The sequence below is a fragment of the Accipiter gentilis genome, chromosome 8, assembly GCF_929443795.1.
Source record: "Accipiter gentilis chromosome 8, bAccGen1.1, whole genome shotgun sequence".
Lineage (NCBI taxonomy): Eukaryota > Metazoa > Chordata > Aves > Accipitriformes > Accipitridae > Astur > Astur gentilis.
In genome coordinates this window covers 39,357,460-39,590,492 of record NC_064887.1, presented here as the reverse complement: position 1 = coordinate 39,590,492, position 233,033 = coordinate 39,357,460, and the positions used below count along the sequence as shown (strand labels likewise).

General features: G+C 51.7%; 8 protein-coding genes across 25 annotated transcripts in view; 5 read left to right on the top strand and 3 right to left on the bottom strand.

The window, feature by feature from the left end:
- The first annotated feature begins 3,887 nt into the window (after window positions 1-3,887).
- On the top strand, window positions 3,888-50,877 carry AP3D1 (adaptor related protein complex 3 subunit delta 1). 4 transcript variants are annotated; one of them, XM_049808025.1, is made up of 33 exons: window positions 3,888-4,278; window positions 19,506-19,601; window positions 20,315-20,395; window positions 21,164-21,244; window positions 23,206-23,313; window positions 23,674-23,803; window positions 25,179-25,318; window positions 25,591-25,664; window positions 27,536-27,585; window positions 29,224-29,273; window positions 29,694-29,742; window positions 30,552-30,697; window positions 32,243-32,391; window positions 32,483-32,713; window positions 34,055-34,286; window positions 34,786-34,931; window positions 35,067-35,208; window positions 36,119-36,190; window positions 37,145-37,220; window positions 38,046-38,245; window positions 38,937-39,010; window positions 40,274-40,297; window positions 41,404-41,608; window positions 42,359-42,421; window positions 43,048-43,149; window positions 43,674-43,823; window positions 43,959-44,006; window positions 44,391-44,580; window positions 45,704-45,792; window positions 46,837-46,922; window positions 47,365-47,486; window positions 48,240-48,319; window positions 48,699-50,877. In XM_049808025.1, exons 1-33 carry the CDS (start codon window positions 4,183-4,185, stop codon window positions 48,792-48,794), a joined length of 3,678 nt encoding a protein of 1,225 aa, XP_049663982.1. In that variant the 5' UTR covers window positions 3,888-4,182; the 3' UTR covers window positions 48,795-50,877. The 4 variants fall into 4 exon arrangements, with proteins under 4 accessions (XP_049663982.1, XP_049663983.1, XP_049663985.1 ...); XM_049808027.1 differs by lacking the exon at window positions 3,888-4,278 and adding an exon at window positions 13,559-13,763; XM_049808026.1 differs by lacking the exon at window positions 40,274-40,297.
- A 2,967-nt stretch (window positions 50,878-53,844) lies between these two features.
- MOB3A (MOB kinase activator 3A) lies at window positions 53,845-69,299 on the top strand. 5 transcript variants are annotated; one of them, XM_049808034.1, is made up of 6 exons: window positions 59,546-59,750; window positions 60,699-60,792; window positions 62,468-62,607; window positions 64,571-65,132; window positions 66,994-67,196; window positions 67,882-69,299. In XM_049808034.1, exons 4-6 carry the CDS (start codon window positions 64,715-64,717, stop codon window positions 67,909-67,911), a joined length of 651 nt encoding a protein of 216 aa, XP_049663991.1. In that variant the 5' UTR covers window positions 59,546-59,750; window positions 60,699-60,792; window positions 62,468-62,607; window positions 64,571-64,714; the 3' UTR covers window positions 67,912-69,299. The 5 variants fall into 5 exon arrangements, with proteins under 5 accessions (XP_049663992.1, XP_049663989.1, XP_049663991.1 ...); XM_049808035.1 differs by lacking the exons at window positions 59,546-59,750; window positions 60,699-60,792 and adding an exon at window positions 53,845-53,996; XM_049808033.1 differs by lacking the exon at window positions 62,468-62,607.
- An 8,838-nt stretch (window positions 69,300-78,137) lies between these two features.
- On the top strand, window positions 78,138-89,050 carry MKNK2 (MAPK interacting serine/threonine kinase 2). The gene is given in 14 exon segments (XM_049808031.1): window positions 78,138-78,283; window positions 80,640-80,721; window positions 80,923-81,024; window positions 81,187-81,284; window positions 82,306-82,385; window positions 82,963-83,036; window positions 83,135-83,239; window positions 83,619-83,674; window positions 83,903-83,998; window positions 85,668-85,793; window positions 85,795-85,863; window positions 85,962-86,126; window positions 86,218-86,261; window positions 86,559-89,050. Coding segments are annotated over 14 exon segments (1,413 nt in total). The 5' UTR covers window positions 78,138-78,235; the 3' UTR covers window positions 86,827-89,050.
- A 7,884-nt stretch (window positions 89,051-96,934) lies between these two features.
- On the top strand, window positions 96,935-120,580 carry BTBD2 (BTB domain containing 2). 2 transcript variants are annotated; one of them, XR_007506993.1, is made up of 9 exons: window positions 96,935-97,602; window positions 103,900-104,019; window positions 107,381-107,537; window positions 111,303-111,408; window positions 112,183-112,380; window positions 115,276-115,424; window positions 117,157-117,244; window positions 118,283-118,429; window positions 119,005-119,137. XR_007506993.1 is itself a non-coding variant. In XM_049808030.1 (9 exons), the coding sequence occupies exons 1-9, from the start codon at window positions 96,950-96,952 to the stop codon at window positions 119,164-119,166; spliced, it is 1,824 nt and encodes a 607-aa protein (XP_049663987.1). In that variant the 5' UTR covers window positions 96,935-96,949; the 3' UTR covers window positions 119,167-120,580. The 2 variants fall into 2 exon arrangements, 1 of the variants encoding a protein (XP_049663987.1); XM_049808030.1 differs by having other exon boundaries at window positions 115,276-115,468; window positions 119,005-120,580.
- Window positions 120,581-125,204: 4,624 nt separating this feature from the next.
- CSNK1G2 (casein kinase 1 gamma 2) lies at window positions 125,205-171,560 on the bottom strand. 3 transcript variants are annotated; one of them, XM_049807386.1, is made up of 14 exons: window positions 171,447-171,554; window positions 143,160-143,247; window positions 141,695-142,194; window positions 133,667-133,707; window positions 133,062-133,131; window positions 132,488-132,636; window positions 131,855-132,089; window positions 131,544-131,629; window positions 130,895-130,979; window positions 130,640-130,788; window positions 130,115-130,198; window positions 128,222-128,326; window positions 126,335-126,441; window positions 125,205-125,764 (listed from the first exon to the last, which is right to left on the bottom strand). In XM_049807386.1, exons 3-14 carry the CDS (start codon window positions 141,879-141,881, stop codon window positions 125,710-125,712), a joined length of 1,353 nt encoding a protein of 450 aa, XP_049663343.1. In that variant the 5' UTR covers window positions 141,882-142,194; window positions 143,160-143,247; window positions 171,447-171,554; the 3' UTR covers window positions 125,205-125,709. The 3 variants fall into 3 exon arrangements, with proteins under 3 accessions (XP_049663343.1, XP_049663344.1, XP_049663345.1); XM_049807387.1 differs by lacking the exon at window positions 143,160-143,247 and having other exon boundaries at window positions 171,447-171,560; XM_049807388.1 differs by lacking the exon at window positions 128,222-128,326.
- A 3,289-nt stretch (window positions 171,561-174,849) lies between these two features.
- Window positions 174,850-195,635, bottom strand: SCAMP4 (secretory carrier membrane protein 4). Of its 8 annotated transcripts, none has more exons than XM_049808603.1 (8): window positions 195,581-195,635; window positions 189,908-189,975; window positions 189,414-189,469; window positions 186,442-186,570; window positions 183,215-183,371; window positions 179,924-180,025; window positions 178,836-178,953; window positions 174,850-178,147 (listed from the first exon to the last, which is right to left on the bottom strand). In XM_049808603.1, exons 3-8 carry the CDS (start codon window positions 189,418-189,420, stop codon window positions 177,971-177,973), a joined length of 690 nt encoding a protein of 229 aa, XP_049664560.1. In that variant the 5' UTR covers window positions 189,421-189,469; window positions 189,908-189,975; window positions 195,581-195,635; the 3' UTR covers window positions 174,850-177,970. The 8 variants fall into 8 exon arrangements, with proteins under 8 accessions (XP_049664560.1, XP_049664561.1, XP_049664562.1 ...); XM_049808604.1 differs by having other exon boundaries at window positions 189,908-189,978; window positions 195,581-195,625; XM_049808605.1 differs by having other exon boundaries at window positions 195,572-195,612.
- Window positions 195,636-202,432: 6,797 nt separating this feature from the next.
- LOC126041979 (nuclear receptor ROR-beta-like) lies at window positions 202,433-215,240 on the bottom strand. Its single transcript, XM_049808437.1, has 10 exons — window positions 215,030-215,240; window positions 207,289-207,374; window positions 207,047-207,188; window positions 206,309-206,722; window positions 205,777-205,898; window positions 205,298-205,430; window positions 204,122-204,229; window positions 203,612-203,722; window positions 203,162-203,274; window positions 202,433-202,598 (listed from the first exon to the last, which is right to left on the bottom strand). Exons 1-10 carry the CDS (start codon window positions 215,034-215,036, stop codon window positions 202,437-202,439), a joined length of 1,398 nt encoding a protein of 465 aa, XP_049664394.1. The 5' UTR covers window positions 215,037-215,240; the 3' UTR covers window positions 202,433-202,436.
- A 15,401-nt stretch (window positions 215,241-230,641) lies between these two features.
- Window positions 230,642-233,033, top strand: part of LOC126041998 (AN1-type zinc finger protein 5-like) — a 10,027-nt gene continuing 7,635 nt past the window's right edge. Inside the window, exons 1-3 of the mRNA XM_049808502.1 lie at window positions 230,642-230,777; window positions 231,277-231,581; window positions 232,704-232,877. Coding sequence (XP_049664459.1) covers window positions 232,727-232,877 — 151 coding nt within the window. The 5' untranslated portion in view covers window positions 230,642-230,777; window positions 231,277-231,581; window positions 232,704-232,726. The remainder of the gene's footprint in view (window positions 230,778-231,276; window positions 231,582-232,703; window positions 232,878-233,033) is intronic.

The following is a 233,033-nucleotide window of genomic DNA, read 5'->3' as shown; positions in this document are numbered from 1 at the left end:
AGGGGGCTGTCCCGGCTGTGCGTGCAGCGCAGTGCCAGACCCGAGTCGCCCGCGGCAGGGCCCGGAGCAGCCGAAAGCAGCCGAAAGCAGCCGCAGGACACGCAGCCGCCTGAATGGGTCCCTTGTCCCCGCAGCGCTGGCTGGCTCGGTGCCATGCTCCGTGCCTGGCCCACGGGGACACCGGCTGCCCCCACCCCACAGCTCACCCGTCACCCAACACAGGACACCCATCACCCCCACCCTAATATGGGTGACCTAAAGATGGGGCACCCATTACTCAAACGTGGGGGTACCCATCACCCCCACCCAAACATGGGGCACCCAAACATGAGCACCCATCACCCCCACCCAAAGATGGGACACCCATCGCCCAAACACAGCGCACCCAGCACCTAAACACGGGGCACCCAGCACCTAAATACAGAGCACCCAGCACCCCCACCCAAACGCGGGGCACCCATCGCCCAAAGGCGGGTCACTCCCTGCCTCCCGACACCGGCCACCCCACGCGGGTCCCCCACCCCCGGCAGGTCCCGTCGTGTGTGTCGTGTGTGTCGTGTGTATGTGTGTCCCACAGCCACCTCCGGCTCTCCCGGGCCGCCGGCGCCATCTCGCGGGGACCGGAGCGCAGCACCGGGCAGCACCGGGCAGGGGCCGCCGGTCGGGGGTGGCAGCGGAGCGAGACCGTGGGTGGGGGCTGTGCTAGAGCAACACGGGCACCCGGGTATGGGTACCCCAAAACGGGGACCCTATCACGGGCACCCTGGCACAGGGCATCTTGACACGAGCACCCCGATATAGGCACCCCGGGACGGGCATCCTGGCAAGGGCAGCCCTATATAGGCAGCTGGGTATGGGGCACTCCAGCATGGGTATCCCAAAATGGGCATCCCATCACAGGTATCCTGTCACAGGCACCTCGGCATGGGGCACCCCGATATGGGCACCCCGGCACAGGCACTCCGACATGGGCACCCCAGTATGGTCACTTGGGGATAGGGCACCCTGACGCAGGCAACCCGGCACAGTCACCCCATCGCAGGCACCCTGGCACAGTCACCCCATCACAGGCACCCTGTCAAGGACACTCCAACATGGGCACCCCAATATGGGCACCCCAACATGGGGCACCCCAGGACAGTCACCTGAACACAGGCACCCCATCACAGGCACCCCAATATGGGCACCCCAACATGGGGCACCCCAATATGGGTATCCCAGCAGGCTCACCCTAGCACAAGCACGCTAACACAGGCACCCCAATATGGGCACCATTGCCCCAGCTCAGGCACCCATCACCCTCCTCACGCCTGGGCCAGCAGCGAGGGGCAGGGACGTGCCACGGGGCAGTAGCACCGCGAGACCTGGCACCCAAAAGCACCAGCTATGCTCAGGGTGCTGCAGCCCTTGGCCTTGGCTGGGCACTGGGTGAACCCTGCCCGCATCTGCCTCTCTTTTGGGGTTGCGACGGTGGAGGTATGTGGCCCTGGGGCTGGTGACACTGGGCCTGGCTGGTCCAGCATCACAGTCCTGAGGTCATTCTGGTGCTGCAGCTGTTGCTGGAGCCCAGCCTGAGTCCAGATCCTATTTTTGCCCTTGGAGGTTGAATAGCACCAATTTCAGTGCTTCTTTCCCCCACATCTGTTTACACAAAGACAGCAATTAACATAACACAAGCTAAATCTCGTTCGCTGGGATGGAGTCTGGGCAGCAAAACCTATGGAGCGCTCCGAGTGCTGGGACAGGGGAGCCCCGCAAGATGGCAAGAAAACTCACAGAACCGTTGCCTTTTGGGGGGAAAGCAGGATCAGGCCCTGAACTGAGCAGCCCAGGTCCAGTTCCATCAAGGATGCGATGACCAGGCTTGTGTTTTCCCATGGACAGACACCAGGAATCGGTAGCGCACTGCTAGAGCTCTCCCATGGCACAGCATCCCTTAAGGATGCTCGCTGCCAGCGGCAGGAGGAGATGCAGCTGGGAGTGGGAAAGTTCCTTCCTCAAGAAAGCTGCCTGCGAAATTACAACAGCAAAAACAGGAGGTGGCGTTATGTATTAAAAAAAAATCCAAGCTGCAAAAGCCATGAGACAAGATGCTGAGAATTTTAAGGACTTTAATGACCTGTGGCAAAGATTAGGGTTAGACCCATGCTTTTAATTAAGGATGATCATAAGGGAATTTCAAACCATCCAGTGTTTGGAGGAAGAAGAGTGAAAAAGTCATTACTGCCCCAAATTTTTAAGGCTGAACCAGGTCAGGTCACACCAGGAAGAGAAATCCTTGGAAACTCAGTCTGGGGGGAACGAAGTCCTGGGTCCAAATCTTTCTGTAGGAGACTTTCCCTATGCACTCGGTCCCCAGCCCCCTGCTCTGGGGTGCTGCAGCAGCCCCCCTGCCCGGGTCCCTCTCTGCAGCGCAGGGTTCGTTAGTGGTGGTGGTGGGGAAGTTTGTTGCGGTGTCGTATCTCCCAGCCTGGGCCTCCACGCCTGGACCCGTCCTGCACGTGTGACGATGTGACGATGTGTGGCTCTGAGCTCCAACTGAGCTGCTGAAATGGTCTGGGTTAGAACCAGGGCTTTTTGCAAGGTTTTTTGGCAGAGCCCCTTGGAGGGCAGGGCTGGCACACCGGCAGTGGCAGGGAGACGGCTGCAGGGGATGACGGCAGCATGGGTGGGCACGGCCACCCCTTCCCAACCCACCGCCTCATCCGAGGTACCTGGATGTTATCCGTACTGCGAGGACTCCTACGAACAAAACTCTTACCCTTTGACTTTTTCCCTTAAAAAGGGAAACCTAATGCGTAGGGACTGATGCGTATAGCTATTTCTGAACAAAACAAAAACAAACCCATGGACTCCTTTCTTCTGCCAGGGTCCAACAAAAACAAGCAGTAAGTCAGAATCTGAAAACAGAGAACAAAGGGGGAAAATACTTGAAGCAAACAGAAATCCTTTTCCTTCCCACTGTCATAAAGCAGCTCAAAAGCCCAAGCAGGTCTTGGCAAGGTCACGTCTCCTTTTCATCTTCAAGCTCCTTTCCGTTTATTCCTTTCCTTTCCCAGATGCTGGAATCTCGCTCTGGAGAGGAAGGGGGGGGAGCAGCTCCTCTGCATTTTCTTTTCTCTCTCCTGTTCCACTGCACCACCCATCCACAGCGGGACACGGCCTCCCCGGGGCAGACGTGTACATACGGGGTGATGCGGGTGTTTGACACGTGGGTAGAGGATGAGCTGCGGCCATAGCAAAGCTGAACCACTGCCCGCTCCGTGTCCGTGTTTCTGCCCATGCGGCTCCGTGTCCGCCTGGCCATCCATCACCCATCACCCATCGTCACCTGTCACCCATCACCCATTGCCACCCGTCACCCATCGTCACCCATCACAGCTCTCCCACGCTGGCACTTGTCACCTGGGGAAAGGGGTGACTGTATTTAGGCAGCTACCCAAGTCCCCACGAGTGTTGGGGACTTGGAGTGGCCACGGAGGTTGGTGCTCGCTCCCCGTGGGGTGGCGGCAGCCGGTGCCCGGGCTGCAGCAGCATGCGGAGCCACGTCCCTGCGAGGGAAATTTGGCAAGAATGCCAAAATTTGGCTGTATCGGTTGTGCAGCCGTTAAAGACACCCACGGGCCAGCCCCACGGAGGGACCCCGGGCCCACTCTCCCCCCGCCACGTGGGACCTGCGGGGGCGGGACCAGGCGGTGGGCGGGGCGTCGGGGGGGAGGTGGAGTTAGCGGCCGGAGTGACGCGCCGGCGTGGGAGGCGATGGGCGTGGCCTAGCGGGAAATGGAGGGGGGGCAGGAGAGCGGAGAGGCGAGTGGGCGCGGCTGGGGCGGGCTCGGGGGCGTGGTTAGGCGGGCGGGGGCGGGACCGAGCCCTCAGCTGACCGGCCGCCATTTTGTCAGGCGCTGGGGAGGCTGAGCGGAGGCTGGAGTTGGGGTTCGCGGCCGCCGGGGCCGCCCCTGCCTGCCGCCCGCCCTGTGCCGTGCCGTGCCGTGCCGCGCCGCGCCGGGGGTGAGCAGCGTCCGCGCCCCCCGCCTCCCCGCCCGGGATGTGAGCGGTCCCGGGTCCGCTGGTCTCACCCGGCTCTAGCGGTAGCAGGAGTCGCGGCGGCCCCCCCCGGCTGGGCCCGGCCCCTCAGCCCCGAGCGCAGGCCCCGCGGCCCGGCCCGGCCCCGCCGCCGACGCCATGGCGCTGAAGATGGTGAAGGGCAGCATCGACCGCATGTTTGACAAGAACCTGCAAGACCTGGTGCGCGGAATCCGCAACCACAAGGAGGACGAGGTGAGCGGACCCGGCCCCCGCCGCGGTGGGGTTGCCGGCTCCCCTTGGCTCCGGCCTGGGCCTCCCACCCGGGGCTGGCTCGCCTCATCCCTCCGTGCTGGCTGTCTACCCGTTTCCTGGTCAGGTCCTGCTCCGCCGGGGGGTCGGGGGGTGGGTGGGAGCCCGCCTCCAGCCCGCTCCCTGCAGGGAAGGCTGCGCCAGGCCCAGAAGCAGCCGGGTGTCTTTGGCCACCCTGGAAAGGGGATGTTGTTTTGGGGAAGGTGGAAGCTGGAATCAAAACGAGGAAGATGATGCTGGGGTGTAGGCCAAAAGGGATAGACTGTGGGAGAAGAGAAGGCGTTAGGGGAGCAGTGAGTTGAAAAGGAGGATAAGGGAGGGTCACGCTTGGTACTCACTTTCCCATTTAGTGTGTTGGTGAGATCCCTGATACATATATATGTATGTAAAATAGAGGAATTCCTTTCTGGTGCGCCACAGTCAAGTACTGTAGTGAACTATATGTTCTTCACCGTGAAGCTGATACACAGGAAGGCTGGGTTCAGTCATAACTGAGCTTTCAAATTATTCATGTTGTACACCTTCTGACTAAAATGTATTTTCCTTGTTTCAAAGCTTTTGCAGGCAGAAAGCACTTGCATGTGTTGGCCTGTTATTCTCTCTTGTATTAGAGGCACATGATCAGGAAATTAGTATAGGTGAAGTAATTAGTCATCAAGAACACATTATGTGAGGCTTTCCACATTGAAGTGTCACGTGTTAATTGGGAAGTAACGGACACTAAGGATATCATTTATGTTCATCGTCAAGTAAGTAGTCATGGCCTTAGAAGCTTTCTTATGAATGGTCTAACAGTTACACTTTGCTGGAATATCAGTGAGTTGCTGTGGGGTCAGTGACAGACTAAAAATATTTGTAGATTACAGTGTTTCTTCATAAGAGTACAATATCCAAATGGTATGAGCTATGGAAGGTATCTGGGAAGTTTGTAATCTTGTAACTAGATCAAATATTTAAGTTGGAAAACTAATTTAATGGGAACATAAAATCCCAACTTCCAAAACCACATGATTTTTCAAATAGCTTTTAAGCCTGTTGTGCATAGGACAAGGTGACTTGCTAGTGATGATACCTGGGAAACTTGTAATTTTATTTTAGTATACATTAAATTTATGGGCATTGATTTGCTGACAGAGGAAGACAGTGCTACTATGAAGTGTTCAGTGCCCTGCAAAACGTGGGAAACTACATGGAGAAGTGGAAACAGCATGTTTATGTGGACACTTAATGTGTTATATTTAAAGCTGGAACAGGTGAACGGTAATTCTGTGGAGCACTTCCCCATAGCGTGCTTAGGCCCAGTTTGTATGTTATGCTGCTTTTAGTAAATATGCTTTATCCTTTTATGCATAGGGCAGAAAATGTTTCTTCAACTGTCAGACCTCTGAGGATACCCCTGAAGAAGGTCCAGGTTGGTCCAGGCCTTTGGGGCACCAGTTGTCTTTGAGGAGGATTGAACATGCTGTTCTCATTTCTAAAATAATTTTGTGACAAATAGCTCCTTTTCCAGGACTTCATAAAGAGCGCAAGTGCTGTTACACAGTCAGGATTAAAAAGTTCCTGTGCATCATAAGCCACACCAAGTTTGTTCTTAGTCTGTGACAAGAAATATTTAAAATGCATTGGCTTTGATCTCCTTTGGAGTTAGGAAAAAAACACTGCTCACACAATTTTGTAGGGCTCTGCATATTTGACGGAAGTTGTTACGCAGGTATACACACTCTCTAGGATTCAGTGAGGTCAAAGCAAATGTGTTATCTCTTACTGTAAGTAAGAAAGAGGCTGATGTCAATTACAATGGTTGGACTGTAGCATGGTAGTATTTTACATGATGGTAGCTCTTTAGTTTGAAATACAAGTTGTGAGATTTTAAAATAGATAACTGTAGGGGTAGTTCCTTTTTATATCCTCATGTGCACAGCAAAAATTAAAACCTGAACTTCAGGTTGTGTTCAGCTGATCAGTAGACGTTGCACTGATGAAACGTGCATCTTCTGTAGCATAGACTGTTTCAGCATCCTTCAGAGATTTTGCTTTATTACATAGAGTGGCTGCAGACAGCACAGGACTGTTCCTTTTTATAGCCCACCTGGCTGAAGAGGGCTGTAAAACTTCTGCTGTTAAGATGCTGGGCGTTGATTCAGTGCTTCCCAGGCAATGGTCATGGATGTTTGCTAATTTTCAGGTGATGTTACAAAATCAGAATAGTATATTAGAGGAAGTGGCTGCAAAAATTCTTCCTTCTTTCTCTACAGTGCTTCCATTGTTCATTGTATCTATTAAATGTTGCTCCAGTACTGAATGTAGTTGTTAGCCAACATTTGTGTGTCTCAAGATAAGAGTCTAAGCTTAAGGCACACACTCTGTCCTATTCAGAAGAGGATATTTGTTTAAAACAAACAGCAGTGTGCTTTGGTGGTAAGGATATTAGCTGTTGATCTCAGCTCAACAAGAATTACTCTATGAAAGAAATGTCTCTGGAAAGGAGATACTGTGGTTGTTAAATAAAAATGACATGGAAAGAAATGAAAGCATGATTATTGCTTTGACTTCTGATTTAGTTAAGCTTTTTGCAGAAGGTTAATTTCTGTTGTGTTTTGGTTCTTGTCTTTTGGAATTTAATCATACGGAAATCCTGCCATCATTTCGTCCCCTCATCTTTTTGGACAGCCTCTCCTGGTAGATAGGAGATAGTAAGATTTATTCCTTTCCAATTCCTCCACAGTTACCATCACAAGCAAGTGTATCTGATATTTTACTGACGCATCGAGGATGTGTTTGTAGTGCAGGATGCTCCAAATGGTTGTCACCTTGGTTGAGATGTGGGTTTCTCAATACAGCTTTTCAACAGACTTACTGTGTTCTTGCTTAATGGTTATGTGTTCATCCTGTATTGCTGGGACTCTTAAGCGCATACCCCAAGGCTCGTTGTGAGGTAAATGGAGCACCAGAGCTCTTTTCCAATAAATTTTAAGTGTCTTCCTCAGCTCACTGGAGGAACTGAGAGGGTACTGGAGGCTGCCCGGCACTTTAGCTCACATCCTTGCTGCAGGGTGCTTAATTACCTGTCAGAGGCCATTTTCATTTTAGTTTCTCATCTGTATCCAAAGCTGACCCATTTATTTGAGTTTAAAACACTGAAACTGAAGTGATGGTCTTCTGTAAGGTTGAGAGGTAAGAGATAGGAGTTAGTTAACAGTCACTTTTCTGTGCAGACATACTCTATTTTCCAGTCTTCCGGGGAAAATTGGAGCTGCATCATCCTTCTGCGAAGTAAACACTAGTGTGGAAGGAATGAGGTAGCATAACAGCGTTAGATCTTTTCCTAGTTTGACGTGTTGTGTTTACTTTTCAACACTGTACAGATGCTCTAATCGCTGGGGTGTTTCCCAGTGCCAGTTCAAAGTTTGAGGGAAAGCCAAACCTGCAAGACTTGATCCTATTACATTCTCCCTTGACCTTCACTTCTAACATCTCATTCTCTCTTTCATTTGGAAAATGGATCCTCTTGGTAGCGAAAGCAGTGAGTCTTTCACCTGTTATTGGGTGGTTTTGTCCCGTATGGAGTAACTTCTCCCACTTTGTGCCTACTTTTTATGGATGTGCTACACAGCAGGCTTAAGGGGGAAGTGGCTTGTACCAAGGGTTGTTAAAAGTAGAACAGATTTTTTCCTAGATATTCCAAACTGAGAAATTATTTCTGTTTAGGGGTGTTCTCCTGAATGTGAAATAAAGGAAGGGCTAATCCTTTTATGCTATCTGGCTCTTGCACAGCATTTTGCATTTGCAGTTAGGAAGTTTATTGGTCCCAACAAGGAAGCTATTGTCAGATGCTATGGCAGGGGGTTCCTTTGTAAAACTGAGATGATAAAATAACAGAAACAGAGATGTTAAATGAGTGGTGCTTTGTCCTGTTCAGACCATAGCCCTCTGTGTTTCAAGTGCCTTTGATTTACTGGAGGGCACTTAAGGAGGGAGAAGGGGTTAAAAAAAAGTCCTGCACAAAAAGTCTGCGCGCTTCTCTCATAACTTGAGAAAATGCCTCCCTCTTCTTTCAGAGAGTCTGCTGCTTGTGTGCCAGGATTAGCGCTTCGCAGTTTTGGTCATTGATACTTTCAGAAAAAAGCCTGTTAAAAAATTCACATTTTCTTGTGTGTTGTGTTTGGTGATAAGTATCTTGTTGCTGGTTTACATTTAAGATGTTGTTTTGTACAGAAGCAAGTTGGAGGAGTGAAAGGAGCAATCAGTGTTTCTGGTTGGAAAAAAAATAAAAATTAATTTCAGTTGATAATGTAATGTGAAATGAGAGGCGTGTTGAGCGTTCGTGCCGTGAAATATGTATTTCACTGCTTAGAAAGACCAGGCTTGCCAAACTGGCAGCATGTCCTCATTTCTTACTGACTGTTAACCAAAGGCAGTGGACTTGTATTGTTAAAAAAACCTGTTCCCCTAAATATAAGGCTGCTGTGGTCGACTGCACACTTCCAGCTACTTCTCTGACGTGTTTTCAGATGAAATCATGATGTAAGGAGTTTTGAGGCATCTTTTAACATCACAAAGGTCTTTTGGGTGCAGCCTGTCATCAGCAAGGCTGAAGACTATCTAATGCTGGGTTTTCTGATGCCTTGGCCTGTAGCCACTATTGCAGTATTAATGTCAAATGGTAAAGGATATGGGATGGAACATAATAGGGAATTTTGAGAAATGCTAAAAAGCTCGTTCGTGCCCAAGACTGAACAAACAGCCCAACTGCTAGGCAATGTGCAGTTCATTGATGACAGACAGCTCTTTCAGTCACTGATGCTCGATCAGTTACTGCTTGTCATATGTGTGTTAATATCTTTGAAGGGAGCTCATTATTCCACCCACTTTCAAGTGGATCTAGAGTTGCTATTGTTAATTCTTTGAGCATGTGAATCACTGGAAAAGACAAAGTCGGAAATAGAAACAATACACAAAAGAGGGTTGGATAAGGACCTCACATTGATTGGTAAAAAAGCAGACTACTAGTGGCCTCCAAGGTAGCAGGGCCCAGGGTAACAGTGTCCCTGCCTTACCTGCTGTGTCACGGAAAACAAAGGGCCTGGAGGAGCTGTGGAACATGAGCCAAGACGTGGGCTTTTTCTTGTGTGATTACAAGCAGAGAGCAGCTGAGGCTTTGCATTAGTGCTGCCTTTCATTAGCTTCTTGCTTTCTCCTGTGTTAAATATTACTTAATTGACTGTGGCATAAGTGGGGCTAATAGCTTTGTTCTCAGTCCAGATCCTTTTGTGGCTCTCTCTTTTGAGGATTTGAAATGCTCCAGACAGATCGCTTTCTCACACGTGTAAGTAAAAATTCTGCCTAGGCAGGTCCAGGGGAGAGGAAGAGCTTCTGGTACTTTGTCCTAAGAAATGGAGTGGCCCGTACACTGCATCTTTTGCAAGGCCAGTGGAAGAACAGCCAGAAAAATCAAAGTAGAATAAAGATGCTAACTACTTTTCTGTACTGTGGTCATCTTCAGAAAGTTGTTTATTTGATGCTTTTTGATGCAGCTCTCTTGGTCCCAGTGCTAAGTGTAGAAAATGGGGCCTTTTGTGATTTCCTCTAATGTCGTCAGTGTCCACAAAAGTGACTGAAAAACCTCTTCCTCTGTGATGTGGGTTAGTGAATATACTTGGTGCACTGAGAGTACCTTTAGGTTTTTCTCTTAGAAGTGTTCTTTGATAGCATGTCCCATTTCTTGTGTGATGCGAAGAGCAGCAAGGGAGGACCTGCATCAGAAAGACCAAGTCATGAGACCAGTTACAAAGAAGCATTGTGTTCCTTAGGTTATTAAAAAAACCATGATCATTCATGCTGAAAAACAGAAATGCTTCATAATCTAAGGGGAGTCTGCTTAAATCTAGGTGGCAGGAAGTGTAAAGATATTTGGGTAAGGTAAAAGGTGCAGAAAATAACATGGTTAGCGGTAGTGTTAGTAGCTCATAAAGGTAGTTGAGTGCTTTTTTAAAGAAGCGTACGTTCAAAATAACTGACAATACTTACAAGTCCTATTGAATACTGAAGTGTAACTGAGCATGTAAAAACATTTGGTTCATACTGGTTTACCTCCTCAGTCACTGGCCAGTAGGCTGATCAAACGGAGTTTGTAGACTACGTGGTTGAGTGCTGGCTTTTGTATTAGCTGTTCCCTTTTTACTGTTGTTTATTTTATGACCTAGGTGTTCAAACCTGTTAGCTTTCGCTAAGAGATTTCTATGTTAAAAGGTGTATAAAGGGAAGTAGACATCAATGTAGGTATGTTGAAACTTTCTTCCGGTGGGCTCGATATTTGTGGCAAATTCAGACTGGATAAAATATATCACTTCTAGCTATCATGGTGTGACTAATCTTCAGCCTTGAGGAATGTAAGTTTGTTTAAAGCAAGTGGTATGACTGTACAGCAGGGAGTAGGTGAACAAATTTAATTACACAAATATTTGTACTGAATATAAGAAGTCTGCAATGGCCACAAACCATCTTTTAATTCATTGTCCTTTTCTGTAACTGAGAAGAACTCATAGCTTTGCATAAATCAGAGTTACATCTTTGTAATTTTTTCAGTGTTACGTGTTTATATAGTATTGATACCTCATTAAGCATCTCTTTTTGTGATGTTTCCCTCTGAACTATTTCCAGTCAGCTGAGTCTCAGAAACAATAGCTACTTTAGTTCCTTAGAAGGAAGTGACCGTTTCCTATATGTACAACAAAACGTGTGCTTGTAATGAACCCTACCTTTATCAAAGCCTGAAATTATGCCCAGAAATATGTCTGGAACTAGCAAATTGAAAAATCTGTTGTAAAAGTACTTGCACAGTTTTTTGCATATGAATGTAAAAATAAAAGTTTGAGTACATCTTTTGTTTGCAGGGGTAAGCACTTTTATCTGATGCATTTCTCTGGTCTTTAAAAGTTGTCTGCTCAGGTATGATTTAGCACAGGCCCTTGAGGATTGTTTAATAGCATGCAATTAAATTAACAAATATTGTGATCAGACTGGAGACATTTATATTATGGGAGTGATCAGACTGGAGATATATTAAGGGACATCTCTAGAGCCTCAGTGATGATACATGCTTGCTGACCTATGTTGGACTGTTTTGGGTTTTACTATCTAATACCCATTTAATTGCACCATCTCAGACTAGCCCACCTGGGGAAGTGATAGAGGATGGCTTGCGTAGCTGTGCTGCAGCTTCCTGCAGAGGTGCTCTTTTGTGTGAAGTACTTCAATTGCCTTTGGGTAAACTGCCAAAAGGCGCTTTCCATGGGAGACTGCCAGGACACCCTGGTGCTCGGAGAGATGCTGCGGGTGCTGCAGTGCTCAGCATGTCTGGGTGCATGCGTTGGCCTGGGTCTTGCTTGGAGTCACTTTGGACAAGCAGCTGCAGCGCTACATCTATTTATTTTCTGAAATTGAATCCTTCTGTATTACATACCTGTACGGAAGATTGTATGTGGTTTTTTTCTACAGTGTGGTGCTTTGTTTGGGGTTGTTTAGTATCTGCTCTGAAACTGATAGGTGTACACTACTTGCTTAGCATCTCTCTGAATTTTTAAAATATGGTTCAAAAGTTTTTATTGGTTTATGAATCAGTTTAGGATAGATGGATGCATCATGCCAAATTTCAGTTGGTATGTATAATTTCAGTAAATGTTAAGAAAAGAAAAAAGTGTAAATTGACTTTTCACATTTCTCCCTCAGTGTCATTTGGCCAACGAGTCTTGCTGTCTTGCTTTGGTTGTAATAGACAAGGGGGCAGTGGATAACGCATCATGTTTCTAATAAATAATATAGGAGAAGGCTGCTGCAAATGAAGTGGCAAAGGTTGATCTTCATGCCTCCAGTGTTTATCGCTGATGAAAACAGTACATTGCTCTAGGATCTTAAGGCTACCTACAAGACAAGTGAATAAATCCCTGGAAAGCTAGGTAGCAAAGGGAAACTAAGGCATGTTAAAACATGTATAGCAATACTGTTTATCAACAGCTGAGTGAAAGATAAGCTTGGCTTTTTCAAAATGCCTTTCAGGTTGTAACATGTCTTCTGAGCTCCCTATTGTATCTGACTACTCTCTGCACCATTTTGTTTTGGCTGTTGGAAACCCACTTAAATGAATGCTGTATAAGTTCTCAGTTATTGCTTATATTCTGTTACATGCTTATCTACTTTGCTTGGTTTATGGTTTTAGTGAAGTTAGTTATGAGATAGATACCGTGTGGGAGCATGTGCCTTGGAATTCTCTTTCAATCCAGCTATGGAGTAGTCTTAATGAAGGATCCTGCTACTTATCTCAAATAGCTTTTTCTGCAGTATTTAAATAATATAATATTTTTAGTTATGTGTGACAAGTTAACATCTAATATGCTTATCTCTAACACTGTGTTCAAGTGAGTGGAAAGGAGCCTGTTTTGCTTTTTTATGCTCTTGGCTGTTACTTCAGTTGATTTACTCTGTGCTGTCATGGTACGATGCCTGTGTTCCAGGTACTATCATCAATTATAGGTGTATAAATTCTGTTTGACTAGTTCAGTGGTGTTTGTTGATGTGAAGTACTGCTTTTGGGGTTTTTGATAGAAGCCTGGCAAGTGATACATATTTCTTTCCAGCTTTTTTCCTAAGTTAGGAGGTGGCAACTGATGTGTGCTGTGCTTGTAACAGGATCTTCTGCTTGAAGCACAAACAAATTTGAAAGTTGCTTCGCCTCCACAAGGTGTCTGTGGTGCAACTGCTTTTGTGTTACGCATCGTGGTCATGTCACATGGCTTGCATTGTACAGGTAGTATTTCTTAAGATTATTAAAAAAAAAAAAAAGGAAAAAAGGGTGGGAGAGGCAGTTGTTGCTGCTTTTCTGGAAGTTGGAGCAGTGGGCATCTTACTCTCATGTGAGATTGTCGTGTGCTCATGCTCAACATGATTTCATGGAGTTTGTCTCCAAGTCCTACAAAAACCCAGTAAATCCTACAGTGCTTAAAACAAAAGAAATGTCATATTTTGTGCTTATTTCAGTTACTTATTTTTATGTTCTACTTATTCCGAACTTTTGCTGTTTTAGAATGGTGTAGTTACGCATTTATATCAGATCATATCTTGTTACCTGGGCCGATCGCTGTTAATCATCCTTTCCTTAAAACACTGTATTTAATCCTGAAAGTGCAAGAGAAATAGGGACTAATGTTCACTGACATTCTACTGTTTCATCTGGGTGGGAAGCACTTCGCTGTTGCATTAAGTGACAGGTTTGAATCTCAAATCGGCTGCAGCAGATCCAGTGTATTGAGGCTGGATCCTGACAAGGACTTTGGTGGAAGATTCTGCTGCGTTTGGTTTGCTGGACTGTAACCCTAAGCAGTAAAGATACAAGTTTGCCTTCTCTTGGTTTCAGAAGATTGTATATGGCTGAGGTAAGTACAGCTTCTTTAAGAGTATTGGAAATTAATAGCTTTCATGATTAAATTTAATGTAAAGGTTCTGCAGTGGTATCCATTCTAATTGTTAGTGTCTTCTCATCAGCCGATGAAAGTATAGCATAGAGAGTCACATTTCCTAGGAACATAATTGTTTTTCAGTTAGATTAGTGATTTTTCAACTTTGTTCACTTATTGCTTAAAAAAAATGAGTCTTTTGTGAACATCTTTGAAATTGTCAGCAAACCCCAAGTTCTGTCTTGGCCAGAGCTTGGAATGAAGTTTTAGAGTTTTTCAAAGTTAATTCAAAAAACATGGCTTGGGAAATGAAAAATCCTATAAACTGACATTTTGGCTTCTTACCATGACCCACTTTTCCCTTCTTCCCTCCCTCTGTTTCAAAGGGATTTCATCTTTGATTTGTGATACCTTCATTCTTATTTTAGCCACTTGCACTTGTTTAAATGCACATATTTTCTAGGTGAGGTCTTGGAATTCTTGAGGAATTTGGGCTTATTTTTAAAATTAGCTTGTGTATTTTGTTAATGGATGTAAAATGCTTACTGCATCTGTTTGGTGGAATACATTAAGAAATGGCAGTTACGACTGCGCTGTATTCATGGCTTTGTTGAGTAATTACTGCTAACATCTGCATGCTTTACTTGTAGTTGTGCTGCTCTGAGTGTGTTTCTGTAATCTTCCTCCTTCTGAGGGATATGTGAGAGAAAACAACTACCCAAGTGGTTGCTATAGCATTTCATTAAGGAGCCTTTTCTATCGAATTGGGAAAGGCTCCTTTCCCACTTGGCAGCCTAGCACAAATAAAAGAGCTCCTCAGCTCTTTTCCCTGTATTATCATATGCCCTTCAGCTTTTGACTGCAGAGTTGCAGCTTTGCCTGGATTCCCATCATTCTGAGGGTGTTCTTTAACTTAATGGCTCTGCTTGTTCTCGACTACACCGGGAGTGAAAGGCTGCCTTATAATTGCCTTGCTTGCTCAAAGCAGTCCGACTGGGAATGTCCAAAGGTCTATAAATATTGTGACTTGGAAGTCCTCCTCAGTTGACTAGCCAAAATGTGTGAGCAATTGAGTAGCATCCCAGGAAGCACTCAGTTAAGACGGTCACAGAATCAGTAAGGAATTAATAGTTAGGAAATATGCTGATATTATAATGAATACTGTGAGCATAAATGAACTCTGAAGTATTTTCCTTTTGCATTCCTTTCTTCATGGGATCTCAAAAGCGTTTAAGGAAAAACTGAGCCGGTTATATCCTGGCAAGTATTTATTTTTAATTACCAACCTAGGAAATTGCTATATTAGAAGGATTTATGCAAAAACTATCAGTGAATCAATGCTCGGAAAGATACCCAGATTTTGTCCTGTTTCAGTATGTAAATGTCTTGGGTTTTTTTCCTGCAATTATATGGGCCTTGCTGAGTGATTGCCATTTTTAGTTCATTGCATCAAGTGGTTGTTCTCCCTTTTACTGTCTAGTTTGACTCCATTGAACAGCTTGCAGGCTGCAGTGTGGGGCCTGAGGGTGTCGGTCAGCATTAAAATGCTTTGGTGCGGCCTCCTGTCCGGTGCTTTGCAGAGATCAGCAATTCCACTAGCCAGAGACCAGGGAAGAGCTTTGCTGAAGATCCACACATGCCTACTTGTTTCCTTTGTATGTAGATGTTAAAAGTGGTAGCAAATCTGGCTACGGTGTGCTGGTTGGGTTTCAGATTTAAGTGGGAGACTAAGTAGATCAGTTTTCTTCATATTGCTCATTCATGACAGTGCAACTCTGCAGAGATTAACAAAAAGTTAATACCTGCTGATCCTCTAAAGCCTTCTATATATAGGGTCTTTCATTCCTTGTAGTCTTAGGATTTGAAGTACAGCTGTTTTGGAAGGGCGCCTTTCTGCTCTTCAAAATCCCTTATTTTAGTTTCAGATCTAATTTTGAGTTCTGTAATATACTTTCCCAGAAGTTGCTCATTATGTTAGGCTGACTGGTAGACAGGGGTTTGCCTGCAGACAGCTGGGGCCATCGAGTGTGGCTAGTGACTATATTCGGCTGTGTGGGGCTGTATGTTATTGAACTTTTCTGAACTTTCCCCACCCTGGTCACACAGTGGTTTGTGTTCAACACCCAAGAGGTTGCCAGGAAACTTAAGCTGATGTTTAAATAGTTTGGGGATAGGTGCTGTGGGAAATGACAATAATGCTTTCTGGTTATGGATATAAAGTCTGAGAACCTGCGTGTTAGTATTCTGCTCTGAGAACCAGTGCTGACCTTGCTGACCAAGATACGGCAAAGAGATACACACGTGAAGGATTCTGTGACACTGTTCCAGCATGCTCTTATGTGTACATAAAATATTCAAGGCTACGTACAATATATTTGTAGATCAATTGCATGTTGTATAAGTCGTTCTTTCAGCATCACCGATCAAGTATTTATTTTCTATTATCAGAATTTTTTTTTTAGTTTATACTCAAGAGTTTAAACTTCCTGTGCGAGTTTTCTGGACCTGAATCACTCTCAGGCAAAGGGTTTAAAATTCCAAATCTTCTGCGTCCAGGGAGAAGTCACCTGGATTCTACGTTATTAAGCGTTTGGGGGCAATGCCATTTCCAGTTTTGGCAGATGTGATCCACTTCCCCATATCAAGGAGGACAGATGGGTATCTTTGTAGAGAAAAGGGTTGTTTGGCACTTAGCATGCCCTCCCTTAACATGAAAATTCCCATTGCAAAGATAATATTTCTATCTGTGACGGATTGACCCTGGCTGAACGCCAGGTGCCCACCAAAGCCGTTCTGTCACTCCCCCATCCTCAGCTGGACAGGGGAGAGAAAAATATGACAAAAAGCTTGTGGGTCGAGATAAGGACAGGAGAGATCATTCACTAATTACCGTCACGGGCAAAACAGACTCATTTTGGGAAAATTAACTCAATTTATTACAAATCAACCAGAGCAAGGTAATGAGAAATAAAATGAAATCTCAGAACACCTTCCCCCCACCCCTCCCTTCTTCCCGGGCACAACTTCACTCCCGGATTTCACCACCAAGCCCCCCCAGTGGCACAGGGGGACAGGGATGGGGTTTACGGTCATCACATGTGATTTTCTGCCGCTTCACCTCCTCAGGGCGAGGGCTCATCACACTCTTCCCCTGCTCCAGCGTGGGGTCCCACCCACGGGAGACAGTCCTCCACGAACTCCTCCAACGTGGGCCATTCCCACGGGCAGCAGTTCTTCACGAACTGCTCCAGCATGGGTCCTTCCCACGGTGTGCAGTCCTTCAGGAGCACACTGCTCCAGCGCGGGTCCCCCACGGGGTCACAAGTCCTGCCAGAAAACCTGCTCCGTGGGCTCCTCTCTCCACAGATCCGCAAGTCCTGCCAGGAGCCTGCTCCAGCGCGGGGTTCCCACGGGGTCACAGCCTCCTTCGGGAACCCACCTGCTCCGGCATGGGCTCCTCCACAGGCTGCAGGTGGAGATCTGCTCCACCGTGGACCTCCCTGGGCTGCAGGGGGACAGCCTGCCTCACCAGGGTCTTCCCCACGGGCTGCAGGGGAATCTTCGCTCCGGTGCCAGGAGCATCTCCTCCCCCTCCTTCTGCACTGACCTTGGTGTCTGCAGGCTTGTTTCTCTTACATGTTCTCACTCCTCTCTCTGGCGGCTGTTTCTCCCTGTCCCAACATTTTTTTCCTTCTTAAAAATGTTATCACAGAGGCGTTACCACTATCACTGATTGGCTCGGCCTTGGCCGGCGGCAGGTCCATCTTAGAGCCGACTGGTATGGGCTCGCTCTCTCTCGAACACAGGGGAAGCTTCCAGCAGCTTCTTACAGAAGCCACCCCTGTAACCCCCCCCTCTACCAAAACCTTGCCACACAAAACCAATACATTATCCCAAATACAGGCATTTAGGAATATCTTAAATTTCTTCAAGTAAACTCATTTGCCCACTTTCTTCCTTCAGACCTTCTGATTTGTATCAGGCTGGAGAGCAGGGCTGCTGTTTGAGGGACCTCCGTAGGCTGCAGGCATGGGTCAGACAGGAGCTCAGTGAAGGTCAACAAAGACTTTTTAGTAAAAGTCTCAAAATAACAAATGTGTTTCCACGTGAGCTTACCAGTGCCATGGAGGAGCTGACTTTTATCCTTCTGTAAGTGCAAGGTTTGAGAGAAAAGCCAGATAAATTATTCTGCTTCTATAGAAGCTGTTAAACCAGTGAAGCTGCTGCTTCTCTGAAGTATGTGTATTGACCATGTATCCTGATGGTGGATTCTAATTCTGCTATTGCTAGGCTCTGAATGATAGCAGTTTAAATTGTTACATGACAGCTGCTTGGAATATGAAGTCCCTGCATTAAAATTCAGTTGCTACCTTTCCTCACCTGGATCGTTGCAGTGTCTCTTTGCACTACAGACCTTGTACAACTTCTTTTTATTGTCACCTGCTATTTATTAAAAATAACCTTCTCTGCTTCTAGCATCAAACTTTCATGACTTGAAGTATGAATATCTCTCTAGGACATTTGTAAAAGAGCAGAGAATGGTTGGGATAATACACAAAATTTAGTATAAAGGAGAGAAATGTTAATTAAAGGGAGGACAGTAGACTTCTATGTTGAAAGCATCTTTTTGGTGGAAAGGAATGGTATTCAGGCAGGATTTTACTTTGAAACTAGGTAATCTGTTTCTGACCTGGTTCCTCTGGCCGTTCACTTATTTATATGGAATGTGAAATGCCCTGGTGCATGTGTGGTTTTTTAAAGAGAGATTATTTCTCTGCATTTAAATTTTCATGATTTCTGTAGCAGATACTTTCAGTACTCAAATCTAATTAATTGTGAACTGAAAAAATCACTGACTGAGCTAACCCTACTTGTAAAATCTGTACAGATATTTTTAAATTATGCATTTGCCACATCCCTCCCACAAGCACAGATGTGATTGTGTTTGGAAAGAAATTAAGGACCAATATTTAACTGTAAACATTGTGACATTTGGTGTTCTGAATTACTGAGAAGTTCATACAAATAACAGTTGCTTATCAAAATGTGTAAATGGTAAAATCGCTCATCTGAGTTGTGAACCAGGGAGGGGGTGTCCTTGCCATGGCTGGGGGGGACTGGCAAGGGTTACAGCCAGAAGTACCTGTATTCTGTATGAGACTTGTGCTCTGTCCCTTCAGGCGTGAGGACTGTTGTGGGTGCACAACTGTAGTGCCATCTGTATACAGTGTGCCCAGAAGAAGAGTAACTCATCAGTCACCTTAAATTTGTGGGCTAATAATAGTGTTTGACGTAGTGTTTTCTAGACATGTAATGAATGGGTGATCTCTTGATTTCCTGTTGAGGTAAGTGACTAATGTATGTTCTAGGAACACTGGAACTCAGGTTTTGTTCAGACCACTAGGTACATGATCTTCATTGACCAACTTTTTTTCACAGATCTTTGAAACTAGAGCTCTGGACTGAACGGTGTAATTGCAAGGGAGAGGGCAGAAAAGGGAAACCACTGAAGAAACACCTCAATGTGCTTTCGGTTTTGTAATAGAATTGTGATGTTTCTTGTTAATGAGTAGTTTCATCAGAATTAAGTGCTTACCTAAATTGCATGTGTCTGTGAGATTTGGTGCTTGCAAATGATGAGTTCTGCTGCTTCTCCCCACTAACATGCTGGAAATCTACAAAACTGGTAAATGAGTACAAATTCTTGTTTGTTTTCCTCAGGCAAAATACATCTCCCAGTGCATTGATGAGATCAAGCAGGAGCTAAAGCAGGATAACATTGCAGTGAAAGCAAATGCAGTCTGCAAACTTACATATGTAAGTGCCTTGCTGGGATACGATGTAATCGCATCTTTATTTTTTTCTTTCTTGCTGACTAGGAGCTAGTCTTTGGTCTGAATGCCTGCTTTTCCTAGCCTTCAGTTTCTTAGACTGTTGTAAGTGCAAGGCTGCAGGTGAAAATGTTCCCACATGTGTCTGACATCAGAGGCTGCATATTCCTGTTCTGTTCATTGTGCTGGCACTAGTATTGGTACAATTTTATTGAGAAAGGTCAGGAAGCTAATCTGATTTCAAACTAATCCAATTTTTAAAAGTTGTTTTCAACTGGATTGTTTCTTAACACAGTTGCATGAGCACTTGAAACTGGTGTTTGTTTCTCTTTGTGCAGTCCTTTGTCAAGAAGGAAAGGAGGGAAATACTGTTAAAGAATTATTGTTGTGGTCTTGTTCTGGTTTTTATTTAAAAAAAAGAAGCAGGAAAAAAACCCCTTCACAGGGATGCTTATATAACTGCATTTGTATTACCTGGAATTAATGCAAACTATTTAAAACTTGCTTCTGATGGAACTGTGAGACTTCTTTCACTTACTGTGAGTGGCATAGAATGTAACATTACTCATAAACTTGAGATGTCTTTATAGTATTTTTATTGGACTCTTGTTACATCTTCAATTTTGTGAGGTATCTTGACCTATTTTCTTGAGTCTCTTATTTCAGAAGTTAATGTTGTCTTGGCTTCTCTGCTCACAGTTACAGATGCTGGGCTACGACATCAGTTGGGCTGCTTTCAATATTATTGAAGTCATGAGTGCATCAAAGTTTACATTCAAAGTGAGTTCTCTGTGTAACTGCAACTGTACTAGCCAAGCTGTTTCACTACTGTATCTAATGAATGCATTGGTACATCATCTTTTGGTTTGCTTTCTTCAATACAGAAAGGAAGTAGATTGTATTGTTTTCTAGTATATGGATAATACTTGGCTTGCTAGTATAGGCTTTTTCTACCAGATAGCTGTCAGATATCTTTTTTGAAAAAAACAGAGTATTTTTTTTATGTGAAGACCACCTAGGATTCCTAGTAGCAGGCGTGTTTTATTTTGTAATAGCTTTATAATTTTTCTTCAAAGGTTTTGTTCATGGTCTGTGTTGCAGACCTTTTTCACCAAACAGGGTGGAATGTTATTCTGTAGGGAATGGTTTCCAAATCGGGCTTTAGTACCTGAAAGTCAGGAGTCCACACAGACAAAATAAATGTAATATTCTCCATTTCTCCTACTGACAATCCTACCTTATTTCTACATATTCATGGTCATTGAACCTGTATGCTCTAACAAAGTAGAGAAGGTGAAGCTAGTTTTATTGTCCTTAAGGTAGATTTATTATCACTATAGATGTTACTTGTCTGAGATTATTCTTTCCTGTTTCCTGATACAAACCCCCTTTTCTAGAGAACCCTGTCACGCCTCTTCTGCTATGCAAACCTCCTGCCTAATTGTTCATCTTTTCAATATTGCTTATGAGGATACCAGTTGTTGTTCATCTAAATGTTGCCTAAACTTACTTTTAAAAAATTTCTTTGTTCTCCTTGCCTTTTTACAGAGAATTGGTTACCTAGCTGCCTCTCAGTGCTTTCATGAAGGAACTGATGTAATTATGTTGACTACTAATCAGATCCGAAAGGTAAACTTTTGTACTTTAGTTTTTATTTTTTTCTTGCACTGTCTTCCTACTTGTATTTTCAAACCTGTACACAGTATTTCTCTTTTAGGAATACAAAGGTGTTTTAAGTAGAATTCTATTTACTTGGTTTACAGTCTACTCTCATTCCACAAGGTGAAGGATTAGTGAAATACTTAGAAGCTGTCCATGGGCTTCCCTCCTGCTGTCTCATACCAGCTCTCTGTGTTTATTCATCACAGTGAATGGTGACAACAATAACCTTTGTTAACATCACTAGCCTCTTAGGCAGCCCTTATAAGAATGTAATGAGTAAGAAAAATGTCGCCACTCCTGAGGTAAAGTGACCAGTCACCTGGCTCCACAAAGTTTCTGTTTGTGAGGGCCTGTTTTCTTCTGGTAATAACAGGCTTTTGACTTGTTTGGTATAATTGTGTGTAAAAATGATGAAGGGTGTATGTAAAGTTGTCTTCTGTATTAATGTACCAAAGTGTGCTGTATTCATTTTCATGGGGCTTTATCACTTGGATTTTTTCAGAGTTATTGGGTTGCAGGGTTATTTTCCTATTCTTCAGCTTACAGATATATTTTTAAAGCTCTTAAGTTCAATTTTTTTAAAGTATCACTGCTTTAAAACTTAACTGATCCAGTACAAGATGTGCCTACATTTTTACCATCTGAGTAGCTAAAATGACTTTTACTTGCTTAAAAAAGATCAGTGGGATGTTATCCAGCATCTTTCCTAAAGACCTAGTGCTTTTCCCTTTATCTTTTAAACTGTTCTGCTCTGACAAGTGCATATTTTTAATGATGTCCATCCATTTTCTTTATTATGGAGATCTTATACTGACTTCCAGTCACTTACTAAGCTATTATTTTCTTTATGTGCCCGACTTTTTACTTAAAGGCATAAATAAAGGTGCTTTTTCATGTTTCATTGATCTAGCAACTTTGTATTTTAAGGGTTTATCATCAAAATACATTAAAACCAGAATGGATTGCAAAGTTTTTTTGCTCCTTAAGAAGTACATTTCATTATTCTTAAAGTAGAATCTAATTTCCTACCACCTGCAAAAGGTTTTAAAATGAGATGCAAGTGGCGCAGAACCCTGAAGGCCTGGCTATGTTTAGCTCTCCTAAAGCAGCCTCCCTGTACACGTGAATCTGGACAGTTAATTCTGGTAGTTCATGTGGGAATGCTCTGTGCAGATCACTTCGTATTTTTGTTTCCAAATAACTGCAGTTAAGGAGTGATCCTGTGATGCTCTGTATTCAATGAAGTTTGGTTTTATAATCTATACTTGAACATGCTCGGATATGGATATTAATATTGTTAAGAGTCTGAAGCTCAGAAATACTTGAAAGACTATGTAGGATACTAACTACAAATAAGTCCAAAGAAACGTGACCAATGAAATGTATTCTACACCCTAGCTTGTGTTACATCTTTATGGACCAAAAGTTATGGTGTTGCCAGCAGCTTGGAAGGAAAGTAATCTCATTTCTCTATTAGATTAAGCTAGGACACTTAACTTAAGTGTCACTTAACAGCACAAGAGTGCCTGTTCCCAGTGAAGTTGATGACAGTTGGGCTTTGACTTAGCAGTGTTAGCATTTAATACCAGTTTTTAAGGATTTTTAAACATATTTGCAATCATGTCATGAGTTTTGGAAAATTTTTTGCTGTTCCTAAAATACCCCCAAGGTACGATATCTCTAATTGGTTTTATGTTGCAGCCATCCATCTATTGTTTAATTATGATTCCTCATGCCCAGTATTAAACCCCAGGGTAGCTGTACTTTAGCAGGTGTTGGAGGACATTCCTGTTAATAGTTAATATAAATACTCCCATGAAGTAGAAGCTCTGCTTCATGTGTGTTGAGTGAATAAAAGTGGTCTGAGAAAATTGTTTCTCAACATCCTGTATGATCTTAAATTTTTGAGCCTGTTTTTCCTTTTTTAGGACCTGAGTAGCCCTAACCAATATGATACTGGAGTTGCACTGACTGGCTTGTCCTGTTTTGTTACTCCAGATCTTGCCAGGGACTTGGCAAATGACATCATGACACTGGTGAGTTGATAAGATTGAAATAACTTTTTCCTGTAATTAAAGAATGTTAAATTGTTCAAATCTGGTAAATATCTATTAAATTTAGAACTGTTACATATGAAAACTGACACTTTGTTCTTGCGGGGTTTTTGGGGAGCTTCTAGAGACCTTGGTTAGCTCAAGAGGATTACCTTGAATATTTCTGTTAGTTTTGGTGATAAATGACAGTATTTTGCTCTTCTCTCAAAGCTGAGTTTTTAAGAAGTAGTTGAGTCTCCCAGAAAGAAATTTTGAGATAGTAGTGTGGATATAAGGACCTTCAGAATAAACTCTGGAAACACAAATTTGCTAAGAGCCTGATTGCAATTGTTTCATTAACAGATGTCTCATACTAAGCCTTATATCAGGAAGAAGGCAGTGTTAATCATGTACAAAGTTTTTTTGAAATACCCAGAGTCCCTCCGTCCCGCATTTCCTCGCCTTAAAGAGAAACTTGAAGATCCAGATCCCGGTGAGTGGATTTTAGTGAAGTACTTCTGCTCCAAAACATCTAGGTATACATGCATTTAGAGCTTGTGGAGAGAAGATTTAATGAAAAAATGCTGTAATCATCTTTTGGGTACTGATTCACCTGTTTAATATGTAGATGAGCATATGAGAGTTTTGACAGATGTTGCCATATTAAAAATACATTCTTTAAAATGTCCAATTCTTACTTCAAACCCAAAGCTATTGAAACTATATCAATAGATTAAACCTTAATGGGACAAAGCTACTTAATGATTCCTGGTTGTTGCTTGCTTAACTTGGCTACTGAAAATGTTTCAGTTGATTTCAGGGTTTAGATTTTTGTTGTTGTTTCCTGTGCTCTCTTACAAAGCTGCAGCTGTTGGCTTCCAATGGATGTACTTAAAATAATTTCACATCGCTTAGTATATTTTTTTTTTCTATTTTTTAAATTTAAACTTCGAGTCTCAACTGCTGTTTGGACCCTTCAGTACTGTGGCAGTGCAATTCAGCTGCAGCACAGGAAATTTGCAATTGCTCTGTATCATATTCACACTTCTACTCAGTCTTCCCGGAAGGTGCTGGTCTTCCCTCACTGCACCAAAATGCCGTACACTTGTTTCAAGAATTCTGCATGCAGTGATCTCCAGTTGATTTGCATGACTGTTTAGAGGGAGAAATTTAATTGCATGTAGTGGACTAATTTGGTGTGGGCATGTAAGATGCATCTTCTAGGGACAATGTTTTTAAGGAAACCAAAATACACACACCCCCCCTCACCTGCGAACAAAGGAAGAAAATGCCTATAACACTTTAGTAGAGAGCAGTCCGTTTCTCCATAGAATACCCAGACTATCTAGATTAAAAGATTCCAAACTGAGAACGATCAAGGTAGAGGCTGAGCAATTAGAAGGGAATTAATTTTGTCCAGTCAGATTGTTTAAGGATTCGTTATTTTTGTGTTGTATTTAAACATGTCTAAATAATACATTTTAAAGAAGCAAGAGTGTTTGGAAACTTTATGGTAGGTAGGATTATTGATTATTATGATGTCTGTGTCCCACAAACAAGCTATCCACAGTAAAGGGGGAAGGAGGCTAGCAGTGTTCTGTTCTTTCTAATACCGGACCCAAAGCAGATACCCAGCTTGCTGATATATTAGAAAAATAGCCAAAATTAAATAAAATAATTTCTCAGTTTGTTTTTGCATTCTTGTATTTAGTTCACTACCTCATGGTGGGTAATGAGGCTGAACCATTCCTTTTGGACACACAAGTCTGAATCTTCAGCTGCTTTTGTTCTGGGGGTTCTGCACCAGAAACTTCAATTACAATTAAGGTGTTGATGAGATTTCTGCTTTTCCCACTTCTTTTTCCCAGGTGTGCAGTCTGCTGCAGTAAATGTTATTTGTGAGCTGGCTCGACGCAATCCCAAAAACTACCTTTCCCTTGCTCCACTCTTTTTCAAGTTGATGACGTCGTCAACCAATAATTGGGTTCTCATTAAAATTATAAAACTGGCAAGTATTCTGGATTTATGTTTACAGCATTTGGGTTCTCATTAGATTACCTTGAATGCAAAAATAGATTTCTTGCTTGGAAGTATAGTTACCATTGAATTCAAATAAAAAGAAACCAGGAATATCTTCTAGTGTTTGTGAACATAACCAAAGAGAAAAATATTTTAATATAGTTTGTTTTAAATATAGTGATCTACAATTTAAATCATGTTTTTATAGTGTTGAAAAGCATCTATTAAATCACTTTCTTGTCTGCACTTCTTTTTTAATAGTTTGGTGCTCTTACTCCATTAGAACCTAGGCTGGGAAAGAAACTGATTGAGCCTCTGACCAACCTCATCCATAGGTATGTATGACAAATGTTACTTTGTCCATTCAGGGTTGGTGAAGTGGCTCTTAGGTCAGTAGCTAGGTCTGTGGGTGCATTTCTGAACTTTTTCTTGAGTCTCAATATATTTGCTTCAAGTATCAAAAGATAATTACATCAGGACTATTTCTGAAAAAACTGAGTGAGATAAAATACCTTAAAGGAGAGTCTTTAGCTGTCTGAATGTCAACATGAATTTCTCCAAAGCATGCGTGAAAATTGGAGCAATTTGCTTTCCTTTCACTTCATTTTAAGACAGAGATGTCTATGGAGAATACATAAAAACTGTAGCTTAAAAGAGTCTCAGCTGTGTATCTCCCTCTTCTGTTCACCTACACACATTTGGTTCTTGATTTTTTTTGGAAGTGCCTTACCCACCAAAGCAGCATGACAAGGAGTATATTAAATTTCTTTCTCATGCCTTTGTCAGGCCAGACACATTTTGCAAGAGGTTCCTTTCATATATGTCCTAAATATAGATTAGATAGATTTGAAGATATTTCTATGTCCCATATTAAAGCTGGTTTGTTGTGTTGTTTTGGATCTAATTTGGAACTGAAATCAGAAAGTAGATTTCTTGGAGGGAATACATGTATTTTCCCAGTTAGGAAAAGAAAGTGTGATTTGATGCATGAGTTGTTAAATTAAAAGGTCTGTTTCTGTTCACGTGGCAGAGCAAGAAGATAGATGGGAATGAGCACATTTTAAACAGATACCTGTGTAGCCATGAGAGCAGCTCTAGCCAAACAATTTCTGTTCGTCCTCCTAGTATACCTTTAAGGCTGCTTCAGAGCAGACCAGCCAGCAGCCTTGCATGCAAATACCCGAAGAGGGTTTTTGCAGCAGTGACAAATAGATACAAATTCACCAGAAACACTACTTCGCCAGAAAAAGCAGGAAGATGGATAGTATGTCTTCAATCCTGCCGCTATCTCCTCTCCCCAACTCCCACATTAGTCATTTTGTTATTTGTGAGGACTTAATCCTGTTGTGTTTAATCTCCAATCAGTCATTTTGGTGCTCATATCACTTACGCATAAGGCAAACCACCCTGCCATCCACCACGAAGTGCATAGGGAGCAAAAATTATTGTCTTGGTTCTGAGCATACTAGAGTCACGTATATGGTGTGCTGAGTGACCTTCACGGTATCGCTTCTGACTGCTGCCTCCAGAGTTGTTTGCTCATTACCTTTGCAGACCTTGCTTCTGGAGTCTGTTCCTTTGTTACTTGTGAGGTTTGCTGTGTTTCCCTCTTGTGTAGATCAGGATTTGTAAGTACCTTTGAAATCTTCAGAATTGCACTGTATGTATGTTCAACTGGCAAAAGTTGTCTTGAATTTAAGATTTGGGGGAAATCAGACTTGAAAATGGGTTGTTCTCTTAGTGATGAGCAAGTAGGTACCTGCATGCCGGAAGAGTCTGCTGTCTGTGCGTGACTCATTCTCTTTGGAGAGAGAGACTTGAGGTTCTCCATCTGCCTGCCTTATCGTGAATTTTTGACCTTGGCAGAGGATTTAATTTGATCCTTGGACAAGATTGCTTCAGTGCTCTGTAACTGGAACTGAGGGTTTGAGTAACTGCTTCCTTCCTTATTCCTTGTGTTACAGTGCTGTTACTTGCTGCTTCTCCAAGGAGATTTTGTTGTTGTTGTTGTTAAACATTCAGTAGCCCTTCTTCCCCCAACAGTTTTAAAGTGAGAATAATTTCATCTAGTTTGAAGGTATATGGAACAGAATACTGGCAATTTCTTGTGTGATTAAAGGTGTTAACTAGCTCCAGGATATTGCTGACAACTCTTCAAAATGTGCCGGTTTTATTCTGTATTTAAAATACTTGATTTCTGTTTCAGCACCTCAGCCATGTCTCTCTTATATGAATGTGTGAACACAGTAATAGCAGGTGAGAACTGAAATTTGTAACCTAGAAAAATACATGATGAACTTTGTCATCAATTAACACCATCTGTAAACCTTTTTTTAACTTAATGTATTTTATAACTGAAATAAGTCACCTGGCAAACTTTGATTTGTGTTATCGTGTAACTGTAACTTAAATCCTTTGTTGCTAAGTTACTACAGCTATGTCATATTTGCTAAAGGCTGAAATGAAGTATGAACAATTAGTGATTATACGCAAGCTCCTAAATGTTGCTAGAACCACGAAATACACCAGCTGCAATAGAATTTTAAAAAGACTGAAGCCTCATGCAAACTTTGACGAAGTTTTCTCATGTGATGAAGGAGCAGACGTATTTTTTTAATTCTACAATTTCACAGCTTAAAAACCCAGTCTAATTCCTTAAAGGAGCTATTTGGAATCATTGATTTATAGTTTCACTTTCTGGGGAAGGGATGTGAACTGCGTAAGAGGGATGGAGAGAGAAACAAAGCCGAAAAGGGGTAACACAGTATTCCAGCTCAGACTTGGTGCTTTTGCAATCGTGTAGAAGTAGAGGGTTATTGACATCCACAGTTTGGCCATAAGTCTGTCTCTTGTGGGTATTTTGGATAATGGTGCAGGAACTTGCTGTACTGGGGCAGTTCAAAGAGGAAGGGATGGTCTGTCACTCTCATTGTATTTGTTTGTTCCTTCAGGGAAATGTGAAATGACATTATGATGGGGGGGAAAAAATAACATGGATGTTAATTCCATTGTGAATGAGAGTGTGCTTCACTGAGATACAGTAGGATAATTCTGTGGGTCAAAGAGAAATTCACACACACAGGACACCTCAGGGACTGTAATGTAAAAGTCAAATTCAGAAAGAGATGTGAAGCTGTGTGCCTGCGTTAGAGCAGTACCTTGCACCTGCCAGTTCTTTGCATGACCCAAAATGATAGCATCCAACACGCCTTCTCTGAAATGTAGCTGTGCAGGATTATGGAGAGCAAAATGCCGCTATACTTACTGGTCACTAAAGTCAGCGTGTGTGACTTGCTCAGTAAGATTTGGTGTTGGCATGGATGTGCTATATGACAGCAGCAGTTAACAAGGTAACACCGCCTCTTCTGCTTTGGGGTTGCATGCTGTCAGAGCTGTACGAATGTCCAATAGAATCAACAATGGGACCTAATTTGTGCCTCGAGGCTCTTGCTGGCTTGATTAAAGCTTCAATGTAATTACATTAAACTCTAGGATCCGTTGCTGTGTCTCGTTACATTAGGGAAGTGCACACTTAAAAATTCAGCTATACAGTAGCTGATGACATATTTACAGTCTTGACTGCTACATGAGATCAGTAAACCTTAATGAGAGCAAAGCATAATGAAAAGCAGCTTTGACCCAGCAGTTCCTACCTTTACACTTTTTTTTTTCCTGCCTTGCTATTACTGCTGTTAATGTATATGAAACTATAGTTTGTGTCACAACCTTCTCTCCTCTCCCCAGGCCCCCCAAAAGTCCAAGCAAACAGACAAACAAAATAAACTGGTATCTTGCCTTGTGAGCTGAGCTAGCTGTTGACCTTTAGGTGTTGTGTTGTTGCATTCATTCAGAACACAGAAATGCTAACTGAAATTTGTGCTTGTATAATTGCAGTTTTGATCTCCCTGTCCTCCGGGATGCCTAATCACAGCGCTAGCATCCAGGTACAACACTGGGTTTTGGTGGGGGTTATTTGATCTGCTCCACTGTGTAATACTAAGTGCCATGGAGAAATTGGATTGTGTTCCTCTGCCAAAAGTTAAAGCAATAGCTCCCTGAAGCACACTCACTCAGGTGGAATCCTACAGACTGAAGCATTTCCTATATAAATTCTCTTATTTCCTTTGCTCTAAAATGCAGACTCTTCTCATTTAGAGTTTTCCTAACTTGTCTTATTCAGCTGCTATCAATACAATCATACAGAGGTTCTTCTTGTTTTGAAATCTGTTAATGCAACAAGACCTTCTTACCTAGAGACCCTGGGTCTTGGTCATAATGCTTCCTTGTGTAGTAAACTTTATGAAGAGTTAAGTTAATTTAAGACTTTTAGGGCTTGTAATAAGCATGATGTGTCTTTTTTCCAGCTTTGTGTTCAGAAGTTAAGAATATTGATAGAAGATTCTGACCAGAACTGTAAGTATGTTGCTTGTCTTCATGGAAGCTTTTAGCAACCAGCCACTGGGGAGAAATTGCAGCAGTCGTATAGCAATGAGCTGTTTCTTCAAACAGCTTGTTCAGTATTGTAGTGCCTGGTACGTTGTAAACAATTGCTGGGATTTTTAATGCAGAAGTAATTTTCCATAGCAAGCACTTCTTTATAATGATCTTTTTTAAAACAAATGAGATGAATTATTACTGCTCTTTGTGATCTTGTAAATCTAAACCAGTTCTCTTTCATGCTCTGGGTTTTCCCTTTTTATAAACTTGCTGCTTGGAAAGTAGTGAGGGATGTTCAACAGTGTAAGTGTAATAGTAAAATGCAAGAATGCTTACTTATTTTAGTAACTACAAAGAATACTGAGAAATCCTTTTTTGTGCAAACCCTTTTCCTGCCATCTGATTTTTTCCCATTGAGAAGGGGGCTCCTACTTAATACACCAATCATCAGTGCTTTTAAATCTGCATTCATCCAAGGGTGCCTGTTCTCAAACCCCATAGTTTCTATATATTAAATACATGTTTTTGAACCAATGATAAAATTTGAGGTGCAAGAAGACTGTGATGAAGATTATATATGTGAGTCCATGCCTATATATGGGATTACAAAATTAAAGGCTGTAATCTGTGATGCACTGTTTCTCAAAAATGCTTTTCCTCATCACAGATTTTTATTCAAGTGTATTAAAGTTGCTTTCAGTAGAAGCACTTGGTATTGAGATTTCATGTTCAACACAAAACAGTGTTTCTATATTTGGAAAGAAGTTTCATTTTGTTTTTCACAGTGAAATACCTGGGACTGTTAGCTATGTCCAAAATCCTGAAAACTCATCCTAAATCAGTTCAATCTCACAAGGATCTCATTCTCCAGTGTTTGGATGACAAAGATGAGTCTATCCGACTCAGAGCTTTAGATCTCCTGTATGGCATGGTATGTTTCTACATGTATTTCCTTTCCTCTCCAGACCCCGTGACCCTTTAGGAGGCTGATGTTTAAGAAAAACATGCAACTTTCTCTTCTCTCCCCAGCAGTCTTGTGATAATAACTCCCATATCTTTTCTGGCACTTGGACAAATAAAACATCTGGCACAGCATGAAAGGGCTTTAAAAACTTTGATTCAGACTGGAAAGAGTTTCTGAGTTCAGGCGCTGTGGAAGTTACCCAGAAGGCTGTTTTTCTAATGCCTAAGCCTTAGCTGCTCTTTCTGTCCTTTGTCTAGGTATGAAGTGGACCACAGGCATACTGGGATAGGTCTGTGCTGTTCTAGGTTGCAGCCCATGTTGTAGCACACTGTAGCTCAGGTTGACCTAAGTTATGCAGTCTGAGAAACAGTCTGGAGCACTCTGAAACCACAGGAGAATGCAGCTTTAAGCTGCTTTATCGTCGAATTTGCCTGTCGCTGTAAACTTTGTTACACCTTTTAATGACGTGTACAGAATCTCATTCTGTTGTTCTCCTGTGTGTCACCAGTCCTGTGCGTGCATTCTGCAGCTGTGCAGGGCTGTTTATAGAATGTGCATAGGCTACAGGGGCAATCTTGTAGTGACAACATTTGATCTCCAAAAGGACTGTGGTTATGATTTATATAGTAAAGTGCCTTTCTCTCAAGAGTCTGTGCTGCCCCTTCCCACGTGCACAAAGGGATTGTGATAGATAGGTCTCGTAGCTTCCTATTTTAGAGGAGAAAGTGAAAAGTAAGAAGGGGCACCTTTTGTCTGGTACTCCTCGTGAGGTGAGAATAACTTCAATAACCTTTGATCAGGACAGTGATTTTAATGTTGTTGCAAAGAGAATTGGAGTTCGTTCTTAGTTCCTGTAGGTTAAATCCTGCTTGTTATGTCTTTAGTCAAAAGATAACCTAGGAAAAAGAGTGTATGATTTTGCTCAACCCTGCCTCTGAGGAAGAGTGCTATATAATGAATGATTGTAGAAATACTATTACGTACATTTTTGTTAGTGATGTCTTTAACATGTACCTATTGAGACTTCATAGCTGGAAGCAGCGAGTCACAACAGCTGGTGATATTTACTGAATATTTTGTCACTTTAGACAAATAGGTTTCCAGAGCAAGCTAATACAGCTATGTTTTGAAATGCTAGAATTCCATTGGATATTAATGACTCTTAAATTTGTTTAGTTTAGAAGCAAAAATGTTTTAAACTATTAAATTTGCTAATCTGGCAGAAGTAGAAGAACCATTTTCTCCTGGATTTCTGTGTTGCTGCTAGTCATTCTGATTCTCAGCTCTCCCACAGTATGGTCTTGTATATTTGTGCTGGCTCTGCTTTAACAACAACATTAAAAAGAAATAATCGGGTTCCTTTTTTGACTGTGACCAAAGTTAGGGGTACTCATTTGTTAACACAACACAGGTCTATCAAAGAGCTAGCAGCTGCTTTAATGGAATTAGGAAGACTTGACAGTATGGGAAATGGCTTAGTTGTGGTTCAACCCTTCAATAACTCTTTAACAGGTATCGAAGAAGAACTTGATGGAGATAGTGAAGAAACTGATGATTCACGTGGATAAAGCAGAAGGGACGACATACCGGGATGAGCTGCTGACCAAAATCATAGATATTTGTAGTCAGTCCAATTATCAATATATCACAAACTTTGAATGGTCAGTGTTTTTATGTGTCAACTTTGAGATCATCAGCAATGGTAATGCATGATTGTCTACTGACAAAATTGCATCCCTTTCAATTTTGTAGGTACATAAGCATCTTGGTGGAGCTGACCCGATTGGAAGGCACGCGGCATGGGCATCTTATAGCAGCTCAGATGTTAGATGTAGCTATCAGAGTTAAAGCTATTCGTAAATTTGCAGTTTCTCAAATGGCCATGCTTCTGGACAATGCTCATCTCATAGCCAGCAACACCCAGAGAAATGGGATCTGTGAGGTGCTTTATGCTGCTGCTTGGATATGTGGGGAGTTCTCTGAGTAAGTGCAAACAGAAAGCCCAATACGCTTTGAGCGGTTTCTTTCGGACAAAGATTGCAGTCACTGAAACATACTTTTGAGAAGGATAGGTCAAAATATGCACCCTAAAGCTAACAAAACGATTGCTTCTTTCCCAATCCCTCACCCAATACACTCCTTAGTTGTTTCTAGCCAAGATGGATACTTCATTTTGAATATCTGGTCTTTTTTCTTGTCTCCCTAGTCCTGCCCACTCATGCAGGAAGGCATAGTTGAGGGTATAAGCTGTAAGATCTTAAGACATTGAAGGAAGTCCTTAATCGTTAAGGTCTAACCCCACTTTTATCATAAGGAAAATGTCCAATCACCATGTTTGACTGAATTAGGTTTTGCTCTCCTCTCTGTTTTGCCCTTGTTGAAAGATTTTTGCAGAACCTAATCTTCCTGAGAATTGGAAGTCATCTTATTTTTTGCTCAAAACTCCTCTGTACCCACAGGAGCACGATTTTCAATGTTCTTGTGCCAACATTGTCTTTTAGCTTAAATAGATGGTTTTGTCTCTTGTGATTTTGGTAAGCTGGACAGACCATGATACTGTAGGCTCCTTTTATCTCTGATTTGATATCTCTTCTTGTAATTGCCACTCTGAACACTGGTTCCAGTTTAAATTCACATAGTAGGTGTGATACTTTTAGGGAACATTCATACAGCTGACATCTTCATCTAACTAGAAAAGTTCTTCAAAGAAAACTTGTAGATTAAGAAGCAAGAGAATACACTCTCCTTTTTTTAGTCTGATCACATTTTTACTTTGGAAGAACTTTAGCTTTCCATTTGTAATGGACCGGTAACTTTTTTGTGCATCTTCCATTTAGTTGTGAGCAGACAATTCTGAATAAGGGCATGAGATTTATGAAAACAAGTGCTATGATCTGCATTCTTTTCTGTGTATTAAGCATTGCCTACTAGATTTTATTTTTCAGTAAATGATTGGAAATACAACCTCATTGATGTAAGTGGTGAAGTACAGAGTGGCAGGAAGGTAGCTGCGCTGCTAGATCCAGCCTGTCAATGGAGTTGGCACTTAAAAGTGCAGTGCTTAGTTAATGGAGAGAACGCTGAACTTGTAAAGGTGGAAACTGAGGTGTCCCTCCCCTTCTGTAAATTCTTCTGGGCCATGTTACTACTGTAATTTGGAAGGGGAAATACACAGCAAATGATCATGTATTTGTAGTCTGTCCTGTCTTTCTGTAGTACTTTGTACTGCAGCTGGGGTTTTTGAAAAGGTCTTCTCCATGAAGACTGATGACATGTTGAAATTTCTCAATTGCTGTCTTTCGTCTGTCCACTCTGTCTTTATAGACACCTTGAGGAAGCAAACCAAACTTTAGAAGCAATGTTGAGGCCTAAAGTTACAACTCTACCAGGCCACATCCAGGCGGTTTATGTCCAGAATATGGTGAAGCTCTACGCATCCATCCTACAGCAGAAAGAGCGATCTGGGGAAAAGGAAGGAGCTCAGGAAATTACACAGCTGATGATTGAGCGTTTACCTCAGTTTGTACAGAGTGCCGATCTAGAAGTTCAGGAGAGGGTAAGAGAACAAAATTACTTTGGAATTTATCATACAAAGTCTCTCATTTGTATTGGAGCATATATGTAATTTTCTGTGGACATGCACGTTTTATATAAGCCATTGTTATCAATGGAGTGGTGAGTTTATTCTGTGCTTTGTGTATCTCAGTGAAAGAGAAGCTCTAGAACTAGAGTGGGAAGAGTGGTGACATTAAATGTCAGAGCCCAGATCTTATTCCAGTTTGATACCACCTCTGAAGACTGCTTGCAAGAATTTAACTCAAAACAATTTAATTTTGAAATTATGCACCACATAAGGGCACAAAAAGGACACAACTAGAAGAGAGGGTTAACGTGGAAATTTTTTTTACATTTGCTCTAAACCTGCAGTTTATGTTGCTTCTCTTAATTCCCTTAATGGAGTAGAACAGTTATCTTCTGCTGACTTTCATCAGTTGATTTTTTTTGGTTCAGTTTGTTAATATTAATTCTGAAAGTACTTCTGCATTTGTTTTTAGGCTTCTTGCATCTTGCAACTAATAAAATATATTCAGAAGCTACAAATAAAAGAAGTACCTGTAGCAGAGGAAGTGATAGCCCTGTTTGCTGGTGAGCTGAACCCTGTGGCTCCTAAAGCACAGAAGAAAGTACCAGTTCCAGAGGGGTAAGGTTCCTTCTCTCTCCCAAAGACTTATTTAAACTTTTAAACTCTTAAAAAGTAAAGCTAAGCATATGATGAGAAGCACTGAAATATTCAGGGATACTGAGTCAAGCTGTTTGTTTACTCAATTCTTACCAGCTTGGACCTTGATGCCTGGATCAATGAACCTCCATCAGACAGTGAGTCTGAAGATGAAAAGCCTAAAACAATTTTTCATGATGAGGAACAAAGGCATTCCAGACATAGACAGCCAGAAATAGATGAAGAGGAACTGGCCAGAGTGAGTGAATGTTAAAGTGCTTTTCCCTACATAATTCAGTAGTAATGTTGTAAGTGCTACTAAAGCAGTTGGAGCTGTTGTGGATTCCCTGTCTAGCCAGGGAGCCATTCTGCTCTCTACAGCTCGGGAAATCTGATTATTCGATGTGAACAAAATATATGTATTTGAATATATGTATTTTTTAGGCATTTTTGAATACATCCAATATAAAGTTCTCTTGGAAGTCTAGCTTGCCTATCTTGTCCAAAGGGAAGCAAGATATTATAAAAACATGGCCCTTGTTAGGAGTTTTGAGTTCTTGCAAAAATCTAACCTGTAAACCGTGGTGTGTGGTCTTGAGGATGGACACTTGTGCTGGGCTCTGCAGCTACGTGGTTTTTTACACACCTCCTCCATTGGTATACTTCTGTTATTCTGTGTGCTCTGTATCAGCAGAAAAAGCAGCAGCATCTTCACTCATGGACTTCAGCAGCTTCTATGAACTGCTGTAATGTGACTTTTCTCAGTAGTAGATACCACCTTTCCTGTTTCTGACCTTTTTGTTTTCATAGAAAATTTTTTTTATTGATAAGAATCTTCACTTCTCTTTGCAAAGACGAAAATAGAAATATTTGAATTGCCATCAAAATCTGGTCTTCAGGAAGTTACTATCTCTAGTCTACAATTAAAAAGCAAAGAATGGGTTTTCTAAGGAATATTAGTTATAGTAGTAACAGTACTTGTAGTTACATCCTACTATGCCTTGTAACTCAAAACTGGTTTATCATATGCTAGCTACTTTGCTGTAGTCTTTTTGCAAGTAGTTATGTATTTTTCCAAAAATTCAGGGAGATTGCATTTTGTCCTTTGCCTTTTATCTCTCTCTGCTTATAAGCAATCATTCTAATGACAAATACTCTTTCACTTTTAGCGTCGAGAAGCCCGGAAACAAGAACAGGCAAACAACCCGTTTTATATTAAAAGCTCTCCTTCCCCACAGAAGGTGAGTGAGTCTGAATTAAAATATCTTGCTGGCCTCTCATATAATTGTGTGAAGACCTCCTGAATGTCAGAGCTGCAGCTTCCCTCTGGGCCATTCTGATTATTTCCACTGCAGTTTTGATCACTTACTAGTGTGCTGACTGAAGTGGCTGCCTGCAACTATTTTTATAAGCCTTGTTTGTGTTGAGAAACTCACAAGTGACCTACTTGTAGAGCAGCCAGCTTTCTGTGAATCTCTGGTGGACCTCCATTTTAGGAATAAGGAAGCGTTGATTATCACAACTACCATTACACAGTAGTTTGGAAGAGTCTGGATTAACTTCTCATGGAAAGTGTAGTGTTTATATTTCAGCAAGGACTCTCTACAAGCTGTGGAGAAACACTTCCTCTCTGTGCCTTTACGTCACAAATTCCTGTGCAGGTAGTTTGTCCCAGCTCTGGGTGATGGAAGGGTTAGAATTGCCAGGCACTTTAAGAGCAGTGAAGAGAGAGTGAACCTAGAACATGCTCCTCTTGAACATGCAGTGTGTTTTATGCATCGAAAAGTCATTGTGGTCTCTTAACACCTTTTTCAGGGAAAGAACCTGCTTTATTCCCCGTATATCCTAAGGACTGCCCCATTTTCTTCAACTCAAATCTCAAAATTTATCTTTTGAAGTGGCAAGTTATTAGCAATAAAACACAAACCAAAAATTCTTGAGAGTTGCAAAAAGCCTTCTCAGTGCAATAGCAGGGTTAAAAAACTGTAGCTAAAAGTAGAGTCTTTTATAATAGTTATCAGCTGGCTTTAAAATACACTCCGCTACCACGCAGGATTTAGTACTGAGCTATTCCATTCCTATCCTTTAAAACGTTCACTTAAAGGATTAAACGGCTTGATGTTTTTGCAATGTGTCCACTTATTTGGATTTGAATCTGGCAATGCTCAGAATGTAACAAATTTTCATTTTTCCAGCGATACCAAGACACTCCAGGTGTGGAACATATACCCGTGGTCCAGATCGACCTTTCTGTCCCCTTAAAAGTTCCGGGTAAGTGCAGCTAATCTTCAAAACTAATTACAGAAATTCAGTTAAGGAAAAGTAATAATTCCTTCTTAGGAATTCCTCCTTAGGTTTTTAAGGGCAAGGAGCATACTCTCATTAGACTCTTAAATATATCTCCTTAACTTACGTGTGTTTGAAAATAGTACTTTGCAGTCCAAGTGCAGTTCCTCTCAAGACAGTATTAGAAGTAATTCTGTGATTAAGTATATTGTGCAGCCAAGTCTGTAACATGTAAACTAACCACTGTTCTGTGTAGGTAACAGTCACCTTTGGAACGTCTTAAAGGGCTGATGAAAGTGATCAGGAGACATTAAGTGGAGTCTAATGGTAGAGATACTATTTTAATATCTTGTTTCAAATATCAAAAGGTAGTTGTATATATATATGATGAGTGGTTTAATATAGCACTGAAAAGCTGTTGATAAAGTGCAATACGCTGCAAGTGATGAGTTCGAAGTGCAAATATTTAAGGCTTACATAACAATTTTTTTTTTCGAAAAGTGTGGAAAGTTGTGAGTACAGCAATGGCACCAATTCTACTTAATATCAATGTTTACATGCTTTTTGTAATCCAGTTAACATGGACAAGAATCAGGGAGCAGGATGGAGCTCTGTCCTGTTTCTGGAGAGATAGTGTGGTAGCAAAGCTGGTGCTAGAGGGGGCTGTATGTGAGATGGTATGGAAGCATAGAGAGGTGTTGATCCTTCTAATTCTGAGAAGCTAGAAGCAAGGTTCACTCCTAACATACTGTTTTAGTGATCAATGTCCATGTGGACTGTAGCCGGAAAGCAGTTTGGCTTCCTCCACAGGAATGCCTATGTCTGACCAGTATGTGAAACTGGAGGAGGAGCGAAGACATAAACAGAAGCTGGAGAAAGATAAGAAAAAGAAAAAACAGAAAAAGGAGAAGAGAGGTAAACATCATCGCCATAATTCTCTGCACACAGAGAGTGAGGAGGATATTGCTCCAGCTCACCATGTCGATATCATAACAGAAGAGATGCCAGAGGTCAGTTGCTTTGGTTGGTGGTTTGTTTGAGTTGTGTGATTTATCTGTGTGCTCTTCTTGAGAATATTTTTTTTTTTCCCCAAGAATTGCCAGCCAGTCTGTATTGTTGCAGTTCAAGAGCTCTGATTTCTTGCAAAGCTGTTTAAGAAATGGCTGACTGAGATGGTCCTAGGCTGTTCTTTGCAGGGGGAGAAATGATTGTCTTTTTGTGCACAAAAAGACAAAAATTGCCACTGAAGCTATCAAAAAAAAAAACAAAACAAAACAAAACAAACAATATGTGTCTCTGCTATAAAAGTAATGCTGTCCAAATAGTCACTTCATTTATTATGCTCTGCTGCTTCACTTTGACATTAACTTGCTGTCTAGTCAGCAGGTTTGCAGCTGATTATAATTAATTGTGCATACTAATGATGTAATCTGTATTTGTTTCTAAAATTTCCTTTAATCAAAACCGAACAGCAGCAATTCAAATCCTGCAGTTTATGAAGAATGGTTTTCTGTTCTAAATTAATCTTGTAACTCAATGCTGCATTAAAGTACATTGTTCCTATAACTTACTGTGCCTGACTGCAAGCTGGCCTATTCCAGGGTTAACAATCTTAAACTGGTTTGGGCGATGTAAAGCTTTAGTTTTGAAATTGCCTGTGATTTGCTTCTTCAGTGGATGGTCTCTGTATCTCTCCCGCAGAATGCTTTGCCCAGTGATGAAGATGACAAAGATCCCAATGATCCATATAAGGCACTTGATATAGATCTGGATAAGTAAGTAACAGTTTTGTATGTGAATTTACTTAATTGCTAACCAGAATGCATGAGGGTAAGTCTGGGACTAAACAGGCAAAGGCACTATCTTTAGTCCACTAGGTGAAAAGACTAAGTCTCTTGCCATGTCTTGGATGTAACCTTAGAAGATCATCCAGACTTGGGTTCCCACTGCAGCATAGATGATAAAAGCTACGCTGCTGAAGTAGCGGGGGTTTTGGGAGGGGCAGGGGGATCACTTTCTGTGACCAAACGGAGTCTGAAAGCACAGGCAGTGTAGCTGGGATCAGACATGAGAGAGTTAGTCTGAGCTTTTAGATGTACCAGTATCTCTGATCTAACATGCATGGGCACCAAGTGTGACCTGCTTTCATCTGTGTTCATCCCAGAACCACTGTACACATGGCAAGCCTGTATGCTCTGCGTTGTGATCATTTGACCAGTAACGGCCAGTTCGTACCATCCCCATTGCCCTGTGGACATTCAATGTGGTTCTACTGTTGAAAAATGTTGTTCTAATATGATGGAGTGAACTGCATATCATAACTCTGACCAGAGTCTGGTTCCCATTCAGCTACCAGAGTTGTTTACAGTACTAGCACCCCAGGCTGCAGTGCAGCAGACTCTGAATCCCTGCATGCCACGCGATAATTAGCAGTGGGCTGTTAAGTATTGCACGTGGAGGTTTTTTTAGTTGCTGTTTTAACAAAATCACCATGCTAAAAATAATTGCTGATTTATGGTCCCTGGATGCCTCCTGTAAAGTTTTGAAGACAGTGCAGGCACACATGTGCATGTGTAGTATCTCTCTCTTTCTCTCTGATACTTAGCTTTAAAGTCTGTCCCATTCTCTGCAATTCTCAAATCTGTAGAGCTTCGGCCCCTCAGTCCTCAGTACCTTGCAAAAAAGTGATGTATCATTTTTTAAAAAGTGAAAGAACAGTTTCTGAAAAACTTCCTTTTTTTCATGAGCTGGTCACGTTCCTCTGAGTTTGCAGGGGACACACATAAAAGGAAGTTAATTTCTGACTATAGACCTCATTTGCATGACAAGCCTCAACAGCATAGAAAACACTGAGTAGAGAGAGGAGTTTCTGAATGCTGTGCTCCAGGAGGCATCTTTGGACTTTTGTATTGTTTCCATCCATTCTCTCTCCATTTCACATGAGCCAGTGTGCTCTCCTGTCACATTTTCTCATGTCTCTGTCCTCTCTTTTTCTTTCTGTGCTTGCACTGCTATGTCTGTGTCACGCTCACATGCAGTCTGGTTTCAGGGAAGCCTTCCAGGTAAGAATATATTGCTAAGTGGTTGACCACCTTTGTCAGGTTGGTTGATTTCAGTGGACAGTGTAAACACTTGAAGGGTGGTGAAACTGTTGAAATCGTTGACCCTCAAATTTGTGAGAGTCTATTTCACCATTGACTTTCAGTACCAATCACTGTTCCTGTACAGGTATATGTGAAATAGCTTAAAGATGAGATCTGTTTACTGTTCAAACAGATGGGGTCCATCTTGCCTTTACAGTGTCTGTTTCAAAGTAAAAAATTAATTGTGTCAGGTTCTTCATGAAATATAAACAAAAAAAATTAAGGCAGGTGAGGTCATTAGAAATCTTCCTGAACTGATGTTTGTTGCTGAAACATGAAAATTAATGTTAAGTAAAAGCTGTAGAGATAGAAAAAGAGGCAATGGTGAACTTCTCACTGATTTCTGGACAGTGTTTGACAAGAATGGAGAAATCTCTGTGGTGGTTTTTTCCCAAGTAATGGATTTGGGATACATTGTAAATCTGCACTACTACTCTTGCTTTTTTGAAACAGGTAGCTGAAATTAAACACAACTTTTTAAATGGAATGGTAGAGTACAGATTCATAGCATAAACTTCCAGAATGAAACAATTTATTGCTTAAAATAATTTCCAATTGGGGCAATCTATTGATCGGTAACAAAAAACATGCCCTTGAAGGGCAGTTTGAGCCATGCTATCATTCCACTGCTTGAATTTCCACACTGTTGCAACTGCTTCCTACTGTTTCACATCTTCGCTCTTCCTTTGAGAGTGGTTCCACAGAAATGTAGCATAATGCTATGTGTATGTATTTTTCTGTAGGTGTTACTCAGCCGGCAAGTCTGTAGTTACCACTTTTAAGAGTGATCAGGTATCAGCAAGAGCTTTGCTCTGTCACCTTCAAGTCATTTCTGTTCACTTCTAATCCACGAGGGCAGTGCCTGCAGTTACATAAATAAACTTCAGGTACAGAAGTATGTGCTGATTTAAGATTTTGGGGCCCAACTCTTTAAAAACAAAGCATACCTTGTGTTGGACGTCCAGCAGATAGTCTGAGCTAAGGGAGACTGTTTGCAGAAGGGTAATGGTATCTCTATTTTTAAGACCCTTAGCAGACAGTGAGAAGCTGCCAGTGCAGAGACACAGAAATGTCGAGACCCTAAAGTCACCAGACTCAGAAGCTCCCCTAGTAGAGAAGAAGAGCAAGAAACCCAAAAAGAAGGAAAAGAAACACAAAGAAAAAGAGAGAGAGAAAGGAAAGAAGAAAGAGAAAGAGAAAAAGGTAGTAGAGGAGGAAGAAGAAAAAAAGGTAATTCTCCAAGACCTGCATTATTTTAGAAGCTGCTGTTATGGGCCATATTTATTGCTGTGTTTTGTTTGTTGCTTAGGAACCATCATATTTGATAAGTCAAACAGCTTAATGTTTTCAACCTTTACTTCCTTAAATTTTTACAACCATAAGAGCAGGTATTTAAAGATTTCTGTTAATAAAAGTAACATTTACTTAGCCTCATAAGTTAGCAGAATTCAGCTTACTGCAGCCTACACAGCAGATCTTCCAGATCTAATTTGGAAGCTTAGTTTACTGGTATTTTGTCTGTTCTTAGAATGGGGAACTCTTTAGCAAAATATCTGGAACTCACTTTTGTTCTACATCCTGTCCTCCATATACTTCAGAATCTTTCAGTTATAAAACCTGACATTAGTTGTCAGTTACTCTGAAGACTTGAAGTATCCTTGTTAATCACTCTGCAGAGATGCCCTTTTCCTCTAAGATGCAGCAATTGGGCTTTGAATGCCTGTAGATTTGTTGCTGTGTAAGGTAATTGGAAGTTAACTGTCAGCTATGTCCAGTTTTGGAAGTGTGCTCAAAGGCTGAAGTTAAGCTTCTTGAACTATTTGCTCCTAAATGCATTGCAGTGTCTGTGTGCATTCTGGAGCAGTGCATTTCCATGAAAACTTAAGGTTTTAATTTAAAATTTTTCTTTTTTTTTTTTTTTTTCTTTTAAAGAATGGTATCAAAACAACTATAATGGTTTTGTTTTCTCTTGAAATTCAGGGGGAAGACTTGGATTTCTGGCTCTCTACTGCTCCACCACCTGCTTCCGCTACCCAGCCACAGGTAGACATGTTACCACATCACAGGAAACTTTTTATTGCATCTTAGCTGTGATAGGAGTGCTTTGTCATACTGCAGGAGAGAAGGGAAAGATAGGCTTCATCTCCTCAACTTATTGCTGTGAAGCAATGTCATTTTATCTCCCCAGTTTACAGACACTGTAATGAGAGGTTTCAAGCTCATTCTGCTTTGCAGATGAATGGATAGAAATGCAGATGCTGCTACAGGCTTGGTGGATTTTAATATTATTGGTGGGTTTTAATACTATATTATTGTATGGTTTTATTTCCTAGTGTGAGCCAGACACTAGCAATATTAATAGACATGAGAGAGACAGTCTGAAAGAAAAAGTCTCATGAATTTTGATGGAAGATTTTTAGAGGAAGAGACAGGGAAGATAAGGGGATGGATTCCTTGGAGGAAACCTTTTGTATCTTGTCCTCAGGTGGTCATATTTGCTGGGTTGCAGAGGCATAAAATGAAAGGCTTGATAGCATGTTAGTCTAATGTAATTTTTGAAATAAGTTGGTGTTGGGGGGAGTGTCACTGTTAAGATTTCTTTTGGCGTAGGATTCGGTTGTTTTAACTGTGTTCCGTTAGTGTCATAATCCTTCTGCTAATCCACTCAGAGTGAGCCTGAAGTGGGTGCGTCTGTTGTGCCTGAAGCTCAAGAGGTAAAAAAGGAAGAAAGGGAAGAGCGAGAGGAGGAGGAGGAGGAGGATGAAGGAAAGGTAAGTGGTTTAAATTGCAGTCACCCATAGCCATATTCTCCTAGTGTCTTGTATTCTTTAAAAACAAGCACACAGGAATTACCAACAGCATCCTATTCAGCGTAGTGACCACCTGCAAATAGGCAGCAGTGGGACGTTACGCCCTTGCAGAGCTCTAAACTCTTCATAGTAAGAGGTTTGTTTGTTCCTTGAGCCAGGGAGTCAGGTAGCAGTTTTAAAGCTGAGCTTCCAAATAGTTGAAGAGATTGGGCCTTCTGCTGATCCCAGGCTGCTTTGTGTTAAGGTATTGTCATGTGAGTGGGGAGCAAGGGTTTACTGGGACTCAACACAGAATTACTGTTGGGGTTTAAGGAATGGGGACTCTGTTTCAGGTTTCTGCAGTAGTAGGAAATCGTTCGGTCATCCAGAAGGCTGCATAGAGTGGGAGTCAATAGGTGAAAGATCGGTAGAGGGGTCATGATGTAATGGCTGGAAATGTTGGGGTTTTTTAAGGGTTTGTTATAGTTTCTTTTTCTTCTTGGTAGAAATCCTCCAAGCATAAGAAGAAAAAGCACAAGAAAGAGAAAGATGAGAAATCAAAGGATAAAAAGAAATCCAAAAAGAAGAGTCATCACAGTGAGGAGGAGACAACAGAGTCAGTGCAGAATGGAACACTAGATGATGAACCACTACCAGTAAGTAGCGGCGCACTGGCAGCCCTTGCCTTGGGGAAAAGGTGGGAGCTAAACTGTTTGGGGAGGAAGGAGAATGACAGCTCTTTTCAGAGAAATTAGTTATATTCCGACTGTGATTTCTTTTTTGTTTTTCAGCCTATGTCCAGTTACCGCCTTCTTGCCGAAAATCCATATATTAAAATGGTGAGATTTTTGGCATTTAAATCCAGATGTCTTCTCTTTCTGTGTTCTCCAAGAAAAGAGGGGATACCCTGGGGATGGTATAGCATCTTTATGTAGGCAACATTTAACTGAAGAACTGTTTAAATCCCAGGAGGTATAAATATAACAAAGCTCCATTTCCATTCCTTTTCATGTCCCTTTTAATGAGGGTTCAAGTTGATATTTTCCCCACTGCTTAGCAGTACTATGGAGCTGATCACCAGTGTGCTTTTCATTGTCCTATAGCTGTACCAAATTACCTTCATTTTGAAGCTTGCTTTATTCTCATGCTATGTTCTGTTCTGGTGCTCTGGTGTTTGAAGTTTCTGAATCTCCTGTGATTTCCCCCCTCCCCTTATTTTGTAGACCTACGATATTCAAGGAAACCTCCAGAATGATAGTCAAGTTACTGTCTCTGTTATCTTTGAGAACAAAAGCACTAGCTTCCTTAAGAGCATGGAACTAAATGTCCTGGACTCTCTCAACACTAAAATGCTACGACCAGAAGGATCATCAGTACATGATGGGATACCTGTGCCCTTCCAGCTCCCGCCTGGTATGCGCAGCTTTGCACAGAGTTCTTGGAGTATGTCTAGTCCTGCACTGCCCTCCTGTGGAAAGAATTGTTTGAACTTCTTGCTACTTGCTGTTTTCTGGAAAGACATGTCCCTCTGCCTGGGTGTTCGCTGGGCTTTCGCACAATTCACTGGAGAGGATAAGCATTCTTACAGTATGGCTATAAACACAGGTGGTTCTGTACAGCAAGAGCAAAGCCTATAATGTAGGGCTGGGAGTCCAAATGTCTGAGTTCCTTTTTCAGGTGACTGCAGACTGGCACACCTTTGAATGTGCCAGCATTGCCAACTACAGGAGTCCAAAATTTGTAAGCAGTTTGTTATGAGATTTAAAATGAAACAAAGCTATAGGTTCATGAACCATTAGAATCCGCTCTGGGTTTATTCTCGAGCTATTGTTTCACTGTTTTAATGGCAGAGGCCATAAGCAGTGAAAGTTTGTGACAAGTATGTGCTTATTTGGATGGGGAGCTGAGCTCTTAAGAAATACTAGACACAGAGATGAACGATAACGGCTTCATACATAGTACAATAGTACAGTTGAATCACTAAACTTCTTTGAATTTCAGTTCCTTCACCAAAGAGTTAATTTGAATACTGAAACAGCTCACACAAGTCTTCTGGGATTTAGTGGCTTCAGGGTGCATTTTGATCCCCTGTGAAAAGCAGTGGGGTTTGGGTTTTTTTTTTATTCTGTGTAAGGCAGTTCTTGACACAGACTTGTATATTAAAAGAAAAACATAGAAACATTAGAATTCGAATTAGTTCTGAAAACTACTTGGAAGGCTCTATATTTCCCAGCTATACAAACAGTTTAAATATATTGCCACTGTGACATACTTTGCCCAGGCACTCACTCAACCTCCACCAAATGCCAGCTATCACAGCTGCTTTTCAAAGAACCAAGAGCTAAGTGCTATAACACTGTTAATTCACAACAGGAATTGTGCATACTCTCTTCCCACTACACAGAAAATTTCAAACCTGGTTCAAAAATAGTCAGCGCATAAAGCTTAGCTGCTACCGATTAGTTTATTCTAACCATTACTTAGATATGGAAACCATTTTCTGACTTGACTTCTCCCTCTCCTCTCTTCACGCTAGGAATCTCTAATGAAGCCCAGTTTGTGTTTACACTTCAGAGTATTGTTATGGCTCAGAAGTTAAAAGGAACACTGTCCTTTATAGTCAAAGTAAGTGCAGCTTTAAACTCTGTGCTTCTGCTTCCTTTGGAACTGCATAAGGGAGCTTGACTTGGGTGGAAAGCACTGCTTTAGAGCTTTTTTTTAGGCATCATTTCATCTCTGCTGCACCAGCCCATCCTGTGATGTGAGAAGTGTTTTTACATGACATCTTGTGCAAAGAGTGTCCTGAATACTGCGTAAGCATGTCCTAAATTGTCATTCCCGGCAGTGTGTGAGCAATGCAGCCTGAAACATATGCCACATCGTCAGCTAGAAAATCACTGCAGTGGTGCATCTGCCAGGGAGAGGAGGTCAACCAACTGGCAAGAGATGCAACTCAGTCTGTTTCTTCTGATCTCAGTTATCCAAAGATCAGTTGGACATGGCTACCTTGTACAAGGCTGGAAAAATAGTAGTAAGAATTAGATATAGTTAATAAGGATGGAAACCCAGAACAACAGTGAGGTTAGCTGAAGGCATCGTTGTATAAGTATCGACCTGTATAAGACTATGTGGGTTTCTGATCTTACTTCAGTAAAATTATTAACGAAGCAGCTGCACGAACAGCTCGAAGGAAGTGAATGGAGACTGTTGTGGCTACTTCTGAGTCAGCCATTATCTCTATTTTAAAGGTTTCTTGAAGATAGTATATTAGTCCTATTTTGAGTACCTAAGAATCTGGGAGATACTAATTTATTATTTTGCTTGGGAAATGGTGAACTGTAAAACCACATCTCCAAGTGTTAGTTTAAATTCAGTCTGCTCAATGTCTTTCAGCAGAGTGCAATCAAAAATGCAGCTCAATCTCTCCAGTTGTGTCCCTTATCTGCTCTAGGTCTATGTATCAACCTAGCTGCCCAAATCTTTTCTGTAAGTGGCCTGATGTTGTAGCGCGACGGTTGTTCTCACACTGATCCATCAGGCCCAGCCAGGGTATATCAAAGGGAATTGAGCCCTGAAGTCTTAGTTGGTGCCTGTTTGGTAGGTGGGGGTGGTGCCTCCTCTTGCTGCCTTGGGGCTCCCATTCATCTCCTTTCCTTTGACCTGTTGCAGAATGATGAAGGTTCAACCCATGAAAAACTAGATTTCAAATTGCACTTCAGTTGCGCTTCATACTTGATCACGACGCCTTGCTATAGGTAAGTGCCATTTAGGGAGCACAACATTGGTGCTTTTGCTGCCCATGTGAAGCTAAGCTTTGGCTGCAGGCCATCTCTGCAAGATACGCAGCATGCTTTTGACTTTGGCTGCTTGTGATTGCTTTGATTACAGTTCAGCTATCTTGTGGAATGTTTGACTGTTGAAATATGTTGCTGGACATATTTTAAGTGATTCTGGAGAGGGAGCTATATGCCCTGTAGGCTGGCAGAGGTCATGTCGAAGTAGCTCTGGTTGAGGTCCCAGGGTACTCCAGTGGAGTCTGGAGTATGGTTCCCATATTTGTTGTAAACCCATTTTTCTAGAGCTTGGTAGTACTTAGACTTCTGCATCCCAAGTTGTCTCAAGGTCTGCATGGGGCTAATGGGGCAGATTTCACTTGAATTTCTAGCACAGGTGTTTACTTTCCTTCCTGTTTTGCAGTGACGCTTTTGCCAAGCTCCTAGAGTCTGGAGATCTGCACATGAGTTCTATTAAAGTAGATGGAATTAGCATTTCTTTCCAACATCTACTGGCAAAGATCTGTTTTCATCATCATTTTTCAGGTGAGTCTTCCTCGATGCAGAACCTTCTGCAAAAATCTGTATTCTAAAATTTCTGCTGTGCCTGGCAAGTGCAACGCTCCATGGCCTCAACGATGACAGAAGCAGGTGATGTCCAGATTAAATAAATTTGGGAGAGGAGGTTTTTTTCCAGTCTTATAACACATTGGTATCCTCAAAACATGCAATGTTCTTCAAAATGAACTCTCCTTCTGTCCCTGTGGCTTTCCTCCAGTCCAGCAAGGCATGTGGCAGGTATCACGGGAGCAGCTTGCATATAATTAGGGCTGTAACTGTTCTCTGGAGGGTTTGTTTGATCTTCAGTCCTTCAGCCTACCTCTTCCCCAATGCTTTGTTTCAGTAAGGGAGAGCACGAGCTATTCAAGTTTGGACTTAATAATTAAAATACAAGTACTGGATGAAGCAAAACAAATGGCTGTTTCATCATGCTCTGGTGTATGCATTAGATGTTGCCTCACTGGCAGTATTTCTGGGGAAGAGATGTATTTTCTGATCAGTGTTTTTGCCACAAAACATTTGCAGCTTACTTAAAAGACAAATGACTAACCTCATTATTGTGAAATATCCCAGATAGCAGCCAGGCACATACATCATCTTAACCCTGACTACTCCTCCCTTCACTCAGTAGAAGCTTCTATTCCTTGAGGCCAGGCAAAGCAGTAGTTCCTCTTCATGGGAAGCAAACCTTGTATTAAAAGTTGTCTTGCTAAATGAAAACTCCTGCTTTCTTTATAGTTGTGGAACGCGTTGATTCATGTGCATCAATGTACAGTCGTTCTATCCAAGGCCATCACGTCTGCCTACTGGTAAAAAAGGTGAGAGCATTGTACCACTCTGAAACAAGACCCGAGAGAAGCTAAATCTGTAGCCTTCTGCCTTAACAGAAAGAGGAAAATATTCCTGTCTAAATCATCCAGGGACACCATGGGCAATTTAATTCATCTGGCCCATCTAGCTGTTTTCACTGTGCTACTACCAATCTTGTACCTCCCCATGGGCTTTCTGTTGCCCAGTGCATACCTGGTGGGTAGTAGCAGCATTGATGGCTTCCCCAAACTGACCTCTTGGCTAAGCCTCCTTTGTTCCTGGCAAAGGCTTCACTGGCTGTTTGCAGTCCCTGAGCTTGGCTGGGAATAAAATTGTCCCCGCTTAGAAGAGAAGCTAATGGATTTCTTTTTTCTTTTTCTTTCCAAGGGAGAGAACTCTGTATCCATAGATGGGAAATGTAATGATTCCACCCTGCTTAGCAACTTGTTGGATGAGATGAAAGAGACATTGTCCAAGTGCTGAATATTCCTACGAAATATTCCAACTACAAGAAACACACCTAACGTGTAAAGACGAGCAGACCCAAGTGTTAAGTTTCTCCCTCGTACGCATGTACTATCCTGGGGCACGTGCTTTTCAGTTAACTCCACCATTGTTTGCAGTTTAGACATTTTAAGGCTGTATGTTACCTTTTTATTTCAAAACTTTTTACAAACTGTGGTGTTAACCCTTTCTAGCCCAAAGAGATCCTGGTGACATGACTGGAGGAGGGAGGGAGGGAGTGGCGCTATTTATTCAGCAGCTCATGATGATCCCATAAACCTTGCGTGGGATGGTGGACTAAGCAGAATTTTATCAACAGTAGCACAGAGTCTGTTGCTTGTGCTTATTGCCAGGGAAGGTTGACTTGATTCTTAGCCATGGAATATGGCTTCAGGGCTGCTGTAGTTGATGTATATTTCTAGCAGAGGCTGGTGCTGGACCTGAAGGCCTCTCTTCTTTTTTTTTATATATATGATTTGTTATTATTATTATTATTATCTCAAGATCGATTGTGATCAGCATATAAACATCCTCCATCTCCTTGAGCTAATCTAAATGAGCCCCGTGAGAGCTGGGATGTTTGAGTTTCTGTTTATAGTAGTTGCCTTGAGCCTTAACCTTCTTTTAGTGACAGCTGAAAGAGTAGAGTGAATGCATGAAACAGGCTGGAAGTGTTACTGTTTGGTTCTCTGCTCCTGTTGACCACCCCCACAAATGGAGTCTATCATGCCTCTCCCCTTTGAGCAGTCTCTGCTGATGTGTTTTATGAGTCCACTTCAATTTCACATTCCTGAAAAGTTAGGGTGTAGCAAGAAACTGGAAATCTGAAGGGGTCTGTTCCTGCTTTTTTTATCATATTGCTCACCAGCTGAGGTTGACCACTACCAGGTTAGAGAAACGCCCACGTGTGTAATCCCTTGTATTCTGAACAGTTTGCAGAAAACAGCCCTGTTCCCTCCCTCTGTGCTGTGAAATCAGAGATGTTGTGCTGTCTCAGTTGTCCCCGTAGCATCCCATGGCCCTGCCCTCACAGCAGTGGATGCAGATTTAGCAGCACAAATGTAACTGGGTCCCTGCAGCAGAAGTCTCCCTGCCTGGATGGTGGGAGGGAGGCCTCGGTGAGGAGCTGCAGACGTGGGTCTGTAGCATGTTACTTTAGAGGGAAGAAAGGGAGGGTCTATGAAGTGAAGCCCATTCTGCACTATTGAAATCTTGTGGAATCACTGACTGGAAAGGGATGTCACTGTGCCCTTTACAGAGATGCTTAATTGATGTCCTTCTCAAAAATCTCTTGCTTTCAATTTTTTCTATTTTTTTTTTTTCACCCAGTTCTTTTACTTGCTTTTCCATACCCAGCAAACTGAGAACACGCTTGAACGGTTTTGCTTTGAGGCACAGGTGAATAGCTGAAGGGTCCCCAGGGAGGAGTTGGGTTGGTCTGCACTTCTCCAGCACCACCACCACTCCAACAGGCATCAGCAGTGCCTAGTAGAGTTGAACTAAAACCCTACGCGGGAAATGGGATAAAGTGTTGATCTTCTCCTTTGGGTGAATGTCCTGTATTTAAAGCGTGTCTTGTGCTCTTCACACTCTTCCCGTATTAGGGTATTTTTGCAAAGGCTCTGCTCTGGTTTTATCGCTAGGACTGGCTTCGTATTCTGACCACACTTGTGCGCTGCAGGAATTCGTTTGCAGCAGGCTTCACTGCTGGTGAAGTGGTAGTTTTTGGTATTGGTCAACCTCCCTTGGTTAGCCAGTTTGTGTATTAGAAACTGAACATATTAAAATTGTCTTAAAGGATAATGTTCCTCAATTAGTGTTTTTTTTAATTCATGGATGAAAACTGTCACTTTAGCATGTAGAGTCTTCTCTTACGGAATCCTGTGCAGTGATTCTAGAATTTTGAAACTGTATGATGTGTTACATTCACAAATTTATTTGCTATCAACATTCCCTTAAAAAAAAAAAAAAAAAAAAAAAAAGGAAAACAACATACCACAAGCTGCTGTAATGATTTTGTGTCAAGATGATCCAATAAACTTTCAAAACAAAGTTAAATTTTTGGCTTTGTAAATAGTCCTTTTATAAGACCCTTCCAGCTTGTATGGACCCAAAAGCATGATGTGGATGTACCCCAGCTCTGAATGCTTGTGTCTTTGGGGGAGGTAGGAAGAATCTCATTCCAAAACTTTGGGAGGAGGTAAGAAGTCATTTCTGACACTGCTCTGTGGGGTGGTGGGTTTTTATCAGCTGGGGACTGGTGTGCATCGGCGGGGGGAGTCCTGCCAGTACTGTATCCCTAAGGTGTGCATCACATACCCGCTCTGTCAGCGGCAGCAGCTCAAACGTGTGAAGTACATGAGCAGAAGAGGAGTCTATAGTGAGGGAGACTGGAGTGATGCTGTTCTACATCTCCTGTATTTTAAACTGACCTGATTTTTATAGGTGCCAAAACTTTGATTCCTACACACTTTGAATAACTAACTGGTCAGGCTGTCACGTTTCAGCACTCCTTTGGAAGGCAGCATTGCAGACAACAGTTGTCGCTAACACAAAAGTTACAGGCAAAAAAATATATAATTTAGAGAATCTCAGTTAAAGCTGCATTAATTTTTTTTTTTGGATCGCAATTGCAGCTAAAATTTAAGCACTTGTGAAAATTGGAGCTCTGGTCTTGATGTCTAGAAACTTAAGGTCAGAAATCAGCCCCTTCTGTCTCTTCATCTTGGCCTGACATCCAGTAAAATCCCTCTGCCGCGTTGTGGGACTGCACAAATCTGATGAAACAGGATGAAAACAACAACAAACATCCATCTCTCTGAAAATGCACGAAAAAAACCCAAACCCAGGAAGCATTTGGAGTGAACATCGAGTATTTAAGGAGCTGCAGGACCTTAACTGGACAATGCAGGAGTTTACAGTGAAGCTGGCATCATGCACTTCTGCCTTTGAACGGCAAGACAGGCTCTTGCCCCGCTCTCTGCGTTTACGTCGCGTCAAAATCCGTTGAGCAACTGGACAAAATCCGTCCTTGTTGGTACGTTATGAACAAGCGCATAAAGGAAACGGTGCTCTGCACCATCCTTGCAGGGAAAGGAGAGGGCCACCCCCGAGGTTTGTGGTTGTAGCAGTTTCATGCCAAGTCTCGATGGGAGCAGCATCTCTTTCTTGGAGGTACCCAACCGTTAGCGGCTGTGCTCCCTGGAGAGGCACTAACGATGCCGGAGCAGCTGCCCCAACTCCTCTGTGGGGCTCCAGCCTCCCCCCATGCCGGGGCTGTGACCGCAGGCCCCTCTTGGGAGCGGAAAGTGGGATCAGCAGCTCTGCAGGGACATCCAAGCTGCCGAGAAGAGCCAGCATGAGGTCAGGATGGAAAAGCCGAAACCTTCACCCATAGGTGCTGCCGCAGGCTCCCGGGGGAGCCCCCCGAGCACCACGGGTGGAGCTGAGCTGGGGCTGCGGGGCTGTCGATTTGGGGCGGTCGTGGGGAACCCAGACTGGAGAGCGGCGAGCTGCCCTGCGGTGCCAGCGGCGGGGTAGGAGCATAGGAAAAATGCTGCGAGTGCCGGACGGGAGGGAGCTCTGTGGGGTGAGGGGAACGGCTGTGCTTTTGGGTACTGTTTGGTTTGGGGCTTACCAGGGACTTACCACCTGCATTCGACTTCCCTCCTGCTGTTTGTGAAAATTTCCCTTTGAGCCAGCAGCTGCGTTTCCTGCTACTTCTCCTTTTTTATGACTTTAAGTTTCAAGGACGTGCAGCTCCCTTCAGCCATTCCCCTTCCACCAACCGTTCCGGCCTCAAACCCAGCTTGGGCCGTGAGCCAGGGCCGGACCGCGGCCGCGGCTGGTTCCTGATGGTGCCAAAACCACCCTCCTCCCCCCCGACAGACTCAAATCGAGCCCTTCTGGGCTGGAAATCGGGAACATAAGAAAGTTATTGGAGTGCCGGAGGTGCCGGAGGATGGTCTGAAGGCACCTGGGGGTGGAAGGATGCTCGAGGGAGGGCTGAGAATGTGAGGAAAAAAAGCGGTTTTTGTTAAGGGTGCTGCTGGGGACTGGCTCCTCAAAATGCTTCTCTGGGGACTGAGGGGGTCCCTTCCCCAGACCTTACGCCGGAGCCGTTGGTCCGTGAAATCCGGCCGGATCTGGATGTTTCCTGATTCTTAATCTAATTTTTGCTTCTGATTTCTAAGCATTTCTGCCCCTTTCCAGGGCACCTCCTCATGCTCTTCTGTCCCACCGTGTTAAAAATTCAGGCAAACCTTCCCCTGGCTCTGTCAGTTCTGCCGCGGTGTGCCACACTCTGCGGCCGGGTTCTCCCAATTTTAATGGATAATTTAATTCCACCAAGGTGCCGAGTAAGGCGCCGGCGGGGGCTGCAGCCCCTCAGTACCCCACAACCTCCTGCGCATCCCCTGGGCTGGGGTACGGCTGTAGGCTGCCCCTTCTCCCCAGCTCTAAAAAAATAAAAACAATAAATCAAATAGAGTAAAAGAAAATAAACAAATCAAATAAAAGTAAAAGAAAATAAATAGAGTAAAAGAAAATAAACAAATCAAATAGAGTAAAAGAAAATAAACAAATCAAATAGAGTAAAAGAAAATAAACAAATCAAATAGAGTAAAAGAAAATAAATCAAAATAGAGTAAGAAAATAAACAGAATAAGAGAAAAATAAAACAAAGTAGAATAAAAGAAAATAAACAAAATAGAATAAGAGAAAATAAAGTAGAATAAGAGAAAAAATAAAAGAAAATAAATTAAGTAGATAAAATAAATAGAATAAAGCTAAATAAAATAATGAATAAAAGAAAATAAAGGAGTAAAATAAAAGAAAACAGACTAAAATAAAATACAGGGTAGTCCCCACGGCAACGTCCGCGGCGCCTGTCCCCCGCCGGTGCGGTCCGTTCACCCCCCCCCCCACCTTTCCCCGGGGCCCGTCCCCGCCCCGGTCCCGCCCGCGGGAGGAGCCGGCGGCGGCGAGGCGCGGGCGGGCGGGCGGTCCCTTTAAGAGGAAGTAGGGCCGGCTGCCGGCGGCCGCGCGCGGAGAGGGGCCGCGCGGAAGACCGCCAAGTTGTGAGGAGCGGACGAGGTGGGGGGGCGGCGGCGGAGGAGGAGTGCTTCGGCCTGACGAGGGGCGCCGCCTCCGCGCCGCCACGGATTAACTGCGAGCAGCCAGGTGCGGGGGCGCTGGGGGGGCTGGAGGGGAGTGGGGGGGGGGGGTTGTGGGCGAGCGCAGGGGGCTTGGAGGGGAGCAGGGGGGTCCGGGGGGGGTGCCTGTGGGCGAGCACAGGGGGGCTGGAGGGCCCCGTTGGGGAGCAGGGCCCTGGAGAGGCCTGTGGAGGGGGGGGGCTTGTAGGGGCCTCTGGGCGAAAAGAGTGCCCGGCGGGGGTCCCTGAGCCGGGGTGGCCTCGGGAGGCGCCCGGGGCGGGTCCCCAGCCCTGCCCGGGGGTCTCCGTCCCCGCCAGCCCCCCCCCCAGGGCGGCGAGGCCCGGGGCCGTCCCCGCTCCACTGGCGGGGCAGGGGCTTCCTCGGGCTGTGGGGTCGCACCGGGGTGGGCCGGCCGTAACAAGCCACCTGTTGAACTGGGACTTCTAAATCTACTCTCTTTTTTTTAAAAAAATTATTTATATTTTTTTCCTTGGGCGGAAGGCAATTACGAGCGAGTTTCTCGTGGCTTTGCGCTCGCTGAGCTGTGGTCCGTACCGAAACCCCTTCTCTGGCCAGAGGAGAAGGCCCCTGATGCCCCCGCCATGCTCCCCAGAGCCCCCAGTCCGGCCGGGGGGTGTTTGGGAGACGGCAGTGTGAGCAAAGCATGGTCCTGCTTGTGTTAGCGCGTCCTGGAGGAGAAACGTCTTCGAGGGGATGCTGCGGTGCGCAGTAGTGACCTTCCTGAGCAGAGACCTGCCTGATGGCGTCACCTCCCCTTGGAGGGGGGTCGCTTGCAGGTGTCCAGGTGGGGGTACCTGCTGCGGTCTTGACTAGCAAATCAAAAATCTCATAATGAGGAAAAAAAACCAGCACGAGAGCAAGGGTTTTGCTGGTGTAACCGTGAAGTTACAGTCTTAGATACTCTTACATTTTATTCCACCTCTTTTTCTCCATCCTCCTCTAGCTATGCTAATAAATGTTTCTATTGTAGGTAAAGGCATAGTTCTGAAGTTCAAACTCCTCAATCTCTTACGTGCTTGGGGAGAATGGGGAATTCTCCATATTTTTTTCCTGATCATGGTGAGCTGCGACTCAGCTGTCATGAGGGAAAACTTGTGACGCTTGAAAGCAAACTCTTGCTCTGCTTCTGTCTCTAGCTATGAGTGCAGGAATGCTAGTCTTGGCAGTAGCTGCCTCTGCTGTGATCTGCAGTAGGATAAACTCGGCTCCTTCAGAGAAAACTGTTCCTGTGTATGAGAAGGACAGACAAAAAGGAAAGGGCAGGAAGTCCTCCAGAGAGAGAGGAAAGAGGGATTTGAAGTTGTCCAGCACGTGGCACAGATGTAAGAGAGTATCTCTGTCATGGACTCTGGTGCTAGTGAAAGGCAAGATTCCCTTCTATTGCTTGGACCTGAAGAGTGGCCACACTTTCTCAATTCCCATCCCTTCTTTGTTTAAAACCCCTTTCCGGTCTGGAAGTCTTCTGCCAAGTTGCAGGGCAGGGGGGAATTTTTGCTAGGAGATGTGAAATTTCCCCAGCCACCTGTTTATCACAGTCCCCAGGGCTTCGTCCTTGCACTCTGCTTCCTTTCCGAGCTTTAGGCTCGCATCCAACTCCGTGTTTATTGCTGTTTCTTGGACTGTATATTCCATCTCTTAGATTCACTTTCTGTCTTAGTCACGTACTTGTGAAGTTAACTTGGGCAGGAGGGCGAGTTTGTAACCTTTTAAAATCCCCAGAAAGGGAGGAGAGGCGTGCTGGGAGTTCATGCCAGCTTGGTGGTGTGATAGCAAAAACTGGTGCTCTTGGTTTATGCTGAGGAGTTGAGTCCAGGTGCTGAGCAGGGAGCTGGTTCCCTGTGCCTGGCTCACCTTTCAGGATCTGGGATGCTCTTTTGGACACGCTTCTTGGGGTTGGGCAGTCAACTGTGCCATCGTCAGAAATGGAAACGGGCTCTCCTGTCCACTTGGCTGGGGCTTAGGGAGCTTGAAGCATGCTCAGCATCTTGAGCGAAGTCCTCCTTCATGACTTCAGTTGTCCTCTAGTGCGGGACCTGTCGGCCAGATGCTTCCTTGTCCACATTTGGCTCTAACATGGCTCTCCCGTTGATGGGATGTGAAGTACCACCCAAACTGAAACGGTGCAATTTAGTCCCATTTGTGGAGGCTGGACTGTACTGATGTGTGCTGTGTTTTGTAACTCGTGCTTCTCTGTAAATGGGCTAGGGATCTTTACAGCCACAGTACACAAAGGAAAAATGTTTCCCTTGTCAGCAGTGAAAGCATGCAGGGTCAAAGAGAGACTGCAAAACCTAACCAGTTCTGCGCACAGCGTTCAGATCTGGGAAAAGAATTGCCTTCACTTCTGAGTTTTAATTTCTTATAAGACAGGAAAGTGTTTTGTGATACTTGAGCCATAAACACTACTGTAAGTGGATCCATAACCAGCTTTGCTGGAGGTTTAGGAGCTTATCTTTAGAAATACGTAATATCCAGCTAATGCTTTCAATAACGAGTGCACCTTAGGCTGCATCTTTATCCTTCCTTTTCCAGACAACCCTGGGATGCAGAGTTATCTGTGCCTCCTGTTTTGGTCTGCTACTTGCTTCCTTCTGGAGCTGGTGGTGTGCTAAAAGTGCTGTTCTGCTCCTGATGAAATGAGCAAATTGTTTTTCCGAGTATGTGAAGCAGCCGGGAAGCAGAGGGGAGGAATGGAGGCAGCAAGGCCGGAAAAAAACCCACACTTCTGCAAATGTGCAAAGCCAGCGCAAAAAAATCCATCACACTACGGCAGCTTTGCCTTCCTCCAGAAAAGTCTGGATGAAGTCCCTAGGTGCTTGGCTTTGTTGTTGTTGAGTCAGTTTGAGAAGAGGCAAACGTGGTGATGCTGCCGGACGTTCCCGTGTGCTACTGGCATAGGGCTGTGCCGTGGGGGAATCGTCTTGCTGTGGCCATGCTCAGTGCCTTGCCTCCTTGGGGACCGGCTGGGTTTGGGTGAATTGCAGCGGTGGCTGCATGCCTCTGCACTGGCTCTGAGGGAGCCTGTGGAACAGAATATGAGCTAGAGCCATCCAAAACCTGTTTCAGTTTGAAGCAGGAGCTGAGTCGGGCCCATGGCTGCACTGAAAGGCACTGTAATTTTTTTTCTTCATCTTAACCACAGGCTTTTCTTGGGGCTGCTGTCTGGGCCTTTTTTTTTTTTTTCTTTCTTTCTTTCTTCTTTTTGCCCTCACTGTGTGGCAGGAGGTCTTATGATGCGGTTAGTCTTGAGGTGATCTCTAGCTCCACATCAGTGGGCTTATTCCTTGCCTGGAGACATGCTAATGTGTTGGGTTACTGCCATATCTCCTCGTGGAGGGGAAGAGCAAGCCTCGTGGGCATCTGCTTTCAGGGAGAAACAATACTGCTTTTCTTCCAAAAGCATAATATTAACATGGGGAAAAGAGGTATTTGTCGGTGGGATTAGCCCTGCCATGGGAAAGGTTGGCCGTGTGGCCAGCTCGTGGTCTGGCTCAGTCCCTGGGTGAAGGAGCTCATAGCCCTGGCACCTCCTGTGATCTCCAACCCGTAACTACACTGTTAAAGCAGTGTCTCTTGCTGTAGTCATTTTATCAACCTAAGGCAAAATTCATGCTCCAAACCAGTGTTACCTTTGCTTGGGTGGGGGCAGATCCCAAAGTTAGAGTAGATGAAACTGCTGTTGGTTCAAAAAAATATCCCTGCCCAGTGAGGACAGTAATGTGGAGCCTGCAAAAGCAGGAAGAAACATGTAGCTTGCAGCTCGGATTCGATAAATGTCACGCTGTCCCTTACAAGTCCCGCACTGGGGGACAAAGTCAGGCTGGACAACAGTGAAAGGTCTTCCCAAAGGAGCAGGCTGCAAAATATGGCCCCTGAGACCTCAAAAAGAGAGAGCTGCTCTTAGCATGCCGTCAGCCACCCACTGCCTGTGGTTTATCCTAGAAATATTTGTCTGTGCAGTTAACCTGTCTCCTAGAGTCGTGACCCAGCTTGTCAGCTTAACGCAGCGTCTGCAAAGCCTGCAGCGGATTAGCTCTGCCTCCACATGCAGCCGTCATCCCAGTGTGGATGTGTAGCGTGATCTGTGGAAACCTTCCAAAATAGCTGCGGCTCTGACATTGCAATAGATGCAGATGTCACGTAAGAGGCAAGAAAATTGGCCCTAAATCAGTAGTGCTCAGGGCTCTACTAGCTGTCCCTGTTATACTGCAGTCGTTTCTAGGCCTTCAAATGAAGATTTTTTAAATCGCAGCATCTGCTGTCTGACCTTCCCCTTTTGGGGAAGAGAAAGTAGGAGGGATGACCTTTTACAAAAGTTACTTTCTCGTGTGGCTTTTCCTCCCTCTGTGGCTGTGGGGAGGATGCCTGGAAGGCCATGGGGGGACAACCCACATTGAAAATTCAGTCTTCTTGCATGCAGAGTTTGCAGGCGATTCGGTCTTCCCTCTCCCCTGCCAGGAAGGATTATCCAGCCCCATCGGTGCTCACTCCCTTACCTGCCTCCCCTCAGTATCCACTTGCGCTGTGAGCTCCATCAGACAAGACCCGTAATGTCCCTCCCGTCGTCGCCGTGTGGTCTGGATCTAAATCCTGGGCTCAGAGTTGAGCAGTGAACTGCCTCTGCTCCTCCATCTTGCTCCTGATGGTTGAGAAGTGCCTCTTGCTGCTCGGTGACCTGGTGCTTTCCACTCAGCGCAGCGGCATTTCCATCTGGCGCAGGCTGCAGCAGGCAGCTGCCTGATGGGCTCTGCCAGAGCTGCTGCGCTCGTGTCGGTTGGGTCTTCTCCTAACCCAGCTATGGCTTAATTTAACAGGGCTTTTCCCTTTATTATATAACCTAACTTGACTTTAAAATTGGTCTGAATGCACAGCCTTTCAGGGGAAAAAGAAGATACCCATTAAAGCCCAGTATAACTATTTTTGGTCTTTTATTATGCTGTTGCCTTTTCTTATGCATGTGGCGATGCAGATAGGCTCTGCGTTTGCATGGCTTAGAGGCATGTAAAGAGACCGTCCTGCTCCTAAGCAAGCCTCTTTCCAGGAAGTGCCAGGGAGATGCCGCATCTGTACAGTTTCTTACTTGGGAATTTCCAAATTGTGCAGCACATTAAAATTGCGGGGTGGGGGGGGTGGCTGCCGACCAGCAGGACTTTCTTAAAACTGACTTTGTGGTGAAATATAAAGGGCTCTTTGTTTGCCTAAACCTTGGGAATTCAACATTTCAAATGTGCATTTCTGAATGGCTCTGTTAAGTTTGTTGCGAAGACTGCTACTAAAGCAGTTTCCAAGAGAAAAATGTGGATATTGTCCTGCAGAGCAGCAGAACAAACTGGCTGCTGGTGTCTCGCCCAGCCTGAGGCTGTAGGTGCAGCTGGGCTGGATCCACTCTCGGCTCCCTCTCCTTTAACTTCAGAGCAGCTTCTGCTGCCAGGAGCGAGCAGGGAGAAAAAATAAGAAAAGGCGATGCTGAGGGTAATGCCGGGCAGCTGCTCAGTTCTCCTCGCGCGGCGGCTTGGAGCGATCTCGCAGGAGAAAAGACAGAAACACCACGACGGAGCTTGTAGAGGGGAATGACTCACTTTTGGGAAAACATTGGCAGCTCCCTGGGCCGGGAGGCTGGACTCGGTGCCAAACAGGAAGCCGGCTGACGTGGAAGTGCCGTCTCGCCGGGATTATGAATGGCCAGGCGTGCCTGCCGCAGCCGCGCTCGGCCCTCCTCTCCTGCCCCACACGCTCCTCACCGTGCCCTGCCCTGGCTGAGGTAAGCACGGGGACAGACCTTCGTTGCTCATATCGTAAAACAATTCAAAAGAGCAGCCGGAATCCTCATCCTGCGAAGGCAAGCTGTCTTGTTTGTTGCCACACTGGCTCCAGAGGCAAAAAAGTGACTGTCATTAGTGCCAGTCCAGCCCCGCTTGCTGTAATTGGTCTGATCCTTGCTCTCCGTATTAAAATCTCTCCTATGATCATAGAAAACCAGGATCATCTTGTACCAAGAAACTGAGCTAGTGCAGAATGCCTGAGGGAAGGTATTTGTGAAGGTTGGGGGGGGAGCAATGGAAAAAATTTGTGTGTGTCTGTCTTTGCTTTCTTGTCTAAGTTGTCTGTTTTGAAGCCACTTCGCTTCTTGGGCGTGCTCTGTAAATTCGGTTTTGAAGCACTCGATGCATCTGATATATTGTGGCTGCTTTATCAAACTGGCATGGGTGGGTTTGTGTCCTGTATTGTAAACTCTGGCCTGAGTGATGGCATTAGCAGTGAGTAAGGACACCAAAAATAGCTCGGGGCGAAGGCGGGGGTTCGTTGCTCCCCTCTCCCTTCCGGGGAGCTGTGGGGATGGGGTGACTGGCACGGGCTTGTCACCGAAGGGCTGCAATTACAAGCAGCCGCAGAAGGAGTTTTCAGCTGGACTCGATGTGAATGCTGAGCAGCAATACCATATTGGTATCATCTCGCAGGACAGCAGCGTGGCTTCCCTAAAAGGAAACTAGAGAAATCAATTATTTTGAGAAATGCATTGCTCACTGGGGTTTGCTTAAGGGCTTTCTTACCAGCGAGGCAGCAGGATGTGAGCTGCCCCGGCACTGGGGTCACTGGGAGGGAAGTGGCCGCATCTCTGACCCCTCCCCAGCCTGCAGCAGCCTTTGGATTGCAGCCACGCATGAAACGGGACTTTTTTTTTTTTCCCCCCTCCTTGTTTTAAAAAAAGGAAGCTCTTTGCCTCAGTGCCTACGAGCGCTCGTAGAAGTTGCAGAGACGGGCTGAGCAATTGCAACAGTATTCTGCCGAGGCCAGAAACGCAGGTAGGAGCTTGCTGACATGCTGGCTTGCTTTTTCTGTTGTTTTTTTTTTTCCCTGGCTGTTGTTAAACCCCTGCACAGTGTTAGCGGCGGAGGAGAGCACTGGGTGTTGGTCGGGGCAGGCGCTGACGGAGCAGTCATGGGACTCCTGGAAGAGGGTTTTGGGCTGTTCTGCCTCTGCGGGGAGGGCAGGATCCAGTTGGAACACTGCTCGCTCCTGGAAGACCTCAGGTTAGCTGCAGCAGGTTGCAAGGGGAGGCAACTTCCAGGTGTGTCAGAGGAGGTGACTGTCTTTCCTTTCTCTGTACCCTCTCTGAGCTGCATGTAAAAGTAACCAAGAGACAGGGAAGCAACTGCCTGGGCTTCCTCTACTCAGAGCCTGGCTTTAAAGTAAGGCAGCACTGCATGACCTGCTGTTCCTGGTGAGGGAAGAAGAAGCCCTGGATTCTGGATCCACATGTAGCCCTGCCCTGGATTGCCATCAGCAGAAATCAGCGTTAGAACTGGAGCTGTGAGAGCAGGGAGTAAGGAGAAAAACCAAGCTTTTGGGGAAGGGAAGAGAGGGCCAGGCCTCAACACTCCTCGTTGGGCAGGCAACTTGCCTCCTTAACCAGCGTAACACCGAGCTGCTCCTTTCGTGTCCTTGGGAATAGCGGAGAAGCTGGAGGTGTGTTTGTGTTCTGGACAGCCTGCCATGGCGTGAGGCTTTCTGCGGCGGTTGTGTGATCTCGGAGGGATGGCCAAGGTCCTCTCGGAGCACCGGTGACGTGTGCTGTAATCTTGGCTGGCTGGAAAGGAAGAGTAAACAAAATGTACTGCAGGTTTATTTGTGGGGTTGGTTTTTCTTTCCTCATCTTTGAAGCTTGCAAATATCATTCAGGTGCTTTGCATGTTCCATATCCTAATTGTTCCTAACCTTTCCTTTCTCTTCTGTGCAAAGGCAGTGTCTTAGTGCTGCCCGAGCTGTGACTCCTGCCTGTGGAAGTAGGTGTTGTACATGTGATATCATCTTCAAGCAATGTCAGGGTTGCTTTTGGTCTCTGTGCCTGGTTTTTTTTTTTTTTCCCCTCCCTAGAGCTAAATGTTTCTTTTAGCTCAGTTGCAGTCAAAGACCATAATTAAATAGGCTGCATCTGCTTGAAGTCTTAGCTACTCATTTTGCTAATACCTTCAGACAGATGCTGAATCGTCTGAGAGACGATTGCTGCTGTGTCGAGCTCCGCAGTTCTCATGAATGATGTATCCAAAGGAAGAGGAAGTTGTTTGTAGGACGGATGTTGCCTTGATACCAAATAAAACATATTAAAAGCCTCTTCGTCCTGCTCAAGTGACAATTTCTTCTGGAAAATGGTCAGCATTTGCTTCTTGATATGCATGGCCAAGCCCAGGGGATGTTTGGTTTTTTTCTCAGCAGTTTTGCCATTCTGTTTCACCCCATTCTCTTCTCTGTGCCGGGCCCTGCACCCGCAGCCTAACCCCCTGCTCGAGAAACGTGTCCTTGTCCAGCGGAAGGGACGATGCCTGCCTGGAATCAGACAGATCTTACAGAAAATAAGCAGGAACAGAGTTGTACCATGCTGAGGATGCTGCTGGTCCTCCAGGGAGCTGTATGGAGGGTGATGCTCATGCTTCTTTATGGCTTGTTTGTTTTAAAGGACATTTCTTTCTCCATCTCCAGTAAGGAAATCATTGCGTGCAAGTACTTCTCTGGGACTGATTTCCTGCTGGAAGTAGCTGCAAACTCAGCACCTGCTGTCCACATTGTTGGTTACTTGGAGGCCAGTCCTGCCTTCGCTCCGGACGTGGCACCACGGCAGGGTGGGTACAGTCCCCCGGTGCTTCCGCCCCACCGGGTCACGTCGGTGTTTTGCCGCAGGATGTGGTGAGGCTGTGACACAGCTCTCAGTAACCAAAGCTGCTGCCTCGTGCTCAGATGTCCCTCTGCGCCGTTCGCTACTTCCTCTAACCATGTCTGTGGTGTGATCAAACACCTCCTAAGGACACGTTTTCTGTGGGTTTTCTTATTTTTCTTTTTTTTGACTCTCACACGGTAGCTTGCGGGGTCGCAGCAGCTGTTTTCACAGCACTGTGTGCAGCGAAAGCATGCGTACAGTGAACTCACCTTGCAGCCCAGGGTGAATCTCATCAAACCACATTAAAATGCTTTTTCAGTTTCTCCCAACACATGTTGTGGCCCACGTTGCAACAGGAGTTTGGATCTCTCTGCTCCTGCACAGAAAAGGTTACTGAGCCTGTTCCTGCAGGAAAAGTAGCGCTAGGAAATGTCGAGCCTGTTGTTAGTGGGACAAACTGAAGTGGTTTGGGTTTTCTTCCTTACTGTAATTAAGTAAGAAAACAAGAGGCCTTGGTTTAAATCTTTTTAATCTTTCTCCAGAGAAGAAATGCTGATTAGCACTATGCAGCATCTGTTAGAGATGGGCTGAATTGCAGCAAAGGTAGTTTTGACCTTGAATTTGGGATTTTCTTGCCAATGTTTGAGGATACCGTACCTATTTGAACAATACTATGGCTTCATATAAATCTAGCTAGATTTCTGCTTGGTGAAAGGGATTTGTTTGCTTGCTTTCTTATAAAATTATGGAAACTCTCATTTGCCAGATTCAGTAAGGCATCAGCTTTAGTTAATTTCTATTACTTTATTTATTTCTCTGTCCAGCACATGTAAAATAATATTTTTGGTACACACAGCTTTCTGCCTTGAGCTTCCTTCAAAGAGCAGCTTGACACAAATTATACGAGGGGATGGATGTGGGAACAAAGGAGGTATAATTAGCTACAGATAAACAGAGCTGTGTTTCTCGTCAGCATCCTTTCAGATCTTAACTTGTGTCTCACCCTCTTGGAGCTAATTCTTTTCCACAGATTGGAAGAGGAAGGCGAGCTTTCCCTGGTCTTCCAGCTTTCAACCAGCCTTCAACTTGAAGTGAGCTAAATTTAAATGAAAAATATGTTTATGGTCTGTCTGCACCTGCAGAAGAGGTTGTGGCTGCTCTTAGAGCTGGTGTTATTTCAGGATATTCTCTTTCTGGGTGCCTAAGCTGCAACTTCTTCTTCTTCTTCTTCTTCTTGTTCCCTTCTGCCCTTTCATGTCCTGTCTTTAGTGCTTTGACAGCACATGTAGCTCCTGCTCAAACGGCTGTTTTGTTGGAGCACGTCTGGCAGCAGATCTGAACTTTATTGTAGGTTGTCATAACCTTACCTTTTAGGTAGGCTTGTTTCCAAAGCAGGGGGGGAAGCGTAGGTGAAAAATCTGATCCAGGTAAAACCCAACTTCAAGTTTTACCCTTCTTAACTATTTGGTGTATTGGAGCTGAATAGGTGCTGGTGGTGGTGGAGTTTCTCCTTGTTTCTGTGGGGTTTGGGTCTCTTCGTGTGATGACGTCGGGGTGAATAGCAGCGATCTCCCGCAGAGGCTGCGCTGGGGGGAACGGGGGGACTACGCCTTGATGTCTCATTTTGCCCCTTCCCATCACACCTCCTCCCTACGGGGCTGGTTCCCTCATCCCCACATTGAGCAAGGGAGACCTTGCAGGGGTGACTGTTCAGCCCAGGTCACCTCTGACAGCCAAGCCTCCGTTGTGCTGCAAGCTGGGCTGTAAAAGAGAAGGGGGAGGAAAGAAAGCTGGCGTTGGCTTGCCCGCCTTCTCAGATCTGGGGCGAGGGCCCAGATGGTATCCCAGATCTCTTCCTATGGGATTTAGACAAGGTTTCCTGTTGAGAGAGCTGCTCCTAATCGCCGTCCTTCTGTGCTGCATTGCAGATCAGGACCAGATGAGCAGAGGGAGGTTTCTGTGAGGTTTCAGATCAGAGTTCCCCCAGCCCTGCCCCGGGAAGTGGCCCAGCAGTGCTGCGTCTCCAGCTGTCATCGCTACGGACCTGGAAAAGAAAGAAGAAGAGAAGAAAAATGTCCCATGCTTTAAAGCAAGTGTTCAATAAAGACAAAACCTTTCGGCCCAAGCGCAAGTTTGAGCCGGGGACTCAGCGGTTTGAGCTGCACAAGAAGGCTCAAGCCTCGCTCAATGCTGGCCTGGACTTGAAAGTTGCCGTCCAGCTGCCACCAGGAGAGGAGCAGAACGACTGGGTGGCCGTGCACGTGGTGGACTTCTTCAACCGCATCAACCTGATCTACGGCACCATCAGTGACTATTGCACAGAGCAGTCCTGCCCCATCATGTCGGGGGGACCCAAGTACGAGTACCGATGGCAGGATGAGCACAAGTACCGGAAACCCACGGCCCTGTCTGCTCCCCAGTACATGAACCTCCTGATGGACTGGATTGAGGTACAGATCAACAACGAGGACATCTTTCCCACTAATGTTGGTGAGTTCAGTTCCAGTGGCAGTTTGGGGGAGAGGGGCTGGTGCAGAGCCTTCTGCTTTGAGCCCTCAGGTCCCATTTCTGTTCCAGGAGATGCTGTTGCACAGGTGACCCTTGCAGCAGAACTATTTCCTTTTGTGCCGCTCAGAGGCTGGCAGTGTAGTAAGCTCTTCTGAGCACCCAAGAAACTTCAGAGCTCTTCTGGAGTGCTAAAATACCCAGAGCTGTACCAGATCCCATTTGGAGTCATGGATACCTTGAGGAAAGCCAAGCTGAGCCTAAGCAGCGAAAATGAAGAGGCTGCTCTTAGAAAAGTCAGTCTCTAACATGACTCTCGAGTAGTTCATGCTGGACGTGGTCTCCTGAAGGACAGCTCTTTTACAGCTGATTGCTAGCTTGGGTTCAACGTGCGTGCTCTGCGTCGGCCTGGTGATGGTGGCCACGTTTCCATAATTAGCCTCTTTGTTATTACAGGCTGGTGTTAGCTGACTCTGCCCTTTCTAGCTCAGTGCTTCCTGGCATGCACTCGGCTGTTTGTTGCAGCTGGGTGGGATGCTGACATGTGCATGGAGGGAGGGGCAGTGTTTTATCTATTGCCAGGGTGATGGAAATGAGAGTTTGGCCTAGGACACCTAAATCTGCATATCCAAACGCAGCTTCGTGTACTGGCTTTGGGACAAAGATTGTTGGGTTTTTTGTTTATTTTGTGTTGAATAAGATGTGAGAATTCAGTATCTAAAGCATTAGGTAAATATGATTGATCCCATTCCGAACTCCCATCTTCTGGGATGCGAAAGACAAGATGCAGCAGAGCTCCCTCCCTCCTGCCCCAGTGTTTATCCTGTCAAAGCTCTGATGGGCTGTAGTTGGCTCCTGTTTGGGACACAACTACTGCCTCTGCCACACAAGCATCCACGGGGCTCCTCCACCCGTGCCAAAACGCTGCTTAAACCTGGTGTTGAGCGGGCAGAGGCAAGGAGCAGGGCCATAACCAACCAGTTCTTCAGACAGCTGAAACACCGAAATCCTCCCCACCCGTTCCTCCTGTCGCCCAAACAACTGCTGTGTTGCCTTTAGTTAGGACTCTTCTGCAGGATTCTCTGGGGACTATAAGCAGGGTGTTTGTTCTGTTCGGGGAGGCAAGACAAGTTTCCGACAGCAGGAGGGTTGTGGTTTGTGTTTTTTTAATTGTTATTGTTTTTTTCAGCTCAGCTTTTACCAGATTCCTTGCCCTCAATGCTGACTGAAATGCTGCAGTTCCTGCAGGGTGCTGAAAGGGTTTAACTAATCCTCGTTCCTCCAGAAATGATGACCTGTGTGAACTTTAAACTGTAATATTCGACTGAGATGGCTGGTTGGGCAGACTGTTCAGCTGCAGGGCCGTGGCTAAACAAATCCCAAAGAACTGGTGCCTTTAGGAAGGACCTTAACGTCTTTAATTTTTAACCAAAGAGCTAAAGACGTATCAAAATAAGAGATTAACTGTGGGGAGTTAACAGCAGTGACTCTTTCTTTTGGGAAGTTGCTTGGTTGTATCTAGTATTTTGCACTGTTTATATAAACATGCCAAAGAGAAGTAGAAGAAAACTGTATCAGACTGAAACAGCTGCTGGGAATCTGCAAGGCTGGTCTCTTGCTTTCAGTCACTAGCAGTGATCAATGGCGTGTAGCACTCTGTCACTTCAGAAATCTGTGCTTTGAAAAATCTGATCCTAACAGGAAGAAGAAAGGAGAGAAGAACTGGAAATTACCAGGGACAGAAGCCCTTTTGTCTTAATCTATCCATTTTATCAATTTGTTTTAGCCCCAAGGAATTAGTTTTAACTTTGCCGAAAGTTTCTCATGGTCTTGTCTTCCCTCTCAGGTACTCCCTTCCCCAAGAACTTCCTCCCAGTGGTGAAGAAGATTCTCTCCAGGCTTTTCCGAGTCTTTGTCCACGTCTACATCCACCATTTCGACAGGATCACCCAGATGGGGTCGGAAGCCCATGTGAACACCTGCTACAAGCACTTTTACTACTTTGTGAAAGAGTTCAATCTCATAGACACCAAGGAGCTGGAACCACTGGTGAGTCCCTGGGTGGGCTCTGGTTACACATTAGTCTGTTGGGGTCTGCAGCCAGTGCAGAAGGGGTGGGCTGGGGGTGGAGATGTCACAGAGGTCTCTGGTACCTTCTCAGAACTGGTTGCCCAAATTGAGGACATCTGTTGGCCTTGCAGTTTGACTGTCAGGGAACTGGGAGTCAGGACATGCAGGCACAGCTGAGCAGGGTTGTTGGGGCATTGGTTGGGTGAAGTTGACTTGTTCTCCAGCAACTTCCTTGCGTTTCTAGCAGCTGGCTTGCCTTGTTTGCATGCGTGAGCCTGGCACTGTTAGCCATCCAGGATGCGGATGGCTAAAACCCCCTCCCTGTGCTGACTTCCCATGCTGGAAAACAAGGACAACACCACCGCCTTTGCAAGGAGTCTGGAGGACGGCTAATGTGACCTAGACCTAGGAGGTGGTGATGGTGTTTCTAAAGCCGTAAGCAGCAGAGCAGACTTGCAGAGCCGCTGGGCAGTGCTGGTGCCTGGGAATGGGAGTGGTGGGGGGAACACGGACCTGCCCAAACTGGAGCTGTTAGTAACAGTGTCACCGCGTGTCTGAGAAGCGTATTTACGACTAAACAAAGGTGAGGTTTTTTCATCCACACCCTCACCTGGCAATCTGGATCTTCATTCATGGTCCCTTGTCTTGTCTGTCCCTTTGACAGAAGGAAATGACGTCCCGGATGTGCCACTGAGATCAGACCTTGCTCCCACCTCGGCGTCTCTTCTGAGGACTCTGAGTCCCACTCCTGCATTGGAGACGTGATTCAAGGGGAGAACAGAGACGTTTTGTTAAAGAAATCTATATTTTTAATGAGTTTCAATGTAAAACTGTGATATTGCAGGAATATTTTTTTAAAGATGCTCTAGATAAACTAGTTTTTTATAGTAATTTCTATAAAAAAAAGAAAATATTTTGGGCCACTTGGTGGAAATGCTCGCTCTTTGAGGAGGGAGGAGCCACCCTGTACTGCCTCTTCCCCATCCCCTCACTGCAGCAGCACCAACCGAGCCGAGCCAGATGCTTCAGACAGAGCCATGTCGTGTAGCTGGTGCTGCCATGGAAGCGGTACTTTCCTCCAGACACCCATTTCCCACCCGCAAAGGGAGGTTACCTGGAGTTGGGGAAGAAATGCTGGTGTACGTGGATCCCCTGGGGTGCTGTTTGGTTCCAGCACCTCTTCCACTGGCTGTGAGTCCAGTTTTTGGACAGAGCTGCTTTTGTGCTCACCCCCCGCTTGGCGTCCTGTCCCCAAGGCTTGGCCCTCCTTGCTTTCCCTCTGAACAAAGTTGGACTTTGGTTTCTTTCATGGCTAGACCAGCACTGCCACTGCTGATGGAGTCTGTGCAGGAGCGCTGCTGTTGAGAATCCGCTCTTGCCTCTTACAGCAGCTCTGAGCTGAGCTGCTCCCTGTGCACGGCCCAGCTGCAGCTCCAGGCGCACCATCCCCACGGGGGACAGGGATCCACGCTGGCAGTATTAGGCCAAGCAGACCTGTGCCTCGTGGGAATGAGCAGAGGGAGGGTGCTGGGACAGGCGTGGGGAAGTCTTCTTCTCAAACACCTGCACTTCCCCATCTCCTTGTGGTACGCTGACCCTGCTGAGAAGGAACTGGGCTGCTCGCCCTCCGGCCTCACTGGCTGTGTGTGGATCATTTTCTGCTTCCCATTAGGGTACGGAGCCTTCTCCCTCTTCCCGAGCAGCACATCCCCTCGCTCAGCTGCGCGCATCTCGTAACCAAAGTCTCTGGTGTGCAGCCAGAGACCGCTAGCCTTGCCTGCTGCTTGCACAAGCAACTCCGCTGCGTGATGAGAGCTTTGCAGTACCCCCGAGGTAGGTAGATAGGTCTACCTAGGATTTGGGGGGAGTGGGGGAGCAGGGTTTACAGTAAGAGAAAAGGTTTCTATGAACAGTGACCAAACTGTACCACTAACCACTTCTTCCTTACAAAGTTTTGCTGTGTCCTGGAATCTCTGTACGTAACGTGACTCTCGTTTCTTGTACTATTGTTAGGACACTCATACAAATACCACTATAGTTCTCTGAAATTGAACCAATAAATTATGTTGTATTTACATAGCACACTCTGATTGCTGAATGTCTCGTGATTACACATTCGTCAGGGTCTTTCTATCAACAAAACAAACACGGTGTGTTTGGACTCCTCGGGAAGTGCGCTGGAGAGCCGTTTCCTACAGTTCCTAAAACCTCCTGGGTGTGTGCTCCTGTGCTCCTGGCTCTACTGCTGTAAGGTTTCATTCCTCCTGCTCTCAAGGTGCCAGGTCCAGGCTGCTCCAAGCCCCACGCTTGTTCCCAGGGCTGTAGGGCAGAGCAGGCAGGTGCTGGAGCTCAACCAGCAGGCCAGGGTTGTCCTAACTTGTCTCACCCATGTCCCTGTACCCAAGGGTTGAGCTGTTCTCCCAGCTCTAAAAGTTGGGTGGATGTGGGCAGAAGTGAATTCAAGCTTTGCTGACAGGCTCTTTCTGCCACTGAAAGGAGCCGTAGACACAGCCAGCGTGGCTGCCGGACTAGATCCAACAAGGCTCTGCATTCGGGTCTGCAAGTTACTTTCCTGGCCAGGAGGGGACTAACGGGCTCCCCAGCCATAGCTCCTGCCTGTACTGGACCTGGCAGGACCACCACCAGGTCCTGCCCACTCCCCTCGCATGGCAGAGGTGCTGGGCCCTCCCAAGCACCCTCTGGCCCCTCTCCCAGTGTTTTGGGGGTGCAGCTCAGCTGGAACCGCATCCCCCTGGCTGGTTGCTGCTACAGGGTGCAGCTGAGACCCATCGCTGCCTGGGAGAGGGTGCAGCACCCCCTCCCAGCCCCTGGTGTGCTCCAGGAGCGAGGCCGGATCCTGTGCACAAGCAGGGAAAGGCGCAAACCCGCAAGGACTTGAGTGCCGGGTTGCAGTGGGGCTGCAAGCGGGCGGTGAGTGGTGCTAGGTCAGTTCATGTCACTTTTCATCTGCTTTTCCTTTTATACCGACCTCGGATGCTGTGAGCGCCGTGTCCGGGGGTGTTCAGCACCCATCCGTCTGTCACCCACAGGGCTGCGGGGTGCTGCCTTCCTCTGCCCTCCCTTCCTTTTTGAGGGGGAAAGATCTGGCTCCTTCCATGCGAGACCGGCTCCGCCAAGAGAGGAGGAGGAGGAAGAGGAAAAGCACCTTTAGGGGAGAAGAGCCGACGGGGCCCAGAGGTGCCGCTGCAGCTGAGCCTGTCCTCTGCAGCGTTGCGGCAGTGCAGGATGTTGCCCAGACAGGTTTGCAAAGCCGCCGCAGCCGGCACTCGGCCTTTCTCTACTTCTGCCTCCGCCTTTTCCCCTCTGCCGCCCAGGCAGCACCCTGCTTTCATCTCCCTGTGCGGGGGCCTCGTGTTTACTCGCCCATGAGCCGCAGCTGCCTCGTTGCGAGTCAAAGTCTGCAGGCGAGCACGCTGCAGCGAACGCCTAGAGCTGAGCCCAGCCTGGCAGAGCAGGTTTAGCTGTGACCTGGACCTGGCAGTAATATTATCACTCGTCTCCCCAGGTGCTGGTGGGGTGCAGACCAAGGTGTCACAAAGGCTTTGGTGAGAGCCCAAAGGAGAACGGATTTGCAGATCTCCTGCGCTGAGCAGGTAGCATGCTCAGGGCTCTGGCAGCCTCCCCTCTGTGGGACTGACCCCTTCCCAAAAAGCACAGATGGCATCTGCCCTGGAGCTGGAGTGGGCACGGGCTCACAGGCCGCAGGGTGCTCTGCTGTGGCACGGAGGGGGCTGCGGCAGCCGTATGTTTGAAGGGAAATACTCCTTTTCTTTGGCTCAGCGCAGTCTCGCCTGCTGCTCCCGAGGAAAAGATGGCTCGCCCTGCGCCCTCTCCCTGCTGGGCTCCTCCAGCCCCCGAGTCTTGAGGAGCTCAGGAGCTTTAGGACCCCAGTTCCCATTACAGTTTGCTTAAAATTGCCACTGGTTTCTGAAGCTCGAGAGTAGGGGTGGCGATTGCACCGGCCCTCGGAAACCAGCCACGGAGGATCGGGGTCTGGGGGTCTCCTATGGCATCTGCAGCCGCGTGGCTTCGGCCAGGAAACGTCCGTGGAGTCTGGGCGGGAGCCACGTCCCCACTGGGTGAGGACGGGGATGTCCCCCGCCGCCGCTGTCTCCCCGAGCAGCAGATCCTGCTCAGAGCATCGCTGGGCCTTTGCTGTAACATAAATGCGTCCTTACCCCTGCCCAGACCCTCCAGCCGGAGCGGCTCAGCAGAGATGCTGCTCACCGGTGCTCCGTGCACTCTCCTGTGGCTGCACCAGCGCCAGAGAACCACGGCATGGACCACCCTTCCAGAGGGGCCACAGGCTGTGTTTCCCATCCCCGGGAGGTGCTGCCTCATCCCGTGCTTATCCCTCCTTGTGCCTTTGGGGCTGCAGAAACGGGGGCACGAGGTGGCACAGGACGTGTCCCCAAGCAGCTCTGCCATCATGCTCAGCCCCCCCAGACCTTGGCAGCCCTGTGGCTGCCTGCTCCTCTGTCCCTTGTCCCTGAGTGAGCAGCTGGCAGCTTTCCGAACGCTCTGAAATGTGCTTTTTTTTTTTCTTTTCTTTTTTTTCTTTTCCCCAGGCAGCTGATGCCTTTGGGGACAGATTCTCCCCTTTGGAGGGGACCCTGAAGGGCCCTGGCAGCCCCCCCAGCCCTGACCCACCACCTGCCTCCTCCCAGGCAGGGGGAACGGGGCCATGGGTTCGCCCCCCTCTGGTTTTGGGCTCTGGGGCTCCATGGAGGAGGTGACAGCCATTCCTGGGATAAGGGAACAGTCACCGGCATGGCACACGTTCCCCTCTACCTTGCGTGGCGTGGTCAGGCCGGCAGCCAGAAGCTCCCCGGCCTCATGCTGGGAACACGGGCAGGACCTGACAACTCTTCTGGGAAAGGACCGGAGCGGGGAGCACATGTCCCCTCCCTGCGGCTCGCAAGTGATACCAGAGGGCATCTGCTGCTCTGTGCCAGTGCTGTCCCCGCAGGAGGGGACAGCCCCTCGATGCCACAGCTTACATACACAGCACTTTGTCGGCGGTGACTTAAAAAAAGGGACCTTGGGTTTGTTTTTGCTCCCGGCGAACAGCATCCCCCGTGAACCCAAGAGGCTGCTGGGACGCAACCAGTGGCACCCAGCATCTTCCAGCACGGGGGTGCACGGGCCCCCGCTGCGGCTTCAATGCTCTTTTCAAGCAGCAAGGGAGCAGGGGTAATTTTTTCAGTGGTTTGGGACTTTTTCTGCTCCTTCTAGGAAACTGTGTAATGTACCAGCCAGCACTTCCCCTCCCACCGTGTCCCCCGGCTCCTGGGGCCACCCCAAGGTGACGCAGCTGCAGCAGGTTAGGTCTGCTCCTGCAGCTTTCACCCCTTCCAGGGGAATTTGGAGGATGAAGAGAGGTGAAAAGAGCCCCAGGTGTATAAAAGCCACCTGGAAATGCTTCTCCCATCTACTGCTGGTGACCAAGGCGGGACCCCCACTGTGGCACGGCGTGAGCCCCCTCCCTGCCCTTCTCCCCAAACACCCCAAAACTGCAGCTCCCAGAGTTCCTGCCCCTGGTTTCAGGGGCTGCAGGGATTTCCCTCCCCAGGCGCGACTCAGTCCACCTTGCCCACAGATGCCTGTGCCAAGTCCCGGCCCAGCCCCACCATCTCCATCTCCCCTGGGTTTTGGCCAGTGCAGGGTGGCGGAGCCAGGGCTGGTCGTGGTCCCCTGATGCTGCTGGGGGATGGAGGATGCTCCCCACTGAGCTGGCGTCTCCCCTCAAAGGCTTTTTTGGGGTGAAACCACCCTAGTGCGTGTTTATTCCCTCCCTCGAGGCTGCACTGTGCTGCTTTGGCTGTGGGTTACGGCTGCTCCTTAACCCCACGGCACCTCCTCTGGCTGGGGAAACTGAGGCACGGTACCACCTTCCCCACTCCGTGTGCGGCCACCCCTCCTCTGACTGTGGCCGTGTCCCACCGCTGTCCTTGAGACAAGCTGGGCTGGGCAGGTCTGCTGTGGGAGTCCCAGCCCCAAAACATGGGTGCAAAGCAGGAGCTGGGAAACCCAAGCGGGGTTCACCCCGGCCCCTTCCCCGCAGCAGATGGGGAGTGAGGGACTGGGGCCACATCCCTGGGGAAAACCTCATGGTGGCAGTGGGGGGGGCCAGCACTGGGATTTGGGGGTGCACTGGAGCCCCATCTTCCTGCCCCCACAGCGAGGAGCTGGGTTGGAGGGTCAGACCTGCCTGGGAGCTGCCCAAATTCTCCCGGCTGTGTTGGGGTGAGGAGGGAGGCTGGGGGGGGACCCGCCGGTCTGTGAGCCAGCACGGCCGTACGCCCACGTGTGCCTTGGACGTGCGTGTGTATGTTTGCCCCGTGTCCCCTGTCCCTCCTGTCCCGCCCTGGCAGCAGAACCAGCGCTGGGAGAGTCAAACCTCCGGGTTTCTGCCTGGCAGGAAATTCCAGGTTTTTTGCAAGATTTTTCATTTGAAACGGAGCCAGGGCTCCAAATCCTCCCGCTTCCAGGGAAGGCAAGCTGGGCCCTCCTCATGCCGGGGAAATAACACAAGGAAAAAGGTTTTATTATTTTTTTTCCCCTTCCAAACTGGAGCAGCGGGACAGGGGAGGAGGAAGCCCTCCACACCCCACCAGCGGCCACCCTCCCGCTGCTCCTGCACACACCGGGACCGACCCACGTCCCACGGGGAACGTGGCAGCCGTGGGGGGCTTCGTGGCAGTCTGTGCCACCCGCCGGAGAGGCGACAGGCGGCCAGGGTGGCCGAGATGGCCGAGATGGCCACCGTCCCGACTCGCGCTCCCTCCACTCCCCACGCCAACAATAGCCGCCTTCCGGCACAGCCCCGCTCGCTTTCCTGTTTTCCCTCGGCCGGTCTGCGGCGTGTGGGGCTACACCGACTCGTGGAGATCCCCCCGCCATCCCAGTGGCACCGAGAGGTGCGGGGACAGGAGATGCCGTGGGGGCACGGCCACCCCGGGGGTGTTTCGTTGTTTGTGGATGCCAGCAAAAAAAAACGGGGCACGCTGGGTTCGCTGCCATCAGCCCCGGCTTTGGGGATGCTGGATGTGATCATCAGGAGGAGGGAGGAGCGCTGGGGGGGTTCAGCGCCCGCCGAGCAGCTGGGTGACATCAAATGCATTAAAATCCATGTTTCCCTGAAAAAAATTCGGATGCCCTGCGCTGCATGAGCTGCCAAAGCCTCCTCTCACCAGGTGCGGTCACGGCCCCTTCCACCGCCCGTGGGTTTGCTGGGGGCAGGCGTGCCCCCCCCAGCCGGAGCCACCGGAGCGGGGACTTGCTGCAGCCCCAGATTTGCGAGGGCTGCTCTGCAGGGGGGGTGTGCAGCGCAGGACCCCCCCACCTTGGCCCCGAAAATGCACGCTTACAGGGGAGGCCTGGAGGAAAACAGCCAGGATTGGTCTCCGGGGGGGTAGGGGGGGGGGGAATTTGGCTGGATCCTGCATCCACTGGGCTGTGTGGGAGAGGGGGAGAGCCCCCCGGCCCCAGCGGGGAAACACGGGCGATGCGCCGGGATAAACACGCGTGCAGGCAAAAAAACCAACACACGGGGCGGCGGCGGCATGATCGTGTGTGCACACGTATGTACGTGTGTGTGCGTGTGCGAGCCGGCCCCCAGGCAACCGCGCAGCTCCACAGCGACGTACCCGGAGAGGCTGCACCTGCGTGTGCGTGCACACGCGTGCTGGCCGCGCACGCACGCGTGGGTGCAAACGCCACGTGGGGCGACGCCCTGCCACCTCCTGCTTTGCCCTCGCACACGCGCTCGTGGGCTTCTGTGCACGCCAGGCTGCCGCGCACGCAGCGTCCGGCCTCACGCGGGTGCACGTCCCCTGGGTGCCGATGGCCGATGCCGTGGGTGGGGGGCGTCTGGGTCCCCCGGCAGCCTGAGACCCGACGCTCTCATCACACCTGGCTGTAAACCTCACTCGCGGCCCCACAGCTGGAGGAGCCACCCCTCAGGTGCCGCTGCCTCTTGTCACCCACCGGCCATCGCCCCGACACCTCCCGGGTCGGGGCCTTTCGGAGATGGGATACGGTGTGGGAGGCAGCGCGCGGAGAGCGTGCGGCGAGTGCGGCGTGAGCGTGCAAAGAAGGCCGGGAGCGTGCAGGGAGCTAACAGTGGGTGCGGAGTGTGAGCAGCAAGCACGGAGGGAGGGTGCAGTAAGCACGCTCTGAGCGTGCAGTGAGCGTGCAGACGTGCGGCGAGCGTGCAAGAGAGCGCGCAGCAAGCACGGAGAGCGCGTGCCAGGCGTGAAGCAAACACGCGGAGGTCATACAAGGGCCACACGGCAAGCACACGGTGGGCAGCGAGCACGCACCAGCCACGCAGAGAGGATGCAGCGCCCGTGTGGAGAACATGCGGATGCCATGCAGATGACATGTAGCCACTACACGGAGAGCGTGCGTCGCACACGCAGAGAGCACGTGGCCTGCGAGCGCGGCCGCTCTGCCGGGGACCCCCGTGGGCTGGGTGAGCTCCCAACCGACCCTGGGTGTCCCCGCCGAGCCGGGCACCCCTGGGTGGCCTCCCCGGGGCTGTGGGTGCCGGCGCTGCCGCCCTGTCATTACCAGCTCGGTGACCTACATGGTGGCATGCACAATTTTGGAGGCATGCGGCTCCTCCGCCTGTGCCGGAGACGCCCAACGGGTGCCAGCGGCCAGCGCGCCCCACGGCACCGTCCCCATCCCATCCCCTGTCCCTTGTCCCCGTCCCCCCTCCTTCCTCTAACCCTGGGAGCCAAAACCCTGCAAATCCCCCCCTATCCTGCAGCACCACGTTTGCCCCCTCCCCTGCAGCCTGGGCTAATTGGGAAGCCCTCGTTAGCAGCACTAATAAAGAAAGGTCCAGAGTGCCTGGTTTTCCCCGGTTGCTCTGCTTGCGAGCGGGATGTGGGAGCAGCCGTCAGGGCCTGGCAAAAGCAGGAATTTGGGCAGGTTCGGAGGGGCCTGAGGGGGTAGGGGGGGGGGGTAGCGGGGACAGCTGGGACCCCACCGAAGTGGCCCTACGCCAGGGTGGCACCGGTGGCTTTTGGGGGGGGGGGGGGGGGCTGCAAATCCTGCGGCGAAACATCCCCAAACAACGGGGAGGAGGAGGAGAAGCTGCTGAGGGGGGCAGAGTGTGATGGCGGGGCTGGGGGGGGGGGGGGAGCCCTGCATCGCTGGGAATGGAGGGGGGGGACATTGATGTGGGGCACCCCCGGGGGAGGCGGCTGCGGCGAAACGGGGGGCCTGCTGGGTACGCAATGGCGGCAGCGGGGCGAGCAGCCAATGCGCGGCGCGGCTGGTGAAGTCATGCACCGCGGTGCGGCAGCCATTGGCCCCGGCGCTGCCGCTCGGGCGCAACGAGCGCGTCTGTTCTCAGCTCAGGTTGGCGTCATGCGAGCATGGGGGGGGACACCCACACGGTGACGGCTTCCCACGGTGCCACCGAGCTCGGAGTTGGGGGTCCTGCTTCTGAATGTGTGTCGTCCCCCCCCCCCGCCACTGCTGGTGGCATCCAGCAGGGCCTCCGTGGCCTGTAGGGACGGAGGGACGTGACCCCGTGCCCTGCTTTGCCCCCCCCCACCTTGGCGCAGGCCTGGCTGTGGGGCTGAGCACTGCCCCACTCGTGGCATGTGTGGGCTAAGGGGTGGGGGGGGTCAGGACCAGCCCCCACCCCCCCTGCCCTGAGCCTTGGGGCTGCAGAAAATGAACACGGAGCCAGAGTGTCCCCGTCCCTGGGTGCAGGGGGGGGGGGGACACCCCAAGGGGTGTCCCTTTCCCTGGGGTGCAGTGTGGGGGGTGGCCGGGGGGGGTGGCCCTGTCCCTGACTGTAGCACAGGAGGGTGCCTGGCACCAAAGCGGGGGGGGGGGGGTGCGGGGAGCCCCCCGTGGGGGTGTCCCCATCCCCCACTGCAGCACAGGAGAGTGCCCGGGGGTGGGGGGGGTGTCCAGGTCCCGGGAGCAGCAAGGGGGGGTGCCCCGGGGGGGGGGGGGGTGTGTGTGCTTATGTCCCCAGTGGGTGCCCGGGGGGTGTGTGCTTGTGTCCCCAGTGGGTGCCCCGGGGGGGGGGTGGGGGGTGTCCTTCTGTCCCTAATGGGTGCCCGGGGGGTTGTATGTGTCCCCGGTGCAGCACGGGGGGGGGTGCCCGGGGAGGGTGTTTGTGGCCCCGGTGGGGGGGTGTGTCCCCGGGGGGGTGTATTTGTGTCCCCGGTGGGTGCCCGGGGGGGTGTCCGGGTCCCGGGGGAGGATACTTGTATCCCCGGTGGTTACCCCCGTGGGGGTGTGTATCCCTGGGGGGGGGGGGGTGTGTGTGTGTGTTTGTGTCCCCAGTGGGGGGGTGTGTTCCCGGGTGGGGGGGGGTGCTTGTGTCCCCGGGGAGGGGGGTGCCTGTGTCCCCGGTTGCAGCACGGGTGGGTGCCGGGGGGGGGGGGGGGGGGAAGGATGTCCCCGTCCCGGGGGACGCAGCGCCGTGGGGGGGCGGTGGTGGTGTGTGTGGGGGGGGGGTGCCCGGGGCGGCGGCGCACGGCGGGGGCGGTGCGGGGCGGTGCGGGGCGGGCCGGGGCCGTGGCTATAAAGGCGGCGGGGGCGGCGGCGGCGCGTCCCCTCCCGGCGGCGGCGCGGAGCGGAGCGGAGCGGGCGGCGGTGCGGGCTGCGGTACCACCAGCAGCGGCGGCGGCGGCTCTGCGGGGCCGCGCCGGTGAGCGGCGGCGGGTGGGGAGGGGGGGGGGTCCCGGGGAGGGGGGGGGGGGGGGGGGCTCTGTGCGGAGACGCAGCCGTCTGACCCCCCCCCCCCACACACACACACTCTCCCCGCAGGTCTCGGCCACCCCCCGGACTCCCCTCCGGCTCTGCCCGTCCCTCCGCCTCCCTCCCCTTCCCTCCCCCCCCCCCCCCCGCTCCGTTTGTTTGGTTTTTTTTTTTGTTATTTTTTTTTTTTTTTTCCCGTCCTCCCCCCTTCCTCATTTCTCCCAGCAACGCCGCCCCCCCCGCCGCCCCCCCCCCGCAGCAAGATGGTGCAGAAGAAATCAGAGATCCCGGGTTTCCACCGCTCCTTCAAGGTAAGGGGCTGCTCCCCTCCCGGGGGGGGGGAAGAATTCGGGGCTGGGGGGCGGACCCGCGGCGGCCTGATCCTGCGTTCTGCAGCGCTCTGCGCCGCAGCCCCTGCCTGGGGTGGGGGGGGACACACACACACACAGGGATGAGCCGCCTCCTGCCCGCCGTCCCCCCCCCCCCAAAGACCCCTCCCCCGGGAAGGAGGGAAGCGCCGTGGACGCTGCCACCCAAACCGGGCAGCGGGACCCCCCTGTCCCCCCACCCCGGGGGGTTAGGGTGCTGCCGGGGGTCGGGTCTGCAGACATGCCCCCCCCCCCCCCATCTCGGATGGGTGCTGGGATGCTGCAGCAAGGCTTTGCTTGCTCTGCTGCAGCTCCCACGGGGGTCACCCGTGGGGTGGGGGGGTAGGCTGCACTCTCTCCCCCCCCCCCAGCTGCACCCATTCTCCCTTAATCTGCAAGCAGGGTGATGGACTACAGCGGGGCCGGGGGGGGGGGTGGGGAGCTGCTGGGTTGGGGGGGCTGCAAGGGCTCCCCAGGCCCAGCCTGACACGGGACCTGTTGTGCAAAACCTCTTGTGCGAGGGCCAGATCCTGGCAGCACAGCACCCACCGGCCCAGGGCTGCGGCTGCACCCTGGGGTGGTCAGGGTGCCGTCACGTCACGTCCATCCCGGGTGCTGTCACGCTAAGGGTTGTGCGGGAGGGGGCCAAATCCTGCCGGGTCCCGCTCCCCTCAATGCTCCTTCTTGTCCCGGCTTTGCGGCCGAGCAGCTTCGTGGGATCTTTGTTTAGTTTGGCTCCTGGCGCTCCGAGGGATGCTGGGAGCTCACCCGAAACCTGCCCAGCTTATTTTAGCTGACACCTAATCCTGCTTTTAAGGCTTTTGGCTGGGGTTTGCCTCCCTCCCCACCACCCCCCCCCTGGGTGGCTGGGGACCGGGGGGGGGGGACGGACGGGGACAGGGGGGACATGGGACACCTCGGATGTGCTGACGGAATCGGTGCGCAGCGTCCGCCCCGCGCCTCCCATCCCCCAAACCTTTTGTGTGTCGGTGCTGCGGCAGCTGGCAGGGCCCAGTGCCCCCCGTGTGCCCCCCCTGTACCTCCCCGGGAGGCCTCATCCTGCCCACGGTGCAGGGACTTGGGCCAGAGTTGCTCATCCCCGAGGGGGGGGGGGGGCGGCTGCCTTGACGTAGGGGCCTTTGGCCGGGGCTGGGTGGGGGGGTTTGGCAGCTGAAGGGCAATGCTGCATTCTGGAAATTCAGCTTTTTTTTTTTTTTTTTTTTTTTTTTTTTTTTTTGTGGGGAGGAAGCTGGCAAAACGCTGGGCAGGAGAGTTTTGGCCCCAGAGATCTGGAGTGGTGCTTGGTGGGGGGGTGCTTCTGGTGTGACACCACCCCCCCAGCACACCACGGTGGGGACCTCCTCGCCCCCCCCCCCCCCCCCCCAAGAGCCACCCTGTCAGTAAACAGGCGCTTTCTGGCTGTTTCTGGCAGCGGTGGCCGGGGTTTGCTGTTCCTGCGACGCACTGGGGCTGGCAGCCGGCCCGGGCACCAGGGCACCGGGGCGGGTTTGGGAACGCCGCCGGGAGCTGCCACCTCCACCCAAACAGATTTCGTAACCCTGCGGAGGACGGGGCCCTTTCGCCTCCCCGGCTGGGTGCCCCCGGTGCTCCCCGTCCTGCTGTGGGGTGGCTCGGGTGGGGCGGGGGGGGGGGGGGGGCAGGGGGTCCCCTTGTCCCCTTGGGGACCAGAGCCACTAGGGTTTGGGGTGGGGGAGGCAGTTGTTCCCGTGCCCTTCGCCCATCCGGGGCGCAGGGAGGGTTTCGAGTGGGGCCTGATCCTGCCAGGTCGCAGGTGTCTCACAGCCTGGCAGGCAGGACGTTGACCGGAGCGGGGCTGAGCGCGCTCTTGACCTTGCTGGAAGCCGGGAGGATGCGGCGTGGTGGCTCTGGAGCCCGTCCTGCCCTGTGGCTTTTCTTCCTCCCCCCTTCACTTGAGTTCAGGTCTGGGTGGAGACCTGGGGTTGGGTTGGTGCGGGCGGCCCTGGTCCCTCTCATCATCTCCCGTGCGCTGGCCTGGGGCTGCTGGCGTGGAGGCATGACCCTGCAGTGCCATCCCCATCAGGAGATGTGGTCAAAGCCTTCCTTCTCCTCCTCCTCCTCTGGCTCTGCCTGGGGCTCTGCCGTATCCCTCCAGCAGCAGCACCGTGAGCCGGTGTCCTGCACCGGTGGGGCGGGTGAACCGAGCGTATGCCAAGACCAGGAGCGTGCTGGGCTCTGTGGCCGTACTGGGCTTGGCGCAGGCGGCTGGTAGCGGCTGATCCAGCGGCTGCCATCTCATTCCTGTTCTTGGCCCCCACAGGGACAAAACCCCTTTGACCTGGAGTTTGACCAGTCCAACCACCTGGAGCCCGTCTTCAACTTCGAGTGCCCGCCCCGTCCCGGTGAGCTGCGGGTGCTGTGGGTGCCCTCCCGTGGGGCTGTGTCCCTGGGGTGGGGGGCCTTCTTCCATCCATCCCGGACCCCGGAATGTTGGCCCTTTATGTTTTCCCGAAGGCTTTGGGGAGCTGCCCCAAGGGTGGTGATGCTGGGGGAGCATAGGGTGGACGGGGGTGACTCACGCCGGTGGCTTTGCTCTGGCACAGACATGCCTTCAAGTCAACCCATCGATATCCCTGACGCCAAGAAAAGGAACAAGAAGAAGAAGCGCTGCAGAGCCACCGACAGCTTCTCCGGCAGGTTCGAAGGTGAGCGGGGCTGCCCAGGGACCCCAGGGTCACCCCCAGCCTGCAGCAGGGCTGGGGGCCTCCTGGCGTCTCCGGACTCGGGGCCAGCCCGGAGAGAAGGGACAGCAGTGGTGTCCCATGCTGCGGTGGTGCCGGCAGCTCAGGCGACTTCTTCCCTGCCAGATGTTTACCAGCTGCAGGAGGAGGTGCTGGGAGAAGGCGCCCATGCCAGAGTCCAGTCCTGCGTTAACCTCATCACCAACAAGGAGTACGCGGTGAAGGTAAAGCTCTGTCGCTCGGGGCTGCGGACCCGGCTCCCTTCCACCCCCTGCCTCAGTTTCCCTTTCTGCCCTCCCCATCTCGGGCTCTCCCAGCTCCTATGACCATCTGGTGCTGGCACAGGACGACAGTTTCGTGGGCCAGAGGGGAAGGAGAGGGGCAGGAGCGTGGCCGGGCTGTGCAGGTGGCACACCATCCTCTGCCACCGCCCAGCTCCGGGACCTTGGTCAACCCCCTTAGCCACGCTCCTCTCCCTGTAAATTAGGGCAGACGGGAGATTAAATTAACGCTTGCAACGCGTCTGGGGACTCGGGGCAAGCAGGGGCATGTGGTTCCAGCAGGGTGGCCGGCTCCCGCTTGCCCGGAGGAGGTCTCCATGCCCCTGTGAGCGTGTGGGTGCTGGAGGGGTTTGGGGTGAGCCAGCTGCTTTTGGGGTTGGGGATGGTGGTCCCGTGGCCCCGTGCCCCGCAGGCTCTCGGCCGTGGCACGAGGGAGCTGGGATGAGCCCTGTGTCGAAATGCAGCCGAATGCAAGGGGAACTTGGGCTTCTCCCATTGCCCCAGGGGGGCCTTTGGGTGCCGCAGTGGGGAAACTGAGGCAGCGGGGAGGGCTGCATGGCAGTCAGGTGCTCTGTGTACCCTGAAGGGCTGGGGCCAGTGGGAGCACCCAGCTCTCCCGCCGCCAGGCTGTGGGTGGGGACCCCCTGCCCACCCCGTGGCACCAGCCGTGCCAGCGCCCGCTGGGGCGAAGGGCCCTTCTCCGCCACCGGGGCGGCTGCGCCGGGGTTCGGCAGTGTCACATGGACCTTGCCTTGGCAGTGGCCCCGGGAAGGAGCGGCTTGGCACTGCCGCCGGGAACAGCCTGTTCTGCTGCCTTAACCCCTTCGGGCACCCCCCTGCTTTGCTCCACCCGGCCCCCCCGGGGGTCCCCAGTGCCGGCTGGGTGGGGTGCCATGGTTGCCGGCCCCAGCTCCCTCCCCGGCAGCGGTGCCTCTCCCTGAGTCTCCCCCATTTTTTGTTTCAGATCATAGAGAAGCGCCTAGGACACATCCGCAGCAGGGTCTTCCGCGAGGTGGAGATGCTGTATCAGTGCCAGGGACACAGGTACTGTGGGCAGCCACCGTCCGCGTCCGCCCCACCATGGGCATGGGGAGTAGGCTGAGACCGGGCTGATGCTCGAGACACCCATGGGCTGCAGCCAGGTCGCCCTCGCACGCTGCGCTCCCTCCCCGCGGCCTCGCCGGCCGGCGCAGAACCATCTCGAGGCGATGTTAAGCGGTTTGCCATGACAACGGGGGCCGCAGCGGCCAAGTTGGAGCGATGCCGAGGGGCGAGCCGAGCCACTGCCGCGGCGTTTGCCGTCCTGCCGCGGAAAGCTGCTGAGCGGGGCTGTTTCTGGAGAGGGGCGAGCTAGCCAGGAGGGTCTGCGAGCAATTAGGGAGTGGAGCTGGGCGCCGAAAGTCCCTCTCCCCCCCCTGGAATGTGGCCAGGGGGCCCCGGCCGTGTGGTTTCAATCACTGGAAACCCAATTTTCCTGTCTTGTATCCCCCTCCCCACACAGGTTCCCGTGCCGGTTGGGGGTGCGGGGGGGGGGGGGCTGTGGGGAGGGGGGAGCCCAAAAGGTGTTGGTTTGGCTTTTTTTTGAGGGGGGGATGCTGAGCTGCTGCTGCTGTCCCTGCAGGAATGTCCTGGAGCTGATCGAGTTCTTTGAGGAGGAGGAGAGGTTTTACCTGGTGTTTGAGAAGATGAGAGGAGGTGAGTGCGGTGCTGGGGAGGGGGAAGCCCGGGGTAGCAGGGACCCCCCCCCCCACCACCGCCCCACGAACTCCCACTCTGCTGTCACCCGGCTGCAGGCTCCATCCTGACCCACATCCATCGGAGACGTCACTTCAACGAGCTGGAGGCCAGCGTGGTGGTGCAGGATATCGCCAGCGCCCTGCACTTTTTGCACAACAAAGGTGAGCTGGGATGCCGTGCCCTCCCCCGGGGGGGGGGGGGTGGGGGGGGATGCTGCCTCCCCGCATCCTTCTGCCCAGGGGTTGGGGGGGACGGGACATGACAGTGTCAGACCCCCCCGGGGCGCGCAGGGTCAGGCTCAGCTGCATCACGAGGCTTTTTGTGGTGCGAAGCCTGTTCCTCCGGTTCGGTCGGGGCTCAGGGCCAGCAGCAATTTTTTGCCCTTTGCCACGACGCAGGCAGTGATTTGGGGTTGGGGAGGGAGGGGTCCTTGTGCCACCCCCAGGCCTTTCACCACGGAGGACTTATGGGGGGGGGGGAATTTTTTGCCTTCATCATCTCTTCTCTCCCCCCCCCCTCCCCCCTCCCCCCCCCCCCCAGGAATCGCACACAGGGATCTAAAACCAGAAAATATTCTGTGTGAGAGCCCGGACCAGGTGAGGGGGGAGCAGCTGGGGTGGTGGGCAGAGGGGGGTGCTGCCCGGGGTGGGGTGGGGGGGGCAGGTCCCCATGGGGGATGCTGCTGCTGTAGCACATGGGGTGGTACAAAGTGGGACACAAACCAGGTGTTAACAAGCAGCTGGGGTGCAAAAGCAAGGCTGTGGTCCCCTGGGGGGGCTGCCGGGGGGGGGGGGGTCACGGACCACTTCTTCCCGCCTCTCCAGGTCTCCCCGGTGAAAATCTGTGACTTTGACCTGGGAAGCGGCATCAAACTCAACGGCGATTGCTCCCCCATTTCCACCCCGGAGCTGCTCACCCCGGTAAGCATGCAAGCCCCAGGGCTGGGGGGGGGGCAAACTGTCCCTGGGGAGGCTCCCCCCCCCCCCCAGCTGCCCCATAGGCTTTGGGTGGGGGGACATGGAACACTGCATGCGGACACCCCCCCTGCTCGTCGCTCCCGTCGCTGATGCTGCGTGTTGTGTGTGTCCCCCCCCCCCCCCCCAAGCCCGTGGCAGCAGGCGAGATGTGGTTACATAACGTGGGGGGGGGGGGACAGGGACGAGGGGGGGGACACACATGGGGTTGGCACGCAGCCCGGGCTGCCGTGAGCCTTAGCAACAGCCAACCCTGGTGGAGGCGGCTGCGGGGAGGGGGGGGGAAGGCTGGTGCTCACTGGGAGAAGTGGGTCAGGCGAGGGGCTGGGGGGGGCTGCTGTGATTCCCCTGGTTTTGGGTGAGAAGGGGCTGCCCCCCCTCCCCCCAGTTATGGGATGGTGCTTGCATGCAAGGCAGACCCCATAGGGTGGACACCCCAAAAGCTTCCAGGGTGAACCCCATGGTGCTTGGAGCTGTCCCACTCTTTAGGGGGGCTGCTAAGCCTACCCCCCCCCTCCCCGCCCCCCCGAAAGCCCTGCTTCTCTTATCGACAGCAGCAGACCCCCCCCATGCAGGGTGTTGCCCTGCACCCCAGTGTTTTTGGGGTGCTCACGTGCCGGCAAGGGCAGAGCCTGACCAATGCGGGGTGCAACAACAACTGAGGTGGGGGCCAAAACGCCCTGGTCCCCCTCCTTCCTCCCCATTTACCCTTCTGGGGCAGGGGCTGAATTTCTGACACGTCCCAAGTTTCCCCATTCTCAGCAATGGGAGCGGAGGGGGGGCAGCCGCCCCGGTCCCTGCAGGGTTACAGCCCTGCTGCAGGGTGATTGGGGTTTTTGGGGTTGTTTTGTTTTTCGGTTGGGTTTTTTTTTTTTTTCCTGCGGTGGCATCAGCTGTTGGGGCTGGTGAGGCCTCTCATTAGGAGGAGGCCTCTCGTTACGGGGTGATTATCTGCTGGCTGCAGCTTTTTTTCTGCTCTGGTCACGAGGCCCGTGTGGGTTGCGGGTCACGTGCGCTGGAAAGCCCCAGAGCCCCGGCAGCCATCGAGGACCAGCCGCTGGCTCTTGCCTCTCCTTGCAATCGGTTTTAACTCCTCTGGCACCGTATCCCGCGTCTGCTCCCGTGCCTCTGCCAGCTCCGGCGGCCCTGCCTGCGTCAGGCAGGGGAACAGGCAAAGCAGGCTCGACCCTGCCGCCCGCCCGCGGTGTTTTGCGGCCGCTCCCAGGCGATGGGACGGATGCTGCCCCGTTGAGCTGGTTGGGTGGCGGCGGTGCTGTGGGGTGTGGGTCCGGTGCTGCCCTGTGGGGGTATCTGGGAGGGGGTTACACCCCTTTTGGCTTTTTTTTTTTTTTTAATGGGGCAGCAACCCCCAGAGAGGCAGGCTTGCAGCATCCCCTGCGTGGCTGGGGATGGTGGGAAACCCAGCAGGGGTGATCTGCCCTACCAGGAGCAAACCTGTGAAGCAGCAGGGTCTGCACCCTCATTTCAGGGGGTACAGCCCCATAGTTCTGGCAGGAACTCCCCATTTCCAGTCCCACCGGCCAGCATCTGCCCCATCGCTCCCCCATCCTTTTGGGGACCCCGTACCGGGGCTCACCCCTGCCTCTCCCCACAGTGCGGCTCCGCTGAGTACATGGCCCCGGAGGTGGTGGAAGCCTTCAACGAGGAGGCATCCATCTACGACAAGCGCTGCGACCTGTGGAGCCTGGGCGTCATCCTGTACATCATGCTGAGCGGGTACCCCCCCCTTCGTGGGTCACTGCGGCTCCGACTGCGGCTGGGACCGGGGCGAGGCGTGCCACACCTGCCAGGTGCGTGGGGGACCCCCGGCATTGCCGAAACCCGCCGCCGGTTTGGTAGCACCGCTCCTGGCTCAGCCCTTTTTATTTCTTTCCCCTGCCCACCCCAGAACATGCTCTTCGAGAGCATCCAGGAGGGGAAGTACGAGTTTCCCGACAAGGACTGGGCGCACATCTCCTTCGGAGCCAAAGACCTCATTTCCAAGCTGCTGGTGAGAGATGCCAAGAAGCGGCTCAGTGCGGCCCAGGTCCTGGAGCACCCCTGGGTGCAGGGGGTGAGTGCTGCTGTCCCCCCCCCCCCAGATCCCTGCTCCCAAAAACCGGGATGGGGGAAACCCGGCTCTGACTGGCTGCGTTTCGTTGCAGTGTGCCCCGGATAACACCCTGCCGACCCCCATCATCCTGCAGAGGTGAGCACGGGTGGGCCTGGGATGGCGGGGTGTGTGTGGGGGGCATATCCCAGCCCCCCAAATCCTGGCTTCTCTCCCCAGCGGTGGCTGCTCTCCGCTTTTGCTGCTTTTTGGGGGCTCTGCCACAGCTCTCGCTGTTTGGGCAGCGGTTGCAGCATGTGATTTGGGTTCGAGCCACGTTTTTGGTGCATGACCGGTCCGGCGTGGCATGCAAATGGGGGGGGACACACTGATATTTGACCCCAACCTCCCTCCAGCCTCCCCGCATCCCACCCTGAGCCCTTGCCTCCCCCGCAGGAACAGCAGTGCCAAAGAGCTCACCTCCTTTGCCGCCGAGGCCATCGCCGTCAACCGCCAGCTGACACGGCGCGACGAGGACGAGGAGGAGGAGGCGGAGGAGGAAGCACGACCCATCATCATCAAAGCTACCTCACGGGCCATGCAGCTCTCCCCCCCCTCCGAGTCCAAGCTGGCCAAGCGGCGGCAGAAGAGCAGCCTGGCCAAGGCGGTGGCCCCCGGGCAGCACCTGGTGGCCCCGCTGGTCCTGGTGGCCGACCAAGCCTGAGCTGTGCCCCTCGGACCTGCTGTACCCCATGTCCTCCTCCTCTTTCTTTCTTTCTTCCCCCCCTCCAACCCCTCCACCCCCCAAAAACCCCACTGTTTCTGGCTAGTGACAAGATCAGGACTCGTCCCTGTGGCTGGTTTCCAAGGTTTTGCTGATCTTGTAGGTCTGGGGGTGGGAGGGTTTGTTTAAGATCTTTTTTTTTTTTTTAAGGTATTAAATCAAGCGTGAGGTTGCTTCACCCAGGGCACACTCAAGGACATCTGACAGACACACGGACTTTTGTTTCCCGACTCTTGGTTTCTCTTCTGACATGTTTTTCCTCCCTCCCCGACACCAAAGGACTCTTTGTATCCGCGGCTGCTTTGACGATTTCAGCTCATTTCATACTGTGAACAAAAGACCCTCGGTCGCGTTTTCAACAACGGGAGTTGCGTTTTAACCTCGTCCCTCCCCTCGGAGCTGCAGGTCTTTCTCCGATGTTGGGGTAGATCCCACAAAAACCCCCTCCCGGGGGTCCGGGAGTCACCTCCTGGGTGCGGGGAGCCCCTCCGTCCCGTGCTCGGGGGCATCCCTGGCTGTGCTTTGTGGGGGGATGCGGTGGGCGTTGTGCAGGGAACCGCTCGGGCTGGGGAGAGATGGTGCCAGCAAGGGAGCCGTGCCCCATCCCACCGAGCCACCCTCTTTCCTCCGCAGCCTGCTTCCAGAATAAGCTATTCACCCCCGTTTTTATTTTCTTTTTTCTTTTTTCTTTTTTTTTTTTTTTAATTATTGTTGGTTTTAAACTGCTAGCTGTGCTTCTCTACAGGGCATAGAGAAATGTCTTCCTTTCCTCCTGCGTTCTGGCTGGTGGCTCCCCGGGGGTAAGGTCAGAGCTGGGGGGGGATGCACAGGCATCTGGGGCCACGTTCTTGTGCCGGTCGGGTGTCGCACCCATTTTCGGAGGGGCTGCTTGCCAGCGGTTGTGCCCTTGTGGAGGTGCAAGAGGGGATGAGGTCTCCAGGACAGCTGGAGCAACAACAAAATATCCCTCTGGGAATAGCAGGGTGCTCTCTGGAAAGCAAAGGACCCCCCAACACCTTAAAGAGCGTTGGGACCCGCTGCAGGGCGGTGCGACCTGGCGTGGCTTCGGGCTGGTCCCGAGGCTGCTGTGGCAGGAGGGTCTGGGGGCGCGCAGGGTGCCGAGTGCCCCGGGGATGCCGGCGGGTGAGCGACCGGGCTGGTGGCGGCACCCTTGGGCCACGGCGCTGGGGAGAAGCCTGGGGAGGGCTTGGGATGTGGGGCTGGAGGGTTTGGGGTCAGGACAGCAGCGCCTTGGGCAGCGCGGGATCCGACGGGCGGCTGGGGAGAGCTGGGCGTGCGTGTTCACGCGTGTGTGCGTCCACGTTCGTGTGTGTTCGTGCATCTGCATGCGTGGCGTTGCCCTCTCCTCGGAGCTTGCTTTGGGGAAGGGAGGGGATGCACGCGGGGGAAGGACTTGGGATGCTGAATCGGGATGAGGCCCTTGGCTGGTTTTTGCCGCGCAGGGCTGGATCCGTCCAGGCGAGCGAGCGGTGCCCGTGCTTGGGAGTCGGGCTGGTCTCCAGCTCCTCCAAACACCCCCTGCACCGAGCCAGAGCAGAAAACCTGCTCCCCACCATGGGCATGGCCACGGGTCGTGCCACCGAGCTGCACCCGCTGCCTTGCCCATGTCCCACGGGGAGGGAGGGTGCCTCCTTCATTAGCAATCTTCTTTCCCTTCCAATTCGATGCTTTGAGCTTTATATTTTGAAAAAGCAGCCTTGGCCCATCGTGTGCACAGGTGAAGGCTTTGGGAGCTTGCTTTGAGCTGGGGAAGAGAATTCCCTGGGTCTTCAGCTGAAGACACTCACTGTCTCGGAAAAAAAAAAAAAGTTCTCCTTTTTATTTTAAGACTGCTGACAGCAATACTATGCAATATATGTTGTTTTTTGTTTCAGGGAGGTGTGTGTGAGTTATCTTGGGAGATGATGATCTCGGGTGTTGATGGAGTTTTGGGGCAGGGACCGTCTTTTCTCACCCTTCCAGGCCCTTCTGCCGAGCGGCATCAGTGGGTTGGGGAGGGGGGCTCCCCGCCCCCCTGCCTAAAAAAAAAAAAAACAAACAACCCTGCCTTGCACTTGCGATCTGCCCTCTCCCCTGGGTGCTCTTGGTCCCACTGTGCAGGGTGGGGAGGAGCGAGGTGGTGGTGAGGGGAGACACCCCCCCCTCATGCAGGCACTGGGACACCCTGGAGAGGCCTCCTTTAAAGGAAAAAAAAAAAAATCCATCTTGATTGTACATTGTTACTTTTTATAGCTTATTTTGTTTTATCAGTTGTAGATAATTCCTTGTTGTCTTATATTAAGAAATACTTGAATGATGTACAGTACGCGATGCCTTGAGCTGGTATTGTGAAAGCTATCGTTAATGCTGCACGCCGCAGCCTTTTTTAAAAAAAAAAACAAAAAATAATCGTGGGAAGGGGATGGTGGGGGGATGTCTCTGAAAAAATTTTCTTTTTTTTGTCCCCCGTGCTTTTGTTGGCAAACATCAAGTTTTCCCCCTCTTCCCACATGTAAGACCCATCTCATATATATATATATATATATGTATGTATATATATATAGATAGACACACATACTCTTCTGAAGGCTGGCGCGTGGCCTGGGTGACCCGTGCTGTGCGGGGAGCTCGTCCCTGTGGGCACTTTTCTGATACGTGGGTATCCTCGGCCGGGGATGCCTGCAGCTGGCAGATGCTGTGGGTGTTTGCATCAAGGGGATGGACGTGCCGGGGAGCATCTGACTTCTTTGCCGGTTGCTTGGCTCAGGCTTGGCTTCATGTTTCGGCTCGGGGGTTTGGTTTTATCGTGGACCCGGCGTTCCTGACGTAGCACTCGGTGGGGGAATCCCGTGCCGCCGGGATGGTAAGCTCCCAGCAGCTCTGGTGTGCGGCGTGCGTGGCAGGGTCTGTGCGTTATAGAGGATCCTTAAATGCCTCTAGAGCTGAGGGATCGACTCTAAAACACCTCTCGACCTGACTCGCAGCGGTGTTGGGGACCCATGGGTGCCTCAGCGGTGCAGGACTTGGCACTGCACCAGGCCGGCTGGGGAGATGCTCGTGCCGGCGCCGGACATCTCCTCCCCGCTGCCAGTGCCTCTCCCGAGGTGGTTTCCAGACAGATGCTCCCGACCCATGGTCCAGCACCAGCTAACCCCTCTTGCCAATGTCCTTCTTCCTCCTCTTCCTCTTTCAAAGCCTTTCCCCCCCATAGAGCATCTGTCTTGGAAACAAACTTCAAAAAGATTTTTTTTTTTATTTTATTTTTTTTTTAAGCTGGAAATTTTAAGTGTTTTGGCTTCCTCTCCTTCCTCCCTGCCCTTCCTTCAGCCAACTAACTCGACTTAGAACTGGTTAGAAACGTTTACTGTGAAGCTAACTTTTTTTATCAAAACAGGAGAAACTTTCTCCACTTTACAATTGATGAAGACTGCCAAAGCTGGTTCGACAAGAGTCACGTTAACGCACTGTTGGTTTGTACAATGGCAGCCTCCGCTCGGGGGCTGGCTGGAAAATAAAAATGAAAACAAAAAAAAAAAAAAAAGGAAAAAAACCCACAAAAACAAGCACTTTACTGTATGTACCAGGTGAACTGATACAGCTGAATTGAAGTTTTCCTTTATAACAATTGTTGATGCCAGAATTTTGTATTCTGTTTTGTAAGAATTTAATAAAAATGCATTGAGACCTACGTGGTCAGCATGTGGCTGCGGGCAGGCTGGGCAGCACGGGGCTGTTGGTGGCTGCTGGAGGGGATTGGGCAGGCGTGGGGTGGGGGGAGCGAGCCCCCTGCACTCCAATCAAGGGGTCTTCCCACCGTTGTCCTTCCCAGTCCACTGCTGGTCCCAAGGGGGCTGGGACCACAGCCAGGCAGGGCTGGAGCTGCAGGGTGCTGAGTTGGGATGACAGGAATACAGGCTGGCAGCGGCTCAGGTCCTGACTCACTTTTCCCCATGGAGGGGTGTGATCCACCGAGTCCCCAAACGGATTGGAGGGTCACGGTGCAGCGCTGTGCTCTCTGCCAGCCGCCCTACTACCACCTCTCGGAGACAGCCCTGGCCCGTTTTCCATTCCTCTTACCTGTCAGGTTGTGGAGGGGGAAACAGAGGCAAGAGGGAAGTGTGTGGTGGGATGCTGGGGATATGGGCAGCGGCAGGGACTGGAGGCTGGTGATCAGAATGGGGGAGAAGGGCTGCAGAAGCCCTGCTGTGCTTTCTTCCATGGGCAGGGAAGACCTTGCTGAATTTTTTAATTTTTTTAATGCATTTTAATTTTTAAGGTATTTTCTGGCCTGGTATAAGTAAGTTTTCCAGTCCTGCTGCCGTGCTGGGAGATGGAGCTGTGAGCCCTCTGGATGTCATTGCCATGGCTGGTGGGAACTGCTGTCCTGGCAGACCCCCATACGTAGCACCCTTGATTTCGAGGATGGGGCTGCAAGCTCTGTCGCACATCAGGAGCTGCTGCTCCCGGCTCTGCACACTGGCGAGGCCGGCTCTGAGCGGAGAAAGCCCCACAGCGACTCGCTGATGAGAAGTCTGTGCTTGATAAATGGCGCAGCTGCTTCCTGCAGCTTCTGGATCTGGACAGGGCAGCCCCAGGAGTCTCCCCTCGCAGGCTGCTCTGGGATGGCCTGTGGTGGGACCAGAGCTGAGGTCCTCTGGATGCAGAGGATGAGAAGGAGCGAGTCTCATCCCACTGCGCTGTTCCTGCCTCTGCTGAACAAAGCTATTGCTGCCTCCTGTGCCTGGGGGCACCACATTGCAACCCTGGACATTTTATGAGCATCCAGCTCTCAGCAATCCTTTTCTCCCCTGCTTGTGTATCCTGCTCTCCTTCCCCTCTTGCATGTTGTCACATCTGTCCTTGGGTGCTCACCTATCTGTTCCAGAAACCCTTCCTCTCCTGCTGCCCTTTGCTCGTGGCCCATCCTGCAGATGATCTACCTTCCAAGATGTTGGGTGGATGCCAGGCAGGTGGCATGTCAAAGCGAGCTTTGCTGCTGAGGCTGGTTTAGGTTTTAATCTCTGTAAAATTTCTACACATGGTCCCTCTTCTCCCCACCCCCCCCCCCCCCATCCCCGGCTTCACCACCCCCAGAAAGCACCCAGTAGTTGGAAACCATCTCAGAGCACGTGCAGAGAAGGGCAGCCCCGAAAATAAACCAATGCTGGGTTAAAATAACCTGCGCTGTTCTGGTGCTTGAGCATCAGCCCAAAATAGGCTCTCCTGCTGGGATAAGGGTGCTATAAATAAGTCTGCGTTGATTTGCATTGGAGAAAAGCCCCGCAGCAGGAGCAGTGGCGATGCCACCCATGCTGGCACGGTGAGAGTGAAGGGGCCACTGCAGAGCTGCCGGGGTGGCCTGGGCGACGTCGTGGGTCACTCAGGCTTCAGGTGACATGGCAGCTTGTGTCAGTTCTCCTGTTCTCAGGATTTAATTGAGCCATCAGGTCATGATCGGATGTGAGCGGCCGTGGTGCTTGGGTGGCCAGTGTGGTTGTGCCTGGCTTTGGCACAAGGCACCGAGGAGGGTGGGCAAGCAGGCAGCTGAATTGTCTTCAGTGTTTTGGGTCTAAGCCTGGCTATATTGGTGACAGGAGACGAGCCAGATGATTAGCCAATGTTTTAAGTCGCTATCTGCTCAAAAAAAACCAACCCTGAACTGAGGAACATGCATTCCCTCAGCCCCAGACTGGTCTCCTAAATAGTCAGTGAGCCCCAAAACCACACTGAGCGTGCAGAGAGGGAAGCGTGAAGGGCTTTTTTGGATCAAAAAAAGGTTTCGTTTCCTCTTTGTGCTTTTAAAATGTTTTATGGGTTGGCCAGAGAAGGAAAGAACCACTGTGCATTTTGCAGTGAATCACCACGCCTATCCAGGTAACCAAAACAAAGCAATTTGGGTTCTTTTTTTTGGTAGAATGTGCCATTTTGGTGTCATTTTGTGGCTGGTGTGTAGGTGTGCAGGTTCTCCCTCTGTAGCTGTTTCGGGGAGTGATGTGCACCCTGGCAGACCCCAGCGCGTGGGTCTGTCCCTGCTTGCGGTCAGTTGTTACACCTGAATGCCCTGCGGCAGGCTGTGTCCCTCTGCCCCAGGACAAGCCTTGGTGGCATGAGCATAGCACGGCACGGCTGTCACCTCTGCCGGCTGGAAAAGGCCTTGGTCAGTCTTGTGTTTGTGGGCTTCGATGGTGAAGCGTGGCTTTTGGAGAACCACGGGATGCAGGTTCGGCTTTCCCACAGGATTTCAGTTCTGGGTGGAATTGTACGGGCCTTGGGAGCTGCGGTCGGTCAGCGGGAGCGGAGCAGTCAGGTTTTCCCAAAGCCCAGGAGAGCATCTCCAGCTGCGCCCCTCAGAGACTGCACTGCTGCCCATGGCTGGAGCGGGTCATGGGCCTCATCGTTCGCCTCACCTGGTTGAAGGTTTAAATAAAGGCTTGTTGCTGAAGCATGGGATTTGGCAAGTCCCACTTTAGCCCCCCTCTGGCTAACACCCAAGATGTGTCTGTCTTTGCCACGCAGTCCTCCTCAGAGCTGCGGTTCGTCTTAATGTAACTCCTTTGAGATGAGCTGCTCAGCCAGGTAAGAGCTACCTCTGCATTCCTAGCTTTTGCTTGGAATACATATTCCAAATGTATTTTTTTGGTCTTTACAAGGCAAAGAAATGTCAGGTGTTCTCTGCCGTTGAACTCTGAGCACTCCAGTCCCACTGGTTTAATTCCAGCTGCTTGTAGCTTGCCCTGGTGCAACCAAGACCCTTTATTTCCAGACCTATATTTGGTCAGCCTTCATCTAACACCAACTGAATCACACCGATTCCCCCGCCCAGAGTTACTGCTGTGGTTAGGCTTTTTATCTTCTTACGATTACCCCATCTAAAATAGTGCTGCCTTTTGCTGAGCGCCTAATTTGTGAAGAAATCTGTTGGCTATCAGATCCAGAAATAACAGCGCCGTGCCATTTTTAGGAGCGTTTGTTCTCAGATTTATTTTTGGGATGTTAAAGTCTCCCATATGGCACTATTCTTTGACTGTATTTCTTTTGTCTAATACGCTACTGATCGCTGCTGCGTTGGTCCAGGGACGCTGTAGCAAACACCTTGCCCCATCCCACAGAGCCAAGGCAACAGTGTACCGCACGGATTTCTGTGCTATCTGTATTATCCCTTCTTATTTCTGTAGCTGTGTTTCTTTACATTGGTCCCAAGTTGAGCCTCTGGCTACTGCCACAATACGAATCATCCTCGTTCGTGTCATCACGTGCTGAACAAACAGGATCTGTCTAATGAGACGCTGCAGGGCTGGCACAGTGAGTAAGGCGCAGAGAAGGGCGGTAGTGCTGGGGACATCGGCATCAACTGCGGAGGCGTCGCAGGTGCTGTACTGCTCTGGTGGGCGTCGAATCCCCTCCCTGCGTGATGGGGAAGTGCTCGTCCTCCCTGGCAGGCACACCAACCCCTCGGAGATGCCACTATTTCTCAAAGATGGCCCAGCCGTGGATTTGATGGGATCTGGGGGCAGGGAATGCTATGGTAGAGAGGCTTCAGCCTCCACCAACTCCATCCCCACCAGCATGGGCTGGGCTGGACACTCATGCACCTCCCATGCACCTCCCACAGCTTCGCCAAGAGGCACAAACCTCTTGGCGAAGCTGTGGGACCAACCAGCTGGTGCCCACCTGCCCTGGGACAAGGCTCCAGGCCACCCCCCCCTGCAAGAAATCAAAAGTGTCCAACCATCCAGCCGCCCCGTTGGGCGAAGGCAGCAGTCTTTAGCTCCCTCTAATGTTTATGGCCCAAATGAAGCATCCAAAAGCCAAAGAGGACTGAGCAGGGACCGGGCAGGCGTCCAGATACCACGTTTGTGAGTAGAAAGTGTGATGCTGAAATGCATGGAAGCAGCTTGGCCAGCAAGGGAGTGCGAATGTGTGATGTGCTAAGCAAATGGCGTGAAAGACAAAAGGATGCGGTGTTTTTAAAAAAGAATACATCTGTATTTAATGCTTGGTTATTATTAATAGAAGAAAGATTTCACAGGAAAAAGAACAGTTCCTCTAAAGACTCCTGCTCATTCCTGCATGCACAGACCAGATGCCAGAAGGGATGATTAGGACAGCCAGCTTTGAACCCCAGCATAGCTGTGGCTACAGGAGTTTCCCAAGCTCAGCCACGTGAAGTGTAACACAGCTTTAAAAAATGCAGCAGAAACCTGCCAGCACGTAAGGCAGCATAAAAAGGTATTTGATAACATGATACAAAACCAGGTCGGAAGCTCTTGATCAAAATTAGTGGTGTAACAACACCACTGTGATTTGCCACAGCAGCGTCTGGCCATAGTGGTTAATCGGTGAGATCCCTGAGCTATACAAGGGTCTGGAAGCTTTGAATCAATATAAATAGCACGTCTTTGTGTATTACAGAAACTGTAATGCAAAGGCAGAAAACAGAAGGGGCAGACAAGACATCTCCTTGCTGAACATGTCAAATCAAGGACCACACGTTTGCTCCTGAATGCATGTGCGTGCACCTCCAAGAGCTGAACACAGATCAGGGGACAGATAACAGAGAAAGGGGGAATGTAATTACCCCGTGAAGAATAAATCACTTTAACGGTTCAGTTACTGAGATCACAGCAAGGCAGTGGCACAGCCTCTTAATTAATCTTCCGCTTTTCAGACTGCTCCTGCCCCCTTGCGCCATTTTCCACCTCACGCTGGCTGGCAAGGAGATGGCCATCGGTGGGGACCCGCTGGCCAGCACACCTTTCTGCCGAGCAGATCTCGCAGGATCTTCGTGGCAGTGGGGCATGACCAGGTGAGGGATCAGGCTGGTGTGGATCAGCCTGTCCCCAAGGAGAGCTGCAGCTCCCTGGTATGTGCAGGGTAATACCCACGACGGTCCTGGTCATGTGGTGCTCCAGGCCCGGTGTCAGCAGCGGCGGTCCATAACTCCGAGCTAATTATTCTGAGGAATTGCTGGGCACAAAGCAGGGTGTCTCAGGGACGGCAGAGGCTTGGGTCTCTGCTTTAGAGGAAAGGCTGGTTTGTGAGAGTGGGAAGGGAGCGACCCCTGCTCCCTTCACAACCCCCCTGCCTCCCCCACCAGGGCTGCCCCACCTTCACCCCCCCCAACTGCCCCTCTCCATGGCCTAAACCTCCTTGCTCCTCACCCCCCAGCACCAGCCCCCTTCAGCCCCATAACTCCCAACCTCCCCTCCATGAATTGCCCCCCCACCCATTCCTTATCCCTCCACGAATTGCTCTCTGAGCCCCCCCACCCCTCATCCTCCCCAGAATGACACCCGCTCATGGGATGGCCCCCTTAACCCCTAAAACTGCCCCTTCAGGGATTGCTCCCCTCGCCCCCCGCACAGCTCCTCAGGGGATTGCCCCCTTATCCCCCCAAAACTGCCCCTCAGGGATTGCCTCCCTTTGGGATCGCCCCCTCATCCCTCAAACTGCCCCTCAGGGATTGCCCCCCTTCGGGATCGCCCCCTCATCCCTCAAACTGCCCCTCAGGGATTGCCCCCCCTTCGGGATCGCCCCCTCATCCCTCAAACTGCCCCTCAGGGATTGCCCCCCTTCGGGATCACCCCCTCATCCCCCAAACTGCCCCTCAGGGACGGCCCTCTCACCCCCCAGAACTGCCCCTCAGGAATTGCCCCCCTTCGGGATCGCCCCCTCATCCCTCAAACTGCCCCTCAGGGATTGCCCCCCTTCGGGATCGCCCCCTCATCCCTCAAACTGCCCCTCAGGGATCGCCCCCCCTTCGGGATCGCCCCCTCATCCCCCAAACTGCCCCTCAGGGACGGTCCTCTCACCCCCCAGAACTGCCCCTCAGGCATGGTCCCCTCATCGACCCCCCCAGGGATCGCCCGCCCCCTCATCCCCCTCAGGGATCGCTCCGCACCCCGGGCCTGCCCGGCTCGGCTCGGCCCGGCCCCGCCCGCCCGCTCCCTCCCCGCCGCCCCACGCCCTCTCCCCGCCCCGCCGCCGCCACCTCCGCCGCTCCCCCTCCACCCCCCTCCGCCCCCCCCCCAGCCCGGCCGGCGGCGGCGCCGCGCCGTGCCCCATGCGCCGTTGCTGCCCGGCTCTCTGCATCAGCACCAGCACCATCGGCAGCAGCCGCCGCCGCCGCGGCGGCGCCTCCCGCCCTGCCGCCGCCGCCGCCGCCGCCATCGCCGCCCCCCTCCCGCCCGCCGCCGTGTCCCGCCCGCCGCTCCTGGTGCTGGTGCTGCTGCAGCGCCGCCCCGCGCCGCCCGCTCCTGCGCCTCCGCCGCACAAGATGGCGGCCGGTGGGAGCGGCGGGGGCCCCGGGGGCCTCTCCTCCTCCTGCCCGCAGCCGCCACCGCCGCCGCCGGGCAACGGTGCCGCCGCCGCCGCCGCCTGCACCAACGGCGCCCCCCCGTCGCCTCCCGGCCTCACCTATAACCAGTGCGGCGCTGCCAACCCGGCGGCGAGCGGCGGCGGCGGCGGCGCGGGGGGCCCGGCGGCGGCGGCGGCGGCTGCTGCGGCGGCGGCGGCGGCGGCTGCGGGGGCGGCGGGGGCCGGCGGGGGGGCGGGCGGCCCCGGCGGGGCGCTGCAGCGGGAGCCGGTCTATAACTGGCAGGCGACGAAGCCGACGGTGCAGGAGCGTTTCGCCTTCCTCTTCAACAACGAGGTGCTCAGCGACGTGCACTTCCTGGTGGGGAAGGGCCGCGGCTCGCAGCGCATCCCGGCGCACAGGTGGGCCGCGCGGGGAGGAAAAAGGGTGAGGGGTGCCCCACGCGTGGGGACCCGGGCGACCGAGGTGGGCTGCGGGGGATACGCGGGCTGTGGGGGTGCCCCGGGCCCTGTGGCGGCCTGGCCAGGCCGTGGAGGAGGTGGTGGTGGTGGTGGGGGGGTTTGCCCGTAGGCCTCGCTGGGGTCCCTGAGAGGTGGTCGGGGGTCCCGGGCCTCGGGGCAGGCCGTGGGTGAGGGTCTTCCGTGGGGTGTCTGCCCCCCCTCCCCCCCCTTCCCGCACCCTCTGCGGGGGGGTGGGTGGGTGCAGGGTTTGGGCTTCTGTGCTTCCCTCATGAAAGGAGAAAGGGTGGCGGGGGGGTGTCGGGTAACTTCACCCCGCGTTTTATCTGCCATCGGGAGCGGCCAAGCCCAGAGGGATGCGCCGGCCTCAGCGAGGCCCACCTCCTCTTTGGCCTCCCGACACCCCTGTGGGACGGAGGGAGCCGGGCAGCACCGGGGTCCGGAGCGTGGGTCCCCCCCGGTTCGGTCTTTGACGTGTCAGGAGGCGACTCTACTCCTCAGCGTGGTCAGTCGCTGTCACCCCAAATCTCTCCCAACCCTCGGATCTATGTTGTGTTTTTTCTTGCGGTTACCAGCCTGGGTGACAGGGTCTAGCTTTCAGCTAAGAGTGTTTTCCCTGGAGGGTAGGTGCGATCGGGGCAAGCGCGGTGGGGAAAAACCCCAAATCCCTGGATCTCATTTGGAAGCAATCCTTGTTTTTGTGGGCCGTGGGGGAGAGGAGGAGTAGTCTCCAAGAGTGCTTGATCTCTGCCGACAGATTCAGGGATCGGTGAGAGCTTTGGGGATGGAAAAGAAAGAGCGATGATTTGAGAAACCAGATTTCTGCCGCAACATTTTGTTTTAAAAATAACCTTTATTCGAATTTTTTCTGAAGCCCTATATTTTGGGAGTAATCCACTGCTATAAAACAAACCCCATGATTCTGGAAGAGTTGTATCAAGAATGACATCTGGGCATGAGGTAACCAGTCAAGGTTAACGTTTAAGGCCGAGCTGCCATTTAAGAGTTTGCAGCTCTGAGCTGCTCGCTGGCTAGAAGCTGGGAATTGCCTCCACCTGGATAATGCAAAAAAACCATGTGGCTGATTGACATTTGGCTGCTGCTTGGGGCAGCTCCGGTGATTTGATGCGTGCCACTTGCACCCTACTGCTCTGGGAAGTGCCTCCTGGGCTGCTCGGCTGTACCAACAGCAAACATAAGAGCCTTTCGCTCGAAGGTGGGACCTGCTTTAATTGGGGGTGGGGGAAGGCTTATTGGTGTACTTAGAAGTGGTGCTTGGCAAAGGGAGCCTCACTCCAAACTATTTTGAACTATTGCTTTTCTTGTAAGTGCTCGCACTCCTGGAAGTTTCCCCTTCAGGTTTCCCTTTTTCTCTTGCTTCCCGAACAAAACACGCTTGTTCTAGGCTGGTTTGAGCATTTAGGGTGGCAGTTCTGCTCTTTTATAATTTGAAGCTTAATTAGTATTTGAGTAAGCTTGCTTCTGTTCTGAGAACTAGGCTTGCTAGGTGGGTAGGGGCAATGTTCAGCCCAGAAATAAATGGAAAATAAATGAAGCTTTGAAAAAAAGAAAATAGCCCCAAAGTGAAATGCTGCTTAATTGCTCTGAAATCCATCTGGTGCTCTGGGTGGTAAAGATAGAATAGAGTGTGTCATGCCGTGACATCCCACTTATGGATTATATAGATTTTAGTAAAACTTGCCTGTATGATATTACAGTTGGGATATCCTGATGATTCATGAAGTACCGTGGTTATTTCAGAAGCAGAGAGCTTAAAATAAAACCACCCAGACCCCTTCTGTGCTCAGTTCTCCCACAGCAGCCTGATGGCAGAAGATACTTTGCGCTGGAATTGAGTCGCAAAGCAACCAAGAATTTAATTTGAGAGGCACTGTATTGCTTCAGCAACCAAGGGCAGATGTTCGTACTTTGATGCTAGGTGTCTAAAATAGTGCACTGATAACAGGTAAGTATTTCTACAGTCTGGTTTTATTGTGTTAATTTTCAGACAAGGCCAGGTATAAAGTGTGGCTGCGGTAGGAGCATATCCTAAATAGGGTTCTTGGACAGCAGCTAGTAGTGCCTGGAGGAGTGGTCTGCAATATCTTACTTGTCATCTTTGATAATGCTGCACGGTGCATTAGAAATCGCCAGCTTTGGCAGCCAACCAGTTAGCACAAATAATCTGAGAGTCACAGTCCTGCAGGAGCTGGAGGTGATAGTGCAGCTGCTCCCTGGTTGGGCTCCTCCAGGAAGGAGCAGAGCAGAGGTGGCATATTTGTAGGTTGAAGTAGTTAAACAGCATATATGCCGAGCGATCGCAGGTGATGTCCATGCGTGGTGGTGGTGGTGTAGGGAGGAGGTTTCTGAGTGTGATGTAGCTGCAGGTTCAGGTGCGTTTCTGAGAGAGTCTGGCAAGTTCAGCTGTTCGTATAAAGCCATAGAAGCAGACAATAGATATCTCGCATGGCAACTAAGAGCAAATGTTGATTTTTGTTTGTGAAAGCTGTGTTTGTAGGTAAAGGGCATAAGTAGCTGTGCTGGGTTTGACTGAAGGTTCATTTCTCCAAGCATCTGTCCTGCGAAGCATCTGCAGCCCTGAGAAGATCAGACGTTTGCCACCTTCAGGAGGCTCCAGACCCTGCAGAAGTTGCTTGGCTGCCCTGGAGCAAGCTTGATCTCTGTGCCTTGAGCTCGTTCCCTCTTGCTGCTGAATCAGCCATGAAGATGGAATGGCCTTACTTTTTTTTGATGTCGAGGCTGGACCGAGCAGGCTGCCTTGAAGCTTCATGATGCTAACGTGGCCAAGGTCAATGCGTCGATTAGGCCCAGAAGTAAGAGGGAACAGTTTGTTTTGTCTTTTTCCAGATCTGCTTCATCGAGCACAACATTAGTGAGATTAGAAAAATCTAAACCTCATCAGCCAGGATCTGCATGGGTGTGATAATTAAGCTTGTTAATTGGCCAAAAAACATGGCCCAAAAGGGAACAGGGCAAGTGTGTGGTGATGCACCCCTGTGTATATATACTCCAGCCTGGGAGATCTGCAGCTTGGGGACAGTCTGAGTAGGTTTTTGGCTGCTGTTTCCAAGTGTCTCTTTTCTGACCTCGTCCTGTCTTTTCTTGGATGCATATTAACTTGCAGTACCTGCAGTGTTGTGTGCCAAGATGTCCCACTGCTCAGCTCCTGGGGTTGCGTGTGAAGAGCTTCTCCTGGGGGTTTTTGAACCTGCCTCCTGCTCATTTCATCTGGTGTCTCTAGTCCTTGCGCTGGAAGGATGCAGCCAGCAAACAATCATTGTTCATTAGCTTCTTGTCACCTATGGTTTCACCGAGCTCCAGCATGTCATGTGTTGCTCTGTTCTTGTGCCAGCTCTTCTGGAATAGATATTTTAAGGTTGCTCTGCAGTGGAGCGGATGGAGGAGGGAGGTGGTATGCAGCAGTGGGGTAGTCGTGGTTCTCAAGTGGTTTATTTTATTATTGGTGTTACCGCAGTGTCTAGAAAGGGAGCAGGACTGTTGGGTATACAAATTAAACTAGGTGACAGGTGAAGATGCTGAGGTGAACAAGGAAGCAGTGAAAATTGGTGGGTAGGAAGCCATAAGCAGTGGAATGAAAGACACTTTCTTGCAGGCCTTCAGAAGCCTTCAGAGTCAACTTTGGATCCTCGTGAAGACAAATCAAATTATTAACCGCATGGAAGTTCCTGTGACTCTTACTGCTGATAGTCAGTTTACTTTGATTCTTAACACTGTGCAGAGGGAATGACGAGAAATCAAGTGTTGCTTTCTTAGTTCTTTTGCTCTGCTTTTGGTCATTTCTCTGCATCCTTTCAGTAGTTCACTTTGTTTTGGCCACTGCTCCATTGTTTAAAAATAACCCTCTGTTTGAATTATTCCTCTGACAAAGGTGCGTTACTACGCTGGGCTTACGGTACCTGCATTTTCATTTTTAGAGTTGCATGTTTGCATCAGGCAGCGCTCCTTGGGGTTAGGAGAGAGGCTTGCTGTGTGCTGATTGCTACAGTGCTTTGTAAAATAGGAGGGGAAAAGAAAGTATGCCCTATTACTCTGCCAGTTTGGATTAATAGTTGTGTTTCTCCCATCTGAAACAAACCCAATCTCTTCCTTCTGCAGACCTGTGCAGTTGGGGAAAACTATTGGATTGTGTAGGAGAAACAGTGCACATCCCTGCTTTTTTTGGAGTGTCTTTAGAATAGCTTTAAATGTTCATTTTAGCAAGAGTAAGAAGACACCATGAAGAGAGAGGGATTTTCTTATGTTAATTGTGTTCCCTTGATGTTTTAAGGGAACTTAAAATTTGGAGTCCTGTGTATCTCTCTGGCACCTACTGGGATCCCTTTAGGGTTCAGCAGTTTCAAAAAATTAGACTGACTTGTCCCTGAGTGAAATGGAAGCAGAAATTTGAGAGATTTTTTTTAAATGAATGCCCTTTTCAAATAGCTTCTGAAAGCTGTCCACTCATTAAGGATGTATACTGTGCTGGCTGTGAGAATGAAAATTTTCGGAGTGCAATTAATATATGTTAATTTCTAGTAGCAAATAATGCCTGCGATTGTCTTGCCACCATCACTGCTTTTTGTAGGAACAAGGATTTTTGCTTCCTTTGGCAATTCCAGTATTGTGAACATGGATTTTTATTTGTTCTTGACATTTTTCTTCAGAATTGTTTGATAGAAATATGCATGTGTGTACTTTTTTTGTAACCACTGTGGTTTGTCCCTAGCTCTCTTAACTGATCAGGAACAATACAACCCGGCTTGTCAGCCAAACAGTCCGTCACAGCAAACAAGCCTGGCATGTCCATGGCGCTTCACTCTATTGTATCCATGGAAGGCCTCCTCTGGATGGGAGGGGAGTGAAAAGCGAGAAAATGAAAAATTTTGTTTAAAAGGAAAAGAAAAAGGCTTCTGTGTAACTTCCTACTGCAGAAAAATCTAACTGAAATTCCCCTTTAGTGGTGGGCTTTCCTTGAGGTCCAAGTACTGGAGGTTTCTGTCTTGTGCCTTCTGTCCTGTACGGTTTTCTGCTTGCAGTTCTTGAAGCGTGCGTCAAACTCTGCTGCAGCAAAAGCCCCTGAACTTTCCAGCTTGTGCAGCCTGGTCTCCTCTGCTTCCCCATGCTGCTGAGCTGTGACCTTCTTGGCCTGTGCTTTATTTAACTTCAGGGAGCTGCTTGATTGCAGACACCAGGAGCAAGATTGCTTTCCTGGGAAAAACTCGTATCTGCATTTTCAAACATGAAAGTTCTCAAAATGGCTTTTCTAAGGCATAAAGCAGGTATGGCAGCTTACATATACACAGGCCTCTCAGCAGCCCAGGTCTATGCCTCCTCCTAAAATAGGAGTTGGTGTTTATCAGAGAGGGAAATCATCTTGTTTACATGGGAGTGCTGGAATATTATTTTTGGTCTCAAACCTGGTTTGTGGGAATTCTTGCTTATTTCGTTAGGGCTCATAACATGCCTCTCGCTGTTAATTATCATGTAAACTCACAGCAGCGCAAAAAGGGTTTGTGTGCACCTAACGGTGACAGTTTGCTTTGAGTGAGGTTTTTTTCTGCCTTCTAGACTAAGCCCGAAGCAGGTTTTGCATGGAAGGAGACGGCAGCGTGCCCAGGGAAGGCAGCTCCCTGGTGCCGGGTGCTGCAGGAGGTGCTGGTGTCCACAGCTGCCGGTGCAATTTGCATGTTTTGAGAGCTTCCTCTGCTGTCACCAAGGATGAGTTCCTGGCGTATGGTGAGAAGGGAGGAGGATGGGTAGTGCGTAGCGACAAGTTTTCCGTTAAGTGTTTTCAGTGCGTGACTGTGGGGAATTGCACCAAGGCTTCTGTTCACTGGAAGAACTTCAATTCCTTGACTTCGTTTTTTCTTAGCTTCTCAACCTAGTGAATGGTCACTAGGCTCTTACGAGGACTTTGCAAAGTGGCTGCACATATTCTGTTCCATGATGCCCAAAATCTTGCCTTTGAAGGGAACCATCACTGTGTTGTATACTGGGACAGGGCTCAAAATGAAGTTGCTTGCAGCTTTGTTGTTTTTGCAGTAAACTGACGGAAAGCCTGACACTCCCTTCTGTTGCAAAACATTTTTGCTTTAACGCTAGGAACGATTTGCTTTCCCTGGGGGTTGCCTTGGGGAATAGCAACTAGCCTGGGATTTTTTTGGAAAGTGAATATGATTTAACGTAAGTTTTTTTTGCTTGTTTGTTTTTTAATGTTAGGTTTGTGCTGGCTGTGGGCAGCGCAGTCTTCGATGCGATGTTTAATGGTGGAATGGCCACAACTTCTACAGAGATTGAGCTGCCTGATGTGGAGCCTGCTGCCTTCCTAGCTCTGCTGAAGTAAGCTTCTTCTAATGTACAGTATAACTGGAATGAACAGATTTATTGTAGAGAAGGGTATTTTTAATGAAAGCAGTGAACTATTCTGTAGAGTGGAGATTGTTAAGTTTCTAAATAAAATGCCTCTCTTGATCTGTTCAAGGGCGTTTAAATGCTGGTGTTAAATCCCTCTTTTCCTGGGTAAAAGTCTATTGTAGCTACTGCACAAACATATCTGACTTGCTCCAGGTTTGGTTTAGCAATAGTTAAATGAATATGCCCTCCTGCTGCTGATCTGCAGTGTGGGCAAAACTAAACTGGATAGTTTATAATTTTGTAAATATGTAGTTATATATGGTTACACCATGCAAATGCAGCAATAGGGAGGTGTTCTGGTTAGCAATTGGAATAAGTGCATGTGCTGGCCCTTGTAGTTAAGTTGATACTCACCTGTTCAGACATTGTCTCATAAATTCTTGTTCATGAATTGGTTTGGTTTCATCCAAATGCTATTTGAAAGAAGTGGGGAAAAATAATCCTCCTGAAGCTCTGTAAGTTACAAGTACTTGGAGCTCATTTAGGTTATGGGCAAGTGAGCAAGTTATAACAGGTAAGCAAGGATATGAAATTAATGTCAGCCATTCTGTACGGTATCTCCTTGTGCGTGTTTTATTCTTTCGGAGAGATGGTTTTGAATTTACGTTTACAGCCTGCATTGTAAGTCTACATATGCTGGGGGAAGGAGGAGGGAAGAGGCTGTAACATCCTATTCACTGATTTCTTTAAGCTCGGCTGGTGCTGTATAACATCTAGCAGCAGTCCTGAATGTATGCCGAAAAGTCATTGTCCCATTTCTATAGGATTTCTGTAACCTACTTCCAGGGGTTTCCAGTCCTGTGCTCTTGACATGTTCCCTGCTTGCTTCCTATTGGGAACAATGACTATATATAGCTTTGGCATACTTTTTGCTTTACCTTCAAAAAGTGCTTCGGTCATGACTGTGCTGTCTTAGAAGATTTTAAAACTGATCTTCACTAGAATGAAAGGCCAGAAATAATAGGGAGCCCCTAGCCCCCTCCCCTGTGGCTCATTTTGAAGCAGACACCAGCACATGGGGAATCCCTCTAAATGGCATATGACTCTCTATCAGCCAGGTAGATGTCTCTGGAGTGCAGAGTTAGTATCTATCTTTAAAACTTAGCGAGGCTAAAATATCAAGTGAATTAGAGGCAAAGGCATGTTGTTTCCCTGCCAGTGCTGAGATTTCAGCACTTGTATAAACAATACGGTGTTGGAAGAAAACCATCATCTGAAAAGACTAAAGTGATGAGTTTAGGTGGATTTCAACAGAAATGTTTATATTTTGTACAGGAGAAATTGTGTGTGGGTTATCACAGTGCCTCTGAAGCCTGCAGTTACGCTGCAGTAGCTGTGCACGTGGTCCAGTCATATTTTAGATGCTTAAGTCTAGAATCGAGCTGTCACCTTTAAAATGCTTAGAGCTTAAATGTGCCAAAGGAAATTTGGGTGCTGTGTTCCAGTAGGAAGCTTTCCAAGTACGTGGTGTGAACCTTCCTAGAGTAAAACCAGTCCCTCCGAACACTGATCTGAAATGGCAGCTGATCCTTACATATGTCTCTGGACTTGGTCCAAGCCATGACCTAATGCTGTAGGATCAGGTGCTTATCAAGGGACAAAGCGCCCATCCTGAATGTTCAGCATAAGGTCCCTTCTGGACACTAGATAGTGACTGTGTTTGTGGTCTAGTGGCCTTTAATAGGTCTGCTGTAATTGTGCAAGAGATAATTTGTTTTATTATTACTTTCATGGTAACCCAAAGAACATTTTCAATTGTCTGGGGTTATAATCTAAATCTTCTTTTAAATTGATACTATACTTTTTCACAGTTTGAGCCTCTCTTGTTATCCCTTTTAGCGCACACTGTTTGGACTACTGTAAAAATAAATACTAACACAGTCATTGCAGTAAATAGAACTAGTTGTTTTTAGAGCAACTGTGTTCTTTTAATCTTGTAATAAAAAGGATTACTTAATGAAAATAGGACTGGCAAAGGGATGTGTGCAAAATACATTCATGAGCCTGTGGCTCGATGCTGTTATTAACAGATGCTCTAGAACAGCACAAAAGCCTGCTTTCAACAGCAATGAGAGTGCTTCCCTTCCTCTGAATCCCCCTGTTTATGCTTCCCTGAATTGCATCCTGGCCCTCTCTAGCTAGAGGACCGGGAGCTCCACTGCTGCTCTACGGCAAGTCCCTCCAGACAGGGATGCTGCCTGGCATCCCCCTAGAAGAGCCCTGCTGCTGCATGAAGCCTCCAGGAACAGCGGCAACGTGAGATGTTGCTGTGCCCCCATGTGAGAAATGCAGAAGAAATTGCTGGAGTTTCCAGAATATCCTGTGGAATAGGAATGCCAAGCACAGTTAACACACTTAATATTACGCCTCTGTGCTTCAGGCCTTTCAGGTCCTGATTGGCAAATGCTCAACCAGTTAAAGGAAAAACAGTAAACAAAAACTCTGCATGGGATTAGGACTAACATCAAGTGTGTAACTGGTTTTACTGAACTCAGCCTGTCAGTTCCTGTTGTCTCTAATCAGCATGCTTGGGTATGAGGGGGCTCAGTCAGGCTTCCTATGAAGACCTTTGTTTTTCCATGCGGTATGAATGTACTTCCTTGTTTTGGCCTAACAGTGAAGGCTGATGCTTTGGTAGCAGTGTGGCAGTCCTTGTTTTTCATTGCAATTAACTCTTGCTTTATGCTGAAGTTGTATTGCATGCTGTACTTTAACATCTGTATAATGAAATGAAACAGTTCAGTATATAAAGTGAAGAGATGAGGGGAAAGTGGGGTATGGCTAAAACACCTTATCTGCAGTGGATGTATATGTTTGAGTGCTTCTGGTCACATTTGAATTAGTATGTAAAATGGAGCTTCTCTTCTGAAGTAGGCAGGCAGGATTGAATTTTTGTCCTTGTTTAGTCCAACTCAACAGCCAAAAATATTAACTTTAAGGGGTACGCTTGTCCAGAGACTGTTTTAGCCTAATGTAAGTGGCAGGCAAAACAGCTCAGTGGTTGTGAGATGTGAGGCAGTTTGAGGTGCTTCGGCAGATATCCCAGCTATTTCATTCATTAAAAGTTATACTGTAAAGAATGTGTGGTTTTGGTTTGTTTTTTTTTTTTTTTTTCCACCGACCAGAGTCAGTGGAAAGGATGTGAAAACGCTTCCATCTCTCAAGTATAGGAAATGGGGTCAGGATGATGGGCAGAAGCACAAACATGTTTTTTATGAATTGCAAGGGGTTTTACCCTGTTATCTTATTGGCTTCACCAGAGCAATGTTTGTTTGCATGTTTTCAGATTTCTTTATTCAGACGAAGTTCAGATTGGACCAGAGACTGTTATGACAACACTTTACACAGCTAAGAAATATGCAGTTCCAGCCCTTGAAGCTCATTGTGTGGAGTTTCTTAAAAAAAACCTCCGAGCAGACAATGCATTCATGCTGTTAACACAGGTGAGTTTGCAATCATTTGCATTAAGTCCCTTGAGCAAGCTCCATCACAATAGGAAAACAGAAGTTTTCTGAGTGTTACGGAGTTGATCATCCAAAATGAGCAGTTCTGTGTCATTTTGAATTCTTCCTTACAGGAGTCTAGTGCTGATGAGCAGGTTCTTACAAAACAATAAAATACAGCAAACGTTGCTGCCATTTCAGATCTGCTTTCTGTTTCCGTGTGGCAGGCAATTGCTTCCAGAGTGTGAGCTGGGGAAGAAATTAACAGGGTGGAAAAATTTCATCTGCCAAGAAGAAAAGTGAAATGAGAGGATTTTCACGTGTTAAGATTCAGGACTGGTATAATAAGCTCTCTCTGTGCAAAGCTTGCTGCATTCAGCTGGCCAGATACTCTTTGAAGGGCTTTTTTGCAATAGTTTCCCTGAAATGGGGGTGAAAGAAAATGCAGCTTTTCAATGAGTGCTTAGGTTTATTTTCATAGGAGAGGAACGAAGTGATCTCTTCCTCAGCCTGTTCGAGCTCATCCTCACACTGTACTGAAGGCACACAGACCTGGAGTTTCAGTGCAGCTGTGTTTCTTGACTCTTTGTGAGGCTGGTTGCACATCCTCGTGGCCCTCTGATCCGATCTACGAGGGCTGGACTCCTCCATCTTCCATTTGACTCTTCTAAGCAGCAAACTAGAAGGCAATGTTTACAACTTCTGCTTATTTCGGACAAGATCAGACTTTGCATGCGGGTTGATTAAATTAGCATCACTATCCTTTCAATTTCCTAGCCCCATCTTTTCTTTCTGGTCCCTGCCACCCTCTCTGCTGACAGCTGATGACATATCGGTGACTTCCACAGTGCTGTCACCTGTGTGTTCCAGTGCCTATAGCATTGCCAGGCACACCCTGTTCTGGGTGGTGTAGGAACAAGACACGAATACTCATTGTGTGCAAGTTTCTTTCCCTTAGGGAATGGGCATACTTTTGACTAGCTCTGGAGGAGTATTTCCGATCAGCCGGCTCAGGAAAGCTGCCATGATTTCTGATGTTAAACAAACCTTGCAGAGGAGGTTTCATAGCTGCCCTGTCTTGGGAACCAATGCACTAAGGTGGTCTCGTTCTGGGGACTTGTCCTGTCTTGCCCAGCATATTTGTCTGCTGGCTTTTTTCCTCCTTGTCAGGAGTACAAGCATTTTTCAGGCTCTGTAGTTAGCACATTGGTGGCAGTGTCTACACCAATAGTTTTTGCAGAAATTGAAGCAGTGTTGGCCTGAAGCAGTCGCTGCTGAGCTCTTTGCTTGTGTGCTGTGATGAAGCTGGGATTTTGAGTTTGAGAACCTGATCCAAATATTTAAAGTAGTTCTATGTTACATTGCTGTTGTAGACACCCTTCACTGCTAGGATTCAGGTGTTGCTGCAAAATACCCTGTCCCTCTTCATACATCGTCTTTTTAACTTGGCCCTATTCCCCATGCCATAAACAGGTGAGGCAGCCTCTGAGACATGGGGGGGGAACCACACTGCACTTCCCTGGGGAAGGTTCAGGACTTAAGGATTCTTGCTTGGATGACAGTAGCCAAATCTGTGCTCCCATCTGATGCGTGGTAGGACAATTGTAACTCTTTGGCTGCAGCTCACCCATTCTTTGAGCTCAGCAGCCTGCAGTCTGAAAGATCAGAAGGTGTTATCCAAGAGCTGAGGAGAGATCTTTCCTGTAGGCTGCAGTTTTGAAGAGGCATCTTATGCTAGCCATCACCTCATGAGGATTAGAGGTGTCAGCTTTTTGGTGGTATTCTTTATGCAGGGATTTTTGCTGCATGCTAAGTCTCTGCAACCCAACTTCACAGCTTTGGCAAGGTAGCATTTAGGTTCATGGTGACTTCCTTTCAAGCCACAAAGGTCCTTCTTTGGCAAAGAGGAAGGTGTCCTAATTTTTCAGATATCAAAAGCAAGATACTGCCTGGCACTCTGTCAACTGCACTGGGGCAGCTGAAATGCCAGATGGAGACAGGCTTTCCTGGTTCCTTTTGTTTGTGGCTTAACCATTGTGGTGATTTGTATCTAGTTTATATTCACTATTGCAGTATATTACGTCTCTAAAACGTTTGAGGCTGGTGTTCTTTGAGAAACATGTCTGTATCTCAGTGACTGGCTTTACGAGGCACCTCACTTAATGCATCTGTTCTCAAAATGCTCTTGGTTCTGGTCCTTCAGTGTGAAAATCGGCCTCTGTTTTCTGCTCTTACTGCCACAAATTGACAATTTCTACAGTCACAGACCTGAGAGGCATCTTGTACAAAACATTTCCCAACAGGCTTAAGTTTGTGGGCTTAAGATTGTGGAGCCCCAAACCTCCTTTCCATGTATCATTGCTAAATCCTGCTGGTCCAGCAACTATGTCACTGACAGCGTTTCAAGCAGCTGCTAATCTCTGGCAGAAATGTCGGTGGCAAATAGCTCTCCTAATTGATTGTGCCTCATAGTGAACCCTGATCCTCTTTCTTGCCAGACGTACATGCAAATGTCACTTTGATCAACAAGGAAATAATAGCTTGCCTAAAGCCGCTGTGGGGGAGAGCTCTGCAAGTGTAACGTAAGTCCTTCACGTGTCAAAAGAGAGCCACTACAGTAGTAAAGTCTGAGTCAGTCACAGTTCTTGGTTGCCAAGAGTATAAGGCACTGGCAATCCTCCAGCCCCAGGAGTGATGACTGCTGAAGCTTCCCTAGTACCTGAGAAAATGGAGAGTTGTTTCAGCTCTCTGCACTTGAGGTCTCAGCATCAAAGGTTGGTCTTGCTGAGCTCTACAGCCCATGAGCAAGGGTGAAGCAGAAGATGCTCGATAGTGCTAGCCTCCATGAGTGACTGAATTCCCAGCCCAAACACAATTTTTAAACCTTAACCTGTGGCAGAGAGTTCAAGTCCCAGTGTAGTCTTGTGCTAATGTTAGGTGTGATGTTAAGGCAGTTCCTTCCTAAATAGCCAAACCAAAGCATTGGAAATGAGAGGTTGTCTTAGTGGTTTTTGTGTGTTCACACCTCATTTCTGCTTATGCTGGGCACAGGGTTGGCTTGGTGGTCCAGGAGGACCTGAAGTGGTGGTGAAATTGTTATGAGACTGCACTTAAGTTGGGCAGAGAGATTCTGAACAACTCTCCAAGCTCTGTGCAAGCTTTGTTTGGAATAGTAACCTATTTGGGGGGGAATTCTTTAAGGTAACTAGTTTAGAGTAGCTGTTTCTGTGCAAAACATGCAAATGCACTAAGCAGGCTGTGTACCCACAGGGTTTTGCACGTCTCCTGGGGACGCAAGCAGTGTGCCTGCTAAGGCGTTTTTGCTAATACATGAGATCAGTGTGACTATGTTCTTACAGAATAAGCTGTCTCTGCATATTCCTAGAGTGAGCAGGCCTGGGGTCATTGGGCAAAGCTTTCTTCTAAATATAAAAATGATGTAGTAAAAATTACCCATGCTCAGCTGACATGGTCAGTATGGCACTAGAAAGCACTATAGCTGCGTTAACTGATGTGATGTTAAAACAAAGACGTGCCTGAAGACATGCACAGCCAGAACAGAACTGATGCCAAATGCAGATTTTTCTAGTGTTTGCCTCGTCATGCTTAACTGCTTGTGAAAGACTGCTGCAGCCCAGTGAATTCATGATGCAGTCAGGCATAGTATTGCTAATGAAGATGGACTCTGGGAGAGAAGGGGGGGGTTCTTACTTAGTGTAAACTTTAAAATACCTTTTGTGTTAACGATTGCTTCTTCATTACTAGGCAAGACTTTTTGATGAGCCTCAGCTGGCCAGCCTTTGCCTAGAGAACATAGACAAGAACACATCGGATGCCATCAACGCGGAGGGGTTTACAGACATTGATCTCGGTAAGCTTTTTTCCCTCCTCCCTCTACATGCTTTCATAACAAGCTAGCCTCTGAAGTTATTACAGATTAATACTTGGCAATTCTTTTTTGTGGCTTTGCTGTTCTGGAGCACTGTGTTGAATGGACAGTCTCTGGCATTAAGTGGCTAGAGACAAGGCATTTGGAAAAAAAGCATGCTTGCTTGCAGAAATATCCTGGAATCTGCTTACTTTGGTGCAACTTGAGTTTTCTGGGCATGGTATAAAGCTCGTTTCCACTGTTGATGTTGGCAGGTTTTGGGTGGGTGTAACTTGCCTTCTTTTGTGGAGTTGGCATTGTCTCCTGAGTCTTTGTCAAGTTTTGGAGTTAAAAAGGTGTTGCGTTTTTGGAAGCAAGACCTGGCTATTTTAATTATCGTATGCAGTTTCAAAACTTGCTGGGCTCAGTTAATAAACACTAAAATTCAGACTTTAAGCTTCTTCTAATGAGATGGACTGTGGAGGTAAGGCACGGGTAACTTTCTGGCTTTCATGTAAAGTAAGTTGCAATTCATTCTGCTGCACTTCCATTAACATGCCAATTAAATGGGCACTGTTTGCTGCTGCAGTGAGTTCCTTGTTTATGGAATATGCAGATGTCTTCCTCGGAGGCTGTAGGCAGCACTTTTGGGAGATGCTGTTTTTTCAATTGCTTCTCTTTTACTTACCTTGGCTGTACGTAGGGTACTTCTGGCTAGGTAAAATGGGGTGATTTGGGTTAGTGCCTAAAGTTGTCACTATCTGTCCTGCCTTGCAGACACCCTGGTTGCGGTGCTGGAGAGGGATACCCTGGGGATCCGGGAGGTTCGTTTGTTTAATGCAGTGGTTCGCTGGTCGGAGGCTGAGTGTCAACGGCAGCAACTTCAGGTGATTCCAGAGAACAAGCGGAAAGTACTGGGCAAAGCGCTTTCTCTTATCCGCTTCCCATTGATGACTATTGAGGAGTTTGCAGCAGGTAACTGAACAAAGGCATTTCTGGCAACCCTGGTCTTTGCTTTCTCTGAACTGCAAAGGATCAAGTACATGAAAATGGATTTTCCTCTGTGTATCCTGTAGTAATTTAAATTTGAGATTATCCCCCATTCCCACTGATCTACAAAATCTACTCTGTAAATGCTATTTTCATCCATGATCATTCACTCTTGTTTTAAGGACTGTGGTGCTCCATCAGGTAGGAGCAAGTCGCATAATAGCCGACTGTACTCATAGTATGTTTAGATGGTTACTTTCTCATTCAGCTGAGAGCAACAATCCAAACAGGGGTTCACATGCTTTCCTTTCTAACTATTCCAAGCTTTAAACTACACAAAGCTAATGGAGTTGCTAATAATTGGTGTTGATTGTAGCCTGCTCCCAAAGAGAAATGAGGATGTTTCTCCCCATCCTGTATTTGCTGCTGCCTGTAATCCAGTGGTGGTGCTGGCTGTGTCTTGCGGATGCCATTCAGAGCAGAGCCCCATAAAAGAAAAAGCTTTTAAAATGTTCTTTGAGGTGCAGGGTTGGCATTGTTTAGTCTGTGTGTCAAAGCATTTTTCAAGTTTACATTCAGATCTTGATCTACAAAGATGTCTAAATCATTTAGCAGTTTTGGCTAAAGATATGTTTTGTTTTGTTTTCATTGCCTGTGGTCTTTGACTTCATACTCTGGTTATTCTCCAGGGACTGAAAACTGGCAATCAGCTTAAATAGTTTTCATGCTAAAAGACACTGTGGAGCCATTTTCAAAATTGAAACTTGTTTTAGGCTGCAGTTATGTGTACAAAGAAGCAAAAGGGGTCACTGACAACACTTCCTTTGCAAATCACTTCTCGAGGCAGAGATGTTGTCAGCTTATTAACAGTTAATGTACATATTTCAAGATGAAGAGGGATATTAGTAAGAAGTAAATCTGTGCTTAAAACTTGGTTCTCACTTTGTATTTTGCCTGTCACAGCTGTGATGTAGTCTTAGGCATGTGAATCTCTTCAGAAACAGCTTGGTCAGGGAGGCAGGGGTCTGTTCAACTGAACTGGGTAACCTTCCTTTGTGTTGGCACTGGGTGAAAACACAGCACGCTCCATTCCTTGGTGTGCATTATGCCAAACAGCAGCTTTGCAGCAGATCACAGGCTTATGATCTGGCTTGATGGGAGAGAGCATCCTCCTTCTGGATAGCGTTACAGCCATCAGAGTAGTTTGTGTATACCAAGCTTTACATTTTTCTGTAGATAGTGCTTCTTGCAACCCTTCCTTCAGATCTTGCATCATTCTGCCTCACTGGGAGGAGTGTGTTAATTTGGCATATTTGGGTTGAAGCCTTTGAGCTGGGAATGTCAATGTCCTCTCCCATACTGTCACAACTGCCTGTTTGACTTGGATCTTTGGTTAGTCTTCTTGCTTTGAGAGAAGCTCTTCAAGTTTTCTCCGTCTGCTTTAACCTAAAAGATGAACAAAAGAAACCCCAAATCTGAGAGGGTGCCTTGGTCAGCTGTTCCTTAAACAAGGGATGACCTTGGAATTGCTTCAGCTTTGTCCTTTTTCTGAGTTTCCGAGTGACTCTGATTTCTTTGGTGATCACAGCAGAGGTAGGAGAGGGAAACCATTCCCCTCCACCCCCTCTCCCAAAAGCAAAAAAAAAAAAAAAAAGAAGAAAAAAAAGGATCTTTACAAGCAGTGGTTTCACCACTTTATTGTATAATCTGGTATCAAACATGGAGTTTTGCATGAAGGTATTTTAACTGGCAAATGTGTCACTCCCTTCCCTTAGAGCAAGTAATTTGAAACATTTGAAAACTGAATTGCAGCAACACAGGATAAGTTTAGGCATGATCAATGATGGCTAATTTTTGCTGAGCAAAGTATCCGTAAGCTCATTTATCTGTTAACAGTCGACTTCCTTAAATTCTTTCACCTCTACCTATTGCAGCCTTGGCCCACGTAGTATCGTGTTGAATTTAACCAAATAACAAGTCGTTTTGGACCAACGAGTAGCTAGGCATTTGCTTCCCACATTAACGTTACTGTTTCTCCAGTATGTGGTAGTCTTGTTTCTGTTAAAACCCTCTTGCAAACAGACGTGCAGAGCAGCTTTTGACTATTAGGCTAAAAGACTAATTTTTACCTGGTTCCACTTTTGAAAGTATTCAAAGTAGTTTCCAAAGCTTGAGTTTAGCATCACTTTGGGAAAAAAACATCCATAGTTATTGGAGAAAGGGTGAGAATGTGTTTGAACTTTTGCAAAAATCACTAGTGTTTTTCCCTGGGTTCTACAATAAAGGTATTAAAAAAACCCCAAACAAACCCAAAGCAGGGATTAAATGCCTGAGGGAAGGAGGAAGTCAAAGCAGGGCATGAGCTTAACCACCTTTGTCTTGACTGAAAAATACTCCTGTACTTTCTAAGTTGATGGTAACCAGGTGACATTCCCTCCCACTACCCCCTCCTGGGCTTTCATGGTGTCTTAACAGTAATATTATAAAATACTGGTGTAGATGTGTGAAAATCCCTGTTTCTTACCAGTATTACCATTTCCTGAGGGAGCGGGGGAAGGATTAGCTGCATGTTTTAGGTTTTTAAACCAGTCCTGTTGGCTAAATGCATTTTGGCTCTGCAGACCTGCACGCTTAATCGCCGTTTCACGTACGTGCTCTGTACAGAGGCTCTGCGGCCCATGATTGGCGTGCAAATAAAAGGCAGGCAGCACGTTTCTGTCTGGGATTTAACTTCCTGACGCACCAGCAAGATCCCACGTGCGATGTGGGTTTGGCCCACTCTTAGCTGCAAGTCAAGTTTGCCTCCCCATGTAAACCCCAGAAAGATCCCTTCTCGTTTCTGACGGCTGATGGCATCGCTGCTTTTGTGCTCCTCTGCAGGGCCTGCCCAGTCAGGAATCCTCACGGACCGGGAAGTGGTGAGCCTGTTCCTCCACTTCACAGTGAACCCGAAGCCACGGGTGGAGTTCATTGACAGACCACGCTGCTGCCTGCGGGGGAAGGAATGCAGCATCAGCCGTTTCCAGCAGGTGGAGAGCCGCTGGGGGTACAGTGGGACTAGTGACAGGATAAGGTCAGCTTCTCTGCTAATTCTGCTGCTGATAGATTCATGTTTACTGAGCTTTGAGCCTACTCTAGACCTAAACCCGCAAGGTTACATGCTAGACCCTGGCTTACACCATATAAACCCTAGTGTGAACCCTGAAGGGAAAGTGTTTTGCTGAGCAAAAGCATTGCCTGATGCATTAACCTGCATGTGCAGCTGCAGGCTGCCACTTTGCTTCTGTATTGGCAAAGGTTTCCAGCAAATGTGGCCTTCCAGCACAGGCCTCTTGGGGGATTATTTCTCTCATTTTCAAGTGGCTTCTTGCAGCTGTATGGGCATGTAGCAGTTGGAGTCACCAGGCAGCTCATGGCTTCCTCCTGTGCCTGGGTATGTTGACTAACCAGTGCTCCATCAGGTTGGTTCCCTGCTTTATTCTAAGTGTACATGTGGCTTGTTGAAGCCCCTTAATCTTACCTGTTTGAGGGAGGGATTAGAATAAAATGCTTGCTGTGCCTGCTTTTCTGCTAATATCTAGTTTGTTCAGACCTAAGCTTGTAGAGAAACAGCAAAGCCCAGTTATGGTGACAGTTGTGGTGGTGTGGTGTGGCAAATAGTGGTTTGCAAGCCTTGTGTGGCCAAGCGATCAGAGCAAGACAGGAGGTAATCAGAAAGCTGTAGTTATTTCCCAATTCATCTTTTTCTTGGGTGGAAGGAGGACTAGCATTAATACAGTTCTTTAAAATTTTTAAGCCTTTTTGTTGATCCATTCACTCCCTTACAGGAGATTGTAATTGGAAGAGCTGCTAGCTCCAAACACTTACTGCTCTCAGATCTAATGTTCAGAGACTTTTTGGAGCTTGTATTTGACTTTAAGTTCAGCTGCTGGCAGCATCAGGGTCAGTCTTCAGCAAGGCTTGTGTGCAGTTTCAACACTGAATATTTTATGCTGGTTGCAGAGCAGTGGCTTCTAGCCTGCTGCAGATGTTTGTTCTTGAAACAAGCAGGACTGAAAGAGTTGGTGGATGGGTGAAGAAATTATGTTGGAAGTTTTGGCAGGCACTGAGACTTTCTGCTACCTGAGAAGGCGGAGCTGTAGTGCGGCAGTGGGGTGAATATGCTTCCCCTTGCTGCCTTAGGCAGCAGGGAGGGATTCTGCATTCAGGAGCTACTGAATCTTATTTTCTACTCCTTGGGTAAATCTTGAGTGCAGCCATATCTAGCAAATACTCAGAAGCACATCGACAATTCTCCTCCAGTACTCAGCAATGAAATACCTAATGACACTTTAAGTGGTCTTTGCTGTTACCTTGCTGGAAAGACTGCTGCTGCTGTGAGGGTGGGCACTATTCCATGCTCTGCAGGCTACCCTGCCTTTGCCTGGCTGGCATTTTTGGATGCTGACATTGCACCGCAACCTTGAAACGCTTTCTGAGCCTGGGCTCTGAAGTTCAGTGATGGGATTGTGCAGGTTTGTATTTTACATGAGCAAACAAAATTATTGCCAACCCATTAGGACAGTCAAAGGTGTAAGCTTACAAATTATGGTTTCTGTAAAGGATTTCAGTTATTAGTAAGAGTTGTACTTAAAACTGTAGCATGTTTGATTAAATCATAGGTAAAAAATTAGAGTGAGTGAAGATATTTGTGTATTATCGTTGTACTAAAACAATACAGGAGTGGCAAGTTGGTCCGACTTTCCTGATCTGTTCCTGCAGGTTCTCAGTAAACAAAAGGATATTTGTAGTTGGGTTTGGATTATACGGATCCATACATGGGCCAACGGATTACCAAGTAAATATACAGGTAATTCTCTTTACTACGTTAAAAATATTTGCTGCTGTAGGGACTAACTTGCACATTTTAGTGAATATGTAACAAAATCTTAAGTTAGAAGGGACTGTGTTTTCTAGATGGTGTGGTTGGCAGATGTGGTGAGGGCCAGATGGGGCACTGGGGATAAGAGGGATTATTGCTCTTGATTTTATGCAACCTCCCGTTGCATGCGTCACTGCAGTATCTCCTGAAGTCCACTCGCAGCCTTTGAAAATACGTCTTGGAGAGTTGTGACACAGTTTGAGAAGAAGCTGTGCATGTTTTCCCACGCTGAGCAGGCCAGGCCAATTCTGCCTGGCAGCAGTTGGGTGCTGCAATAGTACTTTGATCGTCTTTTGCTGCGAGCTGTACAAATGCAGTGAAGCAGCCATGATTCAACAAAGGAAGAGAAAAAGGCAATTGCTGTGTCTGTGCTGGGCCTGTGCAATGCTGATGCACGGCCTCATATCATCAGTGTCCTGTTTGAGATGACGAGTAGGACTGAGGGAGACTCGGTTGCCTGAACTCTGTCATGATCTTGTTCAAAGAGTGGGGTGGATTATGGAAATCTTGTGTGCCTTGTTCTGGATGTGTGTACATAACCCCAGTCTGGATCACTTGAGAAGAACCATCCCCAGGAAAGTTACCCCAGCACAGCACAGCTGAAGTGACAAGCACAGTCTGTCAGCACTTCTTCCATAATTGTCAGGGTCTCCTTCTGGCGCCCCTGAGCTCTTGGAGGAGAAAGGCAAGTGAAGATCTAAGTGCAGAACGTTGGCCTGCAGTCCTCTGCCAGGCTTTAGGGTAAGGAGGGATTGTCTTGGGCTGTCTGGGACCCAAGCCCACAGCTGTTTGGTGTGATCACAGCACTGAAGATGGACATAAGTTAATGGGATAGTGCAGTTGTATTGGGGGTGGTCAAACTGTTGAGTCCCTCAGATTCAGTCCAGTTCAGGCAATAACACCTCTGCTGGTGCAGGGCAGCGTTCAACTAACTGTGCAGGTTAAAAGTTAACACGTGTCTTGCAGATCATCCACACAGACAGTAACACAGTCCTGGGACAGAATGACACGGGGTTCAGCTGTGACGGATCATCAAACACGTTCCGGGTCATGTTCAAGGAGCCTGTTGAAATTTTACCCAATGTCAACTATACAGCATGTGCTACTCTAAAGGTACTGTACTGGGGCGGCATGGGTAGAAGACACAAGATAAAAACAGGTGAAAGCAGGCTTCTTTAGTCCCTTCAGTGCAACATGGTTCCTGCTCTCCATTTTTCAAGGACTGTAGTATAATTTCAAAGGTCTGCTCTGTAGTCCTTCACCTGGTGGTGCAATGAGCACGTGCACCACCAGCATTGAGTTGTTTTTTAACTTGTCTTGCAAGTGTATGGTAACTAACAGGCTGCGTTAGTGATGAGGTGATGGGATTTTTCTTTTAGTATATAGAGATAAATTGTCAGTTCTGCAGGCATGTAATCCAGAGCCTGCCTGCAGTGGCGTGAAAAAGTTGATATTTAACTGTTGAGATCTGGGTAAATGTGGTGTTAAGTTCTGACAGAGACAAGAACTTTGCTCAAAATACCAGAGGTGCAAGAACCAGAAAGAAAAGGGAGGTGCTGAGATCTCCAGAGCTCATTGCTTCAGGCCAGGCTGTGAGGCCAAACCTCCCAGAATGTGCCTGGGCAGCAGGGTCCTGCGGGGCTGCGATCCCTGTCTTGATCTATTCTTGTCTTCTGTGACCATCACAGGGTCCAGATTCCCACTATGGAACCAAAGGACTGCGCAAAGTGATCCATGAATCACCAACAACAGGAGCAAAAACCTGCTTTACGTTCTGTTACGCGGCTGGGAATAACAACGGCACTTCTGTGGAGGATGGACAAATCCCAGAGATCATCTTCTACACATAGTGCAGCTGCGGAGCTGGCTCTGGACTCTTCTGTTCTCTTCCCCGTGACCTTCCAAACTAAATTTCTGGCTGAGTTTGACCACACCTATTGGAGCCACACTAGCCAAAGGTCTCAGTAAAATCATTTCAAAGCTCATGTTTTGCCTTGTGCTAGTGATTCTGCTGCTATCACGTACCAGACTAACTGGTATACCAGTATCATTGTAGGTTGTCTGTGGCTAGTCATTTTTCACTTTACTGATTAATCCTATCTAACAACATGCGTTTTTTTGACTGTAATGAATGTAGATGCTTTTCCACCAGTCAGAAGCATGGAAATGAGTGGCTCTGGTTGTGGTTATACTTGCTGTGAGGAGAGAATCCTGCAAAAAGATGCGGTCAAGGGCTGTGTGGCCCATCCTCTTCTGCTCTAGCTCAGCAGTCGAGGCAAGACGGTTTGCCATGCCTGCCCGGCAGCGCCGCTGCGATGGCCGGGCTCGGCCAGCCTGTGCCTGGCGCCTTCCTTCCCGCCAGCCACGGCACGTGTGGCCGCCTTCAAAAAGTTACAGAAAGTGGCCTTTTCCCTGAGGCTTCGCTGTTTCAGCACTACACGGTCTTGAGGGAGACCTCAAAACTAGAGCGCCTCTGGAGAGACTGCGGCGTTTTCATGCTATTCTCACTAGTTTGTGACAATCCTTTACCTTGGGCAGTTGGTGACAGCGAACTGACCTCCCCTGCAGACAGCCCGTGGCCCTGCGGAGTCAGGAAGGGGCAGTGACTCTGGCCAGGCAGGCTTTTTCCTCCCCTGAGTGCAGTGTGCTGTGCTGGGGCCTGGTGATGCTTCTTTCAAACTCCGTAGTGTGTTTCAAACGATGGGTGTTCCTCAGATAACCCCTGTGCAGTGTTCAGCAGCTGGGTACCTCTACTAGGTGTTACTGTGCTAATCAAGTCCTTTGCAGATAGTGCTGGGGTTTGTCAGCTGAAGCAAGCAAGGGAACTTGCCTCACCTGGCCCCTCGTTCCTGTGTATTGCTGCTGTTTTCATGCACGTTTCAATGCATTTTTCTCTGTTTGTTTCTGTGCATTGCTAACCCAGCCCTGGGCCGCTTCAGAGCCTTCTGCCCTGATGCGAAATAGGAAGAGAGGCTTGATATGCAACTGCCTGTTACCTAATAACACAGCAGATGGATGAGGATTTATGAAACAGTTTAGGAAAACATCAAAGATTCTCTGTTTGCCTGTATATGTTTGCACAGTCTGCCTGTTTGGACAGGCACAGGAGGAAGATGCGGTATTTACAAATATCACCTGTCTTTGGGCCATTGGGCTCAGTAATCATGAAGACGCCCCCTTCTTACCTGTTCGGGGCCGATTGCTTTTCCCCATAAGCAGGTCCGACTGTGGCTGGGCAGTGAAGGCGCTGTCCTGCCGGGGAGGAGGTGGGTGGCTTGTGCTTGTGGTTGCCTGACCAGCTTCACGGCCGCTGCCCACTGGTGAAGACTACGAGACTATTTCCTCCCCCTGCTCTGCAGAGGAAGCTGTAATTAAAACCCTGCTTGGCAGCGTGGCCAGAGCCTTCCAAAGTCTGCATGGGACTTGCTGGCAAAGGTGGTGCTGCCTCAAAGCTGAGGTTCCCCTTTGCAAACCTCCCCCTCTGCTCCAGGCACGTGAAGCTGTTCTAACTCGCCGGGCAGCAGTTGCCACCATACTTAGCTGCTAGAAGTTGAAACCTAGTCGTCCTTCGCTGGTGCGGATGGCTCGGTGCCTGCTCGCTCGCTGGGGAAATGACATCTCCTCCTCTTGCTCCCTGCGGTCGGGCTCTGCCCTCGGTCCGTGGCTGGCCGGGTATCTCCTCATCAGCAGCGCAGCAGTAATACTGTCAGGAACGCCCTGCACCTCCTAACCAGTAGCTATTAGAGATGTCAATAGTGTGTTACGTTCTCTAGGAAGACGTTGTAAGATGTGTATATTGTAAGCCTGCTTCAAGGTAGGATGTTTTTAATATGGCCAGTACTAAAAAAAAAATAAGAAAAAAAAAGAAAAAAAAAGAAAAAAAAAAAAAGGAAAAAAACCAATGGGTCCATGACTTCATTACTGAACCTGACTCTGTGCAATGCAAACAGTGTTGTGAGATGGATGAACAGGCTGGGCACACTTCTTCCCACAAGGCAGGCAGCCCATTGGGATGTCCGTAGTTGTGCCCGCTCTCGCCTCCTGCCTCTGCCCCTTTTCTCAAAGGTTGTGGGAACTTCACTACTGGCACCCAAGAACAGTGTCAGGGCCTGCGCCTTCCCTGGGGTAGGCTGTTTGCTGTGGATGCGGCACCTCGGGGCATTTCTGTATATAGGTGGTAACAGCGGAAATAATTGGAATTTGAAAGAAGCAAAGCTGCGTGCTTGGCTGTGGAAAGAGCAGGACTCAACGGCAGGGCTTGCTCAACCGAGGTAGGCGCCTCCTTCCTGGCTCTTCCCTGGAAGCATCTGGTTTTAGTACTATTTTGTTATGCAGAGTCTCTTCCCAAACCCACCCTTCCCACCATCACCCCACAAGGTAGGTCTGGTAGCGTGTCGGGGAGGGAGAGGAGTCAAACTCTGAACTACACCTGAGCAACTTCTGTTCTTATGGCTTTTATGCAGTTTGCAATTCTGGCTTTTGTAGATAGATGAATGTAAATCATTGTTGGACATGCCTGTTTCCAAAAGTATGAGACATTCTGTTGTACCACGTCACCTTCCGAGCAGAGCTGGGACTGTCTCGACTCCAGTGCTATATTGATGAATGTATCTGATGCTCTCGTTCAGTGTTCACACTCTGCTTTTGGCCAGCTTTGTGATTTGTAAATAGGAAATCAATAAAGACATTCAGGTTGTCTTTACAAAAGTTTCTTCATGATTTGAAGAGAGCTGATGGCTGCCGGTGTGTCAAAGGAAAGGCGGATGGGGGGATCTATCCCGAGCTTGCTCCTGGCCCTTCTCCCCTCAGCCAAGGGTGTGAGGTCCTTGGCTTCCTCTTCTGTGGTGCGTGGGATGAGCTGGACTCTCGGGAGTCCCAAGGGAAAGGCGGATCGCTGCTTGGGAAGCCCAGACCCTCTGGGAAATGAGGTTGTGGAGCCTGTGTTTCTTTGGGGGAGGAGAGCAGGAGGATGCTGGGTGGGTGTTAGCCCCTCTATTTAGCGTGTTATTTATGACTGAATTTCTTTTGCCTTGATTGAAGGGTTTTGGGAATTAAACATGCATTAAAAGCTGCCCTGGCCTTGGCAGGAGTCAGTCTGGGTCTTTGAAAGCAGGGACCTTGCTGTGAGCGAGTGGTAAAAGGCAGCTCCCCTGCCCTGTCTGCTCAGGCAGGACTGGAAGGCAGTTCCCGGTGTGGAGAGGCTGCAAGTGGCTGGTGGTGGAGCGGGGGGCTCTGCCTGCCCTCCTGCCCCAAGATCCACACCTGCACCCCAACAAAGCACCTTTCAGCAGCTCCCGGGTGTGTTTCTCAACACCTCGGTGACAGCCAGAGCTCTGCTCTTACCCGCTGCCTGGAGGGAGCATCGGGGCTGTGTCAGAGCTGCCCGGTGCAGGTGATTTCCCTGGGCTGAGCTGGGGGGAGCTGCCAGCCCTCGGCCGGCCTGTGCTGAAGCACTTTACCAAGGGCCCTGCCCTTCTGCTCTTGCTCCCCGTTGCACGCATCGGTGCTGTGCTCGAGGAGGCACAAGGTCCTGTGGCTGTGGCTGGATCTTGTCTGGCTCGAGCAGGATGTCCGTCCTGTCCTTCCTCCTCCTTAGCCGTGAGGCCGAGGACTCCCCCAGCTCCCCCCACCTGCATCAGGGCTGCGGACCCCCCTTTTATAGAGTCCTACCTGTGGCTGAGGACCGGGCTCCAGCTGGGAACTGCCCTCCTGGTGCCACCAACTTCCCCACTCACCAGGTTTTTAGAGGAACATCCACTGGGAGCCCTGGGGAGAGTCAGGCTGGGCAGGGAGCTGCCTGCAACCATGAGTCTCCCTGCTACCCCCCCCCCCCCTCCCCCCCCCCCCCAACCTCCCCCAGCTTTCCTCCTGCTGTTTCACATGAAAAAGAAATGAGGGGATGTATTTTTAACTCGGTACTCTTTAGCTGCACGAAAGGCCGGTGCACAGTGCGTGGCTGGGGAGCCGGCCCTCTGCTAGGGACGGCCATGGAGGAGCAGGGGCAGTTTTCCCCAGGGCTGGGGAACCCACTGCTGGTTGAGCATCAGATGAAAAGGACGGGGGTACTGGTCAGTGTCCCCACCCTCATGGCCATGCAATCAAATGCAGAAGAATGCATAGGTTTTTAAAGATTTTTTTTTTATTTTATTTTTTAATTGTTTTTTATTTAAAAAAAAAAAAGCCCCTAAATTCTATGGCTTCCAGGAAGCATCAGAGAAATTTAAATGCCATTTCTGTACACTTTGTTTTAAAGCAGTAACTAAACTCGCAATGGAACAAACGCCCTCACGTACAATCTCAGTTTTTGGACTCCTCGCTGGAAGGACAGTAAGTCCTGGGGGCCGGGCCGCTGTCCTCAGCTGCCCCCGCAGCCCCGCTCGCAGCTGCCGGCGGCAGAGGGTGCAGATGGAGCCGGGCAAATGCCCACGGCTGTGTCCCTTCCGGTCCACGGCTCCTCTTCGGCCTCCGCTTGGGTTGGTCTGAGCCGATCCTCTAAGAAGGGTCTGCTTCCAGTGAAAATTTAAGGCGATTTTTAAAATTTTTTGTTTGTTTGCCTCGTTGGGGAAACAAGGTCAAACGTTGCACGTCACCCCTCCCGGCCGTGGTCGGGGGACACAGCAGCAGCTGGGGCTGCCCTGGCCCCTCCTGCCCTGCTGCAGCCCAGAAGCCAAAGCTGGGGTCAATCCCAAATTTAGGAAGAAGAGGGGCCACAGCACCGTGCCCTCCCCAGGGCCCCCATGTGCAGCCGTGGCCCATGGGTGCCCAGGCAGGGTGACACCCCCCACGCCCCCAGGCTGGCGCAGCCCCCCAACCCATGATTCGGGGTCTCCAGCCGCTCCCAGAGATGGTCAGTTTGGCCAAATGTTTCAAAGCAGCCACAGATAGTCCCATTCCCCCCCCCCCCCCCCCCCCCCCCAAAGCCTCAGCACAGCCTCAGCCCCTCTGTTGGGGCAGAACAACAGGGTTTTGGTAAAGATAAGTAAAAGTGTGCCTCCCCCCCCCACCCCCAACGTGTCACGATCAATACACACAACAGCGCACGGGTTCAGTCATGTGGGGAAGCTGCAGTGCCCTGGGGGTGGTGAGGAATAGGGGAGGGGTGGCGGGGGTGTCTCCATGTGTGTGGATCTCTCTGTGTTTGTGTTCATGTCCGTGCATTTGTGTTTAAGTTGCAAAAACTCCAGGTTTTCCCCAGCGCAGGCGGCAGGACGCTGTGCCAGCAGCTCCGGCAGCGTCGGCCCACCCTGACACCCTTCGCCGTGTGTCTCCGTGTCTGCCCACCCCGGCCACAGCCCACCCTGCGCCTGCTGCTGCCCTGGAGAGCAGCGCCGGGGCCCGCTCTGACATGCAGCAAACGGTCTGAAAAACCAGAGGCCAAAAAAAAGAAACCCACTGCCCCTGCGCCGCTGCAAATACCTAAAGCTGTTGAGGAAACGCATGGAGCCCTAAGACATCCCAGCGCCAGAGATGAGGCTGCTTTGCTTTTCCTCCGTGCGCTGCCAGCTCCCTTCGCGGGTCCCTTTGGTCTCGGCCAGGCGGCCCTGGCAGCGGCCGTGGCAGTCCGGTGCCCGGCTGTCCCTGTCCCCACGTCCCCCAGCCCCGGGATTCCCCGACCTGTTCCTGGCAAGACCAAACTTCTCCTGTATTGCTAGCAAAAGTGCATTGTAAAATGAACTGTAAACGTATTTCCTCCCCTCCCCACCCTGCCTCCCCCCCGCCCCACACGCACCCCAGCACCTCTCACCGTACCAGAGACCGCACCGCTCGTCACCAAAGGCGTTAACAAAGGGGGGGGAACCCAACAGGGGACACGGGGTGGGGTGGGGGGCCTAAAGGAAGAGCAGAATTCGGTAACACTGAAGATGACGGTCAAAGACTGACAACTCAGCACTCTGCACCGAGACTCACTTTAAATTAACTTAAGAGACAAAGAAGCAACAGAAAAAAAAAAAAAAAAAAAAAAATCCTCCTTAGCCCACTGCTCTCGAAATTGTCTTCTGCTTCTTCTGACAGCGACGGTTCAGAGTCTGTAGAGTTGATCCCCATTTTCAAACTAGTTATAGACTCAAAAGCAAGTGACGCTGTGGATTTGTTTTGGGTTTTTTTTTTTTTTTTTTTTTTTCTTTTAGACGGACGCAGGAACTTCAGCGAAGTCGGGCTTGGTTCGAGTAAACGGCCACGCGCTGGGCAAGTGGCGGAGGAGAGGACAAGCAGTTTGGGGAGGCCCCGCTCCCCGCCTGCGCGTGGGGCGCTGGGGGAGGCCGTCCGGCTCGGCCTCCCCCCGTCCCCGTCCAAACTGAGGGGCCGCTGGCACCGGCTCCGCAGGTCAAGATCCAGCCACGGCCAGAGGGAGAGGAGCCATCGCACACGCCGCTCCACCCGGCCCCAGCAGCTCACTTGCGACGCTTGGTGGTTTTCCTCTTCCTTCTCTTGAAGAAACAGCAGCACCTGGGGACGGAGGGGACCCCATCAGCGCCCAGGCCTGAACACGGATGGGCTCAGCAGCCCTGTGGTCAGGGCAGAGCCAGTGGCGGGGATGGAAACCCCTCGGCGTGTTGGTGAGACCCCGTGGGCAGAGCTGCTCCAGGAAGTGCCCCTGCTACGTGGCCGTGGCTGGACTAGGAGCACCGCAATGGCCATGGCAAATGACACCTGCCACAGTGAGTGACACCAGCCAGGACAAGTGACACTGGCCAAAGCATGCAACACCAGCCACAGCAAATGCCAGTGGCCAGAGCCAGGGCCAGGCAGGGGTTCCCGGAAAAGGGATGGCCCCGGATCTGTGCATGCATGAGCGTCGGGGCTGGGCAGGGCGAGGTGCGAAGGGGCCGGGAGTGGCCGTGGCCCTGCAGGGACACCCCTCGTGGAGTGCCAGGGAAGAGCGGTAGTTAATCGCTCTAGGCCTGGGCTGTTTCTCCCTGGAGGGGACTGGACAAGGCATCACACATCGCAGGGCATCTGCCAAAACCCGCGTTCATCCTGGCCCCGATAAGAGGAAGGCAGTGGGGCTGTCCTTACTTTGTATCGTCTGTCACCTCCACCTCGGTGGGGGCTGTGATGGGGGCGTTCGAATGTCCTGCCGTCGGGTCGTCCGTGTTCAGCTCTCCGTTGGTGGAGCTCATCACCTGGGGAGAGGCAAGTGTCAGTGTGGGGTGGCCCACAGGGCACAGGCCGGTCCTTAGCCTCGTCCCCCACCCCACGGCAGCTGTGTCCTGCAGAGGTGCAGCCCCAGGAGGCGGCACAGCCCCCCCGGCCCTGCGTGAGCCAGGAGCACCGAGGTCCCCACACAGGGCAGCAGGACGATGCCTTTGCCCGGACAGCGGGTGCTCAGCCTCAGTGCCGAGCACTCCCAAGCAGCCCCATCGCACAGCGGCGTTCGATCCCCTCGGTGTCTCTGGGAGGATCCCAGCTCCTGGGAATGCCTGCACACCCTGCCAGGAGAGGGTCTTGCTGGCAGCCAGCTCCAACATGCCCAGCAGACATGGCCCCACGAGGCCATTAGCTCCAAGGAGACCTTGCCACGGCCACATGGCGAGCAACTAGACACAGCTCTTGCTCCCCAGCCCCAAGCCCCAGCACCGCTGGGCCCTGTGGGACTCAGCCCAGCACCCACCCTGCAGGCTCCTGCCGGCCTCAAGGTGCCCCTGAGCTCCTGCCCGCTCGCTGGGGCAGAGGGGCCGTGCATGGTGCCAGGGCCGGGAGGAGATCCAAATCACCAAAGCAAGGACGGGGTTGGCATAGGCAACTGGGACTTGCCTGAAACCCCCCTCCTGCACACACTGGCCCCAGGCAAAGCCAGGAGCTCCCTGGGGATGCACAGGCCAAAGGATTGCCAAGCTGCTCGTCCCTGGCAAGGAGGATCGGCCTTACCCAGACTTGTGGAGGAGCTGCCATCTGACAGCCACAGTGCCCAGCCAGCAGGGCTACGTCAAGCTACAGCCCCCTGAAACAAGCCCAGAGACCCCTGTGCGTCACCAACACACCCCCTGCAGTGCCGGGTGCAGGCGGAAGACGGGGTGGGGGTTTGCAGAGCAAGAGCAGGGAGCAGCCACCGTGGCAGGTAGGGGACGTGGTACAGGAGGAGCAGGGCAGAGAACAAACTGGCCCCATGGTCTGCCCTGACCCTGCGACGGCAGCTGGGCCCGAGCCTGGGCCCGAGCACCAGCAGAGATTCACCACGGAGCAGCAGGAACGAGCAGCAGCGGCAGGGACGGAAGCAGAGACGGAGGAAGCAGCGCAGACCCAGCCGAGCGGGGGGAGACCCATCATGGATGCCCCACCATCCACATGGGCTGGACCTCACTAGCCCAAGAGGGGCCGAGCGGCAGAGGCTGCGAGGGCAGCGAGCACGCGGCCGACGGCGCGAGCGCAGGACCGAGGCGGGGAGATGAGGCTGAGGACTGCTCAGGGAAAGGGAGGAGAAGCAGGACTCAAAGCCGTTGCTCCAGTCAAGGAAGGCACAGGGAAGTCCCCGCGTGGGATAAGGCCGCATTGTCCGGCACTGCTGGGATGAGCAGCACTGGGGGCAGAACCCAATGCCCACCTGGCTGCTCGTGCCACTGCATGGCACAGAGCCAGCACCTCATCCATCTCTAACCACCCTCCAAGTCCCACCGGCAGCACCAAGGGAGCCCGGCAGCACCCCGGGAAGCAGCGCCAGCCTCGTCTGTGAGCCGTGAGCATCACGCACCACAGGGACAGGGCAGCATGTGTTGCAGCCTAGGCAAGACCCTGGGCATGTGTGGTCCCGATGCCGCCCCAGGGCAGGGGAGCAGGGCTGATCCCCTGGCACAGCCAGCAGACACATGTTGGCCTGCGCCCGGCTGTGTGGGCAGGTCGCGTGGCGCAGGTTGGCTCTGCTCCCTCCCGTGCCCGCCCCTGCCCTCGGCGCGTGGTTGCATGTACCTGGACGGACCCCCCGAGCCTGCCGGCTGCCAGGTGAGCTCCCAAAGGCTCCTCGGCAGGCTGCCCACCGGCCTGAGGATCCCACAACTCCGTCCCCTCGGGCGGCTGCTCGCGACAGGCAGGAGGAACAGAATGAAAAGAAACAAAAGAAAAGAGGAAGAATGGGGAAGAGAAGGGAGAGGTGGAGGGAAGGGGCAGGGAGAAGAGTGGCAAAGGGAGTCGAGAAAATAAGACATGCAAAAGCAAAAACATGACCGGAGCAGCTCGAGTTTGTGATTGCGGAGGGCACTCGCGCAGCACCATCCTGGCGGCTCCCCAGAGTGGTCCCCACTGTGACACTGTGGATCTGCATCCTCCCTGCCACATACACGCACCGCTCCCCCGCCCCAGCAATGGAGCTGGGCTCTGGGCATGTCCTCTCTGGGCAGCTGATGGCACACCACCCCACAGAGCACGGCCAGCTCCATGCAGGGCTGGTGGCTGCATTTTGGAGCAGGCTGGGACAACAGTGCCGCTCGCTGCGTGGGGAGATGCAACCGGGCCAAGGCGACGCTGCCCGCCACTCTTCTGCGAGCGCAATGTTCTGAGGCCGACGCACATCTTTGCAGGGTGACTGTGAGGAAGCGAGCTGTGCTGCTCCTCGAGGGCACAGGCTCCTTAGCTGTCCCACAGCGGGGGAGCACCATGCTCCCAAACCCTCGCCATGGTGAGTATGGCACAGGCCCACAGCTGCTGGGGATCCCTGCATCCCCACGTTGGAAACTGCTCCCACGCTGTGGGAGTTTTGTGCTTTGCTTTTCTCACTGCTCTCGAGAAGGGGTGTCGAACACAGCATCCCTCAGATGCTGGAGGCAGAAAGCAGACCTTGCTGGGAGCAAGTTCCCAGTAACAAGCCAGTAACAAGCCAGAGGCACTTTGAAGACGTCCTCTCCCTAAGGAAGTGCTGCCAAGCCGCTGGCCAGTGAGAGCCAGGGCTGTCCCAGGCTCCCTGTGCTTGGCCAGGAGCAGCAAGGGGCACTGTTGGGCCGATACATGGGTGAGGGAGGACAGGGTGCTGCACCCTTGGTTCCAGCGCGTTTGCAGGTGCTCTGCTCCCCGTGGAAGTTCAAGGCAAGAGGACGAGGGTCTGTACAGGACTGCTGGGGAAACACATGAGGTTTGCTCTTGATGGCAGCAGTCCCAAAGCCGTGTTTCCTTCACCAGGGTAGGACAGGCCATGGCACCAGAGAAGGGCCGGGCAGCCTGGTCCTTTCCCACAGAAGCCCAGGCAGGTAGCTGCCTGCACAGCTCTGCCCATCTCCCTGCCTGCAGCTGCTCACAACTCGGCCCCATGTGCCCTGCCAGTTCCCAGGGCAAAGCCAGCCCCTCTCTCCAGCACAGGGCCACACACTGCCAAGCTGCCCCATGAATCCCCTCCGAGGCCCAGGAAGCCCCCTCCCTTGTCCCGTATCCCTGCCCCACTGATGAAAGTGGTACTGTGAACAGAGCAGCAAGTTACCCCCGTGGGGACGCGGCACTAGGGACATCTTCCTTAGCACAAGGTGGCTCAGCCTGTACTGTGCCCACACCCACCAACCAGCACTAAACCCTGCAGCTTGCCAGCTGAAGTGCAGGCCTGGTGCTTCCCCACCATGCTACAGCCTCCCACGGCTGCTTCCTCCCACTTCTGCCAGGTCGCCTGGCACAAGGACCACTGCCTTGGTCCCCCCGCTAGCCACAGACCCAGACCTGCAGGGAGGAAGCCCTCCCACAGACAGCACTGGGGAAAAAAGGATGCCCCAGTCCCTGCCTCCATCCAGAGGCCCTGCTGGGCTCCGTGGGACTGTGGAACAGAAACCCAAGCAGCGCATGACCGTGGTCCCGTGCTCCAGCCGGGGCAGTGCCACCACTCACCTGGTGTTTGGTGTGTGGCTGTGCTTTGTCTCTGTTCGGTGGCTGCACCTGCACCTCGCTGTGCATCGTGCCAATGGGGGTGGGCTGGGGACATGACAAGGACAACATCAGCCACAGCACAGCAGTCCTACCACCACCCCACACGCCCTGATCCAATCTCTGACCAAACATGCAGAATACCCCAGAATTGGGGCCCGATCCCAGCCCCCATCCCGGCCCCAGCAGCACCATGAGGTGCCAATATGGCTGCTGGGTTCCTCTTAGCTCCAGAAGCCTCAAATTTCTGTGTCACAGCTTTAACTCATTGGCATGACAGCCCCAGCTTGGAGCTGGCTGCTGGTGTCTGGTGAGGACTGGTGGAGCTGATCTGTCGGGCATGGACATGCATGGCAGGGACAACTGCCGATCTGCATCCTCCCTGGCTGCTGCCACAGACCATGCTGACTCCCCATCATGCTACCCACTGCCCCCTCGGTGCCCTGGGGCCCAGCACCCTCTGCCCAACCCAGCTCCCTCACCACTCACCAGTGGTTTCCCTGCCCAGTCGTATTCATAGTCGAACACGTAACCGTTCCTCTCGAACAAGTCTGTGAAGAGCTTCCGCAGGTAGTCATAGTCAGGCTTCTCGAAGAAATCCAGCCGCCGCACATAGCGCAAATACGTGGCCATCTCCTCTGCAGGAAAAGGGTGGGCTCAGTTGGGACAGGGGGACAAGATGCCAGGCCAGCAGGCTCTGGGGCCAGGCTGGGGCCAGGGACAGGCCATGTAGAGTGCCCTCACCTGGGAAGTTCTCACAGAGCACCTCCACTGGAGTGGCTCTTTTGGTGTCACCGATCTTCTGATACCTCTCCTTTAGCGTGTCAGCCTGCCAGAGACAAGGAGCAGGTCAGCATGAGAGGGGAAGGTCAGGTCAGAGAGGGGAAGGCACTGGGTGCTGTCACACCACGAACGGTTTCTTGGTCCCCCTTTTCCAGCTAACAGTGAGAGCTCATTCCCAGGGAATACCCTCACCCAGGGCAGGTCTGGAGGATGAACACCAGGGCGTGTGGTTCCAGGACAGCCACTGTGAGAGCAGCTGGGATACCCGCAAAGTGGGGGGACACAGAGAGGGGGACACCTACAGCCACTCAGCACAGCAACGGCCTGGCACAGAGCCCAGCAACAGCCCCTGCATCTGGTGGGGTGCCAACCCTCCAACACCCTGGGGGCCAGAGCTTCTCCTCCCTCCAAGATGCCACCCATGCCAGGGCAGAGCCAGACCCACGGGGCAGCTGTGCTTTAAGAGACCGAAAGAGTTAATGCTTCAAACATTGTGGTGGGGCAAGTTCTGCCTAACAATGAACTCTGCAAGGAATTCTGAATTCAACACGACTCCCTGGTCTGTCCAAGTCATGACACGTGCCCAGGGACAGCGGAAGCTGGCAGTTACCTTGAGGCCTTGCCAAGGGAGGCTCCCGCGGAGGAAGTACATAAACATGTGCCCTAATGCTTCCAGGTCGTCCCTGCGGCTTTGTTCTGCATGGAGGAAGAGACACGGGCATGTTCCCACTACAGCCACTGTCTGTGTCCCCACCAGACCCTGCAGCACCCCAAGTCCCCTGCCAACATCCCAGGCTGAAAAGCAGGAAAGGCAGTTTGTCCCCAGCCCCACCTCTGGCAGGGGGGGAGCTCACACCCTGTAGTCCCCTTCCCTCTGCCTTTTGGCCAAGAGGCAGAGCTGGCCGCACGGTGCGCACACACCTTTCCCGAGGTGGGTGTTGATGCTCATGTAGCGTGCTGTCCCTGTCAGGCTCTTGTGCTCTCGGTAGGGGATGTGTTTTTTGGTCTCGGGGTCAATATACTCTTTGGCCAGGCCAAAATCGATGATGTGGATGGTGTGCTGCCGCTTGCTGCCCGGCCGCCCCACCAGGAAGTTCTCTGGCTTGACGTCTCTGTAGATCAGGCTTTTGGTGTGGACGTACTCCATCCGTGTGATCTGGGGGCAGCAGGAGATGTCAGCACCACAGCAGAGATGCACCGTGTCCCCTGCATGCCTCCCTGCACCCTCCTTCCCTGGGGGACAACCTCAGTCTGGCCGCATCTTGGACACACAGTGAGAGACGCTCGTTTGTGTTCAGAGGGCGTGAGGGAGAGCCCTCCTACACCAGGGAGAGGGTGAGGTATGGAGGGAGGTGGTCTGGCATGTGCCAGCAGGCAGTGCCTCCTGTGGCCTGCTGGGCGCTGGTTCACCTGTCCTTCCCCTCCCCTTCCCTGCAGGGTCCCCACGCAGCCACTGTGCCCATGCATCACCCCGCTCCCCTGGGGCAGTCTGCGGCTAGGCGGGTCGGGGTGAGCTGTGCAGAGCCACAGGCAAGGTGGAGATGCCGTGCTCACCAGCTGGATTGCGATCATCAGGACGGTCTTGAGCGTGAAGGTCCGATCACACAGATCAAAGAGATCTTCTAGGCTGGGTCCTAGCAGCTCCAACACCATGGCATTGTACTTCCCACAGGGGCCAAAGTAGTAAACCTGAGGAATTCCTTCTGCAAGAGACAGAGCAGGGGTTGTCAGGGATTGCAACAGGGCTGAGCAGCACACAGCCACGCTGTCACGGCCATGCCATTGCTGGAGTTGGGACATGGGGCTGCAGATGGGGGGGATGTCTCTGCACTGCCCTCCCTCGGCACCACAGACAGCCTGGCTCTGCTCTTGGCATGAGGGCGAAGGAGGCAGCTCCATCTGCATCCCTGACTCTGCTGCGGGGGAGGTGGGGGGAAAGAACTAAATAAAAAGGGATCAAAGATTAGATGTGGCTTTGTGTAAAATCGGCCTCTCCCAGCCGAGCAGATGGGCAGGAGCTGCTCAGGCCGGGGAGTGAAGTTGCAGTCACATTTATAGGAAGCCTCCCTTTCCTAGCAGGGTCGCCCAGGCAGCCAGCTCCCCATGGCAGCTCAGCCTGGCCCCATACCTGCATTGCCGAGCTGTTTGTAGAACCGATACTCCAGGTGCAGCTGGGGGGCCCGGGATTTTATGGGTTCCTTGGAGGAGAGAAGGAGAACAGTTAAGTCTGTTGCAGGGAGCAGGATATTAGGGAGGTCTGGGTGTCAGACACCTCCTTCGCATGCTGAACTGAGAACATCTGCGGTTGAGATGAGAGCCTCAGGGGACAACGAGAGAAAACCAACCCATATGGGAGACAGATCCAGCCCCTCCAGAGAGATCCGGGTGCTGGAACAGACACTAATGGGAGCAGGTATCAGTGGGGACCACCCTCTCCTGGAGGTCTCTCTGCCGCTGCCACCGGCTGAGCGCAGCACAGGCCACAGGGAGGTCCTGGAGAAGCAAAGACCTAGCTCTTCTCTCCCTGGGCCCAGATCACCCCACCTGCAATGACGTGCGTTGCTTTGCCTGCCCTCAATTCCTAGCAGTGAGCACAGCTCCCCTGCGCACCCACCCATCCACCACATATCACAACCCGCTCGGCTTGACCCGCTCTAACAACCTGGGGAGGGTGAACAATCTGCTTCCCAGGCGGCCTGAACATCACCACCCCCGACCACCGGAGGGACTCACCAATTTGATAGCTACGTATTCATTCGTGTAGAGGTTCTTTCCTGCAGGGAGAGACACACAAAAGGCAACTGAAAACAAGTGAACCTTTACATTAACCCCACATCACACCCACCGCAGTCCCCGAGGGCTCCTGGGCTGCAGAATGTCCAGAACAGGTTCGGTGGCTCCCACAATACATAAACAGGCCTCAAGGCATGAGCAGGAGCAGGAACCCACTGTGGGGAGTTGCAACATGCCTGTTAATTACCCCCAGATGGGGTAGGTGGATTCCTCTGGGATAGGCAGGCTACTGGGGGGCTGGAGCCAAGTCTGCTGGGAGGGGGGCAGCATCCCAGTCTGGGCCTGCAGGGATGTGACTGGCCAAGGCAGGAACAAGGCTGGGACTTGCTCTTTCTCCCAGCCACAGCCCTGCATGGAGAGGGGCTGCCCTGCTTTGGGAGGGCTGTCCAGAGTCAGGGAACACTGCTTTGTGGGTGGCAGGACCACACAGAGGTTGGCAGGGAGGAAGGACCCTCAAGAGCACTGCGGCAGCTTGAGGCACTGCAGCTGGCAGTGGTTTGAAGACATCGCAGGTAGGTGGAAATCCTTTCCCCAGAGCTTAGGACGCTCCTGGGGATGGCACACGTGTGTGTACGTGTGTGTGTGCACATGTATATGGCTCAACCTCATCCTTCGGGATGCTCCCACCCACCCAAGTGTGCAGGGGAAGCCAGGAGCAGACCCACAGCGTGGCCCAGACTATATGAGGAGGAGCTGACGGCACTGATGTGCTGTGGGGAAGGCCAGACGACTGCTTCCAGGAGCTCTTCAGGAGAGCTGAAAGGGCAGCCATGCCACACGAAAACCCTGTAAATGATTTCCTAGAGAGCTCAGCACCTTTGCAGGAGTTTTCACACCCATAACTACAGAAAGGCTGAACTAACAGTCTCTGCACATCACCCTGTTCACCCCAGAGAGCCAGGAGAGGATGAGGAAGGTGTTATACCTGGGAAGCATCAGTACAATCTCTGCCCCAGGTCCATAAAGGCAAAGACTGAAGAGTTTTGCAGAAACATTTGAGGCCCCTTCATGACACTGGGGAGATGGGAGTTAACTGCAGCAGGTTCCCTTCCACTGCACGCAGAGCCAGCAGACACGCGATCCCACTGCCTGGCATGTGCGTATCTGATGGAGCTGCATCTGTCTCCTCGGATTTTCTCCAAGCAATTTGCTCAGGGAACAAGCTCCTCCTGGCATAAGATTTCATCTGCTCCGACTGCTGCTCTCCACCTGAAGCAGCAATAAATCCTCGTCGGGTGACATCAGAGCCAGCTGCTGAGCGCCAGAGTCAGCGGCAGGATTACGGGAAGAGGGATGAATGGGAGATATTAATGGAGCGGCTCCTCCCAGGGACGGGCTCTGCAGCCAAGGAGGGGCTCAATCCTGCTGCCTTGCTGACCCTCTCCCACCCCAAGGGAACTGCTGCCAAGCCACTTTGTCTCCTGCCTCTGCAAAACCAAATCACTTCACAGCGATTAGGAAGTAGGTGATTTGCAAGGGAGAAATGTCTGGCTAACACAAGAGTACGCCAGACCGAGAGGTTTTGGCCCATCACGGACTGACGTTTGCTGGGGAGGAGGTGGGATATGCCCCAGATCCCTGGCTCCAGAGCTCAAGGAAACCCTCAGTTCATTGGGAACTTGATTGGAGCAGGGAAGAACCGAAATCTTGATGGACCCCAGTGCAGCTCCCTCACCCCTCCCATAAGCAGTCACCTCCCAAGACTTAACAGGGAGAGAAGGCAGCAAGCCGGCCAGGAGAAGTGCGTGCAGGCAGCTTATCTTCCACGCACCAGGACCTCTGTGTTTTGCAAACAATTGCAAGGGAGAGCAGAACAGCTACATGCATCAGCTGAGATGCAGGGGTAGGCAGAGCCCAGCCAGGCAGGCCCTGCCTGCGACAATGGCACAGGGTCCCCACGTGCTCCCCAGCTAAGGTGGGCTCTGGCCTCAGGGCTGTACAGTTCAGTCCAAAAAAATCACTGCTGCCTTCAGGGCAGTAACATGCAACCAAAAAACTCAGCTGGATTCTCCCTGAAGTTAGGCTGGGTCTAAAGAGGGAAAAAAGACCCATGGCAGGATACCTGCCACCCTGCCAGAGGTGCACTGCAAAACTGGCCCAGCACAGTAGGGAGGGAGAATGGAAGGAGGCAGGAGCATCCGCAGCAGTGCTGTGCTGGGAGAGGTCCACCCCATCCCTGTTACGTGGCATCTGTCCTGTCCCCACCACGCTGGCCCCCCTGTGGCTCGCTGGCAGAGAAAGCTACCCGCAAAAATGCTCTGGGAGCTGGCAGCCCTCTCACAGCCCAAGAAACGAGTCCAAATAATTTGATACCCCCATGGATCCTCCCTTCCTGTAATGATCAGAGAGCGCTTGGACAAAGCTGATAGAAAAGATGGGGGAGGAGAGAAAGCATGGACCATTGCTGCTGTCTAACCACCACCATCCTCTTCCCTGATAAAAGAATGTGCAAAGAGCAGAACTGGCCTATCATGAAGAAAAACAAAGCAACAGGAAAGAAAAAGTGAAAGAGCAAGGAGAGAGGGCTGTGGGGTCCTTCCCCCAGCAGGGCCCAGCCCATGCTGGGGAACTCCCCGCTCCAGCTCCTGGAGCAGCTCCCATGGCTGCCCCCATGCTGCCCACTCTGCTGAGCGCTCACTAATGATGATAACTTTAACACCTAAAATGCGTTGGAGTCCATGGACTGCCCCGCGGAGGACTCAAGCAGGCAGTGCTGCAGGATTCATAGAAGAAAATGTGCTTTTGAAAGAAAAAAAAAAAAAAGAGAAAAGCATCAAGATGGGCGGCAGAAAGCAAATATTTGCTTTTGCAGAGAGGCCTTTGCCCTGCTCAGTGCTGGTGGCACCTCTGAATCCAGCTGCCAACACCTGCAAGACTCAGCATGTCTGATCATAGCCGAGAGGTGGCAGCCAGACCTGGGGTCCCTATCGTGTTTAAAAGCCGGACGTGGCTTTCTCTTAACCCTGTGCTAACACCCAAATCGTCTCCCTCGCGAAGGCGGATTTGGCAGCAGTGGGGTCCGGCACCTGCTCCTGCACATCACGGCGGCCTGAGGAGGAGTCGGGCTCTGCGCCGGGCTCCCAACCAGGTCCCCATCCAAATGGCTTCCCCTGTGCCAGCCCCTCTGCCTGGTGCTGCCCCTTGGTCGTGGCACAGCGTGGGGCACAGCACCGCACTGACCACGCTGGGAGCCTCTCCGCTACAGCCCTGGCTGCAGCAGGAGCATGGAGTTGTGTCTGGGCGCTGGGACCAGCAATTTGGCTTCTCCAGTCCCCAGGCAATGCAGTCGAGGAGTGCAGGAAGGAGAAGGCAGCTCTGTGCGAAGGCGGCCGGGCACCAGCCCAGCACTGCAAGCACCGCAGCCCCAGCAACACCAGCTGCATCAGCCCAAGTACTGACAGTTCCTTGGAGCATTGGGTTTTAATACCATTGGAGTAAAAAAAAAAAAGTTATTTTGGAGTTTGACCTTCCTCTAGAGGAGGCTGTGAAAGACCAAGAGGAAAAACAAGCGTGAGCCATTAGCAAGGGAGGCAAGAGGAACAGTTGGCAGGCAGTGTGTGGGCTCTTCTCTCCCACAGCCTACTCCAAAGACAGCCATGAGCTGCCTCCAGCGTGTGGCGGGTCTGCAGCTCCGACCAGCCAGCCGCCTTTTAGAGGTGGCTGAGCCCTTCACCACACGTGCATATGTATGGAGGTCTCTGCCGAGCCAAAGAGAGAAGGGTGTCATGTGCAGCGTGCTGACCCCAGCCTGCATTCTCTGAAGATCTCTTTTGTGGCCCCCAAGAAGTAACCCACTGCAAGTACCCAGGAGGCAGCAGGTCAGGGGTGACAGCCACAGCTCAAGAGAGCTTGGGAATGTCCCCAGCACTTGCAAGTGACCATTCAGCTGGGACATGGCCCCAGCCCAGCTGTAGTAGTGACCTGCTGCTGGCTCATACACTGCACAAGGACCTCCCCCCCATTCAATTCCTTCCAAAATGCCGGTTTTACTTTTTTAAAAATAAGTTAATTTCCAGCTTTTAACTTTGAAGGAAAACAGACATTGTGTTTCCAAGCTACCATTAGAAATGAATGCACCAGACTGGGGGAGAGCGGTGAGCACAGGAAAGGGGCAAAAAGCACATTTGCAGAAGTTTACTGCAGGAATAACAGAAGCAGCAGCCTCTGCTGGGTCCCCATCCCTCCCCATACCCCACTCCTGGGCTGAGGCTGCCCCAGGGCAGCTCCATGGCACAACCTCCCCAGAGCATTGGCCTCAGGCCAGGCTCAGGAGAGGGCCATCAGAGAGGCCCCTGCCCAGGCAGCATGGCTGGACAAACAGCAGCTGCTAGCTCCAAAGTGCAGGTCTGAGGCAGCCCAGCACCAGGCAGAGCTCAGGGAAAGGGTCTTGCATACCACCCAGGTGCTTTGGGCTCATTTTTGACCTTTCTGGTCAATGTCTGGATTTTCCTTCTCTCCCCCTATCCCAGCCCACCCCAAAGCACCACCGAGGAGCTGCTAAGGGAGGCCTGCTCCAACAATCCCTTGCTGCAAGCAGTATGCGCTGGCCTCACTCCCAGGGGTACAGGGAGCTGGCAGAGGCAGCAGGCTCCCGCCGCTCGGCCGTAGCCCAGTGCCAGGGCACACGAGCCACCAGCCACGCTCCAGTCACCCCTGCTGCCACCAGTTCCCTCCTGCCTTGAGTTTCAGAGGGCAGCATTCAGCCCTGGCACGGAGGTGGGCTGGCTGCATGCAGCAGATGGGCAGGGGTGCTGCCCAGCCAGGTCAGGGGAGAGCTCGGGGGACTGCAGGCAGCGGGTGCTGCCCAGGGCTGCATGTGGAAAGCCCCAGGAGGAGCTGGGCTGGCATTCATCCACAGCTGCAGGCTGGCAGGGGGAAGAACAAGCACTTTGGATATGCTGGCTGGGACACGGTGCCCTGCCCAGCTCAGGGTGAAGCACCAGGACATGGTAACCAGGAGCTAACAGGACCCACCACCTGCATGATCTAAACACCCACATGGTTCCCCCCCAAACCCCAGGCACCAGAGGACTGGGGCAGCTGCCCCACTCCAGCTCCCAGCCCAGCTCTCCAGTCATGGTTGTACAGCGAGGAACTGACCAGCAGCGCTGCCTGACTGGGACAGGGACTGGCACTACGTTTGTGTATCACCCAGGACGCCAAGGCCAGCATGAAGCCAGAGTGGTAGGATCCAAGCTTGGCTCTGGCAGCCAAGAACTCCTGCCCAAGTCATTCCCCTTCTGGCTTCCCAAAAATGCCTTTCGCCAATTTTTTTTCCATTTTATTTTTAAAAAAATCACTTTTGATTTTGGACACCTCCGCACCTTGGAGGACACTTGTCTCGATCTGGGGCAGCTGAGCTGAGGCACCCAGAACGACAGATCGGCACCTGCCTCTTGGCGCAGTGACGAAATTGGGCAAGGTGTTACCTGTTTCAGGAAGACAGCTTCATCTTCCTCCATCCCCCACTGCTGGGAGCTGGAGGAGTCGCCTCCTAGCATGTTTTTGCAAGATCTCCTTGGGTTTTTTTATGAAAGAAAAAAGTCCAAAGAAGATGTGGAAGCTTTTAAACACTAAGCTACACTTTTGCCTCTGCATCCACCCTGCCTCGAGTGCGAATACTCCATTCACAGGGGAAAACTGAGCGTCCAGCAACAGCTGGGGAGTATTCCTGCTCATGCCACCACTTCACAGCAGGATCCCTCTGGTCCCTTGCCATTCATCTGCAGTTGGAGGAATCCCTACTTTCTGTGAAGTCCTGAAAGCATTCCTGAGCCCTGACGCAGCTCAGAGGCACACCTAAGGAACAGAGATGCGATTTTAGAAGAAAAGCCACATAGCTGTGGCTTCCACTGCTGTGATGAGATCTTGTACTCAGGCCTTTACAATGTTATGGCCAGGCACTATAGGGTGTGACAGGGCAGGGGAAAACCACGTGAAGGGACTAGAAGCTTCTTTTGCTCGTGGCAAGGACAAACTCTCACAGCGATAATTGACCACTGCAGAGCCCCAGAGCAAGAGCTCACTGCTTGTTCCTTCAGCCATGAGCAAACTGAGCCCAACTGCTTCCATGTCCCTGCAGCAGCTCTGCTCTGAGCAACCCAGACTGCCAGTTTCACAGACACTACTCAGATCCATGCGAGACTTGTGTCCACCTCGGTGCAGTCCTCAAAAAGCGAGGGGGAGGCCAAGGCTGACCCCCAGTGCTGAGCACGCCAGACAAAGCAACAGCCAGAGCCCAAGTTGTTTCAGACTCCTGCCTAGAGCAGGATCTCGGAAGATAGCTCGCCCAGAAACACGTACCCACTGTGGGACATTCATGGACAAGCAGGGAAAAGGAGGTGGAAGGACACAGGTAGACCCTGCACGTCTCAGAGACCTCTGTCCACCCCCTCCCAGCCAGCCCTGCAGGGAGGCCCTGGCAGCAGGAGGTGCAGCATCCCCAGGGGCTGTCCAGATCCACCTGGGTAGTGAAAGGAGCAGCTGGTGTGGCAAAATCCCTAAATACCACTCCTTCCGCAATACCTCGGTCTGGAGGAAGGGTCAGAGCACTTCATGACACCGGGAGAGACAGATCCTCCGCTGCTGAACGCGAGAACCACTTGGTTGGCTTTTAAACAGAACATTTTCCCAAGCTCTGCAATTAAGCGGTGATCCCATTGGGGAGTTCAGGAACAGGACAGTTTAGCCTGGCACCAGCCAGTCTGTCAAGCTGGGAAGAGCTAACATTAACTCCCCACAGACAGAGGCGGCACAGCGAGGTGGGTAAACTCACCCCACCCTCTGCACGGGTGCCTGAGCCGGGGCTGTCGGCCGCGCCTCCCAACAGCCTCCCACCTCCTGCTCCTTTTGTACGCAAACAGCCAGCCAAGACGACCACATTTACTGCAGGTTTAGCTCAGAGCTTGGTTTGAAAAGGCGCTGCTTAAAATATCGTGGAGCAATAAGGCCTACAGCTGTCAGGCTCCCAGCCTGCTCCAGGGACCGGCTCTCTTCCCTCTTCCTAGGGCACAAGCCCATTCCCATAGCATTCGCAGCCAAGGCCAACGCTCCGCCTGGCAGAGACTCCATCAACACGTCCAGCGTGCATTCCTGGAGACATCCAGACTGCACTGCTGGCACAGTGGTGCCTGGCACTGCCAGGCCTCTCCCAGCTGCCTGATGCCAACCGAAGAGTGAACAGCTTGCTGAAAGCCTCCTGGGGCATGCCAAGTCCTTAGGAGTGGAGCAACCTACCCACCCTCTACACAAGAGTTCGCTTGAACTGTTTCCTGATAAACTTGGTTCAAAATGGAAAGTGACCATGGAAGGTGCTTGGGTTTTATTCAGCCCTTTCTCTCTCCCCTGCATAAAATTTTAGGAGAGACTCTGAAACAACCAGTTTCAACAAAGGGAGAATTTACCCAAGATAAAATGCTGACTCTTCCCCAGATGTTTGCCCCAGCAAAGCAAACACCCCACAGGCCCCCACTCTCCATCTATTCTCCTAAGCACATGGCGCAGCGGGAGGGCAGCACCCTGTGCACAAGTGGGCAAAAGATCTGGTGACCACACAGTGGCATCTCGTGAAACATTACTCACCAAGTGTACCTGGACTGGGGGAACACCCAGGCCTGTGTGGGCCACCACCACTTCCAATAGACAGGACTGAACTGTAATGCTTTGCCTGACAAACCTAAAGAGCAACAGGTATGGAGAGGAGATGGGAAACACCTCTGCAATCAGTCCTTCAGACTGTGATGGGCTTTGAAAGATCAAGCACAGCATGAAGGGGCTGAGGAAAAGGAAACTCTGCAAAGGAAACAAGGGCTACCTACAACCTGCAATGCTTCAGCACTGTATGGCCAGTCAACACCCTTTGTGCTGATGGTCACAGGCATGTGCCAGCTCCTCCTGCTGCAGGAGCTGGATGCCAGGACAATCCCTGCACAAGTAGTTACAGTGAGGACAGAAGAAGAACCTTCTCACCTAGACGGAGCTCCCCAAAATTGCCGCATCCAATCTTCTTGCCGACCCGGAAGTTGGGACCCACCATTAAGACTCCCGAGTTGGTTCCAGCACTCCGGCTTCCATGACTGCTCCTTCCTCCACCTGTCTTGGACATCCTTTTACCTTCCTCCAGCTCCCCTTTCCCTCCTCTCTTATCAAAATCCATAAGTTTGTGATACCCCGGCCTCTCCACGGTTACGCTGCTGCCATACAAATCCCAGAGCTGCCGAAAGTTGAGGGGTGAGGAGAAGAAAAGAAGCAGGGCTTTTCTTGGTTAATACACCATCACGGTGAGTGACGGGAGGGCAGGGTGTGGAGAAGGAGGGATAAGCGGCCACCCACGGGTGCTGGGCTACTGAAATCTTAGTGCTTTCCAAGGTCCCGCCGGGATTGTCATCATCGCCTGTTACAGGGAGTTCTTTGGTGGAGAGAACATCCTGCGGAGAGGGTCCTCCCAGCGTGGCTCCTCAGTCTCCCAGCTGCAGAAAGGAAAGGGAGAAAATTAGCACGAGGAAACAAGGAGGCAGAGGACAGCAGGGGGTTGTGTGCTCCAGGCTCCCACCTCCAGCTCCGCAGAGCCCCTCCAACACCTTCCCTGCGTTACAAGTAACTCCCACAACAATGAACAGTGCTGCAACTGAGAGGTGGAAGAAGCTGGGGTATCAGGACCATTGCAGGGTGCCCCACGTCTAAGATGCTAGCATAAATAAATAAATGTCTGGCCAGGGCAGGAGGTGAAACGCTTCATGACCATCTCCAGGTCGGAGCCAGCAGTCACGTGGGGAGAACAATATCCCCACAGGCAAGGGCTGCTGGCAGCAGGGAGACCTTCAGAGGCACCAGCCGAGGCACTTGGGACCAGGCTGCCACTGGTCAGACCTGAGAGTCCCCAAGAGCAGAGGACACACATAAACCACTGCGTTAGGGGGCAAACTACGCCAGGCGTGCAATTTCCTATGAACTGAAAAGAGGATGTTCTTCCCCGATGACTGCTTGCCGGGAGGGTCCCTGTGGGTCCAGAGGTCGTGGCCAGCTGAGTCAGAGCTCTTCCCCCCAGCATCAGCCTCCGTTGCGGCTGGGCCGGGACCTTTGTGCCAGCGATCCTGCGCCAGGACACGTGGGAGAGGACACAGTTTCTAAGCAGCTGTGCATGTGTGGGGAATGACCATGCTCAGAGCTCCCATGACAGCTCGCCCAGGCCTGCCAGGCTGGGGTAAACCAGACACTGGCAAACAGGAACCCAGGACTTACTAACACCCCTGCTCGCCTCCATGGTGAGCTCCCGATTGCTGCCTCTTCCTCCGCCCTCACAAACAAACCTTGATTTTACGTGCAAAGCTCGGAGCAAGGCACAGTGGCCAACAGGGCTGCTGGCTGCAGGCTGGGCAAAAGCCACTGCGACACTCGCTGAAAGTAACCGATGGCTGTGCAGCACCTTGCCTACCTCATGTGCGCAGCTCCCAGTACTTCTCAGTGAGGCTGGCGGGAAGCCCTGTGCTGGTGGTGGAGTAACTCGGGGTTCCCCTCGGCCCCTACAAACAGGCAGGACTCAGCTCAGACCCTCGAACCAGGGAGCTCCTTCCAATGTGCGCACCCCTGCTCATTGCAAGGCGGCTGGACTAGATGACCTTAAAGGTCCCTTCTAACCCAAACTATTCTGTGACATTGGCTCTGCACAAGCACCCCGTGCAGCTGAATGTGTTCACACAACTACAGCCCAACACTGAGGCCAAATCAGACCCCTGCTCCCTTCCAGAGGGGTGGGATGACAAGTACCATCGACCAGCTCCGTGCTCAGGGAACCAGGTTCCCAACAGACAGCCATACTCTCCCTCCATCCAGGACTCTCAGCAGAGCTGCCTGGGGGGAGGGCAGGCTCAGTCCCTCCCTTGCAGGGACGCCTGTGCGGGAGGCAGCCAGGGAGTGCCAAGAGCAGGACAGCCAGGAAGCTAAACACAGGCTGGAAAGTGCAGAGCTGGGTGCACGCTGGGAGGCCATGTGAGAGACACACAGACCAACACATGCAAGCCCCACTTTACCCCCAGCATTCATCATCTCTGGTTTTGCTCCCAGCTCAGCCCATGCTGCATTTTAAGTGAGCCAAGGTGGGAGGCAGCCCCCACCCCTCCCTGCCCACCTCCCCTGGCCCAGCTCTCCCTCTCACCACCTTCCTCTGCTCCCCTCTGGGCTCCCGTGATGCCCACCAAGAGCCCTTGCTGCCGTGGCCTCATTACCTGCGGGTTAAACAAGCAAACCCACGCCCCTCCAGCGCTCAGACTCCAGGAAATGAGCACACTGCAAGTCCTGACGCTTGGCCAAACCTGTAAAACTTTTATTGGCTCTCAATAGCTATTAATAACAAAAAAAAAAAAAAAAAAAGGCTTCTTGTGCTGAAGGGTGCATGGGGGGGAAGCGGAGGAGGGTCTAAGAGCAACTGAGGGAAAAAAAGACACCCAAGCCAGAGCTCAGCATGGGGGGAAGGACTGGCTGTGTAACAGTCTGTGGGCAGGGGAGCTGCTCCCTGGGGCTGCCCCGCTCCCAGTCCTCTCCTGACACCAAATCCTCACCAGGGGCCACCACACCCTGTCCACAGCATGCTGGCAAAATGCCGCTGCTCTCCAAGAGGGACTGCAGGCACCAAAGGTGCAGGATGCTGGCCCAGCTCCTCAGGGCTGTTGTGGGTGCATGACACGCATCTGCATGTGGGACACCTGACTGTTCAGGTACTGGGGGAACAAGGCTTTCACATGGGATGGGAGCCCCCTCCTTCCCCGACGGGTGCCATCCTCCAGGCCAACACCTCCGGAGCAGCCCCAGAGCACAGCAAGCCCCAGCACAGAGCAGCCTGGCCCTCCAAGGCCACCACTGGCAGGCCAACACCTGGGCACCATCCTGCTGCACACAGCACATCTCAGCCGAGGGAAACTGAGGCACGCAGAGCCTTCCAGCTTCTCTGAAGGCCACGTGGGCAGCTACGGGCCAGCTCCTGCCCTGACAGCTCCCTTCCCCCGGCAGCCAGCGGTCTCCATCCCGTGCCAGCAGGAAGCTGGGTGGGAGCGGCAGCAGAGCAGGGCTTCCCTGCGCTTTGTTCTCCCCCAGCCCCGAGCGCACACGGCCAACACGTGATATCCTGCTCATTCTTTGCTCCCCCAATAATTTCCGTTCTGGGTTCAGCGCATGGTGGTGCCCTCCCGTGCGTCTCGCGCTTCTCCCACCTCTGCCGGCCTCTGGCAAAGACACCAGGGAGCCATTTCCCCCGTGACCTCCCAGAGCAGGCGGCAGGGCATGGCTCTTCCCAGGCATTTCAGAAGTCACCTTGCCCAGACGTGGCTCCAGCCACACACTAGGGAAGGGGAGGCAGCCGGCAATGCACAGGCCACACTGCTTCATACCCCGTTTTCGTTTTGAATCAGACCTTTATGTTCAGTCCCAGGGGATTTCAGGCCCAGACTGTTTGCAGAGTCAGGCGGCTGACAGCCAGAGCTGAGGGAGCTCCAGCCCCCACACTTGGGATTTTTTTTTTTTTTTTTTTTTTTTTAAAGAGTTATGGGCCAGTCTCTGCAAGGCAATTTCAGACAATAGAGCGAGACAGAGCCCTAACAGAAGGGAAAAAATAAATACCGTTTCCTGCGAGCACCAGGAGACTGCACTGTCTTCCCCCAGCCCAGACAAACGCAGGCAGCAGTGTAGCATGACTCTCCAGCCCTGCCTGCACAGCAAGCCCTGGCCTCAGGAGCAGCCCTCCCAGAAGAGCCTGGCTCCAAACCTCGATTTCAGGCAGCTGGGCCAGGGCAACGACTGGCAAGGCCATGGCACCGACCCCTGCGCCAGGGCTGTGTGCCAGCGCTGAAATTCCCCCTTTTCCAAAGCTGGGCGGTCAGAGCAGCAGGAAGTCACTGAACCGCGTCCATGTGAGTCAGGCCAGGGCAAGTGATGCTCCTCCACACTCTGCCCACCAGCCTCCCCTGTGTATGAGCCACCAGGAGCTGAGGGCTGGGAGGAATCTATTTTTGCATCTGTAGAGCGTCAAGGAGAAGCAACAGCTCTCTGTACCTCGGTACAAAAGCAGGACCCACCTCTCTGTGTGGTGTCAGTGACTGGTCAGGTTTTCCACTCTGTGCCATAAAGAGATCTCTGGCCTTTAAAATTGAGAACAACCTAATTAGAAACAGAAACCTTTGGTAAAATCCCAGGACTCCCACTGCTCTGGAGCAAACAGCCCTGCAAAACCTGTGTTTGTTAAAACACAGCAGCCTCTGGATGGGCAACGGGGATCCAGACCTGCCCCATCCTGCCACCCCAGGGTCACAGCATCACGAGGAAGATGGCCCTGATGAAAACCGATGGCACATTGTTGCATTTTGAACAGGAATCCTCACCCAGAAGGTCACATCGAGGCAAGCAGCCTCAGAAAAGCACCGTCTAGGCTGGATTAGTTGGCCTGGTATCAAATCTGATGCAAGATGAGACTAAGAAAACTTCTCTCTTTGGGGGGGAAGGGGAGGTAGGGGGATGAATAAGAAAAAAATAAATTGGCCTGAAGTGTGGTAGAAGAAATTCCAAAGCAAGCTGTGGTCTTAAAACAAATAAGCACTGCCCTGCAGTGTTTGCAGTGCAAGTGCTCCAAGCCAGGGAACCTGAAAGTGAAATAAACTGCAGACAAGTGCGAGCAACTTCAGCTCCTCCCCAAAACAGAACGACAAAAACACTGAAAGTACCATAAAGGGGGCAAAAACACACTCAAGCAATCATCTTAAACCCAAAGAAGGGGTTCATGTTGTTTTTGTTGAAATACTGGGTTCTTTTTATTTGCCATCTGGTTTTGAGCCTGCCAGGTCTACTCCAGTCACATTTACAAGCTTTTCCCTGCAGTCATAAGGGTGAGAAAAAGGGATTGGGGGTGGGCGTGTTTTGGGGGTTTTTTTAATTAAAAAAAAAGAAGAAAAAAGCTGCGATTCTAGTCCTAGCCCTTGTCTCCGAGACCTGTGACTTGGACTGAAATACCAAGGCTTGGGAAGTTCCCAGCCACATTTGCAAGTATCAAATGCTGAAAAGTGTTTTAAAAAATTTCTTTCCTGTATAGTGAAACCTTGTGGCTGCCGAGAAAGGACTCGTACAATACCATCTGGGGCACATTGTTCTAGTCCCTTTATACACAGTGTTCCTGTCTGAAAGAGGTTACAATTAAACGGGGCAAGACAAATAGGGGAAGAGGAGGAAAAAATAGCGGCCCAGAGCGGGGAAGTGATTGGTGAAGGTCAGGGAGCAGGTCCATGGCGTTTCTTGGATCAGAGTCCAGGTGTCCTGGACCAGCCGGCTCCCCCAGGCGGGTGTGATGCTACCCCCAGCCATGGAGGCTTGACTGTACTGAGCCCTGATCTCCACAAGCCTTTGGGATGAGTACTTGAAGACGGTTTCCTCGTGTACTCTGTGCTTTGCGAGCGAAAGAGAAACACAGCTGCATCCAGATGAAAGAGAAAGGAAAGCTTCTTGAGAGCACAAAAAAGAAAAGCCCTTGACACTACACAGCTCTGAGTACAGATCACTGCCAATTAAAAGCTAAAAATAATCACATATACCCTGATGTCCCAAAGGATGACCCATCAGCTGGCTCCCAATACAAAATCCAGACCAAAAAGCAACCGGTGGCCTTAAACCGCTGAAACCAAAACCCAATAAATTTTAAAAGTTTAGAAGGCAGGTCATCTTTGCTTACAAGGACATCAAAAGTCTTAAAACAAAGCAAGATCCAACATCTTTAAAGCAAGCTGCAGACGGTCCCAGATGACGTCTACAAAGGTTTGCAGTTTAAAAATGCATTCCAGTCTTCAGTGTTGGCAGCCAACCCCGCTCATGATGAAACGGGGAAAAGCTGTGCCACGACACAGAGGCTTCCTAAAATGAGGGGTGATGGAAAATCTCACCAGGCTTCCCACAGGAGACCCCTGGAATGGGTACAGTTAAGCCAGAGGTTGGACAGGTGGTGCTGGAGGGACATGGGGCAGCTCCCTCCTGTGGGAGGGCAGGAGAACCAAGGCATCCCTTTGCAGGCACCCTCCAAGAGCTCAGTGAGCAGAAAGGCAACGGGGCTGCCTGAAGCCTCCAGATTTTAAGCAGCGTCCAGATGCATGAGCACTATGGAGATCAGCCTCCAGGCACCATCACAGTGCTGCTGGGGCCCTCTCCATCCACCCCACACCCTACATGAGGCCTCCAGAGACCCAAGACAAGCAGGACAACTCTTGCTACTCATGCATGGCTCTGATTAGGGGCCTTCCAGGTTGAGCAGACTCAGGAGGGGAACAACTCACCTGGGGTGTGAGCAGCTACAGAATTAGAAACAGATGTTGAAGGAGGGGAAAAAAACCAAACTCAAACTTATTCCAGCCCGATGCTGTGAATTGTAGCAGTATGAAAGGTCCACATGAGATGGAGGTTTGGGCCAACACCTGCATCCTCCACAGGGCCACTCTTCCCATGCCCGCCTGTGGCTGGAACAACTTTACCAACGCAGGCTGGAGGAACAACTTGCGGACAAGGGCTATTCCAGCTGCTCCAACGGACAGAAGCTGGCCATGAAGTTGCTTTCTCCCACTAAATTTGCTCTGGACCAAGAGAAAAGGAATGTTCCAGTGCAGAAACCTGTCTCGCTGGGTCTGCAGTGTCCTGTGCTCTGCCGAGCTGGCTGGGGTTGTCCCTCTGGGCTGAAGCTCCTCACTTCTGCTCTTTCAATAGCTGAAAGCTTCGAGGAAAAGCCTGTCCATACAGCTATCACATTATTTTCCAAGATGTAAAAATAACGCAACTACTTCTCATCTGGAAAGTTCATGTTCAAACAATATTTGTCCAAGCCCAATGCAAGCATCTCTTGCAAGACAGCCAACGTGACTAGTATAACCAGACAACCTGTACTGGAGCGAGAACAAGCACATGCATACACATGTGTAAAGACCCTGCTTGACCCACTGTTATTTAATTGATGTTTAAGAACAAAATACAAGCAAATGAAACTAGGCCACCTTTACACTGGGGTGGGAGCATTCACACACCTTCTGCACCAATTTAACTTCACAGGCTCAAAACTCCTCTCTTCCATAACCAACACAGAACTGTAAAGCTGGGGGGTGACTCACTCCCAGCCCCCCAGCAGTACCAGGAACCCGCTCCCCAGGCTGCTTTCCTTCCCTTTTGTCTCTGTGCACGCACACATCAGTGCCACTGGAGAAAGCCCGGTTTGAGACGGCTGCATCAGACACTGCGATAAGCCTGCTCCTGCTTCTACCTCGGAGAGATGGCACCACACTCCAGAGCATGCTGCCAAGCTCCCTGCGACTCAAGTCTTAACATTTATGAGAAAAATCCATGCTGGGTAGATTTTAGAGGAAACAACTGGTAGGAGGTTGTGGGTTTTGGTTTTTTTTTTCGTTTGTTTGTTTTTTAAAGAGTCCTTCCAAGACTTGGACTTGGGCAGTTGCAGCAGCCTTTTGCCTGGGCAACAGGTACAACAGGCAGGTCGTAAGCTGGAAGCGTAAGCTCCTCTCCCTGCCTTGTGCTGCCAGGCTCCAGCGATGCAACAGGCTCCAGAGGGATCTCCTGAGCTTCCTCCACTCCGAGACATGCACCTCTCCTCCAGGCCGGACACAGCAGCTCACCACAGCTCCTTCCCAGAGCAGACATGCCAAAGAGGCTTGGACACAAGTCCATAGGGTGAGCTGTCCCCAGCTGCATCAGCTGTTTCCCCAGGAGGAAGAGGGAAACCTTGCTGTTTGAAGAAAACCCATCCTAACCCCCACCCAGGGAAGTTTCCTCTGTGGGCTGAAGAGGCAGCAGGGCTGTGCAGCACTCAGAGTTCACTCTGCCTTGCACCTCCACCAGCTACAGCTCTGGTTACAGGAGACTCAAGCAAACCTACCACAGCAGCAGGACATTCCTTATGGCAAAGGCAGATTGACTTGTTCTGGCCCAATTTCTTCCCTATCTCCTCTTTTTCTTGAGGGATCAAGTACTTTGAGGATCTTGAGGCACCCAGCAGAGAAGGGAGTTCTGGATGTGAGCATCTCTCTTGCCACGGCACAGGAGAGTTGTGCCAACCCCGTCAGGATGGAGGACTGGCTGCCTCTCGCAGGGGACAGGCCCTGCAGAGGAGCCGGAGCCACAGGGCAGGGGGTGAAAGGGCCTTTATCTGTCCCAGGGAATCCCTTAAAAATCCGGAAGTCCTGAAAGCAGCTGCTTTCCCATCAGTGCACGATGCCTGCGCAGTTTCTGCTAACTGCAGCCACAAGAACATCATTCCCCAACCGCAGCAGGGTCAGGTTAAGCAGAGATGGTGTCCAGGCCTCCTTGCAATCTCCCAATGCTTTTCCCAGCTTACAGCGAGGCGGGAGCCAGCCCAGCTCTGTTTACTCCGTTTCCTCCTTTGTATGTTCATGTTGGTGTCAGCACAACAGGAAGCTCTTGTTAAATAGTTTGTTACTTAACTGCTGATGCAGAGCCACTGGGGAACCCAGGCGTAACGTGCAGCACGTTTGGAGAGGTGGGGGAGCCTCGCAGTTCAAGTTCAGGGCCGGGATTGGAGAGCTCTCAGCTCTGCCACTGCCTCCCTGGTGATTTGGGCATATACTGACTTCCTGGCCCTTCACATCCCAGCCATTACACTGGGATAACAACTCCCCCACATCTGCCTTGTCCATTTGAGGTCCCCTGGGAGATGCTTGGCGCTCTCTCAGCTTTTGAACAGTGCTTAGAGCTCAGCAACCTTCCCGCTGCCTCCTCCAAGGCATCCTTCAGGGAAAAGACAAGAACCCAGTAACTGACTGAAGAAACTCCCCCACTGAACAGCAACACCATCCCATGAAATCCACCCACCATACCCGCGCTCCTGCTGCCCACACGTGAGGTCATCAGCCTTAGCAGTGGGGAATATCCAACCATCACAAATCTACTTTTTGGATCCTCACGTCAAGCCCGCCAGCCTGCTCATCCCAAAGAGCAGCCCTCATCTGAAGGCCTACAGCCCATCTCCCTGACTGCTTCCTTACAAGCCGCTGCATCCCTCATCGCACAAACATGGACATCAGTTCACGTCTCTACAGTGCTATCAAACTGAGTCATCGATTACACGGCAGATGCAGTCCTATCACCATGGTCACTGTACCAGGAATGTTTGAAGCAGTTTCCCCTTCGACATGGGAATGGTTGCAGCTGATGTCCCCCTCCAGCAAACAGAGACACCACAGCGTGGCTTCACTTTTGGCCCCACAATGTTTACAATTAGGAAATCTGCAAGGGCAGTTTGTCCAAAACATGCTGGGGTTTTTTTTCCCCCATCCAGTTTGTTTCTTGAAAACAAAACAAAACAAAAGAATAAAGCAAAGGCTAATGTTTCTACCAGAATTTCTTCTAGTGTTCAGGGGGAAAAAACAAAACAAAACAAAAAACCACCAACAAAAAACCCCAACAAACCCACAAAACCCCTAAACTGTGGCAGCAAAGCTTTTAATCCAACATGATCCAAGCATCCTTGTTCCAAACCTCCCCTCCCTTCCTGGCTTCCTAGCTCTTTACTTGAGAACGTGGCGTGTCCATGAGGAGAGAGGACTCCACCCTCACGCTTTAGCCCAGCTTAGCCCATGGAGCAGCAGGCACAGGGCACTCCTGGCACCTTCAGCCTCACCAGTGCCCTCCTGCCTCTGCCACTGGCTGAGCCCCATGGCTGGGCTCTCACCCTCCCTGTACAGCAGAGGGGTCAGATGCAGCTAACACTGTGCTGAGCACCATAATTAAAAAACAAAAAAACCAAAACAACCCACTAACAGAGCATATAATCAGACACACCAGCACCTCCAGCTATATAGTTCACGCAGAAGAAAAAAAAAAAGACTTCTAGCAAACGAAGCAGGAACAAGTTGAGCCTCTATTAGAGATTAAAGCATTTACCACATGTAGCTGTGCTGCTCCCAGCACAGACCATCAGCCAGCCCCAACATCTCAGCGTTTCACCCCGGTATCCATCTGTGGCTCTTAGCCATGTCCCAAAAAAACACCCAATCCACAAAAACACCAGGATTAAAAAAATAAAAATAATAAATATAAAGCACTTTTTTTCCCCAGAATTTAGCTGTGCTGTGAAGAAGATGGATTTTTCTTTCTGGCTTCCTCTTCCAGCTACCATGTCTATTAAGCTTTTCTCTAAATTAGAAGTGTTCTCTTGTTACTGGCTATTCCCTTCCCCAGGAGATTTTTTTTAGACACTCTGCACTCTGGGTCAGCTCTTAACATACAACAGATCAAGCTCCAAATCTCTTCAAAGTTATTTTCTCCCAGCTTCTAAACACAAATATGGCTTTTTAATGGATTACTATGAATTTTCAATTTATTTATTAAAAAAAAACGTTTGTGCCACACTGTTCCCTCCATAATGACAAGAACAGCAGAGTTTCAACACTGCAGCAGAGAACTGCTTCTACTAAAGGTGAGTCCCACTTCACAGCTCAGAGGCCTCACCAACACTCAGCTACACCAAGTTATCACAACACAAAACCAGTAATGAGTCAAGCGTGATTTCACTGAGATCTTTAGAGGATACCAGCTGACATATTCAAAACCATCAGCCTGCTTTAAAAGTAAAATCTCAGCTGTTCCTCAAACTCCAGCACCACTAGCAGTGCAGTTGGTGCTGGACAGCCCAACCATCCCAGACTCTTGCTGCCCAAGGAGCTGTATGTGCTCCTGAGGTTGGAGCACGCACAGCATCCCCCTGATCCAGCTCCAGCATCGCAACAGCCCCAAAAGAGCAAAACCGAAATCTGTTCTGTAAACATAATGAAATTAAATAAGTAGTAAAAAAGGGGGAAAACCGCCAGTAGTAGTATTTTCAGTTTCCAATGGAGCCCAGAAGGCAATGCTCTGAAGAGCTGGTTGGAACTCACATGAACATGTGAATGCCCTATGCTGTTGTGATTTTTAAACAATTGCCTCCTTTTTGAGAGGAGCACGGAAGAGCCATACCAGCCACATGCCAGAGAACACCCCTGGACCAGCAGCCGGACAACTTCACCCTGAAGTCTCAACCACTCGCACCACAGCTCAGCACGGATGAGGAAAACTCCCTGCCCGGCAGCGGGTGGGCAGGCAGGCAAGGATGCGTGTACACAGCGTCAGCTCTACGAAGTCAGCTTTCTGGCAGCAGTTCAGCAGTAATTATTTTGCACCCAAAAACATCTAACAAGGAAACAGGCCCCTCTTTAACCAACAGGAGTGAGACTGTTTTGATGCACATTTGCTCCCTGCTTGCATAAGCAGAAATGGAAATCAATGTGCTTTGGACAGTTCAAATTCAGAACAACCCAGATCCTCAATGTTTTTGAACACAAATAAGCTTGCAGAGTCAACAGCTCTTCTAGGGCAACTCCTAAATCTCTCAGTAAAAGCAGCCACAAAGAAAACTTCATGAAGCATCTCTCCACTGCTGTGAGCTGCTATGCAGTTTGCTCCCAACTGAATGCAGAATCTCACTCTTTTAGTTGGATCCCTGTCCTAAGCAGTTACACCTGGATGGAAAATATTAACTATACTTTACCAAGAAGCCGGAAATACCATGATGGAAATTTCAGCAGCAGCACAGGAACCAAGCAAAAAGCTAAAAATACTTCTCTAGGAAAAATAATAATAGTAAATATATACATGCTAAAATAAGACCAGATGTGAAAACTAGATTGGAAAAGATCAAAAACAGCACAAGTCAGACAAAACCATCCAAGAACCAAGTACCTAAGAGTCTATTCACCTTTTTGGGCTCATCAGCCACAAATGTAAACTTTATTAGATAGACTTGAAGGCAAACAGCTTTTTGCTTAACTTTACAGACCCCACAAAAGGGGTCTGTACTATATGCCTTGATTTACCCCTCATGTGACATGCGATTGTGCCCAACTAAGTCCCAGCCACCTCCCAGTTCTTGAGCCACATCCATCTCACAAGCCATTCCCATGTCCCTGTGCCAGATCCACAATGCATGGAAACAGCAGCAATGCCAAACCACCGTGGGGTGTTGGTAATGCAAAAGCCCTGGTTGCAGGAGGGAGTCTGGTAGCAAGGGATACCTGCCCGCCTTCCCATCCAACCCTCCTGTCACACCTCTGCGATGTTACTGGCATCTTCTACCTGCTCTCTACTCCATTATCCCGTCTCCAAGACCAGCAACAGCTATTCCCATGGCTGCTGGGCCAGGAGAGGTCCTGGTACACGGCTGAAAGACGGCAAGATCAGCAAATGACCCAACTACAGCTCCAGCCCACTGTCCCACTGCTTGTACTAGTGTTGCTTTGGTGTTCCTGTTCACAGATGGAGCAATTTCTGTCTGTGAAACTGCAACTAGCTTTGCTATTACCATAAGAGGGATGCCATAGGTAACAGATGGGTAACCAGAGCAGTAAACCTGGTTCTGAACAACAGAAAAGACACAGGCTCACCTTCTGCCCCGGGGTGAAGTAAATTACCCAAGGCTGTAATTCCGCAGAATCTATCACATCTTAACAGTTCAGCACAAAAAAGCCAATTAGGATGTTGAAGTGGTTTCGGTTTTACTAACATAGAGTTAGTAGTACTGGAAGAAAGGAAGCTCATTACAAAGCCGAGTCTCTGGCTGGGACACCTTAACAGGACAGTAGTCAGAGTCCAACTCCCAGTTCTTCATCTCTTCCCACAGCCCATATGCTCCAGCGGTTTCCACGGGACACGTGCAGGCACCCCAGCCAAGATGCTGACAATGCCTTTCAAGCCCCTGCTCAGCACCGCAAGAGCTGGATTCAATAAGGCATTTCATACACAGAGTCACTTACTTGAACAAGTGGTCTCAGCCATCAAGCCCCTCACATGTGCTGGGTTCTGTGGCTCTGCCAGTGGGTTCTCTATTTAAACCAGACAATACATCCACAGCACAGCAAGCTCCAGTTAGACACCGGAAACTAATTAAATCCATGCTGCTGATACAAGGCAGAGCTGCAAAGGAACCAGCTGCCTTCCAAAAGTCCACAGCAGTTGGCCAGCAAAAACCTGTTTACCAGTCCCATGCATTCCCCTTCTCCTGCTCTCCCCTCCACACATTTACCGAGGTTGACGCAAGAGCAGAACCTGCTTCTTTTCCAACCAGTCCCATCCTGCCCAGTCCTTGTACCAATTTCATTGTCACAAGCACACTCATCTTGGGAGAGAGCCTGCAAAGGTTTCGTTTCTACAGTCAAGACCCGATATTGCTATTTACTTCACCCATGCCCAGAGCACAAAGCCCAAGACTCCGCTGTACAGCCAACATTGATCCCAAAAAGCTCTGGAGCAGAACAATCCAGCCAGATCTGACTGACACACTGGGAAAGGTCAAGTCCCTAATGCTCACCTACTGCAAAACCTGAGGTTTGTATTCATGCCTGGTAACTCCTCACAAAATAGGATCTGTCTGTAAGCAGGTATCCAAAGGATTGTCTGTATCCCAAATCACTGAGTCACATATGTGTCCATGTCTGAGAAGCCCAAGGAGAGCTACTGCTCAAACAGTTACCAAGCACAGACTACGGAGCCAGAGGCCAAAGCACCTTCAGGGTGGACAGCCCTATTCTGTGTTTCAACCTCTGCCACTGGACACAGATCCTTTTTAACCATTTTTTGCTTCTGCTGTGGGGAAAAAAAAAAGCACCTTGACAGCTCAGCCACCCTTCTACCCTGGCATGCGATATAGAAAGGGAGGCCGAACAACGACAGATCCAGACGTGCTCCAAGCGACTGCCGGGCCTGCAGCACCATGGGGATCCAGCTGAAGGGCGACTGACTTGCAAAAGCTGAGCAGCGCCTGCAGATGCAGAACGGGAGCTGCACAAGCACGTCTGTAACAGGCATCGCCGTGCCCTTTCCATCCTTCCCCCAAGCACCACAGAAGTTTCGAGAGCAGGTTTAACTTCAGGTAACAATGCTGGTTCAGCAACAAGAGTCAGGCAGCAGCAGTGGGACCCAAGGCACCTGCAGAGGCTTTCTGTGGAAGGGATGATCTTATATTTGTCACAAACACACAAATTCACCACCACCACAACTCAGATCATCAGCCTGGTTGTGACAGTACCTGTGCTGGGCCATGCTCCAAGAACAAGGCAGGAAAGCACTGCATTCAGATGTCAGGCTTCTGAGTAAGGCAAATTCCCCTTCCACCTCCTTCCCTCCTATCTCCAGAGCTCACAGTCTGCTTCGCAGTCACCAGGCAGTGGCAAAAAAAAAAAAAAAAAAAAAAAAGCTTCTAGACAAACAGATAATTTTCACCCCGCAGCTTGGAACAACTGCTTCCATTTCACATCTCACATCTGAGGCTAGAACACCTCCTCCTGTGCTGCTGCAGCCCCAAAATAAGGTTAAGACCATCTCCACCAGCACACTACTTCCCCAGCCCTGTCCCTGAATACTCCTATGCCCTCAAAAGCTAACACTTTTCATAAAAACAAGATAAAGTGCTGCTCGCCTTTCTCTTGATAAGGGATCTTAATGCACATCCGGCAGTGTACACAGGAATGGATGTGAAAGAAGAGTTGCCATCAGTTTCACAGACAGAACAGAGGAAAGCTCTTCTCCCCGCCTCCACTGCAGCCAGAGCCGTGCTGCACCTTTGCTTTGCAGCAACAGCCGGCAGTGGAGAGCTGCCCTGCCTCCCGCCAGGCCACTGGGCAGAGGCTGTAGAACCTGCCCAGCAAAAGGAAAAGGTTTAGGGACAACCTGCTGCAAGAGGACTTCATCAGCAAACCCAGAGGAACAGCAGGTACAAAAAGCAGGCAGCAGCAGGAGAGGAAACATCAGAGGAGCATGCCAATGGCCCAGCAAAGCAGAGAGGGGAAACACTGCAGCAGCTGAGAGGCCACGATGTGCCCACCCAAGAGCTGGTCCTGAGCCCACCTGCTTGTCGCCTTCTGGAGCCCGCATCCACAGTGACCCACAGAGAATGGTACAGAGCCAGCACTGTTAACACACCTCACCAGAGCAGGAGAGCAGATGTTTTGGCAAGCGACCATCCATTTCCCACCCCACTGTGATGGGCTTATTTCCCAGCCTGGCATCAGGGCCGCTTTGTACTGCTTGCTGTTAATAAACTTCGGGGTTTTCCCCTCTCTCCCCCAAATCTGCAGTTGCGCACAAGAGCACACGTGTATTTAAATGTTAGTGTGAAGTCAGGCAGTTGAAACAGCAAACTCCTGGAGATCTCTGAATCCCAATCTGTGAAATCACTTCTTCCCACCAAAGCAGGGAGATGGGAAGGCATCTGGCTCTCCCAGCCCTGGGACAGCCCAAGCATCACCACAAGGCCAGTCCATCAATAAAGCCTCGTCATGCACATGATGCTGTGCACGGCACCATCATTTCTCTCCACTCCACTGAAGGCAGAGCAGGGTCCACAGCCTCCGCTACGGCCCACTAAGAAAGACCTACAGCAAAACCTTCCTCCTATTTATGTAACCACAGGCCCCTGACCAGGGAGTGAAAACCCCACACGACTGAGGAGGGGCTGCTGTGCCGCCTTCACCCCTTGTCAGCAAACTGCAGAGCAACCCCCTGCCCATGGCAGGCAGCCCCAGACCCACACCCACCAGTGCAGCTGGTGAATGATACAACAGCTCCCCGCTTGATGGCAACACAGCTCCTTTATCAATTCCCATGGATAGAGAGATAGAGAGCAGTTCTCAACCAGGCACCAAGGAAGGTGGCACCCCTGCAGCCCCAAGTCACCCCAGGTTATGGACTGCTCTGTACAACAGCCTGGAGACAGACTCCCTGGCAAAGCACAGCACAGCTTTCCCACACTGCCAGTCTGCGGGTGAGCTGCTCTCCTGCTGCCAGTCCCTGCCTCTCATCCACCCTCCTCTTCCGCAGGAGCCACCAAGCTGGTGTTGTGGGCATTGTTCGAGGGGGATGATGCCCACAGAATGATCCATGCCTCATCACAGCAGGATGAGGCTCCAGAGAAAGCCCAAGCAGAGGTGTTTTGGTGTGCATGAGTCAGAGGGTCCAACCAGACGGTGGGGCGAGACCTCCCCCCGTGCACTGTGGGAGAGCTCCTCACAGCTCTGCTTACAGAGCACAAACCACAGCTGTGTCCCATGAGCCAGGCAGCAGCAGAAGGGGAGCAGAGGACACGGGAAGATGCAGCCATCCAAGCACTGTCTCAGAGGGAGTGCTGTCAAGTGGTGGGAGACATTCAAGAGCAGAGGAAGAATGCAACCCTTTCGAGGACGTCCTCAGAGATCCCGCAGCCTTGAATCCCGCATGTGCTTCCTTCCGGCATTGCAAGGGATCAGCTGTAGCTAGGATGAGAGGCTCAACATCTGTTCTCCAAAGCATAAGGGATATTTCCCAATCCCTTTCCTATAACAAAAGCAAATTCCTGGATGCATGTGTCTCCCTTCCCTTCCTTTCCTCCCCCAAGCCCAAGCTGGGTGACAGTCTCAAAACCTTTCATCCACCTGGAGGAGATTTCCTTCCCACAGAGGAACTTGACTGAACACCAACACGGGTGAGCCAGGCACTCTCCTCCCCAGGGAGCGGGACACCAGAGCAATGTACTCGGCACTTTTTCCTCCCCACAGCCTTCGGATGGGATCCCAGATGACCTCAGGAACAGGAGACTGGGAACAGACTGCTGCCCTCAGACACTCACACCACAGGTCTCCCCACAACACAAATGGCTTGAAGCTGGCTGGAGCTGGCTCAGCATCATCAAACAACCCAGAGCATCCCCGCTAGTTCCCAACTTCCAGCGAGCGGGAAATCAAAGTTTAGCAGAACCCTAGCTCTCAGTGCTTCCATTTTCTTTCCCTGCAGCCCCTAAGCAGTCACAGAATGAGCAAAAGCAATCCCTCTGCTTGCCATCTGCACGGCCTCCTTGTGTGCAAGGCACAGGAAGCAGGAGCTCCTGGCACCCCACAGGGGCTGTGCCCTTGGAGCCTGCCCCAGAGCAGGACAGACAAGGAGCCCCAGGACCATCATCAGCATATTGCACCAGCCTGACAATTTATGTGCCAGGGTGCAAACCTGCTCTGACAGCAGGTGATGCTTACTCTTCTCCTGCCCTCCAAAGATGGAAGCCACCATTTCTGGAGGGCAGGACATCCCTGCTGCCCAAACCAGAGTCACACTGAAGTCCACAGTGGACTTCTTTTCTCTGAACTACAGCTTTCCAAGCAGCCATGCATAAGAAAACCCCCTCTCTTGTTACCCACTCTGTCCCACCAGAGTCCAGGCCACCAGGGATCTCTAGGTGATACCAGGTATGGACACTGCCATTTCAAAGTTTGTACTTGACACCCCTGACCACATCTGTCATGCCAGGTGGGACACCCCAGAAGAGAGCCCATCCACTACCCTGCACTGGCATCCATGCCATATGGCTCCAGGGGCTGGGGACATAGCTCTTTCCCTCCCAGCAAGCTGGGCAAGAATCCGAGCAGCAGCATTAGCCATCTTATCATCCCGATGTCCCTAGCCACAAGATCCAGGGGCCTTCCAGACAGCTGATGCAAATGATAAATGCCCCCTGGCTCTTACACTACTCCTTTCAGCAGCTGGCTCAAAGTACTTCACCAAAGAAGTGTCATTACAGAAGAGGGAACCGAGGCACATAACTGCCTAACGTCACGCAGAAAGCAGTGGCAAAAGAGGGAGAAAGGCCTGGTCCCTGGAGGCTGCTGTGCCCTCTAAGGTCACCTGCACAGAAGGTGGCCCTGACCACAGGTACCTTCTCCAGGCCAGGGCAGTAACCCAGCCTCACGCAGCAGTACCCACTCGGCACTAGGAACAGGTCAGAGGCCTGGCTGCAGCAATTGCCAGATTGGTTTCAGATTTGTCTCCTGGTTTGCATTTCTAGTAGGTGGGTGGAACAGACACCTGCAGCCAGCGCTTCCCTCCTCCTCCTCACCAGTGCTACCCTGGGCAGCCACCACCTCTTAAAAGTCATGACCTTCTGTCCAGAGGATACAGAGGGACACCAGCAGGCATTTATCTCCTGCTTCCTCCCCTACTCTGCCATTCCAGGGCTCTCACCAGGTAGCAGTGGGGGAAAGGAGAAGCTCCCATCCCTGACGACTGGGAAGGGAAGGTGAGCTGTGCTACACCACCCAGAAAACAGTGTAGAGCCAGGGAGGCACTGGGAGAACTCACAGGCGATCCGAAAGCTCAGCAGTGCAGCCTAAGCCAGGAGGAGAAGATGCTGGCCATCGGCCAGGCAGCTCAGGGCAGCCCTGCTGCCCCCATGAGGGACAGGGCTGGGAACTCTGTGCTGCAAAGCAACCAGCTCCTGCCAGGAGAGTGCAAAGCCCATCTGGGTGGCTTTGCAAAACCAGACAGTTTTTCCCAGTCGTCTTCATCAACACTTCTCATGGCTGAATGCTGTAATACAGATTTGCCCAGTACCTCAAATAACAGAGCTTTTTCCCAACTCTGCTTGAGGAACAGGGCAGGGGAGGAAGTGGGAGAGATGAGAGCCACGCAGCACTGGAAGAACAAAAACCACAGCCTGTTTCATCTCCCACCTCCAAGATCTGGGACAGTTACTCATCCTGCAGGAAATGGGAGCAAGTTGAGCACTTTGGGGCCTTCAGCTAGAAGGGGTTTCCAGAAGGGGTTACTAATGAGCCGCTCCAACTCAGCAGATTCAAAACGTATATCCAGCCTGGCTGCCAAAGGCTTGTGCACTGCAACAGCGAGATGCGTGTGACAGCAGGGTTCCCCCACTCCTTGGCCCATCTGGGGACTGTCACTCTGCAGAGATCTGCTTGGCCTCCTGTCATGTGTATCACTACCAAACCCTTTTCTGTTAGCAGGATCTGGGTTGGCATAAGCACTTCTAATAGTAGGATTTTTTTTTCCCCCTTAACCCATATCTTCTTGACAGAACCAGGTTAGGAAGCAGCTGCACCAGCAGATCCGGGGTAGCCTTTTGCAAGACAAGGCAGGGGAAAAAAGGGTGCCTGGATCCAGTTATCTCTTCAAGCACCAAACTACAGCTAATTGCAACTTCCCCAACTCCCCTAGGGTCACACAGAATGGGGGAACAATACCAGCTCTGCTCTGTCCCAGCCCAGTCACTTCACTCCAGAGCAGGCCCTTCACCCTGGAGAGCCCCAGCACAGGGTAGGCGGAGGCGGGTGTCATTCCCACTGGTGACAAGGGCTGTTTCCATTTCTGGGTTGCAGAGCTGCAACTCTGCCAAGCTGAGCTGTCCCACATTCAAGCAAACACCATTTCCCCCTCTGCCTTCTTCCCCAGGGTGCTCGAAGCCCCACACATTTCCTCTCAAATGACTGCCAAACCTGAAAAATTGGGGGGGGGGGGGGGGGGGGAGGAGGAAGGGGAGAGGGGAGAAGAAGAGCCAGAGGTAAGGGAAAGCTTCCAGGGGTGTTTCACAGGGAAACCTCTCCCCAAAGAGCTGTCAAACTCCTTGTGTTGAGATGCCAGAATCACTTCCCTACTGCATAGTCACACAGGAGCTGGCTCGCTGCCGTCCTGGCTTACATACACTGCTCCCAGCTCTCCACCCCAACTGGGACAGTCACCCAACTGGGACAGCCTTTCAGGACCATAGCCAGGACCCACAGCCCAGACCATGGGGAAGAAAGAGTAGCACTGTGCAATTAATCTTTCCTGCAGAGTAACTGGGGCAGAGGGATGCTCTGTGGCATGACAATACCCATCAGCTTATGTGCAAGCATCAGCAGCATCTTCAGAGAAGCAAGGAGTGATCCATGAGGCATTTATCTTCCCACCTCCTCTATTACAAGACCAAGAAGCTCAATCCATTACACATTTTTCCTTACAACCTCTTGAAGGTACAGAAGCAACCTTCTTATTTTAGACAGGGAAGCAAAGCACCCATGATCTCAGAGAAGAAAAGGGTGGGTATAGAAGGGCAATTCCCAACTAACTGGAGACTAACTAGGACAAATTCCTAAGATGTAGACAAATACCCAGGTCTGCTGGCTTGCATAGAGGGATAAGCTTCAGAACAGAGCAGCTGGAGACCTACATGCCATTCCTGGTCATGCCACAAACTGTTTAGGATCTTTTCACTCCTCCACCCCTCACATTGAGGATCAGACTCACAACCCTTTATTAAGCACCATGACAGCTTTGTGGCTTAAGGACTCAGTCTGGTTTGCCACCAACCTCCACATCAGAAAGGCATGTTCCAAAGGTTGTTTCTCATCTTCCCTTATTCCCCACCTGTGTGTATTTTGCATGGGATCAGAAGGCCGGGACCAACAGGAACACCACAGGAGCGGCTACAGCCAAAAAGGTGGCTACAGAGTTGCTGTGGATTGAGAAAGGAAACTTTTTGAGGGGTTCATCCAAAAGACTACTCTCTCAAACAGGCAGATCTACTGTGACCTCACTGGTTCCTCCCTTTACTGTACCTGCTCAAGACTTGCTTCTCTGGGCCCTACCTAAAGTGCTTAGCTCATAAAGCCAGAGGGATCATGCACATTAAGGAACATGCAGGATTCACCCCCCAGAAGGACCCATTTCATCTTGCTGCTATTAATACCTGGAACATTATATGCACGAACCAACTGTCCCTTCTCTCTCATTTCTGGGCTCTGACTTCTCCAATTTGTCCCAGAAACCCCAGCCAACACACGTCCACCCTTCTCTAGTACACATTTCCATCCAAAACACAAACCTTTTCTTTTTTTGAGTTAATTACTCATGTTTCTAGTTCCCATCACCTCTTCCAGTCCCTGCAGACAGGGCCCAGCTCCCCTGGCTCCCTCATTCATTATGCAGCCAATATGTGGGCCTAAACCCATCAACACTCATTATGAAAACGGGCCAAGACTTCCCACAGCTGCACAGCGCTGTTGGGTGCCCACCCACAGCCAGCCCCATGGGTGTGTGCTCAGAGGGGCTGCCAGCCACGCTCTGGAACGTGAGCCCCTCTACAGCCTTCAAACTGGGAATACAACCATGGAGGGGCTCTGAGCTGCAGTGCAGACACTGCCAGAGCCCTTGGGTTGAACAGACACAGCTCAGTTGTCACCACTGAGTTATCACCACCATCACAGATGGTACCAGGTGCCTGCAGAATATGCAAATGGAGGGGGAAATCAGTTTGCCATCTTCCTATGCAGACCCCAATCCCCTCCAAACTCCAGCACCACACCACCCTCTGAGCTAGATGGGGCTCCAACTCGCTCTAACAAAAGCCTTTGTTTCCACAGCACCAAACCCATCACTAAAAGCCAGAGCCATACTCTAGTTGGACTTGGCTCTCTTTAGCATGGCTTCAGGCTGGGATTGAGGGCTGCCTGCAAGCTCTTTGCTACACTGGAAGGAAGAAGCTCTCAACCTTTCAGAGCTGGCCTGAACTCTGCACACAGGAGCCCAGGCAAAGCCTTCCCCTTGGGCTGGCTTGCAAACAGCTGCGTGCCTTTGATTTTGCTTCAAGAGAAAGCATGTTTGAATTTCTGTATCTAAGCATAAAATAGTCAAGCATGGCCAAAAGCATCCAATCAAGAGCACAAAGCATGAGAAGTTGGGGCCCAGGGTAACCATGTAGCTAAGGAAGCCCAGACTTCACATCCAGACCCAAAATTACTAACTTGCCCTGCCTGCAGAGAGGGGCTGCCTGACCTGCCTAAGGCTGCCAAAGGAGCTGGGAACAGAGGACCAGGCTCCCCTCCACTGCCCTGTCTTCACGCGCAACCAGCCCATACAGGCTGCAGAGATGCCAGTATAACCTGACCTGAATTTTGACGTACACCGCCAGCACCCCAGCACCAGGCTCCACACAGCCGCTCTCTGCCCAGAAACGTGGGACAAGCTCAACGCTGACCAGCAGCAGCAGCCAACCTTACAGGCTTACTGGAGGCCGTGTGATGGTGTGTGTGGCACACTGCGAGAAGGATCACACAGAATGGTGAGAGAAGACAGCAGAAGCCACAAGCAGCAAATCAGGCAGGTCCAGGGCATGGGAAATCCTGCCATTAGCAGGATCCACTGCAGAGGATTTCACAGCTAATGCACTCTTGCCACCAAAGACCATAGAGAAAGCAAAAGCAGCAGAGCATTTCTTTTCCGATAAGCTGCTTTTATCGAGAAGTTTACACAGGCTTCAGCCTGCCTGCCCACACCAGCCCCAGCTGGAAAGCAGCTCCAAACCTGTGCCTTTAAATCCCCCTTGGCAGAGGGAGCACAGGACTGGGGCTGTGCGAGCAGACACACCCTGCGCTGCCGCCTGCTCCAGCCGCCGGAGCACACAAACATTTCCTCCCAGCCGCTCCTGCGCTGCAGCTCAGCCAGAGCAGCCTCAGTACCTGCCAGAGCTGTGCCAGAAGGGGAACACAGGCTGTTTTACACAGACCTGTAAATTCAGAGACTTAAACTCGCTTCCTGAAATCCCCCCTGCTTCCCCCCCACAGCAGCGGACATTCTTCCTTCAAACTTCTTCCTTAAGGCAAATATTTAGAGTCTAACAGGCATTCCTCATCACAGGCACAAGTTAAATATTGGCCCTGAAACAACAGCAAGTGCCTTTAAATGATTCTGGCTGGAAAAGCACCACTCTGAACTTTGATTTCTGGCTCTGAACAAAAATAGGAGCAAAGCACAGAGTGTTACACTCTTCTCCCAGGAGAAGTCAGCTTTCAGGCTCTACAAGTCCCCCACCAGGACCACAACCAGCAGCAGGAACTGTCCCCTGCTCATGCATTATCACACCTTGGGTGTCTGCTGTGAGCCAAGCCCGCTGCAGCGTATCCTCTGCGCTGTGCACAGGATTATTTTGAGTCTCATTTCCAGGTCTGTGCTTATATACTCAGAGAGACATTAGAGAAGACCTGCTGGGAACCACAGATGCCATCCAGACTGCAGTGAGGGCATCTGCACATGTTGTCCTTCCCCCTCTGGCTGCACCACCTCCATTCTCAAAGGTGCCCACCTTTCCATCCAGCTGTGCCTGGCAAACTGATCTCTCCGGTGCAGAAGATGCTCTAGGCTGTTCCTGCTATGCAGACAGCTCAGCTCCCTGACAGACGTGCTAGCTCTTGCAAGAAAATATCTCAGCAAGGTAGGAGCCCAAGAAGTCAAGAGAGAGTCAGTACAATAAATAGGAGAAGGAAGAGCGAGGAGAAAAAAAAAATAATGCAGTGAGGTCAGTACACCTGAAGCATAGCTGCACCCGGGCTCTGGGACGCTGTGGGCATTTTCCACACTGAACTGGGGAGCAGAGCTCCTGTCGTGACTCTGCAGCCAGCCCCGAGCAGCCAGAGCCCCTGCAGAGCTGGCCTCACCTCACCCCAAAGCAGCCCTGCGACACCCTGTCACTGCTGAGCCAAGCCCATCGGCAGACGGGGCTGCTACATCACCATGCTGCTCACACACCTCCTGCTGAAGGCAGGCCTGCGTCTGCGCCTCACAGCTGAGGCAAAGGAGCCCCTGCCAAAAACCACCTGAAACCAGCGTTTGCTCCAACACAAGGGGTCTGCCCACCATTTCTCCATGGCAAAATGCCACAAGAGATTTACCCAGAGAGCTTTAGCTAGGGAAGGGTTACTGCAACACAGCACAGGTGTGCCTGAACAGCATACTGCACTGTAACTCACATTCACAGTGTTTATTCTATATCCAGCTAAATTCAGCACAGTGTGTTAACTGAGCTTCCCTCTCACTTTCCTGAACTTGGTGCCTGGTAAGCCTGAGAAGCACCTTCCTCAGCTCCCCCTGCTCCAAGCAGCAGGCCTGAGCGGTGGAGAGCTGCTCCCTGGCAACAGCCCCTGCTATCGCGCGAGATGGAGAGCCGCGACAGTCTGCTGTGCTGGAATTCCAATCTCTACTCCCTTCCCTGCACCGAAACACCTACTACTTCAGGCTGGAGAATCTGCCAGGGACTCTGACAATCTCTTCTCAGGATCCCCTGATGGGGCAGAAACCCCTACAAAAACAGCATGGGTTTAAAATCAGCTGCAAGTTACCCTGGAGGAAATGTTAAAGCTCCATCACTCCAAGCACTTCCTCTTTCTTCCCCAACTGCCAAAGCCCACTGAGCAACGAGCTCCAGCAAGCAAGTTTATGCAGGAATTCCCAAGGCTCAAGGCAGAGACTAGTCTGTACCTGTCAGCACCAACACCGGTGCCTCGTCGTCCCATGGCACACTGACCCCACACCCACCAGAGGCAACTGCTGCTCCTCAGCTACCAGCTGCGAGCAGTCCCTTCCAAGATACAGGCCATACCTCCACTTCAGCAGTTGTTCTAAGTTGTGTCCTTAATATTCTCTGCACTTGGAAACACAAAAGCCAGGCTTCAACTCAAACCTGCATTGCCTTCGGGATAAGTTAGGAATTGGCATAGTTGGGGTTGGGGGATTCCAGGAGAGCCTTAGCCTGCCCCTCGCCCACACATACAGCACAGGAGGCACTGGAAAGCACCATCCTCTCCCTACATCAAACTGGGGAAACCAGGCAGAGAGTACAAACTTCATCACTGCCAATAGTCCATGCTAAAAAAAGGAAAAAGTGTTTCCTTGCTTTGTGGTTTATACCTCAGTGCTATCTCAAAAGCAAAAAGCAGTGAGATTTGCTACCTGAAAACATCAGGCAACAACAAGACTCTGTAAGACTGGACCTTCCGAGTAGCACAAACCCATTACACCTCCATTTTGGTTTTAAATTGGATTACCACTGACCTTTCAGAGCCCAACGTTCAGCCCCCCGCACCCAGGCAATAGCTGCTCTTAGCAAGACTTTCCAGCTTCCAGATTGGGAAGGGGAATGAATCCCCAGAGACATGGACGTGCTCCCAGGGTACCCACGAACCCCTCCCGGCACCTCTTCTCCTCTGCAGCTCTGCTGAGCTGCAGACCTGCGGGGCTGCAAAGCACTTCCAAAGGAAAGCTTCACAAAATCCAAGTTCAAGACCAACCTTAACCCATGTTTATTAACTTAAGAACATCCCTCTCAGGCTGACAAAGCCTGTGCATCACCTGCCAACTGTCTAATTCACCATTTGGAAAGCAAAAGCCAGGCCTCCCTCATTAAAAAACATTACATAACGTTAAATAACAAAGAGCTACAGGACATTCTTTGGTTGGTGGACATGTAAAAATGAATGATTAAAAAAATTAACGCTTCTTTCCTCCAGAATCAAAGTGTCTCAAACACCCTGGGAGCCAATGAGCACCTTATTTCCAAGACCCAGCTCCAACAGTGTCTTGGCTCATCCCAATTACTGGTCTTGTGTTCAACTTTCTTCCACCTCTGCCCCACAGACACTAAACTAAACGCAGCACTTCCCAGCTCTTTTTCAAAGCACCGACCCCACCAGACAGCAGTGGGGCTGTATTCTGCTGCCTAACATCTGACACTGGAGAGGAAGCCTGCAGCACAGGGAACCCTTCCCAGGCCTGAGGCTCAGCTCCTCCAGACCTTGCAGGACAGGAGTCCAGGCTTCCCTCACATCACCGTCTTAGTGCAAGTCTTTTCAGGAGAAAAGATAATGAGAGCACTTGGTTTTACTGTCACAGGTGAACTAGACTCAAGACATCGAGACCTTCATTTCCTGCAAGTGAAAATGTTTAAGCTGCAACTTTCTAAGCGACACAGGTCTGACTGCAGTGGAGAAGGCAGATGTCAGCAGGGTATTTCTTGGAAAATGCAACTGTCACTAACCTCCCAGCAGAAGAATACAGACTTCACAGGCACTGGGAAAAGTTCCTGGACACACAGTAAACTTCTGTCCATCATCTTTTTGGAAGCAAAGAAGCCAATTTAAAGTCTTCCAAGAACTAAGTGAATTCCTCTACTCCAGGAGCAAACTCTCCTTATTGTGAGCTGTGAAAGAAATCATGAACATCTTACTCCACATAGCATTTTGTAATGCCCTGCAAAGTCTTACCTACAAGTTTCAGCTTACCTGAAGAACCACTTCCTAAACTGCACAGCATGGGATCACCTCAGTGCTTATCAACTGCGCCAATCTGCTGCAACATTACCATTGCAGCAAGCGGAAGACAGACAGACTTTTTGTGGTTTTACACACAAGTGCACTTGCACCCAGCACGTGCTGTACCACCTCTCCCTATCACAGCAGGGCTGGTGGAACCCGCAAGTGGTGGGGATCACAGCTCTGAGCACCTCGGGTCGTGACAAGCCTTGAAAGAGCAGACCCGTGTTTCACCTTGGCTGCCAGAGAGCTGCCAGCAGCTGATGGTGTAGTAAAGAGAGGCCAGGAGGTATCCTGGAATATCTCAGCTCAATGCATGCTCTGCAGTAAGCTTTTTAAGCCAGTTATTAGGAATAATGCATGAACATAACAAGGAAAGGAGGGCGGGGAGGCTGTCCAACAGGAAGGGCTGTAGCCTGTACAGGGATTTAGGAGAATTGCCCAGGAGACGGAGGGCAGCTAGCATGAATCTGGGAGCCAGACAGAGAGCCCAAATACTCTTCATTAAGCTGCCCCAGCAGAAAGTCACCTTTACACTTTCCTCACAACTGAGTCCTGCTTCTTCTCTACAGCGCTGGACCTACCGGAGACACGGATTGCCAGCAGGAAGTATAAACATCCATTCTAATAAAACCCCAAAACTATTTATAAGCACACAACTTTTCTAACGGGAAGATAACTTGTTCCCCAGCAGAATCCCAGAGTTGCTGAAAGACCTGCTCCCCCTCCTCCCCTCCCAGCTCACAGGGTACAGCAGAACCGAGGCAGTCTCCAAGCTGTGCCACAGCTGGGCCCGAAGAAGGAGGCTCAGTTTCACAGCTTCTCACTGCGCCCAAGACAAGCCGAGTCTGCCTAGTCAAAGCTCAATTACAGGGCTGTGGGCAGAGCTATGCCCACAAGCTCTGAGCAAAAAGCCGTTGTAAGCACACGAAGGAAGCTCCTGTGTTGGCACCCGAGTCTCTCCCCTCTCAGCAGAGGGAAGAGGGTTTGACTCCTGATGCAGCTGAAGTCACAGGAGTAGCGCAAGGCAAACGAGGCCACTGCACATTGGAACCAAATCTCACATTAACCAGCCCTGCTGAGCAAAAGGAAAGTGTCTCTTCCACAGCCCTGAGGTCTGTACTTCTCCTGCACACCCCCAGGAAGGAGCCAAAGCACAGCAGGAGTTGCCGCTCACCCGAAGCTTCCTCACCACCTCAGATAAGCCTTTAGTGCCTGTAGTGCTGCAGTTCCTCTATCTGAAAAGCAGAGATAAACAGCTTCCTACCCAGACTCGCTCATGCAAGGACTGGTCCTTCTAGCAGGCTGTAACGCTCCCAGACCGGAGGCTAGGCACATACCTGGATGGACCAGCCAAAGCAAAGGTTTGCTTTTCCAGCACAGCTCATCAGAGCTCCTCCTAGCTAGGAAAACCACGGGGGCGGGGGTGGCAGCGGGGGGGGGGGGGGGGGGGGGGGGGGAGGAAGCTACAGAGCACAATCAGGCCTGAGTCCAGTCAAGATGTTTATTGGCAATCACTCTCAGACACAGTCTCTTCCAGCCCAGTGGGGCTGGAGGGGGTGGGGGGAAAAATACCGTTTGTCCATGAGCACAACCCTCATGTCATTCTCATTGATCCGCTGAGTCACTCCCGTATTAACAGTTTTGACAACACTCAGGCTGCACAGGAGCTCGGAAACGGAATACAAAACAAGAGGCAATGCGAAGCCTCTCTACCTACTGACACCAGCAGAGAGAAGCACTCACAGGGCAGAATCCAGAAACCTGCTGAACTGCAAGTGCCAACTTCCTCCTCTTCACTCGCTCTTCTGAAGAGTGCTACAACAAGAAAACCAAACACAAACCACGCTGCAAGGGCAGGAACACAGAGCTCCATTCAGTGCACCCAGAGAAGCTGCCGGACAGAACAGTCTCCCCTGCAAACCACCACCAACTGCACCCCAGTCGTTTTGATGCAAGTGCAAACCAGAGTGGCAGCTGTTCTCGCAAAGAAACTACAGAACTGATTTATAAGGCCTTACAGATTTGTAAGCTAACAAGGAGGAGATCAAATCCAGAGGCAGACTGACACAGGAGGGCAGTCATCTTCTACAAGCAAAGGAGACAATCCGCCCCCCGGGGCAAACTGAGGCTCCCCAAGCGTGCATACCACCACACATCTGAGAGAAGCTGCCACCAGCCAGGCAGCAGATTGGGGTTAGACCGTCCTCGTCTGCACCACAAGACTACAACCCACCCAGAGGCCCAAAAAGTGCTAAGCAGCGATAAATTCATCGCCAAACAACATTCCTATCTGTAACGCACCAAATTAATACAAAACCAACAAATCTTTGGCAAGTTCCTCACAGCAGCCAAGCCTACCCCGCCACAGAGAGAGAAGGCCTCTCCACAGGATCCCCATGGAGGCCTCCTGCCCTAATTTACAGCAATTCTTTTTCAGACGCACTGGCAAACACCAAACGTTTTCTCCAATCTGTTATATAAGGCCCAATTTTTAAACCTCTGCGCTGGCAGTGGGGAGATAGGGGCATGCTGCATGTGGCAGGATGACAGGACAGTCCAGCTGGCAGATGAACTTACACACTCCTCAGAATTCATTTCCAGATATCCAACCACTTGTTGTACAAAAGGAAAACAAATGGGTTAGTTAACGAGGCAACTTCCAAACACACTGGTGCAAACCACTCACATGCCTGCAGTCATTCCACACGCGGTTTGACCCAGGTCCTGGTTACCTTTAGCTTGTTTAGAACGGACTAATTTCATGGCAACTTGAAAGAGTTTTAGCAAACTTCGTTTTTTTAACTTCAAAAATACACCTATCATGGCAGGTCCCCATGCTGCCCAGACCACAAACCATTCCTCAAAAGAAAAAAACACCTTCCCAAACATCCCCACAACTTCACGTTATTTGATCCAAGAGCCTCATTCAATTCCCCTCTGCCAGCCACCAAACAGGAGCCACAGGCCTCTGGTGGCCCAACTCCACAGGAGAGCTGGTTCTCATCTGCAAACCTCTCTTCTTGGCTGCCTTAGGAATAGCTAAAGTCAGCTCCTGTCTGGTAGGGGCAAAAGGGGGAGGGTATTTTTCCTGTTTCTCACATTCATCCTCACCCACTTTGCTAAAGAAAAAAAAAAAAGCTGTTTTAAAACCCAAATTCAGCACAGTCCCTTTCCCCAAATAAACACTTCCCAACCCCTCTGGAGAGAGGAAAGCTACATACAAAGGAGCCAACATCCTGCGAGGCTCCGGCTCCACCAGGGCAGGGTGCAGGCCGAGGGACACAACCGGGGAAGGCCCGACCCCGTCCCTGCCACCGACCCGGCCTCAAAGGGGCCCCGGGAGGGGGGGTCGCGATCACGGGTGGACCCGGACCCCTTCCCCAGGGCCACAAAACAGGCGTCGCCGGGAGGAAACGAAGCGAGGCGGCCCAGGGCCCTCAGCCCCCGGGCCCGGCCCGAGACCTGCAGCCCCTTCAGACCCCCGGGCCCCACCTGAGCTCCCCTCGGCCAATTCCGGGCCTCCCCCCCCAGCACCTACCTTGCCCCGTTGCCCCCCCCCCCCCCCCCCCAGCCCCCTCCGCCCTTCCGAGCCCTGCCCGGCCCTCACACCCTCCCCAGCGCCCCGGGCCCGGCCCCCACCGCCCCCGCCTGAGGCGCCGCCTGAGGCCCCCCCCCGCGCCGCCGCCGCCGCCGCCGCCGCCTCCCCGGCACTGCCCGGTCCCGGCCGGGGCGAACCGCAGCAACAGGGACCCCGGCTCGGCCCCGGTTACCTCCGCGAGCCCTCAGCGGCGGGCCGCGCTGCCGCTGCCCCGCGGCCGCCTCCCCATGGCGGCGCCCCCGGCCCGGCTCTCCTCACGCCGCCTCTCGCCTCCCCTCACCACTCCGCGGGCAGCGGCCAGCCAGCGACAACGCTACGCCGCCGGCGTAGGCTCCCCGCGCACCCATGCGCCCCCCGCCAAGCCGCCGCCGTAAGCGCCCTTCCTGAATACCAACTCCGGAGCGGAGAGGCCCGGCGGAGCTCGGCGCAAGCGCAGCCGACGGGAGGGGTGGTGGCGCAACGGCGTTGGCGTAAAGCGCGTTCGAGAATAGGCGGCTTGAAGCGAGCGACGGGAGGGCGGCTTTGCGGCAGACGACGGGCGCTTTACGGCAGCGCAGCGCTTGGCAGCTACCGGCGGGGCTTCCCTTTAACTCCCTGCTGCCCGGCGAACGGCAGCGCAGCCCGGCCCGGCCCGGCCCGGCGCGGTGCGGGCCCAGCTCCGCTGCGGGGCCAGTCCCCCACGTTGCCTGCAACCCCCTGTACGAGGCAGGCGCCGGTATAGGGCACGGCTTCCGCCATAAGGACCAGGTCCCACTATAGGGTGCCCCGTAGGGGAACAGCCTCCTATAGGGGACGGATCCCGCTGCAGGATGTGGCCCCCGGTATGGGTTATGGCAGCACTGTAGCGGCCGGGATCCTCTATAGGGTCACCGTCCTCAGGGTGGGGTATTGCCCCACTGCAGGGAACAGGCCCCAGTATAGGGCACGGCCCTGCTGCAGGGGACAGGCCCCGCTATGGGGGACATCGACCCAGTTATAGAGGACGGGCCCTAACTGGGGGCTGAGCCCCCCACTGGAGTACAGCACCAGCGTGGGATACAGCCCCAACAGAACATACAGCCCCGCTATAGGGCACTTGGGCCTGGCAGGGCAATCTCTGGAGAGGGGAACTGGGTCTGGAGGGTCCCACAGAGGGGCTGCGGCAGTGGTACTGGTGGGCAAAACCCCGCAGCCTCCTCCATCCCACACCACCCCGGCCTGCAGGAGCAGAGGGAAGCCGGCAGCTGGGATTTTACAGAAATTGAAGCTTTTTTGAGGACAACGGCCTTGAGAAAAACTGCTGGCGCTGAGCAGAAGACTGAGCTGCCACCTCGCAGGGGACAGCAATGGGGACGGAGCTGCAGGCTGGTGGGAACTGCTGGGACAGGAGCCAGGCGGGCACACAGCCCCTGGTGCCACCTCCAAAAACCTTTTGCATTCTTCAGTCTTGGAATTATTCTGATCAATCATTCGGCCATAAAAATTCTCTCCCCGCACTCGCTCGGCGGAGGAGGGCACAGCTAGAAGAATCGTTTCTTTCTTTCAGTGGCACAAGAGCCAACCCTGTTGGAGCCTTTCGGGGTAACGTTGGAGGGAGGAGGCACTCCTGTACAATCCCACTCCTTTCATCTTCATGGCATGGGACAGATTCACCCCAAAAATATTTTCAGGCAATGGGCAAATGACTTTATGTTGTTTTGGGGGATAATCATGTCTTCAGTCACCATCCACACACCAAATACCCATTTCAGCATTTCCAGCCACTTGAATTCATTCTCTCCCAGTTCCAGGGAAACACTTTCCTCCCAGCATTGGTCTAAAGTACTTTTTCCTCATAGGTGTTTGTTGCTAGAAGAAAATGCTATGATTTTAGGGAATTAGGAAAATAAAATGAGCTATTCTGCACGTAGATGTTGCCATCCCATTCCCACAGGCTCAGGAGGGCGGTGAGGGACTGACCCATGTCCCGCCACTGGAGAGAATTAAATTGCCCCCAAAGTGCCTGACAGCAGAGAGATCCTCCCGTTTTCTTTTCGTACCATCCTACCACCCTGTGCTGCAGAAAAAGGCGATTTCAAGCACTTTGAGAACACGCAAGTTGTTCAGACATTTGACTTGAGAATTTAACCCATCCTCTGGAGCAGGAAAGGGGGAAAGCAAATAGTTTTGATTTTATTTCAAGGCAAATCTCCAGTGGTGAACACGCGGTGTGCCAGGCGCGGTCTGCAGAGACCTGTACAGCTCATGCTATGGAACCAGCTCAGCACCGGCAAGTTAGCAAGAAAAGCCAGGGAATTTCTATCAGGAAAGCATCCAGCTATGAACCCTGCCCTCCTCCCGTGGGCATGAGTTAATTAGGGCTAATTTGCAAGCAGACAACACAAAATGAAGCACTCTCGATCACACATGGAAGAACGAGCTGCTTGGGGGTGGGTGGAAGAAACCTTCCTGCCGTGAAACATTTGCGTTTGGGGCCTGGAAAACCGAAGAGCATCAGAAACACATAGAGAACCAAACAAAAGAAAAAGCCAGGCCCCTCGCAGCGTCCTGTCCGACGCACTCCCAGGTGAAGAGCCCCAACCCTGATGCTGGAGACCCTGAACCTTTTGGAGAGCTCCTCAGGGCGGGGGCCTGAGCTCAGCTGCACAACCACCACCCCCACGCTTCAGGCTCATTCCTAACAAACCTTGGCCCGTCCTGCCAAGCCCCGACTGTCACGCAGGGAGCGTGGCAGAGGCAAACAACTCGTCGCTCCCAAGTGCCAAGGACCTGCCCGAGTAGCAGCTGGAGCAGGAGCTTAAAGCTGTGCCTCATGCTCAGATTTTAAGGGTCTGGAGCAAGAATTTGAGCAAAAGCCATTTCATCCTCATGCTCAACACATCACTGGCACAGCAGCGAGCAGCTGTAGGGAACCACTGCCGGTGAAAGTGAGATGCTGATGGCTGGGAAGGGGTACCTGGCACAAGGCTTCTGGAGATAAGGAAGCCATTGAGGTTAGCAGATGCCGTATAGAGCAGCTGTGATGAAAATGGCTTTTAGGATTAAATATCTGCTATGGAGGGGGACTGGGGTATGAAGCCACAATATGGTGATTTAGGGCAATAAGTTCAGCTATGTGCTAAATAGAGTGATTCAACTCACCTTTTCTGTCAAACAGCCCGTTTACTCCAGGGATAATGATCTCCTTCCAGGCAATAAACCGGAGAAGGCAGAAGCCAGAACTGCAAGGGGCCACCATAAGTCTCTGCACTGCTAAGAAGAGGCCAGGAAAAAGACCTCAACCCCAGTGCTCAGGAGACACAACTTTCTCACCACCACCCACACCTCTGCTCTCCCTTTCTTTCGTTAGAAAATGAGAATAATGGCAGCACCTTTGGTAAATGCTTATCTGGCATCTGTAGGAGCACAAACCACAGCATGCCACTCTTGCACCCGTCCCCAGCACAGAGGATGAGCTTCATCCATAAATGTGCTGTTTTTTTAAGGAAAAAACAACGTGGTGGGAGACTTTGGAGGAAAATAGAGATTTCGCCATTTCCCTCTGCCAGATAACTCCGGTTACCTAGGAACAGACACACTTCTCTAATGCGGCCAGTTGTTCTCATCAAGCACAGGATGAGCATTTATTGTCTTGTGATCAGGAGAAACACACAAACAAAAACCAGAGCTCCACAAGTGACATGAAACATCGCACACATACACGCCACGTGATGTAGAACAAAACCAGGAGCCAGGTCCAGGTTAATGGTGTTAAGAAGTCTTAGAAATCTAATGTAAACATTTAAAAACATACAGAGGAGTCCAAAAAAATAAGCCACGGTAGTTCAGGCAGCGTGTTGAGTCAACTTTCTGGAATTACGGTTTCTGGCATTGAAAAGGATGGAGGGGGGAAGAGAGATGGCAGATCCCATCCAGAGAGGTTCATTTAACCTCTGTAGAGATCTCAGGCAGTGTCTGCTAATGGGGTGCGATTTTGGTGTCTGCATCCAACCATTTTTGTGGGCAGGTTCCTAAGTACACCCTCTCCCTGCATCAAGCATTTTCAACGTGACTGAAGGTGGGTGCTTCAAAGCAGCCCCCCAGATTATCCAAGGGGAAGAGAGAGGAGAAAAAAAAAAAAAAAAAAAAAAAAAAAAAGAGAGAAGCAGTGCCTCCTGCTCAGATTTTAAGGGCCTGGAGCAAGAATTTGAGCAAAAGCCCTAGCAATGCTTCTCCTCCTGGTTCCTTTGAAATCTCCAACCTGACACACTAAAAAAAAAAAGGACAGACACCAATCACTTTTGAAAAATTTTGGCAAGAGGCTGAGGATGGAGAGGGGCAGGGCTGGAGGAAGCACGGTCCATGGGTGCACCATGTTGTGGCTTCCAAGTATGGCCAATCTTGCATTTGGCCCAGTTAACCTCCCCTCACTCCCCTGTAGTGCAATCGTATTTCCAGGGAGTTAATCGACAGGCAGTTCTTCTATCACTTTCTGATGGCAAGTGACAAAGAACACTTAAAATTACACTTGACACAAGACAAAGGCACCTAAAAGCTTGACAATGCAATCAGGTCATGTTCTGTTAAGAAGGCTTCAAGCATTTGTATTTACAAGCACATTGCACATTCGCAAGAAAAAAACCCCCTTGTGTTTGGAGCATGTTAAACATCCCAGACCCAGCAAAAGGCTGGTTCTGCAGTGGGGCATTAATGTTGCTTGTAAACGGAAATTCAGGGAGGCTCTGCCCTCTGATTCATGTTTGCTTTCGTTTTGGCCCTAATAACAAAGGTGTCATGCAGACTCCAAGCTGTACTTCACTTAGTATTTACAGTATGACACAGGAAAAGTTAATAGAGCAAATGGGAAGTTCTGCAGGGATGATGGGGAAGGAAGAGTTCTCCTTCGTGAACTAGTATTTTATTAGTTAAGGCACATGTAAAGACAGTTTTCAAAAGATCACTTGCAAATCAATTCCACCTAGCTAGGACAACCTCCCTGTCCCTTTCCAGGAGCCAATTTTGTTTTCCAGCTACTTAGTGTGAATTTGGAGTGAACCCACTCAGACCATAACATCTCTGGCATCCCATCCGCCAGCCTGCCAAGCCAGGCAGGCTCTGGGTCTGACCCATGGCGTGCCCAACACCTCCCAAGTCTCCGCAGTGGAGCACTCCATCCTTCACAGGATCATTGGCCAAAACTTTCAGAGCCCAAGACTTTGAACACTCACTCCCTATAAAAATATTGGGAACTGACCTCCCAGTTTTGACAGGTTTGAAAAAATTCACAGCAGGCTGTTGAGGGAGAAGAAAAAACTGCAGCCTTTGCTGCTTGGATCGCTGTAGGACACAGGGGAATTGGATGGCTCAGGCTACAGGAGTCCTGATGTGCATGCACAGAATGGAGATGAATGACGAGACAGATGCTGGCTCTCAGGGAAAACAATCCTTCCCAACAGCTTGACCCTCTCTTTAGCCTATTCATGGAGAAAGCCAAGAATCTCTCTCTCCCTGCTCATACATGGAAGGAAAGCACTGCTGGCTACACAGACGCAGACCAGGTCTGCACAGCTAATATCAGTTATGAGGACTAACAAGCTTTCCTTGGTCTACCAGACCCCACTGCATAATGTCTGGATTTCAACTACATTGGTAGAAGGCAGAATTAAAACTATTAATTGTAATAGAATTATTCCGAAACCACACAGGGGCCCCAGCACTGAGATCAATAGTTACCTTGCATCCGGCTACTGGCTGGGAGCCCAGAAAAAAAGGGTGTCCCTAAAGGGCAAGGTGTGCCCCATAGGGCATTTCTTGGGTCAGCACAAAACCTGGATGCCACAGAAGTAGAAGTCAGATGGCGTAGAGATCTCGTGCTGCCTACCTGTAACAGGGTGAACATCACCCAGGTAGCCAGATCCAAAGCCCAGCGTCAGCCAGCTTTTCAATAGTTGCCAGTGGCTTTGAATCAGGTTTTAAGCAAACAATCATTAACCAACTGAGATGAATCTGTACCTTTGAAGCACATGGATCTGGCAAAAGATTTTGGCAGCAGGGAAAGCAAGACTTCTAGCATAACAATAGTCCTAGCCAGGCAAATGAGGACTCTTGTGGACTTCACATCTGAGCAACACTCGCCCACAGCAAGCACCATCATCTAGAGGATTCTTCACCAGAGAGCACAAGCAAATGAGGTTGTAGGTTTTACAAATACCTTCGATATCACTAGTACCAAATAATTTAGGTGTTGCATTTCCCTTAGAGAGAAAATTTCCAGATTATTCATCCAGGAGAGTAAACACCCGTTGCTACTAATGCTCTGATTGCGTTTGTTACAGATGACTTGGCGGTGTGCTATGTATGTGATGAAAACTAAGCAGGGAGGCAGGAGAAGGAGCAATTGTGGTAGCGTTCACCGTTGTGAGGAAGTCAAGCCTTTTTCACGTATGGTCATGAGAGGATTCCCTCAAGCAAGGGCAGTGAACGGTTGGTTCCTCAGTCTGCAACGAGGCAAATACTGGTAACTCAACACAAACAAAAAACTTTCTGATAAGGCCGTGCAGTGCTCTGGAGGTGGCAAGGGCTGACAGCACGTATCTTCTGCAGTGATGAGGAGACAAAAAACAAAAAAGTCCCCAAGATGAATGGGGTGCTTGCGGGGGAATGCAAATGATCTTTTCAAATAACAATAATAAAAAGACCAAAAAGAAGAGAATCCAGGCAGTTTGCAGCTGTTGCTGCTTAAGGCCATTGGTTTCCCGGGGGATAGTTGGGCACTGTGGGATACTCTGGCAGGCTGTTCCCAGAAAAATTGCTGTACTGGGCCTCCCTGCTGGGGGGGTTCCTCCATGTGCCACTGTTCCACTCATCCTGAGCTTTCTGAAAGCTTCCACCAGCCCCTCGGTAAATTTTATGTACCTAATGGATGAAAGAGAGAAGAAGAGGAAATTCAGCAACAGGTACCCACACCTCTTGTTTCTCTCTCTGTAAAGAGCTGTATTTCCAAGGAACAAAAGCACTAAACATGTAATAATACAGTGAACAGAGGTACAAACAGATAATATCAACCAAGACTTGAACCCATTTCAGCCACAAGTCTGGGATTCAGGTTGGGGATCCCACAGCAAGGCAGACAACCCAGGCCAGTGGGCTGAAACCTATGTAAAACTGACACTGCTGCTTCAGCAGGGCTTCTGTCTTCTCTCCTCCTCTGCCATCAGCCTACTGAAGCTTTCCAGAGAGTCCTACCTCCAAATTCTTCTTTCTGCAGGGAACCGAGGACCACCTCCCATCCTGCCACCCAGTCCCCACTGCAGGCCATCTCGACCTGCTTCACCTTTACCATCAACGACCACCCCAATGAGCAATGAAGCTTGCTTCGAGTGACATAAAGGAACATCACCACATGAAATGGTGACAACATCCAGCCCCAGCTGTCTTGTGTTATCTGGATTTGTCCTCTAGATACTCTGAGAGACACCAATTGATGACATTATAAAACCTTTAAAAGCAGTGATGGCTTACAGTGGCTCCTAAGCTGCCTGTTCGCATTACTGCCATACAAAATGCAGATACTCCAAGTCAGAGAGACACCTGAAGCACCTACCCTTAAAATGCAGATGAGCATTGCGACCGCTGACATTGTAAACATAATGGCAGGAAACAGCATGAACACAGCAGCTGCAACACTGGTGCTGAAGAAAGTAATGGCTGCCAACCATCCACTGAGAGAAACACAAAGAAAGGAAGAATATCATTATAGCTCTCTTTTTTTAAGTGTCCTTGTTATCAGAAAAACTGTTTACTTGTACACAGAAATTACAAGGCAGCTTTAAAGCTCTTGACAATTAAAAGAACATTTAAGAAAATGGACACAATTAAATGCAGCTCAGGCAGGTATTTCCCCAAGATCTCAAATCTTGCTTGCCAGCATGCCTCACTAACCCAGTCTCAGACCTTTAAGGGACAGCCAGCTGCACAGACTCTGGGAAGAGAAGATTTATTCCCAAGGTGCTTTCAGCCCTGCAGAGGTTGTGCATCTAGAGACCAGAACTAGGATCAGGGAACATGAGGGTCCTATGATTTACACTACATCTCTATTCCTTTGATGGCAATAACCAGGTAGGGCAACTGGAGAGCATCAGTAGTTAACATAACAAAATGCTATACAGAGTGCTAGGACTTTCTGTTATTTGTAGTTTCAGCAGGAATTGCTCTCAAGTCTCTAGAGACAGACAGTTAAAATACCAAACAATTATAACATAACCAGGGACAGACACTAAAATGCTCCCATTTATTTTAGGACAACTCTCACAATACTTGCTCTATAGGCCAACAGTGAGTCATCATGCACTGCTCACCATGTGCTGTGAATACTTTGAGGGCAATGCTAAAAGAGGATCAGATGAATCTTGAAACTGACTGGTTAAATGTTAAAAAGAAATGGACATTGTAGGAAGGTGCTAAAAAGAACAAGCAGGTGAAGATATCTGACTACTGCCAATACAGGAACTCTTACAATAAGCAGCAATGGAAGCAAAATTGTGTACTCCATGAACAGAAAGCTTCTTCTACTCCACCCTGTACAGACTCCCACCAGTTTCTCAAAAGTTCACAGAAACAGCCCATAGCCTGAAACTGTCAGGCATGGGAACCGAGTGCTCAGCTATAAGACTGTAGGAGCATCCTGCTTACCAAGCTCCCCATCCGGAGAAACCAATCGCCTGCAGGATCGTGAGAATAAACTGTGCACCAAATATGAAGAAAAAGGCCATGAAATTAAATGAGCTGTCCGACCTGTGAAGGAAGAGAGCAAGTTAGGGGGAGACTGGCACCTCATGTTACTTCACTGATGTTTGACCCTATCACATACAAGGTATGTGGTATACATGGTATCTCAGAAGAGACCCCTCTACAGCTATGTACTTTGAAGGCTACTCCTCTTTCCCTCGCAGTGAAAGCACACAGCTCCATGAATCATCAGTGCCTAATCACTTCCAATAAGCCTGGCTCCTGCAATTGCTCTACTAAAGTAATTGCATATATGATGACACATGAGGAGAGGTGGTCTCCTGCAGAACAGAGAGTGCCTGAATCATTTCTCTGACCAAGCATCTGAAGACAGCACAGCCTGACACCTGTGCAGCTCATACACTGGCCAGTAGGCACAAGGAGGCCCAAACACTGGCAGGCAGACTTTGCCCATATGCTAAAAAGTGATCATTGAGCATGAGAATTCCAGCTGGGAATGTCTCAGTGGCTGCTCGTCATCACACTTACATGTCCATGGTTAATAATCCAGCACTGGGACATAATAGGAAGAAAAACAGTCATGTGAGAAGCGGGTGGTACCCTGTCTGGGGAAATGCAGAAGCATGCTTTCACATCTTTGCAGGCTCCACATCTTCAGGTTGAGAGGGTCCTGAATATGTGAGGTCCTTTAATTTATGCAGGTATAATAGACAGCATGAATATGACCCCAAACAAGAAGGCTGACCAGATAAATTCATGGCCTCTATCATGGGTGCACTGGGGCACAGCACTGTCTTGTCCAAGTTTTGGCTCTGCCACAGAACTGCAGCAGAACATCTTCATCCCATTAAACCAGCTATGTTGATGAGCCAACCTTTCACTGTAAGCCCAGGCACTCTAAAACTCCCCAAACTATCATTTTTAATGATACAAATGATTCCCATTCTCTCAGGAACTCAAAGGGCCCATGATTTACACAACAGATTTACAAAAAACACTTCAGTTGCTTATGACACAGCTAGGTGCAAGGAGGAGTTTAAAAAAGTGCTCCAGTCATTCCCAGCTCCTGCTCAAACCCTGAAAGTATTGAAATGTTTATTATTTGAATTATTGTTATTATTTTAATGTTTATTAGTATTATAATTCTAGCCCCTAATGACTAAAGAGGAGATGAGGGAGGCAGGACCCCAGGCTCTGGAGAGGTCAATGCAGTGGACCCTGACTAGTCTGACATGAGTGGAAAAGCCTCCAGCCAGACCCCTGCCACTCTGAGCCACGTGTGTTGGTACAGTTAACTTCTATCTTTCAAAAGATAGCCACAGCAATGCTGGAAAAGAAATTTGCCATCCCTGAGTATCCTCATGATCCTGCCCTTCAAATATCACCTCAGAGTACAGCAGTGTGAAAGAAATACTTTAAACATGGACTGTTCACAGTAGTGCCTATCATAATCCAATTAACAAGGATTAGGCTCGAAGCTGAGCCTTCAAACAGACTTTTGCAACTACAACCTGAAAAGGGCTGGAGGAGTCTTCATTTGAAAGGATCTGTGGGAATTAGTGAGGATACACAGAAAAGGTGATTTCTGATCCAGCTTTCTGGTGCAGATTTGCAACAGCTTTGCCCTAGTGCCAAAGCTCTGCAGCTAATTTAATTTTGGATGCAGATGTATGACGATGGTTTTACGAAAGCATCCTCGCAGTACATGATGCCAAGATTGAAGGGTTGCATCTTCCCCGAACAAGCACAGCAAGTGGGTCTGACCTCACTTTCTTGAATCTCGACTAGCTGCAGTCCCATAAGAAACAGTGCTGCCCCACTGCAGTGTTTTTCAAGCCTCTTCTACAGCTGATGTCAAAGTCAATGATCTCTGGGCTTGCTAGTCTGTCCCTAGGGCTTATTCTTTTTTTAATTGCAGAAGTCTTTACACAGAGTAACCTCAGGGACCTTTCAGTATTCAGTTGCATAAACACACACAAACAACATTAAAGAAATAATTAGAAACGGTCCTTGTGAAGCCCAGAGGAGGTCAATGGGGAGGAGTAATTTTTCCCAGACTTCAGAATGGAAATTGCTCTTTGAACAGAGCTCTAGCCAGCACTCAGAGGCCCTCGGGCTTCTGAACTAGGGATGGGGACAAAACCCCAGCCCCAGAGGGCAAGAGTTCAGAGCTGGTACTTTCACGTCTTTTAAAACTTTCAGATGAATCCAACCCAGGGGCCTTCCGTTTCCGTCAGAAATAATCCTCCCCTGTACTCCATGATGTAGTCACTGATGTTTTAAGCACCACCAGTGCATTAACTGCCCAGTGTTGTTAGTATACAAAGCATAAATTGGGAAGAGCATTTAAACAATTAATTGAGCATGTGCTAAATAGATAAGGCCCCACCTGCCAACTCCCATTTCTATCAGCTGCTTTTGCTGTTATCTAAACCAACTCATCACAGAATCTGGTGAATAATCAAAATCCAGAGTATTCTGGTAATGGGGAACCAGAAAGAGCTTCCCCTTCAGGGTCCAAATCCCTGACTCGTGTGTGGGGTCTGCTGGTGACCCACAGTCTGACACTGGCCAGGTCCCTCCCCTCCTCTGTGCCTCCTCTCCCTGTGTCAGGCTGGAAACTGCTTGGGACCTTCATGGCTCTGACAAGCGTTATGCATTAATGTCTGAATAATGCCTTGTGATCCACTGCAAGCATGAGCAAATGCAAATTATTATTAATTAAAGTGAAAATGTAGGATGGCTTTAAATATTTGTGGAGTTTCAGAAGGACTCGCTCCAGGGAACTGCTTTTATCTAAAAAGGAAAGCAGCCAAGCTCTCAAGTATCTAGAGACAAAAAATAGAAGAGTTCTCAAAAACTAATAACTTAATAGTCTTCCATCAAAATAAGCCTCAATGAAGCTTTACCAAATTAGTATCTGTCTTAATGCTATATATGAGGGTGCTGCAAAGCTTGAGATATATAAGTAAAATATGAATTTCATCCTCATGAAAGTGGAAAACTACTCGCTTCTGCTCACCTGCAATCCTAGACAGGTAACGCTCAGTCCTACATCTAGTGTTTAGAAGTAGCCACATTGTTCTTCACTTCGAAAGTAAACAAGACATTCAGACATCAAGTCCTTAAACTTTATCCCAGACAGAAAGATCTCCATAGGGGCACTCCCCAATAACAACACATCTCTCTCCCAGAGGAAACCAAAACAAAACTGCTTCATGAGCTTCTACTTACCGAAAGGCCTTGTACGCAGGTCGGAACCAGCAGACATAGCCGCAGGGACTGAAGAGGATAAGCCAAAGGATGGCCAAACCAAAATTGACCCCATAGCCTCCTCCGATCCACCATGCCAGGCATGCAATTATATTCACTACTAGCGTGATGCAGTAAACTGTAAAGAGAGCAGAGGAAAGAACATGAGGTTGTGCAGTTTCATATCTTCACGCAAAAAGGAAACAAACACCCGGTATTATAATAGGAAGGGTCCATGCTGCAGTGGGAAACTCAAGCCCAATAACGCAGCCAGTCCAAGTGAGTCGCAAGTTCCTGCGTGGCCGCAGGAGCCAGCAGCACAGACACATCTATCTCCAGAGACAGTGCTGTGGCAGAGGCATGAGGAAACTCTTTTGGGACTTGCCAGGGGATGGAGAGCTGGGTAGCAACCAGTGTGGCAAATATAAGACTTAGGCCAGTATTATTATCAATTACGAGCAAGGTTCAACTTGCATTTGTAGGAAAACCCCTTTATGAGAGGAGCAGGGTGTAAAACCTGCACCCTGCACCCAGCCTCAATATGTCTTTGGTCTCTGTGCTTGCTGAGGCTGCCTCAGGAGCTATTACAGAGCCAGCACAGTGCCTTGCAGGCTCTCTCTATACTTCCCTGGGCCTCCGAGGAAGCCTGGAAGTTAGCTTCAGGGCTCGTAAGTGCTGCCTTGAGCAAGGGGATAAGCAAACTCCAATCAGGGTGAGAACATGGGACCACAGGGGTGGCTTAAAGGCCTTTTCATATCCCCATTCCTGCGACTTGGATGAAAAGGCACAGTTGACAACGGCCCCAGAGTGCTGTGCTAAGGAGACATGCACAAAGTGATGCTGGTCCCCCCTTTCCCTGAAGCTCAACATCACTGCAAAGGGGGGGCTGCACACTTCCCAGCTTTCACAGGCTGAGCTCAGTTCCCATGCCAGGGGCTCCCTGCTTTCCTCCACGAGCTCCCCTCAATACTCCAGGGACTCCTTGCAGCTGTCCCTGCATCCCCCCAGGCTCTGCCAGTGTTGAAGAGGCTTAGCCCAATTACAAGCTCATATTTTGGAAAACAGGTGGTAACTTAAAAAACTTTGCAGTAACCTGTATCAATTAGCACAGATAAAGAGAAATGAGAAGGCGGAGGGTCCAAACACAAAAGATCCTTCAGTACTGCCTGGTGATGAGCTCACAGTAATACTCTGGACCCTGCCCTCATTTATTCAGTCAAAATTAAATCCCTGAATTTCTCTTCACCCGTGGTAAGTGAACTGGTGGCTCTGCAGCATGCCTGCACATCACCGGCTTGGTCCTCGGACACCCGAGGCCAGCCTAGCCTCTCTTTCTCTTTCCTCCTCTTGGCACAGACCCACCTGCCTTCACACAGCCCAGGGGCTGCTAAACAACTGCAAAGTTGTGTGGTCATAAAATAGTATTGACAACACAGTCAGGAGAGTCTAGCATGGAAAGCATCTGAACCCAGCTGCTGCTTGTGACATACAAATTACTTGTGAGTTAAAACAAAACATTGTTTTACTACAAAGAAAACTTCTGAGTAGCTAACAACAAGGTTTTAGATGCAATGGTTTGGATGTATCTTAATATTGGGGGGAAGAAAGAATTTTCATTATTTAAATTTCATTTCTACAGTAATTAGCTGTACTTCTCCAAATTTTTATTTTCAGAAGTCATTTATTCTCCAAGAGTTACCTAATAAAAAACAAGCCACCAAACCAAGAGCACCTATAAAGTGTTAAGGAACTTCTGGTTCTCCCTGCACGTCAGGTAGGAGTTTGTTCTCCGGTAGTGGGAGCTCTGGTACAGATTTCCCCAAATCATCATCCACCTTAATACAATGTTCACATCCAATTAAAGTAATGAGCATTCAACCTTCTAGCAATGACTTCTGTGTTTCCATTTTTAATACCGGCCTTTTCTTGTTTACGGCCCTTCCTCCATATGTCTCTCTCCATCCTATCCCATCCCATACCAAAGAGTCTGGCAGACCCCAAAAGAAAGTGTGCTGCAGATGGAAGTTTAAAACTCCTGATGAAAATGCCAGGTCTCCTCAGCCATGCGTAGACTAGTTGCCCAAATGGCTGGCACCTTTCCAGCCTGCCATTAACTTGAATGAGAGACGCTTTGTTTAGGGAGAGTCGCAGACAAAGGCAGCTTTACAGCATGCAACATTTAACCAGTTAGTCTGAAGGGACAAGCAGTTTCTTCAGGCAAGAAAATTACAGAGCTCATTTCAGCATCTCTAAATAACGAAAGAACAATGGAGTTATAGATTATGCTATTATTTATGCACACAAATCTCTCTCATACACACATCCTATGCATCTGGAATAAAAGCCATGCCACCAAATGCATATCTGGCAGAAAACAAGCTTTCCTTCAGTGAGAAGGGTAAATAGGATGACAAGCATTTGGGGAAAAAAAGATAAGCAAGGCAAAAAGATTTTTAATCTTCCAAAGCATTCCCTTTGGTTCTCTAGGCCTGCCACACCATTTTTCATCCGATTTCATTCCTTGGAGAAGAATGGTCAATTTTCATTACTGGCTTTTGAATGGCTAAGCCAGACAACACAAGCTCAGAGCCAGGAGGTCTGTTCCTACAGAGTATCAGCAAATCACCAGCTGTGACCAAGAGGATCAGCGCCCTTCCCCAGCAGGACGGGGAATGTTTTGTGGGCTATGGATAGCTAAGGAAGAGACAGCATACGGCTAGAAGACACTGCTTCAATTGGGAAGGGAAATGTGTAGATGGCACAAACAAGGGGGAATTTCAGCCTTCCTATAGCAAGGTGGGAAGACAGGTAGCAAGCATATGGGCCACATTTATTTTCTTACCTAAAATTCTATTCATCTTAGTTTAGGTGAATTGGGAATTACTTTAAGCAGGCTATTTTGGGGAGTAAAACATCACTTGACATTAATAAAGTTATCAAATGTGGTTTGTTTTTTTCCTCCTCAAATTTACTAATAGACTTTTCTAGCACTGATAGTCTCTCCTTTCTTCAACAGCAGCTCTGTGGCAAAGATTCAAGGCACAGCAGCTTACAATTTGGGCATAAAGTTATATTACAGTATTTTAAGATGAATCATCATTTCTCATCAACTAATTCCAGTCGAAACCTTAAAGCACGTAAGTCATCAAGATCTATAATTTTTACTACACACATAGGTTTTCCTAGGACAGGTTTCTTATTCAACTTACAGATCCATACGTGGTAGATTCTCTTCACCAGAGACTGATAATCGATGGGAATTTCATCAGCAAAATTCTGGTAGAAACATGGTTTCAGAGGAATAAACTTGGGGAGCGGTGGGAAGTTATTCACCTTTTCTACAATGCAGAACACAGATATTAGCTGAATGCAGAAACATTCTGATATGGCTGAGCAAGTGTAATATCCTCCACACCTTCCCAGTACACACCCATGGACCCCTAGGTCGAGGGGACTCACAAGAATCAAAAGAGATTTTCTCAGAAGAGAAAACCATTGCCAGCTCTAGCCTGATTCAGGTTACTCACTAAAGTGTGTTCATCCTCACGCTGGACACCAAATACTTTGCTCTCCTCCCTCAGCAGTGGACACAACATTTAAACTAGCACATGCAAGGCTTAGAGCAAGGAATAGAAATGAGCTAATAAGCAACACGTGGATTTGATACCTTTACACATCAGTTGTGTGAAAGGCCCTGCAAGACAAAAACCTTAAAATAAGCTCCAGGATGAGGTTACTCAGGAAGGGGGGAGAGGGCAGCAACATCTGGGGGAAACAGCCTGCACAGAGGTTTTTAGTTACAACTTCTCAGAAAACCAAAGCAAGAGGAAAGGCTGGCAGTTGTCCAGACAAGCAGATTTATGTTCAGACACAAGCTCTGAGTAGGTGGGCTTGCTGGCACACGGATCAGGCCTTGGGACCTGTAGTAGATATGTCCCTGTGACAGTAAGGAAGGGTGCCTTTGGAAAGCATCTCAAACTGCAATTCAGTACTCGGATTATCATCCAGTTCCGGGAAGGCTAGTCAGATGCCAGGGATGATTTTGTTGTGACAGGACTCATGAATGTACCCTTTTATCTGTAAAAGTCAAGTTTTTCCTGTAAGGTTAATAAACTCTGTGAAAAAAAAAAGAGGAAGAAAAAAGCTTTGCATTCAGATAAAATAAATCAGCAAATGGAAGTGATATGGTGAAGAAAACCTTACCTTGAGAAGAAATTATGTTTTAAAATCAAGTAATTAAAAGCCTAAATCCTCTGCATTTAAGCTGCTGTCAGCTTCTAGACAGATGCACAGATTTGTCTGTGTATATATGTGTGCCTGGATATGAGTTTCTACATGTTTGGGAATGTTTGCTCTTGCCTTCCAGTGCTGATTAAAGTTTGATTTCAGAGCATTGTGACTAATTGTTTCTAGTCTACTTCAGCCTCAGTAAACAGAATTAAAAACAACTAGAGGAAGAGATGAAGAATGTCCTGGGAAAACCTCCAAATGGCACAGAAGACGAGAGGAAATGTCTGAACAAGAACTGTCAGCACAAGAGTTCCCCTTCTCTTGCCATTATGTCTGTGTGAGAAGACATTTTGCAGGAGCAGCTTCTTAGCTTCATTTGAAGGTTGGCAGGGAAGAGTCTAAAGCTGTAAGCCATGCTTTAGGAAAGAAAAGGCTTCACTTCATGTAAAGGAAAGGCATATTTTCACACAGAAAATATGGTGAGGATAACACCCACTGTGAGTACATCAGAATTAAATATGGAATAAAGTCTGAAGTCACCAGCCCAACTTGAGTTTTCAGTGGATTTTTTCTTATGAAAACAAACATTAAGTCTTCTGCCCCTCCTTACCCATCTCGGCTAAATGCATTTTACATTAATTCAGATGCCCTCTAAAGCTAGGATTAGTTACTGGTTAACACCTACTGCTGACCCCACCACATGTAGTGCTGATGTTCCACGGCTGATTTCAAAGTCCATAGGAATTTGGACTTCTTCATACTAATTTTTTTGTTTGCTATAAACACCTAGTGAGCTTTCTCCCGGACAGTCTGTCTCAGCAGCCTACAAAAGGACATAACAATGCTGGGTCAAAGGAAAGGAAAGGGGCACAGTTCTTAAAGCTAAAGACACAGCTCCCTAGGGAAGTCAATAAGACCAAGATTAACCAACCACAGTAAAAGCAGACTCTCTAAAAATCTTTTTTTTTTTTTTTTGAAGGATAAGGAAAATTTTGTTCTGTCCTTCTTCAACAGCTGAAGCTGCAGCTAGTTACTTCGGTTCTGCTCTCTTCCATTTTCTCTCTCCTACAGTACAGATCTGTCATAGGCAGTAGAGCTGCTGCCAGCCTCTAGTGCAGAAGTCCCTGAATGGTGGGGCCAAAAGCAACTGTCCTGCTGGGCACCAGCCACTGCAGTTTGTCATTTTTCAAGCTCACAAAATGCTCAAAATACTTCCACAATTGTTTGCTAGGTGCAAGATTGGGATCACACCTCTTCTCTGTTGCTGCCCAGCTGCAAGAAGCCAGATGACCGCTTTCTCCCACCCACAGACCCTGTAGTTTTCAACTGTTCTGGGTCACTTCCAAGAATAGATGAAAAGAAATCAAATGAAAATACCCTCTTTCATGTCTGACTGCATGGCATGGAGTGCTACAGCACTCCCATCAAGGCTAGGATCAACACATTAGATCAGCAAGCACAATCTGTGCTTTCAAAAACCAAACTAGTACCAATGAACAGCAGCCGTATGGAAGTCCTGGACTTTCTCTTATCTTAAAAAAGTTGGAAGGAATTTTGTTACTAATTTCACTACAAGTAAAATTAAGATGTATTAATATCAATAATATAGCTAGGAACGCTGTGGAAAGCTGTTCAGCCTCTGTAAGGAAGGAATTATTCTCATGTACTTTTTTGTGAATAAATTCCATCCTCATAAAACTTTTAAACAAGTCACACCTGAGCCTTTATCGCTAGAACAGTAACCTCAGCTGACAAATCTACAGTGGATACAGCGTAAAAGTGAATGTGACCAAGGCAAGAAAAAAGAGGTAGCTGAAGAGCTTTAGGAATCATCAAAATCTTGGGAAGGGACATATGTCGCATACCTGATGCATTACAGCCATCACAGCATACTGAAAAACATTCTCTGAAACCATTCTCCTTATGTTGCCATATTTTGAGGTGCTCTTACCTGCCATTTCTATTAGGAGTGTTCCCTGGTGAAGTTTCAGACAGACAGCAATGGATCTATTGGAGAAAGAAAATCAGGTCAGCACATGTCACTAACCAGCACCCAAAGAATCTCCTGGAATGGGGAGTATCTCCAGCACAGTGACAGAATGCGAGCCTGGGGTTCCCACTACAAACTACTCTTCTCCAATTGCCCAAAGTAGGAGTGCTGGAACCTTACAGAAAGGAACACAGTATCTCCTTGTTCATATGAAGCTCCACCTGGTAGCATCTCATTCAGCACAACCCCACTGTCAACCACTTTTAAGGCTTGTGTAATTCAGTAGCAAACAAATGTGCTCTTAGTGGCACCTGGCAAAGGCTGAGGATGCACAGAGAGCCACTGCCAGAACATGTGTACCTTCCAGCTGCAGCCAGGCAACAAGCTGAGACAGACAGGTCTGGGTGCGACCCAGCAAAGCACACACATCAGAAGAGAAATTTGTACGAGCTCACCAGACTTAATGCCTCATTTAGGTGTTGATATGATTTGTTGGCTCCTGGCTCTCTGTGGACCTTCCCAGCTGCTGAAACAAAAAGATAATCACTGTTAGCTGGGAAGTAAACTGCTGCTAAAAAAAAAAAAAATCAGCTGGTACACAAACCCCAACATCCCTCATTACTTTAATAATTCTGCACAACCCTTCTTAAAATGCAGATCCATTCTTCTTGTTAGCACCATGGAACATGACCATAATTCTGGAAAAATCAAATCCTGCAAAGTTCACTCGGCGTCAGCCATGGTGCAGATTTTGGCAGAACTGATCACACAGATGAAAGCCGCAGAGAGGTCGGTGCTGAGCTTTGATTCTACCCCTTCTTCATAAGGATAAAACCACCGTGTGACCCTACCTGCAAATCCCAGAATGGAAACACAGAATACTACAAAACAACCCTCTAAACCAGCACTGCAGGGTCTGACAAGAGTTATCAAGAATGAAGGAAGTCTAGACTAAAAACTGCCCCTACAAAAACACAGCAAAGACCACACGCTGCTGCTGCCAGCACCGACAGCAACCACAGCACCGAGGTCAGAATAGCTGCGCTCTATCCAAAGCCCTCGGGATTTACAGCAGCTCATTTCCCTTTTCTGCACCTCTGTGCTGTCCTCCTACGTGCCCCATGTATGGTCCGGAGGTTGCAGAGTTTACACTGGCACAATTATTTTGTTGGGGTTGCATTTACTTTCCTTTCTAATTAAGCTACTCTAGCACAGTCCTTGGTGGAGAAAACAGCACTCTGGTAAGAAGCTGTACAGGCAGCTTATTCTTCCTGTACGTAGAGATGCAGTTATATACAAGCTTAACTACCTCTACATAGAGGAGAAAATATTATTTTGCCTGTACCAGTCTAAAGAAGGCAATAGAGTGTGGACAGGAAAGCTATGTCACTCCTGAGCTGGGACTCCCTGGTTAGATGCTCTCATGCTGTGGCCCCACCACCGCTGAAGCCTCTGGGCTTTCCCACAATATCAACATTACCCAGTGTCTGACAGACGTTTTATAACTTATGATTTAGAAATGGAAGCATTTTGCTTTGCCTTTTTAAAATGTGTGAATAGGAAATAAAGTATGAAGACAGTTAAGAATACAATTAAAACTTCACCCATTTGCAGCTGCTCCCAGTTGAAATCCGTAAATTGGGGGAAAGAACAAATGACACGCAAACACCAGTTATGCTAAAGCACTAAGAGAAAAGAATCTGTCCCTGAAAGATGAGCAAATGAGTAAGGTCCACCTTCAGAAGAGGATTATTTAGTTTATGTGCTTCAGTGCTGGTGTCTGACAGCTGCAGAGTGGCAGGAGGCATCAGTCTGTCCACTGGAAAAGGGACCAGAAGGAAAGACCAAGGGACACTTTCCTGGCTTGATGGGGGCATAGTGGCCAAACTGTAGCTCTTGGGTGCCCTCCCTTCACAAGAAGACAACTGTGGTGCAGTTGAGTGGCTTTAACTCATATAAATGAATAATAAAAAAAAAAAACAGAGACGATGAAAAGCGGCGTTCTAGTGATCTAATCCCTTCTTGTTTTACCCAGTTGTTCTCATTTACCTGCTTATTTCCTAATAAATCTCAGCCACGGTTTAATGTTTTGAAGACAGAGATGATCCTTATGGCTCCCTTCCAACTTGAGATATTCTAGGATGCTATGTTTATCATGTAAAGAAGCTACGACAAACTACCAAGTATTCCTCTCTTCAGCAACCTTTGCTTTTATGAGTAATCTCACAGAAGTTCCTGGGACAACAGCTGCAATTTCTCTAAAGAAAGATGTGGTTTGGAACCCCAAAGTAGCATTAAGAATATTTCTTTCTGCAAGGACGAGTGCATACAACCAACTTTTACACTGAATAATCAGTTCCTGAAATGCGTTGACCTTCCACTGGTTCAGCTACAGCGAGACTCCAGCCTAGCTCCCAGTGAAAGGAAAGGGAGCTTTACCCCACGGACACCTACAGCAGCAAGCTCAAACCTTTTGCGGGCATGAACTCAGACTCCAGGATCCAACCCAATGACATTTTTGTTCAGTGCTCCAAGATAATTTTGCACAGGACTCACTGTTTTCATACCTCCCCAGCTCACCACTTAATTTGGGCAGGATTTCTGCAAACTCTTCATTGTAGGGTCTCGGGATGACAGGCCTCAGATGTACAGTCGGGGAAAAAAATCTTGTGTCTAATAAGTGATGATGTTGCTCAGCTCAGACAGCCAGTGGCTAAAACTCCTTTAGGGGGAAAATTTCACTGTGCAGCCTAAACATCCTCAAGCCAAGCTCCAGTTGCAAGATCCTGGCATAAGGAAATAGATTCGCAGCAAATACAGATAAACAGGTGCATAAACAGGTATCATCCAACCACACGTGAATTTGTGCGAGATAACAACACATATAAATAAGCTCTCTATTCACCGGAACATTTTCAGTTTAATTGGGAATAGACAAAACCCAACATCTTGCACTCCACTATTTGCGGAGGGAGGAAAAAAACACACACGCTAAGGAAACCATGGTGTGAAGTGAACTTCCTTTTTCCACTGTGCTCATCCGCAGTCAATGAATAACTCCAAAGTTTACAGTCCAACATGCATGACTCACAAGAGCCCACTGGACACAGTCGGAGCTTTTCTTCAAAATGCCCTGTGTCATTTTAAGAGACAGCATTTCCCTTTAAACCAAGACACGTATGCAAGCAGCACTGTTTTTCTAGGCGGACAACATGATTACTTTGAATGTGACTTTACTGTGAAACATGTTCCATCTCTGACTGAGGAAAATTTTGTGAAGGAATAACCACAGCAATCTGTTTGCAGCACATTATATGACTGCATGTATGTTGCTATTTAGTCCCCTTGTTTATTCTGCCTATATTATAGTAAATAGTTTTAAAAGTTTCAGTTATTTCTCACTACTTCTTTCTCCAAAAAGAGAGAAGGGCAGTAGGAGAAATAATAAAGGACTGGCCAAAAGGGGAGTGCTGAACTCATTCCTGCTTTGCCATAAACCCACCTGGTGACCCGGGCCAAGTCCCCTAAGACCAGATTCACAGGACACCATCTCCTCTCACGCCATCTGCAGATGTCCCAGCCAAACCCAGAGGAGCCTGACATCCGAAGCTTTCCATCCAGCAAAATTCACCACCTTCTGAAGCCTTGCTTTAGGATATTTTCTGTACTGCTTTTATATTTTCATTCCGATAGGATGACTGTAGCGAGGCTGAGAGCTTTTACACCGATCTGTACTCAAGGGTTTAATCTAGTGTACTTTGCCAAAAGCAAATCAAGGGGCAGGATCCGTATGTAACAGCAGTGGCAGAAGAACTTGCCAACACTCCCTCGTAAGACAATGATTTAGTGATTTGAACGCAAGCAGAATGAGAAGACGCGGGCACAACACGCACCTCCTGAAAGTGGTTCAAGCTTACCCCTCTGGTGAGGGTTATCACCAGAGACCAGGCTTTCGGAAGTCATTTCACGCTGCAAGCCAGCAGACCCCAGACATTTCAGAAGAGCAAATGGCCTAAAAGCAAGGGCACCCCACAGGGATCTCAGAGATGTGGATTTGAAACCACCAGGCTCAGCAGAGAATCAACACAACCTCCAGTGCTCCCGAGACAAGCAAAAGCCTTGCTCGTATGCCTCTCCAGTTGTATTTAAAATGAAAGCTGTGACTCTGCACTGGTTTTAAGAGAAAAGGCTGGTTTTAAGTCTCATTCAGAGCCCAACTTTTATCAGGAACTTCCCAAAGACCCCAAAGCAGCAGAGGTCACTCTGCAAGGCACCAAGATGCTTGGCTCAGCTTTATGAACCTAGACTCTGTATAGCTGGTACAGTTTGTATATGATAGTGTTTCCTCTCCCCACCGCACGCTGCCAACCCTTGCAGAGTGGGACACTGTCCCTTCAGTGACACCAGCACAATGCTTGCAGTGCCATGCTTCAAATTACACGAGGCGACAAAACCAGCCAAAAAAGTAATGCCAAAAGCCGCCCAGCATGACCAGTGAGAATGGGGAAACTCTTTATGCCAGCACTGCTGCTGAGAAAACACACAGGAACAATAAAGTTAGCAAGGGTTAGCCTTCTCCAACACCAGTACAACAGACAGCTCCAAGTTACGGGAGCCCCTTGGGAACTCCTGGCTGTACAGGGTATTTTGCTGCCCCCTCTCCCCCCATCCTGGAGCTGGTGAGAAAGCACAATCGGAAGCAATTCCCCTCAGGTCTCTCACAGCCTGTTTACACAGCCACATCTACTGCCTCAGCAGATTGGCAGAAGCCTTAATTTAGGTTCTACGGAACCCACAGCAGACAAATATTTGACTTCGGTATGACTGATTCCAGAAGTAAAGCTCAGCCGCTCAGAGGCAGAACCACAGAAGGCTCAAGAGGAAGACAGAAAGCACAGAAACACACGTGTTCAGAGCACAAGACTATTCCACCGCTTGTCACCTGCTCAGACTGGCCTCACATAGAAGACCTGGGCTGCAGACAGTAGCAACATTAGTTGGCCCAGAATAACACTAAAAAGCAGATAAATTAATCCATCAGCTACCTATTTAATTTCTAACTCACTGCTCTCTTCATCACAGGGTCAGATAAGAGTTTCTTGAGCTCCTTCTAGCTCACAAAAAAGCTAAGACCAGAGAGGGGGAAATAAAATTACAACATCCATGTTCTGTCTCTATCAAGGGCAACACGTGAAAGAGCTGGTACCCAAACCATGCACGTTAAAAACCTTCACCCTCGCTCCTCACAGCCCCTGGAGAATCACATGAACTTCCCCTGCAGGAGCCTTGCAGCTGGCCTGTGCTCACCCTGCCCTGAGTGCACCGGCCTTATCCCCTTGGCCTGCCCTGTGCCCCCCCAAGAGCCCCCAAGCTCTGGCCCTGGCAGACATGTCCCGGCCGGCCGGCCCCACACGGCCGGGGCAGAAATCAGCGGGGAGAGGCAAATTCCCGAGCACCCCTCGGGGAGAGGATGGAGAGCGCAGCCGGGGTGCTCGCAGCCCCCCCCGAGGGGATGGCAGCAGCCTCGACCCACCTGCCATCGTTCTCCACGGGGGGGGCACGGGACCCCCTCACCCTTCCCCCCCCGCCGGGGCTGTCTCCAGCACCACCCGCACACGCTGCCCCCGATAGCTGCTCCCCCTGGAGCTGACCCCAATCCCTCCCCCCCCCACCAGAGCTGTCCCCGATTCCTTCCCCACACATGCGCCAACCCCCCTGACCTGTCCCCAATACTTCCCCAAGCACAGGCTCCCCCAACACCCCCTCCCCTAACGCCCCTCCCCCGCCCCAGCCCCCGTTAACCCCATCACCGTTGCCCTCAGGGCTGCTGTCCCCGATACCCCCTCCCTGTCGTGTGTGTCCCGTGCCGTGTGTGTCCCCCCGGGGCATTCCCCGCTGCCCCACCGCCAGCCCCCGTTATTACACCCCCAGGGCAGAGGTAGCTCTGTCACACCCCCGCCCCCGCCGACCCTCCTGGGGCGGCCCCGCTAACACCGCCAGTCCCCGAGGCCACCCCCAGCTCCCCCCCCCCCCCATTCCTCTTCCGAGGCTGTTCCCGCTGCCCCCCGGTCCGGCCTCTCCCCATCCCCCCGCAGCCGCGACCCCGGCCCGGCGCTCACCGTGCCCACCTCAAAGCGCAGCGGCCGGCGCCCCGCTCCCCCGAGCCCGCCGCGGGGTACTCTGGGAAAGAGAGTCCCTCCAATGGCCGCCGCCGCGGCACTCCCCCGCACCGCGGACTACATTTCCCAGCGTGTCCCGCGGCACGCCCCCACCTCTCGACACGTGAGGGGCCAGCCGGCTACGGGGCGTGGGCTGAGGCGCGGCTGACTCCGCTACGGGGCCCGAGAGGGACAGAATTGTCAGGGGGGCGGGAGGGGCGCGCAGGGGCCTCGGCCTGGTCCCTGACCCCGACCCTGACCTTGTCCCCGTCCTCGCCGGGGAGGCTCTGCTGCCCCGAGGGGGTGGGTTTGTCACAGCCCCTTCCCCAGACGGCTTCGTGGGCCGGCCCGGGGGATGCGTGGACGGCCCCTGAGGGGTGAGGGGAGCGGTCGGGCAAGGCTGAGTCCCCCCCCCCCCCCTCCCCCCAGGGACCCCGGCCCCCTCCCCCTCGCCCTGACCCCTGCATAACTGTTAAAAACCCCAAGAGTGAGGTGCCCGCACCCCTCAGCGCGACGAGGTGCTGCCCACCCACCTCAATGTTGGCACCGGTTTCTTTTTGGGTAAAGAGAGCGGGTTTGGGATTGGGGGGTTCGTGCCCCCCCTGCAGAAGACACGCCGGCACCAGAGCTGTTTCAGAGGCACCCACGGGCTCCGTCTCCAAACAGCATTTGCAGCACCCCCAGCCGCCGGCTCTCGCCAAGTTTTGGTTCCAGGGTTAGTTACAACAGCCGGTGGGTGACGGCTGGGTTTGGGACCCAGGGCTGTGTGGTCGCCGAGGAAGTTGCTGTTTATAACTTCTGCCATTAAGTGCTGATTTCACTTCTGAATAAGTCAGGTAAGTCATCATCAGCAACAACGGAGCTGGTGCCCGGTGCTTATGGGACTTCCCTCCTCCTGCAGTTCAGCAAAACAGGGTGGGGATGGTGGAACAGGCAAATGGCTCTGAAATCTTTGTGCTGACACAGCCTGACAACAGCGTACTGGGAAGCCCCTGCCCTGCCACACTGACGGCCGGACTTAGACACTTTCTGGATTTATACACTTTTGTTTGGTTCTGTAGCTCCTTAACTCCTTACTTACGCTGCGTTAGACTCCTTAACATAGGTACCCATCCATCTCCAAGGTACCAGCTTTATGTAAATGCTGTTAATTCAGCTGTATATAAACGCTACTCTACTTTAAAAACATTTACAAGCCCTGGGGCTGCTGTAAACACGGCGCTCCCAGCTCCAGGCTGTCTGATTGAGACTCATCCCTTTAACACTTAGCTGAGCAAATGATGAGGCTCTCCCACCACTCGTCTGCAAAGTTTCCCTAAAATACAGGTCTTGGGCCTCACTGCTCGCATTCAGCCCCTGCTCTAGGCAGGCTGCCCAGCTTTGCAGGGGTTTGCTTCCCAAAGCGGGTGCAGGCGGTGCCCCTGGCTGCAGGATTTGCCAGCTAGGCAGATGGGTTTTTTGGGAGGGAAGGATCAGGCCTCCTGCCTCCATCGATCTAGAAGCATCACAGACATGCAGGGAATGAATATTTTAGCTATAAACCAGTAGAGGTCACTCCGCCCCAGTAAATCCAGTGCTACTGGGGACGTTGGGACACCAGTAAGAGAGAAGGAGTGCTTACTGGGGGAAGGTGGGATGGGCAGCGGGGTGGCAGAAGCCCAGGGACGGGGACACTGGGCAGCTGGGTCACCCTCGTACCGGCAGCTCCTGTCCTTGCTGTGCCCCGTGTGGGACAGACACGCTCCGGCCGTCCCCTCGTGCTGGAGGTGTTTGGGGTTCCAGGGGCTCCTGGAACCCGTCCTCTGCTGGTTCCCACGGACTGCGGATGTCAACACTCCTCTCGGCAATTCCCAGCATCTGCCCTGGAACTGAAAGGCCATTTTTCATAAACGTGTTTTGTTTAAGGAGTAGCTCTTTGCAAGGGATTTTTTGACTGCTTTCCCATGCTTTATTTAGTCCCCCCCTCAAAAAAATGAAGAAACGTGATTTTTGTGCAAAAAGACGTCTTTTCAAAAACGAAAACCAAATAAAAGTGCCAGTGTGTGGCAATTTGGCGAGGCCATGGGCTACTACATCTGCATTGCTGCCACAGCTCCAGCTGGTCCCTGCGTGCTCCCATGCCGGACACAGTGGCTCCCTGCAGTCCCAGCTCCGCTCCCTCCATCTCCAAATGGGATGATAACCCTTCCCCATGTCTCCATGAGCCATGCCATGTTTCTGGCTGTTCCTGGCTCTCGATAGCAGCCAGGTTTTATCCTGCAATATATAAACTCTGTGGGTGGGAACCGTGAAGGAGGATGTGTGCTGCCTCCTGGGAATGATGGAGCGGCAGTGGCTGGGGAGCCGGTGGGGTGAGACCCTGGGATTTACTGACTCTGCTGGTACAAGGATCCCTTTTCATTATTTTGCTCTGCTCCACAGCTCCCGGATAGTTCAACTGCTGCTGCCGAGGGACACAACTGCTCTGGATTTGTACAGGGAGTGGGGGAGCAGGTACCCAGGTGAGATTGTCAGGGGAAGCGGAAGGGGGAAATGAAGATAAGATGTGCACCCTTGATACCCAGTGATACCTTAGAACCGTCTGCATCCTGACGGAGAGGAGTCCTTGCACATGAGTCCTTGTATCCAGGGCCTGCTTTTCCTCGTAGGACCGGGTACTGTTTGAAAACAAATCCACGTACCCCTGCCCCAAAATGTGTCCCCAGTACTGCCAGGTGCAGTCACTGTCCTCACTGTGGTCGTGGTTGAACAGACATTTCCCAGATGAAGCTCCTTCCCAGATCTCGAGATCATTCCCAGTGTTTGCCTAGCTTTAAGTGACCCAATAATACCTTAAAACAACTAAAACCTAGCCTTATGTCCAAATCCTGCACTGGATCGGGGCTTCTGGTACAGCTTGGTCCTGAGTCTACTGAAGAAATGAAAGGCTTTTCTGTGACTTTGAGGGCTTTGCTTCCAGACCCAGATTTTGCTAAAATTTGGAATCACAGTCACTATTTCCAACTTTTTTTTTTTTTTTTTTTACGTTGTAAAACAGACTTTATTTTTTCTCCCTGTAAATTTTGTGCAATATACATCTATATACCTATAGAATACACCTCAATAAAAAGTTTTTTGTCCATACATTATATTACTTTTTATTTAATGTCATGAAAAATTCAGACAATGCTTTTGTCCTTAAATAAACATTTCTCCCTCCCCCACCCTCCCTTCCTAGCTGACTGGTCCGAAAGAGGAAATTTTATTTAATTATTTTCTTTTCTTTAAAAAAATAGAAATTACAATCTTACAAGACAGAACATTCAATGAGAACAGAAGCATGTTCCTAAATCTAAAAAGTAAAACATTTCCATAAAACCTGTTGGTATCTACAGGTAGGTGTGTGTGGAGGGTGGTAAATGGAAAAAAATGTTTTCCATTTCTTCCTTTCATTCATATAGATAAAAAATAACATAAAACCAACTGAAACTTTATATATTTTTCTCTTTTGCACCAACATTCACAAGAATATATATTATATATATATATTTTATCCATTTTTATACACAGTGTGAGGGTTCTGGAGGTGGAAATGCACACTCAGCTAAACTGCCAGAGCAAACAAACAAACACAAAATTAATCTTCGTCTGGAAAAGAGCAATCCCTCGCATCTGAGGTTGCCCAGCTCAAGGGAACTGCTGCCGAGGTCTGTCTGAAAATAAAGCGGCAAAACGTCTTGTGGTCAGTGGGATGGAAACGTTTCTGAGATGCCGAGGACCGAGCATTGAAGCAAGCTGGGGGTCTCAGGGCTCTCGTGTGTCATCTCTGCTGGCCACACGCAGCTCCGGTGCAGGGGAGAGTGGAAATCTCCCTTTTTCAGGCATTTCTACCCAGGCTTTTTCATTTGCCCTTTTTCTACAAGCTCGATGCCTGGCTCTGCCGAGCCACTGCTCTTGGTGGCGCAGAGGGAGCGCAAGGGACCTTGGCACTGCCACCACTGCCCTGTGTATTCGGGCGAGCTGAAAGCAGAGGCTGCAGCCAGCAGAGGTGCTGTGGGGGGGTCCGGCGAGCCCTTGCCATCCCTTTCAATGCGTGCTGCCCGACCCAGGCAAGAAATCATTTAATCGACATTTAATCATTTACCCCCTCCCAAGAAATCATTTAATCAACAAGTCGGTTCCTTAGAGAGAACTTGAAAGTGCAGGTTCCCGCAGTTTGGCAGGTTGAGTTACACGTGTTTAATACTTCCAGTCTTCCCTAGATTCCCACAGGGGCTTTTATTGCTTAGAATCCAAAATCTCTCCCATGAGATGGACGCTGTGTCATAAGCCAGAAAAACGCAACCGGTGGCGAGGGCTCAGTCTTTTCTCAATTTAAGGTGCTTTCTTGGTTTCTTTGCCGGATGAAATGAAAACAGTGACATTGACCATTGGTGCACATTGGCTGACGAATACTGAGGACGTAAAGAAGGGTGTGTGCTTTTTTTTTTTTCCCCCTCAAACATTTCAAAACACCCGCGGCTGTCTCCTCTGAGAAAGGGAGTGCTGCTGTCCTGCAGAAATGGAGGGCGAGAGCCCCCTCCGTGAAGCACATTCATTTTTTCATGTGCTTTTCCCTGCAGGGAGGAGCTGGGAAGCGAACGGTGCTGTCGGAAATGATTCTTCAAAAAAAGGCACAACCCTCTAGACGAAAAAGGCAGTACTAACTTCTCACTTCTCACAAGCTTTAGGATCTGAGAGGGCAGGAAACAAGCATGGCGCATCCCCGCCCCGGCAAACACTGCACTGGAGAACGACGCATTGGCACTCAAGATCGCGTGGGGCCGCTGGGAGGGTCAGCAGCCTTCACCAGAGACCTGGGCTGTAACGCCATCGGGGAGAGAAACAAAGCTGACGAACGCCAATGTGCTTCGAGAAGCAGTTCAGACAGCGGTTAGCAAAACCAGAAAGCGCATGGCTGTATGTGGCGGATGGCAGCTGCCAGGGAATAGCATGGTCCCAAGTTTTTCTCCGCCTTATACCAAAGCAGAAATCCCATCAGCTTCCTGGCGAGTCTTCCCCGGTCAACGTTGGTCCATGGTCTTCCCTAGGAGGTCTTTTAACCAAAAGCATGAATATCCCCTACCATCACTAAGAAAGCTGCTCGTTTACTTTAAAGGGTGCAATTATGGAATTGAAGGTCTTCGGCTTACACTTGGGGATGATCTGAGCTGCCAGAGGATGGGGTTGGATGCACGAGAAATCAACATGAAGCGGGAAGGGGCTTGGGATTTTAGCCCTTTGTCAGCAGAAACTGGGGCTGCCTCGGAGCAGGTTTTTCCCTTGTAGCTTTTGGCATTCGCTGCACGAGGAGCAGGAATAGGGATGGAAAAACCATCTGCAGAGCCTGGCCAGAGAGCCCCTCAAGCAGCCCTGCTGGCTGCAGGCTATCACAGCATCACCCCACAAATCCATCCCTTCTTCACCTTTTGAGCCTCCCAAGCTTGGAGCAGCAGGTCCCGACCACACCATGACTTCCCAGGGAAGGAATAAGGACCTTTCACTTCCCATTGACCCCAGTGGGCAGCTTCTCTCCCTAAAAAGCTCCCAGGTCCTGCTAAATAGAGAACAAACCCCAAGATAACAGTTCTAAAGAGCTCCTTGGGGGGGAAAAGCCTGGGTCCAACTCGACTTGCAACAGCAGTCACGGCCGTGCTCCCGGTGGTCCCGGCATGGGAAGAGGGGACCCGGCAGTGGCACCAGCTGTGGGCTGGGTGGAGGAAAGGCCACAAAACCTCCTCTGGGTGCTGAGCCACAGGACAGTTTTAATGATCTCGATAAGAAAACTACACACAACAGCCAGCACCCAAAGAGCCACTGCCTGCGACGAAACGTGGGGACAGGCACCGAGCCCCGGCGCCTGCACCAACGCCTGCGGCTGCCTCTGGGCTGGAGCAGCTGGGAGCTGGGATTTGGCCACAGTCGCAAGGGCAAAGCCCCTCTTCAAAAAGCGCTCGGGATGTGGAAAGATGGCACGAGGTAGGCAGACCTGCCGAATCAGTTCTGAAAAGCCAGGCAGTCAGCCAGCTGGATGGGGAGTTGGCCAGGCATTTGGGAAAATGCTGCGACGGAGAGCACGGAGACCCTGCAAAGCTTTTCCCCTGATGCATTGGGCATCCTTCCCCTCAAACCAGCCTCCTCCATGGGGAAATCCTGTGCTGAATCCCCCTCCAGCCACAGCCAGGTCTTTCTCAGCCAAGCTCCTGAGGTCACCCCATGCCCTGCGGGCTCGCTGCACCCATGGGAGAAGAAATAAAGCAAAGGCGCTGCCTTTGCCCTCTCCTCACCTCCAGCCGGGAACCCAAAGCTGCCCCCACCGGCCTGGTTCACCCCTATCCAGCCAAGTCTGCCTTGCCCCTTCTTTATCCCATGCCTTGTGTTTGGGTAAAAAAAATAAAATAAAAATAATAATTAAAAAAAAAAAAAAAATCAGCAATGGAGTGCAGCCAGGACAGCAGGAAGGGCCGTGCCGCGAGTGTGGCGGCATGTGCGTGGCGTGCACTCCCCTGGGTCCGTGCACTGTGGGAGGAGTTGGTCCCTTACCACTGCCAGGAGCATCTCCTCTCCCGAGCAGAAGTTTCACATTCATTTCACTGGTATGGCAAAGTCCGTTTGCTTTTTCCTTCAAGGTGCTTTACATTCAAGAGCTATTGCAATCCACAGCGAGGAAACGGGGCCAGGGATATACCCCAGCCCGCCGGGTTCTCTTGAGTTTGATTATTTGATTTAAATAAACTGCCCCAAACTTCTGAAGTTTAGTTCGTCTCCAAATTTTGGGGAACTCAAAGGAGGCTGGTGGCTCCCAGCCTTAGCTCTCCCGTGGGTCGCTGTACTGAAGCTCCGAGTTAAAGACCTCCTTATAGAGGGGTGGGAAGTTCATGGCAGTCTCCGGGTGCAGGAGACGGAAAAATTCCAGCTTGTCCAAGTGCAGGTTGCAAATGGTCTTCATCAAGGGCAGCTTGGAAACCATCTGCAGGGAAAGAAGGAGCTGGTGACCACTGGGTTCCCTGCTAGCATCTCTCACGCTGCTGTTCCCCCTTCCTTGGGGACAAGCGGGTGCTTTTGGGGACCACTGGCTCTGCCTGGCACCAGGGGCACCAGCGTACACCCCCCACCTTTGGGCAGCCTGGCAGCAGCATGGCCTTGCCTCCAAACCCACATCTTTGCGCAGGAAAACCAGCACCTGGGAGGGTGTGAGGAGCCCCCCAGTGCCCCCCCGTCCCCATCCCAGCTTTGTCCTGCCCAAAGTGTTCCTGAAACAGCTCCTTTTGCCCCAAACCCCCACTGCCTGATGCACTGCTGGGCTCAGCGGCACGGGGCTGCCTCCGCCTGCACCGCAACAGAGATGCACAGCCCTTGGAAAGAGAAATCCTCCTCCTCCTTCAGCAGGTCCCAGGGCTCACCACCCAAAAAATGCTACGCGTGGCTAGTGAGCTCTGACACAGCTACACCCACCAGTTCAGCCATCTCCCCATGGCACGCGTGCCATGCCCCGGCCAGGCTCCCCATGCCGCACGCAGGCAGCTCCTTTACCTTCGAGAGCTTGTCCTCGGCGGAGTGTTTCTTCTGTATCTCGTGCTGCAGGGCCACGTAGATCTTGTCCTGGAGCTTCTGCACCTTTTTGGACTCCGTCAGCCACGGGCGATCTACAGGAGACGGCCGAGTCAGTGCGGTGGCTTCTTGCGCTTTTAACCCTTCCTGCTCCACAGGATGCTTTTGGGGACGGTGACATGGCCATGCAGCCCCTATCTGCATCCCCCCCATCCCACTGTGGGCAATGTGGCTCCTCCTCCCACTGAGGAGTTCTGGCAGATGCATTTTCAGATGCGTTTTGTCCCCCAACCTCCTTTCCCAGGAGTAACTTAAATCATCCACCAAGGAAGCAGCGCTGAGATTTACAGGTCAGTTCTCCCCAGCTTTGGCACAACACCCCCCTCCTCAGTCAGCCCTAGCTGTGGTGTCCCCCCCACAGCCCACCCATACCTGGGGAGAGCAGGACGGCAGCGGTGAAGAGGGCAAGCTCCTCATCCGACAGCTGCAGGCGGCACAGGGTCCTCCCCAGCTCGAAGATGGCGCCGATGAGGTCGTCACAGCCTGATGGGGGGACAGCAGAGAAGAGGGGGACGTCACGGCTGCGCGCTGCTGCCTGGCGGCACCCCCAAACTCCCATCCACCGGCCAACCCCAGCGGCACCCGGGGCTTGGAAAGCTTTCAGCAGACAAGATGGGTGAATGGGGGGGTCTGCAGCAGAGGATGCCCAGCATCACTGGGCTTTGGGCTGGGGCAGAAAGCGGGTCCCAACTGTGGCGCACATCAACCCGATCCCAACGGATGTGGGAACAAACACGGGGGGGGGTCTCACCCCCTCCTGTCCCCTGGGGATTTAGCCCAGCTGCAGGGATGCTGCATTTCACCTGGCTGCAAACCCCAGTCCCGTCCGGGCGTTGAAAGGAGAGGAGAACCCTGAGAGAGGCACAGCGAAGCAGGTCTTACCAAGCGACTTGAACATCTGCACGCCGCCAAACTTCCCCTCAAAGAGGACGGTGTTGTTCAAGGGGTTGAACGCACGGATCATGCGGATCAGGAGCACCTCGAGGCAACCTGACATAGGCAGAGAGAGCGCAGACGAGGGCAGGGCAGGGCAGGGCAGGGCAGGGGGGGTTCCATCATCCCCGGACCAAATGTAAGAAAGACAAAAGCCCCCAATGCAAGTTTGAAGTCCAGATTGTTCATTCCCAAGAGTAGATTGGTTATTCCAATAAATCCAATTTGGGTTTGCGGGTTTGGTATTTTTAGGTTTCCAATTGCGACCACAATATTTCACCAAAGGCAAATATTATCCAGGCATTTGCAGCCACAGATCGATCGAGGTCATGGTGGAGCACCAAGAGGGGAGAGGGTGAAAACAAAATAAATAAAAAGAAAATGGAAGGAAGAAATGAAAGAACGAGTTAAACTCCAGCATGTTGGGCACAGCCAGCTCTGGCTTCAGGGTTCAGCACTCTGCCGGGAGGCTGGCACACATTCCCCCGTGCTGGGTGAGGCTTTCAGCTCCACAGCCCTGAAAGTTCACAAACTGGGAGGCTTTTCTGCCTTTTTTTGGCATTTTGGGGCTTTTGCACGTTCAGGTCCCTCGCCTGGGCACAGCCTCACCAGCCCAGGCAGACAGACAGGTGGGGGATGCAGGTGTGCGCTGCCGTTGTCCTCCTCTTCCCAGTCTCTTGCTGGGAGAAGAGGTCAATCCTTTCCTCTTCCCCCTTCCTCCTCCCCTTTGGGTTTGGCACCCCTTTTCCTGGGGGAATACCCCCTGGGCTCATTTCTATCCTGGTTTCTGGGTGACATTTGGTTGAGGGCGACCATGGAGAAAAGCCTCTGCTCAAGGAGGCCACTGCTCACATCGCTCTTTATATCATCACCTTTAAATATCACCTTCAACTCCTTCCAGCCCAGTACCTGCTCCCTGAGCACCGATGCCGAGCCCAGGGCCAACCGGGGTGGTGAGGGAGGGGACATCCCGAAAGGAAAGCACTAGCCAAAAGAAAAGATGGGATATGCCTTCGGCACCGCGGCTGCCGCTCATGAGAGGTGTTAGGGACGCAAGAGGGATGGTGGGGATGTGAGGGGGACGGCAGGGACACGAAGGGGGACGGCAGGGTGCCCTGCTCTTACCGGCTTTCAGGAGAATGATTTGGTCGTTCTGGCAGAGCTCCATGAAGCCGTCAATGCGCTTGGCAAACTCCACCACGTACTGGATGGCATTGGAGATCTGCAGCGAGCACTGCTGCCACATGGCCTCGCAGCTCTGCCGGCACAGCAGGGACGTCCCTTAGGGCTTGCTGCCACCCCATCACCCTGACTCCGCTGTCCCCCCCACACACTTCATTGCACGGGGCAGGGAAGGGACCCAGGTGCCATGCCATCCATGGAGGGGGTGGTGGCACTAGGACACACGGGACATGACCTGCCACAACAAACCCACCCCAATACTGGGCTTTTGCAGCTCCCAAAGCACTGAAAGACCCTCCTCGTCCTCCGCGCCTTCATCCCTGCCTTGGCGCAGCACTGGGGGATAGCGGTGGCCCTTGCCAAGGGCTGCCGCAGCTCTGGCTGTGGCGGGGAGCCGGGGGGGCCGCGGCAGCGGCACTCACCTTGCTCTGCAAGGCGCGGACCTCCTCGGGGGAGTAGAGGGTCCACGCCAGGCGCTTGAGCTCCTCCGTCGTGTACTGGCACGTCTCCAGGTGTGACTTCACCACATTCTGGGCTACCCGGTCTGCAAGGTAAGGGCAGTGGGCGGTGAGTCCCGGGGATGCTGCTGGACCCCCCGTCCCCACACCCCGATGCTGTCCTCTCCTGGGTGTCCTGGGGGGCTGCTGGGGCTGGAGGGGCAGAGGGGCTCATGCGTGGTGTCACAGGGATATGAGGACAGATGGGTGTCAGGGGCTGTCCCCAAGGCAGAGGGGGGAATGCTCTGCACAACCTCAGGTGCACTGCGCTCTGACAGTGCTCAGCCTGGAGGAGGGGATGGGTTTGGGGCTGGTCCAAGGGCTGGGGCTGGGTCGGTCCCTCACTGCGAGCATGCCTGGCACAGCATGGGCACCCAGGGCTGGATTCATTCTGCAAGGTGCCCAGGACTGCACCAAGCACCATCCCCGGGGCTGCACACCCCATGGCAATGCTCACCGATCTCGAGGACTGAGATATCGGCAGCCAGCTGGCCGCCCTCCAGCGCGCCGTGTGCGAACAGGGCTGGCTCCAGCATCAGCTCGTAGATGGACTCCTGCTTGATAAGCGTGGCATCAGCCACGTCCAGGCTGGACTGGTCAGGCGAGGGCTGCGCCGAGGCGAGCAGGTCGAGGTTGTAGTAGGTGCTGCTGCCATCAGGGGTGAGGGGGAATTCAAAGAGGAGCCCATCCGACAGCGTGGAGATGTCATCCAGGTCCGAGAGCCCGCTGCTGACGCTGGTGGTGTAGACGCGGCTCAGGGGCTCGGGCTCATCCTTGGTGCCGCCGCTTTGCTCCTGGCTCTGCTGGTGCTTCTGCACCTCGGCGTACAGGCTGTCCCGCTGCTTCTTCGACATGCGACCGAACTTCACCGCTGCCCGGGGAGGAGAGGGCGGCCGTGTCAGGGCAGCTTTGCCCCCCGAGAGCAAGAGCCACGAAGGGTCCTGGCACCCAGGGGATTGTGTGGTTTGGGGGTGTAGGAGCCCCATCAGATGCACCCCCCACCCCAGACCGACCCAGGGTCGAATGGAACAGAATCGATTTAAATTTTCCTACGGAGGATGCAAAAGCATTTCTCGCTTCCCAAAAACCTCCTTTCACCGGGCTGGCCCCACGGGGGAAGCAGCTTCAGCCCTGACAGCCCAACTGGCTCTGAGGAAGAGCAGACATGCCCCTGGTGACCCCAGGCACAACTCACCGTCGCGGGACATGCCCAGCGCCAGGCATTTCTGCAGGCGGCAGTGCTGGCAGCGGTTGCGGTTGGTGCGGTCGATCAGGCAGTTCCTCTGCCGGGAGCAGGAGTAGCTGGCATTGTTCTGCTGGCTCCTCCGAAAAAAACCCTGCGTGGGATGGGGAGGTGTTGGGAAAGTGCCCGGCGGGATGCCAGCCCCTGCGGCCGCCCGCCCGCTGGCACCCATCTCTGGGTGTCCCTGGGCTCACCTTGCAGCCTTCACAGGTGATAACGCCGTAGTGGATCCCCGAGGACTTGTCTCCGCAGATCTTGCACGGGATCACTTCAATTTGGGCTGCGGTGGAAGGGGAAAAGGGGGAAAACCACAGTGGTTAACGATGGCTGCCACTAAACCGAATGAGGGAGATGGCCCTCCCTCTGCAACAGCTGCAGCCCTGCTCGGCAGCTGGGGAAACTGAGGCACGAGATCCGGACCTGCTGGCAGCTCAGCCCTTCCCACAGACCCCGCAAGGACGCTTGCACCTCAGAGAGGCCCCCGAAAAGGCCCAGGCAGGACGTGGGGTACCCCCATCCGCTCCACCATCCTCTCCAGCACCAAGAGATGGGTAGAAAAGCCCTTTGAGCTACGAGAGTACAGCACATTTGTGCTCCAGCCTGCCCGGGACCCCGTTTTGGACTCATTCCCCTTATTTTTCAGCTGGTGCGTGCACGCTGGGAGGGCACCGCAGACAGGGACACCCTCAGCACGGGGACCATCCCTGTCCCTGCAGCCAAGGACCCCCTGCTGCCTGGGGTCTGACCCAGGCAGAGGGTCCGGGGGGCCCCTGACCCCCCCCCCCCCCGGCAGCTCCTTAGAAAACCCAGGACCAATATAGCCATTGCCAGCTCAAGGTCCCAGCCCCCTTCCCCCCACAAATCCGCTTCCCTCCCCGCTTCTGCTTCGCTGGCACTGAGCTGCTAATAGGCTTCGTCCTCCTCATTTTCCAGCTGCCCCAGATCTGGGCTGGCTCTGCCCGCCCCGTGTGCACCAGGGGGGGGACGTGGGGCACCTCCGGGACTCGTACGTGCCTCCCGGCATCTCTGCACCCTCTAATCCCCGCTCCAGCCCCCGCGCCCCCCGGCCGGGCTCAGCTTGGCATTGCTCTCGAGGGTGCTGGGCAGCCGCTGCCACGCCAAAATAACCCCTGCGGCCAGATTATGGTTATTTCAAATCTCCTGGGCCTGTGCAAATCTCCAGCTTCGGTAATTCCCTTCTGCCTCTCTTCTCCCCTGGGAGCAACTGGTTCTGGTGGAGGGACGTGTTTTGCGGATTGCTGCTGGCAGGGGCCACCTCTGTGGGTGACAGCCCCGGTGCTCGACCAGTGCCGCCTGCACCCCGGCACCCGGCGGTGCCCTGGGGTTCCTCGCCGCTTTTGGGGAGGCTGGGCTGGGTCAGCATGAGCCTCGCCATGCAGCGGGGCAGCCGGGATGCCATCGGTCCCCCTCTCCGGGGCAGATTTACTCCCAGCCATACGGGGGAAGGACTCACCCCAAGTCTGGGTGCAAGTGGAGGGATGGATCCCTCCTCCACCCGTTGACTCGCTGCTCGGCTCCTGCCCTAAATGCACCAGGTGATTTTGGGGTTTGCCCCCCTCTCCCCAGAGCTCCTGAGCTGGGCTTCTCCCAGGGCTGCGTCGTTGTCGTCATCCCCCAAACCCAAGGGGGTCACGCACCCCCCTGTCCCTCCCCAAAGCCTCTGCCTGTGCCTCTGCTGTACTTTTGGAGCTGGGACAGCAGAGCTGCCCACCTGGGGCCAGCGGGGAGCGGGCAGGGATGGCCAGAACATCCTCCCATTCAAGCCCCCCCCCCCCCCAGGAGCATCCCCGGGGGGGTCACCCCTTTGGCAGAGGACAGAGGCACCACCAGGGCGACCTGCCAGCACCCCCATCTCGCTTGCGGACTCTGACAACCAAGACACCCCCCGATTCCCCGGCTCCCACCGCTGCCTTCGCCCATGCCGCCAGAGCGGGGTGCAACCCGCAAACCGTGGGGACCCCACCGCGCCCCGACACCCTGCCCCACACCCTGTCCCTATCGCCCAGGGGGGAGCGCGGGGACAGGACGGAGGTGGTGGCACTGTGGGGGGTACAGGGAGGCGATGCCACCCCCAGCAGGAAGCGGCGTCGGTTCGTTATGCAATGTAATTGCAGCCGCCGGCAGCGCTGGGGTGATGCATCGCCGGCGTGCCGCGCCCTCACGCCCGCGGCCGATACTCCCAGCCCCCTGCAATTACCGGCACCGCACGCCCGGCAAAACAGCTGGGCTGAGCGTGGCCCTCGCACCCACCGAGCAAAACCCGAGGGTGCTGCTCCGCTCACCCCACGGGGGCCCCGAAAGCCGTTCGTCAGCTCCCAGTGACGGGGATGGCTTTGTGTGATGCCGATGGCCAAATCCTGCCCCTGCACCCCCAGGCCCAGGCAGAGGGGAGCCCCCTCCCCCCCCGAAACACCCCCCCCCCAGCCGGCATGGGCAGAGCTAAGGGTATGTGGGGACAATGCTCTCCTGGCTCCTCCGGAGCCAACCATCACCCCTGGATGCTGCGAAGGAGAAGCCCCAGCCGCTCACTGTGTGCCCGCAGCCTCTCGGGGCTCTAATTAGCATCCTGCTAATTACACGGCCGTGCCCACCGCCAGCACCTGACCTGCTCGTAAGACGTTCGCCCCAAATAACTGACGTGGAGATACAGCCGTAACCCCGGCGTGATGGCAATTACAGCCCAGAACAGTGTTTAATTGCTGCTCTGTTTGTAAGCCCTGGCTGAATCACCGTGCTGGCTCCCTCGGCGTCCCCTCGTGCCGCGGCCATGTCTCCCCGGGGACCCCCGGGACCAGACATGCCCCTGGGGCAAACCCAGCAGGACAGGGAGAGATGTGGGTGCTGGTGGGGTGGCTGCAGCAGCACCCCATATCCCCCAAATATCACTGCAATCAGGGCAAAACATCACAGCAGACTCCACACTCCGGGCATGAAACCTCTCCCCCTCACTGTGCCTCAGTTTCCCCACCAGAGCACTGGGCTCCCCCTCCTCCCACCATAACCCTGTCAGTATTGGCTACACTTTACAAAAGGGGGGGTTATTTAGGTGGAAGAAAACCCCTTCCCCCTGCCCGGGGTGGGGGGCAGGCAGTGAAACTCCTCCTTGGGGCTGGCGGGGCTAAAATAGGGGGCAGGGGGAAAAAAAAAAAAAAAAAAGGGTTAAAAAAAATAAATAATAATCTCCAGCCAGCAATTAAAATGTCCCGGTCGTGGTATTTGCTCTCCTCCCACTGTAAATATTTCTTGCCCAACTCCCGGCCCGCTGCCACCGGCCGGCCCTTATGTAAGCGGCACCGCGGCACTGTCCGGCCATGGGGCTCGGTGGTGCCGGTGGTGGTTGGCCCCTGGTGCGGTGACTGCGTGTGGCTCCGTGGCTGGAGCCATCCTGTCCCACTGACACACTTTCTGCCTGTGGCCCCACACGCTTGTGTAACGCCGTGGCCGTTAACCCTTCCCACAGCCGTACCGGGATGGAGCCGGGGCTGCACCCCGACCTCCCGCCGCTGGGGATGGGGCCTTTGGGGCATTTTGGGGTGATACCTCAAGCTGGCAACACCCGTTTGCCACCCCGAGCTGCAGCTCTCCGTGGGGGTCGCAGGTCCCAGGTCCCCCATCACCCCCCATGTGTGTCACCTCCAGCCCAGCACCGCTTGCCCCAAACTGGGCAGGCGGCTCCGGTGGTTTTGGCAGAGCCAGAGCCACCCTCCCTAGAGCAAGACTCGGCCTTCCTCCTGCGCCAGCACACCCTCCTCTCCATCACCTCCACCCTGAGGGCAGGGATCCCTCTTGCACCCCTGCAGGATCCGGCCACGGGGGTCTGGACCCTCCCTCTGCAGTATAGGGGCCATAGGTGGCCCCATCCTCCTCCTTCTCCCATCCCTCCCCTTGGCTGTATGATCTTACTGCTGGGGCGGGGGGGGTCACCCCAAAACCCTCAGCACCCCACTGAGTCCCGGGATGTGCCGTGACCCCGCTGCTGCCAGAGACTTCTTGGATCCAGCTGGCTCGATGGGGACTGTGCGTCCCTGAGGGGTGCATCCCTGCCCCAAAACCCGGCTGAGGAGCGATGACTCCTGGGGGGGGGTAGTGATATTTTGGGGGGCACCGTTAGGTCCCTGCAAAGCCCTTTGCGCAGACTCCCGCAGAGCGAGCCCGCACACCCTTTAACCCTTGGGGCTGGGATCAGGATATGGCCACCCCCTCCCCTGGGTGGGCCACAGGAGGCCATGGGAGCAAACTGACCCCCAGGCATGGGTGCCCCTTGCTGGGGGGAGGCACGGAGGGTTGAGCAGCCCAGCTCTGGGTGTTTCGGAGGTGAATCTGTGCCCCCGTGACTCTTTGCCCCAAATACCCCCTTGGCTGCCAGGGCGAGAGTCGGGGCAGGCGACTTCCCCGGTGCCCTGGCTCATTACCCAGCGAACCTGCTGGGAAAGTAGGTCTGTGCCCCATCCTGCTGCCGCGATCGATGCCGCAGGACAGGCACCTCCGGTAATTAGCAGCAGCCCCGCAGCCCTCCCTCACCTCCCCAGCCCCAGCCAGGGCACAGGGATGCTCTGATGTTCTGCCACCACCGTCCTGTCCCTTCCAGCTCAGCATTCCTCCGGCTCAGCACCCCTCCGGCTCAGCATCCAGAGCAGAGGGGAGGAAGATGGGTCCAGGCTGCACAGGGACATGCGGGGACACACAAGGACCTACGATGCCATCCCAATTCCCCATCCCTGCCCCAAAACCCGGCTCTGCTTCCTCATCCCCTGCAGCAACCTCCGACCCTGGGACCCGGTGCTGCTCCTGGCTGCACCCGTCTCTGGGAGCTGCAGTGCTTCCCCGCAGCAATTAGCCACCGTTGTATTTTGGGAAGGTGGCCCTGGGGTAGGGGTGGCGGAGGAGGAATAAATAAGTAAATAAAGGGAATGATCACCCCTTTACAACTGCCATTGGTTTTGCTTTTAAACAGGCTCTTGTGCTGCAGCACCCCAGGGTCCTCCAGCACCCTGACATTTTGGCTATCACCGCCGGCAAATCCCATCCCCATCCATGCACCCTGGGGGTAACCCCAAATAGGCTGGGGCTGTGTGAGGCTGGGATGGTTTGCGGCATGCGGCTGGCATGGCCCCGGCGTGATGTTCAAAGCACTGGCTCCAGGTCACAGGGGCACCGGCAACACCAGGGCTGGGATCATCTGGGCAACAGGGAAAATTTAAATTACACAACTCCAGTCCCGTGCCGGGCTGTGATGCTGGAGGTAGGAACCGGTTTCTTAATTGATTAGCAGAGATTTCCTGGAAACTTTGGGCCAGAACAGAGCTCAGCCACTCTCCCCCAGCCGCCCTCGCTCATGGCCACGCGACCGGTGGCTTCACACCCACCCCGATACCCGGCAAGGCGCCGTATTTTCCCTGTCCTGTGGTGCAGTGCGCGTCCTCGGCTTGGAAATCGCAGCAAGCGGTTCACCCACAAGCAGCATCGGGTGGGTGATGAGGCTCCCCTACAGCCACCCGGCTCCTGCCCCGGCTGCTCTGGTTCACCGTCTCCCGCACCGCGTGGCACCACTCCAAGGCCAGCCCCACCGGCGTGGGACACAGCCCTTTGCACTTTGGCTGGCGCAGGAGGGTGGCAAAGGTGCGGTGGCGGGGAGGGGGACCTGCCGCCGGCCCAGGGTGAGGAGAAACAGGGCTACGGTGGGAGAATCCCTCTGGTCCTACAGCTAAATCGGGGAGGGGTGGAGGGGGAGGAATTATCTCCACGGGGCTAAATAAAGGCAGTGAGAGCGGCTCTGCTCGCCGCATCCAATAAACCGGGCGCGATTTAGACATGAGCAGCTCTTTAAATAGCCGCTGCTGAGTTCAAAGTTAAACATGATGGGGAGGAGGGACAGGCAGGATGGGCAGGGGACGCTGCCAGCCCGGCCCACACCGGGTTGTGGGGTTACCTGCTGCCACCCATGGGGACAGGGACCAACGTGTCCCCATCACTGCACTCTCCCCCTCCAGGTGCTGCCACTCCCTGGGGTTATCAGGGTCAAGGATCCCAAATCCTGGCTGGATCCCTCAGGACCCCACGCTGTCAGTGGGCACCTTTCTCCTCCAACGTTATTTTCAGGAGGCGAAGGGCACGGCCATCCCCATCCCCATCCTACGGAACCCAGGACAGGCGCAGCCGTCGTGCGGGAGGACCGATGGGTGCCGGCCATCCTCGCCCATGCCAGCGTGAGCACGCTGGCTAAACGGGCAGAGAAGCTCCTCCTCCACCCTCTCTGATTTTTCCAATGACAGATCTAGGTCACTAGGACAAGTCGGAAAGGCTGCCGAGCCACCGCACGCTCCTCGCCACGCCGCTTGCAAAACAAGCGAGCGGGAGGGCTGGAAACCCTATAGGATTATACAAGGCAAAGCCTCTTGCCCGGCCCCGGCGCAGCCGCGGCGCGGGAAGGAGAGGAGCGAGGAACTGCTGTGGCCCCCGGGGAATGGGACAGAGCAGCGGCGGTTTTGGGGAAGAAAACAGAAATTGAATCGATTTGGCGTCGCCATGCGGCACTTGGGCTTTGGCGAGAGATGGGGACCCCGCGCCGGGCAGGACTGCGGGAAAAACGCCCGACAGGGGAAAATGATGTGATATCAGGGGGGTTTGGCCCTTAATTAGGGCCAACGCGCAGTAATTGGGGGGAAAAAAGGAAAAAAAAAGATTAAAAAAAAAAGGAAAAGTTCACCCAGCTGCTAATTAAGCCCAGTGCCGGCTGTGCAAGTGCTACGTAAGAGCCAGGCAGTGTTATTAATTAGGCAGGCGTTAATGCTTCCCTCCGTACTAATAAAGGTGAAATCCCGGGATGTCACGGGGCAGGAAAGGGATGCAGGGGGGCTCGCCTCGCCCTTGCCCAGCCCCACCATTACACAAGAGTGCGGCGGGTGGCACAGCCGCAGCATCGGCGGCCGCGCCGGGGAGGGAGGAAAAGCAATTTGAGGAGCTCAGAGATGTACATCCCCATACGTACACCCAAAAATACACCTAAATATTGCACCCCAAAATACACCTACATACACGCCCCCAAAAAACGCACCTAAAGACGTGCACAAGCAAGTCCTAGCGGGGGTGAAGGGCTCGCGCATGGCAGGCAATGATGGAAAATGGCTTTAAAGGGGGATAAAAATCCCACCCCAGGGTGTTAGGTCCCAGCCACGCTCCCAGCAGCTTGGTTGGGAACAGGCACGGGGAGAGCTGGATCCTCCACCACTGCGTCACCATCACCGGCCCCGGTGGATCATCCCGCCGGAGCCTTCCTCCCTCCATCCTCCTCCTCCCAACCGCCTGCTTCGCAAAGCGGAGGGGTGAGAAGTAGGAATGGCCTTTAATAACGGATAAAATCAGGCAGGCGCTGGCACGACTCACCCCCTTCCCTGGATAAGGGGCCCCGAAATTGTGGTTGGTCCCTCGCCTGGCCCCGCAGGAGCATCCCACCGGCTGCCCCCAAACCACCCCCAAAACTGCCGCGGGGAGAGGGAAAAGGGGGGAAAAAACCCCACAATAAATCCAGCCCTGGTGGGAGCAACATATTGAAGAGGAGATTAAGGGGTTTAGTGCGAGGAAAAGCTTAAGAGCGGGTCTAAGCCGGCGTCGGAAAGCGAAGCAAAATAAACAAGAATTTTATTCCTAATGAAGGGGGGAGCCAGACCGACCCCGGCGGGGCTGATGCGGGTCTCCCCCCGCGGGGCTGACGCCGGTCCTCCCGCGTCCCCCCGGTGGGGCTGATACCGGGTCCCCTCCGCCCCCCAAGCCCCCGGCGAGGCTGATGCCGGGTCCGTGTGTCGTCCCCCCCCCCCCGTGTCCCCCCACCGGCGACAACTTTTGCCGCTGCCTCCCCGCAACCGGGCGCTCCCCCCTCCAGACACCCCCCCCTCCCCCCCCTCCCCACGGACTCACCCCGCATCGTGGCCAGCGGCGCTCAGGACCGCACCGGGGAGCGCATGGGGAGGCGCGGGGGTCCCTGCGGCGGGGCGGGGAACGGTGGCACCGGGAGGCACCGGGAGGCACCGGGCGGCACCGGGAGGTACCGGGCGGCTCTGGCACCTGCCCCTCCGCGGCGCCGCTGACCCACTTCTGCCCGAGCATGCGGCCGTTCACATGACGAGCCCGCCCCGCCCCGCCTCCCCCCAAATCGGTTTCACTTCCAGCCCCACCTCCTGCCCTTCCTCCTCCTCCTCCTCCTCCTCCTCCTCCTCCTCCTCCTCCATCCCCGCCGCGCCGGTGCTCGGCGCTGTACATCGGCGCTGCGCTGGGGCTGCCCGGCGTCTCCTCGGTGCCGGGGGCTTCTCGACCCCCGCGGTAACGGGGTACACGGCTCTGGCAACGGGGTGCTCGACGCTGCACCCCCCCCCCCCCCCCCGGGAGCTGCCCGCCCATGGGAGGGCCGTGCCGGTGCCCGTCCTGTCCCGGCTCGCCCAGGCACGGGGCCGGGTGCGTGTCCCGCTGAATCACCGCCCCATCTTGCTTCACCCCTTTCCCCGTGCTGCTCCGCTCTGTCCCCCCCCAATCCCAGGGTGCCCCCTCCCCAAATCCCAGGGACCTCCACACCCCCCGGCAGGACAGAGCGGGGGGAGCCCGGGAGAAAGTGCAGACACCCAGCGCTGGGGGGATGTGGGAAGCGTGGGGACCCCCCCAGCCACCCCACCGTGTTCCCACAGCAGGGTGTGGATGCTGGGGTCCGAGGGGACATCCTGGCTGGGAGAGCTGTGGTTCGGAAAGCACGCAGTGGGAAGCTTTGGGGGTGGCACGGAGCCGTTCTCGCCCTGTCCTTCACGCTGCGATGCACACAGAGGGCTTTAGGGCCTGGGGTCGTATCCTGGATAACGGGGAGCTCCAATACGCTGTTGGAATAAATGCAAAGAAATGACGGCTCTGGACCACGCGACGAGACCTCACGGTGCAGCGCCATGGCAAAGCCCCATGGCTGGGGTTTGAGGTGCAACTCTTGCACCATGTCACCAGGGTCCCCATGGTGCCACACCACAGGGGTGGAGGCGGTTGGTCCGTGTCACGGCCAGGCCAGGGCTCAGGGTGGGAGGGATGTGGTCGGTGCTCAGCACCACCAAGGGATGCCTGGGTCTTGGGGACGGTGGCGCTGGCCTGGAGACCCGCTTTGGGCAGAGAGGGCATCTACCATGGGCATGAACCTGGCATCCACCACAGGCACGGATATGGCATCTGCCAGGGGCGCGAGCAAGGCGTCAGTCATGGCCACAGGCATGGTGTGGGCACGGACACCACGTCAGCCATGGGCGTGGAGGTGGCATCCTCCACGGGCACAGATGCAGCCGCCACCACTATCACACACATGGCATCGCTGCCGCCTCCCCAGACTCCCCCCTGCCCTCGTGGTTGGGCTCTGCAGGAGGCACAATGGCCCCCAAACCCTTAAATTAAATCATTTAAGCACGGCTGAAGAACGTGATTTCAACCCAGATCCATCCCAAAGCCCGGGGCTGAGCCAAGGGTGCAGGGATGCTGCCGGGCCAGTGGCAGAGGGGCTCTCCCCCCACTCCCGGTACTGTCCCCTCGCAGTGGCACGGGCAGGCAGCAGCGGCAGACGGACGGGGGGGCTGAGCCGTGGTGGCACTTTGTGTGCTCCCACCCGTGCGCCGAGCTACCACCTCGCTCTGCTCCGGCGCGGGAGCGGCTGCAGCCAGGGAGGGGGACACCAGTGGCCGGGTGGGGGGCGGAGGGGTGCGGGGGGGGACAGAGGGGGCCGAGCCGCCTGCCGCGCTCCAGTGCTGCTGTCTGACATGATTTTGCTGATGGCGATTGGGAACGGGTTCGCTGCTCTCGCCGGTCGGATTCGCTCCTTCCTCCCGGCTTTCCTCCCTCCTCTCCACTGCGCTCCGCATGGATGGGCACGCAGACGGGACGCGGGGCGACATCTCGCCTCGGTCTTTACGGGCTCTGCTTCCAGCAGGGCTTGTGCAAGCACAGCCCTGGATGGCTCCTGAAATCCCACCGCAGCACACATCTCGACCAGCCCTGGTTGGGAGCAGCCCCCGTGCCGGCGGCGTGCGCGGCACGAGGCCGCTGCCCGTCCCCAGAGGTCACGGGCGCTGTCCAAAGGAGGTCAACCTCATTAGCCCCATTTCACAGATGGGGAAACTGAGACCGGGAGAAATGTGGTGACTCTTTGGGGCATGCAGGGTCCGGCCCCAACGAACTCGCCCCTCCCAAAAGGCGGTCGCCGGCTCGCCCAGCGCGGCCCTGATTGCCGCTACTGGGACGGTCGTGGCCGAATCGCGCCGGAGTGAGAGCGACAAAACTCCCCGAGCGCCTCGGCGCAACCCAGAAGTATGAGGTTACATAAGCGGCACCACACCTGCCGTGAGCAACACCGGACCCACGCACCCGCTCCCTGCCACCGTCTCCTTAACCCTTTGTGTGCGGTGCCCAACCTCCAACACCGACAGACGTTGGTGCGGCCCGGGGAAAGTCCTGGGGGAAAAGGAGATGCTGCGGGGCCACCCGAGCAGGAATGGCCCGTGGGGCAGCAGGTGCTGGGTGCCGCAGGTTTGGGACTCAACCCCATGGTTTTGGGGTCACAGGGGTGGAGATGGAGAGGTTACCCTAGAGCAGGACCTCCTTTGGTCTTGACCAGGTCCTCACTCTGTGGACTGGGCCAGATTTAAATTGGGGTCCTGGTCCTGGCAAAGCCAGAAACAAGGTGGAGCCTGTTCACCACTGGTGACAGTCGAGCTGCTGGGGTAATTTTCAGATGAGGCAGCACTAGACATCACCGAACCTCCCCTAAAAACCATCTCCCCTTCCACGTGCTGTGATGCGGAGCCCAGTGCCGCTCCGCTCACAGAAGACGGGTGCAGAGACGCTGACCCTGGCCCTGACCAGTGCTGTTCCCAGCAATGGGGAAGCAGTGGGGCCAGAGGGGCCAGAGCTGCTGTCTGGTGCCTGGATGCTGCTAGAACCAGGCTTAGTGCCGGGAAGCTGCGCCCGCCTGGGCGATGCCGGAGGACATGTCCAGCCAGGCCAGATCCAGCCCATCGCAGGTGGTACCAGCAGCCCCAGGGACTGGCAGTGTGGAGAGGCGATGGCCACTGGGAATGGATAAGAAGCAAAAACTCTGCCACCTCGCCACCGTCCAGCTTTTCTCCTTCTCCTCCTCCCTGGTCCAGCCTCACCGCCGACTCTTTGTGGTCAGGGCCAGGACAGATGCTGGGGCGCTGCCAGCCTGTGGCCACATTGAAGTGGCAACCAGCGGCACAGCTCTGCTGGCCTGGAGGCGAACAGGAATTCGGGATGACACCACTGCACCTTAATCACTGTTTGCTCTCGCTCGCGCCCCACCCAGCAAGAGGGGAACCTCTCTGCCCGCCCAGCCAGCATCACCCCGTCCTGCACCCACAGCCCTTCACCCAGCCTCAGAGACCACCGAGCCCCCCGCTGAGGCAATGCCAGGCTGCCCCGCGCTCACCGAGCCCCGGCACAGCCGGCTGGCAGAGCCGGCCCCCGTGGTGGCTCTGCCACAGGCTCCCCGCCGTGGGCACTGCCAGGTCGCATCGCCTTGCCGTGACTCAGTTTCCCGTCGGGAACAGCTGACCTGCCCGGCGGAGAGCGGGTCATGGGGTGAACCAGCTGATGGGGGCCACAGCACCGGTGCCCGCAAATCTTGTCCTTGGGTGCTGGCGTGAGGACATGCCCTGTGGCAGCCCCCAGCCCCATGGCTAGGTGGGGGTCCTATCTCCCAGTAGCAGGCTGAGGGGGTGGGTGCGGGCAGCGGGAACAGGGTGGCTTGGTGGGCGAGCCGTGGCGCTTGCAACCGCCAAGCCTTAAGGTGGCCTCCCCGGCTGCGGGGTTAATGCCACAGAGAACCCCTCGCTCAAGGACACGGGTCCCCTGCTTTGTCCTCTCCATGGCATCGGTGTCACCCTTCTTCCCAGCCCCACTGTTGAAGCACTCCGGCGGTGCAGGACGAGGGTCCCCGCGCTGCGCCGGATGGGACCTGTACCTTCAGACCACGGGGACAAGATGTGGCAAAGCCACCTGCGCCAACCACCGGCAGCCATCCGGATCTGGCATGGTGCTGGGCACGTGGCCCTGCCGAAGCGGCGTGAGTCACAGCCCCACGGCGCTCGTTATGCAAAGGCTGGCGCGGGCCGTGATGTGGGGCCGTGGTGTGGGGCCGTGGTGTGGGGCCGTGGTGCAGGGTGGGTGCTGCTTGGGCACACCAGGGTGGGTGGCAGGTGCAAAGCAGAGAGGGGAGAAGGGGGAAACTGAGGCAGCAGTGGGGTGTGCCTCCGAGTCCCGCAGCCCCTGTGGGGCTGTTCCTGTCCTCACCTGGGGCCAGGGGCTGCGTGGGGACCGGGGGGGGGCAGCTAGGCCGGGTGTAACTGGAGCCCCCAGGCTGGCCTGACCCGCTCACGTAACGCCCGCCTGGCGCTTATGCAATAGCTACTGCCGTGCGGCTGTGAGGGACATCCAACGCCACGGCAATTACCCGGCCCTTAATCAGCGGCAACGCAGGATAACGAGGCTAATTGGAGCCGTGGCTGGCAGAGCTGCCGGTGGGCCGGGGAAGGGGCATTCGTTCTCACCCCACACCCCAAGGGGGGCCCCAAGCAATTAGTAGCTGCTGAGCCTTCATTAGGGGCTGGGAGGCGGGGGTTGTGGCTGGGCTGGACCCCACTGGACCCCAGGCAGCGGCTGTGGGTGCCCGTGGGGTGGGACGGAGCATCACCTCGCTTCTTGGCTGGAGCACGGCGTCCCCATCCCCATCTCCATCCCCATCCCCGCATGCCCGCGGCGCAGCGATGCTCAAAGTAGGTCAGTGGGCCGAGGTGCGGAGCAACCGCAGGCGGCCGCAGCACCCGCCCCGGGGGGGGGGGGTTCGCTCTGGGGGAGCACGGCCTCTGCCCCCAGCCTCCCTCACCCTCCGCCGAGTCCATTGCCCTGATCACCCCACCAGGCTCCAGGGTCCCTGGGGAGAGGGCAAATTCAGCTTCTCCCAGGACCGGGCTGCAGAGCCCTGGCACACCTCCTTGCACAAATGATGCCCCAATAACAGCACCTGAAGGAGGGTCCTGGCCCCCCCCATGCCACCCCCTCCCTCCCGGCTGCCCCGGGGGGCTCAGCTCGGAGCCATGGGGGCTCAAAGGGGCTCCCCAGGCAGCTCCCCCCGGCACTTGCCCCCGGCTCGGGCAGCGCTGCCTCTGCTCGGCACGGGCCCGGGCACCACGCGGCGCTGCCGAATCTCCAGCGTAATAATTAGGAGATAAACAGGAAAGAGGAAAGGGGCAGATTTCATATTCCGCCCCGATCCCCCTGAGACAGATAAAAGCGGAGTGGGGGGACGCGAGGGGGCTTTTTTCCCACTTGTTTCTGCTGAATCAAACATTTTTCCTCCTGCTTAGATTTCCCTGCTCCCCCCGTCCCCCCCGCTCCCGCCTTAATGAGGTTTTGCTGTAAAAGTCTCCGAGCCTCCACCGTGGCCTTGAGTTAATCTCCAGGCACCTTCAAAGCCAAGTTGTTCCTGCCCCCCCCCCCCATTTCCTCCCCTTCGCCTCCATCTTTTTGAACTTCCCAGACACAAAATTGCCAAGTTTCATGTGATGCCGCTTCTCCTGTGCCTGGTGGCGAGCAAGGGGGGACCCAGGGCAGACAGGGGCACGTGGGGGTTGGGGGACACGGTCCCTGGGGCTGAGGCAAGGTGGTGGGATGGGGACTCCCTGTAGGTGTCCCTCCAGTTGGAAAAGCAGCCTGCCTTTGAGTGGAGTTTCCAAACTGGGGTGAAAAGGGGATATTTTGGGATTTCTTTTTTGCCCCCAATCTTGAGTATTGTGGAAATATTGCAGAAAAACAGCCCTTGGCTCAGCCGAGATGATGGCCAGACCCCTCTTTGCCACTAACAGTGATGGCATTGGGGACTGGTGACACCAGAACATCACCCCGGGGTACAGTCAGAGGACCTGGGGTGCAGGCAGCTGCCCGGCAGGTCTGCAGGGGCTGAGCTGGGAGCAAAGCAACCACGCGGGTTCTGGGAGCATCCCCCCCGCCAGGGCTCGACTAGGGACGGCTGTGGGACCCTGGGGCCAGGGCCGGTGGCAGAAGGACAGTGCTGGCCGAGGGTCCCATCCTGACTGCCTACTCGGGTCTCTGCCGCAGGAACCGGGCTGCTTCCTAGGGAAGAGCCTTGGATGCTGCCGCAGCCACATTTGCAGCCTTGCAGAGCCCTAGCCCACTCCAGACCCTTGATGACATCCCTGCTGCCAGGACAGCACCTGACAGGCTGGGTGCAAGGTGGTCCCCAAGAACCCATCCATCCCTGGGGGGCTTCTGGGCATCCTCACCCTCCCTATCGCTCAGCCCTGACTACAGCTGGTCCAAAACCCTGGGGAGGGGAGAAGCAGGAGCCCAGAGCACTGGAGTTGCTCGAGCATGGGGTGCTGCACCCACCCACCCGCGCTCAAGCCATCGGCTGCCGCTCGGCTTCCTCCTCTGCCGGCTGGTGCCCCCGGCTGCCCGCTGCACCCATACCTGGGCGTCCCGCTCCAGAGCCGATCTGGAGGCTTTAGCGCAAGTTAATCCCAGCAATCCCTTAATTCCAGGGACCAAAATAGGAAAGATCAGTAGGTCAGTGGGAAAAGCTCTTGGCCAAAGTTAACATGTTAATGCGGAGAGAGGGCGAGAGAAAGAGCAGGGGAGAAGAAAGCGCTCGGGATCTGCTCTGGCTTCACCCCCTGCCCGGGCTCAGGTCACCCTGCATCCCACCGGGGAGCCATTTTGGGGATGCCAAGCACCGATGAGCCAGAGACTCTCAGCACCTCCCAGTCTGCTGTGGCTTGGGGAGGGAAGGAGGGTTTTCCTCTCTCACCCGAACAACCCAACCGCAGCAACTCGCGTCCCCGAGACGATTTCACTGCGGTTTAAATCCCGGCCTCCAGAGGCGAAAGGTTGCGTATTAGCACGCTGCACCGCTGAGCGTCTCTAATTAGGGCTTGGCAGGCTCCCGCCTCGGCCCTGTAAGCACCTTTTTGGCTGCCGCTCTGGAAAAAGCCGTGCCGGAGGACTTAGCTTTTAATACAGCCAAAGCCCAGGTGAGCCACCCACCGCTGCCCGCTCCCCCTGCCCAGCACCAAACGGACTGGTCCCAGTCCCAGCTACAGCCCTGTGGGACTTCATCGGGTGGCCTCAGGCAAGACCCCCCAGTCCTGTGGTGCTGGTGCCGGTGCCGCTGTATCCCAATGGGGACCAGCCTGGGGCCTTTTCCTGCATCCCCAGCTGCCTTGCCCCGAGCCGGGTGCTTTTGGGCAATAATATCGCTATGGGAGCAGTTTCCTTAAATCCATCTCTGTTACCGCAAGCAGCTTAGTACCAGAAACTCTCTTCCTCTCTGTTCTTTTAATGCGATCCCAGCTTAGCAAAGCCCCGGGCTTAGCCACTGCCCCTGCAGTGCAAGTGAGGAGAGGAGAATTAAATAATATGAAAGCAGAAAACAAAGGGCTCTGCTTGATTTAAGCAGCTGGGAGGGGGTCATGGTGGCCCAGCCCTGCCCAGGGGGAGCCATTGGGGTTACCTGCAGAGGGGGATGCTTGGACAGATGATACAGGGTGCAGCCCCTCCAGGACGCCTCATTTTTATGGGTCAGTGGGTCAGGGATGCTCTGATGCTTATAGCCATTGCTCCTGCCACCAGGGACCCGAGGGAGCCCAGCTCGAAGACATGCTCAACCTAAAGGTGCCCTGAACACCTCACTGTGCATTTTGGTGGCAAATATTCCCATTTTCCAGGGGTTTCCAATCTCGGACTCTGCCAGAACCAGCAAGGAGCTTTGGAGAACTCAGCACCCTTTGCGGAGGCAGCATCAGACTGAGAAATGGGTCTTCCCCACCTTTCCCACCCCTCCCACCATGCCGGTGCCCAGGATGGTGCTTCCTGGCTGCTGGGCAGAGCCCACTCCCCGTGCCGTGCCGATGGGCTTGGGGTTATTGCTCATCCGCTGGGTTCTGGCTGGCTGGGCTGGCTCCCATCGCTGGAACCACAGCTCACCTTGGACTCCGCTCCCGGCACGGCCCTGGGTTGCTGGGGAGACAGGCTTGTTTATTTACCATCAGGGCTGCGATAAGGAGTGTGAAAGGGGAGGTGAAGCACATGGTGTCCAATGTGCCTGACCCACTTTCCACAAGCCCGGCATGGCTCACCCTTGGCTATTGGATTGCAGCGGCAGAGGCGCAGGGAGTGTGGCTGAGAATGCCCAGCTGCTCACCAGAGCTGCTGTGCTGCGATGGTTTGGGGTGTCCTTGTTTCTGAACCTCATTTTCTCCAGGCTGGATGGGAATAGAGGAAAAGCATCCCCAGGGCTCCATGGATGCATCACGGCTAGATGCTGGGACACCACGATGGGGACAAAAACTGGTGTGAAAGCTCACTGTGGCGGCCTCCTCGCGCCCGCCCTCGGCCACGGTCCCCGCCGCAGCGCATCCCCCGCCGGTGCTGGCACAGTGGCCCAGATCTGCCATTCCGCATGGCTTCCCTGGCTCTCCCTGGGGCCGGGTGCCGGCAGGCAGGGCGCTCGCTCGGCGCCTCGCGCGGCCGCCCACTAATCCGACATGACTCTTCCATTAGAGACGAGATGCCGGCAAAGAGCTTTTCGGTGTAGGAATTAACTCCTTCTCCCACCCTGGAGCTCCCTGACCTGGAGTGCTGGTTCTGTCTCTGTCACCCGCATGGCCTGGGGTCTGTGGGATGGGAGGGTGCCCCCGCATCGTCACCCCCAGCCTGCCGATGGGCTCCCTGTGGGATCTGGCTAAGCCCTTGCACGTGCATCTCCCATCCTCCTCCTCTAAGGATGCAGGATGAGAGCAGAGAGCCGGCATTGCGGTGCTGCAGGGTGCCAGAGTGGGGCTCCATGGGTCCCCCAGGCAGCAGGAGGGGTCCCAGCCTGGCTGTCCCTGGCCGTCCCTGGCCCCAGCTGCACCGCCAGCCGCTTCCCTTATTGATCTCCTCTGCTGCTGTTAATTATCAGCTCCCATTTAGACTGATCAGAGCCACAGCTCCCTGCAAAGGGCTTGTCTCGCTTTTGGCCATCCTCCTCACGGGGTGCTGGGGCTGCTGGGGAGCGGATGGAACCCAAAATGGGAGCCCGGGGAGCCGGGGGTAGGTGGGGGGACCTGGGACATGTCAGGTACCGATGGTGAGGGGATGAGCCCTGGCCAGGAGCCAGCATGGACCCCAGCATCCTGCCGGAGAGGGCAGGCAAAGCTGATCCTTCCAGGTGCTGGCCCCTGGGGTGCTGAGCCAGGGGAGAGCACCCATGCCTGGCCTCCTCCTGCTTCTCTGTTTGATGGAGAAAATAATGGCTGAATGTGTCCCTTGGCTGCCCCTTCCAGCACCGTGCTCTTGGCTGGGGTCTGTCCCTTGATGGAGGTCAGGATCTGACCCATTTCCCATTCTCCTGTCTGTGGCCCTGGAGGGTGGCCATGACTCCCTGCAAAATGCCCGGAGGGACAGCTCATCCCCAGAGTGCAGTGGGGTAAATGAGGCACAGAGTGAGGCGGGGACGTGCACGATGCCGGGGTCTGCCTGAGCAGAGACGGGTTTTCTGGGGCATCATCTGAGCCATGAGGGTGCTTGAGCCCCATCAGGCTGCAGCATCCCTGTCCCTGCCGTAGGACCTGGGGGGGTCTGCTGCCCACCAGGGCTCCACTTAAGGGAGCTTCAGAGGCAGTCAGCCCCCCCAGAAGCCACCCAAAGCCACAGAAAAGCAGGCAGGGAGCTGCCCGGGAAGTTCTCCGGCCAAGGGAGCTGGAGGAGAGGGGGCTGTGCTAGACCAGCGTTTTCTTGCTGTCACCTCCCCCATTGCTGCCATGTCATGGGCTGGCTGCGGGGTCTGGGGACCTCATGCCCACCCGGGCTGACTCAATTTGGATCAGGATCCCATGTAACGCTGGCTGCGAGCACCCCGGCTTGCAGCAGGGATGCACAAATGGAGAGCTGACCTGGATCCCAACCACCCCGGTGGCCGTCACCTCCCATGCCACCTTGCCATGGTGGACAGCCCTGCAATGGCCAGGGAGGACAGGACTGGGGACAGCTGCTGTCCCCATGTCTCACAGTGACCTCAGGACAGCCCAGCCTGGGGGGAGCACTCCAGGCCACCCACGCGGTGCTTTGGGACCTGGGGTGGGGGGCATCCACCGAAGGCAGTTTGGAAGGTAGTGTCAGAGACCCCCAGTCCCACACCCAGGGTCTCCCATTCCGCTCCAGAGCAGAGGGATGCCCAGAAGGACATGTCTGCTCCTCCCACCACAGACAGGGCCAAAACACACCCAGATTATTTTTGTAGGACTCTTTGGCTGTAAATTAGGGTATCGTCACCCTTTTTCCACACCTGATGGCTCGGACCTTGCGGCAGGGTGAGGATGTGGAAGCAGTGGAGGAAACCCTCCCCGAAATCCCAGCGCAAAGCCACCCATGAAATATTCAGGCCGTTCAGTGCAATTCCCACTTTGCCGTCGAAAGCACCATGAATATTGCAGGCGGGCATTAAAGTTTCACGGCTACCATGCTTCAGCGCAGCCCTGCGGACATCGTTACCACAGGAAGCCCATCCACTGGGATGCGTCACACCTTCACCAGGCTCCAGCAACCTGTTTTCCTCTGGTTTACCCCCAAAATAGGTGGTGGTGATGGGCTGGGTCCCTGAAGGGCTCCAAGAGCAAACTGACTTGAAGCTCCCCACTGTGTCGCTGAGATGGAGTGACACAGCTCAAGGCAGAGCTGCAGGAGGATGCAAGGTCCTGCAGGACTGGGGACAAGCAGAGGTCGTGGCCACCCCACCCCAAAGCTTGGCCATGCTCCCCACTGCTCCAATGGCAGCGTGGTCTCACTCTTCTGCAGCCCTGAGCAATGCCCGCCCCAGGTGTGGGAGACGTCTGCAGCTCCCTGAGCATCTTGGAGGGTTTCATACTCCATGTCATGAGCTTTCCAGGTCAGCCCCCACCAGAAGGGACTGTTGCCTTCTCCTCTGCCCGCTCTCATAACTCAGTTCTTCCCGTGTTTATATAACAGCGACGTCTCCCACGGACTGAGGAAAGAATTGGCCGGGGAGAAATAATGAGGATAATTCAAGTCATTTGGGAAGATGAGGTTTGCGAGGTGCCCAGCATCTTCCACCTTTTACATGTTGTCTCTAATCATCCGCAATCTCAGATGGCCATTGATGGAGCTCGTTGCTGTGGCGACGGATGAATAGCCCTGGGATCGTACCATGCCAAAAAGGTGCCGTCCTTCCATCAAAACAACAACAACAACAAAAATATCATTTTGTTCAGGAAATTAAGCAGTTTGCAACCGAATAGCAGCATCTGAAAGGGCTCCCGCGTCCGTTCTTTCCTCCTGGCTTCCGCGGCTGCGTTCGGTTTGTCAGGAACATGCCCAGCACCCTGGAGAGTCTTTTGTGTGTACCGGACAAGGAGAAGGTGGTAATTGCAAGGGGGTTTCTAACCCACTGAGCCTATTAAAAGGTTTTATGCCCCCCCTACACTTCTCTTCTTCCCCAGATGTGTGTCACGCAGGCAGAGAGCGTGGGGTGCTGCAGCCAGGGGCTGGTGCAGCACTGGGTTAATGTGTTAGCTGTGCAAGGTTGGACCAGAGCAGGGGCTGGGCACTGGGGAAGAGGCAGATGGTGATGGCCATGGACAGGGCAGGGTGTCGGGGCTCAGGTCCTGCTCCTCCACTGGGGAAGGGGTGATGCTCAGCAGTGAGAGCCAGCACGGGGCTCCTGAGCTGTGGGAGGAGGGTGGCTGGCTGGGTGAGGAGCACAGGGTTCCTGCCACTGTTGGCCTCTGTGGTTTTCTGTTTAAACTCCTCCCCAGACAATATGACCTGAGCCCAGACACTGTCCTTCCTTCCCCACCACTCTGGGAGAATCTCATGGGGCAGCTGCTGGAGATGCTGCTCTTGAGCTGTGCTGCCGGACAGCAGGTAGCACAGCCTCCGGGGAAGAGGCTGGGATGGGGGTGATTTGGGGTCTGCTCAACCAGGGATTGATCCTGGCTTTGGGTTTGCCTCTGGGGGTGGAGGCATCTGATCCTTCCAATGCTGGAAACCACATGCAAAGCTCCTGCCACATCTCAAGGTCCACGCTGCGGGTATTGTCCATGTGTAATCCACATTATCGCACTGGGCCACAGCACATGTTTTGAGCCGGGGGTCTGGTTCCTACTGGCATCTTCGGTGCTCCCAAATGCTGCCCGCCAGCAATGGGATGTAAATAGTGTAATTCAGAGCTGTGTGACTCCGTCGCTCATCCTGCAAGAGCATAAGAAACCAAATATCCGTAGGGCAAGTATCCAGCTGGCAGCTTGGGAGAGCCCTGGGGTGCAACAGGGTTGGACCCAGCCTCTGCATGTTGGGGCAGTGGGGAGGAGGAGGGAGAAGGAGGGATGGGCATGTGGGGAGAAAACATTTTACAGAGGACCCTGAGGATGAGAAACGAGCCAAGTTCCTGCGGCTTTGGCTCCTCTTCGGGCGAGAGCCCCAGGCAGTGCTTTGCCAGCCGTCCCCAGAGCCCTCCACCCTCCCTGGGCTCAGCGAGAGCCAGATGGAGGCACATCTTGGCTGCACAGAAAAACGAGGCAGTGAAGCGGGCTGGGGAGATTAACTCCGCAGGGAAAACAAGCTCAGCAGACGCTGGCAAGCTGAGGACGCCTGCGCGGCTGCGTGTGTGTGTGTTTGCTTGCACATGCATGTGCTACAAGCATACACGGGCACGCATGTGCAGACATTAAGAACTTGCGTGCATGGAGATGTGTGTGTGTGGCCGAGCTGACGGACCAGTGTCTGGCCTCAGAGGGGCAGGCAGGGTATTGGAAATGTGTCCTCATCCTTTAATTGTGCTGCTTTGATAACAGTGATAATTGGCTAGAAATCGATACTGTTTTGCTCCTGTTTCTCCCATCCTGTCTCACCCAGCTCTCCCCTGCCCGGACACCTTGCTCCTTTTAGTGGAGTGACATTTAAATGCTCTGCTATAGTCATTAGATAACCCAGGCAGAGAAGATGCTTAGGAGAGGGTTGATGCAGCCAGGCAGTGGGCAGGGATGGAGGCAGCTTCCCTCTCCGCTGCCACCACCCAAGGGCAGATGGAGGTGATGCTCCAGCAGCATGTCATGGTGCCGTTGGAGTGACAGCGGTGGGTGACCACAGCGGTTCTGGGGACCAGGGGAGAGCAGAGCATGGAAGGGACAAACCCAGGCTACGTTGGCCAGGAGATCCCTCCGGCTTTGGCTTTGAAAATTGTGCCAGAGCATGAAGGGAAAATGTGTATTAATAGCCCTGCTCTGCTCTCCATGCCCCACCGCTCTCGCCTCATGCCCTTATCTCCCCAGCAAGGTGTCCCAGCTCCTGCCGTGCTGCCCCAGCCCCAGGTGGGATCTCAGAGCCTGTGAAGTCAGGTAGCTCCTGGTCTCCTTGCAGCCGCCCTCGCAGAGCAGCCCCTGAGCTTCACTTGCCCAGCTGGAGATGCTGGGGGCTCTGCCCCCCAAGAAGCCACCCTGACCCCTGCTCCCATCCCGCTGGGCTCTGTAAAGCCAAAGGGCCTGGGGAGCAGGACGGCAGCGCTGGAGGGTGCACAGAGAGCCCCCGGGGACCAGGACCACCCCAGGCTGGTGCTGGTGGCCCCAGGGCCCCTGGTCTGCATTAGCCAAGGGACCCTCATTAGCAAAGTGACCCTTATTGGCCAAGTGACCCTCATTAGCCAAGAAGGCTCTAGTGCCAGGGAGGGACTCATTCTGCTCTTGCAAGGCTGGCGGTGAGCTTGGGGCTGGCGGTGAACGAGGGATGCCCGGGAGGGTGAAGGGTTCATGGCGGTGGGGTGCACGGGGGCGGGGTGCGTGGGTTTGCCTGGGCCACCCTTCCGTGGGAGCCTGGTGCCACCTGGTGGCCACGGGGCCCTGGCCACGGCCCGGGGCTTGCCTGTCTGGCCGGTGCTGGCCCCGCGGGAAGCGTGCGGCTGGCATTGCCTGGGATGCTCGGGCAGGGACCTGCCCAGCCAACCCCCCAGCTGAGTTTATTTCCCATGCCGGCCACTGCAAATAAATCAAACGGCACCAAAAAATGCCTTTGCGCGGCCAGAGCTGGCCCCGAAAGGTGCCCTGAGAGCAGAACCCTGGCTGCACCTCTGCGACAAACCAAAGAGGAGGAGAAACCCCACACCCACAGCCTGCTTGGGGCTTAGGGCTAATGCACCAAGTTTTTCATAGCCCACTCGGACCACGGAGAGGGTGGGGAGACACCTGAGCAGAGCTTGGCAGTGGCTTCGCAGGGGTTTTGCTCCTGGCTGTTTCCCGAGCCCCAGCTCGGCTGGGCTACAAGCACTTTCTCCTGCCGTGATCTGCCCCGGGCACCCTACAATCGCCGATTCACGAGGGTGGTGGGGAGGCCTGGACCCCGGGCACAGGTACGTGAGCTTGGAGGTGAATCAGCCCAGTGACGAGCTGGGTCACAACACCACCCAAGCAAAGCATTGATTAAAAAAAATACAACAAAACCATCATCCAGGTCTTGGAGAAGAGTGGCAGGAATGGTTTGCAGCTGGGAATCCCTTCCAGTCAGAGACCCTTGGAGCATCGCGCCCTCTCTTTCCATTTGGTGATGGCAAGGCTGACCCGTGGGGTCAGCAGTGATGCCCTGTGGGTCTCAGGGCTGCAGGGAAACAGTTTGGGGTGAGGCTGAGAATGAGCGTGCGCTCGGGTCAATTAATTCTGTATCGCAGCAGAAATGCACGAGGGGCACCACCGCCTGCTGGCTCCCCCCCTATAGATGGGTTACGGCCCCGGCCCTGAGAGCTGGGGATGGGTATTCCCAGCCCTTCTCCTATAGCTGGGGTAGAGCCAGCTGTATCCTGGGCCCTATAGCTGGAGTGGGGGAAGAGTGTTGCCCACCCTCTGCTCCAGTGGCTGTAGATGGAGACGTCCCCAGTCCCCTGCCATATAGCTAGGGTCCAGCCAATGTCTCAGCCCCTACAGCTGGGGAGGAAGGTCCCAGCTCCCAGCTCTATAGTCAAGGAATATCTATGTCCTAGCCCCTATAGCTTGGGGGATGGGGGTCTCACACCCCCTTCCTATAGCCTGGGTCTGACTGTGTCCCAACCCCTGTAGTGGGGGATCCCAGATCCCCTCTTTATAGGGGACTCTGGCTGTGTCCCACTCCTTACACCCACGGGGGGAGTCTCAGCCCCCTCAGCCATAGACGGGGCACACCTATGCTCCTGCCCCTATAGCCAGGGGGATCACAAATCCCTCCTGTATAGCAGGGGCACACCTATACCCCAGCCCCTATAGCCGGGGGGGGGGGGTGTCACAGCCCCCTCAGCTATAGCCAGGTCATACCTATACCCCAGCCCCTATAACCGCGGGGCGGGGGTCGCAGCCCCCTCCCCTATAGCCGGGGCATAGCTATACCCCAGCCCCTCCAACCAGGCCTTCCCCGCCCCGGCTGCAGGCGGCGGTCCCGTCCCGTCCCGCCCGGGCCGGGCCCTCCCCGGGGGAGGGCGCTCGGGGGCCGCGGTCCCGCCGGCAGCGCCCGCCATGTTTCCCGGCAGCCCGCCCTGTCCGCCGCCTGCCTGAGCCTCCCGGCGGCCGGCCCGGCCCGGCCCGGCGGCCGCCCGCCTCCGCCGCCGGTGAGTGGGGCCCGGTGCGGCCCAGCCGGCCCGGCTCGGCCCGGCCCGGCCCTGTCCGCCGCCGCGCCAGGCCGCAAAGCCTCGGCCTCGATTTCCACCGCGGGCGGGGAGCGGGGCGCGGGGCCCGGCCGCGGGGATGGAGGGCGGGGGCGGCACGGGGCGACATGATCTCCGGGGCAGCGCCGGCCTTCGACCGGGCAGCGGCTGGGCCAGCTCGGCCGGAGGGTGACGGGGTGGGCGGGTGGCCTGCGGCTTTCCCTGGCCAAGCGGTGGGTTGCCCGGCTCGCCCCGGCCTGCCCGGGCTCGGGGTGCAGGGGCAAGAGCAGTGGGAGACGGAGCGGTTCGGTTTCCCCCGCGGTTCATTTCAGCTGGTTTTGAGGTGAAGCCGTGTGTCGCTCGGCTCCCACTGCAGGTCGCCCCTGGGCTGCTGGCTAAGGCGGCTTCCTGAGGGAGAGCTGAACTCGTCCGAATCGCAGCGGTCGTCGCCCTCTCTCTCCAGGGACGCTCGAAATCAGAAGCAACTCCTGAAAATTTGTCCGTGTGTGGCAGTGGTTACCATCCGGTTACCTCTGCGGGGATTCAGCCTTCCAGGTCCGGTGCGGAGGAGGCTCCCTTGGCTGCTGGTGCCGAAGGAGAGGTCGGCTTGGGCTGGGAAGGACCCCTGCTTTGGTAATGGGAACACTGGTCTGAGGTCTGCAAGGGGAGCCCCGACTGCATAGCGGAGATTTGTATCACCCAGCTGAGGACAAGGAAGAATAAAACAGAGCTGATTCACTTCCATCCCACGGGAGTGCTCCTGGGAGGGTAATTATTTCATGTTCCCGTTGTTTTATTCCCTTGGTGGAGCAAGTTTTGTTGGAGTGTGAAAGAAAGTGGCAGAGTTAGCTGTGAAGTGGTGGATACTTTGAGCGTCCCACAAAGGGGATTGCTGCGTCTTTGTGCCCGAGCTGGAGCCACCTGCACCCACCATGGTCCCGCAAACGTCCTCTTCCCCTTGTCCTCTGCCAAAGCTGGACCAGCCGCGGCCACATTGTTTGTACATGTCTGAATTGGTGTTGTTGCTGGGAGTTAGTGCGTCTGGTTCTCGTTTGAAAGGGTGCAGTGCAGTTTGGCCGTGTAAATGCCACACCACGTGTGGCTGGAAGGGGCCATTTCCTGGGTTTAGAGGTAACTGCATGTGATCCAGAGAGAAATTAATAAGATTCATTTTAAAAGTAGGTTTCACTGTGTCTGCTCTTTCCCCCGGGAAGGTGTTCCAGAATCACGTCTTACTGCTGGAAAGAAACCTTATCCTTATTTGCAGCCTAACTATGCTAATGTTCCCCTTATCTGCCAGCGTATGTCGGGAAATACATGACTATGTCAAAACTGAGAGTCAATGGGTTCTTTTTGCATTGCTTGCATCATCTTCCTGAGCACTAAAAAACAGGCTTGAAATGAAAACAAACGCCACTAAGCGCAAAATGTAACTAATTAGGCTGGACACTGGCTGTTTGAGTGGCATTCTTTGTTTGCAGGAGTCATTAGTCATGCTACGATGGCACTTCTTGTTACCGATGGCACTTCTTGTTACCGTTGGGGAGGGGATCATTCAGGTTGTACACGCTTGTCTTTCACCAGGAGTTCAGGGAGCCTCGTGGTGCAAGGAGGGAGTACTGGGAGCCGGTTCCTGTCGTCTTTTCAGCCCAGCTCTGGGCAGCTTCCTGGCAGCTGAGCTCTGGATGGCTCAAGGTCCCAGGACCCGGATCCTGTGGCTGCTTACAAGCCCTGGGTATCCTGTGCTCGAGGGACTCGGATCCCATTGTTGTGCACATGCAGGAACCGGACTCTCTCGGGATCCTTTGTGCTCCTTCCTGATCAGCTGCAGCGTACAATGAACGAGTGCTCCGGCCCTAACAGCTGTCTCATTTTTATTCCTGTTTGTAGCTTGGTGCCTTGGAGGAGAGAGGATGGCTCAGGAGACAAACCAAACCCAGGTGCCTCTGTTGTGTACCACAGGCTGTGGGTTTTATGGCAGTCCCCGGACCAACGGGATGTGCTCTGTTTGCTATAAGGAGTTTCTGCAGAGACAGCAGAGCAGTGACCGGATAAACCCCCCAGGTAGAGGATTTTTTCTGAGAAATCTATCTTAAATGGGTGCATGGATGCAAACTGGCCACCAGCAGATTTACTCCCTCCTAGAAAACTCATGTCTTTCCCTTTTTCTGTAGACCCAAGCCTCTAAATCAAAGATCCAAGCCTTTGAGTGCTTCTGTT

Excerpts from the sequence above, each read along its gene's own strand:
- CSNK1G2 (XM_049807387.1), bottom strand. The coding sequence starts at position 141,881 with ATGGATTTTGATAAGAGAGGAGGGAAAGGGGAGCTGGAGGAAGGTAAA. Across the intron at positions 130,199-130,639 it reads ACTGGGCAGGGAAACCACTG|CCCACCCCCATTGGCACGAT; the intron begins GTGAGTGGTGAG and ends TCATGTCCCCAG. Across the intron at positions 128,327-130,114 it reads AGCCACACACCAAACACCAG|CCGCCCGAGGGGACGGAGTT; the intron begins GTGAGTGGTGGC and ends TGTCGCGAGCAG.
- BTBD2 (XM_049808030.1), top strand. The coding sequence starts at position 96,950 with ATGCGCCGTTGCTGCCCGGCTCTCTGCATCAGCACCAGCACCATCGGC. Across the intron at positions 117,245-118,282 it reads ATTACCAAGTAAATATACAG|ATCATCCACACAGACAGTAA; the intron begins GTAATTCTCTTT and ends CGTGTCTTGCAG. Across the intron at positions 118,430-119,004 it reads CAGCATGTGCTACTCTAAAG|GGTCCAGATTCCCACTATGG; the intron begins GTACTGTACTGG and ends TGACCATCACAG.
- AP3D1 (XM_049808025.1), top strand. The coding sequence starts at position 4,183 with ATGGCGCTGAAGATGGTGAAGGGCAGCATCGACCGCATGTTTGACAAG. Across the intron at positions 40,298-41,403 it reads GTTTCAGGGAAGCCTTCCAG|ACCCTTAGCAGACAGTGAGA; the intron begins GTAAGAATATAT and ends TCTATTTTTAAG. Across the intron at positions 41,609-42,358 it reads AGGAGGAAGAAGAAAAAAAG|GGGGAAGACTTGGATTTCTG; the intron begins GTAATTCTCCAA and ends CTTGAAATTCAG.
- LOC126041979 (XM_049808437.1), bottom strand. Across the intron at positions 207,189-207,288 it reads TCACCTGTGAAGGCTGCAAG|GGTTTTTTTCGGAGGAGCCA; the intron begins GTGAGCCCAGGG and ends CATCCCACGCAG. Across the intron at positions 202,599-203,161 it reads CCGAGGACAAGCTCTCGAAG|ATGGTTTCCAAGCTGCCCTT; the intron begins GTAAAGGAGCTG and ends CTTTCCCTGCAG.
- MOB3A (XM_049808032.1), top strand. The coding sequence starts at position 64,715 with ATGTCCCATGCTTTAAAGCAAGTGTTCAATAAAGACAAAACCTTTCGG. Across the intron at positions 65,133-66,993 it reads CATCTTTCCCACTAATGTTG|GTACTCCCTTCCCCAAGAAC; the intron begins GTGAGTTCAGTT and ends CTTCCCTCTCAG. Across the intron at positions 67,197-67,881 it reads CCAAGGAGCTGGAACCACTG|AAGGAAATGACGTCCCGGAT; the intron begins GTGAGTCCCTGG and ends TCCCTTTGACAG.
- SCAMP4 (XM_049808603.1), bottom strand. Across the intron at positions 180,026-183,214 it reads CCTGCGTACAAGGCCTTTCG|GTCGGACAGCTCATTTAATT; the intron begins GTAAGTAGAAGC and ends CTTCCTTCACAG. Across the intron at positions 178,954-179,923 it reads TTCTCCGGATGGGGAGCTTG|TGGATGGTTGGCAGCCATTA; the intron begins GTAAGCAGGATG and ends TGTTTCTCTCAG.